This window comes from Anomalospiza imberbis, chromosome 6 (genome assembly GCF_031753505.1).
Source record: "Anomalospiza imberbis isolate Cuckoo-Finch-1a 21T00152 chromosome 6, ASM3175350v1, whole genome shotgun sequence".
Lineage (NCBI taxonomy): Eukaryota > Metazoa > Chordata > Aves > Passeriformes > Viduidae > Anomalospiza > Anomalospiza imberbis.
In genome coordinates, this window is record NC_089686.1 from 34,508,941 (window position 1) to 34,758,490 (window position 249,550).

General features: G+C 41.9%; 6 protein-coding genes and 6 long non-coding RNA genes across 18 annotated transcripts; 2 read left to right on the forward strand and 10 right to left on the reverse strand.

Moving 5' to 3' along the window:
- Nucleotides 1-15,563: 15,563 nt before the first annotated feature.
- Nucleotides 15,564-60,506, reverse strand: COX16 (cytochrome c oxidase assembly factor COX16). Of its 3 annotated transcripts, none has more exons than XM_068193272.1 (4): nt 60,441-60,506; nt 47,539-47,616; nt 29,889-29,951; nt 15,564-15,935 (listed from the first exon to the last, which is right to left on the reverse strand). In XM_068193272.1, exons 1-4 carry the CDS (start codon nt 60,489-60,491, stop codon nt 15,819-15,821), a joined length of 309 nt encoding a protein of 102 aa, XP_068049373.1. In that variant the 5' UTR covers nt 60,492-60,506; the 3' UTR covers nt 15,564-15,818. The 3 variants fall into 3 exon arrangements, with proteins under 3 accessions (XP_068049373.1, XP_068049372.1, XP_068049374.1); XM_068193271.1 differs by lacking the exon at nt 60,441-60,506 and adding an exon at nt 59,859-59,997; XM_068193273.1 differs by lacking the exons at nt 15,564-15,935; nt 29,889-29,951; nt 60,441-60,506 and adding exons at nt 41,104-41,863; nt 59,859-60,017.
- LOC137475693 (uncharacterized) lies at nt 54,626-59,747 on the reverse strand. The gene is made up of 3 exons (XR_011000022.1): nt 59,705-59,747; nt 56,167-56,409; nt 54,626-54,938 (listed from the first exon to the last, which is right to left on the reverse strand). It is a non-coding gene; the product is annotated as an uncharacterized lncRNA (long non-coding RNA).
- A 3,495-nt stretch (nt 60,507-64,001) lies between the features above and the next one.
- LOC137475689 (deubiquitinase DESI2-like) lies at nt 64,002-136,953 on the reverse strand. Of its 4 annotated transcripts, XM_068193269.1 has the most exons (5): nt 136,872-136,949; nt 83,707-83,779; nt 82,292-82,385; nt 81,155-81,296; nt 64,002-64,894 (listed from the first exon to the last, which is right to left on the reverse strand). In XM_068193269.1, exons 1-5 carry the CDS (start codon nt 136,914-136,916, stop codon nt 64,652-64,654), a joined length of 597 nt encoding a protein of 198 aa, XP_068049370.1. In that variant the 5' UTR covers nt 136,917-136,949; the 3' UTR covers nt 64,002-64,651. The 4 variants fall into 4 exon arrangements, with proteins under 4 accessions (XP_068049370.1, XP_068049366.1, XP_068049367.1 ...); XM_068193265.1 differs by lacking the exon at nt 64,002-64,894 and having other exon boundaries at nt 80,674-81,296; nt 136,872-136,953; XM_068193266.1 differs by lacking the exons at nt 64,002-64,894; nt 136,872-136,949 and adding an exon at nt 116,263-117,802 and having other exon boundaries at nt 80,674-81,296.
- LOC137475695 (uncharacterized) lies at nt 133,525-134,506 on the reverse strand. 2 transcript variants are annotated; one of them, XR_011000025.1, is made up of 3 exons: nt 134,315-134,506; nt 134,080-134,239; nt 133,525-133,970 (listed from the first exon to the last, which is right to left on the reverse strand). It is a non-coding gene; the product is annotated as an uncharacterized lncRNA (long non-coding RNA). The 2 variants fall into 2 exon arrangements; XR_011000024.1 differs by lacking the exon at nt 134,315-134,506 and having other exon boundaries at nt 134,080-134,305.
- A 9,158-nt stretch (nt 136,954-146,111) lies between the features above and the next one.
- SYNJ2BP (synaptojanin 2 binding protein) lies at nt 146,112-154,889 on the reverse strand. The gene is made up of 4 exons (XM_068193270.1): nt 154,670-154,889; nt 150,652-150,788; nt 149,054-149,149; nt 146,112-147,599 (listed from the first exon to the last, which is right to left on the reverse strand). Exons 1-4 carry the CDS (start codon nt 154,734-154,736, stop codon nt 147,459-147,461), a joined length of 441 nt encoding a protein of 146 aa, XP_068049371.1. The 5' UTR covers nt 154,737-154,889; the 3' UTR covers nt 146,112-147,458.
- A 4,365-nt stretch (nt 154,890-159,254) lies between these two features.
- LOC137475697 (disintegrin and metalloproteinase domain-containing protein 20-like) lies at nt 159,255-161,773 on the reverse strand. The gene has a single exon (XM_068193275.1). The coding sequence runs from the start codon at nt 161,694-161,696 to the stop codon at nt 159,393-159,395; it is 2,304 nt and encodes a 767-aa protein (XP_068049376.1). The 5' UTR covers nt 161,697-161,773; the 3' UTR covers nt 159,255-159,392.
- Nucleotides 161,774-166,778: 5,005 nt separating this feature from the next.
- On the reverse strand, nt 166,779-178,531 carry MED6 (mediator complex subunit 6). Its single transcript, XM_068193276.1, has 8 exons — nt 178,429-178,531; nt 172,866-173,025; nt 171,741-171,832; nt 169,696-169,778; nt 168,874-168,982; nt 168,403-168,518; nt 167,666-167,693; nt 166,779-167,292 (listed from the first exon to the last, which is right to left on the reverse strand). The coding sequence occupies exons 1-8, from the start codon at nt 178,448-178,450 to the stop codon at nt 167,165-167,167; spliced, it is 738 nt and encodes a 245-aa protein (XP_068049377.1). The 5' UTR covers nt 178,451-178,531; the 3' UTR covers nt 166,779-167,164.
- A 2,524-nt stretch (nt 178,532-181,055) lies between these two features.
- Nucleotides 181,056-193,028, reverse strand: LOC137475701 (uncharacterized). The gene is made up of 3 exons (XR_011000028.1): nt 192,929-193,028; nt 192,380-192,502; nt 181,056-182,233 (listed from the first exon to the last, which is right to left on the reverse strand). It is a non-coding gene; the product is annotated as an uncharacterized lncRNA (long non-coding RNA).
- Nucleotides 193,029-195,804: 2,776 nt separating this feature from the next.
- Nucleotides 195,805-224,309, forward strand: TTC9 (tetratricopeptide repeat domain 9). The gene is made up of 3 exons (XM_068193277.1): nt 195,805-196,320; nt 217,827-218,009; nt 223,153-224,309. Exons 1-3 carry the CDS (start codon nt 195,954-195,956, stop codon nt 223,230-223,232), a joined length of 630 nt encoding a protein of 209 aa, XP_068049378.1. The 5' UTR covers nt 195,805-195,953; the 3' UTR covers nt 223,233-224,309.
- LOC137475702 (uncharacterized) lies at nt 197,150-201,179 on the reverse strand. Its single transcript, XR_011000029.1, has 2 exons — nt 200,562-201,179; nt 197,150-198,078 (listed from the first exon to the last, which is right to left on the reverse strand). It is a non-coding gene; the product is annotated as an uncharacterized lncRNA (long non-coding RNA).
- Nucleotides 200,739-215,758, forward strand: LOC137475703 (uncharacterized). Its single transcript, XR_011000030.1, has 2 exons — nt 200,739-200,837; nt 213,935-215,758. It is a non-coding gene; the product is annotated as an uncharacterized lncRNA (long non-coding RNA).
- Nucleotides 214,630-217,828, reverse strand: LOC137475700 (uncharacterized). The gene is made up of 2 exons (XR_011000027.1): nt 217,165-217,828; nt 214,630-215,072 (listed from the first exon to the last, which is right to left on the reverse strand). It is a non-coding gene; the product is annotated as an uncharacterized lncRNA (long non-coding RNA).
- Nucleotides 224,310-249,550: the final 25,241 nt, after the last annotated feature.

The window sequence follows — 249,550 nt, forward strand, 5'->3', positions numbered from 1 at the left end:
TGAAGTGGTTTCCCAGAACAATGAAGTATTCCTATGGGTCTGTATGCTCCGTCCCTCCTCCTGTCTCCCTAACACTCTGATCCCAGCTGGAAACATTGCCCAGGCAGAAAAAGACAAGAACACAAGTAACTTGCCTGTGGTTTTAGGGAAATGGAAGCAGGACAGCAAGCTCCAACCCTACAAATGGTTATCTTTGAGTGCATAATTCTTAATTATATACTTAAACAAAGCTAGAGTAATTTAGTAAGTTAAGCATGTAATTCCACTTTAACTGATGGGCAAGTCCCTAAATGCTTATGTGTACACAGGGCTGCTCCCTAACTCAGCTAAGACTCACCAGGGAGCCAGAGAGGCCTCACTTAAGTGGCACTGGGGATGCTTTAGCAAGGCACGGTACTGATGTGCACAAAGGTAGATGACAAAGCCATACGCCATATTTGTACCATGAGCTCAAGTCACCAAGAGAGCAACTCTGGGTGAAAATAAGCCACTTGTACTGGAACATGGGAGGTGGAGGGACAGATGCAGGCTGAGGAAGGCTATCCAGTCCCATTCATACACTGCAGTGGGCAGCTCTAAAGCCTCCCCACCAACTCTGCACCTCTCCACCTGCTAGCATGGTTCCAGCAGCAGCTCCAGGGGCATCATGGAGATTGGGGGACCATGCTGCTGCCCAGCCCAGCTCCCTCCACTGGTGCCTGCTTGCTGGACTAGTGGCCTGGCTGCTCTCAGGGTGTCTCCATACTCTTAGCATGAAGTTTCCATTTCTACCTTCAGTCAAGTCATGAAGCAGCATATCAAGTGAAAATATACAAGAAAGAGGAGAAAGCCAGCACCGTGGCTTAATTAATCTTATGGGTGGCTGCCATGCAGCAGGAAGAAGGGTAATCATGAAACCAAAGTCTTGGCACACTGCAGAAACAACACACTCTTACTGCCAGTACAGTGGAAAAGGGATTTAATACAATATACAAAGGAAGAAGTGGAGGGAGGAAGGGGAAAGAGATGAGGATTGCTTGACACTTTTGAGCACCTAAAGGAAGCTCTGTGACAACAGGGCCCATTTAAAGGATTACAGCACTAATTGCACATCCACAGTGTTCAGTAAGGAAGGTCACCTGAGCCACAGATGACAAGTTCACCAAAGCACAGAGAAGTGCAGTGAATGGATACATGCCTGGGCATGTGGCAGCCATGTTCCTCAAGCACTTGTATCCCTCATGCTTCTTTACCTTGCAGGGGCAAATACCCAGCACTGAATAATGTGCTCAAAGCAAGTGCCAACCACTCCTAATTCTCACAGCTGATGCCTCCATTTCCCCCAAAACTGAGCCGAGGGCAGAGAGTGAACAGCAACAAGAGACCTCTAAGCACTTGAGCTGCCTGCTAACAGCACCAAGGAATTTATCCACTGCAGAGGATCGTTGCTCTGGATAGTGTGAATTGGGTTTTGTGTGTATGAAGGCTAGATAAAGGTTAGGAATAAGAAGGAATTACTCCCTTTACTGGATGTAGCAAAGACATGATGTGTCTAATTACAAATGGAGACACTGTCAGACTTTTTCTACCTCCTCTGAAAATAAGGAACAATTTCATTCAAGACCAACACTAGTAATTTCTCCAAGGCCAACAGTCAGTTCAAACTAGACAGCACAAATGCTCATTGGCATTTTAGAGGTGAACAGCAAGTAAACATTCATAGCTGAACAGATACCCTGCTCTCTTCTTTGTGTTAGATATAATTTTTTCATAGGCAAAAGAAAATATAAAAGAAAAAATTGTTGCTAAGTAGCTTCCATCAAGGCATGTAACATCACCTTGCCAGGGCTGCCAACCTTGTGGGTAGGAAACTGGGTGAACATCCCAAAGCATGTTTCATGTGCTGGGTTTTATTCCAGCTGGATTCATTTTGGAGGGCAGAATCACTTAGGAAGAGATGCATGAGGAAACAACCAGCAGAGATGCATGATGGAGGAACTCACATAAAACTGATGAGCTGGAAGGGGGAAGAAACATGCAGCAGGGAGGAGATGGGTCTGTTCTGGCCAGCACAAATATCACTCAGTCGATGTGTGACTCAGTCAATCCACCCTGAGCTTGACATTTCTCTTGGTAGAAGATATCCTCTCCCCACTTTCTCCGGTCTAATGCACTGATGCTTTCATTTCAAAAGGTGACATGATTACAAGGAATGCTAAAAATACACATGGGCTTTCATTCCACTCCCCCATCGCTGGCAGAACAAAATTTCCAGCTTTTCTGTTAGCCACAAACAGTGATTTAATCTGAAAGGCATGTGGGAGAACAAGACCTCTGCTTTATTTTCATTATCTCCTCCTTTATGCAATGCCATCAACCAAGGCTCAGACTTAGGAGTCCAGTCTAGTTGTTTAGTAGACCATTAGTTAGCACTCTTAGTCCAGCCAAAGGGGAGAGAACCTTTCTCCTGACCATCCTTCAATCTTCCAATCCTTCAGCATGATTAAAGGGTACTCTAGCCCAGTAGCATCCAAACTGCCCTTGCTATTGTCCACTTCTGCTACTCTCCAAGGTCCTCACAGCCCCTTCCTTGCCGTAAGGCTGAGGATGCAGCAGACACACAGAGCCCAGCTCCATCACATGTGCAGCAGCCAGACACTCCCCCAGAACACAAGTCTCCCAGTAGCTGAGCACCACAGATGTCCTGCCAGCTGCTTGACATCCCTAGGAAGCCCAGTCCACAGCTGGGTAAGTAGTCCTTCCTGAGGGAATAGGGCACATGGATGCAAGATCAGGTGCTCCAAGATTCATTCCAGACCAGAGACGAATGCCCAATCAGTCTCTCCTGCACAAAGCCAGCTGAGCATTTAAAACATAGAGTGTTTAAGAAAACAAAGAGTTAACTACACAAACATTAAACTTTCCCTGCTGCAAATGCTCAATACACTTGCAATTCTTTGGGGGAAAAAAAAAATTAAATCGGCCTATGGATGATATCAGACTTTTTGCAGAGGAAATCTTCTAAAGGATGGGAAAGAATTTAATAAAATTACATCTTATTCATATAACATTAGGTCACTATAAACTTTATCTAGCTTTAAATGCTTTTATGTAACATCTGAAACATGGGGTTTTTTGTTTGTTTTTTGCTGTGGTTTGAAAGACATAGCAAAATACTAAGTTATGGTAATTCCTGCTTATGCATTAGGTATTCAAAATAGAAGCCTTAATTGCAACCTGCAAATGCTATAAATCTCAGCAACAGGGGATCAAAAGGAAAGAATACCCAGTAACACAGTTGTTTATCTAAAACCAGGACACATTAGTCTGGTACAAGACCTCAGTTGTTAGAGGGAAAATTTTCCCCTCAAGTGACAGATTCTATGAAATACTTCTGTATTAGGACAATTAAGAAAATACAAACATTTCTACTCAGGATCACTGTCAGTATCCCACAACTCAGAGAGTGACATTGGCTTTTCTTTGTCTTTTCAAAGGAGAATGTCTTTATGTCTCGGATTTGTAAAGACAAAAGGACAGAAATATTGAAAGGTACTTCTTTAAATACATGCTCCAAATTTTTCAAAATGTCATAGAAGAAAAGGGCAACTGAAAGCATTTTTGTTGTCCCCAGATTTTTGATTCTCTTAAAATCAGACACACATGAGAAAAGCTTTTTGAGGTGGACATTTTGTAGCGGCACGTAAGCCTCGTATAACAACTTCATAGTGAAGACATCTTTATGTACAAACCCAGCACATTACTTTATGTTGCAGTTATTGATCAAGAGATCATTTAAGTATAGAATTTGTATTAAGGGCTAAGGAATTGCTCCTTTGGGAATGCAGAAGCAAGTTCCTTAGTAAAATCAGAAACAAGAATTCTCTCTACAGAAAAATTAAACAGAGAGAAGATGACCTTTTGCTTCAACTACAGGATACAAGAATTCATTACTTTAAGATATTATTTTATTTAAAGAACTTTCATGTGTGCTTGAACCAACTTAAATAGTTTTTCAGCTCCTATGAAACAAAATCAAAAGTGAACTGACTATATAATACGTGTGTGTGTGTACATAGATAAATAAAAATGAAAAGTTTCAAAAAGCTCCGAAGTCATTCTGCGGGGCTGCTGCCACAAGGACGGCACAGCTGCACCCCTGCCCCCTGAACAGCCTGCTTGTCTGAGTGCTGCCAGGGGCCAGGCACCGAGCTGCAGCCTCTGGCAGACTGACAGCAGCGCTGCCAGGCCCTTCCTGCGTGGTGCACTCCATTTCTACAGAAGCGCAGGGTCCCCCTGCCACTGAGCAGCGGGCAGTGGCCTCCCAGCGCACAGGGTCACTGCTCTGCCTCCACCAGAACATGACCGTCCTGCCCAAGGCTCTGCACCGAGCCAGCAGTGCAAGGCAGCAGTTCTCCCAGCTCAGCTCTTTCCTGACATGGAGATATTCCCTGGCCTCGACATCAGGCGGGCAAGCGGGCCGCAGGCTAGTGTGACACTTCTCTGTTCAGCTTCTAATGGGATAATGAAGTGCGATTTCAGGTAGTAACAGCTCCTACTCCACATCGCAGGCCTGAGGCCATGTACTCACAGAAAAAAGAAGCTATCCTGGGTAAACAGATTTCACTTGGACTGAAAATTTTCTGTGTTTATTCACCGATTTGTTTTGGGAAAGCTTTTTCATTGGCTTCCTTGCCATTATCGATAAAAATACTTCTGCTAAGTATCTGGAACACAGCTAGGATTTGCCCAGATGCTGCAGTTATCTGGGACTCACCTAAGAAGAGTCACCAACTGGTGAGGTTCTCCCATCAGAGAACTCGTCAGATTACTTACACTGGAGCAAGGCTCACTGCCATTTACAGAAATGAGGGCTTTCCTATTCCCTAGTGAGAGCCCAAATGTCCTAGGTCTGGTTAAAGCTCTCCAAAGAGACAGAGAGAGAGACAGATATTGCCTTCAAATTAACCGTGGCTCATTAGCTGTTTCTACCTTTTCCTTTTTTAGTAACAAACCAGTCATAATTATTAATCATGATTGTTTGGAGTGAATCTAATTGCAGTGTTCCCTAAAGCATAGCAACACTCCCTCCACACCCAGCCAACCAAAATAGAAAAATCACATCCCAAAAATAGCAGCAAGAGACAGCGAACAAAACCTGGCCTCCAACAATTTGTGTCATTAGACCAGCTAGATCTTTGAGACAAAAATCAGCTGAGAGACTAACACTCTGGAAGATATTGCAACCTTCCTCTAAAAGCTAGCCAGAGGGTTTTTGCAGCAGAAATCCCCTACATCTCTCTCTATGCAAAGGGCTGGCTGGTGCCTACCCAGAAAGTGGCTTTGGAGGGCGCATGGCCAGCCCTCCCTAGGTGAAAGGCAAATTTATAGCATCCTCCATGTACCTCCTCTTCAAAGGACAGCTGCAGAGACAAAGGTGGAGTTTTTAAGTGATCTTTGCTGACACAAAGACTGGAAGATACTCTATAGTTACTGTGTTGGATGTAGGACTGCTGGAGTGAAATGCCTTTAATTGAGTTACACACAAGGTTCCACTATATCATTTTATGGTCTCTTCTAGAGATAATACATATAATTTCTGGTCCCACAAGTGAGTTGGGGAAAAACACAAAACATAACAAACCACCCAGATCAAGTTAATAGAGCTGTGTAAAAAAGCCAGGATTAGATAAGGTTTTTAGGCACTAAGTCTGGCTGGCAATTACTGTGTCCCTTGTGAATACTTAGCTCTGGATTTAGGAAGTTTACAAACCTAGACAGATACAAACATATTATCACAGGACTTTAAGGTCTTCCTACATCAGAGATGCTTTTGCCTAGCCCCTGAACCCCATTCATGCAACGGTGAAAAGCTCTCAAAGGACTTACCTGTGGTTATCTTCTAAAATTGTTGGAGTTATATATCCTCAAAGCATTCAAGCAGTTCTGAAAAAGTAAAGATTCTTCTGTTGCAGATAAATGTTTTTAGTGGTTTTCAACAGAAGGGAATCAAGCTGCACTACAATTTCTCCCACTCTAGAGCACTGAGACCCACCTGCATTTTGAAACAGAGATAATTCAGGGCAATGTATTTCACCTGTACTTGCAAGGCACGTTAAAAGAAACTTGACTTCTAAAAGCTGCCAAGTCTCTTAAAGAGCAGGAATGACAGCAGTTACAGATAGGTAAAAGTTGGGAGGTCACTGAGCCCAGCCTGCTGCCAGGCCAGGCAGAGTCCCCAAAGGCAGTACAAGCCAAGACTTCAACTGATACCACAACTGATCTTAGCCAAAAGGTCAAGAAGTGCTGATGAGGAGGGGGCTGAGGACAAAAGTGACTTACAGCTGCCTCTATGTCCTCTGCAGAGGAGATGCACAAACCTCTCTGGAATAATACTAAGAATTTATCATGGTAGGCAGATGGCATGTGACTTGCTGCTCTTAATATATAATCCTGAAAGGTGTGTTGCAGTTATCTACTGCATGTGGCAAGACACCTGAAGCAGCATCAATAAAGTAGTCTCACAGGGCCAGTTTGCTGACACTCTGTGCCCTTGCTGTACACAAGGTTATCTTTAATGGCAGAAAGTATTTTTTTATTGCTCCCTGGTGACTTAGAGGAAGCTGTGGATCCTCTGACCTTATTGCCCATACAACATGAGCTTTGGCTGAAGGATGGTCTAAGCAAAACTTTGCATTTGAAGTAGGAAAGATATATATTTTTATTTTATTTTATTTTATTTTATTTTATTTCATCCTTATCTTATTTTATTTCATCCTTATCTTATTTTATTTCATCCTTATCTTATTTTATTTCATCCTTATCTTATTTTATTTCATCCTTATTTTATTTATCCAGGACTGCATTCAGTCCTGCCTATAATATGACTTACCCTTGTCCATGCCATTATTTTCTAGATTTTGTCAAAAAGGTAGCTACATACATTGCCTCTGTAGTAGGCAATGCTAGGATTGCAATTTCTATCAACACCAGTGTGACACACTAAGATATTTATTGATCATTGTAATAAGAATTTACTGAGAGAATATTTTTTTTTAATCTGTCAAGAAACATATCAAATTTTCAAGGGAAAGAAGAAATAATAATTTTTTTTTAAATAGCATTATCAGAGCTGCCCAAATTTTCAAACTCATTCAGAGCTGGTAATCCTGTTACCAGAGAGTCAAGAGAGACGGGCCAAAAGCACCTGCAGAAGTACATAGGCCTTTGCTGTTTTTGCAAGCACTCATCCCAAAGGTTGGCCTTAACATCCATGAAAGCCAAACGAGGAGACTTCTTGGGATCCAGCTCGCCCAAAACAAGACTTATAAAGGCAAAGTGATCAAAACTCATAACTCAAGTGTTTTCCAAGATCAGTGGAACGGGGGAAGCAGCAGAGCAGTTCAACACCCACCTTGGCAGACATCTACCCCTCGATGAGGGGTACACACTGCATGTGACAATGTAAATGTTTGCACAGACACTTGACTTCTATGAAGATACTACGTGTCAGTGGGAAAATAAAGTCTCTTCTGTGCAACCTGGGCAGACAATCACTGCACAGAGCCAGCTCCTGCTAAGGCAACCATCCTCATCCCTCAGAGGTGATCCCTGCAAGTCCCGACCTTGGCAGAGCATTGATGGTGAAGAGAAACTATTCTTCAGATCTTCACTGTATGTGTAGAGAGGAAAAAACATTCTTTGTGGCTGCCTAAATATGAGTGTTTCTATCTACACATATATTTGATATATAATGCAGGCCCTCTAAAGACAGCTTTACATATGACAACCCATAAGAGATTATGGGTTTAAGGTATTAAGTATTTACCAAATTGCAGATCTTCTGTTACACCCCTTATGCAACAAAAGCAGAGTTGTGACTCCTCCAAGGGCAAAAGAAACCTCTCCAAGGACAAAGGAACAAGGCACAGAGACACTTTCATCGACTGCTGCAGCAGTTCCTAGATTACAGCATCTGCAGGCAGAGAGCTCAGAACTAACACCTGTTCTCCTCCTCATTTCTTGGCGCTTCCTGAACACACAGAAAGGGAAATACGCAAAGACTGTATGGAGTGTGTGGCTGTTAAAGTGGATAGTGCACACTGGGGGCAGAACTTTTAAGATCACGAGCAGTGTGTGTGAGAAAAATGGACCTGTCAGGTAACACTGCACAACACTGTGTAGCTTCAAGGGACAAAGACTGCTCAATTTTTAATTTCTGTTGTGAATAATTCATTACAGGGCTAAGAAATCTTCTTGAATAGATGAAAGGAGATAAAGGTCTCTTTCTCCTATTCATATTCCAAATCACTGCTCAATCAACTGGGTCTGTCCATACAAAGTAAAAGTTTCCATATCCAACTTTTTCTTACAAAGTCAGAAACTTCAGCCCACTTAAAAATGGACATGTTCTATGCTGGTCCTGGAAGATACACTAAAATTCAAACATTCAAAGAAATGTTTAAGACATTTCAATTTCTGATTATTTAAAATGTAGGGGGTTTTACATTAACAGAAACATACTGTGAATATTCCCAGCTGTTTCTCTGCAATGACTTCTCTAAGCCAAGTTGCAAAACACTGTCTATCATAACTCTCTTTTAAATCTTCCCCAAAAAAACCGTATCAGGACTAGGGTGAACTTTGAAAAATTTGATCAAACTGTATTCAAGTTCATCTTGATTTAAAGGATGATAAAAACAAGACCTACAATTTTTGCTATTATTCCAGCACAGCCAATTAAGATGTTTGTACTTCACAGGGAGCACTCAGCCTGAAAGGCCTTTTATAGGGAATGTGCAATCTCAGATTTTTGTGCTGAAAATTTGTGTTTATCTTTAATCACATCTTTAATTGCATCTGAGTCAGGATGTTTGCAAGGCAAAGAGCATCTGTGGTGGTGGGGTGGATAACCAAATAATGGTGAGACATGAGTCCTGAACTGTATGGACTGTAGGCACTTCAAATACACATGAACATGAGTAGGACTGAAATACTTCCATCTTTGATTGCCAGTTTGTTGCTAGACAGGTAACTTAAAATTATGGAAACCCTGAAGCATGTAAGCAGCAGTGATGCCTTTTTTTACACTGGAAAAAATCTTGGGTTTCTTCTTAATGTATCTTGACATATGAGCATGCTGTTTGAATATCTAAAAGTGACATAATTTAACAGACATGGGACAAATACATTTAGGCAGCGGAATTAGCAAAAGCAGGGAGGAAAAGGAACTAGTTTTCAAGGAAACTTCATCAGTTGGTGTAAAACACATTGTCATTACCTGGCATAGCAGAATATTGAACGCAATATGGGGTAGGTCTTTTCTTATGAGTTACTGAGCAGTGAAGTGCTCTGTTAAATTGCATGAGTGCCACTTTCTGAATGCAGGTGTGCACATCTGGTGAGGAAGGCTGGCACGCCCAACCACAAGGGTGTGCAGTCACATCCTTGTCAGTAAAGAGCATCGGCACTCACCAACTAACAGAGAAACTGAGTGGTGAACCCTGAAAAATATATTTTACTATTTTTTTAAAATATGCTTGATTGACATTTTGCAATCTGTTCTCTGAGAAAGACCTATTTTTGATACATTTACTCTTACTGAGAACACTTTCTGTGAAAAGTTTTGAAAACTGTTGAAGCATTTTATGCTGTCAATCTTTTAAGTCAAAACTACATTTTTAAGATCAGTGGTGGTTTTTCATCTCCAGAGTTAAGGTACCTGACGAAGAAGAATCAAGAATGGAAAAAACATGAAAAACAAAATAAAACATTGTACTTCATCCAAATGAAGGTATTTCTAAAGCCACTAACTTGCAAAATATTATATCTGACTTTTCATTTGGAGTTGAGTATTTTTTGAGCTCAGACATTTTTCCTGAGACAAAAATAATTTTCCTTTCTATTCTACCCAGAGGGACCAGTCAGAAAAAAATGCTGTTTTCTATTACTATTTTTGTCACTAAGCGTTTTTGCTTTCCGTATTTCTTTTTTTTTTCTACTTTCCTTCCTTTCCTTTCTTAAAATGCCCTATCTACTAAAAAGCAGAAGAAAATTGAGTCTGGAACTCAAGATTCTTTGCTCTTGCTCTCCTCTTTTCCTCTGTTTATTCAGAAGGAGTAAGAAAAGAGCTATATTAAGCTGAAATTTTATTCTGCTGTTTTCTGTTGAACAAAAGATAGTCCACTAAAGCCACTAAATCACAGATAACACTTCTCTGGGCAACATTATTAGGAACTGACAGCTGGAGATAGATGAAGATCTCATCTTTTAAAGAAAAAAGTACATTTAATTTCCTTTGTACATAACATAGAGAGCACAGCATTGTATATCTGAAGATAAAAAGAGATCCCAGTGTATGCTGGTTGCCATCCTTACAGAGATGTAATACTGGTCTCTGTTCTGAGCTTACATTGAGCTTTAAATTCAAATTCATTTAGAAACAACTATTCTTCAATTCATGGTAGACTGTGAACTTTAAAAAAGAAGGTGACATTTTACAGTGAGTTCCATTAGAAAAGAACAGCTCACAGAATGAATTATTACCTTTTGGGAGCAACACTGGAAGACAGGACAGAAAGAGGAGGGAGAGCCAGTCTGTAAGGCAGAGAGATGGGTTTGCCCCTGGTCCTCAAGGGATCATCCTGGGAGCCACCAAGCCTCCTTGAGGCTGATACCATAATGGATTTGATACTGAACACACACAATGGAGTTGGTATTGAACATCAAGGATCTCATCAAGTACCTTGAAACAGACATGCTAAAAAGCTATGGTCATTTTTTCCACCAGCTGAGGCACATCATGCCAGGCTCCAAACATGCTGGGTGAAAGGCAATGGATTTCTTCTACAGAGGCAATGGCAATGTATAGTACATCCTTATTTCTGGGGGACTTTTTTGATGTGGGTTTTTTTTTTGTTCCTTTCTCAAGAAACCTGTGACTATGACACATATACTATTCACATTTGCAATGCATAAACATATTTCATATGTCCTTTCTGCAGCACTACATCCTGTTGCTTTGATTGCAATTGATTTTAACACATCCCAGACAGCATGGAAACAGTGAGGGTGACATTTTGTTTGCCTGTGTTAAGTAAGACAGTTACACATGTAGTTAAACACATACTTAACAAGAAAATATGGTCAGTCCGATTCCAGTGGTATGAAAGACTGCTTTTGGCTCCTGGGGAGAGCACAACTTTTAAGAAAAATATTTGTATGGAGCTTTTGTTTCTAAGTCTAGAGACTATTTGTGTGTTAGCTGAGTCTGGTTGCAAGCCCTTGTAAGAAATTAAGGCCTAACACTAAGCAATTACCTTCCTTTGATTAAAGGCTCCTACTCAGCTAGTCTAAAATAAGAGTGGAAATTTTTTTGTGAACCTTACTCCACTGAAGGATGAAAGGTGGTTTTCCACTGAAAACACTGGCAATAACCAGCCTTTCTAACCATAAAAGCTTTAAGGAAAATTATTTAACCATCTTTATGTAAAAATAGTTATTCTGCTTTCCTAAGACTTCAAATCAAGCCCTTTTTTTTTTTTTTTCAAGTGGACATAGTTTGTAGCAAAGGATAATATAATATTAGGCTTTCCCATTTCTTGCAGAAATAAGTGTCTCTGGAAAATACAGAATATAAAATGAAACTTGCCCTGGATTCCAGCTGGAAATGCAAACATAGCAAGTCAGAGCAAATGCAAGATCATCAAGAAGTACAAGGGCCTGTGTAGGTATTTCACATGGTGAAAACTACTGTTTTGAGTTTCCCCCATACACAGGCAAGCATAGTGAAACACGAAGTGTCCACGTAAAACATCCAATGAACACTGACCTTCAAATTTCTCTAAAATGCTGCTTCTCTGTGAAGAAATTGATTTCTTCCTCTGCTTTTTGTGACTGGTTCCCAGCTGATAGACTTAAGTTGCTTTTCAGAAGTTTTTGCATTCTATATTCTGATCTAAAACTCCCATCACTCATGTCTTATTACACCATGACCTATCTTTTTTGGGTACTGGAGCCTTTTTCAAGACCTTGGAAGATCAATATGAGCAAGATTGCTCTCTGCATTCTGATTCTCTAAGTTTTTAACATCCAGTTGCTCCTCCAGATGTATCTAGGAACTTCAAAATTCAACTGCTGTGCTATTCAACAGTTTTGAAAGCTTTTTTGCACCACAGCAGCTACAGCTTTTAATAAGGCTCTCCTTCATCTGTTACAGCTGAACTGAGATATTGAGCATTTTGGGTTACCCACTCATCTGCACATTCAAAGTACTGTAGGAAAACAACTCTCAGTAAGTAGGATCCACAGGGCAGATCTCACACAGAGGTCTGGGCAGCATTTTGAGCTGCAGACAGCTGCCACCAGGAACCATCCAGGCAGATAACCACATACCTGTGGTGCTATGCTGACCTCTCCCTGTCCCTGGAGACAGGTGCCCCAGATTTCTTCCAATTCTATGTCCTGCTGCTTTTTTTGTTATGGAAGATCCCAAAGACCAACCTTGCTACAGTTTCTAGGAGAGGGATACACACCTTCTCCTTTACTGTCAGAACAGGGATTTTGAAACTGATTTTCAGCCCACATACACACAGACACCTAGCCAGGGTTGCTTCTTTTATTTCTAATTTCAGCAACACTGATTGGAAGATCTGGCTTCTTCAGTCCTCTCTTTTACCTTTGTAATACTGAACACCTCTGACTAAAGCCTTGTTTTCATTCTCCTCAGACCTGTGTATGGCAGTTAACAAAGAAGATGCAAAAATGTCAAGCAGTGTCTCAGACCTGACAATTGTACTTAATTACCTCTGGCCCCCTCCACTCACAGACGTTTAGAATTATGATTCAGGAGCTGAATGAAGTTGTCTTCAGGAGCCTTAAAAATAACTAGAAGTGCTCTAACTGGCTTTCAAAAGGATAATTCAAATAAGCAGCCAAACTGAGCAAGAATTCTGAACTAACTGAAGTTTGCCTCTCCTTCTACTGTTATGAACTGTAATTCTCCACATTTCTGGAGTGCCTTCTATTCTAGATTGCATGACAACTTAAGAGACTTAACTGGCTCTCAACATGACTTTCAAAAGTATTATTTCCAATTCAATGGGTAAGAAAAGCACAGCATAAAACATCAAGCCATTGTTCAAGTGCATGGCAATAAAGATGAATTGCTGGAATAGCCCTTCCCATTTTATGAAAAGTACAGCTTCTGTACCAGTTATTGTTGGTTTAGGGTTTTTTGTAATTCATAAATGAGTCAACATTATAAAAATTATTAAAATAAGTCAGCATTAAAAACATGGTAGGTTTATATTTTAGAGGACAATCAATAGATATAGGCTGTCTTCTAAAATGGAAGTTGAAGAGAAGGGCAAGTTGGAAAGTCTTCGAAATGTATATAATTTTTTCTCAGAGATGCTAAGATAAATCCATTGCTTTCCAGAGAGGCCACTTCAAAGGTAGTTACAAATATGCCTTCAGAAACAACAGGATTTAGTGCCTAAGAAAAAGGGAAAGGCAACCTCACAACCAGCAAACAATCAACCAAGATTGGGTTCTAAGTTAGGACATATGATATTACTCCATATAAGTAATTATTTACAACTACATTCCAAACCTGCAGAAATGAGATGACCATTCCCAGAACAGTCTTTGCAGAATATCAAATTACTAAAAATACACAGGATAGTTCAGTGAGTGTTTGTTCATCAAGAAAACGGACAATCTTAAGGGCATTTATTTCTTTAAGAGAAATATCTTTGCTTCTTCCCGTGGAGAAATGGGTTGCTTCTCCTCCACGTGTTGTTCTTAGAAAGCCATGTGCTTGTTTCAGGAGTAGCGCTGGTCCATATTGTGAGCCATCGTGCCAGCCTGGGAGCTGAGCACAACTCTCCATATGCAAAGCAATGGCAGCTTCCCATCTCCTTCAATCAAAGCAGGGAAAAGGAAGATGTGCATCCTCTCAAAAAGGCAGTGAGTTTGCAGAGTCCACACCAATGGGGAATGTAAAGCTACATTTCCAGTGGTCTAGCTCTCACTGTAACAGTAGCAGTGATACAGCAAGAGTCTTGAGAACACTGTCAGTGTAGCCAAAGCTCTGATGTCCTTTGAATGATCAATCTTACAGTCAGTGGAACTGCATCTGAACTTGAATTTAAGAGTTGAAAATGTTCTTAAAAAGTTGCAGTATTAATTACTCCTTAGTTGTCATCTTTATATTTTATTTTTCTAATGACATAACAATTAAACCAATTTTCTCCTTGTCTAGGTCTAGTACAGCTTAATGCCTCTGTATTCTAGCTTTTCACTGGTTTCCCTACAGCATTTATTATTACCTACTCTTGCATTGTTCCTCTTATTCCTCTCCTGAGTGGTTTAATTCATTCATACTTTGATTTAGAAGCAGAGATATCTATGACATTGAACAGGGACAAACACAAACACACAGCTCCAACTTTGTTCCAGATTTCATCCACCACGTTCCGATGGCTTTCACAACTCTATCAGAAGAAAACATGCACAAAACATGCTTAAGATATTTCATGTGATGCTTTATGAATTCCTTTATAACTCCCTAAAAATCAACATTAATTCTTCCTCCTAAGTGAAAGACTGGGCCTCACCACTGTCAGTCTAAAGAAAATGAAGTGCTGAGAGAAGATCTACATGAGGAGCCTACCCTAAAAAAGTGTCCAAAAGGATATTCATATTACAGTTGACACATCCTGCAGCGGGAAGTAAGGCCACAGTTTTTCCAAAAACAGCTCCAAAAGGATTTACAAATAGGTGTCACGGAGAGTTTTGAAATGAGACTCTGCTGTTAATGTGTGCTCTATGGCTTCATTCCTCTGATGAGGAGTTTCACAAGTCTGTCGCAATACTTTATCAAACGCTTCATTTCATTTGAAATATTGAGTAGGTGCTTCTTCATTGAACTTTCTCGGCAGAAGGGTCCTGAATGTCAGCAAAACGTCCTCTAACAGCAAATATTTCGCACACAAAGAGAAATATAAAAAGACAAGCATTTCAGAAGATTTGATTGAAACATAAAAATTTCTATGCACATGCACAAATATACATGTAAGATGAGCTTTGCCACTATGTAGTGGTTCAAGAAGATTCTGCTACAATATTTACTCACAGAGAAGCAGCACAGCTCTTTGCGAGGAAGAGTTCTTCCAATTTAAACTGAGAGGTTCCAGAGCAGAGGTCCAGCCTGCATGAAGGTATTGATAAACTAATCACAGAAATTTGACCACAGCTAAACAAATGTTATTTGACCAATTATTAGCTGACACTCAGTACATGCCTTTTTGCAGTCCTTGGAAATGAAACACAAGAGTATTATTTAGGCAAAATTGGACTCATTGTTCTGAACAGCTCATAATCCTGTGGACTCCCTTCCAAGCTAAAGAGCCTGAAATCATGCAGAGGCTCCCTGAAGCAGCACTTATCTGGTCACACACATCTAGATGACAGCACTGTTGTTCTCATTAGGATGACAACTTCTGGTACTGACAAGTGACTCTTGAAATGTTATTCCTTGCTGAAGCAGTTTTGAATGTTAGAGACTGAAAAACAATGGGATATTCTCAGTAGAATAATCAGCTTTTTTAATTGAAAATTCACATATACAGCCTGTGGTACTCTATACAAATTAATGCAAACAAAGAGCTTAATATAATACAGTGCCTTTTGGACTGATCTCACAGTTACTTGTATATATACCAGCTGAATTGTTCAGTGCAAATGCTCCCATGTCTGTTCCTGACACTGGATTAAAAATTAAGACAGTCCAGCCTGAGACTTTTTTTCCCCAGAGGCACCAAAGTTGGCTTTCTCAGTCACTCTGTCTTGAGACGGAGAGCCTCCCGCTGTTGTTTCTGAACTGTCCTGGAATCTTCCCACAGACTGGGTCCTCTGATGTTCTCCCAGTTATCCAAGTTCGATTTTTCCAGCTTCTGCAGACAAACAGCAAAAATAATAGGGTCACCTTGATGGATCCGTTATTTAAAGTACATATGATTCCAAATTGATTTTTTTTTCACAAGAAACTCAGTATCACCATTGGGTTGATGAACTTTCATCTACTCTGTATGAGAAGTTCAACAAGAAGGAAGAAAAACCTAGTAGTTATCCATATAGCTACATAAATGACCAAGACAGGCATTACTGCATCTGCTTGTCAGCAGGTAAGTAACACTTAAGGACAGGAAGCACTGCAGCATCTGAGCAAGACTGAAGATACCTTGTATTCACTTTTTCTCCTCTCACCTTGTTTTCCAGATCTGTTCTTCAACAGTAAGTCTGCCAAACACTGAAGTAGTAGGAGTGACAAGTATTGGTATAGCTCATCAGAAGGATTAGCAATTAGTGAGCAGAAGTATCCTGTCAGCAAAAATACAAAGCATGCTGGAAAGGATTCATTATCTAGCACAAAGAGAGACAGCAACAGTGCAAACCCCTTCAACCCATGTGGTTCTAACTTGAGAGAGGCATGCAATGCTTTCTGCTGACTAGTCTCCCATGGCACCCAGCCACCACAGGCAGGCCTCTTACTGTCATACATGAGATATGCTGACTGACTGAACTGCCAGGTATTGAAAAACTAGATTCCATTACCTTTTTTTTTTTTGTGCCTACTTCTATCATCCCCCCTCAGAAGTACCAACGACTTAGAGGCAACATAAATGAAGAACAGGTGCCCTTCTGACCTCACCTACTATGTGCTGCAGTCAAAGAACATAAACATATTCACAGTCCTATTGGCAAAAGCATAGCTTTCCCTTTCCAGGACACAGACTCAAGTCTCACATGCCAGCTGTGGAACAGCACACTGGACATGGTGGGAGACTGAGGAGAGGGTCAGCACCACTGCCAGAATCAGCGCTGTCCTAGACACTACTAAACAGGGCAACACTGCATTCCAGTAATGAATGATACTTACTGCAGTGGGACTTAAATCTGACCTGTGATCAAGGCCTCATCTCAGCATGTGCTGTAAAAATACACCAGAAAATACTCCATCCTGCCCCGAGCCTGTGGCCTAATTTGTCTACTATCAATCATTCAAATAAATGGCAAACACCCAGGGACTTGAATAATAGCTGCAAAAAAGTTCAACAGCTACAATAGAATAGACCTACTGCTTAGTTCACGTTATGTGAAAGTTTCCTGACACTTCTACAACTGAGGAAATTGCAATGAGGTTAGTCAGGTATCAAAAGAAATTAGGCATGACTCTACAGAAGATATATGAGAACACATGCACAAACATAGCAGACTTTCACAAGGTAAGAGCAACTGAATATTTTGTACAGTAGAGTTGGCATAGGTCTTTGTGAAGAATTGTCTTTACTACTTTATCTATCTTATGCTTAGCTGGTACTTAATTTCTCAGAAGGGATCTGAGCTGACATGGAAGGAGAGAGAAGGAGGATAGGTACTCATCATCCCACACAACAAGGAATATCTCCTCCGATTGCAAATTCAGAACATCTGATTCTAATGGAAGCATCAAGGAAACTACATTTAAAATAACCTCGTGCTTTAACAGAAGGGATGCATGCTGATTTCATTCAACACAAAGGTATCACACACCTGTGAGGATCTCAACTATTCCAAAGTTGTTTGTCTCCCAAAGCCTGAATAATAATCAACTTTTAAAATAAGTACAAAAAAACCTGTGGTATCTAAAGTTAGGCTACATAAAGAAGTCTATATCAAAAGAGACATGTGTAGTGAAGATCTTTACCAAAAAGTTCATATTAATTTGTCCCTGAAACTTCATGGAGGCTTTACAGAGAGAAGGTTTGTCAAAAACAGGAAGCATTTCAAAACTATAGTATCCATACAAACCAGTACCAGAAAGTATCTTGGCAGTTTCCAACATAAATCATAAAGGTACCTAGAAAACACACTGGGATACACCGACAGAATAAAACAACCAAGGGTTACGTGCAGTGAATGGTATTGCCCGAGATGACAAATAAGATCTATTGGTCAATTAAGAAATAAAGGTTCTAATACATACATAGGAAGACTATTCTTTTTTAATCATGGTATTTATAGAGATCATTAACATTTTGTGTCATGTATAAGCACTTTGTAGTATCTTACTACAATTCAAGAAGAAAGCACCTTCCTTAATACCATGGGACAGTATCTGCAAAAATTTAGTTTATGGGATAGTTATCAGTCATCAGAAGGCAGAATGATTTGACATTCCAACTTTCTGAACTGATATTATCCAATTTTGGCATAACAGAGCACTCCTGTTGCATGTGGATAAGCATAAGAAGGAGTATCGCTAATGAAAAAGGGGATGTGAAAATCTGTTCTGCAATGCTTTCCTATTGAATAGCTATTTTCACATATATCTAGGCTGGTTCTGGGGTAGAATTAAATTTTTTTAAGTAGCAAGTATAGGGATATGTTTTGGATTTGTGTTGAAAACAATGTTGGTAACACAGGGACGTTTTCATTACGTGCCAAGGCTGTCTCTGAGTGGCTCACACAGTGCCAAGGCTGTCTCTGCTTCTCACTCCACCCCACCTACCAGCGAGCTGAGGGTGCACAGGAGGGGACACAGCTGGGCCAGGTGACCCCAAGTGACCACAGGGATATCCCACACCATATGGCACCATGCTCAGCATGTGAAGCTGGGGGAAGAAGGAGGAACGGGGCGACATTCAGAGAGATGGAGCCTGTCTTTCAAAGCAGCCTTCAGATGTGATGGAGCCCTGCTCTCCTGGGAATGGCTGAACACCTGCTGCCCATGGGAATTGGTAAATGAATCCCTTGTTTTATTTTGCTTACACCAGCACCTTATGCTTCAGCTATTAAACTGTCCTTATCTCAATCTATGAGTTTCCCCACTTTTACCCTTCTGAATCTCTCCCCCATCCCATCATGGGGAGTGAGCGAGCGGTTATGTGGGGCTTGGCTGCTGGGGTTAAACCATGACAGTACCTCACATACAACTGAGTAAAACCCTACCCTTTTTGCTTGGCCACTGACATGAAAATTCTTACAACAGAATCATCCCAGAATAAATAGCTACATTACATGTATGCTAAAGACATGCACACAGCTACATTTTAAATTCATCTTAGTGATGAGAACACCAGATTGACAGTCCTCTTAATTAGGTGTAGCACAGGCTGCAAAGTTACACAGCTCCTTCAGATTGCCTGAGCTGTACAGTGAGAATTCAGGCAAGCAGCTAGTTCTGCTCTCAGATGAAGCTGAAGTCAACATCTTTCATTCTATCTGGCTAGGTCCTCTTAATTTCTTATTTCTTTTTTTCATTTGAGCCACTTGGACTCTGCCTACCTAACTTTATGAAGACATCACATCACATGTTAAACTACTTCCAGCTTTTACTAAACTGAAATTCATATGAACTGGAAGGCTAAAACCCAAAATACTTCTTCTCCCAATTCAAATGTACTAAACACTCAATCATTGGAGACTACAATGAAATGTAATCAGATCAGATCAGCAGCACTTTTCCTGTTTGTCTCAAATAGCCCAAAGGATATTGAAAATTAGCTGTTTAAAGTAAGATCAGTATAGTCCATTAAATCTACTGATTCACTCCCTAAATCAGCTAAACTGCCTCTTAAGAGTACAGGACTGACAGAAGCTGTAAATTCAAGGCAAAAAATGCAGTTATTCAGACAGGCACAGTGAAAAAGAAAAATATGTTCAACTGTTTGCCACACTTGACTTTTAAGACTTATTAAACGGGATTGACTGCTGCAAAGGTACCAAAAAGGACATAAAAAGACCTTAACTTCTTAATTGCTGGTTCAAATGCCTGGCTTAAGTACAAGTTATAAGCCTCTGACAGGCTTAAAAGAAGACAAAATTTAAAAAAGAGTTTGAATTCTACTCTTGCAGGATAGTCTTCATGCCACAATACACAAACTGAAGTCTGCAGAATTTCATTTAGAGCTATTAATGTTCAGCCTGAGTAAATTCAAGGTGGCCACTTTAAAAAATGCTTGGCTTTAGTCTGTTTCTCACATGTAAAAGGAGGGATGAGAGAATCCTGTTTATTTTAGAGCTTGATGAAATAAATTCTGTGATGAACACCACAGAAAGAAATTGCTCTGATATAGAGAGCCAATTATTTCTCATCATTATAGTAAGCAAACCCATTTGCAGACAAAAGACGAGCCAGGGAAAAATATCCTCATGGCTGTAAGAAGCAGTGAAAGAATTAAACCAATTGAACAGTCTGGTTTTTAAAAGTGTCAAAAAAGCTTTAAGAGACAAAAGGTATATTGAGGAGCTCCATAATGATATATAGATTAAGAGATACGGAATTACAGCTAACACTGAATCTGCAGTCTTGTGCATAACTGAAAATCTTCACTTCATCATTGCACTGATATGGCTTTAGAGGGGTTTTTTATATAACTCGTTCATAAAGCCATCTTTTTGACATCTCATTTCTTAATATAAACTGGGTGTTACTTACTTTGCCAAGGAAGTGTCATAGTTTAATGATTAGTGATTTAATAATCTGGGATTTAATAGCCCATGATTAGTGATTGAATCTTCAGTTTAAAAAGAAGGGTTTTTTTCCCAATTAGAGAATGTTTCATTTTTATGATATTAGAAAACAAGCAAGTTAGTAAGCAGCAAAATATGGCCAGAATGAGATTGGTTTTTGTTCATTAAGGGAAGAATTGCTGGGGGTGAGAGGGGACTGGCACAGAAGATGTGTACTGAGGAACTGCACCACCAGTTTGTCTGTGCAACGTTTTCCCCATGCAAAGCATATGAACAGGACTTGCCTCCACCTCAGAGGTGTCACAGAATTTAATTAATGTTCACAGAGCACTCTCATAGTTTTATGTGAAGGTGTTACAGTGATACAAAGTGCTCAGTAAACTAAACAATAGTATCACTCAGCTAAAACTACATAATTACACAGTCTTGAATTTTTAACATAAGAGAAAGTAACATGAGACAGAATTACTTCTGGAATTAGACCTTGCCATGATTTCATCCTAATTTACAATCAGTTTTCCTTCTTAAAATTCAGAATCTCTTAAAACCACAATAAATCTCAGAGGATAATCCAGTGCCATTTATGCATTACACCTGCAGATCACCCAAAATGGACTTCTCAGTCCAAAAGATTCACAAGCTTTATGACAGTCAAGAGAATGGGTGCATGGGTTGTTTACTTTCAGTGTATCTTCTTTTCCTAAGCAAAAATGAAACTCAGAAAGGTCCAACATAAATAACTGCATGATTACAGTAGTACAAGATCAAACATCCCAAATTCAGCAAATTCCACTTTTAACTAAGCAATTAAGTACATTTAGGACAGTTTCCATTTCTCTCATATAGAAAAGTTTTATCAAGCTATGGTTATTCTGCCTCAGAAAGAGAAGTGCTGCTTACTAAGATTTATCCCTAAATCCATTACTTGGGAGACCTAGCCAAGTCAACAGGACCAAGGAATTTCCCAAAGCTGACTGCTTGGTCTTGCTAAGTTTGCATCATACTAAACTTTTTAAAGAGATGTCCTAGTTACTGCAGCTCAAGTGTCTAAAATAGGAGCAGCCAGGGACAGACCTTTGGGATGTTTGCAGCATCTTTTTCAATTAAATAAAGGTGAACTTCACTGAAGAGGATGTGTGATCTTTAACAGTGCAGAAGACCAGTAAAAAAATGACATTTCTGTTGCTGCTGAGAAGACCATACAAATTTCTACAGCACATCCCTATCTGGAGACCAGAAAGCCCTCCTGACACCAATGAAATGGTTTATTTCAAACAACTTCCTAAGACTATGAATACTTGGAAGTGTGGACATTTTTTTACGTTCTGTATATAAAATCTGGCACAGTCTGTCCTTCTAATAAAGATAAAAAGATACTCTAATAAAAAAAGGATGAAGTGTACCAGGATAAAAAAATATGAGACCCATGAGTCACACATGGTGTTTTTCCTTCTGAAGAGATATGAAAAACAAGGTTTCTTATGTGAGAAGGAAAAGTTGCAATGAACACCACAGCAAAGGGCCAAGAGATTACCACAACAAGAAACGATCAGTTACCACCATGAAACTACTAACAGAAGTGTATGGGCATAAGAAAAGAAACAACTAGAGAAAGTTTACAACAACAGTGTCAAATTAAACTTAAATCCAGGCCATTAAGAAACTACTTTAAAGTAACCACACTCCTTCAAATCAGCAGTCAACCTTACCAAGCAGCTGACCCTTCTGAATTGGTGGGCTCAATCTCCTGCCTCTCATATGCTCCCCCTTTTACCATGGTCTCACTTGGTTCAGGAAACATTCACACAGCTAGTGTAGTTTAGGACTTCTGCTTCTCATCTACACTTCCCTGCTGATTTTCCACTCACCTCTCTTCCAGAATTTGCTTATCAATATATATGCTGAAACAGAATGCTTTTCCCTGTTGAGAAACTATGATTTGGGCTAAACATTAACAGGGCAATTTCAAATCGTTCAGCCATAAATAGTTTTACAGTAACATCAATGGCTACTGTTTGATTTGTGCTGTTAGGCAATTTCTCATAGGGAAAAAAATCCTCCTGTTTCTTCTCTGCAGCTAACATCCCCTTTCTAATTGATGAGAACAGTAATAGGAGCATTATTCCCATACTCCATACTGTACTGCCAGTAACAGTAAAGCTACTTCTCAGCAATACTGCCGAATGTACAGCTCACAAATAATAAGTGAATAACTCTACCTGTCATTCTATTAGAACTAACAGGTCTTCAAATCAGAAAGACTTCTGTCTTAGAAAGATCAAGACATCGTTTTAAATTTTTACAAGCATGAAGTTTTAGAAGGTAAGGTCTGGGGTCTTTCTAGAGCTGGAAGGTATTTTGGTTTTGAACTGCATTGTCTTAAAGACTATTTATGTTAGAGCTGTAAGATGGCACAGGGGGACACTGGCTCTCCAATGACTTGAGGGGAAGATGCTATGAACAAGATGGATTATTACATATTGACTTACCAACACCATTTCTCTCAGCCTGTGAACCTCCCAGTGATGCCTCTCAGCTACACCTGGGCAAATACCAAGTTTTACCAGACACACAATGAAGTCAGAGGTAAAACTTGGGAACTTCTTCATTCTATTTTTAGAAATTTGGTTATTTAGCTAAGAAGTGTGAAAACTCCAGGGTCAGCCTCCACTAGAATCTTGCATATAATTTTTCTGTTTGATCAGTAAGCCTGTTAGAACAAGCAGTAATACACTCTCTGACAGTAACTTGCTAAAGCAGAGTACCTTTTTATAGTATACTTTGAACATTAAATAATGATGGGTAACAATAATTTGAGAAGTGAAGAATATGCAAGAATTGTATAATAATTTTTTAAAGCATGTCACATTTAGACTTGATTGTCCACGTGGACATAATTTGGAAATACACTGGCAATCACAAAATACTCAAGATAGTGCTTTTGAAATTGGCCAAAAACAGAGAAAAAAACCTAAGAAAAACAAAAAGGAGGATATTCTTGCAACAAGCCATTTTGCCTGCTTGCTGAGACGAGAACTTCCTTCAAAATTATCTGTTCTGCTGTATTGTCTTCAGAAGGAGACAATGAGAGAAACATACACAGCCTCAGCTGTGTAGCTGAATTCCCTCACACTACACTAAAGCTATTTCAGAGAGATTTTATACCAAAGATCCAACAATTTCCCACTGGAGGCCCATTAACAATGCAGAAGTGCTTAACATTTTCACCTAGCTGCACAAGTTCCCCATACTGGCTGTCTGGCAGAAGCTAGCAGCATTCCTTAACACAATAAATGAAAGAATTCAGCCATGATGTGTGCATACAACTTGTCCTACTCAAGCTTTTGGGTTATTTTGTAACTGAGACAACACAGTGCTGGCCCTAGCATGGTAAGAGGTGGTCAATTCATGGGGCATTAAAAACCAAGAAAACACACATGGAATGCAAGTTGATTCTAAGGATTCTATTTTGGAGAGAGGAGAAAGGGTGATGAGAAGAGATCATTTACAACAGTCCCAACCATGTTTGCTGTCTGATAATCATTCACCTTGTTTTCCATCTATTACACATCAGTGTTGTCTTACTGCATAAGGAAAGTGCAAATGCAACATATATGAAAGAAACAGCTCTCAGTTAAGGAACAATCCTGTGCTAAAAGATGACCACGAAAGAATTCACAAGACTATTAAATAGAGATGCATTCCAGAAATAACACCAGTAAAAAGTGACACCCTATGAACTTTACTCTGGAGGCTGTCTTTCTTCCTGCAAGAGACTTTTCCACCAGAATTCTTCCTGTGACATACCCATCACGAAATTCCACCTTCTTGTGTTTCTCTATGAAAAACTATGAATATAGTTTATAGTTTGAACACATTGAACTATGGTACAGCAAACTACTGAGATGTCAAGAAGAAAAGATCAAAAACTATAGGTTGGCTATGGACTGCACATCCACTCAGAATAAAATGCCTAACACAAACTATTTGAATTCAAATCCTTTCCCATGGCAGTTTACATGGATGATAAAATAACACAACTTTGTACTTCTCTACAAAACACTCTGTTGAAGACTCACAATGAAGTAAAAACATGAGAGCATTTCACATGTGAATAAACTGAAATGCCAGAAACTCAGCCTGTCCCAGACACAACCTGGAGGGCAGTCAGAATCTAATAGCTAGGCTGGACAATGCACCAAGAAAGAAAAGTGCATGGAAGGAACAGAGTGATTAAAGGGAGAAGAAAAATATCTCAACCTCTTTATTTATCTCAACCTATTAATTGTCATAAAAGTCACTAAGGAGGGATATTTTCCCAACATCTCTGTCAGCTCTCAAATAGCTCAAGGCATTTAGCCACCAATATCTTCACAGACATTGAAGCAAATCAATTCAGTACACTAATCTGTTAATTCTTGAACAGCAAAAGAATCAGTAATCCTCTGGTACTGACAATGACAGCAACAAGACACTTGCAGATATCAATGACTGGCATCCAGGATTTTCTTCCTAGAGCACTCCTGATGTCCACACACTTGGATGTAATTACTGTGTTACTACACTGTCACTCCCTGAAAAAAAAATTTCATCCATTCTGCTGGCACCACAATCCCTGAAGTTATGTCAAATGAGCAATAAGTGGCCTGAGGCTTTTTCAGAAGAGTTTATTCAAATTCTTCTTTTAAGACAGTAAATATAGAGGTTATATTCCCAAAACACCTCTCCATATACCTACTTTTAATTTTTGAACTGTCCTCAATATACATTTTAATACTGCAATTACAAGTCTTTTGCTGTAATTCTCAGGACAAACAATTAAAAAAACTTCTGTCCAGAGCTAATGTTGACTTTTTGTAAATAATCAAATTATAAGGAATGAAACCATCTCAACATTCATACTCTATGTCAAGAAAGCAGCATTCTCTAGTCTGACCATTTGCAGACCAGCTCGCAGTCATTTATGCCATCCTTGCAACCAGTTGAAGGAAAACTATAAAGTTTTACAGTTTTGATATTCTGAAACACAGAAGACAATTTCTCTTGCTGTTGTGTTCAAATTATGTTCCCAGATATTAAGAATGGATCTTACTTCTAATTTTACTACATTTTCTGCAGTAAAAAATGTTCAATTGCTATCACCTTCTTCCTATGGAAGTATTTATATGAAAACATCATTTTTCTCATTACCTTGAATATTATTTAAGTTTATTTTAAGGAATTTTTTAGAGCCCTAAGTTAGTACAGTCAGCCTGTTCTGCAATCTGTTCTTAAAGCCCTTTTCAAAACCTGGATACCAAAAGGAGAACCAGAATTTCAGTCCCAGCCTCACCAGAGCCACACTCAGAAATAAAATCACCTGTTCCTACATCTACCATTCCTGTTCATATTCATACTCTGAATTAGCTTTTGTGCCACAAGATTACACTAGAAGATAAAGCTGAATTATTTATTCCTCAACTCCTAAATCTCTTCCAGAGTTGCTGTTTTTCAGAATGCAGTCCACTCTGGCCTGCATTTTCAGTTTTTTAAATAAATAACTCAGCTACTCGAAATGGTACTTAGCACTTTTAATGGGCCCATGTTAGCAAGTAATACGAACAGCTCTCTGTCCCTGCCTTGCCATAGTTTTACTATTGCAAAATTTTCAAATCACTTGCACATTAGTAATGAATTCACAATTTCTTTCACATCACTGAAAAAGTACTCAATAGTGCCTGTATGTCCCAATTTTCCCAAAACTCTCTTAATACTATCACTTTCCTGCCCAGTGATGATTCCCAGAGAACCATCATTCCCAGACTGAAACGTCCAGCAGCCACTGAAGTCTTCCCAGCCCATTCCTAGAACACGGCTATAAACCATCACAGTCTAGTAGGTATTTAACATCTTGTTTGATTATTAAGGGATTTGGAAGTGCATCTGATTCGAACACAAAGGACTTTTTTCTCTAAAAAAAACACAGATGCATTTTTGAATGTTGCTACTTTGCCAACATGGTTGCTCATGATTTTTCATCCTCATTATTTTAGTCTTGGTTTCTGCAACACCATCCTCTTAGCCCATCCTTGTCAGATTACTTATCAGACAGCTCTGATGTCCTTAGCATCTTTTAGCAGTCTTTCCTGCTTTATGACTAACTCATTTACTGTTTCCATAGCAATCCTTCGCGTATTTATTTATTGGAATATTTTTTCCTCTACTTTCAATTGCTATTGATTCCCACTGAATATCACATATTTGATTCAAACTTGAATTATTTTTTTCCATGGCAAAATGTTAGTAAATTCATAGGAAGCTTTTATTTGCTAGAAAAACCCTTAACGACAATTCTATATTTTGGGGTCTGATGTAAATGAGGCCAGTTTTTTTAGTGTTTATTAGACCATTAATTTCACAGAAGTAGAGAAACCAAGTGCTAGAATAAGGAATGCTATTTTGAGACTGCATAAAACAGATGAAGAGGAATGTACTATGACTGTTAAACAACCACAAGAATGGTTTGCACTCATCATATTAATCAGGTTTTTTATCTCCCTTAAAAAAAAATGTTGTCCTTTCAAATAAAATACTCAGGCTTTTTTCACAGGTCAAGCACTCAACATTTTTTACAGTGTGTTCTACAAGGCCCAGCTCAGCAGCAGAACTACATTCACATTAGTACCAGCATCACTAGTGGACAGAGCTGTGATTTATTAAGCAAAGGGGAGCAGCAGGGAATAATTGGTCATATGAGGACACAAAAGTGTGTGAGAGAAATGCATAAACAATGGAGAGTGTATGCAAAGGTAGCTTGCTCCTCTGGCATGTCCCAAGACACAAGATAAATGCCATTATTAACAGATCTGAGATACAATAAATGCAGTATTGTAGAATTACAGAATTAATGTAGAAATGCAGAATTACACATGTAAATTCTTCCGTATCCTGACCAGAAACATTCCTGTATGAAATAAACCTTTTATAGTTTGAGAATATATAATTTAGTATATGAGAAGGTTAATTCATGGTAATTTCCTCAAAATAAATTAGGTCTGTGATTATATCTTTTTACATTGCCATGACCACCACATCAGAGACAAAATGCAGACTTCAACACGGTTGAAATATTGGAAATGTCTTTACTTTTTGCAATATGCCCGTAAGGGCATCTATGTATGCTTATAGAAGAAATTATGACATTCTAGAAGAATTCTGTATGAATTTAATATGTACATTTCTGTAAGGACAGTAAGATATTTTTAAAAGTCTTGGGGAGGGCCAAAGGACATTTGCATTTATCAGTCAACCACGCTTCAAAAGAGCTGGCATGGTATCCTCAGTAACAGCTGCAGATATAATGCTAATAATATTGTAAAATAAGGCTTTACATATCAAAACAGCAACTTTTTTTAACTGCCCTTGATCTCTTATCACACCATATTTAGTAACAGCCACCAGTGTAATCCTTCAATATGACCTATATATTGAATTAGAAGGTGTTCCTAAGAGCTGTATTTTGGACAAGTCAAAAAATAAAGAAAGGAGAAAAACATCCACTGAAACCCCTCTAGTCTGGAAAAGATGGGGTCCACAGAAAACTACTCTCCTAAATGTCAGCTGTAACTGGGTGATTGGTTAGATTTTGTCCCCCAGAATACAGAGGTACCTTGACTTAAAAGGTACAGTCCCCCAGAATACAGAGGTACAGTGACTTAAAATTGTTACACACTTCGTGTGGAGCCTGCAAACTATGTGCATGACTGCTGGTAGTTTTACAAGTTTCACTGAAGCAAGAAATTAAAGTATGCTTGCAAGTTGGTGCCCATAATAAAGTATATATTAATATTAGATTTCAAAACAGTAATCCAAATCTATTTTCATTATGCAAAACTATTTGTTTTGTTGAACTGATCTGCCCTTTATAACACCCAAGCACTACTCTGGAAGAATTTCAGTTTGGGAACTCTCTACAGTTTGGATTAAGAAAAAATAAGATTGCTTCTGTCATTTCTGTCCATCAGAACAGAGTCTCATTACCTAAGAAGGCTTGTAATATATTGTTATGCCAGATGTTTTCTATTAGCATTGATTTATCCATAAAGGTTATGGGATTATGGCTCTTTAAATATTATCCTTAACCTATTTACTGGTCTTCTGAAGAAAGAGTATGGTATATCAGAATACAGATCTGTTGATTTTGAGGTTAGATATTGAGTTTGAGATGTGGTTCTTTTTACTGCTTGTGGTTCTTTTTATTTTTTCTTCCACATAAATAAATCAGAGCAGCCTTACAATATACTGAATGGAAACTGAAAGACAGTAATCCCAGAAGCACTCAGAACATAATGGATATGGAAGTTTTGAGTCTCCATTGGAACTTTCCATCTTGTTACTCCCTGCACCAGAAAACACAAGTCTTTATAGCGGGGGAGAGCCCAAAACTATTTGCCATAATGGTAAAAATTAGAAAATATTTTGTGAAATTATGCCTGTGAAAGCACAAAAAGTAAGTTTTATTTTTATTTCAGACAAATGACATAAGAATAATAAAATAGTAAAATTCTATGATCAAGATCATGTACTGCCATTTGGACACCTAAGTATGAGAGCAATGGGTGCAGTCGAGATCTTCAAAGGCTTGTGAGAGAAATGGGAAATGTGATATGGAAGAAAACAAAAATCTGTGTTCAGCATAAAGGCCACAGAGATAGATGAAGTGTTAGTTGGAGATTTAATTCAATTAATTTTAAAACATTAAGAATAATTTTAAATAGCTTTATCCTTTGTTTCTGGTCACAGGGAGGCTTTTTCCAGTTTTTCTAACATGGCTTTTTGTAGGCCTGAAAATGTATGAGACTCTGGATACTCAACTGGTCAAAACAGACATTTTAGAACTCAGTAATATTTGAAGAAAATGCAGTGTTGACGGAAGAGCGAACAATTTTTCTATAAAATTTTCTGAAACCATATAAAAGGAATGACAGTTGTTTCAAAGATACACATAAATTTCAGAAGCAAGAAATAACATAAAGTACATAATGCACATTGTTCTGTAATTTGGTCTAAAGATCATCCAAACTCATGCAGTAGAAATGCTGACTTACATTCACACACACTCCCTCTAAGGCCAACATCAGCTCTACATTTATAAACTAGGTTAACCACAGAAATAGTGAATTTATTTGTACCACTGTACTTGACGCCTGGAAATCAAAGTAAAGCTGTGTTCAGAAAGAAGCACTACGTGTTCAAAAACCTTTCTTTACATAAAACCTTGTTTTTATTGGACATCAGTGAGTCAAAGGCAGATGGTTGATCTAATTTTAGTTAGGGACAGATACGACCCACCAGCGGCCAGGGTAATCAAGGGTAGCCAAGGTTATGGACCCCAGGCAACAAATTTATTTTACCTCATATTCAGATTCCAGTGTCACAGTGTTCTGTTTTAATTTTTCTTTCAAAGCTGGATCAACCTGAAAGACAAATAAAAATAGAGCAAAAATGTTTGCTTTTAAGAATATATTTTTTAAGAAATCTTAACTTCAAATAAACTGAATATTGGTACATGCAAATCTTCCTCTCCTCTAAAAGAGTTTATGTGCCATTTGTTCCAATACCAGGATGATGAACACAGCACAAGAATTGGGCTGAAAAGAAACAGATCAACTGCCAAATTATTAAATTCCAAAGGAAAACACACTTTTAACTATAGCCCAGCACTAGCATTACCTTAGATACTTAAATCCGTTCCTGTTAAGTTTGAAACTGTTAAACCAAACAAAGCTTAAATAAATGAAACAAGCACAAGAAAGATAAAATTGGGATCATGTAACATATTATACTTCTGAATGGTGAGTTCAGTGAATAGGTATACAATATATCCTGGTTTTTAAAGTCAAAGCATGAGTTGAATTTCCCATTTTGTGGTGAACACACAGCTCTTTCCTAGTTTTGATTCTGTACTGACAGTGCTGGCGTTTCCTGACACCTTTCAGAGATGCTTATTGAAAGAACAAATCTAAGAACAGACATGTCAATGAACCACAGCAGACACATTTCACGTTTTAACTTCTGAGCCCGGAAGAAGTGATGTTCATCTCTCCCTTTGCTACATAATGCCTGTCTCCCACAGGTCTAAGAGCAGAAGCTAAGGGGAAAAAGATAATTAGCATTCTTCACACTTAGAGAAAGCATTCTACCTTCTTCTCAAACAGCCACATACACAGTACTCAGACACAGTCTTTGGGCAATATAATTAAAATACCAAATAAATTCACCATGAGAGAACAGTCTCATTTTTAGAGCTTAAAAACCAAAACCGATCCATAAAGAAACTGGTAATGTGTGTAATTCTACATCCCTCGTACACTAGTGCAACTACAGCTAATTCAGTGAAGAAAAGTTGTTACTCCTAATTTGCTGCTTCTTGATCTGAGCAGAAAGGGCTCAGTAACCCTCATCACAACCAACGTCAAACATCTACAAGTAGTCCAGAAAACAAAAAGGAGGGCATACACATAACAGAATTTGCCTGGCCAATGAGAAGATCCACCATCAGATTCTCCTCTAACAAGAGTTCCTACTTATCAAAGGTACTTAAAATACACATCTCTATGTGTATTGATGGGAATTGCTCTGAAGAATTTCCCTAGGCCATAATGTTCCCCTTGATTACAGGCACTGCCTGCTAGTTAGCATACAGCCTGTAAGATCTCAGTTCCTAAGGATGGATGCTCAGACAGGCAAGTCTAACGCCATCTGTGCATGGCCAGAGGTTTGATTTCCCTACCTCATCAGCGATCTGGCCATAGAAACACACACATTTGCCACCTCCAGATTCATTACACTTGGGACCTAAGCCAAAATCTCTAAAATGGTTGATGTTTGTACCGGATACAACTCCCACCTTCTTAGTAATTAAAAAAAAAAAATTGTAAAGCAAGATAGTGTCTCTGCACTGGCCCTCTACATCAAATAAAAAATGAAATGTTCCATCTCTGTCTTGGCATTCAAGGCCTCTGTAGAACTGCCCCTCCTTAAAGATGGATTGTGTCTCTCCTGTGACCACAACCTCCAACAGCCATGCTTTATTAGAACAATAAACCCATCCATCACATGTGCAGAAAAGCAAAGTCTTTGGGCAGACAGGCTTTGAAGCTTGCTTTCACAGAAAGAAGAGTGATCACGGACCTCATTCAGAACTAAATGCAAACAATTTTTGCTATGCTTTGTGTTCTCACAATACACATATGTGTATTGTGAGAACACAAAGGGAAAATGAAAGCTCCAGTAAGTAAGGCAGCAACAGTTTTATTTCACCTACATTTTCCCTCCATTTAATAATAAGGCAAAGTGTCATGGTTGAAACATCACTTTTACTTAATTAAATACAGCCAGAATTTAACTTACAAAGACAGTTCAACATCCCATTATCAAGTTTTATTTTATCAATTTTTGGTGTGTTTGTTTAATGTGTGGCATTTGCATGGCCACATTTGTGTAAGGCAAAGGCAAAGGCAAACAATCAGTTAAGCTACTGCTACTTCTCCTTCCTTCCAGCCCTTTCTGTCTTCAGACTTTCCCCTGTCTTCACCCTGCTCTGCCTCCACAAAAACAGCTAAAACTGAGACACAGCATTCCAATTTGATGCTGTAACTTTAATATTAACAAAAAGGCAGAACTGAAGGAGCCTAGTTGAAAATTCTTTTAAAAAAATACCCTGTAAATGCAAAATGAACAGAGAGTGATGCTTCTTTGGAAGCAGAAATTTTATTTGGCAAATTAACTTACCCAAAAAGACTAGTTAAACCCTGTTTTGAGGGCAAACTACATATACACCTTAAGCTCACTCCGCAAAACTCGTTCTTTTGCCCCAAGTTCCACCAAAAAAAAGTATTTCTTCTCTTTATCTTTTTTGTCCCCTACATACATACATACTCACACAGAATCATTTAAACATACTTGAGCCTGCACAGTAATCCAGTCACTTGTACTTTCTAATGCCTTGACTGCAAAACCCCAGCTTTTCAGCTACCAAATGAGAGAGGTGGGTTATAAATTGTTTTAGGAACCCATATAGAAGTTGAGAAAAAGTGTTTTGTTTCCACTGTGTTTGTACAATGCTGCGCCATCTTTGAAACGTCACAAGAACAACAACAACAAAAAAAAAAAGAAAAAAAAGAAAAAAAAGAAAAAAAGAAAAGAGAATGACACTATTTTCAATCCGAAAAGGCAGATAAATACCAATATGAGCCACAATCACAGATCATAACCAGGAAACACTTCAAATGGGGGCAGAGCCAGGAAAGTGCCCATGCCAAAGCAGTAGCTCTGTTGTATTACACATCTGCCACAAGATCCAAATACAAACATACATTTTGCTTCCATGATGACTGCTACGCCAACAAATACTGCCAAATGAGCTAGAAGTATTCAGCTATGCACTGGCAAATAGATCTTCAGCTAAATCATGGATACAAATCTGTATTAGTAAATATGATGATGGCAGCAGACAAAGCCCAAATGCCGTAAAAGCCTGACAGTGTCCTCTCCACCACTATTTAGGAGAAAGGAAGGTACAGAAAAGATATTCCTTTACACTAGAGGACTGCACTTGTTCAGCAAAATCTCAGCTGCTCCTCTAAGATCCATTTCAATTCAGAGTTTATCTCTAAATGTAGAATTCAAAGATGTGTGCATGTATAATTACAGCATAACTTCACATTAAATTCTTACTGAAAGACTACTGAAATACTTGATGCAAGTATTTAGACAACCTTCATGAGATGCTGTCTGCAAGGCTTTGAAACCAATACTATAAATACAATTTTTAAAGGCTTTACTTATTTTCTTCTTCTGGGGTGGTTTTTTTTTCCTTTTTAGCACTTGCAGCAAAAATGAATAAAACATTCTCCATATTTTTGCATTATAGGCTTATCTCATATTACATCAACTGAAAGGGCAAGGGCAAGTACAGTATAGAAAAATCTCAGAAAATGTTTAGGAATCCAGGTTTCAAATTAGAATTTTGTCCCATTTCACACTCCCACCATTCCTTCAGATTTACCCTTACTTAACTTCAAAAGGTTCCCAAAGAAACAGACTTTAAAAATATTCTTAACAGCTAAAAGTAATAGAGGTTAAGCACAGAAACATTCTTAGAAATCTTAGTAGGCAGCTACTTGAGGCTGTAAGTAACTAGAAACTTTTGAAATGAGGCTGACGCTTCTCATTTTAAGGCTGACATTTCAGTTTTTCAATTAGAACCTGGGCAGCATTACTAGGTGTTAGAAATGGTGCACCTTGGGGTGCAGACAAGAGGCATCATTACACAACAAAGCAGGAATAACTGGTGCTTGCAGCCCCTGTCAAACCAGGGACTCCTGCAGTGCCCTGTGGAAAACATACACTCATCTCAGTAAAGAGGATTTTTATAGTTTTGACACGACTATTTTTGGTACTGTTATAAACCTAAAAGTGCTGCTACTAAAAAAATTCTCCGCTAACAATTTTGTATTGATACCCATTGACCACAGTTCATTTTGGCTCAGAAACAAATAACATTGGTGGAGAGCAACTGAGAAATTTGTGAATGTCACTAACTTTAGCTCCAGGATAAAGAAAGGACAGATCCTCCACAGGGGAACCCAAAGAATACCATCACTACCCCTTTCAAAGTTCAGAGGCATGGAACACCTCTCCATATGGGGACAGGCTAAGAACACTTGGTTTGCCCATTCTGGAGAAGAGAAGGCTTTGGGGAAACCTGATTATGGCCTTTCAGTAAGGGGGCCTAACAAGAAAGACAGACAAACTTTTTAGCAAAGTGTGTGGCAACAGGACAAGGGCTGACAGTTTTAAAATAAAAGAGGGTAGATTTAGACCATGTATAAGAAATAAGCTTTTTATAATGAGCGTGGTGAGACACTGGCTCAGGTTGCGTAGAGAAGTGGTGAATACCCCATCTCTGGGAACATTCAAGGTAGGGCTCTGAGCAATCTGATCTGCCTGAAAATCTCCCTGATCCTTGCAGGACTTGTTGGACTAAAAGACCTTTGAAAGTTTCTTCCAACCCAAATTATTATATGGTCCTGTTAAACACAGGAATACAAAACAGAATAGCAGTGTCACTCCTGTTGAGCATTCAGAGAGGACCACCAAGTTGACTCACATTCTTATTTTCAGGGTAACATCACAGTGGTCCACAGAACACGTAAGCCTGGATCCGTAACTCAAACAGCCCATCCTGACAAGCAGTCTTTCTATGCTACAAACATTACTGTTTATTTGTCCATGTACTATTTGTGGCCATGGGCTTTAGAGCAAACCAAGACTTGAATATATTACATCTTCTAAAATGATGGGTTCAGTTACTACACAAGGAAACTGTCAGGAGACAGCCACATCGTTAGAAGAGGACTGTGCTTTTAACAGCCTCCTTTTACATAAGTCAGTGCAGTACATTGTATACTTGTGTCCTGGCATGTACTGACCAAATATTTGTATGCCAAAGTTTTACAGAACTTTCCCTCTAGCAAGCATTTCCAGAAAAAACAGTAGAAGATATTTCTACCCTAAAACTACTTTGTTATTTTTACTAAAACATGAGTTTCTGTTCCAACTCTATCCTCCACAAAATAATATCCCACTGAAAAAGATTTCAGCTTTGGAAGTGGGAGAAGACAGTGGCCTGAATTTAATGAACATGAATTACGATTGAGATTTTCATTTTTTCATCTCCCCCTCCCAGCATGAACAGATGGGACACAATTTTCCTGCAGCATCCACAGTACAGAGAGTCCACAAAACTACTGTTTATATGAATTTTTTCAATATGTTCTCCCCACCCATTTTTTAAACTTAAGAGTAAACCATAATCACCAATTCTAGCTCTCCCACAGCGTATCTTCTTTGAAAACATTTATCATATGCCTAACTCCTCTAAATGGAAAATCAGCAATCTTGAGTGGATCAGTCAACTTCAATCTTCCTTGAGAAGACTCCCATAAATTGCTACAGAAATCTGTGTCATAAATATTCTAAGTTGTGGTTTATGAGCAGAGTGAGAAGCAGTAGACAGGAGAGGATAAATCCCAGGACTCAGGAAATGCAGTGTAAACTACAGTCAAGCTGAGTGCTGTTCTACTTAACAAATTAAAGGAACAAAGCTTGTAGAGGTTGTAAGGTACAAGGGTTGTACTTATGCCAAGCTCTTTGGCATACACTCTTAGGTAACAGAGAAGGGCAAGGCAAAACATACCATTTTTGTGCAACTTCATTCACAACAATCCTTCAACTACATTACTTAAATACTTTAATACATAAAAAACACGTACATAAGGCTATCTTTCTCCCTGTGAAGGTGGTGAGGCACTGGAACATGTTGCCAGAGAAGCTGTGGATGCCCCACCCCTGTAATTGCTTGAAGCCAAGTTGGATGGAGCTTTGCGCTCTGGTCTAGTCGAAGACGCCCCTGCCCATGGTAGGGGCTGAAACTAGGTGATCTTTAAGGTCCCTTCCAACCCAAACAACTCCATGACTCTGGGATTCTGTACTGCATAGGATACGATCCAACAATATTGACTGGATGAGAATACTCACAAACAGTGGGGAGACAGCTGAGATTAAATGTAAACCCTAGCTTTGTATCCTTTGACTTTTTCCTTTTGACTTTACGATCTGCATAGAATACAGTTAAACAAAACAAAAAAAACCCCCCACAACATTTCCTCTGACAGAAATCAATGCAGACATTTCCAAAGGAGCAATATAAATTGTTGTTACAGCAGCAGTTCCCAGAGTTACAGTACACAGTGCACCAGTGATCTCTCAAAATCCAAACCTTATACTTGCTTCCAGATTGATCAAAAAAATACCTACAATCCCAAACTCTGGAGCAGACTTTTTATGTGATAATGTAATGGGAAATGAAATGAAAGGCTAATATGAGGGCCAAACTATCCCATATTTCAGCAAACATTTAAGCATATCTAGATTTCTCCCATATTAGGTCAACAAAACTAAAAAGGACTCTAGAATTTTCAGTTCTGAGCAGGAAGTAGTGATCATTTAATTAATTTTGGTATGCTTTCACATCCAGTTTGATTTTCAGTTGCACATTTATTTATGTAATTTATACCAAATTAACACTGTAAACCTTGGCTCTGAGTATGCTAGCATAAATTTAATTTCACAGTAAAATTCAGTACAAAAAAATGTTCCTTTTGGTATAAGAAGAGGTGTAAATTTGTAATGCCAGTATTTAGGGAAAAAAAAACCACCCTTTTTGCCTCTATATAGAATATACTTATCAGCCAGAAACAATCCAAAATGCAACTTTGGATGCAACTCCAGCAGAGTCAATTTTTTTTTGGTCATATTTTTTGAAGATTCCTTTTTAATGGTTATGTACCTACTATGCAAGTTCAAGCTGGAAAACTAGCATAAATATAGGTTTTTTTTTTTTTCCCCTTATGGTTTCCTTAGTCATATCCTAACTTTGCACAGACTCAACCTCTTTGTGGCAGCTCTGAAAAACACGAAGGTCACTTAAGTTTCTTCAAAGCAAGTAACTTCAAGAGAGAAATCGTGAATTGGCAGCTGAAGGCAGCATGGAAGCAGTCTGTGCTCATCTCCTCTGAATCTTTTCAGTGCTGTACTAGCAGACAGAAGAGGAGTGGAGAGGGTGTCCTGGTTAGTTCTGTACATCAGCAGGAATACCTGTGTCCAGGTGCTCACTGGCTGTTCAATTAGGCTCACCTAAACGGTTCCTGGCAGCAGCTCACTTGAATCAAAGTGAAACCAAAGGCACCGTACAATAGCCAAACCACTATTTTTCGCTTGGTGTGTCAGTTCAGAAACACAAAGGAATTAATTTAAACGGAAAAGTCTATCTCATAGGAGAGTAAATCTTCAATTAAAGCACTGAAGCTTCAATAAAATAACACCAAAAAATGCTCAAAAAACCCAGCTCCCAAAGAAATCCAAAGAATCAACCTTCTCATGTAGAGATAGCCTGATCCTTCAAACATAATATAAACATGTAACACAGTTAAAATAATGCACAAGCACACTAACAGATTAAAAATGCTTTCCCTAATCAAACATCTATAAATATATATGCATTTTTTTTCTTCTCTGTGTAAGTTGGTGCCTAAGTCCTATCTTGAACTATGTGAAAATATGCTTGCTACCCCCATACAAGCAACTCCAGATCCCAGAGACAGCAAGAAAATATACATGAATATTTTTTTCTCACTGAAAATAAACAAGAATATAAAATGAAACCAAAAAGTCTGCAGTTTTTAACCCTAAAAATGGTTTGAATTATGTTTTAAAGCATCATTTTCATTTACAGTACATATCTGCTTTTTACAGAAATTTATTAGGTAATGAAACAAATTTTGACTTTTTAATGTCTTTTTGAACAGAAACTATTTTTAGAATACAGTGTAAACTTATCAAAATTGTTTTCAGTGCTCTGAAAATGCATTTCTACAAATAAATTACCACCAAACTCTAATAACTGTCATCTTAAAATCTGCATGTGTTTAAGAAATTAACAGTTCTTATCCTGCAGTTCCCATTGCATTTAAGGGAAAATACTTTCCACACTGACATCTAGTGAAGTTTTATAGTAAGAAAAAAAATCATATTCTAATACTTTGTACTTACGAAAAGCTTGTAATTTCCCAAATAATTATACTTTAAATTACTAGTAGTCTTTGCAACACACTTGTACATCACACACTTTTTTGAAAGATATTTTGCCCCTATTTTTAATAAGTAACAGGTTTACCTGTCAAAGGATCAGACATTCTGATGGGTATTTTAGAGAAAGTTGGTAAATGGTAAAATCTGGTGTAATTAAGTTTAAAACATAAATAGCAAAGGGTTTGCCTTTTAAGGGCTTAACATACAACATTAACAAAACAATTCTACTAAAATCAGTGGGAATTATGAATGCAAAATATTTTAATTCATACATTTCAGATATCGATAAGACAAGTCACCTCTCTCCTCTAAGCAGTATCCAAAAAGCCTGTATTCCTACAACCTCTCTGTAATTGAGTTTGGGCTCTGCTTGTTTAGATTGCCATATAGCTGAAGTTTGCAACAGCACCATTTGGCTTCAAGCCTCAAAACACAAAGGAGAAGAAAGGGAAGGTCCATCTAGACAGAAATTGCACTTAAAATGGAAACATGCCTGGGCAAAAGGTTTTCAACATTTTCTTTGTAAATATGGTAGTGATCTAGAGGTCCAGAAAATCCTAGGGACTGGGATCTGCTGACATCATGGCTACTGGCTTCTCAAGATGAGCCTGGAAAGCTAGATGTTTTCTGGTGCTTGAGAGAGGTGTTGGGGAAAAACAGCTGGATATTAAATTATGTTTTGGCTAAAAACTGCCTGAAGCTAAGTTACACATTTGTAATCACTTCAGATGCAAGGCAAAAATACCAGTGATTAATTTTGGCAATGTGACAGGACTTAAATAAGCAAGCAGAATTCTTGGTAGTATATAAAATGTAAATATCTAAAAGCTATCAACTTCTTATGTACTGAAATTAGTTCCACTTAAAATGGCATCAGAATGAGTTTCTCCATTTAATAACCTTCTCTTCATCTGAATCTAATCTTGACAACAGAACCACCATCAAGTAAAAAATGGAAAAATTGCTTCTGTTTAAAACAAAGAACTCTTAATACTTTCAGTGTATATTGTAATTCATCACCGAGAGGCTCAATAACAGGAGGTAATATCTTAACTCCAAGTCATCCGAAAGTGCTGTAAGCTGTCTGTGGTGATAATAAGCACCTGGTCTAGCCAGATCCAGTCACTGGAAACCATTCAAAAGTATACACACAGTGTCAGCCTCAGAATGTGGCAACAAAAATCGTACTGAATCTCAGAGTTGACTCTGCTTTTGCCTTTTACAGAAAAATGGTGGTTTATATACTAAACTGAAAGGAAGTCTGAAAAAATGAAACATACATCTCTGTCTGGTACCATAGCAGATTCAGTAGACAGCTCTCCACAGACAATGTAGAGAAGTAATTTGAGCTCAAGTAAATGGATTAGCTTTTACTGAAATCAATGCAAAAACATGAACTGAACACAAGCAGCTGAACCTCAAAATCTTCAAGAATAACATGGATAAAGAGCTCATTTCCACACAATCCTTCTGGACTGAACTGAACTGAGAGAGAAAACATCTGAACATCTGGTACCACCACAATACTGGGTATGAAAAGCTCTAACTACCCCTTTCATTTTTGTGACACATGGGAGGACTGAAATTACTGCCTTGGATAGTTCTGAAACATGATAAAAAAATGTAACTAATTCCAAATTCCACCTGTAAATAGAAACAAAGACACTGTAAGGGTACCTGTTTAGCCATCAACAAGGAGCCAATCTGCCTAAATATGCAATTCCAAACCCCTCCCATTAAGCAGGCCATGCCCAAAAGCAAGTTCTGTTTTAATTTAGTCAAATGTGCTTCATGATATAAAGGTAACTGACTGACAAAGACCTTTTTTCCTCACCTATAAACAATCCTAAATGTATGCCTCTCACATTCTCTATAGCACCAAACATTTCAGTGTATTATTTTCTTAACTTTTGGAGGACCTAGGGCCAAGCTCAGTAATGCTCTTAGTTTTTGAAAATCAACTAAATCTACTCATACAAGTAAATTAGCCAGTTTATCAGTAGACTTGAGATCCAGGCCAACCTGACCTGCTTAAGGAAAATAAAAAGATGAAAACAATAATCACCAACATCAATTCCTTGCCACGCTGCGCTTGTGTAATTAGCTCACTGAAACCAATTAAACACAGGAAGATGTAGTTATAAATAAGTAAATGCTAAAATGCTAGATGAGAAGACTTGATTATTCTGCCAAGTTTAGTGACAGATGCTAAAATGATTCTACATCCCTTGGCTGACAGGTTTAGAAAGGACACCTTTCCCATCCAAAATATTCCACCAAACACCAACTGAAGATATTCTGATTTTGTTCACACTTAAATCAAGCAGGATGTTTTTAAGACAAACTCCTATGGAATCAGATTCTCAAGAATACAGGAATGCCTCAGGCACAAACAACAGATTAAATAAGAGTTCTTCTACCTTCAAGACATCTGCCAGCTGGCCAATGAAGCTCCAGCAAAAGAGTATCTAGGGCAGGCTTCATCTCACCTAATTTTATTAAGCTATACTTTTGACTTGAAGCATAAAGTCTCTACTTAGGCTCTTCCTCCAGTCAGCTGTAGATGGGCATTCTTTGAGAAACTAAGTCCCACTTAAAGATATATACAAAACCATAAATTGTCTGCACTTTGAAGTTAGGTAGAGGTTTAGCTCACCTGTTGTTCACTGTTGTTCACAAATAAAATATAACCATATTCATACACAAAGGAAGGTAATTGTCTCACCGCAATTGGGTAATAATAAAAACACAAGTTCAATCTATTTTCAATCCATCAAAAGAGGACAACATATTTCTCAAGTATCTACTTTTAAAATGAATGAAACCTATGTTGGGGCATTTCCTCTCAAACCTCCTTTATGGATTACCTGGATAGCTAGGCATCCAGGTAGGCATCTCAAACTAGGCATTTCACTTAAGACAATGGAAAAATGAGCAAGATGAAACCCTGACATAGTGCACAGCACTACAAACATACATTTAGATTTAGCTAAGCAGATACTGAAATTCCACTTCCCTATCTTTAATAATACAAAGAACCCATTTAGAGTCTTTTGAGTATTAACAGTGGTAATTTAAATTGACCTTAACATTGGTAAGGGATGTTTGCACACCAGGAAGCCTAGAGGATGAGTCTTAATCCATCTAAATCCATTTGGAATAAAATAAAGCAGAAAGCCTGCAGAACACACAAGGTAATTGAGTGCATGGGACAATCTGGGCTGGTAGCAGTAAAGTCCATTAATTGTTATTAGAACACTGTGGACTTTGCCAGTCCAGTCCAATCACAGTGACTTGTCCTATCCACATTCCTCCTTGAAATGGTGAAGTCCATCAAGTTTTGGTCAGACTGAGGATCTTGGGGAACACCAAGGTGTAATAGGATTTCAAACACGGATGCTTATCCACTAAGAATTACAGTAAGTATATCTTGCAGTTTTCAGTCAATAGAAAGTTTGTGGAAGAAAATTAAAACCACACCTTTTCATCTTGCTACCTATTGCAGTTAAATTCTTAGTATCTTTGGTAGTCTTTCAAATAGAGCAAATTCTGGTTTTTAACACAGAAGTAGGTCCTCAAATAAGATAAACAAGTCAGCTTGCAGTAAACCAGATTCATCTAGTAGCTCGCAGTATGTGTCGTGATGGAGAAGATCCACTGGCATTCCACAAATCTAAGTAAAAATAAATCATATTATTTGTGTAATTTTAAACACTATAGACATATTCAGAGGTTTAAGTGATTTTGTTTTAGAATTTTCACCTCATATGAAACATAGTATTTAAAGGAAAAAATGATGTGACATATAGAAACACGACATTATTCATAAACCATACTAACTTATACACTAAACATTGAAATTGCATTTTATTCTGTAATGCTTCTTTTTTCTGAAACAAACTGAAGAAACAAACCAAACTTCTCCTGGGGCACAGAAATCCCGTCCAGATGGACTTTATAGGCAAGTAAAATGGAAGCAATAACCAACAGATAATTTCTACTGCACTACTCCAGGACATGCCCATATGTGCAACTCCCATAGACATACCTGAGGCAGTTTATGTAAGGACAGCAATAGGAATGTGCCAGCCAGCAACAAGGCACAGCCTTGTCCAGTCACTTGCAGATGTATTCCCTTTTTGGGTGGATGCTGAACCTCATTTAAACACTGCACTGCTGCAGTTGCAACCATCTGGACTCAACAGTGTGAAACTGATTGCAGTACATGTGTGAACAGAGCAATGTTTTGACAGCAACACAAAAGCATTCTAATAGGCAGATGCCACCTCTTAACTACACACTTATACCAATGAGAAAATGCTGATTTCCTACACTTTTCTGAGGCAAATGTCAGATGTGTTCTTGCTTGGCATAAAGTCTCATGGAAGCTTGTCATTTCTCTGCTCCAATTTCTTCCTAGCTATTTCACCCTGACCCAGAGTACTTGAAGTAATGGATCTCACCTGAGGAAATTTTTTAATACCCATATGAACTTAAATAATTCCTTTTATTTGAATTAATTAACTTTCCTATTTCCTATGTAAAGTAGAGCAGCATTAATTACCTATATTCTACAGACTAAGAAAATGAGATAGGCAGAGAAGAGCTCTGTGGTGCAGGAGGTAGCTAAACAGAGAACCTGAACAGGATGGATATAAAATTTCCAGTGAGATCAGTGGGTGTTATTTAAATCACATGCTGGTGTGGGTCTCCTGACACCCACCCATGAGATTAAAGACACAATGTTAAAGAACAGCACTAGGGACCAACTAGCAATATTCTAAACCTGTAATACTGAGTATAACCAACCAGACAGCACGCTTAAACCACTATCAAGCCTCAGTATGAGAATTGCTGTAAACCAGAAAAGTCAGAGTGCCGTAAGTGATCATGTTAACTTTCACTTTTCACAGGACAGTAAGGTTTCCAGAATAATCTTCTACACACATGTGCTCTTTTTCTCAATTCAAGTTCAGGATTGAAAAATGAAAGCTGAGATCCTCACAGATACATAATTTCTTGAACTAGTACCTTAAGACAAAGCAAATATGCAATAAATGAAGATTCACAATGGCAACACTAACACTCTACAGGTGTCAATAAGCAACACCTCATGGGTAACTACATGCCAGTCAATTGGTTAAAAACTCTAGCTAAGAAATTTTAAAGGCAATCCTCAGTCTGCATAAAGCAGGCTTTACACTCCTAGTGCACCTACCAAGTATGCTTCCGACCACCATCACCAGTCCTTTAATACCCTTTCTGGGTTTACAGGCTTATTGCTCATAGAGAATGGTGAAAGAACATGTCAGTAACTTTCATTTTCATCTGGATTTTAACTCCTGGAATGCAATGCAACAGTCATACATATTTAAATGCACAACAACCAATTTGAGGGCAAAACTCATAGAGGAGAAATTGAAATTCTATCATTTCGACTCTTTACTGCCTCTACTTTCTACCTCATTAAGACAGAAAACATTACTATTGTTTCTTAGAATTCTACTTTTGGGGTGCACTCACTTTGCACAGGACAAAGAAAAAGTGAACAGGATCTTAATAGCTTGTAAAGAGATATGCATATAACACTATTGTACAGAACCCACAGCAGGAAATATTTGCAGACTTCAAAGGCTAATCGATGTTTTGTTTCCTAACAAAATGGCATACAGCTTCCAGCTTTCTTAGAAGTGCTTCTGCTGCACATTACCCTGGAGGAACTCATTCAGTCCTATCCTATCCCAAAAGACTGAGAACCTGCCTTGCAATGATACTTCTTCAAAAGAGTCAGTTTGGAGCTTAAAAACTCTCTTCCTCTAAAAGGTTTGCTGATGGGAGAAAAGCATTAATTTTTCCAGGGAGTTAATATATCACTTCCCTTCAATTCTCTTCAGTAGCTATTAGCCAGCAGTACAGATCACAACCCATGTTCGAAGATTCTTATATCCAAAACTAAATCTGAATTAGCAACACCTGGAATTACAACAATGGGTGCATAGTATATAAAAATAATTGATTGTTATACAGTAGAAAAAAACATTTTCTATATATTTAATAGAAATTACATTTTCAGTAAAAAAACAAATTAAATAAACATCTCCAATTACATACACAAGAAGAAAGACAAAGAAAAAGCCTAGTCTTCCATTTATGAATAAAGGCATCTGGAACAATGCCCATACAAACCTACTAATTTCTTCTCTGTTAATTCCACATGGTTTTCCCATAAGCATACCTGGTTTTCTGTAACCAATTTTGATTTGCATAAATTCTTCCCAGAAAGTGAACAATTACCTAACCTAATGATTTCTCCATTAATGGACATTTTGGCAACAACAGATAACGGAGAAATCCTTGATTAGTTTCAGGAGAATTCTGAGCAGCATAAACAAACATTACATCAGTAAGAGCCTCAGCAAGCTTCCTTTAAATGCAGGATATTCATTGTGCTGAGGGAATATGACTGATCTAGGTATTCTGAGAAGATAAAAGTGCAGCCAACAGTTTTTTGCTTTTGCAAGAGATGGCCATATCTCAGCTCCTGATATTCAAAGATGAACTAAATGGATGAACTATCTGCTCTTTAGATACTAACAGCCCCTCTTCAGCTGCAGCTCTAGGCTCTCTCTATCCTACGCATTGGCTGAGCTGCAGTCCAAGATCCCAACACACAGCCCAAATGAACAAGAGGACACAATTCCTTTTGCAGCCCCTTCTCAGCCCCCCTCCACCTATAGCTCTAGGCTGTCTCCCTCCCAACCCTAAAGCTACCCCAGCCCAATGCAACACAACCAAGTCATACTCCCTCAAAGGTCCAAAATACCATTTTCTCTTGAATTTTAGTACCTTTATCTGGGATTGCTCTTCAAAAGTCAGTCTGACATTAATAACATAGACTTTATTACTAATGCAGCTTTTTTCATTAAGCAACAAGAATCCAAAGTGGAAGCTAGCCCCTCAGTCACTGAAACACAGACTACATCGCAGCAGTTCTACTGCAGTGCTGCCTTTGAATATCACTGGTGAGTGAGAAGTTGCTTACTAATGTGGTTTCCCTCTAAGCATAATGTTAAGTTAAGAGTGAAAAAGGAAAAGAACAGGTACTTTTGAAGGCAAAGGATCATAATTTGGCATTTGAAAAGTATTAGAGATTTACCACAAAAGGATTGTTTAAGTCTTGTCTTCTTAGCAGTTGAATGAGCAAGAAAACATTCAGGAATCATGCTTACAAAAGGTGACATACTGGAGTTTGCACATTCTTAAAATATAATCAAAAAAGACAGGCATTTGGGTGTTATGAATCCTAGCCTGATTTAGGATTTGTGCAACCTCCATTTTTTAGCAGTAAAATGTAAATAATAATCCTACCTTTTCTGACAATAGGACTATGATGTTTAATTCATTTAAATTCTGTGAAAGTCTTCTGAGCTCCTTGTATTTAAACTGTTATTTAATTAAACATTTTTATTATTCTGAAGGAGAAGCTATGACGAAAAAAAGATCTTATTTCTATTATTGCTTATTGCATTTGCATGTAACTGTCAGACCCCCCAATAAGAGCACCAGTCCATCTGTCCCTGTTCTGATAAGGATTTACAATACTCCAACTGTGTTATAAGAGAAAAGCATCAGGATTTTAACAGCACTTTTAAATTACTCATATTAATGTTCTTTTCCTGAGTTCCATGTACATTTTAAACTAGATTTTTTTTTATCCTTTAAAATACATTCAAGTCTCCTTTGCTGTATTATCCCAAAGTTGGTGTTGCTAGTTCTGAACCCATACTGCACTATCCTTTACTTCAATGTCATCTACTTCTGAATAAAACTGCAAGGAAAAGAAAAAGAAAACACAAAAGAGATGCTGCAGACTTAAGTAATACTGTTTAGAGCATAAGCCAGAAGTCCTCTTTTAGCTTTTCAGAGTTTAAGAACTCCAGGTTGAAGTAGCTTCCACTCAGAGCTTTCATGTACTACTGACTAATTCAGTAATGCTTCCCTTGATTATAAATGCTGGAACAAAGAGTCACATAGACCTGAATTAGCACAACTATGAACAGTCTTTTTCCCTTGATTGCTGTCATAGTGCAGATCATGGGGGTCAAATGCAATACACTGAGTATGAATCTGACCCAAAAACTAACAGAAACACAACAGGCAAATTTTTGCCCCGTTGTGATCCCCAATGGTTGGAGAAAAACTTAAAACGCTCCAACTGGTCCTAAAAGGCTAGAAATTATAGAGAAAAGGCTACCCAGAAGACAGGACTAGAGAAAAGATTTGTAAGATTACTTTCCCTGGTCTAGAGGCTCTGTCCCATACAGTTCTGAGCAGGAGTGGGCCACATGGTGCATGGAAGGCCATAGTCAGGTATGCAATACAGAGAACAATCAGGAATGATTAAAGTAATTTACATGGTCTACAAGTGTCTAAGACAAAACAAAGGGTTTTTTCCTCCAAACTCTCAACAGCTCAGGATCTCAAAGATTTCACCGCAGTAGAAAGCCACAGTATCCAGAGTCCTGCACAATGTTTTTTCTATTAAGTTGCACAGTCTTTAAAACAGCTTTGTGCAACCTGCAAGTCAGCAGCTCTGAGACCAGAAAGTCTCTCTGCATTGCAATAGCAGACCTGTGTATTATGAAACCAGAGAAAGCAAGCCAATATTACTTTCTGCTAAATTGACACACTCCTTTCAGATCATTTCATATGCAATTTGGAACTAGTGTTACACTTGGAGGGGTAAGTAGCACTAGTAAACATGCTATTTCCCTCAGAAAGAAGGTTTCAGGTTCATTTAAAAAAAGGCTTCTTATATACAGGATATTCTGACACAATGGGTAGAGACTAGCTCCTATTTCCTTCACAAGGCTTAAAGAACAGGATGCAGCACAATGTCAAAGGTAGCTGCTTCTCTCAGTCAATGCACAGCCAAGCCCCAGAAACCATCTGACATTATATGTTCACTGCCAAGAATTGTTTGAAACCCAGACCTTTTAAAATGTCTGTTTTCTTAGTCTAAATTGGATATAGTACCCTTGTAATAACCTCCTTCTAGACGTGCTGCACTTCCTTCTCAGGATTCAGAATTGCCACTTACAGTCAACCAAAGGAATAAAATGTTTCTATTATTTATGTTGATTTTTTCACAGATGGCAAAGGATTCATCATCACGTCGGCCCCTTTACTGTCACCTACTCTGCTTACTGCCTGTAAGACTCAGCTGTAGCTCAGGGCCAAGCAGTGAAAGGCAAATCCTCTACACCAAGTTTGTTTGTCCTATCAATTCTTTAGAAAGCAGCATGTAGGCATAAGGAAATGAAAAGCAAAGAAAACAATTTAAACTACCTTGCCATGTAGTTTGTGAACATCATATCTTATCTGAGCAAATTCCCGGAGTCCCAAAGATCCTCCAACGAGATAGAGCTGAAAACAGAATGAAAACAGATGTGTTAGGACTGTTATGGGAAAGAACACTTGTGCATAGTGACCCAATTCATTTACCAAGGGACTGTACTATTTTTCCAACAGAAACACCAGGAGCTAAAGAAAAGAATACTTTAGAAAATAAGTACAGGTGCCTTCTTCCACTCTCTGAGCCTGGATTGCACACATTTCCTCCTTCATACAAAGACAGCTGCTCCACGGAGGAGTCTTCCTCTCCTCTTACCCCTTCTTTTCCCTCCCCATGTAGTTTCCTGACATAACAGCAGCACAGGAACCTTTACCTCACTGCCACAGGTTCTATTCTCATAAATTTTCAAACTCTATGGGGAAGTAACAATGCTACACTGACTTTGATGTCTGTGGGTAACAGATCTAATTAAGCTTCTGAACAGACCATGACTGTAGCTATAGTTCAATAACATATTATCACCCAGGCTAAGAAATCACATCCAGCACACCTATCCTTTTATTACTCCTCAGTTATCCTGTAATTTCCTCCATGCCTGTGAAGCTTAAGAATAATAAAGGGAGAAATGGGAGGGCTTCATACCCACATAAGAAATCATTATATTATTCTTTCTTATGACAGAGTGATATGATAAAACTGTGTATGTATTACTACCATTAGAAATAGATAAACTATCCAAAGATCAAATATTCTTTAAAAAGAAAAAAGACTTGAAAATTAGCTTAGAAATCTAGCTACTCTGTGTAAGAGTCAGGTCCCTTGCTACTGCTCTGACCTCACAGTGTCTGCTGTTCTCTGTTAATGCAGATGCATAGGAGCACAAAGACTTCACATCTAGAGACACACATCTAAGGAAGGTGGAAGCATGAGGAACCTGAGCAAAGGTAGGAAAAAAATCCAAACAAAACCCACCACCACCACCCTCTTTCATCATGCAACTTTGCTGTTACAGTCCTTCATTACAGGCTGTTGCTGAACTGCTGTTTTCTACACACTGCTGGCTGATTTCTTACTACATATTAGGTTTGCAGCAATGGCCTGTGTCCAAGAATTGTTATAATTCTGCTGTGCAGGTAGTCAAAGTGCATGTTTGTTCCGGAAAGTGGAAGTTCATGTCACTGTGGCCACAAAGAATTAGATATTAGAAACAAAACCCTGCCTTCTACACTTAGTCTTTTAAAGTTGCAGGACTGCATTACTTCCCACCAAGCAGGTGAAATGACTCACAACCCCACGAACACTCTCTGCACGCACACACTTAGACGCTGGTAAGGTACAGACTGGTACCCCAAAACCTATGTACTTTAACCAAAGTAGAAGAAACCCTTCATCAACAGCCAGGACTTAAAGGCTCCAGAGCCTCTTTCTGGCCCTTTCAATAAGCCTTAAAATCTAGCTGATAATAAAAACAGACACAAATTTTGCAATATGAACACCCAGTTGCTAAGCCACAGACCACTGGTTTCAGAAAGCCAATCAGAAAATCATCATTTGGTACAAAGTCCACCAACTAGAAATATGAATGACCAAAAACTGGATGGCATTATACTTGTGCCATAAATGTTTCAAGAGCTTAATGATGATCTTGCAGATATTGAATCATCAAAATACTCAGTATGAAAAAAAAAAGAAAGAAAGTCTTCCTTGTGTCAGTATTTTGCTAAGAAAAAATAACAGAAAGCAGAAAATAAAGTGTTCTAAATGGTTAAAAAGAACTTGGACATTATTCAAGATTTATTCAGTCAAATCAGAAGATTTGTCAGATGAAGATACGGTAGCACATAATGCTAAAAATCTCAAGGATCAGATTGTAATTGAATTTTAACATGGTTGACGCCTCAGCATAAATTTTCATTAGCTGATCTTCTTTAATTCCTAACAAGTATTATGTTAATTTACAGCCACTGTGTTAATAAACTTTAAGTCCTAATAAACACAAATCTGAAATGCTACAGACAAGTTTATGGCTGTTAAACACCAGAGCTTATTGTCTTTTCTTCGTATTAGTATGTTGTCAAAGAATGTCTACAGCAAGGCAAAAGCAACTGCACTAGAAATGGTTCAGTTATTAAACCAGGCAGAAAGCAGCAATTACTTGTGACATCAATTAAAAATTATTCTGCCCAACAATAAATGTGCATGGAGTAGATCCTGTTATGAGATGCAATATGAACAACTGGAAGACTTTGGCTTACAAAGCCATGCTGCAAGCTAAAGAGGAATCATTACATTCTTTAGCTTTTAAACTCTGTAATGTACACTGGAACTAAGAAAAATCAAGTTTTTGCAAGGTTGTTGCATGAAGTTAAGTCGCATGCTACTCACTTTGTCTCATCACATCCTATCACTTGTTTGCCAGCAACCATCCATGAGAGAGTGTATTTTATATTTGCAGCTACACACAGTAGAGAAGTTGATACACACACCTCTCACTTCCTGTTTTGGAATTCAGGTTTTGGCCTGATACTGAAGTTTTACTCACAACACCTTGGTACTACTAAAAGGAAAAATCCACTTGGTTTGTGATGTACCTTTGCTCTTCATACAGCAGAAGCAGCATAACAAGCCTGGCAAGTTGGCACATTTAGCTTATCAGGCATTACCAATACAGTTGCCTTTGCATTTCCAGTACTGCAATGGCTGATTTATCTTACTGTGAAACATCAGTTAAGCACCATCAGAGACAAAGCACATTGATGCTGTAAGAGAGTACAAATGTTGCTGAAATATTAGACAGCATAATGCTGGAAGATTAGGACTAAGATTAAATAGTTTCGCAAAGTACAGGATACACACAAAGAATATAAATATTATGTTAACAAGCCCACTTGACCAATGTTCTAAAGAACCAAAGATGATGCCTGACTTTACTGCAAAACCAGACCATAATCAGTCATATTCAGCACTTATTTAATCAACCAACAGCATGTCAATATAGTCAGCTGACAGCCCTGAGCATGAATTGCATTCATCTACACAAGCCAGGGCAGCAATGGACAGCTATTCAGTCCATTATCTTTTTGAAAACTGTGTTCAAAAGCCAATAAAAGAAGGTATAAATGAATTTATGCAACTGTAATACTATTAAAGGTAGCAAAGGACTCAGTGACTAAAAATGCATGGAGTAGAAGTATAGTCTTGGCTTTAACTGTTTCCTTTCTCTTCTCATTGTGAGGGAAGATGCACTCGCTACCTTATTTTCAGTTAGGTGTATTTACAGACAACAGTGAACTGCAAGAATCACCAGTCAAAATTATTAGAAGCAGGATAAGACTCAAAATTTTCAGCACCATTATTGGCTTGTTGGCTTTGCATATTCTGTATGTCTCACATACTTCTCTAGTTCCCCAAGCTGTAAAACAGAGATAATCTCTACATTCTTTGCAAAATACTCTTCATTTAAAAAAGCATTACAATGTACAAATTTGCCCAATGTAACCCAAAAGCAACAGTGAAGTCCAGTATGTTCCATCCACTAGTCCAGGCATAAAAAGACAGTAGAAGCTATTCAGGATGCAACATAAATATAAGATAGGTTGGCACCATTCTAATGAAGTCAGGATCAAGTTCACTCTCCTGTTAATTGAAGGGAGAAAAGCAATGTCACATATAATAAAAATTAATTTTTTTCATTACAATTTTAGAATCATACAGATACTTAATGCACATGATAAAATATTAAGGCACTGGCATCTGAAGGATACTCAAGCTGGAAAGTTCATATACACCTGCATTCTTTTATTGTGAGGGAACTATTCCTTTTTTTTTTTTGCTTCACAATGCAGAGAAAAAAAACATTATGCAGTGAACACCATCTATCTCATTCCTTGAATGCTCTCAGCAGATTAATGAAATAATAGTAACTTCTCATTTTTTCCTTTACACCTGAAGTTTAACTTATACTGGTTAGCCAGCACTTAACACCAAAGCAAACAGCTTAATAGCACTGCTAGCACAACCCCCATTAAAGATCCCACATTGGATTATTCCTTTATGTTTCAGTGAGTACACAAAAAAACCCCTACAATGTTGTAATGCAATTATGCATGCATGGAAGACTTGCATGTTCCAAAACAAAATGAAAGATAGGATGTGACATAAGAGCACCATCTGTCACATACACTCAGCAACCTCAATAAACATTTTATGTAAAAAAATGACATAAAATTCTCTTTAATAACATTCTTTTAAAAATTCTATTTGTTCATGTCTCCATTGGGAAGCATGTTATGCAATCAGTTATAGATGGCATCAGACTGATCCCCTGAACCACATTTTATGATGGCAAATACTTGTATTTGTCACCAACTACAGTGGGTGGTCATTGAGGGCTCATAACAGCAGAACTTAGGACTGGCAACAGATCCCTTTTTTAGTTTCCTGCATAATCTAAAGCAACCAACTTCACTTCATTGGGTTAACAAAACAATAAGAAACTGCTTCTCTGGCAGTACCAGCAAAATGCCATGTTACAGGCATCTCTGTTGTTAGAGAAAGCCATTCCTACTACAGTACCAGTTGTGAAAGAGATAATTACAAAGTCATAAATCCCTAAATTAACCAAATCACAATGTTTAGTGCTGGCAACACAAATCATGCAGTGGTAGAAAATGTTATGATATGTATACAAAGAAGGAACATGGTAATTTTCTAGCCTCTTCTTCAAGACTGCTGCTACAGAACTCTCCAGCTATTCATCAGGAGCCTCACAACTAGAGCAGTAGTGAATTATTTTAGTTTCGTTTGCAGTGATCACAGCAAAGAGAGTTTTGGGGGTGCCTTTTTAAAGAACTGTCAGATGTGCAGTGCAAGACTGGTGAAAGATGGCAATTTGGCAGTCCAGAAGACTGAAGCCTCTTTTCTTTTCCCTAAATAAAGTAGCAGGGCAAATTGCCAGTCCCAGAAAAGACCAGGCAAGTCATCTTAACCTGAAGCGCCCCCCTCTGCCAGCTCTAATGCTCAAAAGTTTATTTCCCACAGCCATTCCTGCACTTTGCTCTAACATTGAAACTGCAGAAAAGAAAGAAAAACAGTGCAAAGTCTTCTCAGAAACTTACTAAATGTTTTCCTACCCTCAATGGAAGAAAAAGAGGATCTACCTTTACTTCTTTTCTACAAAAAATGGAAATAACTTTAAGTTCACACCAGAGGTCTCGTTTGGGGGAAAACAGAACCCAAATCCACACATCCATCAGGAGTTATTTCATTCAAAGGTACATCAAGTAAGCAAATGCTCTGACTTAATGCATATGCTAGAAGCACACATTGTAGAAAGGCTGAACTCAAAAATGGATGCAATACAGCTGTGGATGACCACATGGGTACCATGCTGGCATTCAGGACACAGCAGCTGGTATAAAATGGAGCCAATTGTTACTGGCTGATAAAGCAGAGTGTGGTTTGCTCAGCATGTAGAACATGTGCAGAATATTAAACTTGGCCCAAGGTATCAGGTTAATTGGCTCAGTAAGAGAATGTTCAAAGCCATGATTTTAAAGATTGCAAATATGAATGGCTACAGGCCAGAGAACAAAAAAAAAAAAAAAAAAAACCAAAAAAAACCACCCATCCATAACCTTTTGATCTTAGTATTCAATGTCTTATGAGAAAACAAAACTTTCGTTATTCTTATTTTATTATTCACAATATGTCCAATTCATAATAGGTTTTAAACCAAAGAAAATGCATGTAATAGAAACCAATCTAAGAACAATGCAGAAGAGAGAGAAACCCATATGTTTCTCAATGTGAGCATGAGCAAAAAAGGGCATTTTCAGCCACAGCATTGTCAATTTGCATTACACATTGCTTGGGCTGGTCAGACAGCAAAGGTATTTCAGTCTGCAGCTGCAGCTGTTTGAAATCCAAGTCTGTCCTGGTAGTCAAGCTGCAGTTTCTGAACACCACCTTCATTTTCTCCATAAGTTTCTAAAAAACAAAATTTCAATCCATTATTAAAATTGTCATTTCCACAACTCACAGGTTCAAATCTAGTCAAGGTAAACTACAATGAGAAAGTTTTTACATCTTGTGGCAAGCTGGTATTCTTGTGATGTGTTAGGCCCTGATCAAAACTGCAATAAACTGAAACCTGCATGAAAGAACATAAAAAGAAACCACAATAAGTATTATTTCCCTATTGCTAATCCTGGACAAGGAATGAAGATTAAACATTCCGTAGAATAAACATGAATCTTACACTTTTACCATCACAATCCCTTGAAGAAGCGGGAGACCTAGGGCAGGACTAAACACACGCCTGTGAAAACAGGCAAGTCTGGACTTTTCTTTCTGTTCTGAGGCTCAACAGAGAACCTCAGACCCCCCGAGTGACAGATTAGTCCATTCTAACAACATTAAATGATGCAAATACACCCTTTATGTTTTGAAATTAAATAGAGGAAAACTCTGAAATACTAAGGAGTGCCTATTTGTTTGTCACATATATCTGGAAAACTGTTCTCAAAGATTGAAAATGAAAAATTTAAGGCATTGAATTAAAAGGAGAACTCAGAAGTTTTAGGACCTAACAGTCAACTGAAAGATGGAAGTCAGCTAATTCAGACTGCATGAACAGGAGTCCACAGAAGCCCATTCAGCCTGAACACTGGCTTTCACACGAGCACTAACAGTTCCAGGGCTGGTTTTGTCTGGAACAGCTCCACACTGTGGATTCAAGCACACACAGATGAACAGGACATGCAAAGCAGAAGCACAGCTGAAGTCGAAGACACATCTCAGGATAGGCCTAGAGACCCAACATGTATAATAGCAGTAACTGAAATAAAAAACAACACTCTCTTATTCACTTATTGGGAGCAACAACTTTTATATTCCAAAAACAGTTTTGCATTTATTGCTCCTCTAGGCTGCAAATGTAATACTTGTGACTTTTACGGGCTATCACAATTTATCTAGTATTTGTCTATCTACTAATACTAGAAGTCAGAATTATCTTCTCATGGATGAATGTTAATTTCTATTAATCTCTCAAAAATGTATCAACATTTAAATCAACTGTTCTGCATATGTAAAAATTTACCGTAAAGTTACATGAAGTAATAGATATTAATAAAAGTCCTGCAACTCAGTATTATGAATTGTTCAAGGCAATAATGTGAAAGATGTTAGCAGTAACACTGACATATCTAAAAGTGAAAAATACCAATTGTAGTAATCCTTCTTTAAACAATATCAGAAGATAATGTAATAAAAGTTCCTACTTATAGACACTAATAGCAACAGTAAGATCTCAGAATTATGACTGCTCCCAAGAAAAATTGTCTGTTTTTCCAGTGTTCATATCATCTTTAACAAGCAGATCCTCCAGAATCTGTGGGGAAAAGTGTGCCTTGTATTTAGCATACTCCAGGACTCCAAATTGAGCAGGTTTTTATGACATTAACTAGAAATGTTGAATTTAAAGAAATCTATGAAAATTTAACCCATTAACCCTGCAAACTTTCACTTTAAGTAATTCACAGGACAACCAAATATAATTTCATATAGCCGCAGAACATTTCTGGGCATCAGTCCTTGCTCCCAGATGACTTCACACCAGTGAACAAAACTAATCCATGGACATGTAATTTCATGTCCTGATGTCTGGAAAAGCTGTTTTGGTTTTGTTTGTCGAAACAACTGGCTCATTAATGAGAGCCTGAGATGCCACTGACCTTCTGTAATGGTTCCTAGAAGCACTGACCACATTGCTGCAGCATTGTTAGGGACTTGTTCTAACCTGACTTTTTTTCTAGTCCTGTACATGACATGCATTCTTGGCATCCCCTGGCAAAGTGTTTATCAAAGTAAACTTGCACTGTCCAAAGCAGCAGCATAGATGGCATTGTAGTACGGTCTGTGCTAATAATCACTAGTGGAAATAGATTTTAGAAACATTATTCATAGCAAAATCTTTCACTGCTCCAAGCTACCTGTACCTTCTCCTTTGGCAATACTAGGCACAACATCAAACACCAAAGACAAGATCCAGAAGGAGAAGTAAAGCACTTGTAAAAGCAGTCATTACAAGGTGAGGGGAAAAAACCCCACAAAACCCCATAAAAATGAAATGAAGTCAAAATCTACAGCAAGAGGTATGGAGAATGTGGTAACATAGTGCAAATCTGAAAACCTGTGTTATTACACACAGTGCGATATAGTTATTTTAGGTGCGCAATAAAAATCATCAAATGAACCATGGACTACATTTTCTTTCTGTTAGAATGTCACTTCAGACACTCAGAACATAATTTTTTCCTTGTAACATACTGACAGTACTGGAACTGCATCTATACATTCATTTTGCAGCTTAGAGAGTATGAAAAATCCTTGCTTAGAATCAGGTGGAGACACAAACACAAAGGTAAGTCTTGGGAAGTACTATGAGCATATGAAACAATAGGGGGGGTTTTAACATGTTTTACATTTGTTACTACTTTGCAATTTTGAAATCCAAACTTGTTTCCTTAATGATATAAAGCCATCATTTAAACCTGTTGGAAAAAAATAACTTCCAGCAGACTTCAAATATTCCAAGTGTACCAGAGAGGTGACCTTACTTGTTCTGTGTCCCATAAGGAAGCTCTGATGCTGGATGCACCAGTAGCAAGCCAAGGAGCCTTGCTCTCTCAGGCTCTTACAGAAACTTCTTTGCAGCAATATGACACTGACAGACACATCCCTTTGCTCGGGTAGAACTGGTTGTGGAATATAAAGCAGTAGAAACTGAAGCTCCCCTTTTATAATAGAGCCATGGATGCTGAAGACCTGTAAGTTAAGCTTTATTTAATTAGGAAAGAGTTCTTGTAATCAAAATAGCGAACAGAGATGTCAATATAGGTGACAAACATGTTCAAGTTACCACAGAGGTGGCGCAGCCTCTACTGTAACAGCAAATTTCAGATACACCTGTAAGGTTGCTGGGGTTCATCCCAACACATACACAGACGTTATCATCTTCAGAGATGCTTTGGGACTACTCACCTGATCGCATTCAAGCCCCTGAGACATTCCATACCAGGTTACACCACTATCTCCTGCATGCTTACTGTTTGTGTCACACAGAGATACTGTATCGGCAAAGTTTACAAAGTTACAGAAAAATTCACAAATCAAGGTCTCCTGCAAGTTTAAGTCCTAGCCCCTACAGTTTCGTTGATGCTCACAAAGAAACACTTTTTTCAACTACTGAGAAAGCCTGACTGAAAACTGCAATTTACACATCTTACTCTGAAAGCTGTTGTCAGTATGAGGTTTAAAGATCAACCAAGAAAATTCCTTCTCCGCTGAAATATTCTAGCAGGCCCAAGACCAAATGAACAAATAAAAAACTACCAGGATAACTTACACTAAAAAGTAAGAAATATTTTACAAATATATTTGGGGGGGGGGGGGGGCGAGGGGTGTAATGAGACACCCATTTTCTTTGAATTAGGATCTCTTTAACCTTAGAGCCTTAGCAATTTTGGCACAGGAATTTTTCATTCAAATATGCAGTATAAAAAGGCAAGATATGAAAGCCATTTCATTATTTTCCTGCCAAAAAAGCAAACATGGTGCTGATGAAAAGTTCAGCAGTACTGAAGAATAGTCCTGCATCAGTCTAGAGAGAAAAAATTATGTACAGAATGTAATAATCTAACAGAAACCTTTGGTTTCAGTATTATTAACAAATTCAGCAGAATTTAAGGGATTGCAAAGGCATGCTCCTTCTGATTCTTTGCCTAGATTTACTGTCATTTTTGCTGTAATTCATCTTTTAGCACAATTCTGTTCAGCTTCAGAGATGCCTTCAGAGCTCCCTAGACAGCTGGGTAACTAACAACTGCATGAATTTTCCTTTTTCTTACTCCCTGGGAAGTAAGCTGCTTAGGGCAGCAAGTCAGAAACATTCTGAAGTATTCACAAGGGAGAATAATTTTAAGGTAGGGAGACATGAAACCCTGGAAAGAAATATAATAGAATATCTCTCTATATAATATTGCGTCTGGAGGAAAGAGCTGTCGCAACAGGAACAGAAGGAAATTAGGCAGTACAAAGTCAAAGAAACCAGTCTTGAAAAATCCTGCTATGACCCATGGAAAATCTTGCAAAAACACTGGGGATGTCCAAAGGACAACCACAGGCCTGGCCTGAGATACTGAAGTCCTGGCTCCAGCACTGAAGCAGAACTGAGACAATCTATGCCATTGCTTCCAGTTGGTAATTCAAGCTCATCTTAAAAACCCTAGTTACATATCAGAATGCTCTTTCCTAAAAAAGAGCAGTATTTTCCCAACACACAGTCATTTATTTTGGGGGTACTTTCCCAAGTGATGAAAGGCAATCACCACTCTCAATGTACAACATACAGAACTTTACAGACTTTTCCAAAAGAAACTAATTCAATTCCTTCAAGCATTCCTTAAAGGTGGAATGTCAGCTTTACCTTTTATGCTGCTTTCCTCTAGACTTAACAGTTCATCTTCATTGTCTCCACACAGCATCATGGCAGAACGGCACCACAGAGCTAAAAAGTTACTCCAGCTGAGGACTGAGTACACAGGAGGAATCCCGTTTCATGTTTTACTCTACTTTTGACAAGTTCCTCCATCTCGTAATGACATTTCTCTTTTTTCACAATAATACAGCCCACATTATTTCTACAGACCTATCTTACCTCCAACAATACCTTTTATCAAAATCAGAATCTTGTGTATCAGTTGGATCTCCTCACCTACTACACCAGTTAATGTGGTATACTTATTATTAAAAAGCAGTGGTGATTTTTTTTCCTCCACTAGGCCACCACCTCTAAGTACCTATTATTTAATCACACAGCATTTTCCCCAGGCCTTCCACCGAGTTAAAACTGTGCCAGAGAATACTAAACTGCCTGATCTTCCCTGATTCTGGAAGAAAGGTAGCAAGCCTCAAGTAATTACATAAACAAAAGCACTGTAAGCTAAAACTATATCCTACCTTTAATAACTAAGCAATGTGTTATTAAACTGAAAAATATTGTCAGAGCACTCATACATGAAAAATCCAAAACCAAAATAAATACAGTCTAAGCATGAAAGCAGAACAGTTCTGGAGAGCCTCTCAGGTACACATGCATGCAAGCAGGATACCTGACAAGCTGCAACACTGTGCATGATCACTTCAAGAAAGGTGTTACAGGCAGAGTTTGTGTGCAACAGCAGGGAATAGAGCTGCTGATGCAAACGATTTCATGTAGTTGTGGTATTATCACACTGTTTTGTTGGTCTGTTTGGTTTAACTGTTTCCATTTCTTACAAATGCCTTCATCAATATTTCAAGAAAAGACATTTCATTCGTAACCTCATTGAATGTCCTTACTCTGGAACATAGGTAATATCCCTTTAAAATAATGGCCTTAAACTTTTTTTAAGTCTAACAAGTGTCAATGTCCTTCTTTGGTCCACTCCATTTTTCCAAGGCATGCTGCTGAATATTTGAAGAAGATGACACTGATTTCTCTAATAGCTTTATAAAAGTGTTGGAATTATCCTTTGTTTTATTCTTTATCCACCTTGAAATTTGTTTACTTTTTGCAAACCAACTGTATAGATGGATAAGGAGTCACGAATTGCACAAACAGAAACCACACTGGCCTTGGTGCTGCTTTTGTCTTCCCTCCTGAGTTTTTATCCGTAAGGGCATTTGAGTTTTTTAATTTTCCCCCTAATGAACAGAGGTACTTAGGACAGAGAAGTGCAACCTAATGTGCACTGTCTACAGAGGTAGCGTGTGTAAAGGAGTCTTATAATTTTGTTTTAGTCCTTCGACACTACTGAGCTCTCCTAAGCTCAACTATGAAAAGTTATGCCTCACTCAACACTTTGAGCACAGCTGCTAGCTATAACTTCAACTCACTGCACTCAAAATCTTTCCACTTATTTAGACATACAAATTATCAGACCAACAGTGCCACTGCAGTTCAAAATCTAACGAAAAGCTAAAGAAAGACAAGAGACACAAGTGGTGTTTCACAGGAAAAAAAAAAAAAAAAAAACCTAAACAAAATCAAACCACCAGCAAAATCCATTTCCCTCAGCTTCCAGTTAGGAATATCTTTAGGAGTATGTTTTATACCCGTATCCCTGAGCTCCGGGCAGCACACGGCTCCCGCCGCCCCCTCTGCGCCCCGCAGAGCCGCTGCCGAGGAGGGGACGGCAGAGCGCCCACCCGCGAACCCGGCACCGCCAGCGGCCTCCCCGCGCTGTGCCGCCCCCGCCGCGCCGCTCACCAGCAGGGGCACCCCGAAGGTCATCGTGCGGCCCCTCCAGAGCCGCCGCAGCTTCTCCATCCCCCGCTCCCGCCCCACGGGCCCGGCGCCGCCCTCCCGCCTCCGGCCCGGCCCCGGCGCTTCCGGCGGGACGCGGCTCCGCCGCCACAGCGGTTCCGCTGCGGCCCGGGCGGCGGGGGAGCGCCCGCGGCATCGCTGGGCATCGGCCGCGGCTCAGCCCCCTTCCCTCCACACATCTCCCCGACCCTCACATCCCCCACGCACCCCCTCACACTTTCCTTCACAGCTCGTTGATGAACACAGTTGAGCAGGCCCGGTCAGGAGCTGCATCTTTTCATTCTGTAGCCTGCTTTCCTAAGGAAAGAAGATTGCCGACCGTGATCATCTGTTTTTCTGCTTTGTTACCCCTTGTCCCAGCCAAAATGAAACAAAAAAAAAAAAAATTTCAAAACAAAGTTGGCTACAACAGTGCTAGTGAACAGCCTTACGCTGATATTTAGAGCCAATAGTCCTTCATACGTGCTAGGAATTAAATGTGCTGTGCCAGCCACCCCAAGATGTCTCAGCTACAGCCACACGCACAGTGTTGGAGCGCTGACCTGTTGCAGACAAGAGCACCCATTCCCCAGGCATGGGCAGCAATGTTTTTACGTGTTACTGTAGCCAGAGGTTCTGCCCTGTTCTGCTAGCCTGTGGCAATTGCCGAGAGGAGATAGGAGACTGTCAGGTCCTCTTTTACATACTTCTGAATCACTACACAGCCTTTTCATACACAGCAGTGACATTCCAAGTCATTGCTGATGGCATGCAGGGCAGGGACGAAGTGGAACAAGGCACCTGGTGCCTCAACTCAAAGAGTAATTTAAAAACATTTGAAAATGGTACACTGATGATCCCTTACTTTGGTTTTCTCCATTAATCAAGGAAGTGGTAGAGGTACTTAATAAAGTTTTCTGGCCATGTTAATTAGATAACACATATATACAAACTAAAATAAGAATAAAATCAAACACATATAGTAAGATAAGCTAATATTATTGCAATCCAATATCCACTAACTTGTTCTGAGAGCCCTACCAGTCTAGAGAGAAAGAAACAGAACTGAAGAATAAAAAAACCATAGCAGGAAATGACTATTTCTTGAGTACTTCAGTAACACAAAGGCAACATGGGTCTGAATTCCAGAGATGCAAACGCTCAGCTGGGAGCAGTGAGAGCAAGAGAACAGGTCCGTCAGTGTCCATCCCCATGCTGTGCTGAGCCTGGGATGAACTCATCACAGAGCACAGGCTCAGTGCTGGGAAACCAGCACACCCGGGGCCTTCTGAAAGCATGAGTGTCCCTTCTAAAGAATTTGAGAAAAATAGGCCTCAAATCACAGACTTGTGAAGAGGAAGGCAACTGACCAGAAAGAAATCAGAAAGAATAATGCCATGAAATGAAGGAAGCTGCTACTATAGATAAAGACATGCTGAGAAAAGAGGTCATTACTTGCTTCTCTCCTTTTATGCCTTCCCTAGCAAGTTTGTTTTGCACTTTTTATATTCCAGTGTTAGGCTAACCTTACCTCCAGTCATAGTGTCCCACCTGAATACTATTAGGTCACTGCTAGAGATGTAACCCACACCTGCTGATGCCCATTTGCAGAATTGGTGCCCTTTCATCCCAGCTTTTCAAAGGACACCAAAAGTCCTGGCTGTAAGAAGAAGGGTTAAGAGTTTGTTCCACTGCTATGTGGTGTTCTTGTCAAGATTCATATGGTGTTCTTTTGTTTTCACTGATAACTGCTGTTGGTATTTAAAATTTTCCACATGGTGTTATGCAGAGAAAGCAGCAAGAGAAAGCAAATGTGTAACTAAATACAAATATGATATAACTATGTAATAACAACAATTTTGTAATAATTGGAAGGATAATAAAAACGCCTAAGACAAACAGGCTGTAACAGAGATGAACAGTAAATTAGGGTTTTAAAATGTTTTAATGTTTAATAATCTAAAATGCTGTTAAATTACAGAGGTAAATCCATAATCAATATATATTTTATTTCCACAGTGTCATTTTGTTCTTTTCATTATTGGTTGATCAGTCACCTTGAACAGAGAGGGGTAGGGAGAAACAGTTTTGAAGATTGGAATATATTCTGGGTTTGATTTACAGCAGAGGTTTGATGCCTCCTTGATGTGACCCATACTGTCATAAACAGATAGACAAACAAAAAAGTGGGTAAACAAACATCTGGGGGTTTTATGACATTCACAGCTTGCCCCAAATTTTGTTCTCAATATTTCAAGTACATATTTATATTCCCAAGTAGGCTAAATGTGGTTTACTTGTCCAGGTTTTCATCCAGTTAAGCATTTTTTACTTTGTGAAGTACTGTGAGAGGGTTTTCTGTGTGAAATGTGCCTCTGGAGCCCATCTCCTAGATGTATACATGATGCTTCATCTGAAGGTGCAGAGCAGAAACACAAGGGTGCTGGCTGTCTGGCTTTTGTCACAGCAAAGGGAACGAGGTGTTTCTGATTGCAGTTGCCCTGGCCTAGACAAATGGTCTGGGAAAGCCTCTTCTCACTTTCCCCCTGAGAAGGACCTTTAAAATTCATTGCACATAATGTGCTGCTGGCTGTTGGCAGAAACCCTGGGAACTTCAGACAAATGAAGCTTGCAATGCTGCAATGGTTTAGGCTGCAATGACCATGGCTGCAGGGGAATACAGAGTGAAACAGTACATTGTGCAATATGGTTTCTGGGCAGTGGCATGGAGATCATGATGGAAATCATATTAAACATCCCTGGACAAGCCATACTAATCGAAACTGGTATTGGACTGGTTACCAGGAGCTGCAGAATTGCTCACAATGCAACACTGGCTGTGGGTAGCCAAGGTTAATAAGGAACGTGGCTTTAGTTCAGTACAGAACTTGCAGCAGTTTGTACAGAGGATGAAAATGAGAGGCATGTTGTAAAGGTTTTGTTGCCTGAACATGCATCACTTCAGGAAGCAATGGAGCAAGGCCATCCTGTGAGTTACATTTCCATCCAGTAGGTCTCTCCAGAGCCTTCTGCTTCACTAAGGGCATGCACATATAACAAACCATTAAACGTTGTCTGTGCAGACATGCTGTACATCATAGCTGAGACCTTCAGCCCTGAAAGCACACACTTCTGTATACCTGAGCTAAAGAAACAGCTGGTTGGACTTTCCATCCATTTGTGACCAAAAAAAGGAAACAACCAACATCTTAAGGGCTTGTAGTAACCTCTGGGTCCAGGGTGGAAATCCTGACTTGGTAGTAGCTGTTGAGAACACCATTTCTAAAATGGCAACTCCCTCTCAGCACACTGCCTGTTCCTTTTTCATCCTCCTTTGTGTAGCCAAGAGAAGTTGCAAGGGAGGGAGGGGACCTGAATTTCTCCTTTCATTCTTTCCTACACCTTCTGACTAGAATTCCTAGTGAGGCAATTGAGTGGAAGAGTTAGTGTACTTGTCCTTTCCTCATTCTGTGCTTTCTCATCAGCTGTCGGAATTAGCATAAATACATCCAAGAACCTGATTCTTGTCAGGAGCCAGCTTGGAGAGGCCAGTGAGCCAGCTGTGCCCTTTTTTGATTCCACTGAAATACTGCACACAGCGGAAGGCACCATGGTGGCCCATGCATCAGAAGGGTCATTTGTGCTTTCCAGATGTGGCCCTAAGTTTCTCCTTCCACCTCCAAAAAGGGAGGAGAAAGGAACAGGTTGACATTCGTTGTGTTCACCATTTTTTTTTACCTTCTTGGATTGGCTTGAAAATAGGCCAGGGAAGGATGGCTCTGAAGCCTTGTTTTATGTCTGTGAGTGCAGGAAGAAAATCTGAAGGAAATACTGACCTTCCAAACAGATTCTCTCTCCTCTTCCTTGTGCTCAGGAAGGCCATTTCCCCAAATACAGCCAGCAAATGTCAGCTAGGAGAGAGATTCCAAGGGAATCTGGAGGGAAAGAAGGTAACCAGGAACACTGCCTAGGATTAGGAAAACTGAGAGGGTTCTGTGCCAAAAAGCACCAATATGGTCAAGTCATCTCTGCATCTACTTAGTAGTTGCCTCTAATCACCACAGCCCCATGCTCTTTATGACCCCAAAGAAAAGCCACAGTAACACATTCATTTTCTAGGTTCTTTGTTATTATTTTCAAGAGCAGGACAATCATTTAAGCTCTTAAATTTGAGTACTGAAAACAGGTGGTTGTAGAACAGGAGCACCTTTCATTTGTCCTTCACATGAGTTAGAAACCCGATAATTACAAAAGGGATGGGTCTGAGTGGAGTTTGTTGCTGGTCTAAGAGATGAGAAGGTTGAGTTCTGGCTCTGGTTCCTTCACTGGGTTTGGGCAGGTGATTTGTCATTGGGGAAGGGAAAACCCAGCCAAAACAGAGAAGAGACTGCTGGGCTTAAATGGGTGGAGGGAAAGATAAAAAGATAAAACAGTTCCAGAGAAGGAACATCACAGTATGTGCACTCTGCCCATGCACATGCTCTCATGCCTGAGAGAGTCAGCAGTTCTCTGTAGATCAAGGATCATGGAGGCCCCTGGAGGAGAATACAGGTTAGTCACCACAATCCTCAGTTCTGTGTTGGGGTTCTCAGTCATTTTGCCAAGCAACTGTAGTGGCAGTCCTTGGAAAAGGGACTGAAGCGGAAAGGTCTTGTCCCATGTTGTCTGTTGAAGAGAGAAACCAGTGTGTGTGAAAGGGTGTGAGAAATAAATAGAACAAGAGAGCAGGGATGTTACTTGGGGGCAAACTGGGCAGTTTAGACCCGTGTATGTCTACAGGTTCGTGATGTGCCTGAGGCAGAGGGGGCTGCAGAGGTGGAGGGGGACTCCTCATCCGTTGTGTCCCCTTGTTCCTCCTTGTGAAGGCCAAGGCTGATGTGGCTCTGCAGGGCTGCTGGGGTCAGCCATTCCTTAGGGAGGCAGCTCTGGAGGAAGGGGATGCACGAGCTGAAGTAGGCCAGGCGGTTCACCCAGCGGGGGATCTCTTTCCCACATAATATCTGTCAAGTAAACCAAAAAGGAGCATGGTTAATAGTACCAAAACAAGTGTAGAGGCAATGTCATCCCCATCTGCACCACCACGTCAATAGGGCGAATTCCCTGTTGCTCAGGACAGAAAGGAGCATCTCCTGCAGTCAGAAACAGCAGTAACTGCCAACATCCACACAACCGCCTGACATGCACAGGGACCCCTGCCAGCTGTAGGTCTTGTCAGCATCATAACAGAGACCAGGAAAAACAGGTCATGGCCCTCAATGGCTTTGGTGACTCTGTTCTCTAGGGAGTCCATGGATAAAAGAACAGGCCTGCTAGGGCTTCTCAACCAAGACAATTACATTCCTTTAGCAAGTAGCTCAAAAATCTGGGAAAAATATTTAAGCTGTTGCTGGCAAGACCTTAAGGAGCCCAGTAGCTGAGTATGACTAGGTCGATAGGGACTCCTGAGAAGTTGTTCTTGTTCCTCCCTTTTCTTCCTTGGGCTGACACAGTGGTTCAGTCCAATTACAGTATCTGGGGGTCTTTTTCCTATTCTACCATACCACCCTCTACTTTCTCCTCATATGGTATTTCCTAATATGAGGGGAAAAGCAATAAAAAACCCCCAGCCTAGGTTATAAGTATCTCTGCTCCATCATAAATGCTCCTGGCAGTGATTTGTATTACACTCTGCTAGCACAGGTACTGTTTTCAAGGGTCATATCAAATTCAGCACAATGAAACAACTTGCTTCATACTGCAGACCCATTCTTCTGTAGCATTTAGCCACGCAGACATAGAGGTGCCAGATTTTAATAGCTGTATCTGGCTTAGACCACATAAAATATGTTTTCCTTTACATTTTACTATATCCCTTACCAGACACAGAAGAGACACAGGGAACTGATCAGCAGGCATGCCTCAAGAGCCTGTCTTTAGTAAATTTACTGCCTGTGTGTAGGGCCCTACACGAATATACTAGAGCCTAAAGTCTGTAGCAGGTTCAGGAGTCATAATACCTGAATTCTCCTTCCCTCCCTGTGTTGTTTCCCATGGAGCAAAAGAGACAGAGAGGAAATTCCACCCCACAGACCTTGTCCCACAATTTACATGAATTAGTGGTTCCAGGGTTGTCCATAATGTACCTTTTAACAATACTAAATTCTTCTGGTCTTCCTTCCACCCTCTTTCTGACTAAAACCACATTTAATTTAATACTAAGTACTGCAAAATCTCAAAGGGTGTTTGTCTGGAGTCCACTAAGAAGATGATTTGGTGAGAAGTCTCTTATTGGCAAGGTAATGTAGAGCTTCAAGAAGTTTTCAGGGAGAATGGACCATTTTCTAGAGGATGGGCTGTGCTGTGTTACAGCTTTTACGGCGGACAAGTAGCTTGTCCTTCCTGCATATGGCCTGGGCAGAACACTCCAAGCTCCACTCCAACAGTCACCTTGAGCATAAGGGAATTAGCTTGCTCCAACAGTGTAGTGTTTCCAATGAGGTGTGGAGAAGGCAGCAAACCTGTGACTGTGCTAATTTGACTACAGAACTCACTTTATTTTGACACGCATTGTTTAAAAATCAATGTGTGAAATCGGAGACATTATCATTAAGTATCAGAGAATGAACAGAGCCATTTAGCTGCTAAAATTACTTGCAAGCATAGACTGTTCTTTACCTAATACACTCCAAGGACTTCTATTTCAGTTCTTACCAATGCTGCATTCCACTTAACCTTAGACACAGGTAAATGAATCTGTATTTTTGAAATTTTTAATCTGGAGACACTTATTTAATTAACAATTTTTTATCTCCATCTAGATTCCCTGATTTCCATTGCTAGAGATAATTGCCTGAACCTATAAGTGGATAACCTCTCCACTTATGCTTGAGACTCATTCATAGAAAATTTGCTGATCCATTTGATTTTCTCACCAGAAATATCAGACAATTTTCACAAGAATACAGTTGAAGTTTAAGACTCTATTTGATGTGTTCTACTCGAACATTTTTACCTACACTACAGTACTTTGACCTGAGCCAATCACAAGTTGCACTACAATTTCCCTCAGATTTTATAGCATTCCCCTTTCTTCCTCTTCAGGAACTTAGGCAACATATTGCCATAGAAAATTACTCCATTTAGGCTCCTTGTGATGTATGCATGCACATGAATTTAGTTCTCAAGCAGTTTAAAGTTTTAATTAAGACTTCCTCACAGATATTGATAGATAGAACAACTAAACCAAGGTATGATTCTTTGGAAAATTAGCTGAAACAACAGAACAGCATAAGGTAAGATGACCTGAAATGGAAATACTGTTTTTAAGAGTTGGGTTCATTTTCTAAGCACATCCCCTAGCAACTGAAATAGCACTTCCTGATGTAGAAGCAATGCTGTGATGTTTGCCTTTTTTTTATAGGAGCTTTTTCACCCAGAATGAATCAATAAGACAAGGAAGAGCCAAAAAAAGAATGAAGATGTGTGGGCATTGGGCCACCAGGGCAGTTTGTGAAGCTCAAGGATAATGATGAAGTCAAAGTGGTTTCCCTTACCTCAGTCTTTCTTGTCCTGTCACCTCTTGTCAGTGTAGCCTCATTACTATTCCATGGCAGAACACAATATTCAATAGGAACAAAAGGGCAGTGGCAGGGAATGCTACCAACACTACAATCTGTTTCTGTGTTTTTCACTCCTTGACATAAAGCATGTTGTGCTGGAGCATACAGCAGTACTTAGCTAATGGAGAAATATCAAATGAACCTGGCTGCCATGGGATTAAGCCAATTGAGTTTAAATAAAACAGCACATGCAAGATGAAGTGGGTGTTTTCCAACTGCATATGAAGTCACAGAAAAATCTACCTACTGCAGCTCTTCTGAGAAATTCTCCACTGAAAACCTCTCACTGGAATGATAAATTCACTGAATGCTGTTACCACCCATTGTTTCCATCAGCAGAACACTTTTTCAGATGTTTTCAGAGTTGAAGATTTCACATCGGTTTTTTTTTTTTTTGTTTGTTTGGCTTTTTTTTGTCAAAGTGGGGTTTTCTGTGTTGAAGGGGATGAACTTCTCTGTGCTATGTCATGTACTAACTCTGACAAGAGATGTAAATAAATAATAAACTGTCACAGGTCCGAAATTGCAGCAAGCACAACTTCTGATTGCCTGAGACCAGTTCTCCCCACAGGCACTTGGGCGAAGGCTGCATGTACTTGCATCTTCCACTGAGGAGCACCTGCTGGCAGAACGCCAAGTCTCCCATAGCTGCAGCTTCTTCTGGGGACTCTGTGTAAGAACTGTGAGTGACCCAGCTGGCACCTGCAGAGTCAAGTGGAAACAACCATTCTGCCATCCATGGCTGAAGCCAAATGGGCAGGAGAAATGAGACCTGACAGTTTGGGCGCTTTTTCTAGGCAACTGTCAAATCCACACCAGGATTTCAACTCATCAAGAAACAACTAATTTGGGATATGGAAATATCCTCCAACCATCTTAAGCTGTATCATTTTGCACTGAACAGTCACCGGTTAAAATGTACAAACTGCCCTGCACCCTCTCCCCTCCCCAAGTGTCCTAGGAGCTACCTGTCCTTGCTGGGCAAGGCTTTAACACTTCCCTGTAAAGCTCTGTGGCAGGCAGGGGAACAGCCTAGCAGGTGGGCAACATGGGCTGAAATGCCATCCAGCAATGGAAGATGCTGAATCTCCTACCTTCTAGAAGACAATGTTATCAATGTGCTGCATTTTGAGAGGGCTTTGGTTCTATGGACATATGCTAGACATTATCTGAGATAGTCTAACAGGCTGAGCTCCTTTCAAAATATAGAGAAGAGCTGATCAGTTGTCGATCCTAAGAAAAAGCTCTCAAAAGTAATAGGTTCTGTGCTGTGCGATGCAACTGGGGCAATTCAAGCCATGCATAGAAGTATAACTCAAGGGACTAAGGATATTTTTTGTAAGTGAGCCCTCTCAGGGGCACCATGTAGTGCTCCAATCCATGAATATCAAGATGAACTGAGGCAACATAACATTGCTCAAACAATACAAGCTAACTACTTAAATTCTTGTCTTCAAACTGAGACTTGGAAAGTTCAGTGCTGAACATCTGTTGAACCACCCACTGCCTCTTCCACTTAGCCTTGCTAAAGATGAGGTGGTGTCCACAGGGGACATGGGATATGTATCCATTTGAGTTACTGTACAGAATTCCCCTTGGTGTCTCTTAAAGAATGCAGAGGGGTTTTATTGGCATCTGAGGAGTCAAACACACACCTCAGAGCAATTTAAGAGCAAAGGCTTTAGAACTCCAGGGGAATCATTACAGTATTTGCATAAAATGGCTCCTACAAGGGCTACACAACACAGCATAGGTTATCCTCATCAGAATTTTAGAATAAGGCCATTAGATTCAAAACAGCATATCTGCCCAGGCAAGGCCTGCAAGCTATGCTAGAGCAGCCAAAACATATATGTAGAAAGAGAAAATGGCAATTCAATCCATGTAGTTCTTTGACACATCCAGAATAAACCAGTATCCCAATGCACAGGGACATCTTTTTTGCCACCTCACAAAAACTAACCTGGCAGCATAACTGCTCAGTGCTGGCAGAGCTAAAGGAGTTTGAGTGTATCAACAAGGAACATACCTATAGCTCTGCACCCCAGTCAGCTGCTGCACATAGCGTGTACACTGAAAATAAAATTTCTGAGAGAAAACGGACATAACCACCTTCACAACACACCTCACCTTGGTGGAGTTGGCATGCTAGAATCAATTGCTTGAAACAGATTTCTAGGATACTTACTGTGTAAAAATTACAGTTTCTACTCTGGGGAATTTAAGTAGCCTGTGGGAATCAACAGAATATATTAAGTGCCTCTGGGCTGTAAAGCTGCCTGCAGCACATGTTCAGCAGAGCCAGGAATGGCCTGTGACTTAGAGGAAAGGCTGTAGCTGGGAAACTGTAGATGAGGATAAATGAGCTCAGTAATGAAGCTGTGTTCTGGAAGGCAGCAACCAAGTCAGGAAGGTAGCAGCCAAGTCAAAGGAATTTTAAATTATTTTAAGCAATGTTGCCTGAAATGCCCCCACTCTCCTATGCAATCCTTTTTTGTTCTGCAACTCCTACAGGTCTTTTCCAGGACTGTGGGTGTTGTAAAGTAGAGGTAGCATCTGCACCATCTAGCTGAGACTAGCCAGGAATGAGGAAAAAAAGAAAAGCATTGAAATGAGGAACTAATACCCATGGTCTTGCTCCCCTTATGAAGCTAGTTGGAAGCATGTTAGTCACCTCAGTGGACATGTGGAAGAAGGACAGAGTTGCTTTTCTGCAGCAGTCTGCATGCACAGATGATGGGGTAGGTAGCTCTGGGTCAAATGAGACAGCTGGCTCATAGCACCTCAACACTCACAGCACTGTTTCAGCTCTACAGAGAGACACCAGTGGAGAGACACAGTGGCTGCAGTCGTGACATCTCAATAAGATAACCACATTCAGAGCTGAATTCTGAATGGCATCACTGATTAGTCATGTACCAACACTGGAGCATGGCAGTGCCCTTTTGAACACGAAGGTCTTTGTAAGGAGCACTCATAAGTACAGCCAATAGCTACAGGGTGATAGGGTAGGTAGCAAGTGGCCTCAGATGACCATTTGGGGAAAACTGAGTACAGTTGAGTCTGGGCTTGTTAATGGCATTTAAAATTAATACGCTCCCACCAAATGAATGAACTGCAATCCATTCCTATGATCATGATGGCATGAAGAGGATTGCCTTCTCCTAGCAGATGCTGTTTCAAGACCACTGGCTGAGAACAGCTGTTGCTTAACAAGGTCATCCTTTCAAGTGTTGTGGACATGCTGAGCATGACCAGGCCAACTCATATGCATAGAGGGACAGACATTAAAAGTGTCTATTTTGCCTGCATAGCTAACCAGAAAAATCTTGTGTTTCAGTCTCAAGCCTTGTTTTCTAACATTAGTGAAAAGCAGGTTGCTGCAGATGGAGCTACAATGAGGAGGGAGAATACAGGAACTTGGAGAAATGGAGAAGGATCTTCTGTATGACAGTGTTGGCAGGACTACTAAGCAAAAGGTTCCAGTCTCAAAAGCCTTTCAACATATTCAAATAGTTTATTATACTCCTCACACTATTAATTTATCATCAGGCAGTGGTCAAAAGGACGGGGGTATTTTTTGCAATCTTCATTCATGGGAAGGAAGCACTGTTCTCAGGAATTTGCGCACACACACAGACTCAAAGGCTCCATGAAGGTGTGACTAGGAATGAACTCCCCAGACAGTGTGAACTAACTTAGCCCTAAGGTATTATGCTCATTTATAACAGATAAGGAAGCAGGGGTTTCAGTTTGGTAAGACAGATGCAAAAAGCAGATAAAATAAAATAGGTGGATAAACCCACCACATTTATACCAGCCCCAGAAAGCTCAAGATATTTTCCTTTTGTTAAATTTCCTCTTAAAATATCTTCACTTTTATGGATCACATTATAAGGAAAACCTAAAACAGCTGCAGAGATATAAACTGCGACAAAATCAGACCTTTTTCCAAAAATTGAAATGATGTGCTAAAATCTTGCCATTTAGGGGGGTTGATTTCAGTTTCAAATTACCTGCCAACTCATATTCTATTTCTCCTGCACAAATAGGTAAATGGGGAAAGAAGATGGACTGAGAGCTGAAAAGTGCATGTAAAAAGTTATCCCAGTAGTAATTTTTGTTGGGCTATTCAGGATAGCAAGGCTAGAGAGGCTATTGGGGGGAAAGGGGGAAATATTTTTATAGAAGCCTTCATTCTAAGGAATTCCCAATGACTTCATAAATTTCAACTTATACCAAATCTACACCTAGAATTGTTATTTTACTGCTGCAGAGACACCACATCAGGAATACAGCAATTTATTAACTGCATGCAGTCAAAACTGTGCATGCATACAGGCAGAAGCAAGATAAAAAATCACATCCATCTGAAACCATGAGTATAAATTTATGGGTGCAGGGCATCTTTATAAATAAGCTTCTTTTAAACATATGTGGCAGCTAAAAACCAGAAAACAAACACAGCCTGTTCTCTGTGGAGCTAACAACATTTAAAGGCTGCTGCAATGAAGTAAGTCTTTCCATCAGCTTCACTGAGGACTGGCTCAGGCACTAGAAAATAAAGCTTCCTAATGTTCTTTCATGTCCTGTGGCTGTTTAAGTGTTTGTTTCTTCATTTTCTTCTGTCTTTTATGTCTGTTTGGAGCATTGTCTCCCCTGCCATTAACAGAATTGCACATAGGTTTTCACTCAACAAAACACCTACCTCCTCTGCAACAGAGGCAACTGAAAAGCAATTGTTGACTAAGGAAGACATCAGCATTATTTGTCTACTTAGGAATTGCTAAAGATTGGTTTATAAAAGCTTTTGCTGCTTTTGACTGTGACTCAAATGCCACCTGAACCTCCTTTCTCTGGTGTTTAATAAAGCTCTGTGATAGCTTTCAGGCTAAGGAGAGCTTCCTAGATTTGAATAACTTTATGATAAGAAGTCACATGTGCCTGGGGATGGACCTGAAAAGCTTTATTCTCGAATTATTCACTGATGATTAAAAAACTGCTCTCATTTGATCCTTGATTCAGCAAACCTGCCTTATTTCAGAGAATTTACTGAAAGTCAAGCTTCTCTGAAGAAAACAGGATTCTGATGTAGGTTTGTTATGTGCTGTCAGTTTTCCTGTGGCTGAAAAAGGATAGGTGAATATTCAGAGAGAAAATAATATGCACTGACTACCATCTCCTGTCACTTCAGCACAGCTCCACGCTCTCCACAAGTAAAATAAAATCCCTCTGTTCTACCAAAACTCCAGCCACATAGACAAAGGACAGCTGGGACAGCCCCATCATCAGGGAAGTATACACCAGACATAGCTGTACAGCCAACCACAGAGATATCTTCTGCTGCACTGCAGTTACAAGAGATGCATATTTCCTGCTATCACACTGACATGCAATGACAATGCCCCCCTCTGCTATTATCAATAGGACAGATCTCTGCCATACAAAGGAAAAGGTAAAGAAGCCCTAGCACCCATCCTAGACCCAGTGATCCGCCTGCAAGCAAATTTGATTGCACCAGGACATCCCCTGCCTCTCAGGGAGATTCAGGTGTGTGGCTTTACCAAGCACTTCCATCCAGCATGCAGATTTAATAATTTCCCTATAGTGTCAACATCAATCATGGGTATGCCAGATGTCTGCTGCAGTCTTTGGTAACCACCAGGATCCACTGTGCAGACTCCATCTGGTAATCTTCAGGGTATTTCCTGTTGGAGACCATCCTTTTAGGCTGATCTGAGAGAGCCCTGGTGACTTCAGGAGACTGGAAGCTATTTACCTCCCAGGCTGAGCATTGTAGTGCTGCAGCTCTAGGACTCTAGCTGCAAAATATTTGATTGGGACAGGATTCATAATCCCTGCCTTCTAGGATCCAGCCTCATCTAGGATGCTAAAGAATTTTCCAAGGCTGATCTCAGCCACCTCAAATGCTTAGAAGACTTTCTCTCATTTGTCAACAAAGAATAGACCCAGCTCACTTTGTTAATCTCTAGATGTATTTTCTAAGGCCACTTCAGCCCAAGGACAAGATCACCAGTTCTCAAAAATAATCTTCTCTTTCTAGAAACTTCTGGAAATTCTACAACTTCAAAATGAGCATCTAAAACAACAAGGACAAAAATTCCAATTTAGACCTCTCTCTTCTTCTCCTGAAATGTCTTATCTCCCTGTTTATGTAAATAATTAAGGTACGACAGTTCCCACAGGAGAGGCTGAGGTATTCCCTACTTCAGAACATCTTGTGGCTGATATTCAGGAGAACTTTTCCTGAAATGTAGGACAAAAGGTAAATAAATCCTTAGTCCAACTTGCACTACTGCACCTCAGCAATCTTCTCTCTTACAGTTACGTGTGAATGAGTATGTCTCATCAGCTAGAAGTTCTGTTTGAACACACAAAACATCCTAGCACTATTTTTGTTAAAATCATCAGATCCTTCTAAAAGGCTCTGCTTTTGAATTCCTGGTTTACTCCAAAAATCCTAGTGCAACTCTAATAAAGCGTCCAAATTTTAGCTATTTGTCCAGATGGCATCTTTGAGCCCTGCCCTTTAGATCCAATCATTTGGATCAAGAAATGCTGAGCAATAAGGAAACATTTACTATTTAAAGCAGTAAAGAGGTGAAAAGGATCAGTAGGTACAAAAGGAAGCTGGATAATGAGATACCAATCTGTTTTCCCAAAGAGTTTTTAATTCCTGAAATCCAAATGACCTTAAAAGGCCTTCTGAAGAATGATCAAATGTGGGCACTAACTTCACCGTTGGGGCTGATCTTTTTTAATAGGTTTATCTGGGTATAAGAGAAAGACGAGATAATTTGGGAAGCAAATAGGGATTTTTGACAGTGCTTCACCACCCCTCAGTGATGTAGTGAGATTCTGCTTTCATAAACTCAGAGGGAATTCATACCAGACCATTCAGGTGTTTCTCAGGGTATACAGAGGGTTTTGATCTTTTCCAGTACTTAAGATAAATTACTCATACAAATCAAAAAGAGGTCATTCCTCTTTCAAAGTGATGAAGGAAAGATGTCATGCAAGAATAAAATCTTTTGCCACTGCCATCCTCAGGTAAAGCTCCAACATCAAGCAATTTCTAAGGCACATCAAACCACTGCCTCTCAATTAATTTCCTAATTATAATAAGCATCAACTTCATATGTTATCAAAAGGCCCCATAAGACCCACTGACTTCATTGCTGTCCCACCACTAGTAAAGCTTTTGGGGACTAACAGGGGCTGCCTTCCCTGATGCTCAGAAGCCACACTTCTTTGATAATGATGTGCTATATGTCCTATAGCAAGGTACTGGAGGGTTTCCTTAAATAGGGATAGTTGCTTGGCAGTAATCACATTAATGAAAGGAGAAGGAGTGGTTTCCTTGAGTCATTTCACTTATCTTCCAGTTATGGTGCTGATTCAGAGGTGTTTTTCTCCCTTCCCATGGCAGTTTGTCCTTTTCTGAGATGCGTTGTAGCAACTGTTGTCACTCTGGTAAGAACACAGCTCCACAGCTTATTTAGAAAACTGCAGAAGCATAGAAAATTACTGGTGAGAAGTCGAATGAGTTGTCTTCTGTTTGTGAATAGGCTAAGAAGAAAAAGCTTTTTCAGAGTTTTTAGGATTCAGTGACACGTGTGATACTTACACTCGCACTGAAGAATATCACTAGACTGGAGAAGAATCTCAAAGCAGTAAACCTTCATCCTCCTTCTGATCCTCTAGTTGCTGCTATCTCCTGTGCAGAAGTTGTCCTCAGGCACTGTACACTCAGCATATGCCCATCCATCCAAAGGGCTCAGATTCTTATATTCCCAAACTCGAACCCTGTCAGTCAACCTTCCACCTTTACGTGTGTTTGGAAGTACAATCTGTGCCAAGTATGCTTTTGCCTCACCCAGGAACTGCCTTCCACAAGTCCAAATTCTGTTGTAGGCTTGCAGGGAAATCACGAGCCATGCTCTTGCACTGAAAAGAGCCTTCTGACAGCAATTTCACAATTCCCTGTGTCTACATGCTCCTACCCTAACTCATACCCAAAGAACAGATTTGGTGATAAAGTGTATAACTGAAAGTCCTTCTTGGCATGTCACATCTTGTGGCCCGCTGCTGCAGTGACCAGTGCTTCTGCAAAGCAGTGGCAAGGATGGGACCTAAGACCTTCAGGTCCTTGCAAGGGAACTTACAGTACAGGAATTTCTCTGAGTTTGGCTTTTCCCTGCCTTTATGTCTTCTTTAGAGCAATTTGCAACTTCTTTCATTTTTCTATCTCAAATCTCCATGTTCTAAAAGAATCAGGAAATTCAACAGTTCACATTATGGGAAGAACTAATTATTTTAGCCTTTTCTTTTTGTTTTAAAATGTTTTTCTAATGTTCAAAAGTCAGTATTTTTCACCATCTGGCAGAGTTTAAATAGTCTTTTTCATCAGCCAGGACAACTCATAAAGAACATAAATATTTTGCAATTACTTGAAGGGCCCTTTGAATGTATTGATGTAGGTACACATTGGGGAGGATTGCAGGGGGGTTGTTAGGAACAAGGTAACTTAAAACAGATGATCAAACAGAAGGGCTTTTTCCTAACTTGACGTAGTCCTAACTGAATTCCCCACACATGCATAACTTAATCAGAATGAAACCCCACTGGAGTACTAAAGCACAGAATAGTACATAAACTCAGAACAGGATGGGAAGTTTGAGATAAGATAATGATGGCTTCACTGATTTTTCTTTGCATAAATTGTAAGCATAAGTCCTCCAAAGGATTGCCCATCCTCTTGGACAGTTTCTTCAGAGAATATGATACTACTTGATTTTGGGGACTGTCAGCATAAGCAGTGTGAAAGGACTAAGCTTCTTGCAGGCAAGTTGCTAATCCCAGTTGATGGACCTCTTCATTTTAACCCACAAACAATTTGCTGAAGAGGTTTATAAATACAGGTATCATGACATCATGTTGCAGGAGTCAAGTGGCTGAGGCAACCTTGACTAGATTTTGACCACTTGACTCAAGGGCCTCTCACGTTTTCACACTGACATAGATGGTGAGGGTAAATGGAGGCTGCAAAGGGGTATAAAGTGGTGTGTATAGAGTGACTTTAAATTGGAGCTGGGCAAATGCACAGGGAGTGCAACAGATTTCTTTCTTATGATTATCCATCAGGAAATTATGCCCTGCTTTACATCAGAACTTCCTTCAAAACTAATTAAAATGCTGTGCAGACACTTACGCTTTCTGGTAGTTCTTCACATCTTGAATAACCCAAAGTTGCTGGTGAAGAAGAATCCACAAGAAGAGACTCCTGATCATGCAGCATGTTCACTTACTGAGAAAGCTGCCATAAAATGGCATTAGAGACGATAAAGTCCGAACTGCTGCAGCTAAAACTGCAACATTCTTTGTCTCTAGAGAAACTGCTTTGTGAGTAGACCAAGCCATGCCTCTTTGTTCCAATAGCTGCTTCTTAAAAGTTCATAGGGAATTGGCAAAGCAGGGAGAGAACCAAGTCTTGAGCAAGTTAAATATGCTGGACAGTGTGCAGTAGGGAGTAAGGAAACTTCAGAGCTAAGTGACAATGAGAGAGTAACAAAGAAAGCCCCTTGCAGCTTGCAAGTGATGTGGGCAGGACATTTAGAAGACTCGGAAGAGATGTGTGGATTCAGAGAGAGGTTCAATGCCACAGCAGCACACAATGAGGCTGCAATTGCACTGCAGAGTTTTTTCAGAGATGATAGTAGATCAAAGGCATGCCCAGTGGTTAAGTACAGCTTAGCTGCCTGTGCTGGACTTCTGTAGTCCAGGGATTTTTCAAGGTGCATGGTCAAATGGCAGAGTGGCAGTCATAGGTCCAGACATGCCCCTAACCATCAGCAGTCAGCCTGCATGTAGCTCTTAAAGACTATTACCAGTTATCATGGGGAGATCCAAGACATCATCATATTAAATACAAATTTGACAGAAAATAATGTTTTCCAAACAGATGTAGATGGAAGATTTCTGAATGGATGTTCTCTTTATTGATAAAACACAGGCAAAGGAAAAGAAAACAAAAAAATCTGAAAATAAAGTGTGGTTTCAGCAGTCCTTCTGAGGATGAGGAACCTGTCCTACAACTCCTGGCAATTGGATATGTGACTGTTTTCTCACAACATGATTCTGAGGAAGCTGATCCAGGAAGAAGGACCAATCTTACACCTCCTTTCCTTTCTCTCTGCAGAGTTGTGACCCCAGCCAGCAGCACACAGGGCTACATTTACCCTCAGTCTATAAGACCAGATGGCATTATCCTCCCAGCCCACGGCCCTGCCACAGGGACAACCTCTGTATGGATACTAATTAGCAAGCCCAGAGCCAGCTGAGGAAATTAGGGTGCCTGAGCACAGCTCCCTAGCACAGGGCCTACAACCCTCAAGGCCTGCCAGACAGGTCTGTATAAACACACATTAACTCAGCATCACTCAGCTATAAAGCTCTGTCTCTAGTTTTGCATGCTGAAACAGAGCAATACAAGCCAAAAACCAAGTAACTAACACTGGCAGATGAGAGAGCTGTCATTAAAAGATTTCAGAGCCCTTTTTGAAGGAAGCAAATAACCCAGTGTGCAAGGAGGGGGGTACTTTGGTACTGCAGAGGGATGTGACCTGTCTGGCATTGCCCAGGAGGCTCAGAACAACCATCTCCTTAACTGTGCACAATGGCTTATGCCTGTAAGCAGAAAAGCCTAAAGGGCTGTTTGGGAGCAGAGCTGGGCATTCCCTCTTTCATGCTAAAAAGCATCCTCCACCCCAAGCCCTCTCTGGGTGAAAGTACATTGTGGTACCTATAGCGTCACCTTTCAGATGGGCTACAGCAACAGAGAGATCGAAAATTTACACACAATTTCTTTGACACCTTTATTTTTGTGGCTGGAATGAAACCCCAGTTCTAGTGCTTCATTCTGTTGAGCAAAATCTCTACATATTTTCTTTTAATTCTTTGAATAATTTTTCCCATTTCCTGTCTTTAACTGTCACGTTACACGAGTATGCTATAATAGGTGCTAAATAGTTTTGTTGTTGTTGTTATTATTACTCCTTTGCAGATGATAAGTCTGAAGAAAAGAGCAATACAAATACTAAAGAGACGCATCTCAGAACTGATTTTGGGTGCAAATATAATTTCTGTTTTCTGGCCTATATGGTGACTCTTATCTACACAGGCTTGTGAGCCAGTCATCATGTAGTCAGCATGTTCTGTGCACTGTGAGGATGCATCTTGTAGCTCTGTGTGGAAGGGACTGGAGCTCCCCAGGGGGGTGATTTTTGGTTTGTTTAGTTTTAATGGGAACTACAGGAAAAAGAGGAAAAATTGTTTATGCAGGGAAGTAAAGAAAGCATTCAGATGTTAAGAATAGAAATTTTCAGTTCTGCTTTCAGTTCTGTCTCAATAGATTTCAAGCAGACTTCCTCCAAAAGGTCAGAAAGTATCCCAAGATAAGCTATGCTACTTCTCACCCAGCTCCAAATTGCCAAAATGGCTGCACTTACCAGAATGGAAGGGGCTACCTATTGAAAGGCAGCCACACATATTCCTCATGTTGCTGACTGAGGCATACTGAATGGCTGGGATTTTGCTTACTGTCATACCACCAGCTATTTTTATAAGAATTTCAGCTCGCTTTTTCTATATCCCCGTGCAAGAGACCACCCAGGACATTCTGCTCCTGGGCCTGCTGTGCAGCTCCTGTGGGTTTGCATTTGTAATGCATTAGAGAGGGTTGATAAACACAGGCATATGTGAATAGCAACAGTGACAAAAAGTCCTGCTTGCCTATGAAGGGCTTATTTAAACTGATGTAAATCTTGAGAAAATTCTGCTCCTGGGAGCAGAAGTGTCAGAACCAGCATTCAGGCTTTTGCTTTACAATCTAGACAGGTTACAGGGTGAGGAATGAGTGCTCCAAATCCACCAAGAAAACTCTTGCAGGAAAACTTAACCCTAAACTCCACTCCTATAAAGATGCCCACTGAAAGCATATTGAAAACAAAATTTAAAATACACTACTAGTTTTTCTGTAAGATATCTTACTTGATTTGTATTAGGAAGGCTAGACAAGGAAGGGGCAGTGAGGATACACTGATGTGTAGCAGTAGAATCAAGGAAGAATGGCTTGGAGCTTATAGCTTAGAGACAAGACAGACATTTTACCTTTCAAAGTAAAGCAGTGACTTTATTTCACTGCTGCAGGTAAGGGATTTTGTTTATCTTTTCCTAATAATCCCACAGTTTTTCCTGAGTTTCCTTCATAATTTTTTAAGTTCATATTTTCTGTTTTATTACTTTGATATTTGATTCCAAATTAGTAGTGTGGCTAACATTGATTTGCTCACTGTACTGCTTGGAACTTCATTCTCTGTTTCTACCAATTAAATTCCTTCCTGTTTGTTTTTATTTGCTTACATTTGCAGAAAGGACTCTATAGATAATTAATAAGCGTGGAACCAATAGAGAACTGGTGTTCCTAAGAGCCTAAGCGGGTCCCTTGTAAATCAGTTGCTGGTTCTCAGATTCCCTCGGTGTTTTCTTACAAAATCAGACAGTACTTTTTCCACACATCTCACTTGGGATCCGTGATGGGCTTGTCTGGGGATGAATGAACACTTGAGGCAAAAGAGGTTATTAGCATAGGACCCTTGCCCCATATGATGAAGAAAGGCAAGAGATGTGTAATTAATTACAATGGGGATTCCAGAGGGAGAAATTAAAGTTTCACTGTTACAGCAGTCCTACCCAATCATGACAAATTATATTCTCTCCTTGAGTTTGCCATAAAGCAAATATGGAAAGCACAGAAAGAGTCTTTATGGAAGATTACTTCCATTTTGTGCTTTTCCCATCTTTTTCTGACACTGGGTTAATCTGGAAATCAGATTTACACAAATGTTGAATATTCACACCTTAATTGGAACACATTTTAACCAGCTCATCTGGGAGTTGAGGAAGAAGGCAACTTCTTCCCAAAATAATCACATCTTTGGGAATCAAAAATCAGATACCCCAAAATCAGCAGATACATGGAATAAAATTTGTGTTTCTCTGTGCTTTAGTTGTCTCAGAATAGAAATAACAGCTCTGTTATAACAATTTCTCAAAACTCACAGTGGTTTTGAGAACATGGAAGTGAATAAGCACCGAAGATGTCCATAAGAAAATCAATTCTTTTTTTAATAGGTTTGGATGGTGCAGATTAAATAAAGAAAAAGAACACCCACTCTCTGAATATTGCAAATTTTTGTTTCCAGAACACTGATAAACCACTTTTATGTATTTGCAGATCATACACTGTTATTTATGTTTGTTATAAAAATGATGCACATTTGCATGCTAACCAGATCTGTCCTTTCAATTCCTGCTCAATGCCTGTTCAGTAAACCAAATTACAAGCACTCCTTTTTTCCCACACAGTTTAGACCAAATATGTGATAAACCTTCCACATCTCTACCTCCTGATCCCATCCCTTTCAACAGCAAAAGCCTTCCAAAAATATTAAGGGCAGAGAGAGAATATTTGGCTATGGGCTCTGACCTGGCAGGGTGTGCTGGCCCCAGGTCCCTTTCTGTAAACATTACTACAGATCTGAAGCAGTAAGAAATTAATAAATAAACCCTGTTTGTGCCCACCTCAGCCAGAGCAGAAGAAAAGTGATTACAGTTCTTGTGCATCAAGTGGTACGCGTTTCCTTTGTATTCCTTGCCCAGCTCTTCCATAATCTTATCCACGTCCTCTTCTGTGAAGTCTGTAGTGCCCAAGGCAATGGATTCTCTAGTTAAAAACAAAACATACAACAGGAAAAACAGAACGATACAGCAAAAAGTGTGATACATACCAAGGAAGAAGGAAATTATCAGATATTGGCAAGAAGGACAGGCTTAAAACGTTATGGACATGCATATCTGAGGCTATCAGGGCCTCTCACTAACAGAATGGCACAGTAATATCCACAGCTTTTCCACAAAGCAAGTTGCCACACAGGCAACAGCCCTGGGATGATTTTGCTCACCACCAGGGAAGTCTCAGCTCTGGGCATCTGCTCCTACTCTGCCCATCATCCCAGAAGAGAAATTTCTATTACAAGAGAGGAGATTTTTTTTCCACAATTGAGAGGGTCCCTGGGCCTGGAAGGAGCAGACTGAAATCTTTATGCAGAAATCTATTGCTTCTCCCAGTATTCACTCAGTAGCACTTGCTCTAAAATGGCCCTCAACATAAACTGGCAGTCTGGCAATGTCAAGCCCCTCTGCCATGGACATTTCCTTGACCCACAGTCTGAGCATCTTGAACAACACAAGAATGCAGCATCCTCTCAGGCTTCTCTAACAGCCAGTCCATCCCTTGTAACAGAGCAGCAAAAAACATGCACGATGACTTCAGGTACTCTGTGCAGTATCCACAGATAGGGGGTACTCATTAAAGGAGAAGTCTTATTTTTTTTCCCCTGTGCGTTTGCTCTGTGTAACAGGCAAAACTGGGAACACAGAAGATTAATAAAATGGGAAAAAAGAACTGCACTCATTCGTAAGCATGCTTTTAATCCCTGAAAAACACAGTTCATCACTGTTCTCTGTTTGCTGTACACACTCTTTTATCCACCTCCAAAATTCCTGCAGGGCTGCCTTTGAATCAGGGTCATGTAAAGGATGGCAGTGAGAGCACTTATGAGGAGAGTGAAAGGAGGACCCAGAGGACAGGACTTCCCTGCTCCCCCTACACCAATGGCTACCAGGGGCAGAAGGGAAGATGCAGAAAAGGGCCCTTACTTGAATTTAAAGGTCTCGCCAAGTTCTACCGCACTGCCAGGTGTGATCTCGAAAATCCCACTGAAAGGGTAGGGATGCCCTCCATAGGCAAACTCTGACAAGAAAAGAAACAGACTGTGAGTAATTGAATGAACGCCATGTCAGGAAAAAGTCTATGGCAGCTGTCTGCATGGCTCAACATCAGCACCAGGGGCTGGGCTATTGCCAAAATCTGTTTCAGCCAGACTCTGAAAGCTGTTTTCGCTGCCTAGTTACCTTTTGGACTGAGGATGCCCTCACAGCCTCCCTCCATGCTAGCACTACTGTTTTCCCACAGCACCAGGAAAACTCTCTGAGTCTGTCTCTGTCCCCATCCAGGTGGCTTTCTCTCAGTGGAAAGTTCTGCATTGAAGGCATCTGGCTAAACTGTGAGAGGCTTCCAATGGTGCTACGGAGCTGAAAGAAGCCATTTCTAGAGTAGGGAGAAATCAAATCTTCCAGAGGGATTTACAGGCAGTGAGTGGGAAGTCTTTGCAGAAAGCCAGGCTGATTGTACTCTGCTGCCTCAGCACACAGGTCAGGCCAGGGGGTCCCTCCATGTCATACAGGCTGTCTCACACGGCCTGTGAAACACAGCCTGTGATCCTCGCGGTGTCACACAGGCCATCTCACAGGGCCTGTGAAAGCCTCTGTGCTCAAGATGGAAATAGCACCAAGAGGGGTTCTGGCTACTGCAAGGCACTGCATGAAAATACCATGAGTGAGGAGCCAAGTCATTCCCATTTAATGCTGAAAAATGAAAAAGTTTGTGATGCTAGTTCATCCTTCCCCACACTACAGATGTTTTCCAGATCCCTTGACTTTTTAAATGGGTAGCTCTAATCAGCTTGTACCCCATCCAGATAATTTCCTTTCTTTGTAACTCTTCTGTTTCAAATCAACAGTTTCCAGTATCTGGAAACCCACATTCCAAGATTTCTAGACCATATTCTAGACCGCATTCGTAAAGAATAACTGGAGAAAAGATTTTTCCTGACAGGGATTTAGCGGAAACACATCTGCAGGCCATAAGACAACCCCTGATCCACCTCTCTTCCCCCTCCCTCATTTCTCCCATTTTCTATCCCCCTTTTTCACTACAGAATGGCTTTCCAGCATTGCACCTCCCATTTGCCATCCTGCTACACACCTGCACAAGCTATACAGGCTGCAGTTACAGGCTGAATAAGAAGGGCTATGTGGTTCACAACAGAACTGGATGAGTTCCTCCTAGACTCCACAATGGACTCTGAAAAGAGAATTGGCTGAGTTTTTTAGTTTTTATCTCTCAAAATATTCCTTGCCAAAAGCTGTACGTTTGGGGTACTTTTCCATATCAGACTAGCCATACAGTTGTCCCCATGTTCTGCAGGTAGTAAAAGGGAAATACTTCATACCTCTGCCGTAGATCTCGATGCCAGAGTGGAAGACACCAATCCCCAAGGTGGAGGTGTATTCGTTTATCCAGTACTACAGTAAGAGAAAAGCCACATTGGGAAGCATTAGTGGAAAAGAAACACATGATCTTGGTCTAGGGTATATCCCCCATCTCCCCAGCTCATGTTAAATAGAAGAAAGATTTTGAAATTAACTTGAGACAAAAAAATTGAGACTCTTACAGACCAACAGAAGTGGGCACTATGTTTATTCAGCTGCATTGGATTAGCTGTCAAAAAAAATGCTCATCTAACCCTCTCCACCTAAGGTAGTAACCTGTATTAAGATACAGCTGGACCTGAACCTGCATAAACCCAACTGCTACAGGATGTGTGACTATTTATCTTCTCACTTAATACCTGACACTGAGTCAGTTTTATCAATTCACTTGCCTTATTAAATCTTCAAAATCTTCAGTAAGAGAATCCCCAATTATTTTCCACACACCTTGTAACATCACCTCCCAGCACCCTTATTATTAGTTTGGTTTTAGGCAAAGAGATCATAGAGTTGGAAGTTTTTTGCCCCAACAGGTCAGAGAAATTTTCAAGAGGAGCTGTTAAGTGACTCTTTTGTCTGGAGCCCAGCGTTCCCCCGTTCCATTAGAGCAGAGAAACACTGCAGTCCAGTGCATGCATGTGACGCTTCTCTGCCAAGCGCTGCGCAGGGCCTGTTTCCACCACACCGTGAAGGACAGTGCAGACACCCAAACAAGTCCCAGCTAAGCTAATTCTGGAGCGAGAAGCTGTACAGCCATGCCAGGGCAATGCTGCATTGAAGATAATGAGCCCTGCTCAGCATCAGTGTTTATTAGGTCAGCTGCAGAGCTGTGCTGCTATAGAAATGATGTTTTCAGGCACTGAGGAAACTGCCCATGCCTGGTATGTTTACAGTTCACTTGCAGCTACTGTGCAATGAAGATGCATCTTCTAGTAACTCAGAGCAACTAAATTCTGGTTTTAATCTACCACTGCAAGGAAAATGAGTGCTGTGCACTTGTTCCTGTACAAGGACATGACAGGTTCATTAAACTAAAATTCTCTCCTGGGTCTGGTAGCAGCTTCTTGTGGAACCAGAATAAGCTGCACCTTCCATCTATCTGGTGTCACTGAGCTGCCATGGTATGAATAAAAGCCCTTCTGCTGTTAGGCAGCCAGAGGTCTGGCATACTGCAACTACTGTGCTTGCACTACTTGCTTACATATTTAGGATGACTGCTGTAGCTCCATAAATCACCTGAAAATGTTTTCTGCAAAACCACTGCTACTGTGAAAAAACACAGTCGCTTTGACCCAAGCCTGACTTACTGTATGGCTAATCTTGATATCTTAAACCATGTCCCCGGAAATACTTGCCTCTGGCAGTACAGCAGTTCCATTTCCCTCCATAAAAGGCTGCAATGCTTCTTGTTCTTTGTGAGTTTGCTTTTATCACAAATGATGTATTGTTGCAGGAGGGCAGCAAACTGCCTGACCCCAGGTGGACCTCTGCCCACTGCTCTCTGCAGATCTTGTGTAACCTCCATTTACTCATGCACTTGAATTATGCAAACTCTTGTTTTTAGGGTCAGGTAGCTCTCAGCCTCTGCCAGTTGGGACAGTTGGGTGAACCCTGAATTGAACACCATGCCTGGTATTTAGGCGCCCTTGCCTTCTGCTGCCCTTCCCCACAGTTCTCTGCAGCAGGAATATCCCTACTCTGACAGGGGAAGAAGACAGAGGTGAAGGCCACATATGACACCATGGGACAAAAGCCTGTCTCTCCTGGACACAAATCCCTCCGTTCAGTTCCTGAATCTCCCACACCTCAGAGAATCGTAGAATCTTTAAGGTTGGAAAATACCTGTAAGATCATTAAATCCAACCATCAACCTAGCACCACCACCATGTTTACCACTAAACCATGTCCTCAGTACCATATCAACTCATTTTTAAAATTCTTCCAAAGATAGTGACTCCACCGCTTCCTTATACAGTCTGTTCCAATGCTTGACGACCCTTTCTGTGAGGACATTTTTCCTAATATCTTTTCTGAACCTCCCTTTACACAACTTAAGGTCATTTCCATCCTGTCAGTTGTTGCCTGGGAGAAGAGACCAACCCTCATCTCACTACAGCCACCTGTAACATGGTTGTAAAGAGCAATCAGGTCTCTCCTGAGCCTCATTTTCTCCAGGCTAAGTACTCCCAGTTCCCTCAGCTGCTCCTCAGACTTGTGCTCCAGACCCTTCACCAGCTCTGTTGCCCTTCTTTGGACCTGCTCCAACACCTCAATGGCTTTCTTGTAGTGAGGGGCCCAAAACTGGATACAAGATTTGAAGGGTTTCACCAGTGCTGAGTACAGGGGCACAATCACTGCCCTGGCCACACTATTGCAGCTACAGACCAGGATGCCATTGGCCTTCTTGGCCACCTGAGAACACGCTGGCTCATGTTCAGCTGCTGTAGACCAGCTCTCTCAGGTCCTTTTCTGCCAGGCAGCTTTCCAGTCACTCATCCCTCAGCCTAAAGCATTGCCTGGGGCTGTTGTGACCCAAGTGCAGGATCTGGCATTTCACCTTACTGCCCCTCATATGATTTGCCACAGCCCATTGATCCAGCCTGTCTAGATCCCTCTGCAGAGCCTTCCTACCCTCAAGGAGATCAACATACCTGTCCAACTCAGTGTTGTCTGCAAACTGACTGAAGGGGCATTCATGGGTTAACTCCTCAGATAGTCTCAGTGAGCTTCAGAGAAACACTGGTTTCTCAAGTCCTACTGAAACAAGTCCCAGATGATATGGGAAGTAGGTTGTCTTCTTCCCCCAGGCTGAGCTATTGTCTTAGGGCAAAATACAAAACTAATACAACCAAAACATGCCCAGGTCACACCAGCTGCTTTGCTTAGAGAAGTAACTAATAGGAAGAGAAGGGAGACTTTTTAAATCGGAAATTCTCTTGCCAGATATCAAAATCAGGGCTATCTGCAGAGCCTCATCTGTGTCAGGCTTTGTATTTCAAACAAGGAAGTTACACCAAAAGCCACTTGCAGCTATAGCTTTTTCTTCTTCCGTATAAAAGGTTATGTTGGATCCAAACAACAAATAAGCAAACAAGCAAGAAAAAACCCTCTCCTTGACTGACTACTTGTTAATGTTCTGTGACTTGACCACCTCTTACATGCAGAGCACCCTCATACATGCACACTCTTACATCACAACCCTGCCCTGTGCCCCAAGCACTCTTGTTTGCAGCACAGAATTTCAGCCCCTGCAACACATCCTGCCCAACTCCAGGAGCAGAGAAACAGGCCTCAGGACAGCTCTGAAAGTACAAGTGATGAGGAGGCTCCTCCAGATATAAAGAAGAGAGGAGCAAAAGTGTTTCTCTGGCTGATGCCAGGTGTTGCAAGATTATGACCATCACATGGACATTTCTGTACTTAAATGGTGTGCTTTTCAGTATTAATTCCTTTAAATGAGCTAATGTGGACTGAAGAGCAACAACCTCAACCTTACCTGAATTTGAACTGAACAGAAGCTATCCTGATTTAGTACTTTCTTTCAAATAATTTCAATCATACAGAGTGTTATTGAAGCAGGGTCTGATTTGCATCTTGGTTCAATTGATACAATACTGGTATTACCTATTAGCAAGACTGAAGTGCAAGGCAGCTCTGAATCATGGCTGTACTGTCCTCATCTCACCCCTGTCTCCAGGGTGCTGTAGAATCTGCCTCCAGCGTGTGACTGAACTCACAGTGAATGCTTCACAGCACTTTGGCACAGCCCCCAGCTTGTCTTAGGAGGAAGCTATGCTAAAGTGAACATGTCAGTCACTTGCTGAGCTGGAAAAGAGAATCCAAGCCAGATCTGAAACCAGGTTTGTACACACATGCACAAGCTGGCCTTGTTTTCCAAGGGGTTTGCAATTCTGAGCATAAGAACAGCAGCAACAGTCAGCAAATACTCATCTTTGGAGTAAATTGGTTATTGCTTAGATTAAAAACAAAAATCGGCAGCCTGTTCAGTCAGATGAAGAGCCAGGGAACTGAATACATCAGTATCTTAAAGGAAGTTGTGATTCATGCTTGCATTGCATAGTGCCGGAAAATTGTGCCCTAAACCATACACAGAGGGACTTGGAGCATTCTGTTTCATTTCCATCTTCAACAGAGAACAGCTCAGATGATAACAGAGGCAGGGAGGAAGGCTAATCTCGCTATAAGCACTTCATAATAGCAGCAAATAGCCCAAAACTCAAAATTCAAACCCAGAGAGGAACCTCTGCATTTAGTTTGTAGTGTATCAGTTAACAGCTTTTAATGAAGGTCCCTACTGAAGTAGAATTTGAAAATTTTTAGGTTTTACTCAGGTTTTCCCTGATTTTCCGTGGTTTGGTTCAGCAATCAGAATAACCAGTGAGATAGTTTAGATTGTGGGGGATACTCTGAGTCAGTTCTCGTGTTATTCACTTCATTTATCCATCACACAGAGGTAGAAGTAAAAGTCTTACCAGAGCAGTGAACCATGCCCTAACTTTCCAGAAGAGAAAGAAAAAAAGCTTCATTATATTGACATGCATCTTTTAGGTCTAGAATGGAGAAGCAGATGATGTGACATTGGCAGATTATATCATCCTAGGAGTTTTGAGAGCAGGAGTTCCCGGGAACTCATGCCAGAAACATGAGTCTCCAGATAGAAGAGGCCCATCCATGTAACCACTAATTTCTGCCATCAACTAATACTGTACTATAACACTGAAGTTTCTGTCACTAACTCTCTCTTCCCTACTTCAGAACTACTTCATTACTTTCCATGGTGTGTCACCAAAATCTTTCCTGCATCAATGGGCTCAGCAGTTTAACTAAACAGCTCCCCAGATGCTGGAGACAAGACCTTTTTCATAAGTATCTCAGATATTCTGAGCAACTGATACTTTCTCTGAGCAGCCAACACACTAAGCAAAATTCAATTAATCACCACAATACTGACTGGGTATTCCACTCCACCAGATCCAACCACTACTGAACAGATGCTAATCCTTCCTTCATTGTGATCTGTGTGAACATATGGAAAAGAAATCCACCAGTTGTTAATTAGATCTGATTTCAATAATAGCTGCAAACTCAGTACCCATGGTGATAGATCCTTGCCGAAAGCTCTACTCTTCACCAGGTATCACACACGAGCAATGTCTGAGCCAGCATACCAGGCTAGAGAGAGCTTGGCTCTGACATCCAGGTATGACCACACACTACTGTGACCAAGACCTTTACCAGAGATGGGTGCAGATGATGAAACAGTAACTCTCTTCTCAAAGCACCATCTGCATGTAATTCAGAAGGATAACTTCCTTTCCCCTGTGAGTTCACTGGCAGAGCTCTGCTTCTAGGAGAAAGGAAAAAAAAACAGTAAAGAATGATATTTAGATATTTCTAGGGAGCAAGGAGCATGTTAAGGGACTCATGTCAACACAGGTCCCATAAGAGACTGTCAGCCCTACCACCTGAGCTTGATTTTAATCCTTTCCTTCTTGGGGGCCAAGTCACACACTGTACTTGGCCCTTTACAGGGATGTCTCCTCTTTATAGGATGGGAGATCTGGCTTCCTGAAGAGACCCTTGGCTCAACAAATCCAAGTGGAGGACATCCAGGACAGTGCTCGCCCCTGCAGTCAAGTTATCTAAGCAGCCTCATGAAGACATGCAAAGGACTGTGTGCATTAAAAAATACACTGCTCAGTCATATCTCAAACACGAAGAGAATGCTCTGCAATGTTAAATTTCAGCACAAAAGGCAGTCTTTTAAAGATAACATCAGATTGATGCAGGAGACCAGCTAGGGAACATTAAAGCAATACCTCAGCATTATGTCCTGAGATGCATTGATCCAGAAATTTGAGAGCACAAAAGATAAAACTAGAGGGGAAAGCTAGAGAACAGCATTTCAGGAAACCAGCAAGTAAAATCCCAGCTGTTTACAGCATACAGCCAGCAGCTTCAGAAGAGTTTGTTTCCCCAATACATCTTTCTAAATCAAGATCCAGAATCTTGGGCCCACAGCGGTGGAAGGAGAGGGGCCATAAAAGATCACAGACTATTGATTATTCCCCAAGTAATGTCTGCAGGGGTGAAGGAAGCTTTGCTTCAACTACAGACATGCAGGACAGGGGGCTTCCTGCAGATCCAGGGCTCTTCAGTCATATTGCAGCAGTGCTCACTTCTGTTCCACAGCCCCAGGCATGCACACAGTCCTGCAATATATCCCAGTCCTTCTGCTGTTCACCCCTTCTGCCCTAGAGCTCTAGTGTTAAAAACTCACTATCATGTGGGGCGACATCAAATTTTACAGCATGGCTACTATTAGCAAGTTTTCTTTTGCAATTGAGTGAGACTCAAGCTCATTTCAGTGTGACCCATGTCTCTTACACTCCATCCTCCAGGAGTCCAAGGCTAGTATATTCATCAAGTCTAAAATGCTGTTTTCCTAATAATACTGTGAATACAGATTAGGTGGGAAAGGGTTTAAATACATGTAAGCAGAACAGCAACTAGATAAAGCTTAACAGAGTATTGGGGAGTGATGACACAGACATGTCTTTGCTACTTCACACCTGGGAAAAGCTACCTGGGTGGGTCCTCACTCCAGCACACACACTCACTTCCCAGCTGGAGGATCATCTCCTATGTCAGGTCCTCTTCACTGCTGGCAAAAGCTATCAATCTGCACGTCAAGGACATGGGCGTGAAAGCCCATCACGTCACTCCAAATCAAATCAGCCAAAAGCACCTGCTTTAGTCAGGTATGTTAACTTTCAGCTGCAATTCCAGACAGGGTTAAAGAAACAAAATGCTGCAGTGAGGACGTCTGTGTTTACAAACAGGTGCAGCCTCCAGTTGCAGTAGGCAATAACTTTCAAGTATCAAGAAAAACAATTCCCAGAGGGTAGTCACTGGAAAAGCTCAGGAACTACAGGTTTTCTTCCAGGAGGGCATTCTCAAATACTGAGAACTCTGCAGCTTCAGTGTAGCAAGAGAGCTTGTAGCTTTGATGAGGCAGGGATACAGGGTGACATAAGGACCCCACTCAAGAACCTCACTTCATACTCGGATTGGCTGAAGAACAGACATCTGAGGAGCAGAGTCACAGAAAGAATAAAAAGACAAGGCATCCTTTGGCATGCAACTGCCTCTGTTCTGCTGCATTTTGAATGAAAGAAGCTTCTACTAATGATACTTCTCCACCCTTCAGGTTAATACACTCTAATAGAACAGGAATTTCCTGGGAAACAACAGCCTGATACTTAAAACTGATACTGCTAAACATATTCCCTCATGCAAACCCACAGATACTAGGAGAGGAGACCCAAGGCAAGATGCTCAATTGCAGCCTTGAGAGGAATGAGAGGACAAGCCTCTGTGGGACTGCAGCAGCCAACTCTGTCTCAGCAGGTCTTTCTATTTCAGCCAAGTTCTGCTCTCCAAAGGAACTTTTCTTCTCAGTTGGGCTAAATAACATTCCTTGGCTGTCTCCTCAGGAAGAATTTCTTCAGAGTTTACTGTGGCTTTTCAGACATTATTATAATATGCATCTGAATTGCCTGATGCATGAGCCAACAATAAAACCTTTACAATCAAGAAGCATAAAGAGCTTATTTCAGAGGCTTCTAAAATGCTGTGTGTGGATTAAGAACTGCTGCTGCTGCAGAGAGAGATTGAAAATCTACTTATGATTCAATGTTGTGACGCAATGCGATTTTAGTGGAAGAATATGAGGACAGAAGAAAATATTAATCATGCTGTGGAAAGGAAACAGTAAGCATTTCACAAGTTAACTTTTGCATGTATTCAGAATATTTTAATTAAAGTCACAAACAAGATTTAGGTGTGACAATGGGATACCTCCAGCATTTCCACTTACAGCCTCATCCTATAAATGGTAGGTACAGTTCTAGCTCAGTATACTGGTATTACTTGAAGTCTCTTACAATTTTCTGCTTTCTCCATTACTGTTTACACTTTCTACCATGTTACGCTGCTGGCAGGTGTTGTCCTGAGCAGAACTTCCTTCCTGCAGCTACATCTGTGAGGTGTTTACAAGTTTACTGCTGTGTATCCTTGGCCTCAAGGCATGCACATCGGAAGCTGCTATTTGGAAGGCAGCTGACGCGCTGTGCTCTGCATTAAATACAGTTCTCTTGTTGAGGAGAGCCAACAGTCATCCAACTCGTGTTTCAGTGCTTGAGTGAGAACCTGCCTTACGAACAGAGACATAGGGCAACTCACTGGCTAAAATAAACAACTATTTTCTGTCCCTGCAGAATGACCATCCCTGTCTCTTCTGTTTGTAGGTTCACACAAAGCCATCCCACCAGGCCAAGGATTTGTCACACCAGTCATAACAGTAATGGCCCACCTCGGCTGTCTGTGTACCAAACACGGCATTTATAGCAGGCTGTTTACAGCATACAAGAAGCAATATGCCATTTTTCCAACCTCCACCTGTTTCCCTAAACTTCATTATTAACTGTGCCTGAAGGAGTCAGCTCAGTGAGCCAGGGTGGGACTGGGGACATCAAACAGAAGTCACTGAGGGGGAGTTGCTGGAGCAGGTGCCAGTGCCAAGAGCCTGTCCCACACAGTACTCTTATAAGCAGCCCTGAAGAAGGATTATCCATGCTATTGCATACCCCTTTACATGCTGTATCTCCTTAGTTTGGACAACTTTTATGAAACTCTTCATCTCAAGCATATGAAGCCAGAAAAAAAGTGCATCCATTTGCAGGATTACACTGAAATATATTCACTCATGGAAGGTGCCTGAGAAACTCACATGTCTTAGAAACTTAAGGAAGTAATAATACCTTTGCCTTAGATGCATTCACAATGACAAATTGAGAGGTATTTAAAAAGAACAGCAGCAAAATGATCAGGGAAGTGGCAAAACTGACATATAAGAATTAATTTAGAAGCACTAATAGCTTGGCAAAGCAATGACTGCAAATGACAAATCTGCAAATATTTGAAGGGCTGACATGAATTATGGGAGAATATTTTTAAGAATGATAGAAAAGATTCAAGTAAGAGCAACATACTCAGTTTAAAAAGAAGAGAGGCTTTGAATAAGTGCTTAGAAGATTCCTAGCAGCAAAAAAAGAACAAGAAAACATTTGTATGACTCAAAGCCAGATATTGAGAAAGCCTTAGTTTGCCTGTGCAAGACAGAGAATTGAATGGTCTGAACTGTTTTGCTCTGCTAATGTCAAGGAGGCTGTTAACATTCTTGGCTGAGTGTATTTCAGATGCCACACACCTATCTGCATTGTGAGCCCGCAGCCCAGACTGTCAATAAGTAGGCTTCCCATCAAAGAGGATTCAGATGAGCTGAGAAAAAAAAAAAATGCAAGGGAGATAAATACCCAACAGCTTGGACAGGAGGTCATCAGGAGCTGTCTGCAGTGCAGATGCTTTGGCTCTGGAACTAGATTGACCCTGACGTCTCTGGTAGGGTCAGCAACACAGCCCTAGGGCTCTCTGTCCATCTCGCAGAAAGGATGTAACTGAGAACTGTAGTAACAAATAGGGCTGTTAAATGATTTTTCAGATGTGGAGTAATGCTGTGGCCTTGCTCAGACCAAGAAACATTAAGATCTCCTTTTCCTTGTTGGTAAGGATCCTTTGCTATCTTCCGTGGACCTGTAGCAGTATTTCTCTCCAAGAAGCTAACTTCATGCTGATATCCAGCAGTACAGAGAGAAAACAGTAATTTAGTGCATCCTTTGCAAACATATGCCAGTTGACACATCAGTCCTGTCTAGGCCAAAACATCTGCTTTGTTCAGAGTATTGGGCTGCAGGTAACATGCACCCCATGTCCCCCACAGAACAGCTGATTGACAAGCAGCTGTCAAAAAAAAAAAAAAAAAATTGTGCCGAAAAGCATAGTTCATCTTACTCTGGTAGATTATTAGCAGAAATTTGAACTTCAGTCTTTCAAATCCAAGATGAACACCCTAATCACTAGCCATAGCTTCTCCATCAAATTGATGCATGCACATGTAAACTGCCCAGCAGAAGAGAGTGAGAGATTCATGCCATCAAATAAACCAGTAGCTAAGACTTTTCTTCAAAAGGCTTGTCTAAATCCCTGCTCAGGTTCCTGAATTTCTCTTCCATGATAGCAAAATGCTAATATGACACTGACTCTTCCTTATTGACTTGCCCTCCTTTGGAATGTTCCTGCCTGGGCAAACACAAATACCTATTTTTTGGTTAATCCAGGCACACCAACAGTCCATGCCTAACCACCTGAGGCAGATTTCTTGTGATCTCTTCTTGGGTTTCTAATGAGAACATGCAAAACACTAATCTCTTTCAAGCTAGAGTATACTTTCAAACACCCTTCACCATGCTGTTTCCATTCATAAGTAGTTCAGGAATGAAGTATTACTCATCAGGATCCAATTCATAGCCATGACCTTCAGAGCCTTTGAGGGAGAAAATGAATACCTATGACAAAAAGTCTATCTGCTTGTCCTGTTAACAGGGCTTGATGGCTTGGTGGACTAGGGAATTCACTCTTTTTCCTGAATGGTGTTCTGTTTTCTGTTATCCTCTGACAGTGGCTCACACCTGTCAGGTGATCCAGACAAGCATATTCAATCTTCATTTCATATCATAAGCCTTGATTACCTATCAAGATAATTCTGCCTTTTCTCCTAACCATATCTAGATGGTGGCAGAGGAAGGAAGGATCATCTCCAAAATTTCTAGGCTGTGACCAGCCTGAAGGAATAGGATGCAATGGACTAACAATAAAGCCCCTCTTGTGACACATAGAGCCTTGAAAATTTTGATCAGCTGCACACAGGCCACTTACAACTTCCTTTTGTCAGAGATAACTACTAGGTGGAAGGAATACCCATACTTGCATTGGAATTCAATTTATTAATGCTTTCACCAAGGGCAACAGCCTCCTAGATACACAAAGCAGGGACATCTACTCTCTTTATACCAAGAAAGTATAAGAAACTGGTTAAAATAATTTCTGACTTCCACCAAGTTTCTACATGGATAACTACTTGGAGAAGACTGAGGTAACAACAAAGTAATTGCAACTGCAGCCATAAGACAGGGATGAGAAGTCCATTTATGATATCACAAAAAGCCCCTGAGCACCAGATACAATAGAAGAAATAGTTCTTTTTCTTCCATCCCATTAATGCAGAGCACAGCAGCACACTGTTTTCAACCTGGTGTGCAGAGACCCAAGGTAGACAGGAAACAACTTCAAAGAAATCTGTAGGCTAGCAGAAGTACATTTGTTAGACAAAAGCTGATATCTTCAGTAGGAAAAAAAATTAAAATGAGAGGCACACAAATATTAAAGGAAATAAAATGATTGCCAAAAAAAAATAGAGAGAAAAAAATTCTAGGGTTCAAACAGGAAGTAGAAGCATATTTGAACATCAACAGACAAACTGCTGAAGGATAGTTCCATAGCTAGGATGAAAAACAAGAATTTGAGAGGGATTCCCTGCTCTGCTATGGACATACCACAGATTTACTCCAGACCAGGCCAAAACTGAAATTTCATTAGCATGATACTACATTCACATTCAAAACTCTGATCCTCCAAATTCTTTTTCCAATTCCCATTTACCCTGAAGTATTTAATACCATCATTATCAGCAATCTGAATGGAAGACCTTCCCATTCCACTACAGTGTGAGCTCCACACTCAGGTAAAGAGAATCCCCAATGAGGATGAAGATCCACAAAGTAGGACTTATCCTGGGGATTCTTAATGGCAGCATTAGCACCTCATAGCTAGGAGTTAAACCTACCCACAGGTGAATATGGATTCTTACAGGAAAATAAAAAAAGAACGTAAGATTCCCTAGATTTTCTCTTTGTGCAAGGATTGCGTAGAATCAAAACTATATGTTGTATAGGTGTGTAAATTCTACTCAGTCTCATTCCCATTCACTTACCAAAACCAGTTGTGCCTGTCCTGTGAGCCAAGAGCAGATCAGAAAAGAGCAGGGTAGGACCTGCTTGCACTAAGCAATCTATACTCCATGCTGGCTTTGGTGGCACACATTCAAAATACCTCATAGTGTCCATGAGAGATATTGACTGCGTGCCACTAACAATAGTTTGCTATTGCAAAAGAAAAAAATCAATATTTGTCTCCAAGCTTCTGAGAAGAGAATTTATTCTGCAGCATAGATGGGGAAAACCCTTTCACAATGTGAGCTGAGGTTTTTTTCCTGGAGAGGTTCCAGGGCCCTTGCCTGGCTGGCACAGTGCCTAACCAGCTTAGCTTAGAAAAATACTGGGAAATACAGATTCCTGCAGCTAACAACCTGTCCTTTTACCCTACAGTGTTTGCTCTGTCTTGGATAAAACTCTTCAAATACAGTGCCAATGTCATACAGTGTCTCATCTCTCTGCACTTCATACAAGTAAATGGATATGTGTGCATTTTGCCATAATTGTGTACTCTCTGCTCTTGCAGCACAACTCCTGAGGAATCGCATTGCAGTGATATCTCCAGATTAGAATTTAAGAGATAAAAGAGAAAACAAGGAACCTGAATATAGCAATGATAAAATGCTGCTGTGCCATGGAGACTCAAGCACATCTTCCCTCAAAACCCACTTCTGCTGGTCTGAAGAATGAAAAAAAATAAAACAGTAAAACAAGGAACATTTCATTGAGAAGGGAACTGTCTCAAGAAGGGGGAAACTGTATAATCTAGCTCAATGCCAAAATGGGATGTTGGAATAATTATCATCTACAAGGCACAAAACTGATATGGAAACACCAATCAGAGAAGTTCAGACAGAAAATTGTTTATAACCCATGACCCAAGGGCTTCTATGCTGAGTCATTGTAACACTATTTAAAATGACCAAATACAGTAAACATGAATAGCTTAGGAAATAAGTAGCCAATTGTTGGCATTTACCTATTGGATGCTGACAAAGTGTTTTAAGGATACTTTTGCTCACCTCATATGAAGATACAACAGAAGAGATTAATATGTACAGCATGCCACTGTGGCTGGGAACAAATTAAAAAGCTGTGGGAGTGTCTTAACAACTCTGATGTAATGTACTCTGCTTTGGTTTGGGTGGGAGCTACAAGAGGTTTGTTTTTTGGGTTTTTTTTGGTTTTTTTTTTTCCCCCAAGAATTCCCTCTGTCTTTATTTAATGAGCAGCACTGGATGTGCACCTCCAAATGCATTTAATAGCCATCTCTTGCTGAAAGACAGAAACGGCTGTTAGGAGCAGTGCCTGGCAAAGAATCATCAGCATTTGGTCTATGAAGATACTGTTTTGTGTGCAAACAACTTCAGATTAAAATGCAGGTGTTTGTCCCTTTAAAGGGGCAGCCTCTGTGCTTGCTTCTCCCAAGGGTCACACACACCCTTGCACAGAGAAAGGCACAAACCTGACAGTGAAGCTTCTTTGGAAAACATTAAGTTGTCCTTTCTTTCTTCTCCTTACCCCCACCTCATAAACAGCACAGCATGTGTTGGACTAGCATTCAGGCTGCCCTAAATATTTCCTTTCTTCTGGGCACAATAGTGATTTTACACTTGTACTAAAGCAAATCTTCTGTGCTAGTCTGCTGTATGTTGCATACATCTAGAAACAGATCTGAAATGACTCAAGAGATTCAGACAACTGCTTCCTTCATGGACTTGCATCTTACATCTTGCATCTCCACATCTGAAATGTACCCAGTAAGATCGGGAACTGAAGAAGAAACAAGAAGATAAGGAAATACTTTAATAAGACCAAAGAGGAGAACTTGCTTTATGTAACAAGTTTCTCTGGGAATATTCCTCCGTCTCCTCCTCACCACCCCCATTAGTATTTATTTCTATGAAAATCCATTATATACTGCAACTACACCTTGGTTCCTGTTTGCTGTGGTGAAAAGAGAAAGGGTTGTATATTTGTACCATGGAGTGCAAATGGTGTTGTCTGCCAGATCCCTTGGAGAGCTGCCAAATATTTCTCCTGCATGCAGAGCCAGCATCTAATCTGAACTCTGGCCAGGCTGATGTAGGAGAAAGAGGTAAGCACTGTGATGCCTCACCTAGCTCACATCCTCTAATATCAAAGACCTCTGCCCTCAGATTAAGCTGTCTCCGTAGACTAGCCTTTATAAGAAGAAAGTATTCTAAGATAGCTGGGCCCTTCTAGATGCCTAGATATCTATTGCAGAAAAACAAAGCCTTATTTGGCCTTAGGAGGTAGGCCATTGTCAGCTTTCTCAAAAGCAGATTGCAACTTATATCTAGAGGTGAAGAAGCACACTCCAAGCACACCCCCATTTTGATTACTATCTAAAATAAGAGCACATGCTCTTAATAGGACACTATACACAACTCCTATTCCATACTGACCCAGAAGTTCTTCTCAGAGAACCAGAGACATAAAATTCATCACCGTCTTTCCAGAGTGATCCATAGCGCAGAACAAGGGCAAAATGCCATGCAGTTGTTCTCAGCTTCAACACAGACACAACTAGCATAAGTGATTAAGGGTATTGTACAGCACATGTGGATTTCAGTTCCCTTGAGTTGCTTTTCTGTAAGTTCACTCATGCAAGCTAAGGAATACAAATGGCCATAAAGCCATAAATTAAGCTAATTATCCAGTAAACAAAGAGAAAAAAAATATTCCTATTCCTATCTAGCAGGGAAGTGATCTGGACACTCTAGCAATGAAAGTCATGCAGGTGATGAATAGATAGATCTGAGACCATTCAGTTCCCACTCCATATATCTGCCTTCTCCCGAGTTAGATGGATGCATGCAAGAGGCAAAGAGATTCATCAAACAAATAAGATCAGCAGCCCAGCCTGATATATTTCATCTTATGTGAAAGTTCCATTTGCTCTATGAAGTATGAGTTCAGTAGCATTTTTGTAATTCATTTTACTGTGATTCCCTTTAACACGACAATAATCTTGTTTAGCTTCTCTTACTGGAAGAGACGACAAAGGGATAAAATCCCCAAAATAATACAAAACTGGGCATCATGACCAAAAGACTGCTTGCGTGACTGGGCCATCTCAGGAAGGGCTAGTGTCACCAGATGGAGTTCACAAACCAATCTCTCTTTGCATGCTTCCTATCAGATCTAGACGAGAAGTAGCTCAATCTCTTGGGAGCCAGAACTCTTTCTCTGGCTCCTATTTACAAAGTGTCTTTGTGAAATATGATGGAATCCCAGTTCATGGCTGAGGCTCATTGTTGGTATCCCAAATGAATCATCAACAGCAGGACAAGGTAAACACCAGCATATTGTAAGCAGGAGAGTATTACCTCCTTCCACAGGAGATCATCAAGAAAACTTCACAAGCAAACAGGATGTATTTGCTCATGCACCACATACACAAACATAAATACAGTCTGTATGCGTACAACAAAGCCTTAGAGAACAGCAGTGTTTTAACCCTCTGTTTTCCACCAGGTGGCTGGCTAGCAATATGCAAACATCTCTAAGACTGTGCACAAAGCCAACAATCAGTCTCCTTCCACATATGCTATTTTAGTAATCAAGCCTAGAAACAAGCCCAGTATTGCACCAAAGGTGCAGCACTGCAGACTGGTCCTTGGCAAAACTCCTTATAGGAACAATTTTCTCCTAATCATCCTCTTCCAGAACATGGTGACTTACACAAGTGTGCTGCTGAATTCCTAGGAATGGCTTTGCTTTCTGTGGCAATAATTAGTCTGCTCAGAAGACAGCCTTCTTCAGCAAGTAAACTACAGAAGATGCAAATCTTTTAACTCGCAGCTAACTTTATCCTCCAAAGTGCATTTGTACGTGGTAAACAACAACAGTAAACACACAGCTTGGTTTGTTACCCTGCAGCAGCAATGTCCAGGTAACCAAGTATGAAAACAGTGCTAGATAGAGAAAAATAGCCAGCAATGCACATTTTTTCCCTCTTTGTTAAAAAAAGACAACCTACTGTGACATGAGCTTCATTTCTATTTTGTGTAATTGTGCAGCCATAGTTTCTACCTCACTTGAACACTAATACCATGGGGTCTGGGCACCCATGTTTGCAAATACCTTCTTTGCTTTCCCTTCCAGCTCAGTCCTAGCAAGGCACATAATCCTCATCTGTTTGATCAGATGGCACTACAGAACGGATGTGAGCAAGACCAGCCTGGTGCTGAATTGCTGTGCTGGTGCCAGTCCTAAAGAAAAACACTCATGAGAGAAAGAATGCCAGCTAGGTTCAGCAGAGAGATGGGATGGAGAATAACATGATTCATGTCACAAGTGAGACATGAAGATGCTTTGGAAGATGCTTCAAGTAAACAGGAATCAATCTTGAGTTTTAAAGCCTTAAGAGTAGCCAAGATTTTGGAAGCATTCAGATGCTCTGTTTATTCAGCATGTGGAACTGCTTGGCATTGTGGCACTCAAATCTTAGTTCAAGTGCAGTCACAATAAAGATTTAGACATCATGAACACACAAATTAGGAGTGGGAGAACCTGAGTGTCCAGCAGAGAGCATTGCAGACAGCACTCTTACTGCAGACAGCAACTCTCACTCAAGTTGCCTCAGGACCCTGTCCTTTCAAGAGTAGATGAAAACATTTTTACTTTTAGCTTCTAGACAGACCTAAAAATAGAAAAATAACCTCTCCAGTAACATTTAGTTCTTCAATCCTTCTAACAGGTCAGAAGAGAAGTCTTTAGGGCCAAGTGATAAGCAAAGCTGTAAAAGGAGAACTCAAACCTGACACCCACTGTTGCAGAAAAAATTAATTCAGTCTTTCCATCAGAGTTTTCTTGTTTCCAGCAAAATAAAACTAGTGAGATTCCCATGCTGGAACCACTCACTTTTATTTTTGTAGAAGTAAGAGGAGTGAGGAAATCAGAAGAGGACGTAGCTTTTCAGCACTAGGTAGTACACCTGCAAGATACCAGCAAGGGCTGTTGATACAGAAGGTTACATTTGCTCAGGAAAACTGAATGAAAGAAAGAGCCATTGAGGCCTAATAAAGAAGCAGAGGTAAAGCTCAGAGAAGCCCCAGAGCTAAATTTGTGTGAATGTGTTAGAAGGAAGCATCATATATGCTTGTGCTGCTCCATCTCCCAATTGTAGCCACAAGCAATTGGATTAGATGGATCCTTGGTCTCTGAAACAGTCTGGTCATTCTTATGCTTATGTGTTCTTTTCTGTGAATAAGAATAAAAACATGGAAAGGAAACCTTGGAAATACAAGGAGGGGAGGTGTTTCAAAGACGAGCTTTCACCTGTCTGAAAGACTGGGCAAGCCTTACGAACCTGTGGGAGAGAATCTGCCCCATGCTTTGGTAGTCAGAATACAATTTAAGCAAAGGTTTTGAGATTACGCTGTAATTGCCCAATTAGCTCTTGCATGCAAAAGGGATTCTCTTCTATTTATTCATATCCAGCAGGGCAGAAATCCAAAGCTTTCTGCCCACTGTGGATTTGCTCTTCCAATTCATTAGGATTAATTTCTTCACCACCCACACAATTCTCTGAATCTAATCTCCCCTCCTGCCCCACTGCCACCTGTCAAAGTTATAAAGATGATTGGTGCTCCTTAAAAGCAGCATGGAACATCTTTATCCATCTATTTACTGGCAGATGCTTTCTCCCCCCCTGCTCCTTTGCTAGACTAGTTCTTTCCAAAAGCCTGCAGTCTGTCAAGCTGTCCCCAGAGCACATATGTGCATGCAGTGTTTAACCACATCACCTCCTGTAAACCCAGTGTTCTTATCCCCCCAAAATCCTAGGTAGCGTTCTATTTTGTCCAGTACCAAGTTAAACAAGAATATTTTCAAATCTATTGGCCAAACTAAATTATAACCTGTGTTAACAGGTCAGCATAAAGACTTGAGGCTTGTCTAGAGCAATTGTTTTTATTTCTAAAGCAGAGGATAAATTTTGGTGGATTAACATAAATGTAATCCTGTAGTCAAGTCATTGGGCAGAACTGGGACTGACAGTTTCTCCTTTACCTCCTCCTATCTCTCTCCAAAGCTTATACAGAGTCACAGGGGAAAAAGGGGAGCACTAATTGTTCATGCTCTGGCTCATTTACCCATTTACTAAGTGACACCTTTTCAGAAAGCTTCTTGAATTGTATTACCTGAGATGCTCTGTAAATTAATCAGTTTGGAAAGAACCATCTCTGATCCTGTTGGCGTCACACTACGACATTAAATCCTAGGAGTTTTCTTTCAAATGGGAAATCATGATAACAACAGAGGGTCTGCACTTTCATTTTGAAAAGACTGAGTGCTAGAAGAGTGCTTCTAACCCACAGTTCCCTTCAGTGCTGGAAGCTATCTGAACTCCTTCAGAGGAGAGCACAGGTAAACTGGGAAGCGTCAATAAAGCATTTTACTTTGAAATATCTATCACAGAGCTTAAAAAGAAATCAGACCATTTTCAGCAGCCACATCTGAGAAGAATAAGAATAGTCTCACAATCCTAACTCCACATCAAAACCCAAGGGACTGCACAAGTTACCTAATCACAGAGTCACAGAATATCTCAAATTGGAGGGGTCACATAAGGATCATGAAGTTCAACTCCTCGCTTCTCTCAGGACTACCTAAAACAAAATTATAATGACTAAAAATGTTGTCCAGATGCTCCTTGAACTATGCAAGGCTGGTGCTGTGACCACTTCCCTGAGGAGCCTCTTTCAGCGGCCAATCAACCTCTCAGTGAAAACCTTTTTCCTAATGTCCAGTCTGAATTTCTGACACAGCTTCATTCCATTCCTCATGTCCTATCATAAAACAAGACAGCATCTCTGCAAGCTAGTGCCTCAGCTGCAGAGGGGAATAACAGCATTTTTCTTCTCCAGGGAAATAATGGCAAGTACACTGGAGAAGACTGAGAAAGGATCATGCCCCGGAATGGAAAAGGCTAAGCAGATCCCTTGGGTATCCCATTGCACCCCCTGACACAGCAACACAGCATGGAGATATATTTGCTTTAAATTGTCAAGTACCATCTACAAGGTCCAGGGCACAGAACTGCTCAGGGAGAGCTAATGCATCCTGTCATGAAGCACAGCACACAGCCCCCTCATGCTGCATTGTTTTCTTACCCACCTCTGTCGCCCTGATTTCTTAGGATTTTCTAAAGCCTTCTGAATTTTCATTCTTGTAGAGAACTTTCTCACACAACTTTCTGTAAACAACCTATTGTTTTGCATTCTTTCATAGAGGCGGAGAAATTTGATAGACTGGTAGTTTGTCCAGTGTCGTTGGAGAGGTGGCACGTTCACCCTCCAATCCACTGGCACCTTTTGAGAACTATAAATGATTGGAGTCAGAAAAAATAAATTAGTCTCTTCATCATGACCAAAGCTGTGGTGCATCGTTTTTCCTTGTGTCCTCTAGTGACACACCTCTTCTGCATCTTCCATCCCTTGAACAACACCCACCATGCTGCAACCTGTGTGTTTGCAATTCGCACACCATCATCTTGACTTGCCTGGGCTTTCCTGACAGAACTAAATGAATAGCAAATTGAGCTCTATGTTTCCCTCCCCCCCCTCCCCTCGCTTTTGTACATGCTGAAGTAAAAAGCTTCCTCTGACTCAGATTTCAGCTGTCACAGATTTCAGCAGTTTTCTCCTAGGAAGTCTGGATGCTAATGACAGAAATAGCAGCTGTCTCTAAATACTTCATCTGCTGTCTGTGGTCAGAGGGCTGTAAAGGCCAAGACCAGCAGCAGGTGTGGTGGGTGACTGCTTCAGAAAATCCCCCATACTCACCAGGCAGGCTCTGGTAAGAAGGGATTGGGACCACTATCCCCTGATTGACAGGAAGGCCAGGAACAGTTGCCAGGGCAAGCAGGAGGGATGGAGCAGGAGGGCACTTTCTCACCCAGACACAGGCCAGGCAGCCAGCAGGATGCAGGGCTGCTGCCCCCCAGCTCACCACCCAGAAATCCTGCTGCTGCCTCCCATTCCTATGGGGATCACGTCCACCCAGGCAGCTACATCCCAGGTGCCAAAAAGCAGTCAGAGTTTTAAACACCTAGGCATCCCATAAATAGGGTATCTTACAGGTGAGATGATTCAAGGCAGAGAGATTGAAGTGGCTTGCTAGAAATGCAAGTGAGATGGGAACTAGGACTAAAGTTTGGGTATTTCTCTTTCTCAACATCCAGTGCTTTACTCAAAATGAAGGTTTGGTTGTTCTCGGCTGGAGTCCAAGGACATGCTTTGTTGGCACCATGAAACAATCTGTTTAGAGCTTTTTGATTCCCACATGTTCAAAGCACTTGTACTTTCCATAAAACATTGTGGTGTCATTGAACACAATGTTATGTTTGAATTGAAAGGAGGAAAAAAAACCTCCATCTATTATTATGTGTAAATAAGAGTAGGTCTTCTACATAGTATCTTAGAAAAGAATGAAGGAAGAGTGAGTTTGACCCTTGCTGTGCTAATTATTGATAATCTACCATCAATTTACTCAGACAAAAAAGCATCCCATCAGATCCACTGTAATTTCTTTCACTCTGCATGAAGACATCCTGGGATAGAAGGAAGGGCAGAAGGGAACATAGAGGTACCTGAGGAGCAAATCATGGCCAAGGGATCCTAAAGGGCACAATTTAAGTCATGTGTATCATCCTGCCTTAATGGGTTCACTTACCTGCAACACCCAAGTCTTCCCACTGTAGGATTTTAAATGGTAGCAGGAAAGCAGAATATTGCCTCAATCAGAAATAAAGTGCCGGTGCCATTCCATTTCCACTAGAATTGTCCCAGCTAGAAGGAGTTGGGTGTCAGGTTCTCATGTCTGAATATTCCCAATAGTAAGAAGTGCCTTGACACGAGTTCAGTGATTTTGTCTTTTATGCCTACTCTTTGGTCTGTCTCTTCTCAGTCTCTCTTTTAGAATAACACAGAAGCTGAATCAAAGCACAGGTAAGTCCTAGAGCTCCATACAACCTCAAGTGTCTCTCTGATTCCAAGCAAGCAGCAGCACACCACAGAGGGGCACAACATCCAGCCAACAGTCACAGAAAATTAGTTGTGCCACCCAGGATTTAATAGCCCAGCAGGTATCTTTTAGGGAGCTAAATATTGAGGTATGTTCCTAGTAGGTAGGTGTTCCTAATAGGCAATATACCTGTAGCTGCAGTAGCATTACAGTTCTCATCCCATGCAATGGTACAGCACCAGTTCTGTTACCAGACCCATGAAAGAAGCTTAACTTTCTCTTGTGTTTTCCCAGTTTGCACATTTGCTGCCCCTGCTAGTAGCAGGTCATCTGGTGTGGGCTCAGATGAGATAACCAACACTTCTGGATGCTTAAGTTCTTTGACAGAACAGCTTTACAATAAAGAGTGGCAGAACACTAAAACTTTCTGACTCGACTGATAAAACAGTTCTCCATGCTTCATGGGCAGTTCAGATGCTTGACACAAGGGATATTGTGATGATTAATAATTAACTGGTTGGAGAGACTGAGAGCTCAAGGACAGATGCTTCCCATCTGCAATCTCCTGGAGCTGAGGCTGCACTTTTCAGGAAGGAGGGAGGGGAGCTGGTAGGGTGAGAAGGTGACAATGTTGGTGTGCCCCTGGAAGTCAGCAGCCTTTTCAAGATACTTTGCTAGTATCTTCCAACACAGAAGAAGGCACTATCCTGCACTTCTCCAGGTGGCTTTCACTATCCCAGGCACTGGGGCACCAGGGCAGCAATAATCCCTGCCAGTTCCTGGTGTCAGCTCACCTAAATGAGATGCATCATTAGAAGCTGCATTCATGTATTTAATAGGCTTGAACACCAGCTTTAATGAGACACCTCTGAAATCTCAGGATAGGTAACAGACAGTAAAAAATATGCTTCAAAGTCCTCTGGGTATGAGAGGTAAAATCCAAGTTCAGAGGTACCAAGTACAGGATTTTTAAGTACCTGATGTGTTAGAGGCTATTAAATTGTTCTTTATGCTAGCTTTAAAATTTCATCTGCATAAACTTCTTTGATCCACAAATGACTTTAACTGCATTAAAATTAGTCAGAACAGCAGCTGCAATAGACACTGAACTGTGTATCAGAGTAATTACACATTACAAAGGGAATCCTTGAAGCATTTCAATAACATGCCATATTACAAACAGCACTTGAAAAGCCACATATGGATGTGTGAGCTGTAGAATATCACCTTTACTCCAGCTTGCTTCCTGCTTCCTTGCCTTTCTCTCAAGAGTAGAGGACACTTCAAAGAGTATTGAAAAAGTTTAACTGATCCTGTACAGTTAAAAACTGAAAAACAGACGTGTAAGGAGTCTCTTCCTCCCCATGCCCATTCTTTTTTACCTCCCAATTCAGCTCTCTGGTGAGGTGTTCCTTCCTATTAGCTCTGCCTGAATAAAAGGGACAGAAGAGTACATGCTTAGCAGTCAGGGAGATGTATAACCAGTCTAATTAACACAGTGCTGGGATGAGCTCCTGTCTGTCCTCCCTTGCCCCCCAGGGGTGTCCTGCCTGTTTGCCAAGGCCTCTGGCTACCATGATGTAGAACATCTCCTGCCAGTAGCACTCTGCCCAGGAGAGGAGACAGAATTTGACCCAGACAATAAAAACAACTGAATTTTTTTATGGATCCATGTGGCTTGCATTTTTTTCATCGTTCCTGAGGCTTTTGCTCAGCAGAAGTCACAGATCTTGTTTGTGAGACACATGGTGGGGGGCGGGGGGGAAGGATTTATAGTATTTCCTTTCTTCTGGTCCCAAGAACACCTGAGCTTGAACTGGACCCATTTAATTTGCCCCTGTTTCTCCTTGGCTTACACTGGAATTCATCTGTTCTGTTTCAATTCAGTACAACCTGTTCCTCAATGCTCTGTCCCCAGTATTCTTGCAGTAGCCAGCACAAAAGGCACAGTGCTCCAGCAGTAGAAAATAGGTCTATTCCACATCCAAAGAACTGCCAAAGAGAAGATAGCCAGCTGTCTTGGATAACGAGCAGCCATAAAAATTAGAGTGAATAAAAGTACAGCAAATGGCACTGCAATCAAGAACAATGAATGTTAGAGCTGGAGACAGACAGTGGGTGGATTTCAGCTTGGGACATGCGTTTTTAGCTCTGGCCTCCATAGATTTGGAAACCTTCAGCACTGCCTTCCCCCCTTTCCACAATGTCTCCATCACAGGGTTGCTCTAAATGTATAATAGCCATTGAATTCTTAGTGCTGGTACAGACTCAGAAAAAAAGCTCCACAAGTAGCTGAATCTGCAGGCTAGGTAGATAGCTAAGGAAGAAAGGGCAGAAAAGATCCTCTCAGCACAACAAAGCCTGACATCTGTCTAAAAGGGTCCTGATCGAAAACAAACTAGTAGGAGGAGGGAAGAGCAAGGTTGACCTCTTAATTCCCAGGAGGAGCAAGTGTATTCTGCTTGTACCTAATAACCAAGAGCCCAGACAGGAGCTTTGTCCAGGAGGGTACAAACCCACTTTCTAACAACTTCAACCTGCCAGAAGGAATTTGACTCTCCACCTACCTCAGAGAGAAGCAGCCTGGCTGACCTATCATAGTGTATCTGGAGTCCAGCTTTCTCATTCCTTTGTGGTGAAGCAGTTTTGGAATTGTGTAAAGTAGGGAATAGATTCCTTTCATATAAAATACATGCTGAGTGGGCCATAGAACAAGTGTGGGCAGCACTATAGCTTGGCTATAACCTGGACAACTACCTGGAACAGCTAGGATTCATTGGAAATATGCACTCTTCTGCTAAGTGAGCCTTATCAAACAATACAGAAATATTTTCACACAAGAGACCCAGAACAAGCATATCCAGAGTTTCCTGCTGTCTGCTTCTCTGGCAGACCTGTGTGAAGAGGCAGTTGTATTTGAGACCCCCCAGGGATTTTAACCTGGTCTCTGTCACCCCAGATACATCAGCACACTAAATGGTAGAAGCCAAAAGCAGAACTAGTCCTGTTACTGCCCCAGCACATAAGCAGCACTCGTGACAGAACCTCTGGGTATGTCATACCATCTCAAATGCCCTAAAATAGTCAAGACATCTCTTCAAAGTTGATAGCTATGAAAGAGGGTCAATGAGGGAAAATACCTCAACCTTTCCTGAGAGAAATCCAGAGGTCAGCCAAATATCCTAAAATGTCCTCTTATATTGATGCTTCGCTAGGTAAAGCCTTTCATTTTCTAGATAAGTGATTTGCTAAGAGAGCAGCCCTGCCTGAAAATATCCACAACCTAGGCCTCTTCTTATGGAACTAGAGTAGATAGCTGAGTTCTTGCCCCAGGCGCTGCACAAAAGTAGAGGTTAATGACAGAGGTAATGACTTATCAGATTAATCCCATGGTTAACCTCTTGCTCCTCTCTTTCTGTCAGTTCCCACATTCACCAGGCTAGTCCAGAGCTGGGGGAGATGACAAATATAGGGCAATTATAAATTCATTAGTTCCAAGAAATCCCAAACAGAGCAAGACACACAGATGAGTCAAAAACAGATGTCTAGGAGAACATTGTGTACCTAGGGAAAGCTAACCCATGGCAAAGCCTGGAATTCACTCTGGAAGGCTACACTGGGCTCCTCATACACTCTAAATCCCAAGGCAGCAATCAGCATCTGAGAAGCTTATTTGCTTGCATCAGGATCCAGTATAAGTCACTCACTAACAGATATTGAAGAGAACAGCAAAGGGGTTGATAGTGCCTTGTGGATTTAAGCAGGACCATATGGAAAGCAAAGTAACAGATCCAAGGTTTTAGGTCCAGCAAAGCATGTAATCAACAGAGCTTACACTGTGCCAGGTCTGCCCTTTCCCAGAAATGTGGATCTATCAGGAGTCACATGGCAATCAACTCGCATGTTGACACACACAATGAAGGCACTAAAGAGGCTGGTATGATTTCTAGCATCAGACATTTGCTTCTGTAGATCAGCATTCACACCTATTAGAGATCATTTATTTCTCCCAGATTTTCTACTTCCCTTATCATTGCTTTTCCAGACACCTTAAGATTAATTGTTTAAAAATTAAGTGATCAATTAAAACAATTTTCCAATCTTAGGATGCAGCCTCATATTTTCCTCTGAGATGAGAAGTGTCACAGATTCACATGCTGATAAAGCTCTGAAGTGAGAAGATACCTACTTTCTCTGCTCTGGATCTTTCATAGTCGAAAACATCCAGTGTTCCAGTGTTTGCCAAGAATAGTAGCAAATATTTGTTTCTTTCCTAATAGTTTGAGTCCACTTGTTAGAAAAAGAATCATTAGACTTGAGAATTTGGGGTTTTTTTTCTTCCCCAGCAGAAATACAGATATTTTTTTGTATCGATTGGTCTCTGCCTCCCTCCCCAGCCCCAGTTATATCATCTTGGCAAAATAACAGGAACAAGAGGGACTGAAACAAACAGAATTAGAATAAGGGCAGCTCAGGTCACTAACATAGCTTTCAGCCCTAATACACCTATTTAAATTCAGTTCATTGCACTAATGCACAACTGTATACCTGCCGATCACCACACTTGGAAATGGATCTGACAGCTGTTCCAACTTAGTCGCTCACTAATGCTCAGCTCTCCCCTACAGAAGCTCCCACTACATGTATGCCTTAGGCCCTGTGGGCTGCCTGGGTAGGAAGCTGGATGACCAGCTGAGCCATGACACCAGAGCAGCTCAACCTATACACTAGTGATGAGGCACAAGAGCCAGAAGGGTCTGCTTTCCTACTGCTAGCATAAATTTATTTGTTAGGAGAATGACAGTCTCCAGTACTGTCAACACATCAGCTTTCATCAATAGTAAGAAGGGTTTGTTTGGTTTGGGGTCTTATTAGTTTTAAGGAATAGGCAAGTAAAATTAGGAACCTTGACAGCCTAGTGAGCCAGAAGCTAAAATCTTGCTGACAGAAGTGTCATGTTCTAAAAGGAGTCTGCCCTACTGTAAGGGGAAAGCCCAAAAAGCATCAGAGAAAAATCACTGGAAACCAACTTCCATATGGTTTCAAGAGGAAACAATCATTTCTCTCAGAGCTGCTCAGAGCCAGGCCAGGGGATTGTGACTTTGCCTGTAGACAGGGTTAAAGAACAGCTTCCAGTAACAGCAAAAGTAACCCTGGATCTTCTGTATCTCTGGGTTAGAGCTGACCTTACTTTAAGCCCCTGGGCTTACACCTGAAATCCTGCGCAGGAGTCCACAAGAGTTCAGACTGCCTTGAAATAAGTGCTTTAGAGACACCAAGTCAGACTGTCACCTGCAGGAACCAACTCAAGAGCATTGCTGTGGGAACTGTGGGCTAATGACAGGATCTGCGAGACTTCTGCTCCAGAAGCAGAGTTCACACATTTTTTAACACTGTTTTTAGCTTTCCTAGGTTCTATTCAGGTTTCTTGCATTTGCTGGTATAAAGGAGAGCATGTTGTGGAGCAGTTTTCCTAAGGCAAGCAGCACTAGCAGAAGTGACAACTCCTGTGTTGCCCTGGATGAATCAGTTCAAGTCAGACCACTGGGCAACAGAGCACTGGTTCAGTGAGCTTGCTGATAGGATAAATGGCAGGGCTGGAGAGAGCAATGCCCTGTGTGCAGTCAAGAGACAGCTCTTTAGACATCTCATGCATAAGCATACAGTAGCCAGTGACAGGGCTGCAGTGCTGGAGAAGATCTGCAGTAACACAGGTAGCCAGCTTGTCACCCTGACAACATCCAAACAGACTGTTCCCCCAATGGATAACACATCTCCAGGCTGTTGCTAAGACAACAAAAATTCACTTATTATACATAAATGGACACACTTCCTTGCTGGGCTTATTAACTTGGGCCATGCCACTTACTCTTTTTCTTCTCAATTGATTTAAATCAGATGACATGTTTGGATTCCTTCTTGAAAGAAAGGACTCAGCTGCAGCTCAGTGTAATAGTTTTCTTAATCTTTTCTTCCTCCAATTGATCTCCTTTCTCCAAAGACACAAGAGGGAAGGGATGTCTAGTTGAATTTTGTCATCTTCTCACAGGCTTGAAGCAGGCACTGACTACAATACCGTGCTCAGCATCACCAAAGGCTGAGCACGGCATCACAGGCTGCTTTTCTTGTCCCTCTGCTCCTGCATTCAAGCAGGGCAAGTGAGCAATCCCACTTTACTACCCTGCCTGAGGTCAGCCTGTTGTCACTCAAATGAAACTGATGCAGTCTATGAGGAAAAGAGAAGCAGAAACAAAGCCTAGTTTTCCTCATCCACACAGACTGCCAGGCCACTCAGCCTCATTTATTTGAAACCTCTAATGTACTGCCATCAAATTTACCATAACACCTTTTAATTTTTTTTTCCCCCAAAGTCAAGAGCATTTGCACTGGGAATTGTTGTATTCAAGAAAATTGAAGCAGTCTTGACACACCTCTCATATCTTGGGCTTAGGACTCTGCTGTTACCCAGGGAGAGCAGCTTTTTCTGCTCTCCTCCCTCATTCTCAGCAGTGGTCTATTTAGGCTCTCTGACCTTTAACCAAGAGTCTTCCCTTTTTGGGCCCATAACAGAAAGTACCATAGTATGACAAAAGAGTGATTATGAACCCTGAACCCATTATGCACCATATGCATAGTTGAATTATCTAAACACAGTGCTACCAGACAAACAAAGAAGCAAACCCAACCAAACCAAACACCAGCACAGAAGGCCAACTCAAAGCTCCAGGAAGATGCATAAAACAAGCACCTGAGGACTGCCTGATCCCTCACACTACCACCTCTGAGCAGCACTATGTCTGACTACTAGAAAAAAAGAGCACTTAGTACTCCTGTGGGATACACTATTAGCACTGTGGGAAACCCATTTCCAGGCCCCTGTTAGCTCACCATTCTGCTTTGTTATCTAGTACCCTGTGCTTGATAAGGTTTGAAGACAGAAGAATGAATGAGAATCAGGATAAATGAAGAGTCAGTGATAGAGTAAAATGCAAAGCACAAAATCTTTGCGCTTACCTCCAGAACAAGCCTGTGAAGATGAAAACACCCCACATTTTTCCTAGCTAGTTTTTATTCACAGAAGAGGGAATTCTTACGAGTTTTGTGACTGGTCACAGAACAAATAAGACCAGGGTACACCAGCCATGCCCTTCCAAGAACATGGCAAACTTTTGAGTGAACAGTGTGTTTTGCAGAACTGAAATGATTCAGATTTGACTAATAATTTTGGCCAGAGATAACTCACAAATATTTGAAGTCATATATATATATTATATATATGTATATGTAAATATATTAGGAGTTGCCAGAATTTAATTTAAGTCTCCCAAAGGCAATATTTTGCTTTTTGCTCTCTATTTGTTAAATACAAAAAAATGAATGTGTGATCAACATATGAAAAAGGAAAAAAAAATCCTAGTGACTGTCCAATACTTAATCTTTCAAGACCACAAGTTCTGCTATTGACTTAGCGCAACCATTCAGCTCACCACAGCAAGAAATTTCACAGCTATCTACTTGACAAAAAATTCCCCTTTCTCTCCATGTGGCCTCCTGGAATACCAAATAGAGTCAGGTGATACTATGCTTCTCCACACACGACAGCTCACAAACAACTAACAAGCAGCGCAGAGATGGGGCTACCACTTGCAATAGGATTTTTCACTCTTCTGACTAAGCAAGCTAAGAGTATCTGTGACTTTCACCTACAGTAAGCACAAACATGTTCACATTTTTGAGTAACTAGACTTATTCTTTCCTCCAGAGAGATAATGACATGCTCCATGATCTAGTCAATGCTTTAAAACAATCACTTCACAGAATGAAGTGTTTTGTGTGCAATCCTGTTGCTGTTTCTATAATAGACTCAAAGGCTCCTCATGTACTGAAGACAGAAGCACAAAGCATCTTCCTTCCGTCAGTCCATCTACAGTGACCTGAACATTATTTCTGTCTCCAGAGGGAATGACAAGTATTGTCAGTGGAATCAATGGAATAACTGTGGGCCAAGGCTGAGTAAGAGAGGGCCCCCCCCCTCTCATCCAAACAGAGGCTACAGCACTGCTCCCTGGCTTCCTGCTGACCAAGGCTTTCATTCTCTTCTGCAGCATATCTCAGGGGCTCATTTTCCCCAGGAGAAGGAGCAAGCAAAAATGCCAGTAGATCAAAACAGTTTTGTATGTTATCAGCTGCAAAGACAGGGGAAATTTAGGACAACTTCAGCTGTAATAAAAGAGGGACAATAGTGATATGAATATCTTTGCCTCCAATATGATAGCATGAATGTGCTATGCAATAAGATGAAAATATGAGAGCCCCCAAACCTGAATCTCTGCCAAGCAAATTATTTTTAGTGGAATATGTTTAGCTTGTCAAAGATTTAAACCCAGGAAATAACTGCAGTTACTCTTCTGCCTGATTGAAGTAGGCAACATTTATTAATGTAGAGTGACTAAATAAACTATTCCAATGTAAGCCACAAAAACTTAGTGATGAGGAACAGGATAATATCCTGACTAAAAAAAGTCAACCCTGTGCCCTATGGTCTAAGTAAGATCTGTTCCATGATAAACAGCTTATTGAGGCAGACTGGAGGGAAGAGAGATGCAAGTTATGAAAGGGAATTTGATTTGTTCCTCTGAAGGCAAAGTGGTAACTGACTAATCTGAGCAAACTCTGTCACAGATTTTATAGACCTAGTTATTTCTTGCAGGTCTCCAACCAGCAGATGGCTTAGATTAAGTGCATGCAAGAGCTAAATTCATACTGGCAAAGAGATTCATCAGTGATCAAACCCATGATCCATGTTGTTATTCTGTGTTCACACTTGCACATTAAATCAGAGTTCAGCATCCTGCATATCTACTCTTTAAATTGTTCAAATTGAGCAGCAAAGTCCACCTGCCCTGTCTGTTTTGCAAGTGTCCAGGTATGTAGAAGCTCTTTGGCATGAGATGGGATATAACCATCCTGTGTGCTGGGGGTGAAAAAAGGTTGCTTTTGATGGCAATATTCAGAACACTGGGAATACCCAGTGACTTTTGCTCCATTATTTTATGCTGAAGAAAACAAGCCTACAAATAGATCTGCTTCAGCAATTTTTGCATAACACCTCATTAAATAGCAGCACTTTTTTCCTAAAGAAGCCTGCTTCATATACAGTGGGTAAAAGGATAAATGGCTATAATCTTTGAATACACAAGACTACACAGAGTGGGTATTTCATAGCTGCACAAAGCCCATAATTGAACTTCTGCCCTAGGGATAAGTTTTCCTGCAGTGTATGTGCTTCCAGTTGCCATACAGGGGGGTCATGTTCTTTGTCAGGAAAGCAGAACTTTACATCCAGTTAATTGTTGTTCCCAGCTGTCTTTTTGTTGTTGTTGTTGTTGGGTTTTTTCCACTGAGGCTAGTTCTGCAACAGTCATTCAAGCAAACGTGCTCATTTCCCAGTTCCCCCGCAATTCCCTACCACAGTGTAACAAAGTGCAGATTTTGCATGGCTACATTCCAGGCTTCGTGGTGTTAAAATCATAGCAGCAATGGAAAAGCATGTAGCTGCAGTAGTCATAAGGTAGGACTTGAGCTACAGGTGACTCAGTGGTGGTCAAACAGATGCTGTATGAAAATAGATTGGTTTCTGTGTACAGACTGGTTAACCCATGGAGTTAGTACTTACACATGAAGATTTCCATGGTTTGCTAAGCAGCAAAAACTACTCAGTCTGAAGTAAATGGATGACCTCAATTCTGTTCACTGTGTCTGGGTGTCCATCTCAGAACACAGTGACCATGAACAGCAAGCTCCTTCTGCCTTAATTACTTAAGGCTTCATCTTTGGTGTCAGTCAATCAAACATGAAAAGGTAAAGACCATGCCCATCTAGTATTTGGATCTCTTCAGCTCAGTGGTGAAACATTCACTGGTTTGGGATGGATCAACAGGGGCTGAGAGAGGAAAGCTTAGGCCATAGTCTGCTGCAGAACAAACTGAAAATATTGCAAGGAAGTCAGTGGATATTATAAAAGGACAACGCAACTCCTTTATTTTCCTCAAAGGATTAATGATAAACTCTTGCATGTACATTTGCAATGTGAGTCCCCTGTTATCAGGCACTAGCTACCACCTATTTGGGTTACCAAACCTCTTGGTTGAAGAGCTTCTTGGGGGAGTTCACAGTTCAGGCATGCTAAGGTTATGACCAATAAACATTCAAAGACCAAAGCCTTGGGAAGGATTTTGCACCAAGTTGCCCAATTTGACCAATAATAGCTCTGGAAGAGGCAGTTTCAGTCCACTGTACTTGTCCTTTTCGGACTGCTCACCAATGCATATACAGTCCTACCTAAATAACCTTTACCACTCACTCTTCCCTCAGAAAACAACCCACCTGCTTTAGTTCACAAAAGATCCCTTGATCCTTATGATAAAAAGACATTTGACTTTTACAGCAACCCACTCCAAATCTCTTTGGTGTCTGTTCTCTGGATTTCCCCAACAGGGAAACCCACACTATTCTGTGGGCTTCCTGGTAAAAGTTGTCACTGCCTGATGATAAAAAGTAAACGTATGCTGTAATCTTAAAGGTCTGGAGCTGGATATTTAGAGTTCAGCCAGCACCTGGGCCTTGTAGGTCATATTTTCCCCAGAGAGGTTTATTAAATTTGTGGAAGATCTGAAAACTACTTTTTTAAAACATTAGTTGGTAATCAAAGAACAAAGGTGAAATACATAATCATCAAAACACTCCTCATATGAAAATGATTCTCCTAAGCTTCTGTCAGACCAGCAAGTAAACAGGCTGTGCCAAACCGCCTTCTCTTTGGGGGTTTGTGCCAAGATTTGGACCTTCTGATTTGCTAGCACAGAAGACACCCACTCACATTCCCCCTTGCAAGAAGAGGTCAAGGAAAACCACTTGCTACCCCTGTGAACTTTCAGGAAATATTGCTGAGCAGCATGTGCCCATGCCACTTTCTGTGCTGAAACTTCACCAGACAATTTCTTACTCTTGCTGTTGCAATTAACCTTCAGAGAACATTATTAACTACAATCTTATGCATATGAGGAATTGATCCAGATTATTAGAAAATATGTTCTTACTGCAAAGCTACAGCTGTTTGTCCTCCTTAGTTGAAATCCTGACCCCAACCCCACAGCCTGGTAATGCTTGGTCACTTAAAATTAAAGGAAAATTATCTCTAACACATACAGAGGTGATCACATTTTCTTCCTTAAGTGGGGCACTGGAAATTAGGAAGTCCTCTCCTCACCCAGTGCTGCTCCTGAAAAATCCTGCAGAAAATCTGGCACAATACCTGTAATCTGGCCAAATATGCTAAACACACTCACAAAAAAAAAGGGTCGGCATCATCTCTGACATGAGAGAATGATAGGCTTGGATGAGGAGTTTGGGCCAGGGAAGAGAGGGAGGGGGAGGGAATCAGCCTCTCTGGGGATCTGTGCTTGGCTCCTCTCTGTACAGTGCCTGCCCTCCAAGCATGAGCTCCCACCCTGCCCCACCGCCCCCCAGTCAGTAGTATTTCATACTCACCATGTCATAAACATTCAGAATCACTGGTTCATTTGCCATTGTTGATTGCAGTAGAGGCTGAATTAAAACCTTTCAGTCCCTGCCAGATGTGCGTTGATGCCCCCGGGGTATGCTTTTACCCTGAGCCAGATAGAAGAAAATGCCTCATCCTGCAGTCGCTGAAGGAAGGAGGAAAGGAGGGAATTCTCACGGTTGGGTGTGTGTGTGTGTGTAAAGTTGGTTGCAGGTAGGCAGGAAGGCCTGGGTTGGGTTTGCTGGTTGTACAGGGTATATTTTAGCCCTCCACGCCGTGACAGATCCAAGGTTTCTTTTTAACTCTGTAGTGCACCTCGGGGTCTGTAGACTCATACACCACTGTAACCAGGCACCGTCCAAGCTCTTAAATCCCAATCCACAGAAGACAGATCCTGAGCCCTAATACAAACCCTCTTCTGGCACCATGAGCAAGGTGGGTGGCAGTGCGTGCGGGGAGATTTCTCGGCAGAGCCGAGTGCCGCTACCGCAGCGGGCTGCCAGCAGTACGCAGGAGCCCGGGGCACCAAGGCACGGAGCGGGGCTGGAGCGGACGCCGAGCTCCCTCCCTGCCTCCCGCCGGCGGAGCCCGGAGGCACCCCGGGATGCGTCCGCGGTGCTGGCGTTGTTCCGCCCGGAGCCGGGATCTGTCCGTGGTGCTGGGGCCAGTCCGTCGGGATCTGTCCGCGGTGCTGGGGCCGGTCCCGCTTAGGCACTCGGTTGAGGTTTCTCCGCCGCTGCCAGGACATGGTGAAGAGGCCGTGCCAAAGGGATTCCAGCGCGGGGCTCGGCAGTGGGAGGAAGAGGAGGAGGGGGCTGGCTGCCCCCGGGGCAGAGAGGGGCTGCCGAAACCCCCATCCTCCCCAAGACGTGCAGACAGACCTGGCGCCGAAGTTAGAAGGCAGCCCTTCGCGGGAGATGAGGAGGGATTAACCGGACTGGGGCTGGAGGGAGGAAGATGCCGAGCAGACGATGCTTCCAGGCAGGGTACGGGGCCAGGGCTGGACACGCCAGCTCTCTGTGCTGTGCTCTCCGTAGGGCCAGTCCTTATTTCGCGATCAGCTCGTCCCGAACCGGGCAGCTCCTACTGACTGACAGCCGAGGGAACCTACCCCGTCCCCTGCTGGCTGGACGCATCGCTGCATGGCACACGGTGGGAGGGCGGGGAAGGGTCCGAGCGACTGGGCAGGGCGAGTAGTTACACTTCTGGCAGCAGCACGGTCTGGAGTTTCTTCCTAAAGCTACTTTACACTCGTGTTAGGACCGTGAAGCTCTGCAATATCTTGTCAGCAAACACTCCCCTCTGACCGGGATGCGAGAATCAGCTATAAAATGCACTGCGGTAAATTCATCTTCCTTTTGCTCCTCCTCTCTCTTTAAAGGGAGAGCAGTCTGTGATAGTGCTGAGAAAGAGCGCAGCTGGGAGAGAGACAAGGGAATTCCTGCTCCCAGAGATTTGCAGTGGTGAGGAAATACGCACTCTGACCTTAAACGTTCATACATAACAGCTTTCTGAAGCGGAAGGGAAAAAAAAAAAGCAGGGATGACCTCATCTGAGTTGGAGGCGTATCTGAGGCTGAGGCTCACAGCCAACCAGATCTGAATGAAATTTGCAGAGAGCCTGTTACATCAGCAAAGCCCAGCATGCCTCAGCCCTGTGTTCAGCCACATGGGAACTATCCCGTCCGGGGAAGGGCTCACCTCCCTTTGTCAGGAATGGAAGGACAAGACCACAGAGCTGCAGCCATGTAAAAGACTTGTTAAACAGTGTGCAGAAGAATTTCTAGTGAAGGCAGGCAGTAGGAAAAGGAAGTGAGTCCATGTCCTGCATAGCTAAGTGTCAGTCCAACAAAGTCAGACATAATATTTTTTCCTCCAGACATTGCCAAAGGAGATCCATAACTGCTTTGCCCTAGTATGCACTTTGAAAGCACAAAGCCACGGCTCAGGCTTAGGCATGATGACATGCAACATGGCAGGGACCCCAGCACAGTAATTTCATCTGGACTAGTCATTCCATGGGTGGGCTAGGCAACGTCACACACATGGTACAGGGACCTGCCCAGCACCCTGACTTCCCCCCCATCCCTAGCTCTCCAACCCACCAATTCAAACTGTGCCATTAACCATCTGTCTCAGCAGCCTGCACCTGAAGGAGCAGCTTGTGCAGGTGGGTAAAGGTGCTTCTTCCTCCTTACCATCCTAGAGCCTAAGTACTCCTCAGAGTACAGACTGAGCTCCCCCCATTTTAAAGGCTATGGAGCAACAGAGATCTTCCTCTGCAAAAGGCTAAGCTGCATCATTCATGCCCTAACTTGTGAGACAAACCGCCTACTGAAACCCAGAGGCTCCAGCTAAACTGTCACAGATACCCTGAGACTGTCACTTTTGGATATGTGTCCTGCTCTAGAGATGGTGATGTTTTAAGGAGACTTGAAAGGAGAGGGAATAGCAGATATTAGACTGATATAACTGGAAAAGAAAAGCAGTGCTACAAGGTCTTCCCACACTTACCCACATGCTTATTTGCCAAATTACCTCCAATGACTGCTACACTCAGTTCACTAAAATCAATTAGAGACTTAAATCAGATACACATTCCAGAGACAGACATCTATAAATACTTAGGATTTGGGAAAGGTGACAGGCACCACAAGCTTCGATGTTTTGTCCTGTAAACATTGCAAAATTAATCACCTAGGGAAAAAAAAATATGACCAGAATGTCACTTCTAAACTTTAGAGACAGAAGAAGGGGGAAATCAAACCAAAACATGTCTTTAATCATATTGCTTCAAGAGATCAAAGCCAGTCTAAATGTGCATTTGTTATTTAAAGGACGACTTCTGTAGGAGAGAGAGTAAATGTCACTTGCACATTAAGACATGGATTCTCTCCCTCTAACTTGAAACAACTGTTACAGATTATGAACTACATTACAAATGTCATTGCTTCAGGCTCCCTTTTCTGCCCCTTCACAGAAAGAAGTTGTTCCACATTGTGACTTCGCCTCATCAGTGTTTCAGTGATCCTTTGAAAATTCCTTTTTTTACACAATTCTATTCTAGACAACTTATTCCAGCTCCTGATAGAAGAGATCAGTCTGAATTCAAAGATCTCATTAATATGAGGTGTTTTACAGTCACAAACTCTTCACAAGGCTTGGTTTGCTTTGGGCCGTGTTGAAATGTTTCATCTACAGCTCAGGCTGATGCAAGTTGAGAAAGTGAACTGCTCTATTTCAGAAGCATGAGTACAATCCCACAGACAGCCTTGCTACCTACAGGCACCAGAGCCCATCTCTTGTAAAAACATTAAAACATAAATGAATTGTAAATACAGAGGGGAAAGGGAGATTCTTCTTACTACTCATTAGAGCAGCTGGAACTAGATCTTTGGGTTGTGCTTTGAGTCCTTCTTTTAAGCACTAATGCTGGTTTTAGGAAAAAGCAGACACTTTTTTGCCATACATACACCTAAAGCTAGACAGCAGCTTCATTCACATTTAAGCAGCCTATTGCAAGCCCAAACTTTCTCCGATTCTCCATATTCTTAGCACTTCCTTTAAAGGGATTGATATATTTGAGTTTATCTGAGATCATCTCCACTTACTATTATGGTATAAGTATGTGTGCATCCTCAATGATCAGTGTCTAAAGGAGACAATGTGGTCTTATAAGTGTTCTTTGAATAAGAAAGAGGTGAAAAGGGTTAAAAGGAAATTAGTACTACTACCCAGCATGGACTAAAAAAACAAGAATCGGGAAGGATTTACCTTAAGGAATTACCTGGTACATTAAGCAAGGCAGACAGCAAGTAGCTGAGAACTTCAACCACCTCCTCCAGGTCTCAGTCACAAAAGTGGCATTGCTGGGCACTGTAAACAGAGCTGAGACATTCCACTAGGGGCAAGAATAAAAAAGAGCAGTACAACAGAAATAATGGCTACATTAGAGGTGATGGTCTGTGAGTTTGTCTACTTGTGGTGCTATTCAGGAATTCTAGTTTAAAGTAACACATTCCCTTAATCTACCCTCTTTCAAAGGCTCAGAAGCAACCCAGCAGACAATGGGGCTTTCAAGCATGTTTCACAGCAGGACTGCCCAGTTTAAACTTCAAGACACTCATTCTTGTGGTCTTCTCTCCACATCAGGCACACCACCCCTGGCTGTCCATTATATTTTTGACAACTTGTCATTTCAAATTGTATAAAGTGCTTCTATGCATGTCAAGTTGTCATTATTATCCCATTCTGAGTACATTAGCAAGACTATCCTCTTTAAAGAAAATATAAAATGGCCATTTTAAAACTAGAGACAGTATTTTTTCAGATCCTTGAAAATGGTGGAAAGTATGCAAGAATTAAATGGGAGTTGCAATTCCTGCCTTCCATCTACAGGAATAAATCATCACCTGGACAGGTGCTGGACCTTTGTAACCTTATTCTGGGAGTATGAGAGGAAGTATTTTGATTAAGGAGTTTGAAGGAGTTTAATCTCACTTGTAACTGAGGCACTTGCACACACCAAGGACGTGACTGATTCTGGTGAGACCTGAGTATGGGCTATGGCAAAAAAATGGGGAGAGAAAATCAGCACAGGATGCCAGCAATGTGCTTTTTCCTTGTGTAAGGCAGCATGTGAAATAATTAACTTCTTATTGTACCACAACAGGAAATAACACTTAAATTGGAATACTTCAATACTTCAAAAATTTCATCCAACACTGTGGGGATTTGTAGCTCAAAGCTAGGTGTGTGTTAGTAGAAGGGGGAAACAAAGTTAATATTTTCATTTAATTCCTCATTGAATCAATCCTGATTTTACATTTCATTTCCCTTCTCATTCACAACTTTTTAATATAAAGCTCTTTGTCAGGAAGCAATGAAGGCTGACAGCTCCTAACATGACTGACAGGGCAGTGTCTCTGCCCTGTCCAGGTGTCTGTCCTACAGGCCATGTGCAAGGTGTGCAGGGCAGGCCTGCAGATGGTCACCACATTCAGCCACAGGTCCAGATCATCAGGCAAGTTTACAAGAATAAGGCAGTTCTAAGGTCAAGCCAGGACATCAGCCCATAGGTCAGCCCAGCAGAGCAGAGCTGGAGACCAGGATCCTATCGATGTCACAGGGGCAGGGACTTATGGCCCCAGGCTAGGCTGAAATGGTGCTCCTGGGCCATGGAGAGGCCCCAGGGGAGCACAGGACTATCTCCTCTGTTTACATAAAGCAACACTGTCAAGTGAGTGCTTGACAATGTACACAGACCTTCAACCTGGAAACCAGGATGAAAATGCCAAACATTCCTCTTCATTCTTATACTAAGGATTAGGGAAGTAGTTGTTCTTATTTTTGCTATTAAAAATTAACAGTGCAAACTATCATGGGTCAAAAGCAGCCAATAGGTGCAGTTAAAAGGGACAGTACAGAGTAATTTGTGCTGTATTTCTGGGAAGCAAAGCAGGCTTAGTTTCAGAGGGTTTTACCACAGCAACATCTTCATATTATTTATTTGCATTATGCTATAATAATGTTTAGAAGCTGTGGTGGGGGCAGGGACCCATGCACTGGACACTATATGAACACAGAGAAGAGTGTACTCAATGAAAAGTGGCAATTAAAGAGATATGACAGGCAAACGGCAAGAGAAAATATAGATCATTAACCCCATGTCACAGAGGTATGTGGAAGTAAAGTGATCAGACTTCAGCCAAACAGCATAACCTGCTGTATAGTCGGGACCAAAGAGAACTGAAGTGAGGTGCAATGCCACACTTCTAAAGAAGACAAGAATGGATATCATAAGATGCCATCCAAAAACCCAGAGTCTGCTTAACCCTGAATGTGTCTAAGCTGTCTCCTTCTTGGACTAGGACAATAGTTGTTGTGCTGCTGAGCCTGCCCAGAGCTACCCCAGCTGAGGCACTGTGATTCTTCACTCCTGCTGCAGTCTGACAGAGACCCAGGAATCAGCATGGTGGCATGTAATACCCCCAGATCACTCAATCTGCCTGATGTGCTCTGATGCATCCTACTGTGTTAACACAGAATCTCACAAAAAAGCCATGCTCCTTCAAAAACACCCTGTTGAGGCCACCGAGTGCCTTCTGTATAATCACCTGTTGGATTAGAGAGAACTGGAAGCCTAGTCTTACATTCTCACAACACCTTACATCCTTCTTGCTCACCACACAACAAAGGATTCAAGAGGCCTGGGCTCTATTCCCAAAGTGTTTTATGCATTTAACGCTGGGTGAAGGCAACTGACAGAAAAGGAGACAGAAGCTCCAGCATTTATTCTTAGACATATTCTCCAGCTACTAAGCGAGACTGTTCCAGCACTCTCAAGCTGTCTATGGATTAGTGTCCAGGGTCTCTTTCTCAGTCAAGCTATCATATTCTGCAGAAAAATTATCAAAGCTAGTGGTACAGGATATTAAATTAAAGAGACACATATACTCATGACAGTATTATTCACAGAACTTAGGTGTTCCTTTTTCTATATCTAAACCTCTCTTTGCAGCCCTTTCATGGACTCTGAACTTCTATAAAGGAAATAACAAAATCACAAAAAGTATCGAAAGGTGCTTCAAAATTGGTCCTAATTTTTCTTATTACTTTTCTAAATTGTATGTTCAAAGTAGGGTAAAACACAACTTGCAAGAGCTAGTCTTTACAGTTTGTTAATAGTGGTTAGTAATTACAGGTGCTCCACTGTCTTTTTTGATTGTATTAATTCCCTTAAAAAAATCACTGTGGTTGGTTGCTGGGTTTTTTTTCAGAATATTACAATGTAATTCCCTTTCCTTATTTTGCTTGCTGCTCATGTCATGGATGATTAGCCAGCACATGCAATAGAATGCTGTGATTCTCTGGGGCTATTACAGTATGCCAACAATACAAAGAACCTTTTAGCTTATAGAATAAAACAAACACCACAGCTGACAGCAGGTGTGCCCACAAGTACCTTTTGATAGTTTCAATACTACTATTACCACCATACTACTATGACCAGCTTTAGCTGGTTGATTTTTTTTTTTTACAAGTTTTAACCCCTCACTTAAAAAAAACCCATTTTTAAAGAGTGAGCTATCAATCTATGCCTAAGCAAAAAATGGTAGCTCTCTAACTCCCCAGGAGTACCTCATCTCTTGTTTGGTTAGATACAGAGACTGGGCAGCTCATTGCCTCAGAAAAGCAGGAAGGTATGGCTTTAGTGTTAGACCTTTAAGTTGATTCATTTGATCTCTGAATCTGGATAGCTTTTTACAGCTTTACAAGGCTTAATGAAGGGTTTTGTTTAACCCAATAAATTCTGTAACATGTGCCCAGAGCTCTTTAACAGGCCCCTTCATGAAATCCCCATGAGCAAACAGGCTGTGCCTAACCATTAGACATGTGTGCACTTCTCAAATGACTCAGTCAAGCCAAAACCCACTGCAGTGCCTTCTCAAACAAAACTCATATACAAAAGCATCATTAAACAGTGAAGGAAAATCTGCTGATGAAGAAAATCTAGCAGGATTTGGAGATGAAACTCAGTAGATATTTTTCCTCTCATTACTCCCACTCTCAAATTATCATATAAGCCTTCTGTGGTACACATTCTAGGTACCAGTGGTTTTGAGCACTGTTATAATGTAAGCTGAAAACCATACCAAAGACAGCCAGTAATGGTGTCTCATCCCATCCCACCTACATTCGTTGAGCTTAGTCCATGATCTTACTTGACAATGGCAAATGAGCCCACTGCAAAGGCAGCCTGTGGCAGTGCATGTTTTCCATTTTCTGCCTATTCTTGTTGGCATGATGAGAGTGGCCCCATGCTTAGTCACCATTTGCAGATTTTCACAAAGGAACTATCTGCTAATCTCTCACAAGTCTAAATGAAGGGACATTCTGTTTAACTGTGCCAAAGCAAAAAGCTGTGTTTGTTTCTACAGAGCTACTCAAGTCCAAAGCTTCAGATTAAATACATTTGTTATTTAGGAAGACAGAAGCTATCACAGATGTCATGGGTATGTATTGGTCAGAAACTGATTATTTTAATAGATCTTCCCCATCTTACATTTATGAGCAATCCTGTAACACAAGTCAGATTATCATCTGAACAGCAAAAAAAAAAAAAAAACGTGAACCCAGCCACCCAAAAGGTGAGGAGAAGCAATTCTGTCTTGCAACAGTGATGAAGAAGGTCCAATGAAGGTAGGGCAGAGAGGCTGGGGAAGCACAAAGGCCTCTTGCAAAGTTGGTGGAGTTCATGGATGTAAGGATGTTTCTTACCCCTCACTAACTTAATTCATCCTGTCAGATTTTGGGATACTGTTCCTACCTTGCATCCCTGCTAATGTCTCAGTCTCTTCCTGCAGTTCCAGGACCATGGTTTTCCACGAAACACAGGCAAATGGCTGTGCTGCAGTAGCCACTCTCCAAACCCAAGCACACCAACTTCCTTTCACCCAATAAAGAATCAGGGAAGGAGGAATGGGAAAGAAGCGTGCTCCTGAAGGCATACATGGACAAGGGTAGGCATCAGAGCCCTTTCCCAGGGCCATTTTGCTCCCAGCAATCTGCCCTGTGACTCCCACCCCCAAGGACAGAAGCCAAATCTACATGACGACTTCAGGTGGCAGAGATGATAATATCACCATTCCAGCAAAACTACATTTGCTGCCTTCGTATTTCTAACTCATGAATGCTATGAAATGCCACAAAGCACTAGTGGTATGTCACTAACCACTCCAGCTTCACCACAGAGATGGCAACTCCTGACAGGACTACTATCAATAGTCTCTGAATCATTTTAAGATGAATCAGACTGTTCAAAAATCTAATAGTCATGAACCAGCTTTCTACTTCCTTACAAATTATGAGTAATACTTGCATTGAACAAGGAACTAACATTTTGAAGAAAAATGATCTCTAATTCTCCCTGGTTTTTTCTGCCACTGGCTAATATCAGAGCAACAATTTTCAGATTGATGTTTAAAATCTTCTCATGAGAAGTTATCTTTAAATGATATGGGGGAAAATCACTACATGAATGTTTCCCAAGTAGTTTTTACCTTCTTAAATATTCCTGCCATACTACCTGCTCCCCAGAGGATGAGTAGGCTAGGTGGCACTGCAGACTAATGGACTAGCTTTTTATTATTGTAATTGAGTTTGGTGATCTTCTCAACAAGCTCCATCGCTAACATAGATTTCTTCAACCCTCAGTCACAGAAGAAATCAAAGGCAATAGGCCTAAGCACATAATTTCATAAGGTCAGTGCTGCAATGAACAGCCAATGAGAGACAACTCAGTGCTCAGTCTCATAACTTTGCTTGATGCAATGGAATAAAGATATAAAAATACTGCTTCAGTCATATTAGTTTGCCTGTTCTGTGAGTTCTTCATAAGGATCATGAACACTGAAGAACACACACTCCCACCTACAGCCATAACCTAACCTAACAGAGAGAGTGATATTTGCTTCTTCCTGGTTAAAAATACCTTAATTAAAAAATTAAATAGAGTTAAAAATAAAGTAATAGAGCATTTTTTCTTCCTATGTTACCTACTTTGCCGAAGCAGTATGTCAGTATCAGAGGACTATCTATGTTCCTATTAAGAAAAACATTTTATCAGTAAAGGTGTTATGCACATATCATCCTGCTGGTTAAAAAAAAAATTCAACAGTCTATTTTCACCAACAAAGCAAAAACTCCTAGGCTTGCTCATCCCTGTGCTTTGCTCTGTCAGCATCACTTCCAACACCTTCTCTCCATATCACCTGCTTCATAGACACACACACACGTGCATCTTCAGGTCTCTGCATTTTTAGACTTCCCCAGACTACATACTTATGCCTTGTTCAAGCCCCTTCCTAGAATCTACTGCCTGTCGATTCCACCCCCTGACTCTGGTTATTTTATTCCACAAAGATATTTCATTTATCTTTCTGCATCCTGAAAAAACACACAGTATCTGCCTTGTCCTTACTGGCATCTTAGCACAGCAGTAATCACATTCACCTTCTATAACAACAATAATGCTCATGTATAAAATAACAGCAAAGAACAATCTCCAGCTCTGAATTAGGGTGAAGACCTTAGTTTAAAGGAGAGGTTTTTCCAGAATAGAAGCTCCTACATGATTATTACTTAGAAAATGTCTCCTTATTGAAAAGCCAAAAATAGTCTTAGCATTTTCTAAAATTCTAACAGAGGTAAGTACAAGTCACAGCACTGGAGGACAATAATAGCTTGAGACATTAAAAAAAAAAAACTTCCAGCTTCTCATATTTGACACACCTACTTCAGTAGGGTAATTTTTCTTTCCTGCTTTATGACTAATATTTTGATTGTCACATGTTAAATCAAATGTTATAACATGCCTTAAAAATCACATGAGGATTGTACCTTTCAGTCTCCAGCAGACCTTGTCTAAATCTGGGAATTTAAATTATGCCACCTGCTCTTTCATCTGCTCCAATAGGATAATGCTGTGATCCTCAAAGCACATCACACCTGCTACCTTGATTTCATATGCACTGTTGTTGCAGTGACACCTGAATATTTAGTAAAAACTTAGCATCATTGCACTTAAAGAGATAAAATGGTTGTCCTTAAGCTAAAGTTCCAAAGATACCAGTTAAAGTCTGGCTGCATTCATATCCCTCATATGTCTTACTGGAGCATAAGGGTACTATCTTCCTCCTCAGCCCTCTCCCTTTCTCCTGTCAGAGGGTGGTGAATTCCCAGACCAGCACCTCTCTTCATTTCTAACTCCTAATGTCACCCACCAGACGTGGGGAATGGCAGAAGGAATAAGAAGTGTGCAAGAAGAAATAGCCGCTACATATCACCCCTACCCTTAAACGAGCACTGTTGTCCTTTCTCACCAACAGGATGAGAAAATAACTTATGTTTTCTAGTCTTATCTAATTTCCTCCCAGTTTCCTCTTGCCATAGAAGACATCTTTGAGTCCAAGAGGAAATACTGGCAAAAGAGCTCATGCAGATACAATGATTTCAACATCTCCTCTGCAAGGCCAGAGGGCAGCCCCTCTGCTTCTGTAACCCTGAAGCAGCCAGAAGAGGGAGATGATATACAGAGAAGCTGATGGGGAAGGACAGGGGAAAAAGGCAGAGGAAGCAGCTGAAAACTGACCCTTCTTGAACACCAGGCTCAGCTTCTTGTCTGTTCCCAGTCCTTGTTTTGATTTGCACTATGAACTCTGCTTAGTCCTTACTATCTATTATTTGATGAAGGGTAGGGAACTAACTGGGCTGCTGGCAGAATGTCTTTTAATTTTAGACTTGATAAAAATTTGGTGGGAAAATAAATCAATTGGGTTGTAATCAATTGAGTTTAATGGGCAGTCCTTGTTGATCTAGAAACCAAATATGTCAAAGTAGCCATGCAAATAGCAACTGCTCCCAGTACTCTTCAACAGCTACAAAGCTCAGTTACAGCACTGCAGCAACACCTTGTGTTCTTTGTGGAACAGACCCAAAGGGTCCTATACATTCTCTGCTCACCATTAAATAATGAAAGATGAAAATGGCTGGCAGGAAGCAGCAGCCCAGCACAAACCCTTTTTTGGCTTAGATGTGCAAAGGGAGCAAATGAGAACGACACCACATTGGCACTACCATCAGAGCATCCTGGCTGGCAGACACACCAGCCTGCTCATGTCTGGGACACAATTCTAAATGGGAACCAACAAAGACTGCAATTAATCTATTTGTACCAAAGGGAAACTTTACTGTCTGAGGGGGAAAAGAAGAGACAGTTCTTCCAGTGCCAAAGCAGCAGAACTAAGCTGTGCTAAGCTCTGCTGTAATACAAGGGCATGCTTCTGACATAGAAAGAATTATGGAGTGACTAAGCCAAGGGGATGGCCTCAACAAAAGGAAAACAAAAGAAAAGGAAAACAATTTTAAAAGACACAATGTGAAGACATGCTGAAATGAGTGGGTAGAGGGTAATGAAGGAGAAATATGCGATTAAGATTCATCAGGCCTCCCCCATCCTGCCCTGAAATTACCATCTGAAATGCTCTAGAGGCCCTTCTGGGATGGCAGAGACTGTACCAATTTCAGTACACAAGGACTCAGAGATTATAGGCCAAACACATCACCAGAGAATGAGGGAGAGGGCAGTCAGACAATGAATGGGTTTAATACAACATAGAGACTGAAACTAACTGAAGGGTAAAGTTACAGGTACAGATTTTGATTATCCCCAAAGAACCCTGGATTATTAGAGCAGAAAAGGAAAGTCTAATGAAACTAAAAATAATGGCGAGGACATTTTTCCACAAATGTGCTCAGGCTTTCATGAAATATATATGCAAATATGTGTATATTCACATCTACATATAGAATAACCTACATATAACAAACTTGTGACTAGGGTTCGGTGCACTGTTATTCTCTATATAACACCTTGCTAGAATTCCTTTGCTCACTGCCCTGAGTCTCTGCCTGGAAAATGGAGAGGGGAATTTGCTTCTTTTGGTAAATCCTACTGGGACTGCATGGGAAAAGAATGTTTCCTGGAAAAGGAGAGCAAACAAACAAGCAAAAGATCCCAAACAACTAGCCTTTTGGATGAAAAACACGTAGCAGTAGAACAACTCTTGTCAGTATAAAGTAAGAGACTCCTTGCAAAATGGAATTCCAGCAGGAGATCAACCTTTCTCCTTCCCCAGCTTAAAAGCAACCCAACCTCATCAAGCATTAAGATCTCAATAAATTAATCTTTAAAAATTCAAGCAGTGCAACTCCCCTTTAGCTACCAAGTCATACATACCCACATCATCCACTCAGAGAGACATCACTTGCTAATAATGCAGGGGTGTTGGCTGCGTTTTATAGTCTGGGCATACTCCAGAGGGGCTCTGGAAATTTTGCTATGCTGATGGAATTCAGCTTGTCCACATTTGCAGCTGTTACCAAGACCCCAAACAGAATCAGATGCAGGTCTGTGTTTTCCATTATACTGAAGTGCATTGCTTTTGAAATCTGTGTTAATCATGTCCCTTGTACGTGGTATGAGAAGAGAAATTCAGATGCTAGATTCTAAAAACTGTTGGTTTGAATGAAATTTCTTAAAATCTGCTTAGTAGCATCTCTTGGCCCCGCCACTCAGTTAAACTTACCCAACCCAGAAACGCACCCTGACCCCAGCAGCTGGGGGACAGTAAACAATATCCTTTGCTCCAGCAAAGATATCTGCCAAGATACACTTGTATCAACTCAGAACACCTGAACTATCCATCTATGAAACCCACTGCTAGCAGAAAGAAAACTCTCATGTGTGAGGTCTTTCAGATATCCATAGGGTGTGTAACAGTAGAGAAGTAACCCTACTTTCCATTCCAACAGCATTTTCATCAGGGCTACACTACCATCTCTCTTTACTTAATTTACTCCACCACTCATCACTGATGAAAGATGAGCCTACTTTCCTGGGACTATAATGCAAGAGGGAACCAATAATTTCTGTAGGAACTGAAGAATCACAACAGAATGTAATCTGAAGAGCTCCCTGTAAAAACTGCCCTGTGTTGTCTCATCACAGCTCTAGAATCTGTGAGGGAGCTAGCATCCAAAAAAAAAGCAAGTAGGAAACAGTTAAAAGCAGAAAGTAGAAATATTTCAAAACCACCATCCAGCAGAGTCCCTGAGTTTACAGAGATTGGCTAAGGACCACAACAGCACAGAAATGGCAGTCAGTGGCTGTAAGTAGAGCAGCTCAGCAAGAGATGAGGATTCACAAGAAAGAGACAGAACACAGAGCTATGGGAATCAAGGTGCAGCTATCAGAGGCATGTTTCACATGTGCACAATTGGGACTGTTAGGGACAGTATTTCTACAAGTGCTTGCCACACCTTGCAGCTCTACTTTTCCTTAATGTGTGTTCTACTGGAACAGTTATAGAGTTACCAAATTCTTAGGTAATCTCATCTTTAGATTTACTCAACAAGGGTCATACCCTATCCAGTGTCTGACTTGCTCAGGTCAATCTATAAGGAAATCAATACCTTTGCTCTCATTCATACCAACCGCATCCTTCCAGCATGCTGGACCAAACCATACATTTGTTCCTTCCTGCAGAGTCAGTAAAACACTAACAATACACAGGTCTTAAAGTTATGATGGTCCTTGTACGTGGAGTCTCCCCATCTCACTGAGTTACACTAGTTTCTCAGGTGAAGGGAGAACATGCATAGGCTCAGCAGGAAACATTCTGATTTGTGTTTCTGGTGGATACAACATGGAGGGTGCTCCACTATCAGTGCTGCAAGCATGATGCTGTTTTTAATCATCTTCCCATTTCCACTTCAGCCAGCTCACATTCACACAGACGTTGCCTGGGAAGCACAGCACCCACCTGTGAGCAAAGTTTGCAGACTGAAGCTGTTGCAGCTCAGAAGTGGAGGGGTGGGGGTGGGGGGAGACTTCACTCCACTCTCAAAAGTCAGCACCAAGGTTGCTAGATTTAGCCCCAGAATAAGCTCTCTGTGCTGACAGAAGTGAGAGGTTAAAAGAGACCAGATGAACACTCTACAGGGAACCATTTCAGAGCCAGGTCTTCTAGGAAAGCTTCTGCCTCTCTCAGAGAAGCCCTGGAAGATCAGGAGAAATAAGCTTAGCATCAGATGTCAGCCTGAATGTCAGAAGTCTTCTGTTTGCTGGAAAAAGGGCCAGGCCAGAGCTCTGAGCACTGGCGGGAGAAACTTGCTCCCACTCAGAAAGACAAAGTCAGCAAGTGGAGAGGACATGGCCACAAACATTTTTCTTTACAGCAACTCAGTTCTAACCCAGCTCACGTTGCACCTCCAAATTGCAGAGGTGACAGACACGTTCTGCTTACTGCTTACTAGAGGAGTGCCAAAGAGAAAGGATTCACTGATCATACCTTCTTCCTTCTCCACTACCAAAGAAAACATTATTTACCTAAATGAGGAGGAGGCATTCAGCCACAGAAGACAGCTACAGGATGGATGCTCAAAGAATGGAAGCACCCAAATGAGCAATGCAGAATATGTATAAAACAGAAGCCTGCTTCCTGAATAAGCCATACCTGCCAAACAAAATATCTTTTTCTAACACATGGTGCCTTTGACATTTGCCTTCAGTCGTGAGGAGACTTACAATTCATAAGTGTCATAACCATATATATATAATTCATCAGCTGTCTCCACAGGACTGAAAAATAAATCAGATCAAAACCATCATCTATCTTAAAGATGCTTATTAACATGTTATTCAATGTGCCAAATTAATTTTGCTTTGTGTAGTTAAAGGATTCCTTTTTTTAGGATTTTTCTTTGTTTTTGAAAGCACTTTACCTTAAAATGTATTACACTTTAAAAGGGATTTCCTGCTTAGAATTCATGTTGGTTGCTTTGCTTTTAAAAAGCAACATCCTTCTCCCAATATATTGAAACTATGGACAGAAGCCTCACTGAACTCCGAAGCAAAATCAGACCCAAAAGACATAGGGAGTAGAACAGATTTCAGCGGTAGGAAACAAGAGCAATTTCACAGGTTTGGGAATCACGGCATGCAGGAAAAAGGAAGGGTCCTGCCATGCCTGGAGAGCAAGGCAAGTTGTAGGGAAAGCAGGAAAGTTCATGTGCCAGTCAAACCTGGATAATGAGGTGCAGCCCAATTCTGCAAAGTGCTGAGGGCTTCTCACAGCAATGAGAACTTTTGGTGCCAAGCCTCTGTCCACTAAAGCCTATATGCTCCTATAATGCTTTTAAAAAGGAATTGTCAGTGATTCCTCTCACAACAAAAAGAAAGAATACCCCTACTCTCCCTGCTGCTGGGCCTCCTTACAGTTTTCAGTATATGTTCACTGATCCTATCTGATCTCACCATGCTGTTTATAGACAGTAGCAGAGTGTGGATGTGACCATGATTCTGAGGGGATGGGACGGAATAGGTCCTGGGCAGCAGCCCCTGTGTCACATAGCCAAGACTGCATCACTGTGCACATGCTGCTCCATAAAGGAGATCCCTGTCACTGCCTCTACTGAGCCTCACACTGCAAACATGCTTCCCAGGAGGCTTTGATTCATGGGATCTATGTCAGCAGCACTACTACAATTTCTAGGGGAGCTTGTAAAACTGTAACTCCTTTTCATTCCTGAAAAGCTGGGGCACAGTGAAAGCTTGTCCTGAGCACCAGAGAAAATTAATTCAGTACTTCTTCACTGTCACATGGTTCCAGACAGCCCAATTCCTCCACTCTTCCAACCCCAGAGTGCTGTAATGGCTCCAATTCCTTCTGCTCTGCATCTAGATGGCTGGAGTAGAAGCTAGCAGGGGCCAAAATAAGGCTTTTAGCATCTCAGTGCAAGAGGCAGCAGCTGCAGTATTCTGGGATGCCCCAGCACTAAAAGCAATAGTGACTCTAGAAGAGCTGTTCTATTGACACTTGCCACATGCTCAGCTGGCCATACCCACTACTGCTTACAGCAGTTGTATTTATAGTTGCAATCTGGAAGGTATTTTAGGATTAAATCCAAAGTCTGCCACTAAACACAGACCCAGACACACGTTCTCATACCTTATATGTCTAAATGTTGACTTGAATAGCTCTGAAACAAACAGATTTTATAGGTAGCTCATATACAATACAGGCATGCAGAAGTCCAGATATTTAAGATGTACCTTTGCAAGGGATGCTCTAAACATAAAGCTCTATGAAAATGGAGATGAAGTAGTTGTCAGCCGGAAGTGACAGCCTTCAAATACTATCATGCCTGGTTTAACTTCCATTAAAAATGACATGATAAAAAGGACCTCACAACAGTGGTGCTGGGAGAAGGAACCACTACCAGTGCAGGTACCTCCAAATAGACAGCAATAGTCTGAAGAACTCAGATTATCAAATTTGTGTAGCTCTACTCCACTTAATTAAAACACTTCTAGCAATTTGGGAACCCCACTGGCTTTCCCTCCTGTCTACCTCCAGATCCTCCTCCTCCTTGAAATTCAAATTTGAACTGCCCTGAAGCATGGAGAGTGCTTAAACTCGGGATTCATTCCAAGTTAATAAGCAGATGATGGCAAGCAATGGAGTTTGGATTGACACTTCAATCAAAGTTCAAGAGAGTAAGACTGATATCGGAAATATATATTCACCAACAACTACGGACATTCAGCCTTTCAATCACATCAAGAATGAATCCATCACATTAAACCTGGTAAATCTGCATAATTTAGATGTGTGGTCAAATAAAGGCAAGTTACCAAACATTGTCAGTTTATCGGCAAATTGACTGTAAAATTACCTTTTTTAATCCTATAACTGGGAACAGGCTGAGCTAAGGAAACTCTCAGCAGACAAAAAAAAGAATGGATTCAAACATAATAGAAATATGTCAGAAAAGCAGTCTGCAGAGTAAGGGTCCAACAAAAGACACCAACAGCAGAGGGGATTAAATACAAGTATATTGGAAATCAATCCCCGAAAAACCAGTATTAATTCCATAGTTGTCAAACCTACTTCCCCCCACACACACTTGTGGAAAACCTGCAAGGCTAAAAGAAGGGCATTGCACTAAAACCAGATTAAGAGAGGCAACCACAATGTCCCTCTTTTTTCCTTCTTGAAGTAGTCCATAATCCACAAGTAAACAACTAGGTCAGACCGAGTTTTGCAGCCCAAACCATATTTTATCATTTTGTTCTGAAAAACAAATAAATAAGGAAAGCCATTTTAAAACCCTAAACTATGTTTTTTGCATGCATCACATTGTTCAGCTATGGTAGATGGTTGAGCATGAGCAGTATCTCACCTCATTAAATCCAGCTACCCTGCAAGCACAATTGCACTCTATGCCACTGTTAGCAATGTTAGCGCAGTTCTACCACTGTGCTGTTGAATTCAGGAGGGATTCCAGCCTATGTTTCTGCCCATTAGGAAGACTGCCAACTGCTTATTTGCCTCCCACCTTCCTGTTGCCATAACAGTTGATGCTTGAAAGAGGGAAAGACAAAGCCAAGGAAAAGGCATTTTGTAGATAAAAGAACCTTATCTGCCAGTATCTTTAAGTGATCTTCAGTTCTGAACAAGATACAAGAGTAACCTGTAAATGGAAAGCAGCTGTTTGAACACCACAAATTACATGGTTCTCCACAGAAATAATATAACTACCTCTAAGGGTTGCACATATTACTCCCTCAACACTACGGGATCACTACAGCTTTATTAAATTGTCCCAGAAAACAATTCACTACCTGTTAGGAGATCTTCCACTTGCTTCACTGCAATATTAACAGATCACCCCTTCCTGAGTCTCAGCGCTATCATCTCTAGAGGACTGGCTCTGACCACTGTACAGCTTCAGAGTTTGTGGGAGACAACTCAGTCTGTGACTCTTCAGTGAACTGAGAACTGACAGCTTCTCAGAAGAATCCCTTAAAGAGAAGCTCCATCCAGAGGCAGCCTTTTGGGTTGGCACTCTTCTGACCTGCAAAGTATCAGCAAAAAGACTAGAGAGTTAACACAGCTTTCCATGGGCATTCTCAACCAAAAATCATACCATCTCTTGAGATCAGCTTCTGCTCTGGATGATAGGAGCATAGAATACACTATATTGTTACAAAAAAAGCACAGGAAGAAATATGGAGAACTATAAGCAAAAAGAATCTTGCTTTCATTTCTGATAAATTTCAGGGGTGAAGGAATAGGAAATCTGAAGTTCATGGAGGAGCAAAACAACAAGAAACTCTACCCAGAGCTCACCTGCAGAAGGAGAGCCTAGAGCTCTCTCTTTGGAACAATCTTTGCATTCAATGGCACACCATCAGCCACATCAGCACCCTGAAGCCTATCTCCACGTGTGGAAGTTTAGCTGACTTGAAGTTTGATAACAAAGGTAAGAATCTATCATAATCAACATAGCACATATTGAAACTAGTAGAAAAGCTAGGAATTATTTAATATGATCTCTGAAAGACATTAGCAGTTTACACTCCGAACATGAACATACATCACTGTCCAGAACAAAGGCATTTCTGGGGTCATTCAAGCATTCTAGAAAAGGGGCTAAGGCTTACATTGCTTTTGGTAGAGGGCTGCACATACAGAGCTGCAGGAGAGTAAGAGATGAGTCATGAGAAACATCACAGGAAGAAGGAGAGTAAAAGAGAAGAAAGCAAAAAACCTGACAGAACAAGCAGATGTGGCTTGAAGAACAATTCAGGGAGTGTTGGGGTGAGATCTGGGTAACTCCTTGAAGAAGCACAAACACTACCTGCAGTACTAGATGAGAAAAGGACCTTAAACAGTTTTTTTTTTTTTTTTTTTTTACTGTTTGTTTTTTGAAACAGTTCAAAAAACAGTTTGTTTTTTGAAAGGTAACATCAAAGATTGCTAGCCTTCCTAAATTCTTTAGTGTTAATAACCCAAAGGGATTTGGACTGTGTGCAGCAAAGGGTGAGACCTAGATTTTGAACTTTTAGGTGACTAGATACACAGTAAAAACATGAAGCCTAATTAAGAGCAGCAACTCTTCCAGAGAACTGGATAACAAGCTTGCTTTGCCTAATTTCAAAAGACTCCAATAATAATCTGGGCAAGTTAGACCTTGCTCACTTTCTTAATATCAGCTGAATAGCTCCTAGAAAGCAGAATCCAAAAGACACCCTCCAGGATTACAGTACAAAGAATAAACATCTCTATTGTAAGTCTTTGATTTTATCAATAAAATATTTAGCTGGAAAGAACAAGAGAACAACTCCTATTTTTCAGGGGCATCTAGTGAAGTTTGTCATGGTGCAGTAATGAATAATTTTTATTTGAGTTGCAAGAAGTAAAATTTGACTATTCTGACCTATGACTGAGGGCAGAAAAGGGGGAATAAATGAACAATTTTCCCTCCCTCAATGACAGACAGTGAACAGCAGGATCTATCAACTTTTAACACTTGGATGTATTTTGTTAAAATCTGTGAACTGAAGGAGAAGACTAGCAATACAATAACAGTATTTTAAGTGATACCATTATGTAGGTTTTATACAGGGAGGTGAGACCTTTACCTGACTAGCTTAAAATATAAGGCTGTCTTAGCAGGTATTCTAGTTAGTGACTTAATTTTCCCTTCAACTAAGCCTCTAGTCTAGTAAAGAGCATCATCTATCTAGTTCAACCTATCTAGCTCTCCCCGTTGAAATTTTTTTTCAAATATTCAAGAGGTTTGATAAGGCTTTCTCATTAATTTCCAGAGAATGCAAAACACTTTTACACTGTTAACAGCAAGGGCTGTAATCAAGAACCATTTGGGAAGCCAAGTGTACTTCTTCCTGCAGCATTTCCCTGGTAGAAAAGCAAGTAGCCAAATTTCATTTTCATTTCAGATAGAAATTTACTCCTTCACAGTCAAAAAAAAGCAGAGTTTCATGAAAGGAGAAGACAAGAGTTTGTCTTGTCTTATGATAAGGCAAGACATTCTTGTCCAGAAGACATCAAAAGCTGTAAATCTTCATGTCGCAGCATACACCACAGTTGAGACAGCCACAATACACAGAGCATCACTATACAATTTCAGACAGCTTTAAGCATTTACCCAAACAGAGTAACACCTACCTCATCAAAAGGCTTCAGGCATCTGCCAGTACAGAGTAATATCATATCACTTCAGAAGGCTGCAAGCATGGGCCCTTCTTGTTCTTTAGGCCAGCCTTTTATACCCCTCATGGTTCCTGCATTGCACCTGTGTGTCCTTTGGTGATTGGTCAGTACCTGGGCACTCCATGGCTCATTGCCTTCAATGCTGCTCACCTGACCCACACAGCTGTAGCCCACTGGGGACGAGGCTCAGCTGCAGCCCCACTCCCAATTATCACAAACTGTGTGCCTACACTTCATGGTGTGTTTTCACAGGTTATGCTACTAATGAGTGAAAGAGCACCTAAATATATATTTCATATTGATGGTTCTTACATTCAAAGGCTGCTATTGTAGCAGGATTTGTGGTCAGACACAGTTACTATGGGTCATAGTCAAATCTCTTTCCACTTGAGAGCAGATCTTCATTGTTATGGGGCAGTTATGCCTTTCCCCAAGTTCCTATAACCATCTGAGGCATCTTTTGCAATAGCCTACCAGAGGCAAAGTTATCTGTGTGAAGGTTTCTTCCATTCAGAGAGAGGACAGAACTTCAACAGAAGCTCTGCAAATCCAAAACCAGCAGGGATTTGGAAAAAGATCAGATTCCTAAAAAACAGCTGGTGCCTGTGAACTATCGTTTAGAGAGCTATGGCATTGTCTCCACTCCAAACAAACACTTGGTCCAGCAAAGCGTATTTGAATTTGTATGACATTTGGACCCAGTTCCCTTGTTTGGAATTGTCCCTACTATGCAAATCTTCATTAATATCATCCTGAAAGAAGCACAATCAATGCAGCCTCTTCAAAACTGGGGAACTGTTTAGGCAGTGAAAGAAGTGAAAGGCAAGAAGAGCATCCCCTCTCTTTGACACAGATAACTCCAGCAATGGGCAGATTTTCCTCCTTGTGTGTAACTAGATACTTCTAGTGTGCAACTTATTATGGTTTGTAAAGCTAAAGATGTGCTAGGTGAAATATTAAAGCTCTCTATTCTCTGTCCTCTTCCTGCCTTTTTAATGTTATTTCAGTAATTGACATGTATCCTCTTAGCCAAGGGAAAACAGTACAGCCAGTTCCTGATGCTGGCATAGATCATCTTGCTGGAGATCTCCATGCAGCCATGTGAGCAAGCAGCTGTGAGCAAATGGCTATGAGTGTCAACTCTTGAACAGTCTGTGGTGTTAAAGCCTGGGGATAAACACACAGGCCCACAAATGATAAACTTAACCCATACCAACAACTGTTTGAGAAAGAGTTCCTCCATCAATAACAGCTATTAGGACATCCCTGTCTGACTCATCCCTTTCACCATCTGCACAATGTGTCATTTGCACTAATCTCTCATTTTCTCTGCTCCACATTCTTCTTAGCAGTCATGCTTCCCAACTTGCAGGAACATTTGTATGTTCCCTTCCCTATAAAACAACAACCACCAATGTGTATTTAGATAACAAGAACATTGCACTAATTTGATATTGCCACCTTGGAAATCAATGGGTCAAGAGTTGCTAATGAATCACTAATGCTCTGTGATTGTATCTTCAACAGGCACTGATTGTACAAATGGGTCATTTCTGTATTTACACTGTATTATTGCATTCTTTTCATCCATACTTTGCTACACACTTCAAGCTGTATGTTCAGACAGATTAAGTGTATCAAGTGCCCTCATGAAAAGTACAGGCGCTAAAGCAACTATGCATTGGAAAGCATTTACCTGGACAATTGTTAAATGACAGAAATATGCCATCACTGCTGGTTTCACAAAGCGAACATTCTACTTTCAGCACCTTAGGAGTTAATCCATATGGGAGATATATGGAATACCTTTAAAAGGCATGTCAAGCAAGTCAAGTTTCTCTCTGAATCAAAATCTCAGGAGGACAGCTTTGTGGCACACTTGGATTGCCCCCCTGTTAACTCAGCCCTGTCCCACAGCTTCCATTTTGGTGATTTCAAAATAGATAAGCACTTGACAAGTAACAGCCATTTGACAACTATCTGCCATCCTCCTTCTCCTCCCACCTCTCCCCACTGCAAAGGAAATCATGGTGGGAACATCAGATTAACACTGGGTTTTTTTTTTCTCAATGCTAGACGTTGAACCTCTGTATCTTCTGTTGTTTAGCTCTGCATCAGAAATGGTTGCCCCTGTTAAAGGGCAGCCTACAATCTCACCTCTAAAATGTTCAATGTCCTGACTATTGGAACCTATTTCAGTCACTTGAAGCCTTTGAGAACAAATTCCTTTAAATTTAACTGCTTCAAAATCAAGGCCTTATGCAAAAAAATATGCCTGCCTTTTGGGCAAGTAGGACCTGCTTTGCAAAGAATCAGCACAGATGCTTCAAGTCATTGACAGAAGCACAAACCTTGTCCTTTAGCAGCAGCTGTTGAATCCTCATGGTTATCCAAACCTTTCTCCCTCTCCAGCCCATCTTCCATAATTAGGGCCTTTCACAGCAGCCCACATCTCCATACTGCACTGCTCACCTTGAACAGCAGCATACATGTTCTGGCACCAGCACCTGAAACAGCAATTAGAGACAGCAATAGCAAAGTGCTTTCTCTGAAGCACTTTCTCTGAAGTTTTCTTGTTTTATAACCACAGCCACAGAAGGCCATGTGTGGGATTGTGTTTGGTTTATTTTCTAGCTTCATACCACAGCTTCAGAACCACATATTCAGCTATCAGTGCTCTTACATCCCCTGTTTAGGATTTTCAGAAGTATTTATGCACTATGAACAAATTCAGGAGCTGGACATACCAGCAGCCAAAGGAAAAATTATTTAAAGCTTGAAAAGCAGGGAGAACTTAAATACAGAATGAAGAAGACTTTCTTCTCCTCATCCCAGCATGTCTAAATGTCCCTGCAAGAATATCTAACATCCATTTTCAACCTCTGAGCAAAATGCAGTGGAGCCCATAAAACACCGTGTTGTGAAATTTCAGTACAGATTCAAGCACTCTCTTCCAGTTAATATTAGAAGAAAATTAACATATTGATCTGATTCTTTGACCATATCCTTGACCCACACAGTGCTCCCCAATGGTTTATAGTTACCTGGCAAAAATGGGACCACTTCTGCTGGGGAAATAATTCAAGCAATTTAAGAAAAAAGGACTCCAGACTGACATTTCCTTGCAGAATTGTGTTCTTCAAGTTCTGGCCTGACAGACAAACTGGCTTTTTGTGGTACTTCTGCCATAATTCAGCCATGTGACGTGACAGCTCAGCTGGAAATTGGAAGGCACACATGGGAGCAGGGACTGGGATGAAGGGGCCATGGAGTTTCATTTCTGCAGTGTGTCCCACTCCTTGCTTCTGTGCCTTTTCTGGCTTTACTTCACACCTGATTTCTGCTGCTTTCCCATGCAACCCAAACATGGAAAAGCCAAGGATATGTGCATACTCCCCATATGTGGGTCTCAGCTAGAGCAGGGCTGAAACCAACACAGATGTGCTAACCTTGGTGGGACGGAAACCATGGCAACAATGAATAGGAGCGGGACGGGGGAAGCGAAAAAGAATGTTATACTTTGTTTTAGAGTAGCCAGGTAGAACTGCACCTGCAGATCTGTGGTTAAGCAACACTGTTAAGAGACATGAATGATGCAGTTATTGTTTAGGAGTGGAAAATTTAGCTGATATTGTAAAACTATATAAACCCTTCTACACCAAGAATAAACAGCTTCTTCTTGCATATGACCCAAGAGATGCCCTGTGTCAACATGCCTATGAGCATTTTACAGCCCAAGGCATTATCTTTGCTGTCAGAACGTGTGACCAGCACGCCTTTTTGTGCATCAGCTGACAACGGTCTGTGAAGGACCATAAGCAGAACTGCATAAAGTCTTCTTGACATTCACTAGAGCCCCTTTTGAAAAGTATTATTTACACAATGAAAGAAGAAAAACATCCATATAATCATGGATTACTACTCACCTTTAATAATTAAATTTCTGAGCCATATTCCAAAACTTTGTATTAACTTGCAATATTTAAAAATAAGGAAGTGATTAAATATTACAATTATTTTATCCCCTTTCTTATTATTTTTTATTATTTCAGTGATTTTTAAGTTTACTAAAACATGCTGAGGAGCAGTGAGTGCAACAGACCATTTGGGGTAACTGTGAACTCACTATTTCATGTATTGCATCTAGACTCCTGTGCAGGCTATGTACTTAAGTGGGGCAGCAAATATCTCAATAATTAAGCAAGTAATTCTTTCATACAGTCTCTAGTTCCCCTGGGAATCTCTATACTAACAACTTAACACCAGATTGCTAGTATCTCAAAGTTTCTAAATTTAAAAAACATCCTTAGGGATCCAGGCCTCTTCCTGCATGAATGAATGTTAATAAACACAGAATCATCTAACTTAGACTATTTCCCATTTAACAACTTGATCTCTTTCAATTAGTATCAGCAAACTGCCTTGAAAACTGTGAACCATAAATTTCCAGTGATTCAGGGAAACAGGTTCTAGTCTGTTTGCGCTATTGACATCCAGAGTAGCTCTGTGGTTCATCAAGCACATATTACTAGTTAGGGTAACTGAAGTAGGCAGCTACTGTGTCAAAGGTGTAAAAACAGCAGTTTATGCCTTACACTGCTACTTCTGCATCCCCCGAATACCCTGAGTTTAAATCAGTCAGCCCCAGCTGGGTCTCCTGACTTCCCCCTCCCAGCCCTAGCAGTCGTACTGAACCCAGTTAAGCCATCATTACTTTTAGATCTGATTTTCTTTTACTTAGGAGCACACTTTCCTCACACACTCACTATGAACAAGGACAAACAGGTTTTCTTCAGCCCTTTTTTTAACCCACTTTAAATTTCCCCAAAAAGCTTTTCCCAGAGATGTTAGCCACAGATATACAGACAACTCTGCTCTCCAGCACAAGAACAGCTTTCTTTCCAAAACTCTGCTCGCCTTTGCTGAACTTTCTCCCTTCTCTCCCTGGACATAGTCTGTCCCAGCAGAAGAATGACATGCTTAGCATGAACTGCACTTCTGCTGCACTTCCCCAAGTGGAGGATACAGTCATCTGACTGGTTAGCTCTAAGAGCTGTCTACCCTGCACATCCAACCCATAGCAGGAAATGGGATACAGCTCTAATGTCAACTGCCAAGCTCTAACAACTGCAAGCATCATTTTCCCAACACCACCATGATCAGGAACTTGGAAAGGTAAGACAGACGTGGTAAAGTCAAAAAAGGGCAGGCCTGAAGCTATGAGTTGTCACGATATCAACACAGGTCTTTAGAAGCACTCACAAAACTGGAATCCAGCTGTTACTGCTGTAGAAACCAAACTACCCTGCTTAAGATATTGATACTTAGCAAGATACTTACCTCCTTCTAGCATCCATATCCATGGAGCAAATTCTTAGGTCTTCTTTGGACTCAGTTCAGTGTTGACCAGAAACCACTTACTACTCTAACTGTACAGCCTCCCCTACCTCACACACATGCTCATGCTTCCTGTTCCGGTGATCTGTCCTCCAACATGTGACAAACCATACAGAACAAGGGCAGTCACAGAATTAAGTGCCAACGTTCATGTTCCAAATGAAGAGAAAATGAGTAAGTGACACCAAACCCAATAGCTAGCTCAAAGCAACTAAGGGGAAACCCAGTTGAATTAGCAAGTATCAGTACTTGCTGTCACAGAGCAAAAGCAGCAATTTTTCTATAAAAATTGCTTTTGTGTCATGGCAAAAAAATGCAAGCCAAGCACATACGCTAGGCTGCTGAGATGTGGTAAAGAGAGATGAGAGGAAAGAGAACTTTACCAAATGGAAGCATGGCTGGAAGACTTGGACACAAACATGAGCATACCAGCTTGGTGAGCATACCAGCTTGGTGAACAATCTCCTATCATTCACAGACTGTTACGAATAACTACCCTGCATAAACATCACAGTTACTCTTCCTTACTAAGTGTTTCAGCCTAGGAGAGTTGGTTTGGGCAGCCAGGTAGGAAATATACACTCACTCTGCAGTGAAGTTTGCCTGTGATCAGTTACAGCTGCATCAGCAAGGACAAAAGCTGTCAAATATGACAAGGAAAGCTGCTTTGAGTCTGCTCAACACTGCTCTTCATTAACACCTGTGTATGTTCTCATTGGATGTGGCCCTGTCTTGAATGGAACTCTGAAAGGCCTAGAGTCTCCCTCAGCTGCCCAGGCAGAGAGAGAGCAGAGCTCCAGAGATGACATGTACCAGGCACAGCAGCATGGATATAGCATGAGTCTGCCTCAGTGTCACGAGGAAAACCCTGAGGACAAGGGTATAGTCAAGGCGCTCCTTCAGAATTCTTTGTGTAAGCTTTCCTTCTCAACCTGGGGGACACTGTCCCATTAGTAAGTTATCTGTTCTTTCCTTCAACATGAGTAGAGAAAAATAACTTCCATAAGTAAAGCCCACATCAGTAAGTTAGGAAAGAGGATGGGGAGAAACACTGGCTCATAAAGCTCACGTGACCTAATCCTTACCCTTGTATCAGCTTCTGCCAGCAAGAGAACAGATTAAGTTTACTTACCACTCAGACATAATCTACTTAGTACTATGCAACATGCTGAAAAAATAATACACGTATTTTTAAAAAATCAATGCCATACGCTATCAAATTACATCCATTAAACAGACAAAGAATCCAAAAATCAGGAGATGCCCACAGCTATTGAAAACTTGTAACTGTGTACCAAAACTCATTGCCCCTGTACCAAACTCCATTCACTATTTTTGTTGATGATATAGCAGAAGGCAAAACCAGACAGTAATCTTGGCTGGTCAGTGCACAGTGAATGCAAACAGGAGGTGCAGTCATTCAACAAAATGCAAAGTCAGACATCTTCCTCACACCAGGCAGGTCACATTGGGTATGGACAAGGGTTTAGAAGCTGGAATATACAGGGACTTAACACATGTTTCTAGTGTCTCACTATGACCAAATGGAATCACTCTTTTGACCTACAAACTAAGAGTAGTTACCCCTCGTGGGGCAATGGTGTTTTTTTACAGACTCCTTAGGGCACTTGAGACACCACATGAAGAAGGGCAAAGCTGTATGCCACTCCTAAGAGACTTGTAAAAGCCAGTTAAGAAAAAGCAAGCTCTTGGGAGTTGCCTTAAATGTGCTTGGTACTTATCCGTAACAAAAACCTTAACAAAAAAATTTTAAAGTTTGCAGACAAAGATAGTATTAAAAGCTCCTCGTATGGGGCATTGGCATGGTCAACAGTGGGAGTCCCACATGGTTGAAGTGTCTGGATTTTCCAAAGCAATACAGAAACTGGAAATGGTGCACAGAACCACAAAAACTACTAAAAGAGAGAAAGTACCCTACACAAAGAATCTGAAAGGGCTCAGTTGGCTTTGACTCTTAAAAATAATGTGAGAGGTAAGGCAATTACAACACATAAATCCCCTCAAAGGGAGGGACTATCAGTTATTAGAGGCCTCTTTAATCTAGCACTGAATGACCTAACAAACCAGTTGCTGGAACCTAAAGGCAAACTGAAAGCAAGATACTTCTCCCTCCCACACACTGCTTTCTAGTTTGTGTTAATTAAAAACTGCCAGAAGTAGAGCATCTACCAATCTTCACAACAAGTTTAGGTGCTCTCTCTCACTGTTATGCTCTAGTAAAATATGTACTATTACCACATATTCTGATGACTGACACACAAATGCTTAGAATATACATAAAGTCAAACTAGATAGATTTGTCTTTAAATTATGGAGCTGAAAATTCATTTTTCAGCAGATCAGCACATTCACAATACATTTGAGAGAATGAGAGAGAAACATGGGTATTTAAGAGTTTCAGCTGCCCTCAGTATTAATGGCAAACATAAACTACAGTTAGGATGCTTTCTGCTTGTCTTCAGGATTTCAACTTATCTTTTGAAAAAACCCCAAGATTTAAGTTGTAACAAAAGATAAAACTCTCCCTGATCACTTGTATTTACAAGCTATCCTGACTAGATTTTTTTTTCATTTGCTTCTTCTACAATGATAGAAAATGTATATACAGTATCTAGTGCAAAGATGAAACTCAAGGCTTCAGAAACCACACAGTGGAAGATACTTTGGAAAATCATGGAAAGGTTAGGTGAGACAGTCCAGCTGCTGAAAGAAAGTAGTATGAGCCACAGTTCACAGGAGAGTTTAGGGCTGAGGTATTTTCCACTTGGGTTTTGTCAATAAATGGGACAAGAGGTGGCTGGGGATTGGAAAAGGGATTGTTTAGTACCAGGCAGGTACACAAAGGTGTTACTCACTTTTAGACTGGATGGTTTAAATCCTGAGTTAAAACTACTACCCAGACTTCTAAAAAAGCTACTGAGTGGCAGTTCAATAACTGTGAACACTGTGCACCAGAAGGGCCTTTTCTTTTTTAATAAGCCATGTCAATTATCTGAGCATTGAATATAACCCTTCCCCTCCCTAATAAACTGCCTGCAATATCGATGGCAATCATGTCTGAACAGTATCAAACTCCCAAAGCTGAAAGGTTAAACAAACAAACAAAAAATCCCACAGGTTTTGCTTTCTCTTGCTTCAGTGGGAAATGACTAAAACTAACCATTGCCTTCCATAAATCCTCATCCTCCTAGCCTGTTCCACATATTCCTTGTCATCACAGAAACTCAACTCAGGCAAAGGCTAACAAGACAGGCCATTTTCTTAATGTCTGCCTCTTTATTCTGAAGGCTGTGATACAACAACATCAATTTCTAATCATCCATCTTAATACACACATGTGCTGCACATGGACACCACAGCCAAATATTCAGAGCAGGTCACAAACAAGCTGGTTCATGCTGTAGCTGCAAAGAGCTGTCTACACAGCAGCCCTTCTGCTATCAGGCACAACTGGTTTGCAGGCCAAGGCAAGTCACTGCATGGCTTAGCCCAGGCTAGTCAACATCAATATTGTTCCCAAAGTCCCCTAAGAACATGGAGCAAAATTCCTCCTGTTTCCTCTTCCCCTTACACTAGAGCAGTCTATAGACCAAACAAGATTTCACGTGATCCAAGTGCTCTGAAACTCCGAGGTGATTTAAGAATGCCATGTTCAACAGCATAACCACTTCTATCTCCAGCAGACAGCAGGAACACAGCCCTGAGCAAACACAACAATTTCAAATACATCAGCAATGTCCTACAAGAATAGAGATAAGTAAAGCACCAGGACACCAGTTTTTCTTTGAAAACATATATTGAATATGTGATCTCTTCTTTGGCATCATACAGACCAGACCATGCATTTTGCTTTTCCTTTACAAAAACAAAAAAACACATTGATTTCTTGGAGACAAGAGAAACAGGTCTTACCTACAGAGTTCCTATCAGCTGGGGTATTTAAAACTATTCAAATCACAGTGAGGAGATGAGACCCTGGAGGTAAATTCAGCCATATACTTTCCAGAGGAGGGTCTCTTCCCTCTGGTTTTACCTGCTAGGCTTTACCCTAGCTTAAAGCTGACAGCCTATCTCCTGAACATTACATAACTCTTCACAAACAAGCAAAAGCCAGGACAATCCCAGCCTGCTCTCAGCTTCTCCCTTTCAATCATCATAAGATTCTCCTGACTGCAGAGAGCAAGTTAGCTGCTAAAGAAAACTTTACCTGAAGTATTCCCTGTGCAAAAAATAACCCCCAAAACAGACCTCTAACCTGAGAGATGCAGACTTCAACCCACTTGATGAATGCAGAAACTATTGCTTCACTACTAATTTAAAGACTCTTCTGCAGCTTCAGCATGCCTGAATCTCTTGCCACCACTTATCCTTGTGATACAGTTGTCTGTTTGTCTCTCTCCAGTATGCTAGCATTTTGTGGAAAGCTTTCTCTTACAACTCTGACCCAAAAATTAGCAATCATTTTGACAATCAAAATCTTCTTCTAGCAGCAAGCTATCTTCTATCTTTCCACAACTGGCAAAATGTCTCACCAATACTGCGTATTGCTGTTAAATCAGCAGCTACACTGAAGATTTTACCTGTGAAACCACAGATCAGATTTTACACATTTAAGGCATTTATTTAGCAACAACCAACAAAACTTCAATAGGAAAAATAATATACCCTTTGCATTGCTCCTCTTTATTCATGGTTCAGACAGAATTCATTAGATTCAAGAAAAAATTCTGTGGAAAAAAGGCAAAGCCTCTAGAAAATGTTTTTGATTTAAAACCACCTCAACTCCCACTCCCTTTAACCAAAAGTTAAACCTTAAAATGTGGAATAGATGAGTGTGTTTCAAAGTTCATGGTGCAAAATAGAGGAGGATGGCAAAACCTCCTCAGATTTGTCAAAAAATATAGCTATCCCACTCTTTACATAAACACAATCCTCTCCCTTCCCTTTTTCTCTCTGCTTCTATTCATCCTACAACAAAATCAATATATACGAACATCAGCAGCAACTTTGATGATAGGCAACGATCCTTTTTGGCATCAGTCTGTGACAAGATTGTTGATTCTCTATCTTTAAACTGCATCATAGCTGTGTAAAATACGCAGTGATATCCCAGACGTGAACTCTTCACATCCGCTGTCGATACCTCAGCAAGATCCAGACTGCTGTCGCAGCAAGCGCCAGGCCTGGCACAAGAATGGCTGCCAGAGGAAGCCCACCTGATTCTCCATCTCCTCCATGACCCACAGGGCCATTCTGTGGCTGCAACTACAAGGAAAAAAAAATTATTTATGTCAGAACCCATAACAAGAGAGCTCCCAGTTCTGTGTCTGGACCAGGAGGTTCTGTAAGAATGTTCAAAATAGTTTCCCCAGGCACCTGCAGACTCCACACATGGAGGGTTAAAACAGCTTAGGATGGACTGAACCTAAATGCAGGGTACCCAGTCTCTACTAGGCACCTTCATGTTTCTCTGCCACTTTCTAAACCAGGACTCAAGTGGAGCAGGACACACCTCATACAGCAGAAGAAATGACAGACACATACCCAGTCACCCCTTGATGCACTTGCCACCACACAGTTTCCTGCTCTCTTTACCAGCAAAAAGACATCAGTAATTCTCTCTGGTTTTCTTACCTGCCTTATACACTAGTCCAGAAGACTTACTGCTTTGTCAGGGGAGTAGAAAAGGGATCTCAAGCCACCTCTCCCCACCAACATGCTTTGGGTAGATCAGTATTTCTTTTGTAAACTTCCATGCTATCTGGGGATTAAGGATTTATCTCTTTTTACATCTAAAATGGTGCCAGTATATTTAAAGCACAGCAGTCCATATTTCCTACTATCGTAAAATCACTTACATTGGAAAAACCTCTAAGTCCAACCATTAACCCAGCCCTGTCAAGTTTACCATTAAACTAAGCACCAGATCTTTTTTAAATGCCTTCAGGGATGGTGACTCAACCACTTCCTTCAGCAGCCTGTTCCACTGCTTGACAACCTTTTTTCAGTGAAGAAATTCCTAATACCCAATCTAAACTGGTGCAACTTGAGGATGTCAGCATTTTTCCTGTCCCTTGCTGCCTGGGAGAAGAGACCAACCCCCACCTGGTTACAGCCTCCTTCCAGGCAGTTGTGGAGAGCGATAGTCTTCTCTGAACCTCCTTTTCTCCAGGCTAAACACCCCCAGCTCCCTCAGCTGCTCCTCATCAGACTTGTGCTTCAGATCCTCCACCTACTTTATTACCCTTCTCTGGACATGTTCCAGCACCTTAGTGTCTCTTTTGTAGCACTGGGCTGCCCACACATTTCAACACTAACTTGAGTGAGGGCTTCTGAAACAAAAGGAGTTCTGTCTCCAGTAAGATTTTGGCCACTGAAATAAAATTGGGCAACATGAGATTCTGTCTTCACACACAAAGCTTTACCTCTGAGAAAGGAGAACAGTGAGTAAACACAACATACTCCAGCAAAACAAAGACCTGGGGACATCTCCAAACTCACCTTTTCACTGACACAAAGGTTACACTGGTTACAAAGTAAAACAGAGACAATTCCAGCTGAGGCAATGAGAGAAGGTCATAGGTCAAACAAAATTTTTATATGCACATATCATGCTGAGCACCTGGACACAGTACACTTCTTCCTCATGCACAGACACCAATTATAGAAACCAGTCTAAACTGAGCCAGAAATAACCCTAAGAAAGAGGTAAAACATACCCTGCGCTGAATTTTCAGAGACACGTAATAGCCTGCATTCCTGAACAGTTCCACAGCATCCTTGTGCCGCAAATCCTTCAAGTCTTTGCCATTGATCTAGCAAAAAAGGAAAAGGAGAGCCAGATGCTGAAGGTAAAGAAAGCAAATTTTTAATGATGCAGGCTAACATATGAAGAATAAGACATAAAAATCTTCATGTTACACAAAATTCTGCATTTGGGGCATGATATTGCAATCATAAAGATCCTAATTAATTAATTAATATTATGATGTATTTTTATATGTTGAGACAGAACATGAGAAACTCCAAGCGAAAACACAGAGGTACTGAAAAAAAATAGAAGCAAAATAAGAATAAAAGACCAGTTTTGTCAATAGCAGCTTCTGATGCTGTTGCTTTACTGGAAACAAATCAAAGGTGTGATTCTGACAGCTAATGAACATAAAAGAGCAGCTACAGCAAAATTATTATTTTAAGTCTCTTCCCTTGTTTCATCTACTGGTGTACCTTTGAAATCCCTCTGTTTGAGAGAGTGCTGTAAACACTGCTGCTTTTATAAGCACACTAATGTAGCAAAACCAACCAAAACAAATTACATGCATACTTCTGGGCATCCACTTGATTCACTTGCAAGTGTTAGGATTTTTCTTAATTTAAAGTAATATATCATGGCACTTGATTTCATTCACTGAGTGAATTCATCCTACCTTTTCATTTAACCCCACTTACCCGTAATTGTATCCCCTAAGATCACATCCAGTGCCTCCCTTCTCTTCATATTTAGACACCCCAAACACAAGTACATAAATATTAAACTGTCAGAAAAAGAGAATATTCTCTGTTTAACTTAGTATCACTTTCTGGATCAATAATAGGCTCCAATTAGTGCAAGGTAGTCTATAGAGGCTAAAAAGATCACATGTGGAAAAAAAAAAGCAAGTATAAAATAAAATTGCGTAGTACAAAAAGGTTGTGTATCATCCCAGGAGAGGCTACTTCTTCACCCATCACTTTGTAAAGCTTGTTTCTTGCATGATTGTCAGCTATATGAAGAATCAGTGGGTGTGAACATGAGACACTTGAAAACAATTTTCTAAAAGGAGAAGCAGCCTATGTTATTCTTGAGGAGCTGAAATGAAGAGAAGAATATTACGGCCTAGAAGTTTTATAGTCTAAAAATCCCCTGTGCAAAAGGATCAGAAATCATGGAATACCAGTCAAAAAATGGAAATTTAAGAGGTGGAAAACCTTTATTTACATGTGTGTAAACGATAATCCAACCTGAGCAAGAGAACGCTTGATGGATTTTAAAACGTTAGGGAGGCAAGTCACAGAGGAAACACAAGCACACCACCACAGAACACTTCTGTGGCAAATCAAGAAGGCAGAGGAGACAAACACATGTGTAGAGGCACTCACCTCCCTACTGCTCAAGAGCTCTCCCTAGACCCCCAAGGCAACTCCTCCACGGAGTTTGCTTGGGATCATCTAATTCATTCACCACGTCCCTCCTCTCAATGCACTGTGAAGGAAAAACCTGCCTCTCACATCACATCACTGATCAAGAACACAGGGGACAACAGAAGAAAGGGCTTACCGCTAAAATTTTATCTCCTTCTTGTAATCGGCCATCCAGGTAAGCTGCCCCATCCTTTTTGATCCAGCTGACATAGATGCTGTTGTCATTGGCAATGTACTGCTGATCTGTCCCACCAACAATGTTGAAGCCCAACCCTAAAGCAAGCCAAAGAGAAAGATGATGAGAAAAAGCTCAAAGCTTCAAATGTTCTTGCTGTCTTGCTTGTTGGAGACTGCACCCTCCCACATTGCCTTGCTTTCTCCACCATACAAAAACTCACAGCACACAAATCTGCACTATCCTTTCCAACCACCTTTCCATTGTCTAGAAAAGTTATTCCCATAAAACTGGTCTTGAAAGCAGCGAGGAGATACTAAATGCCTGAGGACCCCATTTGTGTAATGCTTCATTACGCAAAACACCTGTGAGCTGTTTCAGGTGGGTGCTGGGGAATGGTGAGGGGCATGCCATCATTTCTGAGACACTGATTCAGCCCTCAGCAGGAATGAACTTCTTCACCACATATGAAAGAAAATGAAAGTATTCTGCATTTCACATGAGATTACAGTAAATCACTACCTTTGAGCTACAAGAAATCACCTCTGACAAGCATTTTGTGAGCTGGGAAACAGGGTAAGAAAAGGCAAAGAGCGTTAGACCCTGCCTACAGATGGGGAAACAGGCAAGGAGAACTGCGCTACTATCTTGAGGGCACCTAGAGCTCTGAAGACCTTCCCTTCCATCCCAGAAGCTGGAAATGGTGTGCTTTGCTTCCAGGAAGAAGGTTAGGCTACATGAAGCTACTTCAAATTGTACACAATCACTTTCTTCTGTTCATGAATTCAAATATGACAGGAAATACAGACAAAGTTTGCAGATTTAATGCAAAACAAAAAGGAACACACATACATTTATTAAAACTGATGTCCACTATACATTTTTGCCATTTTGTATTAGTCTTTAAAGGAAACCTCAGTTACAGATATCTACCTGGATCCAGCTTCTGGATTAAAGTTAAGACTTCTTGTTTCATTGAAACCCAGAAGAACAAATTGAATTTAAAATCTGGAAACCCAAAGATTACAAGATTCCCCACTGTACATGCAGCTAAGTTTCTCTCTAAATAAAAATGCATGACAAGGGACAGGAAAGACTCCCCAAGAGGCATGCAATGAAAAAAGAAAGAATAGCCAATGAAAAAGAAAAAAAAAAAAAAAAACAAGTAGGTAATCAAAGTAAATTGAAAAAAACCCAACTTTTTTTTTTTCTGACATGAACCATGAATCCAAAAGCTATTGTCAAGAACAGCTGAGGGCAAGTTCTGCCTACGTTCAGCCAGATTGATTTTTTTTTTCATTTTCTTTCTTATTTTATCTCAAATTTGGGACTGGAAACCTTGGGAAGCAGAGTTTCAAATGAAAGTAAAACCACCTTATGCCTGCTGGGAAGCAGCATTTTAAATTACTCACAGGAGATCAAAGCATTTACAAAATGAGTCATGGTATTTTAAGTGTGCATCTACAGCTGGGAAGTAAAGAAATATTAGCAGCAATTTTGCCACACCTTTTTTTCCTTCCCTTCCTGGCAGCTTCAGAAAAGTGAGGAAAAAAATGAAAGCAAGAGAAAATTGAAGAAATACTGACACTTCAACTAGAATAATATCTGTTCCAAGAAGGACCAGTTGTGCACAGTAATACACCTTTCAATAGAAAATGAAAAAAATTAAAAATCCACACTCCTAAAAATTATTTGCCATAAAGCAAATAACTTAGGAAAGGGAGAAATCAATACTACAGAAAGTATAAGGTTTCATCAACACTTATTTAAAAGCCAGAAAGAAGGAATTAGGATCTCAGAACACATTGATTCTCTCTCATATATAAAACCTCTAAAATATATATATAGATATATATAGATATAGATATACAAAAAAAGTATACATTTTGCAACTTTTTACCCATAACTGGAAAATTAATCAAGATTCACAGCTTCTATCAGCAGAGGCAGGTCTTTGTGACAAAGAGGCAGCAGGTCGTGCTAGACCACGTTAAGCATTCACAGGGCTTTTTCACTGTGTCTTTCCAGCACTCAGACTTGCACTCTGCCTAAAAATATCTCCCCTATCAATCCTCAAGCTCTTTGCTATTCTCTTCCTTCCAGTTCATGTAGCCACAGAAAGAGGCACAGCACAGCTGGAAGAAAAGGAACAAGAGGAGAGAGCACATAGTACTAAATCTCTTGTCTGTAAGGGACCAGAAGCAGAATGGCAGAGCTTTAAAAGCAGGCTCTGGGCTAAACTACTGACCCTCCCTGAGGCTGCAGACCTCCCTATGCCTCACTCACCCTCTCCAAACTAAAAAAGTCCCTCAAAAATGCCTTAAAAAAAAAAAAAACAGGACTGGCAGGATTACAAAATGAGAGGCTGAATACAAGAAAATTTGAAAAAGATAAATATACACTGTCCTGCCACTGGAAATACATTCACAACCAATGCAAACTTTTGCCAGAGATGCTTAGCATCAGACCTATTTTAAAAGTTGCAGTCAAAGTCCAGTTCAAGAGATTACAGTATCCAACTGTACTTCACAGATAAGTGCTTTTTTCCTTCCACAGAAATTAGTAATAATTCACATGGCAAGTGCATCAAGTCCGTAAGGGGACGCAGGACCTTCAAATCAAGTAACATAGTTAGAAACCTAAATCTAAAGATGCACAGCCCATCTCAATGACTGGACAAATGCTGCTCATGGTAATCGAGACTGAAATCACAGGGGTCACATTCAAGACCATTCTCAACTCTGCCCTTTAACATTCCCTTACGCCTTCCTTAAAATTTTAGCTCCCCAGATGTACGGAAACAGCATTTCCATCGGAACCAGCTTCATTTGGCACAGTTTTCCCTGACAAGCACAGCTTCTTAGCTTAAGCTCATGGCTGTGCAGGTAGGGCTACCCAGCTTTCAGACCAGAGGCCAATCTGGTGAGCAGGGAAGGCAAAGGGTGATCACACCCTCTGGGTTCTGATCACCAGCATGAGGGCCTGGACCAACACCAGCCCTGCAGGGGACCTACCTCCACCCCAGAGAAAGGAAACACACACACCAACAACGTGGGTGCTGGGCTCTCCGGGGAGCCCCTGGAGCCAAGGCTGGCCAGCGGCCGCGCCCAGCACTTGTGCAGAACTGAAGGGCCGCCACGTTTTCGTCCCTACTCATTTAAATTAAAGAGAAGGCCTCAAACACCCAAGTACAACTCTAGCTCCAAAAGCCCTCCTGAAGCCTGCCATTCTCTATAGCCAGGATTTTGCTCCAGAGCTGTACGTTTTGTGCCAACTAGCCTCACTTCTGAAAGTGTCATCTGAATGGCACCATAAGTCCTGTAAAAATGTAAGGTTTCCATGAGCGCACCTGCTGTTGAGACATGAAAAGCAAAGCCAAAAAATGCCCCACGAACTGCCCTATTCCCTCTTCCTTCCAGCCTATGCTCCTCTCTCTCACCACTCCAAAGCATCTCGAGGTACGCCGCACAATGCACACCAAGCTGACAATACAGCGGACGGCCACTTGGGCACGTAGCTTTCCAATGGCCCCTGACCCAGAGTATCCAATGCGTCTGGGCGCTCAGCGGCTGCCGCCGCACTTGGAAGCAATAGCTCCACCAGAGATGGCAACTTCCAGGGAAAACCGGAGGCGAGTTGTCCGCAGGGACAGCAGCCGCCACCGGAGCTCCCGCAGAGGACGGACTCTGACCCAGCCAGCTCTCCCTCACGCAGGTCACAAGCTTTTCCCGCAGCACCGTATCCGCCACGGCTATTTCCAAGGGAGGCCCCTGGGCCCGGCACCTCTGGCCGCTACGCTTCTATCCTCGCCGCCGGGACCCTCCCTCCGCCGCCCCGGTGCCCGCCACGGCCGCCCCGCCGGCCGCCGCCACCCCGCGCTTCCGCTCCGGCCTCGCCGGGGGCTGCGCAGGCCTCGGCGCGGCTGCCCCGGCCCGGGAGGCGCCGCTGACCCGGCGCGGAGGAGCCGCCCCCGCCTTACCTGAGGGTCTGCGGGTAAGGCTGATGATCTCCTCGGAGTAGCCGCCACTCGCCACGCTGCCGTTCATGCTGCGGCCTGAAGGAGAACTCGGCTCCCGGGGCAGCCGCTCTCACCTCCTCGGCCGCCGCCGGGCCGCGCCGCGGAGCGCTGGGAGTTGTAGTCCCCGCGGGACGGGGCTGCTCCCACCGGCGCCCGGGGCAGCCACCGGCGCTCACCGCAGCGGCGGAAGAGCAGCGGGCCCGGGGAGCCCAGCACAGCGTCTTCCTGCCCCCGCACCTCCCCTGGCCCCTGCGCGGCATCTGAACCTGGCCCTGCCTTGCTCCCCAGGCTGGAGCTGGTTTCCGTAGGAAGGTTAAGGAATAGGCCATAGTTGTCTGGGGGAGGCGTAGGAGAGAAGAAGGGAGATATATGACCTGTTCCCAGCAGGCCATATATCTGCTCATATATTAAACTGTCCTCACAGCAAACTGAAAAACAGATCGGACCGTGCTGCCGAGCTGGGCAGGAACAAAAGCCCAATACAAAGCTGGGCAAGTAGGACAGAGAGCATCCATGCCAGCACAGTTACCCTGCAGTGCAATAAAGTGATCTATATTCAGAGACACAAACGGTGCATAGAAGCACCGTGCTGCTGCTGGGGCAAGAAATACTTAACTAGATCCTGTAGAAGGTGTTTGGTTTGAGGATTTGAGGAAATTTCCTCAGAACTCTACAGAACAGATAATTACCTAGCAATAAAGGCCAAAGAAGTTCAACTTACTGTATAACAGAGGAGCCACTTGAACCTGGGTCTTTGTACCTCAGGGTTTATTGAACCAATAGATTATCGGGAAATAGCAAGGAAAAATTTATCATTATCTATTTCAGCACATGCTACCAGTGTGTCAGTACAGACAATGACAACAGGGAACAATGTCAGTTGAACCACCTGACTGCTTGGCACTATGAGGACAGCCACATCTACATGCTGCAGGAACCTCTCTGATGAAAATGAGGACCAGCTTATCTGGTCTTCAATGTTACACTACCATTTGATGTGTGTGGTATTGCAGTAAACATAACAGATGTTTTTGACTGCATTTGTTCCAAGATTATCTGCACTTCTGGATTCCTGAATTTAATAGGGAGAGACAACCTGGGCACCGGATCTCTGACTGCTACAATATTAAAGTTTAGTGCTAAACAGTGTTAGAACACCTGCCTCTGAGGTGGGAGACAGGCATTCAAGGTCCAATTACATTTGCAATGATGAGCAAAACCGTGACTTGTGTGATAGATTTTTTTGTTGTTGCTAAGTACCATTCACCCTAAGTTGAGGACTTTTCAGTGTCTCATACTCTGCCAGTGAGGAGGTGCACAAAAGCTGGGAGGGAGCATGCCCAGTAAAGAGGACAAAGGGATATTTCATACCACAGAATGTCCAGTATATAAACTGGGGAAGTTATTTGTAAGGGGGCCCAACACATTCTGGGACAGGCTGGGTAACAGGCAGCATGTGGTGAGCAATTGTACTGTGCATCACTTGTTTCTCTTGGGTTCTGTTACTCTCAACTATTATTGTTATTATTGTTATTATTGTTATTGTTGTTATTATATTTTAGTTGTTTCAATTATTAAACTGTTTTTATCTCAACCCACTAGGTTTACCTTTTCTTTCTGAATCTCCTTCCCACTGGGAGGGGTGGGAGGACAGCGAGCAAGAATCTGCAAGGTACTGGGCAAACTCCTTCAAGATACAGTGTTCCTTAGCAGCAATTTAATGTATTTTAGAGATGACACCCTTAGCTTAGAACAAAACCAATTTTATCTTGATCTAACTGCAATGTTAAGTGTTTTTAAAAGTTTTCTTTAGTCAGGAAGAGATTTCAAACAAGAAACATGGGTATATTGTAACTCAATCCTAGGCAGCTCCAGGCACCACCTATCACGACTGGCCTGCCACATATTAACAGCTACCTAGGCCTTAATACCCTTGCTGCACTGGCACAGACCATTTCACAGAATCAGAGAATGGTTTGGTTTGGAAGAGACATTTAAGATCATCTAGTTCCAACCCCTCCTGCAATGGGGTTCCACTGGTCCAGCTTGTGTCTTCTTATTTCCTCCAGCACCATTTCATGTACTACAGCGACTCACATCTCTTGGGAGACGGTGAAGCAACATTTGCAAATCGCTTCTTCATGTGTAAGTGACTTACATATTCACCAAGTTCCCTCATCCATTTAAAGCATTTTAAAATGCAGTTAGAACCAGGAGGGGAAAAAAAGGGAAACCAAAAACATTAGGATTGAACTTAGACCTGCACCTTCATAGCACCTTCAGAGAGTAGTGGGACATGTCTAACAAACCACCAGAAACCTCAAGTTTTTCATTGCTGTGTTGAAATCAGAAACAACAATATTTTCAAGGAGAAATCTCAGAAAGGTAGCTGACACATTTATGAAACATAGACTAGGTTTGTTGAGATAGATGTTTGTCTTGCTCATATGGCCCAAGAAGAAATGGGAGAAAAGTATACAGAAATACTCCTATCCAAAGCTCATGGAAAGCCTCCTCCCAATTAAGTCCTGGTTTTGCAGAACAGTCTTTAAGCATAGAGAAAAACAGAAACTACAGTATTTTATTAATTTATCTCTCCCAAAACTGCATTTGCAAGTAAGCTTTCTGGGCTAAATTGTGCTTTCATTTACACCTCTGTCTCTTCAGTATGCAGGTCTGTAAACAAGAACTCCCTGACTCTGGTATTTCTCTGTCTCAGCATAGATCTATACTTGGCAATTTATAATATAGTATTGATCAACAATGGCAAGCCATCAAGGAGGCAACCTGAAATTTCTGCCACTCTTTTTGTATTTAAAAAGCAAAATAAAAAAAGTCTTAGTAGGTACTAGATGTGCATAGGTAGTTGGAAGGTGCTGGGTGTAGTGCTTTTGTTACTTTTTATCTCCATCTTTCAATTAATTCACATCGCTCTTGTCTGTCTCCTATCCCTTGTTTGAAACACCTGAATTACAATTGTTATTTCTCAGAGGACACCCCTCCCACTCCCCCAACCCCCAAAGGAGGTCTCTAGTTATGAGGAATAGATGTGGCGTTAGTCAAGGGCAGTTATCTTGCCTTTTGACATAAATGCAGGATTAAGTTTTCATCATCTAATCAAAACCATCCATGTTCTATAATGACAATAAGCACAGCCTAAAAAACAATGTGTTACCTCATTTCTGCAGACAGCATAGATAAATATTCAAGGACCCATTTGCTCTAGACAAAAAGCTGGGAAAAACTGTGAATCACATGCTTTGTATTTCATATCCCATCATAATTACATTATGATGGCCCTTTTTGGTTACACCAAAAAAATACACATAAAAATTACAGGAAAACACATATTCTAAAAACATATATTATATATTTGGGAGGCAGCAAGAGTTGACCATAATAACTTGTAGAGTCACCAACATCTTTCTTCCCAAACGTTCCCAAGTGTTGGGGTACTTATCCTGCCTTTACAGAATGTTTGCTAAAAGTGTGCTCTTTATTTTCTAAATACAAATAGTTCTTTTGTTAGCAGACAAGTGCATTATAGCCCTTTATCCTGAAACACCTTTTTAAAAAAGGTTTAACTGTGATCTGGACTACAGACTCCTCTTCATGCTGATCTGATAGAACGGTCTAGTTACTGCTGTAATAGAAATAATAACAATAAAACTTACTGAATGGTATTTCCATGTCCCTAATATTTTTCAGAAGTTAGACATATTTTATGTTGTGTTAAAAAAATTAAAATGACAATGTTTCTGAGTGGCACTCCATAGAGCTGCAAGGACACATTCAGTTATAGCTGAAGAAAGAACCCCCTGAGATAGTCAGATAAAGTATCTATCAAATATTGCAGGTATTGTAGGTAGGGGACACTTGCAGAATAATTCCAAATACTTTAGAAATTCAGTTAACTTGGGGAGCTCCACAGACAGCTCCTCTTAGAGACAATAAAATACACAGCACTTCTCAGAAGCAGCCAGCAGTCAAGACACTGGAAAATTTCCAGGAAATAAAAACAATGTCTTCTTGTGAAATGCCAGATTTGGTGTCACTACACTGTTGACATATATTTTACAGTTCAGAAATGCAATGCTTACTGGTTGTGATCTGGATAATCCTTCTCTACTCTTTTTCAAAAGGAAGACCCTGTTTCCTGTGGTCTACCTCTCTCCTGAAGAGCTGCTCCCTGTAAACAGCTGGAAGCACTTGTGAAACAGACACTTGTATCTCAGTGCAATACCTGTTCCTTACCTTTTGTGTGTCACAGATGTGAATTAAGTCACACACACACAGAATAGTTTGCCTGGAAGGACCCAGTGGAGACTGCAATTTTTTTTCTCTGGCTGTTAATGAATGAGAACAGATGTTCACAAACATCTCTCTCACTGAATTGAAGAAAGTATTAGGTGAAGGAGGAAATTGAAGCAAGTAATTTATCTACACCTGTTTTAAGAAGTTTGCATTTTTAAACTGTTGATATGAAGCACAAGCACAATACTTTACTTAATTACATCAGTTTAAGAGCTCAGGGTACAAAGAACAGCATGCCTTACTGCCTGCATTTACTAACTTAAAAGAAAATATACAGAAATAAGGTTTACTCTGCATTTAATGATGTCACATGAGATTAGAGCTATTCAGAACCTGTTGAATTATTTTGATGAGTTATCAGATGGCTCTGCTAAAGGGAGATTTCCTCAAGACAATCCAAAGATACTGCTTTTTGAACTTTGGTGGATTTTGACTCGCCAGCAGGTGAGTTTTCTTTAGGAACATCTGTTTTTTTCAGTCTTTGAAACAACTGCAATATTCTATGGAATTGGGGTTTCATCTTCATAAGCCATCCATCTATTTTCTGTCTATAATGGATGGAAAGGGCTAATCCAACAATACATATAGAAAAAAAAATAAATAGTGCTAGTCTTACTTTTGCTCTCTGAGTCCTCCTGACTGGAGGGGGTCCACTGTCAATGCTACCTCCAAATCCTTCCAATTCACAATATGGAGGAGCCCAGCCATACTTACAGTGACAGTTCTTACGATTGTTACACACCCCTCTGTCATGACACTTTGTCATGTTGCAGTCATAGTTCAGCACTAATACACTCATACACGTCCTGTTGATACAAAGCATATCACTACCACACGGTGTGCCATCTTCCACAGCTCCCACATCTGCTCTTGGCATCCCTAAGTGATAGTCAAGACCCCAACAATTTTTATCTCGAACAGGAGTTTGGACTAGCGTTACATGGTTCTGCAAGAAAGGAATTTTGACTATGTTTTCACACTGAATCCTACCACATAAGACATTCTTGGTACTGCATTTTGTAAAATGGACATTGTCACGAATACCACAATTCCCAAACCGGTCACCTTGAGTATTCACTGCTTTGAAGCAATCTAAAGGGGCAACCTTGGCTTGTTTGCCAAAGAGATGCCGGCACTTTTCACTGTGGGAAGAACATTTTCCTTGATAGCAATAAGTACCATCATTGCAAGGAGCTCCATCTTGTACATATACATCCAGTGGGCACTGAGGGGAAATCCCATTGCAATACTCTGGCAGGTCACAGCTGCCAGTACTTGCTCTGCAGAGTGTTCCTGCTGGAAGGACCTTGCAGTTCTTGCAGCATTTTCCAGACGCACAGTCTGAACCTGCAGTAAATGTACAGTTTGCGCGGCAACAAGGATCCCTTCGGCAGCTTGCCGCTGAACCACAGTCACATTGCTCTCCACTGTCTACTATCTTATTCCCACAGTATTCACGTTTATCGGTGTAGAAAGTGCCAGGTGCTGGCGGTTGACGAAGGCACGGAGCGCCATTTACAACCAGATTAAAGTACTCTTTGTAACTGCAGTCACTGAACGAATCCGTTTCAGCATTGTTTTCATACATAATGCATGTCTTGTGTTTGCAATTACATTCCGGTTTATCGTGGGTCATCCCAAGATTATGGCCCAGCTCATGAACAAATGTGATAACAATTGAAGACAACTTTTTCTCAGTGAAGGAAATAACAGCCGATGACCAGTGGCTGTCACACACCGTCCCTATATATGCCAATCCCAAGCTGCTTCCAAACCACTGAAATGCAAATAAGTGAGCAACATCGTGGTGCATCCGATGTAACAGGTTTGACTTTCTCCAGGCGTTAAAGTCACTAAGTACCTGGGGAATAGAGTTAGTAACGTTTATTAAGTTATTTTCAGTCCAGATCTCCAGTCCTATAAGAAACAGATGGACAGAAAGCTGTTTGTACAAAATGTCCCCAGAATTGATGACTTGCATGACATGCTTCAAGACTTGGGATTTGCTCCTGCCTGACTTCACAAACCGCACGTGGTCCACGACCACTACTATCTTCACATACCTGATGTGCGTCCACCAGTCCTTCAGCTTTTCGTTCTCCTCCTCTGCCTTGGGAGCCTTGAGCCATGGCAGCACAGCCTCTTGTTGCTGCAGTACCTCCGGCGTCAGTCCGCAGCTGGTTCCCTCGGGGCTGTTGGCCTCCTCCATGCGGTAGAGAATGTGCCGAAAGGCCGGATCATTGGGGACGGGCTCGATCTGGTAGGTGTCATCCTCCACCCAGAGCACGCCGTGGAGGCCCCTGCCGCAGGTGCTGAGGGCCACCAGGGAGCCGGGGCTCCCCAGCACGTCGCCCTGGTAGAAGCAGTTGTCCCGCACGAAGGGGTGCTCCTCCCGGCGGGCCCCGTCCCGGCCGTAGGTGACCAGGGTGAAGGGGCGGGAGACCAGGCCCCTCCTGGGCTGCAGGCGCAGCACCCGCGGCCGCCCCGCCACGTTCAGCCAGTAGGAAAGGGCCGGGGCGTCGCCGCCGCCCCGGGGGCTCAGCGGCCGCGGCACCGTCACCCACGAGGCGCGCGGCTCCGCGGGCCGCGCCCCCCGGGCCCCGGGGCACCCCGCCACGCCCAGCAGCAGCAGCAGCAGCAGCAGCAGCAGCGGGAGCCCCGGCAGCGGCCCCATCGCGGCCGCCGGCACCGGCCGCCCCCGCCCGAGCGGGGAGAGAACCTGGAAGGGCCCAGCCCGGGCGGAACCGCCCCGAGGCTCCAACTGCCGCCGCGCCGGGCCCGCTCCCCGGGAAAGCGCTGCCCAGGCGCCTCCAGACAGCCCACCCTGCTCTTTGAGCCAGGACAGAGGCTCTTGTGGGAAGGAACCAGTAAATTTGCCTCCCACGAACACGTTCTCAGCTTTTAATAATAGTCATTTCAAATTAATGGGTACTACTCCTTCTGAGCAGACATAGCGAGGACAGCCCCCAGTTCAGCTTCACGCTCCTTGTCACAGATGTTTGTGTTGAGCAAAGGGATCATTTGGGTAGACCACAAGTGGGAAAATCTGTTTTAAAATCTCAAAAGGTTGACTTCTGCTTTTTTTGCTGTTTTTACTACAGGATAATTTGTGAGTGGACATCAGAAACAGGCTAAGGCTTAGAGTCTGAAATGAGTAAGTTCAGAAATACTCCCTGTGGTGACCTTAGCATGTCCCTTACTATAGCTACTACAGCATACACACCCTCCAAGAAAAAAGGTAGAACCAGGAGAGAATTCACTTCCACTATGTTCTATAATATAGATGTAAACTAATAGTACAAAGTATAAAATCCTCAAGCCTATCTACACCACAGCTGCTACATACCTACAACAATGCAACTTCATTACAGACAGCACTTATGCAGCAGCCATTTTCCTACATCATGTCCTCTCTAAAGACTTGTGATTTCATAGCAATGGAAAGAGAACACTTACAGGTACATCTACCACCTACTTGGCTACCATCCCCATTTTGCGTACAGCGCTGGCAAGACACTACCATAAGACAGTGATCTGGGTTGTGGTAAGATAGGATGTCCCGCACAACACAGATGCATGCTGGTTTTCTAGCACATAGTGCCGGGATTCAACATAGCCACAGCTGTTACCTTTTAGGAACTCTTCACAGCTTTCTTTTCAGCACTGCAAGCACATTTGGGATGAAGTCCAACCTGTTATGGCCCTTATCTTTCTCAAATGCAGGAGGTGTATCCTTCTACCATCCCATATGGATCTCAGGAATCCTGCCTTTTATCACCATCTTCTGTGTGCTGATCATCACTCTGGCACAGGCAGAAACACCTAACATTTCGAACTACTGGAGATGGGCACTGCCCCTCAGGAGGCTGGGCAAGAAAGAAAGAAGCAGCTGGCAGAATGCTCAGAGCCTCCTTCTGCTGCCTTATGCCCCAGGGTCCTGAGAGGGCTGGTACCTTATGCTGGGCACATGGCAGGCCTAACTAACAGCTGTGGAGGTCACCAACTATTGTCCAAAGGTGCTTCAGATTCTGTGGTTTGGTATCTTGCTCATTCCTTGCAAGCATGGCCAGCATTAGCAGCATACACCTTGTAATACACTACCTCAGATTAAAGGAATGAACACAGGATGTCTGCTTCTATTAGGATCCATCTAGGAAGATCTTTCTAGATATCCATCCAAACTCACGACCTATCTATTTTAGCCTTAGGTTTATTTTCCTATTGGTTTTAAAATTATAGAAACTGTTTCTGGTGACGTCTTTTATGTGCAGCTAGTTGTTAAATGCTTGTCCACTATTTTTCAATTATCAGTTTTGCATTTCAGTACTGCGAACGACACCAGATTATGTCTCTTGAAATAAATATAACCCAGACCACAGTAATGAAAAAATCCTGTTACATAATCCGTGCGCAGTGTGTAGTGAGTGCTATTTTTAAATACATACTTTTGCTGTGTGATCACTCCTTAAGTTATACAAAAGACCCTACTAAATCACTCTGCCAATTTGCAAGAGCCATGTCTTACCACCCCTTCCATCCCTTGGCATGAAGTTGCTTACTACTTACTTTCTCTTTTAATATAAACATAGCTATACAGTTAAGACTAGAAAATACCTGGGTCTCAAAGTACTAGTATAAAGCTAATCTATCCCCTTTGCCTTGTCCCTCCTATTGCCCATACCCTTCTTGCTCCAAGAACAGCTTGGTCTGGCAAACAAAACGTACTGACTGACCAGATGGCACCTAACTTTCTTTGCTAAGAAAAGGCTACTGAAACATGAAGTATGGGGGCAGAGTGGCAAAGAGGAATGTGTGAGAGCAACATATAGCCTGGTCAGACCTTACTTAATGAAAAGATGACAAATACAGTATTTCTGCTGCACCTGAGACACCATTAGCTTTACACAGTAAACTGAGGTAGCTAGAGTGCTCCTCTCCTACAATCTGGCTAGATTTTTGCATGCATGTGTACACATACATACATACAAAAATGCATAGCTGTTCATGGGTATGCAAACATTTATATGTATTTTCAGGCTCTGTGGAGAATTGTTTCTGTTAGAGTTGCAGGTAATTTTCAGCTCCTGTTACTCCATGATTTAGGCAAAGAAAAGCCCTTTTGAAGTCTGAATGGTTATTATCTAAGAGCAAAAAGTAGAGATAGTTCTCTTGTAAAACCAAATCTCTTCTTTATACAGAAGAAAGTGACGCACAAACAAATTTCAGAAGTGCTTGCTTCTTCCCTTTCATCTACAAGCTTTACAAATAACTGAACATCCTTTGGAAGGACTTCAGACTTCACAGTCAGACTTCTACACTCAGAGAAAAGGCTTAGATTCTCATGCACTGAAAAACATTACTGACTACAAGATACCTGCTTAACATTTCAACAGTAATAGCTGACAGTGTCACTTCAGTAAATTAATAGCTCACTTAATTGATTAAATTATTGTAGAATATCTGGTCAGCGAGTAACAGGACCAGATCTTTCAGTCCCTCATACGGCAAACCTTCAGCACTGGACAGCTACTAGGAAATCGACACACTGGTAACATCCCTTACCGTTTTAGAATGTAATTTGCTCAGGGAAAGACGATTCCCTTGGAAAAGTTTACCACATTCAAACGCTTGTTTCATGAATGGAAGCCATTTGCTAGCCTCTCAATAGCTTAGATGCTGGCGCTTTAACTCAGATGGGATCACACCAGGAATCCATCCCTTTTAATGCCCTTTGACACCAGCCAACACCAGGCATTTCTGCAGAAGGCAGAAAGGCTGCTGAGATAAATGTGAGGACAGTCTGCCCCTTCATGTTCCACCCTTATCTCTGATCAGCTCAAATTCTGAGTATGGAGTATAATGGTTGAGTCCAAATGTAAACCCAATTCAGTTTCATTTACCTGTCTCTCTATTCAAGACAGGAGTCCTCTACTTTGCTATTTGTTTCACTACTCAGTTTTATAAAGACTTAAATGTCTTCCCAGTGCCATCATAGAAGAAACTCTGTCCTACTCATTTTACTGCCCTTCTTCAAACCCTTCTACTTTAGGGAAATTCCTTTTCAGACACTGAATTGCACAACATACTTTATTTCAGGTGAAGTCCAGTGACTGATAGAGTATTTTGCTCATACTATATTCTAGCATGCATTTTTTGCCACAGCTGCATGTGCCTTCAGCAGTAAACAAGCTTTCTTCTGCTAGTAGTGTTAAATATTTCCTTTGTGCATGAATAGATAATTTTTCTCCATTTAAAAATCCAAACCGAACGAAAAAAAACACCAAAAAAACCCCACACAACCAAAGCCCAATACCCTAGATCTTCATTAAGTGCAGTCTGTCATCTGCCTTGGTAACTTTTCCAAATTACATACAGGTTCCCAGCTCACTTAACGGCCATTTCCAAGGACTTTATTCTGGCCATCAACAGCAAGGCCTGCTGAGGTGCCTCACTATTCATGTCTCATTTCTGGAAATCCAGGCTTTCCTTCATGGGGGTGGATGAGGGAATGGCTTTTGTGCTTCTTCCACTACTTGCTTCCAGAGGAATTTCTAAAATACAAGAAAAAACCAACACCCTTTTTTTCTAAGTATATTCACACCATCTTGACTGGTTTTGAGCATCCCAGAATAACTGCTTTCTATATTTTCACTTGATCTGATAGTTCACACTATTTTCTTATCTACTTTTATCAACATTTTGAGAAATGGCTGTTCAAACCTGATCCAGGTATGAAATAAACCTAATACACACTCAAGTATATGAATATATGAATTTCAGATCTCTATCTGCATTAACTGAGAACAGCTATTGTTATATCTACATCTTTTAGCATTACAACTTTGAATTATATGATAAAATGGCATGGATCTTTTTGTCATTCAGTAATAAATAGCCCTGACAGGTCTTTCTATCATTCAGTAACAAAGAGCTCTGACTGGAGAGGTAAGTTACTGAAAAAGAGTGTCTTGTAACCTGAAGATAAATTTGACACAGCTATCTAAGCATACTTTAGTCTTTCTGCCTATCTACATTTTGGTTGCTGTGTACAAACCTTTTTCTTGCTATCTCCAGATTACTGTATGAAAACGGGTAACAGTTGTGGAAAGAAAGCAAACTATTTCAAGGTTCACTCCATTACTTCGGTGAAAAACCAAAACCAAACTAATAGTAATTTCTTTTCAACAGATGACTTCTAATTTTTCTGAGACAACTAAAGGTTTATGTAAGCAACATGCTTAAATAAGTGTATAGGTGTCAGTGATGTTTCTCTTCCACTGTCCCACTTCCACAAAAGCCACATGTCAAATGAAGGTGTAAGGAAGTGCCAGGAGCACAGAGGAAGAGATGTGATTGATACATTTGAGTTACAGTGGAAAATTAGAAATACAAACAGCTTCACTGAGTGTGCAACATCAAGAAATCTTAGCCTGTTTTACATCATAAATCTCTGGCCCAAAACACTAACTTCCATAATAAACTATCAGCTTAACCATTAAGTAAAACCCATGTCCAAGAATATCTAGAAACTGAGACCATTCTGACATCTAATTACATGGATTTGAGGGTCCAGTTATGAAATCTTTTATCTTTATCCCAAGCACACTAGAGGCACAGCAATTTGTAGTGGGTAACCTAACTTTTCCTCCTCAAAAGAGAAGACAATATATTCCAACATCCAAGCAAAAAAAAAAAAAAATGCTGCCAGCACATATGACATATTTGCTACTAACAAAGTATACATTTAAGAAAGGCATTCCAGCAGCCAGGAGTTTTATTTGCCAAGAATTCCAATTCCTTTTTATATATAAAAGGTTTGTTTTTCTTTTTACATAGGAAACCTAGACACAAAGAATGCAGGAATTTGTAAAGATTTCAGGAGGCTCCTGAACATGTCCATGTAAAAACCATTCTCAGAAGTCAGCATTTAAAATAAGATGAAGACTGAAAACACCTCCTTTGAGGCAGCTCACATCCTGACATTAACATTTGCATGAGAGGTTTCTACAGAAAAAGCTGTTACAGGGATCCCAGACCCTGAAATGTCAGTCTCAGTGGAAGAGCTTAAATATAAAGAAAAGGTTGCAAGAATCTTCTGTTTTCCAGGTACTGACTAATCCAGATGTGCAATAGCTTCTCCCTTCACTGGAGTCTCATTCGTTTTTCAGGTGGTCCTTTAGCACCAGCACTCTGAGCATTCTTTACAGTCTCTTTTTCCTCTGTCTTGACAGCTTCAGGGACTGGTTCTGGTTCCTTCTTGATTTGTTCCACTAAAGATATAACAGCAAAAGAAAGTTAAACCTCTGATTTCATTCCACTCTTCAGAGTATTTAGAAAATATTGTTAATGCCACATGGGCAACATTAATTTCAAAGGTGTAAGAATAATAAGCAGAGAATAAATTAATACTTTTATTCAGTTAAAAGGTGGAAGAGATTGAAGTGATACAGTTCAGGCCTTTCCTGTTTAGACGTTGCTTATGATCAATTCAAAGTCTTCACTCTTATCCATTACTTTGCACAATTAGCTAATGCCAGAATTCCAAACCACCTCACAGTAGCAGCAGCAAGAGCTTACATGGCAACTGCAAGATACTGCATACAGAGTCTATTTTTAAGTCTTATGAAAATATTACAGTTTTACCTGGGATAGGCTTTTCTCCAGGCTTTTGCTGTGAGAGAAGAAAGAAAACCAACATATCAGTGGAACCAAAGTTGTAACTCTCAACCCTTCCTGCCATTAATTTAGGAATTAAATACAAGCAATGCACTCCTATATGTAAGAGGTGAGAGTAGAATGGGTCACTAAATACGCTTTAAACAAAATCCAGTTAATATTTTGTAACATCCAGTTTTTCCTCTAACAACTGAAAAACACTAAAGACAAAAATATGCAGTTAGCCAGTCTTCCCCAGGACTGGCTGAGGAGCACTTTTGTGAGATGCTGTAAACATAATTTCCTTTGCTCCCAAGCAGAAGACCTGGTGGAACAAATGGCTACCAAAGACAATCAGAGGTAACCCCAACAACTTCACAGAATGCCAAGAATTTCCATGCTAACTAATGAGTTTCTAGAACAATGGAGTAACTAAAACAAAATACTGTGATGGCTTGATTGAGTTCACAAAAGAGGAAACTGGAAGCAGCAGCAACATCTGATAGCTGAGAACAGACCCTCCGTGATCAAATAAGGAAGATGTATAATAAAATTCACTGTCATAGTTTTGCCAAGGTCTTAATGACTCCAGTGATTACAAATGGAGATCCTACACTCTAATATGAGCCTTCCATGTCAAGTTTGTGATCTAATCCATGTTACTACTGCATGACTGTCTTTTAAGTTCTAAGTTACAGTAAAACTGTGGCTTTTGAGTGTCATACCTGAACAAATCTGGGTGGAAACTTTTGCCTTAGGTCTAAAAGCAAAGCATCTACTCGTTGTCTTTGGAAAATAGAGCTTGGTTCTTCTTTCTTCTTGGCTTTTGGTTTAGTTTTCTCTGCAAATCAGAGAAATATTAGAGAAAGATGTATTAAAAATTATTTTCTCTTAGCAGCTCTTTGTTGTATGACCTCCTGACAAACTGGTTTGTCTTTTGAAAATGTGTTTTGGTCCTCCATGGGTTGAAGAGCTGCCCACTTTGTTGACACACAGTTCATTTTCATCTCCCACCCATGCCACAATGTTCATTCCCACCCGCACAGAAGGGCAAGATTCCTTTAACCTGGTAGAGAGCCCTAACTTACCCTTCAGACACTTCATCTCACCTCTCCACCATCACTGTGCATTGCCTCAAGCTTCTCCCTACATTCTTTTCCTCTCCCAAAGTATGTAGGAGAAACTAGCAATCATACCTCGTTCTTCTTCATCTTTGAAATGCCACCAGTAGCCCTTGGATGGGTGATAGCGACAGTAGGACATAGCTTCTTCAAAAGCAGACTGAATTCCATGCACTGCAGTGAGCTTTCAGAACAAGAATGTAAGGCAGTGTTCAGAACTCAAGGAGAAAATACAACATAAGTTTTTGAAAGTAGGTATTTTAAAATTAGTATTCTATATTCATTTTTGTTCTGGAAAGGGAAATTGGAATATCCCGTTTTGGACTGAGAATGTAATTTCTTGAACAGGTTCTTAAAAGGCTCTTCTGAAGTGCTTTTCTAAACTGACAAGAGAAAAACTTGGAAAAAAACATCAGTTTACAAGAACAGAAGAAATCAAAACAAACTTGAGCATCCAATTTAGGAAGAAATACCACATCAATTAAAAACATAAGCCTCATTTAAAAATAAATATTACATTAGCTTAACATTAACTTTCCGAAGCAAGCTTCACTGATTATGTATTTAATTACTATTTCATATGTATGTCAAATAATTTTAAAATTTTGATTATTCAAACTTCATGCTGTTCTGCCAATTGTGTAGCTTCATTATTCTGATCCTTCATCCTTAAACAATGTATCCTAGTTTCTGGGCAATACAGCATTCTCATAGGATCTTGCATTTTCACGTGGGATGCACACAATATTAACCAGTGGGGTTTGTTTTAAGTTCCTGCACCATTACTACACAAGTTCTTTGCTCAGAATAGTGAAGGAGATATTTAAACAGCGTGGGGGACAACCAAAAGTAAAAACAGATATAAAGCAGTCCACATCAAATGCACAGAACACTTACAACTCTGGAGTTAATGACAGATCCTAAGTCAGGTGCTTGATAAATCACTCCAGCAATAATATAGTAGTCAGCCAATGGCATAACTGTGGGAAGGAAAAGAAGAAAAACATGGAATCAATTCAAAGCTCTGGCTGAAGACTGTGTATTGTTGCTGAATTTCAGTTGTAGCAGCAGAAACTGCAATATTTCTCTTATCACAAAGTTTTCTCTTGTTAACCTTTTCCTTGGACTCAGCTTTCTCGAACTTCTACAGTCCTCTCAGCTAGATTTCCCAGATCCAATAGAGTGAAGCACACACAAAGCATGCTTTTCTAAATTAGTAACATTCTGCCAAAAAAAAACTACTTTCCAAAGGCATTTGCTAAATCAGATTTTGAACCTCTACTGACCAATCAAAAATTCTTGTTCATTAGAGCTGCAGTGCAGAGGAACATTATAGTTGCCTCTATAACTCTGCCAAACATTGTTCAATTGAGAAACCACAGCAATGCTCCCAGTTTCACATTCCTAAGGACATTACCTGTGCACACACGTGTTCCAGTTCCTCCATCTCTACTAACAATTCATCCAGTACTTGCATTTTATGAAGCTGCCTAAATCAGCAGTCCCAGACAGTTGGGTGCCTATTACAGTACCCACTTCTCCTCAAAAGAAAATGGATGCTTAGCACTTCTTTACAAATGGAGCAAGACACAGAACAGCAGTTTTACTGTTTCACAGCTCTGTACCAGGTCCTACTCTCCTAGACAGGCAACTCTCCCTAATCATTGATCTAAAGATTTTTCTAATACCCCTTCAAACAGGCAAAAGCTTGTCTTTAAGAATTTAAAATATAAATACTGCTTTTTTAAAAACACACAGAAGTCATAAGACAGGGCTGCATCAGCTGTATTTGAATATTCTACACCAGCTATGAACTCATTAAATTTCACTTTTACATCCCCATTCCAATGTCTGAAATACATTAATTTTTGTACCCCGATGAAATAAAACACATGGTAACATCTCAGCTAGGGAACTATGAAACTCAAGTAACGTACCCAGCACAAACTTTACAGTCATAGTGGGAAAAATGTTACCAAACAAGTGACAGCTAAGTTCCACCACACATACATCTGCCTTACAGCATATGTCTAAACACACATACTGTGGTAGCCCCAACTCCAGGCTCAATCTGAAAGGTGTCAAAACCAGAAATTAAGGGCTGTACGATAATTCTAAACTCACTTTTAGAAGCTATGTTGAAAATCTCTAATAAAGAAATAACTCAATGTACTAAAGAATCAATCACACATGTTTTCTCAACTTGGAACTGCAATGTAAACAGACCATTATCTGACATAAGCAAATAAGAAACATTACAAGACAAGACAAAATCCCATAAAGATCAAAATGTATATACAGAACCTAAATCCCTAAGAAAAAGAAGTTAAGAAATAATTAGCACGAACCCTGCCTTTCTTTCCTACAAAGCTTACTCTGAAATAACCTATTATTTTATATCAACATGAAGTAAATAGATAAGACAATCCAATAACTATTGAAATGTGGCTACATATTTGATTAATCACATATACACAAACAAATTCAAGGTTAAAAAGGAATAACAAAGCCAGTTGCATGCAGATGGGGAAAAAAAGCTAAGGTATTTGATTTAAAAACTGGAAAGCAACACTGTAGGAAGAAGTGGTGCTGTTACCACAAGACTCCATCACAACAAGACATGGACACTTGCATAGCCTAACGGATAAATACGACATGGAATGAATGCTATTAGCAACTTCCTGCAGGAAAACGCAGCACGGGGCAGCACTCTCTCATTCACTGCTCCCATTTCCCCACAAGATGGCGCTCCCTGCTGCTGGCACACTGCAGGGACCTGCCGCAGAAAGGATCTCCCCACCACAAAGCCTCACACCCTCCTAGTTAGACTGGAGATTAAGACAGAAGAGGGGAAACAGAAGTGCTTATACACAAATTAGGAACTTGATAAAAACAACTGAGTGACTGGCTTCTCAACAGGGGCAAGAAGTGGGTGACTGTACCTTGTGTTGGAGATTGCCTTTGCTGCTTTCGGATAATGAAGAGGATGGGCTCTTGAGCATGGAGAAGGATGTACTCCACTCCAACCATCTGGCTGAGAAAGAAACAACCAGAGTGAGTATCTTCCTCTAAGTAAAATCTGTAGGATGTGAAGAGCAACCAAAGGGCCCGGCAACAAAGCAACAAAGTTCTGATGCTTTGAAAGCTCTTCTTTATAATGTGCAGTAAATAAAGGCAAAGGATTTCCTGAGGTAGCTATCAAACCCTAGGTGCATAGACAAAGGGAGTTATAACAACCTGACACAACACAAGTAGAACATATTAGCAACAGATAAATAGCAAGAAAGATAACAATCTATCATAACGGCGATGTCATTTAAATACAGCAACAAAGAACTGGTGTATGATGTGACCATCTGGGTGTCTGATATAAAGGCCTCTCTGCAACCACACTGAGCACAAGTGACTTTACCAATAGACTTCTAGTCCTGCTTGCAAACTCTCTATCATACTGTGGAGTCTTAAAATAGTTCTCAAACAAACTCAAACAAACAACTCGCCTGTGCTCAGCATAGCAGATGGGGAACTAAAAAGAAAGTTAACTTGCACATCCAATCTCAATACACAACCATATGTGATCAGTTTATTTACAACACTCACTACTCTTATTATCCATACTAAAAAGCCAGCTCTTTGGAGGAATTATGTACTAATTATGGCACACAGCCAGCAGTATATGGAAACAAACTATTTATGAACTCAAAGTATCCCCTAACATAAACTCTATTCACCGCAGAAAAAACATTTAACTACATTAGACTACTCAGGTTCTGTTGAGCAGAAAGGATGAGAGAAGACAGTTTTCTATTTCAGAGAAATATCTAAAGGGTGGTTTACTGGCATCTCAAAAGACACAGAGAATCCTTCAAGCTTAACACCTCCTTGAGATGGCATAAGAACAAGCAGAAAACATCCAATACAGAAAGAGCCAGCCTCGCTGGAAAGTGGTGGGACTAAAAAGCACACAACACAACGAGCGTTCCAGCATGCCTCCATTCAGTCACCAAAGCCTCTGAATGGAGGAACAAGGGATACTGCACAGGAACCAGATGCAAATTACAACTTACTTCAAATGGTCCAGGGTCATCCGCTGCATTTTGACGACTTCATTGTTACATGTTCGGTCATAGAAAGGGTTACTTCGCTCTGAGAAATAGTCCAACACACTCCCATTGTTTAATATTGGAATCCAGGAGCTGTCAACCCAGGAGATCCCCAACAGATTATCTGGGAAAATAAATCTACATTGAGTACCAAAGCAGTCAAAACCACTACAAATACATCCAAGAGTAAATAGCCATCAGTTAACAATTACAGCAGAGGAAGGAGATGGAACACAAACACACCAGTTAACATGAAAGAAGTATTTCATACAGTGCAGGTAGTAATTGATAACCTTTAACCTTATGCAGGTCTCTTAGCAGTATACAAAAAAAAAACCCCAAACAAACAAAACAAAACAAAAAAACCCCAACACACCCCAAAAAACAACAGCAAACACAAGGATGCTATCTTTGGGCAGATGCTTCCCAGTAATCTTGAACAAGAGATTCTATTCCTGACTATAAAATTAATCTGCCAAATTGCCTGCAGCAAATTACTTGTTCCATAACTCAGTGGATATTACAGATATTTAGCTACCGAACTCTAACAATTCTATTAAAAAAGTAAGCTTTTTAAACAAACATATTTTATAACCTACAATTCATAATAGGCCAATTAAATTCTTACAGATTTAGGGAAATATGTGTTAAAGTCCCTGCATTTTGTAATCATGCTGCAGCAAAATGTTCTTCAGGCACATCAAAGAAACCAGTGTCAAGAACCAATTCCATAGGCAACAAATCTGCCAACACTAGAGATCCAGGAGGAACCTTGGAAAAAAACCCTGAAATTCACTGGTTTTAAATAACAGCAGCAGCAAACAGAATTTCCTAGACACAAGAAAGCGGGAAGAGACATGCATTGTTTAGATTAAAAAAACCCTAAGTGATGAGAAGTCATTGAAGACTGACTGAAGATCTCAAATTCCCTCCACATGGGAACCTGTCCCTAAAGTTCATGCATTATATACATACCCTGAACTCCCACTTATCGTTCCAATGAGACTATTTTACTTCTGTGACAATTCAGCATGCTCAAGGATCACCAGATCACTCTCAAAAATGTCAGCTCATACACTACTAGCAGCTTCTCTGAGGAAGAGTTATAAAGCAACACTACCTGCTTAGCAAACCAGGAAAAATGCAACAGAAATAGCTACATGTAAACCAATTTTCCTTGCTAATCTCAGAATTTTTAGCCCAACTGTTTCATGCAGGGCAGGGAAAGGGAGGGAGGGAGAAGTCTACGGGCATTCAAGTTATTTCACACAGACTATTCTCTCTCCTCACTACAGAAAAGGAAGTCTCAGAAACATGGCACTAAGATCCATTATTAAGCACCTAAGTCATAGTAGTGCTGTTTATTCCAAATGCCATTCAAATCCAAAAGAGCTCTCCTTTAAAAAAAAAAAATCTTAAAATCTTAAGCACTTGCATTCTTCTTATAATAAGCTCTCACATTATACTTCAAGTACAAACTTTCTTTGTTTGTATGGTTAACAATAACTGCATTTCTCAGAGGACTGTCACGCAAGCTTTAGATAGAGATATATATATATAGCTATCATGCTGTATATAGACTGAGAAATGCATCGTAAAATGGAATACAAAGTTGGACTCTAAGACTCAATTATCCAGCTGCTTACTGCCAGTAGTTATAATTGCCGTTATAACTAGCAAGATAGTGCTCTTAACTGTTCTTGGAAAAAGGAGAGGAAGAATAAAACAAACCGTGAATCTGACATGGCTGTCATACTTAAGAGTGTACCGTTTATTTTGGGTATAAGAAAGGATGGTATTCTTGCTTCCCTGTTCCTTTCAAAAATAGGACATCTTGTGCAAAGCATTTCTTGTGGAATTTGCATCACAGCTGCAAAAGTAAAGTGCTTGTGACAATACTGCCAATTTGTCATGATTTCCAAGACAATTTGGAAGACAAGCCAGCAATCCATGGCAAAAAAGAAGAGTAATTCACACAATGTGCTGAACCTGGCCTTGCTGGCCAGGTAGCCCAGCACTACGCTTTCTTTGCCAAACCGAGAGGAACAGTAAAGTAGCCTGACGGGGTATTGGGTTTGCCTGAGCAGGTTTGGTAGGAGTTGTTACAGGGGTGCCTTCAGTGAGAAGCTGCTGGGAACTCCCCCACGTCCTACAGAGACAAGCACAGTCCATGATAAGGTGGCTGTCCCACTGCAGCCCATGGAGATCCACAGTGGAGCAGAGATCCAGATGCAGCCCCTTGAGGACCCCACACTGGAGCAGGTGGATGTCCAAGGGAGGACGTGACCCCATGGGAAGCCACACTAGTGCAGGCTCCTGACAGGACCTCTGGTGCCTTGGACAGAGGAGCCCAAGCTGGAGCAGGTTTGCTGGCAGGACTTGTGACCCTCTGGGGGACCCATGCTGGAGCACTTTTTTTCCATTTCTCCCGAAGCCGAGTGCAATACAAGCCATGCCAACCAGCCCCACGAGTTGCCAGGCCCTGCAGAGCTGCCAGATCATGTTCACCTGGGCTAAGTAGCCTCAAAGCTGGCCCAGAGGGTAAGGCAGGTCAGAGGCCATGCTCACTGACAATGGGCACTTGTCCATCCCGACCCAGCTCTGAGTGCTACAAAGATCTTGGTAATTCTGGAAAAGTGAGCGATTGCCTGTGTAACCAAGATAACCAGCCTGCACAGAAGGTACTTAAAAATTGTGAGCAGGTTGGTTTAAGTGCCAAATATTAATCTGCATTATTACTTCCACCAATTTCAGAGACCAAGATCGATTACACAAAATTTCTTGATGACCAGTATTTCAGACCACACATGAACCGATTTCAAAAATTTGTGAAGATAAAATATTCTAATACTCTTGGATTGGCGAAAATGCAGCTGTTGTAGTTTCAGTAATATATATTTTGAATTTAAATGATAGACCCACATGATGGTAGGCCCAAAGGGAATACACAGTAAAATTACACCAACAATTCCACTTTTCAGAGCTGCAAAATTTTGGATTTTTCACTACTGGTTTTGATGTGTCATGCAGAGAAATCTGGAATGGTTTTTCATAGGTAGACCCATTGCTCTTCCAACACTCTACCTTAATTTCTAACCTTTCTGTTCCCCAAATTCAGGGAATATTATTATCAGCTTCAACCTTACCTGGGTCCCATTAATTTTTAAGTACTTAAGCGAAGTGGCTAGGCTTAAATCTGTTTTACTGGAATGTGTCAGCTTTTGGAAACTATCATGCTGACTAATAACCCTAATTGGGGGAGTTATGCAGGCTACACTGAATACCTGTTTACAGTGAAGAAGAAGAGAATGGTACTAAAGAAGGTGGAAGGAGAGCAATAGGCACTGGGGTCTGAAAGGGCTCCCACCCTTTGGCCTGAATCAATGTACTCTTGGTAGGCAGGAAGGGACAATTAGATGTAAACATTATTTCTGACTATGAGAGGAGGGGACTGGTGGAAAACATTAAGGCATTCCTAGCAGACCTCATAGCTCCAGTACAGCCAGAAAATGAAACAACAGACTTCTGATCAACAGCGGAGCCACACATTCAGTAATAAACAGATGCAAGGGCCTGCTCAGTAAAGTTACAATACCGATTGTTGAAGCAATGGGAAAAAGGGTTTTATGGCCATTCTTACGGGTTGTGGACTGTCCCAATTGGACATACCAAACTGACTCACGAGTTTCTATATGCCAGAATGTTCCCTTCCATTGTCAGGGCAAGACTTACCATGCAAGCTGAATACTCAAGTAACTTTTTTTGAGAACTGTGTATAGCTATGCATCTCTCAGAAAAAGGCATGGAAAGCTCAAATCTGCTTACCAATGAACCAGACCTCAAAGGAACCTGAAAACTGCACCCTGAACACAGTACTGATTGCTGCTTAGAGCATCAATATGAATTTAATACCTGTAAAGAAGCCTTGTTCTCAGGTGTATAGACTGGTACGGGATTTAAGAGCAATAAATCAGATACCTCAACTCTGTTGTGTGGATGGGCTTCTTCTACCAGGTGAAAAAGCCTATTTCGGAACAACAGCATAGGAGAGATCCATGGAGGATTGTCTCCTGTGGGAGGAATCCCACCATGGAAGTCCTCCTGCTGAGGAGGACAGAGTGGCAATGTCAACATGCGTGAACTGATCACAATCCCATTCCCTGTTCACCTTTGCTTGAAGGAGAGAAGGTAGAGAACTTCAGAGTGAAGTTAAGCCCAGGAAGAATGGAGTGGTGGAGGTGTTTTTAAGATTTGGTTTTATTTCTCATTATCTTCCTCTGATCTAATTGGTAACCAATTCAATTAATTTCCCCAAATCGAGTCTGTTTTGCCCAGGACAGTAACAGATGAGTGATCACTCCCTGCCCTCATCTCGATCCACAAACCTCTCTTTCCCCTGTCTGGTTGAGAAAGGGGGTGACAGAGTGGCTTTAGTGGGTACCTGGCACCTAGCCAGGGTTAATCCACAGCAGATAGATTAAAAATAGAAGTATGCCTCAAAATCTACTTAATATATTGAACTACATTAGATAAAAGACTTTGAGGGAGCTTAAATTATCTGGAGTAACACAGAAGGTTCTCACATTAGCTAATAACTTAATACAGCACTCCTCCATTAACTGCCTACATAGTTTCTTCATGTAATCTCAAACAAGGCCGTCAAAAAACCACACAGGACTACACATAATCATTAAGAATTTGAAGACAAAAAAGGAGAAAACCTCTGTGGCATTATCAAAACTGACCCTTTATGAGATTTCCCTAAATACCTGCTCTTGTTCATTCTCTGAGACTCCACCACACAGGCTCCTGATGTTATTGCATTCAGACACTCCTATGGAGAAAAATAACTTCCTTTCCTGTGAACCCCTATTTCTTCCCTAAAAGCTCAAATTCGTTACAATTTAACTTCTACTTTGTTTACAACATAAATATTCGTTAACACGTCAGTCAAATATCACTTCTTCTTCAAAACATAATCTCTTTTTATTCATATCCCTGACTCCACACCCAATGGTTTTTTGTTACTTCAGCTTTCTTTCCGGCTTTCCTAACACCTGGCCTGCTTCACCACATCGACCTGAAATGCTCTTAAGACTTCCAGCTTCACAGGCTGCTCCGGTCCTGTGCAAGTCCCACACACAAGGCAGCGCTTCCCACTTTCCCCCGCACTCCAGAGCTGGAACTCTCTTTTTTAGCTGCTCCCTAACGTCGCCATCTCATTGCAGGACCACTTTACCCGCCCTGAAAAGGCAGAATCTACCAGAAGGAAGCTTATTTTCCCCAGGCGGCCCTGAGCACACGCTCGCAGCCTGCCGCACATCCAAGAAAGCTGCGTTTTGGGCAGCTTTTCCGCCCGGCCGTTCCAGCTTCCGAGGACCGCTACCCCACCGCACCGACCCCCTCCTGCGGCCGCCCCGCGGAGGGCTCTGCCCCGCGGGCGGAGCCGAGCCGAGCCCAGGCCGGCGGGCAGAGCCCCGAAGCCGCGGGGAGCGAGCCCCGAGCGCCGCCCTCGTCCCGGGCCTACCTCGGATGTCCACAGCCGCCATGGCCGCGCCGCGCACGTCCTGAGCGGGGCGGGGCGGGGCGCGGGAAGCGGCCTTGGAGCGGGGAGGCGGGCCGGGCCGGGGAGGCGGGGCGGGGCGGGGAGGCGGGCCGGGCCGGGGAGGCGGGCCGGGGAGGCGGGCCGGGCCGGGGAGGCGGGCCGGGGAGGCGGGCCGGGCCGGGGAGGCGGGGCGGGCCGGGGAGGCGGGGCGGGCCGGGGAGGCGGGCCGGGCCGGGGAGGCGGGCCGGGGAGGCGGGCCGGGCCGGGGAGGCGGGGCGTGCCGGGGAGGCGGGGCGGGCCGGGGAGGCGGGGCGGGCCGGGGAGGCGGGCCGGGGAGGCGGGCCGGGCCGGGGAGGCGGGCCGGGGAGGCGGGCCGGGCCGGGGAGGCGGGGCGGGGCGGGGAGGCGGGCCGGGCCGGGGAGGCGGGGCGGGCCGGGGAGGCGGGGCGGGCCGGGGAGGCGGGCCGGGGAGGCGGGCCGGGCCGGGGAGGCGGGGCGGGCCGGGGAGGCGGGCCGGGCCGGGGAGGCGGGCCGGGCCGGGGAGGCGGGGCGGGCCGGGGAGGCGGGCCGGGCCGGGGAGGCGGGCCGGGGAGGCGGGCCGGGGAGGCGGGGCGGGCCGGGGAGGCGGGCCGGGGAGGCGGGCCGGGGAGGCGGGGCGGGCCGGGGAGGCGGGGCGGGCCGGGGAGGCGGGCCGGGCCGGGGAGGCGGGGCGGGAGCCATGCACGGGGAGAACGCCCCTCATCCCGACGCGCGGTCGCTGGCCGGGGAAACGCCTTCCTGAAGCGGAGGGTTGTGCTGCTCCAGCGTCCCATCACAAGTAAGAGTGGCCTGCGCTTCGCCTGAGTGGTGCATAACCAGAACGACGGCGCCAGTGCCGAAAATCGACATGTTCATTCGGAACTGTTTGCTCAAAACAAACAGCTTGTTGGGGTTTTGCAGTTGTTTTTGCCTGACCTTGGCCCGCTGGTATTTGCCGGTCGCTTTCAAAGAGAAAGTGATGTGGGCCACAGGTTGCTGCTCAGCATCACACCCATCCAGCTTGAGCTGGCTGGGGTAGCCCTAATTTAGTTATCCATGTGGAAATAATAGATGTTTTGAGGTCACATCATCAAAACACTGTATGGTTCCTGTCCTGCGGTATGGTCCTTGGCATTTTGGCTCTTAAGTGAAATCGTCAGCCATCAGTTATTTATGGAGTGAAGAGCAACACTCAGTAGATGGAGGAATATACATAAACATAAGATTATTATGCTCCTTATTTAGATTGACAACTACAGTCTCCCAATCTGCTGTACAGAGTGTCCAATATCCCTATGTCATGCTAGCTGTACCTCCAGGGACTCAGCCTTTGCTGCCAAGATCAGCCATCCCCTTGCCGGCAGTAGCGGAGTCTAAGAGGGCCTGGAGTTACCACCTTGCTGATGGCACGTGATTGCAATTGGTGATGGAATCTCTTGCCCTTCCATTAGAGGCCTGTGTGAAAAAAGTATAGGAAGTACTTTACTGTGTATGAAGTACAGGAAAGGGATATTATTATTGTACGAGAGCAATCAAGAAGTTAGAGCAAAAGAGAGATCATGCTGCTTATTTGCTCCCTATTCAGTCCTCTCATGCTAATGCATTAGGAGACAGACTGTAATTGCAAAACCACATACTCTTATTTTTTTCTTCCCAGGATAACTATCTCATTCAATATGTTAAAGTCACTATATAATTTGTGAATACTCTGGGCTTGTTTTCTGTGAAGAAGAGGTGCCTGCAAAACACTTGCTTTACATGTTTCAATTGTTGAAAGATGTGAAAGTACCGAGTGAAGGTTACAGAAAGTGACAAGGTCAGACAGAAAAATGCTGGTTTGGAAAACTGGACTCTAGTCTTGCCAGTAGTATAGTCATGCATTAGATTAATGAAGTTTTTTCAGACTCAGATTTATAGATGTGCTGAACCCTCAATACAAATAAAGTAATGCTGGTCATGCTTTGTGTGTTTTGTAATTCTTGCACACTGAGAAATTAAGGTCTCTAAAATCTCTCAGAGTTTATTATTCAAAATAAAAATTTTGTAATCTGTGTCTCACAGCTGCATCTCTAAAAGGGAGGTGATAACAGGCCCCTTGGCTCTGAGTGGTTCATGAACATAAATTTAATAATATCTGCAAAAATATGAGACTGGTATGGTAAATGTTCTGAGAAAATTAATCTTTTCTTCAAAAGAAGATTTTCCTAATTGGCAAAGTATATAAACATAAGTAAAAAAGATTGAACGGTGGAAGAAAAAGTACTGAACAGAAGTGCGCTGTCCAACTGTAATACTGAGTTCAGAAGAAAGCCATGAAAACACAGTACTTGGTATCATTTAATAGCACAACTAGATTAAAAATCAAATCTAACCTTAATTTTTCAATTTCATGATTTCTGGGTACTTGTCTTTGTCACTGAGATAATATTTTGTGTAATATGTGCTTTTCCATGGGGTAATTCTCATGTGTGCACACTGCAGATCCCCATTCATTAGTTAGCTGCTACTGGTTAGCAGTTTCTACCTTTGCCAAACACATCTCTCTAGTGTTATCCACACCAGAATATTTCCAAATAATACAGACAGGTTGCCATTCTAAACCAAATAACTCTATGACCCTGTCATGAACAAGCCTCCTGGAGGGAAAAATGCCACTGGACATCACAGCCATCCTTCTGGAGCATTTCTGATGCCCTGTTTCATTCTATTTTTGTGCAAACCATTTCTTTTCAGTAACAAATGTAAACTTGACCTCTATATTAATTATTCATGTTGTCCATCTTTCCTGCTGACTATGCACCTCTCTTTAGCAAGTTTGTCTTCAGATGAGCAAGCGGCTGAAAAGTGAAGATTCCTGGGTGGGAAATAATGGGGCTTGATTGCTTACAATGAATTTTCAATTACATAGTGAGACTAGCCAAAGCACTGCTGGAAGGTATTGTTAATCTGGTAACATTTTCACCTTCTGCTATAGCAGAAAAGGTGAGGGCTTTTTCACCTGGCTTCCTCGAAAGGGAGAGTCCTAATGAGCATAGGAGTTCTGTCCCTCAGCAGGAGGTGTGGATTACAGATGGAGAGATAATGAAAGCTATCACATAAAATGAGGAATTTATGCACACTGTTTTTGATGTCAGAGAAAGGCACCTTAAGCAATGAGTATTTAGACATATTCATTCAATTTGTGTGCTTTAAAAATGCATAAAACACTTGGATAAAAACTGACACATTTTGTAGTCGTGGTGTTCAGATGTCATTAAGTGTCACTCTCCCTGCAGTGGGATTATTTTTCTGTATTTCTATGGTCAGAGCTAATGAGGAATCTCATGCTACTATGCTCCCCTAAGTGTAACAGAAGAGACTGTCTCTAATTTACAATGTTTGTTATCTCCAGTGGATGCAGGATTGTTAGCACTGAGTGCTCTAAATCATATTATGGGTACAGCAGGGAGACTACCAAGGAGTCCCTTTGTGGCTTCAAATAAGCACAGCTAAACTGAGAGGACTACATCTAAAAAAGGATAGAAAACCATCTCTGTGCACATTTCTAACAGTCTGCAGAGACTGAACACATAAGCTAGCTATATGCCATGAGGTGAAAAGTATTGTTTATGAATCTTTATCATTAAACTCTGGGTGGTTTCCAAAACATAATAGAGGCTCCTGAACAAGGATATCATCACAGCACCTCAGATTCTGCCCACCTGCATTTGAACTCACAGATTAATAGTAAATATCTCCAAATATCTTTCTATGTTACATTAAATCTAGTTCTGCAATGAAGCACAAGGGAAATTTAAATTTTTATGTTAATAAAAAATTGCTGGGCTTGAATTACTTATGAAATGAGCAATTTGCTACTGGTTTATAATAAATAGGAATGGGAAAATATTCTTTTAAATCCTTATCTCATGGTTTGAGGGAAAACCATGAGAGAGAAATGTATGGGCAATGCAAAGAAAATGCTGAAATCACAAAATGTGTAAGGGGGGAAAGGAAATGTTTGAGGGAGCTGCCATGAGTTCATCACCCATATTCTGTTCTAACATTTTTGCTTGTGAAGTTTCTCTCTTTCCACCCTGAAAACCCTTATGTTGCTGGTATATTCAGATGGCATTACACATGCAGTCATTTACAAAATAGCTTCCATAGGCCTCAAAAGCCATCACTGAATTATGCTTTAGAAACCCACAGCACAGCCAAATTGCAAAATTCTGATTTTTAAATCCTTAATCAGGCACTTTTGCTGACTTCAAAGTCTGTTAATTTCTCCTTTCGCTCAGTGCATCTGCGTGTTCTTTTCCTTTTCCTGAGATGCTGTTTTCTGCACAGTTTTTATAAATACTGCTAATCACATGCATTGACTATAAAAAAAAAATAGCCAGGCTTATAAGCTTTTTTTTTTCCCCCTGGAAAAATGCCACTGGGAAAATCTAACTAAAGTGGCTGCAATGATGGCTGCAGCCGGTGCTCTTCTCAAAACTGTGTCCCCCTCACCTTGTTGCTCTCAGCTCTGGGCTGCAAAGAGCAGAGGAACTGGGGGATACTGGGAGTAATGTTCCTGGCATCCTTAGATCATTTCAATACATCTCATAGTGCTTTATTAGAGTCTCCTGTTTGAAAGAATGGGGAAAGAAAAGATTAAACCCTGCTAACAGTCTAAAAGCTTCCTGAAAACAATTCATCTCCCAGTAAGCCCCAAAAGGCTATCTGTCAAGAAGTTAATAAAGATGAAATGTCAGGATGCCACATGGCTGCTAGCAACTGCAGGCAGGAGGGGAAATGAGCTTCCAAGCAAAGAAGCACAAACTATGTCATCTTGCATATGATCATGTATTAAAACCAGCAACTGCAGATGCTGACTTTTGTGTCTCTGCAGACATCTCTGACCTTAGCATCTCTGCTGCTGCATTGGCTTTGTCAACGTAAAAGCCCATGACAAAGAAGGATGCAGCAAGTACAATCTACAGGTGCTGGATCACCCAGAGGGGACTGGTGGGAGAAGCAGAAACTGCCCCATGTCCCTAGAGCTGTACAGGTCACATACAGGCCAATATCCAGCAAGAGGCAGATGAAGCTGTCAGGCAACTCTAGAGCACAGCCTCCAATCCCCTACAGCTCTACTTGTGTGCATTTGTTAGCTGGATTGGGAGTCAACCAATGTTTTATTTCCCCCCAGTTTCCAAAAGGTAGATCAGGGCCCTGGAGTACAACCGTGGACCAGTCACTGCCAACAAGCAGTGTCTGCTGACAATGAAGGCTTGCCCGGGACAGGGAAGGGGAGAAAAGCGAAACAATCTTCTCACCATACAGCCTCTTTATTGCACATGTCTAGCAATCTAATATTCCCAATCTCTGGACTGCACCACAGCCTTGGCGTTTGGAGGCTACCTCTCAGTAAGCTTTGAATGCCATCATTTTACTGTCCATTGTACCCCCAAATGTGGCCAAATTGCAAAGACCTTGATTTTTATGCCTTTAAGTCCAGCACTTAGCTGATCTGAAAGAATTCTTTAATAAAATAGAGTCTCTCTAGTCTGATTAAGAAATCGAGATTATTTTCCTGATTTACTCTATTTTCTATTGAAAAACAGAGGGCTTTAGTTTGGCAGTGAGCCCTGTGCTTCCCAGTGGGAGGATGCAAAACATGGACAGGCTGACCAGATCAGGAAGTGAAAAGAAACACTTAATTTCTGTATTTCAAGATTGGAGAGAGCTACAAAATCCAGCAAGCAGCAACGGTGGCAGAAAATTAACAAAACTGTCTACCAATATCTCTGCTTCAACAACTGCAGGCTTCATAATGCTAAAAGTGGTCTATTTCACTTCAGTGAAGAATTTTCATTTCTGCTCTGTCCATTGAGTCACAAATGCTTTTTCTCTGCACCTTTCATCTATCAAAAACAGATATCCTCACCTACCATTAAATCTTAGTGGGCATACTTCATCACTTGTCTCAGGTACCTAATGGGCCAGGCAGGTCCTTAATTGGAGCTCTTTTTCCCTGCTCTCCTTTTGCATTATTTTTTACTGGTGTTGGTTGCCTGTTAATTCTAATACCTTTGCCTCCTTCACAGGAATTTTTCGTGTCCCCGCCTCAACAGGTACTGAAAAAAACATATTATTTCCATCCTGGCTGCACTGTTCTTCTTCATCTGTGCCTCCATACTATCCAAAGTTGAATGCAGGCGAGTGGCCCAAGTGTTGAGCCCAGGTAGTGGCTGCATAGCCAGGGCTGCTCATCCCTGGGTCCAGAGCAAGCAGGAATTTGACACTAATGTCTGAGGTGGGCAATCTGGCCTATTTGCTGGGCCTGTGTAAAATGATCTGTAAGGAAGTGTTCCTTCCCTGCTGGGGAAGGATATATCTGCATATATCAAAGATAATTGGACACTGTTTTGGAGAGAGGAAAGGCAACATACCCAGTTTGGCAGAGATGACATGAGTTTATGGGGGCCTTTCATCTCAACAGCTATGTGGCCTTTTGACTGCTTATTCTGATCAAAGTATTTTCAGAGAGAGGATTTCCTTGGTCACTGCAAATGTGGCTAAAAAGATGTGTGTTCCTTTTCCCTTCCCTTCAGAAGTGGCTGCAGAGAATGTCATTATAGGCTTCATTTTTTTGCCCTATAGCCTCTAAGGTGCAAGGTCCTCCATGGGGTAGGAAATTACTAGTGAATTGGTGATCAGCATGGGCTCTGGTATCAACAATTTATAGAAAAATCCCACTCTCAGGAGGATCTATCCCTTCTTCTGCAGGACTAACAAAATTCCTATCACAGGCTACATTAAAAAATTCCAGGTTTTCCTACCCAAATACAGCTTATCTTATACTTTGCTTCAGTAGGGTCCCAAAGAAGCAAGGTAGATCCCTTGGGTATCAGAACAGTATCAGCCCATCATGCTGGTGCTGCACTGTCCTTCATCAGAGACTGATATCAGAGCTGCTATGCCACTTCACAGAAACTTCCAGAGCCTGTACTTGAGACCCTGAGCTCAGGATGTACAAAGCTGGGACAAAGTAGCTTAGCAGGAGGGCACTGTCCAGTACACTTTTGCACATGTGAGAATCCTCCATCTGGGATATTTTCTCAACCACATCAGCCAAGAGTGAACCAGCTGTAAATACTTTACACCAGGCTTTGGTAGGAAAGACTAGGTTAAATTAATTAAGCTCACATCACAGAGATTCAGCATCTGCTCCAAACAAATGATGAACCCACACTGATACCAGAGCCTCATCTGTATAATGGAAAGAGCCATAGCATCCCTTTGCTTTGCAGATCATACTGAAGTCAGCAGGTACATGGCAACTTACAGAATATGGTATTTGCTGGGGTATTTGCACATCCAGCAAAGAACTAGTCATGTTTTTCTATCAGTGCAATAGAGAGTAGAGCAAGGACATTTATGGATTAAAAATAAAATTATCTTATTTGATCATTTCCCCCAGTCTCTTCTCCCCAGTGTTTTAAACATTCCTTTTGTTGGACGGGAAAAAATTAGAATAGCAAGGCAGGAGATACATGAATATAGCTGATCTACTGGAGTGAAGCCAAACCAGCAAAGCCAGGAATGTATTTCTGTAGTACTTAGCGCAGTGGGGCTGCACTGGGACTCAGAAGCTATTGTAATGCCGTGATAAATAATGGTAATAGGAACATCAGGAGATTAATACAGACAAACTGTATGTCCTACAATTCTGTCAAAAATTTACATTTGCCATCAGCATACACCACATGACTGTCCTTCACAGCCTGATTCAGTGCCATGAAGTGCATACTGCTGTTCAAGGGAAAAAAACATAAAGCAGGGCAATGATCACCCTTCATCACTAGGGCTGTTTCTCCAGGGTGGGCTTCCCCAGTATGGGACAAATCAGCAGCAAAGTGTTTTGTTCACATACAGAGTGTTGCATCTGTAAAATATTGCATCTGTTGGAAATTGCATTTCTGCCCAGCAGTAAATGTCCTTACATAATCAGCTGGGGCTCTGTACTGAGACAGGACAGCTTGAGCCTTACCAAGCTATGCAGTCTTATACAGCTGTACAGCCCCAAAATAATTCTTGTTAATGTCAGACACTTTAACAAGTCTCTCTCTATTTTTTTTTTAATTCCAAGTCATAACAAGATTTGGATTTAAGGAAGGGTAAGTTAAATGAGTTTTCTTGCCTTTGTAAATCTACTATCACACCTGTGGTGAAATCAATATCTTCCAGATTTTAGCTCCAGGATCACTGGAGTATCTTTTCCATCCATATTATCCATCTATTCAACTCACTGTTGTTTTTTCTTCCTAAAAAGGAAAGGTGAGTGGAGAGGAACATTATATGGCTAATGACTGACTAGCCTTTGAGATGAAACCTTGGGCTCTATTATGGGCAGAATAATTGATCACTTCAAACTGATTCTCAGGTGAGTATCAAGGATATAGAAGCAGTAGCCTGAATTTTTGTGTTGTTCATGGGTTTTCTACTTTCTCATCCATACTGGCTTTTATGGCAGATCAAATGTCTCTTCTGTCTTTGAAAATTTATAAAAATGGACATAGAAAGCTGCATTCATCCCATATTTCCCTTTCTACATGAATTTCTTTTTTTTTTTTTAAATGCACGTGTTTATCTGTTTCATAGTCCTCTTTAATCAAATTTATTCAGTACAATTTACAAAATTTCCAAAGCCTCGCATTACAGAATAAGCAATCTTGCTAATAAGGTCAAGCATAGCTTATTCTTCTAACCACTCTGCATTTTTTAGTACTGGTATTTCTAAGCCTAGAACTGTGATGAAAACAGTCAAATAATTGTACAGCTTTATGAAAGAAGGAAACAGCCCAATGAGAGATTAACCTAGGCTGATCCTCATAAGCAAACCATACTTACTTGAAAGCCAGTGGGTTAAGAATTAAATGAAGCGTGGATACTGCAGTCATTGGGTAGTTAGTTGACAGGACATGCAATCAGAGAAGCAAGTAGAGGCACAGTCAATGAGTAACTGAAAAAAATCTATATTAATACAGGTATTTTCATTTTGGGGGAAAATAGTCCATTTTGATTCTATTCAGTCTCCTCAATACCAGGAAATCTTTATTTCCTGAGCTGCCACAACACTCCTGCTCAGGGCTAAGAAATTATTGTGACAGGTGTGCACAGACAAGCAGGTCCATAAGGACTGCTCATCTGACTCTCCTCAGGGCGATATCATTAATGTAAGCTGTGCATGACAGCTTATGGGGAAAGAAATACCTTTCAAACAGCCTACCAATGCAATAACAGTGTATTGCAGGAACCACTAAATAAATTTTCTGCAGTGATATCCTCAGTAAGCTTCGATTAAATTGGGATAGTACTAATCTCTACATGTCCACACTTGAGACCTTACATTGGCAATATTACATGGACCACCTAAATGAGTTTGAAAGTCTTTCACACATCAAGATCCATTAGAATTTCTCTTCTCTTTGTAGGATGAAGCAATGATGTTTCCTCACTCAAAGTTCATTTAAGCTCTCAGTATACACACAGTTATACTGATACCACACAATGCTGGCCACACTCCATCCCTGCAGTGTCCTGGAAGATGAGGCCTGGCCTGGAAAGCTGTCTGGGTGGGGAACAGAGCCATTTTTACAACAAAATTTGAAAGATGAGAACCTCATGTAAACTGTGGGGCTGATGCTACTGGGATCGCACACAGATGGTAAGTCTGTGACCACACTGCCTGAGGCTCTGTGCTCACCAGACGTCACAAATTTGTTTGTAGGAAATCTGGGAATGCATATCCTGAGAAAAACCCCATATGCTGCAGGACAAATGTTGGAGATACAGAAAGAAGCATTCCTCTTTCATAGTTTTTCTTTCTTTTACTTGTAAGCAAGTCACCCATATATGTGGTAAAGGAGCTTTACGATTTCCATGCAGCTTTTACTCAAATGGTTTCATTTGAGCACTTCTTTAGATACAAGTATCCCCGTGCTCAGAAATGGATCTGTCTCTAGGATGAAGTGAGCCGTCTGCTTAGCTGTGCACTGCAGCACCCTCAGCATATTAGGAGAGAGAGAAAAGCAAGCAGAATAACTACATCCAACTGGAAAAGCAAGTACAAATGCATTTACACTGAAATTTAACCCAGGCCCTGCAGTTTACCCTTCAAACTCAATAACAGCAAAGGTATGTTGAAGGTCAGGACCACAAAACACCTTTGTCTCACCTCTCTTCCAAGGATAGCACCGCTATCTGAGCTGCCAGCTGAGGGCCTGCTAGTCTGCCGACAGAGTGGCTAAGTGCTCTCTTAGGGGACAGTACCATTTACTGTATCGTCAGCCACACTTCCTGAAATAGCCCGTTTCTCCTCAGAGGTCACTCTAATCACCATCAACAACTTGCAGGAACTTTTGAGACCAGGCAGGAAAACAGCACAAACTCTCTCTTTGACATCAGCCCATCAAGTGTGTCTGGCACAGCAAGAGCCTTCCAAGAGGCCAGGGTTTGGTACCCCTCAGGAATGACAGAGTTAGTAAGCATTGAAACGTTACCTTAGTGAAGATTGTGCCATGACATAAATGAAAATGGATGGGATATGCAAAACAATTCTTGTAAGTCCTGGTTTTCAAAGACATTGCCAAACTAGGAACTCTCCAGACACCTCTGCTTGTTGTGAGATCTTAACTCCTTTGCACACTGCCAGACCAGATATTTAAAAAGCAGATACTTCTCAAGCAGGTCTGCTTGCTCTGTAAAATTACTGCTTGTAGTTTTCCTCTTGCAGTTCAGCTGAAGTTGGGAATAGCTGTGTCTCACACAAACCAAGCAATTACAAGCACAAGCATTTCCATTTGCTCCCATGTGTAATTTTTAATCTCATAAAAAATACTAAGCCACAAAACTAAGAGAGAGATGGTTTTTCCAGCTTAGAAGTAGTTAGATGCACTTTTGATGTGTGCCTTTATGATACCATGGAAGAATTCAGCTGTATGAGTTACAGCTCTATTGTATGAGTTGAACCCAAGGGTGCTGGTGTGAGCTCTTCAGGTAATGGGCAAGTAATGATAAAAATGCACTTATCTTGGAATGCAGTTGCAATCACTGCTTGATCCTGAAGATGTAAGCATGGTGTAAAGACTAAGCAATAGTCCTAATGTGGAAATACAAACTGAGCATGCTTTACTACTGGTGACCATTGGATGGTGTTTCTCTTCAGAGTACCAGCAATTCAAAGTTCATGGGGAGTCAGCGCATTTTAGGATTCTTTTTTGTGTTGTTCAGTAATTCAGTTTCCAGTTACACTCACATACTGTCTTTTTAGACTGAAACCCAAGTGACTTATTTTGTACTCCTATACAGATCTGAACACCAAGTGTCACCTGGTCACTCTTGGAGTTAAGTGATCTTTACTAACATTGAACTATGTGCCATTTATCTGGGCATTAGGAGGATGCCAGACATGAACGGACCTGCAGTAACTGCTTTTATGAAGTCTCTTATTCCCCACTAATGCTGGTCAATATGCAGTCTTTCAGCATTAGAGGAATGAGTGCCTTCACCTCCATGGAGGGCTGGAACAGGCACCCTGCCAGGCTGGTGGAACAGCTGATGTGCAGTAACTTGAGCCCGTAATGCTGTGGTGTAGCATTAGGCAGTTCTGTGGGTCTTCCTGGGGCAGTAGCAACTGACAGTGGAGTGAGGGTCTGCTTCCTTAGGGTCTCAGAAAAAGCAATGTTCTCAAGTCAGATCTAGGTCACCGCTAACTCAAAAACCTCACACCACACCCCTTTGCCCGGTGTAGATGTGCCTCCAGAATCAGGACAGCTTTGGATGCTGGAAGATAAGATAGAGGAAGAATGAGGGCTGAAAGATATAGGAGTGCCTGTTTTGTGGTTCTCAATACCTGTCTGATAAGCAAGATCTAGATGTGGTTTTTTCCAGATTTACTCTTTTCACACACAACAGAGGAATCAACCTTGCTGTTCTTTAGTCCAGCCTGAGTAAAGTGCAAGAGCTACCCAGGACACTGGAGTTTGCTTGAGAGATTATAGCTGTAGCCTGTAGATGAGATGTCAACAGCTGATTTTAAGAGGTTAAAAGTGTTTTGCAAACTTTTATTTTTTGCAGCATTTCCTTCCAGTGTGGCTGTTCTGCAAATCAGAGTACTCACTTTCAATTAAAATGCAAAAAGAAACACTGGGAATGATGTTAAATTGTTGTGATTTGACCTGTCCTGGGTTCATGGGTAAACCTCTTAGTTAGCAATTTGTTACCGCATTTATGAAAAAGAAGGAAAGAATCCAGAATGATAAAAACAGAATTTTGAACAGTTGTTTTAATTCTGAACAGCTGCTCTGTTTAAGCATCCACCTCTTAGTATTGTCAGCAAGCATTTTTTGTGACAAAGATGCTGCTCATATACGCACACATGCAACGGCTTGTCACGGGGACTCTCTTACTTGCCTGCAAACATTTCTGTGGGCTGTTCTTCCTTGATTGTGTACTATTCCTGGGAGATTCATTGTAGTCCTGATTAACCATTCTCAACCAAGCAGTCAGCAGGCAGCAAACAGCCCGCAGGATGAACTGACCCAACACAGAATGCAGACTGCGGAAGAAGACATGCACAATAATCTCCAAGTGTGTTGCATTTGATGGACACTTGTAAACAAAGGATCTCATGTTCTAAAAAGGAATTTTTGACTACAACAAATTATATGGAGAGATCAAAGAAATTTGTACCAAGGTGTTACCTTCTGTTAAATGTGATTTTATTTCCCTTTCCTCTTTTCCCTGGATATAACTACGTAAGACAATTTCCCCAACAAAGGATTTCAGAGGCTTCTCTGCTTTTGTTGTCCTGGCCTTTCAGAAGTTCTTTCTCTTCTTTTTCCTGTATATGGACATAAAAGGCTATGCTGCAGAGCTTTACATACAGTTTGGAAATAAATAATGGATGATTGACTAAGCTGGTGACAGACTGTAGCAGCAGCAGCAGCTGTGTATGCTGGAAGCTTGCTGCTGTTTGGGAATTCTGCAGTTGAATTAAGGCAATGAGGGATCTCTTCTGTTCACAAGGGATTGACACCATTTTTATCACAATAGGAAATATGTGAGGCTTGTGCTTTTTCAGGAAGGATTTGATGAAACAACTCTCACATAGTCAACAGTCCCATCAATATGAATGAATGCACAAGAACTGGACAAGAACTGAAGCCTTACATGCTATACTGCTTTCCAAATTGATACCTGGTTTTCAATATATATAAACTTGCTTTCTCATAGCAGCCTTTAGAGTTCCAGTTTATAAAAAGCTCACCTAACAGCATAAATGCTACAGTGGATTCACATCCTTCTAGAAGAATCATAGAATGGTTTGGGTCGGAGTGAACCTTAAAGATCACCGTGTTCCAACCTACCTGCCATGGGCACGGACAACTTCCACTAGCCCAAGTTGCTCAAAGCCCCATCCAGCTTGGCCTTGAACACTCCTACGGATGTGATCTCTAGAAGCTTCTCTGGGCAACCTGTTCTTGTGCCTCACCTCCCTCATCAAAGACAAATGTCTCCTTTATGTCCAATAAATCTACCCTCTTTAAGTTTGAAGCCATCCCCCCATATCATAACACTACCTGCCCTTGTTAAAAGTCCCTCTCCAACTCTTTTCTAGCCCCCTTTAGGTACTGAAAGGCTACAATAAGGTCCCCCCCTCCAAGCCTTCTTTTCTCCAGGCTGAACAACTCCAACTCCCTCAGCCTGTCTTCACAGGAAAGATTCTCCAGCCCTTCAATGCCCCACCAGAGCCCAAGTGCCCAGCCTCCCCAGCTGTCTCAGGAGCCTTTTCAGTTTCCTTACAGCAATATCCTGAAATGCAGAGAACCTGTTCCACATGCCTGTAAATTAATCGTCTTATGTGCAGGCAGAAACAATTGCACCTGGAGGAAGGCTGGGACAGCTCACAGATATGTAAGATCCAGTATTTTTCACAATATTTAGCATTTCCCCCACATCTTCCAGCTAAGAATAGAATTCCAAAAAGGCAATTTTCTTCAGGTAACCTGTGAACAGGAAATTATGGTTTAGTGAGTCACAGATCCTAAAATATCCTATGAAGCATGTGACCTCTGCATAATACTACTATTAATAATAATTAAGCAATGCAAGTGTATGCTTTTGGAATGTGCTAAGGAAAGCTCAGTGTGGAGGAGGAGAGACAGGCACACTCAGGCAGTTTTAGATACAGCACCTGGGGGCATCCAGATAGACAGGTACACCCCATCTATTGCAGGATGGGATAGATAAGCATGTTCTGCTTCTATGGTCAGAAAATCCCTCACCATTGGACTAAAGACAGGCACAATAGCTAATACTGATGACCCTATCTCATGGCACACAGGTAATGACTGCAAACTGGCTTAATTTTATCTGAATGTATGTGTGCTTTATTTCACAGTTCAGTGCATCAATATAATACATAAACTTACTCTTTCTGATGCTTTCAGGTTCCTGTCATGTTTTCAAGCTGAATATCACTAAAGGTGTTGACCACTGGCAAGCCTGTATGGGGAGTCTAGTGGGCCTGAGACAGCTGAAATCTAGACCTGACCATCACATCATATGTTAAATGAAATGTGAGGTATCTCTCAAACACAAATCTTGTCTGACTTGGAAAGGTGAAAGCTTCTCATGTTTTCCTCCAAGCACCACATTCCTCTTGAAAAGGAAAGAAACAAATAAAAGCAGTCCCTTATGCTGTGGTCAGTGTGGTGACCCTATGTCTGGTGTGATATTTCCTAAATATTTTAGTACAGCCAACACGACTTAACTCCTCTCCAGGAAGAAGGATCTGGTAGACTAAACTGACCTTTGCCAGTCATCCTGCACATCTTATGGCAGGTTTGAATTCTTTGGCTGAAAGATCTAGCTCTCAGCTGAGGGATACTCTTTGCTATCAACAAAGGGTCTAAGTTGGCCAATAAACAGCAATCATTCAGACATTTTTGTTATGGTCTATTTTGGGATTTACAAGGTTGTGGCATTCATCCTCATAGGCACCAGCAATGTCAGGAAGAGAGTTTGGACATTTCTGGAAGAACTACAAGGTGGAAAACTCATTTGGGTGCTCATGCAGAATTTGGGACTAAGCCACAGTTTGGTATACTCAGAATAGTTCATAATGCAAGGACCACCCAGTTTTATCACTATTTTGTGACCATTTCTGACCAGATCTGCACCCATAATGCCAGTGGCCACTGCCAAACTCTTCTTAAAAAAAAACTTACACTTTCATAGCTTGTTTTAGACTACCACTGTTGATCAGTAACCAAAGAAAGAAATCTCAAAGATCCCTTAAGCAGATGGGGTGGGAGAGGAGAAAAAGTCACTTATGTCTCGGTGCCCCCTATGCCATGTAACTCCATGGGCTCAGGCAAATGCTGAAAAATTGAAGCAACTACTCCCAATGTCACTTTGCTACATCACCCTCCAAGAAAACAGTTCCTTCTTCGATAGCTTCTGCAGCTGCTCAGATCTCAGCAATTAATCCTCTGTGGCAATCTCCTTTCCTCTGGCAAAGTCAGCATTCCAGCACAAGAGATATATGTTGTCCTTGTGAGTTCTCCCAAGCAGCAATCAATAATGAGACAATGAAAGCTCTGAAATTACTTAAACTTACTTTGTGTAATATGACTAGCAGACAGATTAAAACAATGTCCCAACAGGAATTTTCCTTCCTTAATATTTATGTTCCACACATCAATTCCACTCTAGCTACTGTGACTAATATCCACCACCGCCACACCCGCCCCCCAGGATTTCCTGATTTTAGATCACATTTTGAGCAAGTACTTCAAACAAGATTTGTAAGTAATTTATCTCACTCTTGGCTTGAGGTACCTGAAAAAAGCATCCATTTTCATAAAGTAAGATTTCTTGAAGACATAGCTAGTAGGGCACCTGGAAAAGAAAGCCCTTGAAATCATGTAATCACTGCTGAATATCTTAGCTATAATTTCTCTTGTGAAACAATTTTCAAAAATGTATTTCTATCACAATCAGTGTTATGCTATTTGCTTCTCCTGTGGGTGTGGCTTTTGGATTCAAGTGAGTAGATGTGTATCTACTGTGACCACAGCCTCAACAAGGTCCAGAAACTTAGCATCAGGGACTAACATTACCAAGGCATAAAGCACAACTCATTGGCCCTGCTAACATGGAATTATCCAGGCACCAGTCCCAGACCTACATTAATACCTTTACATGGAGCTATGCCACACATCTATCCCAGTTTGCCCAGCACTGCAACACCACATGCCACCACAGTAGGCTGCACATACCCCAAAGAGAAACTCAAGTCTCCATTTTAAAATGTTCTCATCATTGCAGAGAGAAGCTTGAACACATTGCACCACAGCTTCAGCCTTACCATGTAAGAGTTGCATGGGTAATGAGAATATGCATCCCAATATATTATTGAGGAAAAAAATTTCATTGTGTTTTTTTTCATCCATCCTCTAGTTTTTAAGCATGTGGTAAGACCTACAAAATATCTTGGCACAACAATGCACCTGAAATACGTCCAACTGTTCTAATATTCAATGCAGACATGGTGTTAGGCCTAACAAAACAATGCCTCATGCTCCACACAGTTTTTCTGTTGTTGGTCTGAAGCAGGACAGTCACTCCCCACTGACACCCCCAAACCAGGACATGTTCTAGGCATCAGTGAGCATCGACCCATTTTTCAGCAGCACACAGGAAAATCTGTTTCAGGAAAATCAAAGTCACTGAGTTACTGGTGCCAGGGCGGTTACTGGCCCTTGGCTTCTGCTGCCCTTAATGGAGAGCGCACAGGAGATTTCATGGTCTGGCACTTCTTTGCCCAGTGATATGGAGTACATACACCAAAACACTTCGAGGGACCATGAACAGGTGTTGATGGTGGACGGCCACTGGTGGGATCTGGGAGAGGAGATGGAGCCGGGAAACTGGGATGAGGAGGGGAATGGAGGAGGTGGAATCCCAGCCTGCGGACAGGGAGGCGATACCCTCAAGTACGGGAGGGCAAGGCACAGGGGAGCAGAAGAAACCCGGCTGTGGGGGCTGGAGTGAGCTCAGGGAGAGCAGGACGGCGGGCGGGGGTCTGTGGGGTCAACCAGTCCGGGGAGCTGAGGGTCCCGGCGTACGCTCGCCCCTTGCCGGGCCGGCGCGGTGAGCGGGGAGCGGAGCCGGCGCATCCCCACGCCCGGGGCTCGCCCCCGCCGCCCCGCGCTGCGCTGGGCGGGGGTCGCAGCGGAGAGGGGGGCAGCGGTGCCCGCGACCGGCGGCGGGGGCGGGCGGAGGCGGGCGCCCCGCGGGCGGCGGGGCGAGGGAGGAGGAGCGGCGGCTGCCGGAGGATGGGAGCGAGCGGCGGAGCCGCGGAGCGGCGCGGGGGCAAGGCCGGGAGCGCGGCGGCGGGCGCCGCGGCATCGCCCGCGTAGGGCGGCGCGGGAGCCGGGCGGCGCCACGGCCATGGAGAGGGCGAGCCCGGCGGCGGGCAAGCTGAACGCCGGCGGCCGCGGGGCGGGCGATGGGCACGGCCCCGCCGGCGGTGCCCAGCCGCGGGCGGCGGCGGCGGGCAGCGCCGAGCCGGGCGAGCTCATCGGACGGGCGCTAGATTTCAAGAGCGAAGGGGCGCAGTGCTACAAGGACAAGAAATTCCGGGAGGCCATCGGCAAGTACCACCGCGCCCTGCTGGAGCTGAAGGCGCTGCTGCTGCTGCTGAGCCAGGAGCCGGCCGGGCAGCGCCCTCCCGCCGCCGCCGCCGCGGCGGGGCTGAGTGAGGAGCAGCGGCAGGCGGTGGAGGCCATCGAGGTCGACTGCTACAACAGCCTGGCAGGTCAGCGGGGCCGCGGGCGGGGGGCGGCGGGTCCCCACCTGCGCCGCGCACACACCTCCCTCCCCCTCCGCAGAGCAGCGCTGCCGCCCCGCTCCGCTCGCCGCATCTCCTTCCCTTCCCCTGGCTTCCATTTTCGCGTTCGCGCTCCCGCTGGGCACAGCCGTGTTGCTCCGGGCAGCGCTGGGGATGGGGCGCACGGCCGCTCCTGGCGCTCGGGCTCGCCCGCGACCCCCAGCCCTTTTCCCGGGCGGCTCCATCCGCCCTCCGATCAATCCGTGCCCTCCTCCCCCGGGAGACAGGTGGCAGGGCGGCGGTGCGTGCGTGGGGCGCTCCGGCTGACAGAAATCGTGGTTCGTGAAATGGCCAAGATTGCCTGCTGCGCTGTACCCTGAGCCCGAGATGTCCTTCAGTCCCTTCGCCAAAGCTCCGGCTCTGGAGCCTGTAATTAATGGTATTACAGAGAGACGTACTCCTACCACATTTGATGTAAGGAAGGGGAAGGGTTTGGGCGCAACTGCAGTATCTCCAAATAGTTCTACCAGATATAAAAAGAATTTTTTGGCTTCTTAGCATTGAAAGCTGAAAGCCAATACAGTCCTGGCTTTTCGCTAGCTTCCAATCATCACTGTGGTCAGTATACATTTGATCATGCCTCCCTTTGCTCCTTGCCATCTGTCTAGAAGTGCTGCAGGAAGATGGAGAGGAGTGGTGCGGGATTTAACTACTTTGTAGTCTGATTCTGAAGTCGTTACAGAAACAGAACTCCTGTTGACTTCAAGAAGCTTTATCCAAGCAAGTGCAGGATCAGATGTTATTTTTGGTCCCCAGCAGCACATGTTTTTTTCCTTTCCAAACCTGAAAGCATCTCTACAACAAAAACTTGTGCCTAGGTACATACAGGGAAGAGAGCATTCATAACTTGGACAAGATACACAAAATAACAGCATTAAAAAAGCCCTGCTGTTTTCCAGAAGGATGAAGGGTCACTCATCACCCTTTATATCCTTGGGGATAAAAAATGGTGCAAATCAGGACATTAGCTTTTGGCTTTCTAGACAGAGTTGGTTAGCTTTGTTTCCTGTTCTCTAGTGCTAGAAAAGATGCAGTATAAAGTGAATGGTTTGAAACACCAACCCAGCATCCTCTTGTCGTAATGCATGCCAATCTCTTACATTCAACATGCCTTTTGGGATGTAATGGGGAGCACAATTTAGCTCCTTTTCATCATGTTTCCAAATACTCTTCCTTCAAAAGCCTATTGAAATCTCGTAGGTGGAGAGGCAAATGAGATTTCAGAGCGATACCATAATTGCACAGATGTAATTTTGTCTCTCTACAAATTTCTGTTCACAGGTTTATTAAAATCCATTGATTGTATTTGGCAAGGATCATTTAGATTGGCAGGGTTACACAATGAGCCCATAATACTCTGAACAATATAGCTTGGTGATTTCCTGGGCTTGAAAAGGGGCTCACAGGCACTATCTCTGTTAGATACAAATGAGACGTGGTAGGTAGACAGTAAATGAAGTGGGAGAGAGAAATGGAATTTGCTTCTGAGGCACTTTCTGCCAGTACACAAGTTCTACTTGCTAGAAATGTCTTGACTCCTGCTGATGGAGTTGACCTGTGTCATTGTCATTGTCCAGCTCACTTTTTTTGAGTTTCATGTTTGTACAAGGTATTTTTGTCACTGTTGGTTGTATCTGATCTTGTCAGCAGTAGCAATTGGTATGAGAAACATTCTCCATCTTTATCCTAGATATGAACAGATTTTTTCCCAAATTTAACCAGTATGAACACAGGAGGAGGTGAGTATAATTAACCCTGGACTTACAAGTAGTGCTTTTCCTGGGATAACCTCACAGCAGGTCAAGCTGTCATTTTGCACAGGCGGTTGTCACATGTTTTCAGTAGATGGCATGCACAGAGCAGAGAACAGCATTTGTCTCAGAAATGCATTGCTTCTGTGTGTCTGCTGACCTATCTGCAAGCAATTTTAAAGAAATGCCCTGCATGCTGGAGAGGGAAGTGTGCAGTTAAACTGGAATTGCAGTGTTTTTACTCCTAGCCCAATCACAGAGCTCCCATTCTAGCAGGAGGATCAGTGAATTCATGTTGAAAGAGAAAGGAAGAGAGGAGAGGGAGTTTCCCAAGAAATGTAACAATAATTAGTATATATTTATAATAGCAGCTTCAAGAAGTGCAGCAGTGAGACTTAATTTTCTAAGTGCGATGCAGCAGAAGACACCAGTTTCTTTACACCATGGGCTCTAGCAGAGGCACCAGCATGTACTGTTAGAGCTGAAATCAGTGGTACTTGACATGGGGAGCAGAGGAGGTGCAGGGAGTTTTGCTTCTGAGCACTGCTGGCTGCCTAGAGCTGTTTCTAAAATATATAAATCTGTATAGTGCAGAAAGCATAACCGCAGTACATGTTAACTCTGGAGAAAGCAGCTTTTCACTTAGCTCTGAAGTATAGCCGGCAGCATTACCAGCTGTCATCTGTGTGTCCTTATTATCAAGTTCTTTTAGCACCTCCGCTTACTCTCTAAGCCTGGCATTTGAGAAGCCCACCTTGCTTTTGCACTATCATTTTTCATGTGGGCACCACACATCCACCTGTCAGAGCTGCTTTGCATCACAGCTACAGATGCACACACACATTGACTTGTTTAGATGCAGCATGAGAGTCAGAGGAGAGCATCAACTACAGGTAAATATACATATAGGTGAGAAATAAGCTCAGAGGGGATTTTGTATGATCTCATGGGTAAAGGCTGGGGTTGTTAGTTTGGTTTTTTTTTATTTTAATCTGACCAATTGCATGAGTAGGCACATGTGGGCAAATACTAAACGGTTTTCAGTGCCTGTCATTGCCTGCTGAAGGTAAATTTAGGCAGAGGTGTGCACATAGATTCTTGTTTAGGCCCACTTGTTTTGTAGAGCACCTTCAACAGGCAATTCTACTGTAAGATGGGGTGGCCAGCTCACATATTTATTAAAAGTCCCCCAATATTTGGTGTGTTTTCCAAGGTCTGCTGTTGTAGAGCTGCATGGCACACCCACAGCCTAAACTATTTAGCCCATTTCAAAGGACCCCAAATCTGCTAGGTCTTAAGTTCTTGTAATTTTTTTAAAATTACTATTTTAAAACAGGCAAGGATTTTCAGAACTTGCCATTGGCAGAGCTGCTCATGTTTCTTTCACTAAGCTGCTAGCTGGGCTTCATTTTTAAGCTCCAAGAGTTTTGCCTTAAAGGGACTGCCCTTCAAAACTGTGCTGCTGCGTTCTTGCATGGGCCTGCCAATACCCCATCATTTTACCACAAGTCATTCTGATGAATGTCACCAGAGGCAAGAGCAGCAGCATGGCCAAGGCTCCCAGAAATTGCTAGAGTAGGCAAAGACAAAAGCCTACCAGCAGCATAGAGCCTTGCAGAATGAATGCAGGGTTGTAATGCAAACAGTCCTTTCTTTATGACTCACTGGCGGTCTCTGACCTTGAGGAAGTCATTTGACCTCTTTTTGCCTCTCTCAGCCCTATTGAAAAATAAAGAACAAGGACCACGAGCTCATCCTGATGGTGCATTCAGCTGAGTTTTCTGCAAGTTAGTGGTTTATGTTCTTTTAAAAAACAGATGGATGTACAAAGAATGCTTATGGAAAAGTAAACTGGCCAAATACCTCAGGTCTTGATCTCCCACTTATACAGCATATTTGATCTAGAAGAAGCTCAAATGCTTTACTTACTGCATGCAGATGGGGTCATTTATCAACTACAAATGCAACCATTAAATGCAATGATTATTTTATGCCACCGTTACTGCCTAAAAGTTTACAGGATTAAAAGCACTATGTCTACTCTGCAGAGAGAAACAAGTCCTAGTGATTCCGAAGCAGCAAAATGCTAAGGGTATGCACAGTTTTAAGCTTTTCTGGTGAGGGAATGTTGCAGTGTGATAAGCAAACCTTTGTTGATTTTCCTAAGCATGCAGAAATTCTAGAGCTAATTCTGGCAGGAGAAATGGAACCAGAGAGAGATCTGGGGACGATGAGTGGTGCTGGGGGATCTGGTTGCTAATCCTCCCTCTCTGTGCTAACCAGCTATATTATCTTCACCAAATCTTTCGTAAACGTCAGTTTATTTATCTGCATTTTTGACCTCCTGGGAGTACTGTAAAGCTGTTAATTACATGAATGCAAAATACATGTAGTGTGTTTATATTCCCATTCAGGTACCTGTAGTTTACTATAGGAGTCTTGGCAAAAGGACACAAATGCCTGGACAGAGTATTAAGAATTTAGATCTCCTAGATACATCCCAGTCTGGAAAATGATGTTTGGCTTCCTACACTGGCAGAGATTTGCACTGGTACCATTCCAATGGCTATGTGAAGGTCATAGTGACAGTCCCAGAGAACATGACACTTCCAGCAGCATAGGAACCTTCTAGCATCCTCAGGCTGGGGAGTGGGTATTACTTCCAATTACCGTCAGTTGCGTGGTCTTCTGTGAGTAGTTCCAGTGAGAAATCCAAATCCAAATACTTATAATACGTAATCCAAGTAAAAATGTAACTAAACTCAAGAAAAGCTGGTAAAACTTTCCACTGACCACCCACTAGGAGACGTCAAAAGGAGTTTCTGCTAAAAGCCCATCCAAGTATATAGCCGTTAGCAAGTACAGACTCTACCAGGACACATGGTGCTGTGGGTGTTAAAGCAGCCTTGGATTGTTGCTTGATGTGATGTTTTTTTAATGTACTGCATCAACAAAAACACCCTCTTTAAGGATGCCAGTGGGAAAGAGGGGCAGCAGCAAACAGAGCAGCAGGATGTGGTCTGCATTTTCACTGTTTGGCAGGTTTAGATACATCTGACCAGCCTGAAATGCTTAGAAACTCCTTGTTTTACAGGACTGATGCAATTACTGCTCCAGGAAGGTGCAACTGCAGCAGAGAATAAATACCAATGACTGTGTGTGTTTTTTCAGTGATAGGCCCAAACTCTGACATGTATTTAAGAAAGATGTGGAATTTAAAGCTATTGTCATGAATTGCTCTTTAGAAATACTCAGTATTCACCTATTCCTTTTTATTTAGGATATCAAAGATCTCCCCTGTTCACAGAGTCTCTTGTGCATTGAAAGGGTGGGATGGAAATACATCCAGATGCCAGGGGGGCGTGAGGGAGGGAAGAGAAAGGATAGCAAGCTGCCACCAACCTTGGTTTAAGTGATACATGTCTAAGACCATATCTTGCTGAGGCAGAAGATATGTTTTTCTCCATATATGTCACTATTTATCCCAAGCCTTTTCAAAACATAAGGCTCTGTGGGTTGCAGAGTTTTTTGCAGCCACTTCTACCACAAGTTCAATTCCCTTTGCATGAGGAGAAGCCTATCCCAGTTGACCTTGTCAGCATTTGCCTGAAACTGAGAACTGAGAAGGTATAGATCCCCTGGTCAGACTGTCCAGAGGAGCTGCAGTCTTGATGACCTGAGATCCCTCAAAGTTTAGCTACAGCTTACTATGGGAGATGAAGCAGGAGATACCAAAAATCACAAAGCTCTCCAAGAACAGTTAATTTGTTTACCTAAGAGTACTGCATGTTTTCCACCATGAGAACACTGCTGCTTTCTGAGTTCTGTAGTAGCACATCCTTCCAGCTTTACTCCATCCTCTTCTGAAATGTTGTCCTAGAGTTTCCTTCAGCAGGAGTTATGCAATGAGTCACAGCCTCTTACACCTCCACAGGTTTCCATCAGTGCTGTGCTGAAGATGGTTCATCTGGTTCAGTAAAACCGAGTGTTAAAGCTGGGTCCCAGTCAACTGGTAAATATACCCATGAGCTCCATAGTTACCACCTTTTCTGGGAGCTGAGCCACTTCTGAATGGTTCAGCAGGTGGAGCATCCTTCTCTTCTTGCTCTTCACTTGGGCTCAGGCCCAGAAATGTCTAACCCAGCTCCAGGCCTCTTTCTCCAGCCTTTCTCTTAGAACTGCTTATCAGTTCAGCAGCACATCCCAAGTTCCTTATCACTGTCTTCTAGCATTGCAACAGATATTCCAAGAATGGAGGATCCTCAAGAGTTCACACATTAGAATTTTAGGATGGTAAAGGAGCTGCTGTGAGGAAAGGAATAGTAAAAGTAAACTGTGTAAATAAAAGGGGAGGTCTAAATGTTGCCAGCTTCTTGACATTGTGTTGTGTCTCAGAAAGTAACATACAAAGGACTATGAAATGGAGGAAATGAAATGAAGAAAGGGGGGAAATACTTAATAAACTTTTGAGAAAAATTACTGGCTATTTATTTGTTCTCTCACTTCATGGATGAGAAACTGATAGGGAAGGAAGACATCTGTTAATTTGGTTTCAGCTTACTCAGATGACCATACCAGTGACTAATACTGAGGGTTAAAAATGCTTTGAAAAAAAGTCAGAATTAACTATCATTAACTAGAAAGGTGTTGCTAATGGCTTCTCAGGAATCTCCTTTTGTTCAATTCTGCACTGCATCTTGGATGGGAAACAGTAAGCTCAGGACATTGATGGATGAATGCAGGTAAATCTTGTGGTGGCATGGAGTGTTACTATTCTGTTCTCTCTAACAAAGATTGTAGAGTCAGTGCAGTTTGTGGAAGCTGTGCTGGAATTGCTGAATATAACTCCAGCTGAGGCACACTTGCTTGAGTGGAGCTGAGAGGTGGTAGTAGTGGTTTTCTACACTTGCCTAGGCAGCTGAAAATGGCAACCATTGAATGTGGGGCTGGAGCAGAAAAATCCATCTCAGGATAGCCATTTGGAGTTTAGGATACTGCCAGAAACAGCACTAAGACAGTTCATGGAAATAATTTAGGCGCAGTCATGTTTTTTCTTTGATAACCTATGGCAAGAGTGGCAGCTGGAACAGCAGTCTTTAGCTGTCATAGCTTGACATGCCAGAACTCATCTATTACTATGCATAGGCAATAACTGATGTCATGATCTTTACTTCAAAATCTGTTCCATTTTCCCCACTTTCCAAAATTCTTGACACGCCATTGCCCTGAGGCTCATAGGCTGGATAGCACCATCTGCTTCTCCTTGTCTTTGTCCTGTGTACCCAGTTCTCCCATCCTATGTCTCAGCAGAGAAGTCAGGTCTGCTTGCACAGTCTGTGCCTCTACCCTTTGAATTCCTTTACTTGCTGTCCCAGTTGCAACACAGCTGTGTCAGACTTTTTGACCTCCCACACAAAGCTTTGTTCCTTCCCAGACACCCCCCATCTCTGTTATACCAGTGAGGTCCTCTTATCCCTTCAATGGGTGATGTGACATTTACAGGAAGCCAGTCAGTTGGTGCTGGTTACCTGGTTTTGTGTGACCTTTCTACAACAGACTGTATGTGTGCAAGCGTGAGACTCTATTCCCTATCTTTACATGCTGTAAACCACCTTGGTTAAATGACCAACTCTTCCAATCAGGGCCATGAATTCTAACATATGCTTGTCCTGTGTGGCCATGACCACAACTCTGCCCATCACAGTAGCACATACTTAACTTGAAAGCCTTAGGCAGTGTAAGTCACCATCACTGAATAGCTCTGCAATAGCCTCCCACCAGAAGTATGGGGGGGGGGGCGGGTGGAGAAGCAATCCCATGCTGTTTCCACCTTTAGTAGCTGTGGATGTTTTCCAGAAAAACATAATTGCCTGACAAGTCCTGTGTTTCAGGGTCCTGATTATGGTGATATCTCAGTCCTTTTCACTCACATGTACCATCAACAAGGCAGGAACTGCAACCCTGTACATGCCCTTGGATGCAGAAAACTACTATCCTCACATTGCTACATAAGCTTTTCAGGACCCAGGACACTGATTGTTGCTTGCAAGGCTACAGCATTTTTCCTTCTCCAGCACATCTGTGTTTGACAGATGAAATCTCTGCCCTACTAAAGCAACTACTTTTATAGCCACTGCTCAATACTCCCTTTCTTTCTTTAGTGGGAGCACTGCCCACTGCATTTACTTGCTGCCAGTTTAGGGGGCTGTCATGTAGATTGTTCTGCATCGATGGCAACAGCAACTCCTTTCATATCAGAGTGGCAGACAGCAAAACTCTGATAATCTGGCTGTCAATCCAGTTGCCTGAGAGCTGCTGGAAAGAAACAGCTGGGTCAGCCAGCAAAGAGCCACCAAACTAGTGTTCCTCAAATTTTTATTCTAAAGCTCCTTTGATGTCCTGACTACAACTGTAAGTTTCCATGCCCCTGGCATTGTTCTGGCCTGGCCACATCAGAGATATCTGACAAAAAGCTCATTTCCTACCTGATGAAACTGAGATGAGTTACGTTTAGTATAAGTCACCTTATTCTTGCAGCAAGTCACCTTATTCAGTAAAGCAAGAGCGTTCAGGGCTCTCTTGGTAGAACCCAGTCATGCAATGGTGAAAATTTGCTGCCCATCTGATGTGTCTGTAAGGCTTAGCCTAACACATAAAGACTGCTTTCAGATCAACTCAGTTGGATGCTGCTTATCTTCAGCCTTTTCCAGCTTGAAAGACTCCACTCCAGGCAGCAAAGCTGTTTACTGCTACCTGAAGCAGAAGGAGATGAGAATACAAAACAAGCAGTGGGGCACACTTTGCCTCACACATTCCCTGGTGTATGGGAGAGGAAACTTACTCCTGGAAGTAAATTAAGAGCCAAGGACATGTCTGGGACTTGAAAATTTATGTCAGACCTTTAGTGCTTCCTTTGTCTCTTCCTGGACCAAAGTGACTAACAAACATCTACCCCCGGTTTGCTGTGTTATCCCTGCAGTCACCACGAAATCCAGAAATGTACCATAATATGAAAAGCATCTTTATGATATAAAGGACAATCTAAGAATCTGTCAACCAGCCTGCAGGGAAGAAGATGTGAGAATTCACATTCCTCTGCTCCACTCCTGCTTCCAGAGAGGAAGAGGGCAGAAAGATTTTATTTCACCCACACTTTCAGAGAATAAATCCAAGCAAACAGGAGCTGCCCAGGGAGAACATCACACCACCCAGCTGATCATGAAGAAGCAGAACTGCAAGATCAGCTGAAAGAATGAGAGAAGGAGTGTCTTAGGGTACCCTGGAAAACAATCCTAAGTCAGCCCTAGCTGTTGTTCTGCAAAGGCACCTTTTTTGTTGTCTAGTGATTCAAAAAGGATCAAATCAGAATCTCTGTACCATGCCTGTAGCAATCATTCTCTCATCAAACAATGTGGTGGAAAGTTAAGCCTCAACTCCTTTAGTCACCATATATTTTTAATACTAACATAATTCAAATCCTAGATTACTGTCCTTTTAAATGCTTTGCAATGACGGATTGCTTAAGACACAGTAGTGTGTTCATGTTGCAAGGAAACAAGAGCAGTGTAAGATCCTCACCCATACTGGAAGTACAAAGCAAATGGATAGATTTTCCTTTTTACATTCCCTAACTACTGTGATGGAGCTCAAACTGAGGCAGATGAAGAGCTTTGCTCATGGGGTGGGGCAGTAAATTAAATTAATAGATTAATACAAAATAATTTTTAAGCCCCAGGTCTGATTAACTTGGAGTACAGTGCCAGAAGGTATCATGGAGTTAAAGAACCTAATAAGGTTAGAAAAGAAGGCTTAGACATATAGCTAATCAGAGCATTCACTGCCCTATTAAATAGGATAAAAATTGAAAAGCAAATATTACATTTCCATACTTGAGAACCACCGCTAACTGGTTTGAATTTTTGAATAAACTTCTCTAAGATTTTCATTTCCTTGTCTACGGCCAGGTCACATAAGTGATTCAGTCATTCTTTGATCATCTGGTGTATTCACATCCTTTCCCCCTTCGTTTCTTTCCAACTCATGAGCTCACAAATTCTAGCAAAAAATTCTTAGTAGTCCCATGGAGTATGGTCTTAAATTTTGTATTACCAAATACTATTGCAAATAAATTTACTTCTGTGTACTAGGTCATGTAGTTTTTTATGTATCACATTGTCATCCTCATCCCTTTTGACAATATTTTTGAACTTGACAGTCAGTAGGTCACTCTGACTTTTGCATAAGGCTATTAATAAAGCACTAAGCAAGCTCCATTCTGAAATTATTCCTGAGATATTCTACTAGTGATCTCTTTTCAGACCAGTATCCTTGTCAGCAGAACCCATTCATCACATAATTGTTACACTGTATCTTCCACTTCCTTTGCTTAATCCAAAAGGCACAGTCAAGACGGAAAATTGCATTGATTCAGTACAATGATTTTGGTGTTCCTGGTGCCTGAACAGAGCCACTATTGGGGTGCAAGTTACCCCCAGTCAGAGATGCACTAATGTCTCATTCTTCCACTGCCAGCAATTCATTGCACAAATGTGGTTTATGAAGGCTTTGGGAACAATCTGAGATTTTTACCTGAAGCACTTTGCCACAGTTTATATTAAAGAGCAAACATCTTATTAGAGGACTGGCTTATGCTTCTGCATCGTTCAAACCCTGACTTTTTCAAGCAAATAATATTCTGAATCATCCCTCTGGTCTTTAGTTTATTCATTTTCAGCCTGATTTCCAAAGGAAATGAGTCATAAGTACATATGTTTTCTGCTGTCTGCCTGTCAGTCCCCTCTCGGTAACTTTCAAACCTGTTGGCCAGCTTGATTTGATAGGAAGGGAGATGTATCAGTGATACTAAACTAATATGGTATAAATGGAAGATAGGGAAGAAGCAGGGACATGAGACGCTCAAGTGCATGACAGGGTGATGTTTTAACTGCCTCTACGTGGCCTGTCAAAGCTCAGGCAGGTGACAGCCTGGCACAGGCAGGGTTAGCTTGCTGTTGCTGACAAATCACTCTTCTCAGTAAGTTTGTTTAATGCATTTTTAAGGAAAATAAGGTTGAGAACTTTGTTTTACACCTCTGTTCAGTTAGTTAGAAAACAGTTAACTTTTGATTTGCCTCTTTGATTCTGTCAGTTGTTCTCTCCATCCCTCCCACAAAGGCATAAAGGTTTCTCTCTATTTCAAAACATCATTAAAATGGAAAAGCTTTGGGCTATGCTGGACCTGGATAAAACATATGAATGAGTAATTAATTTAATGAAGGAAATACTCCTCCTCATTTGACATCTCCGTCTTGCCAGATGAATCTTTTCAGCTAGGGAGAGTTCAAGGAAAATCCAAAATCATTTCTCATTTCAGTCCCTATCATTTTTACATGGTAAGCCTGCTCTCCCTCTCTTAGCAGACTCTGCAATGGTCAGCTCTTTCATGTGTCCTGGGAGGTGAACCATGAGCCACCACAGGGCACAGCACACAGATGTTATCCAGCCACATCATTGTTCCTTGTTCATGGTACAGCATAAAGTGCTAGCTTTCATCCCAAACTGAGCATGCTGCAGTAAGCCAGGCTTGAGGCCATCATGGCATGCACAACTGTCTGTGACTTCACTGGAGAGCCTTCATGCTGTTCCAGATGCATTTCACAGTACTGCTATCAGTTGCTTGACCTACTATGAGCAAAGGATGCATTTCTCTTCAGCAGAGAAAAGAGCTTGAAATCCCTCATGTCCTCCAAAGTGCTTCCCTATTTACAGAAGGCCCTCTTTATCTCATATGGGTTTTGAAAAAATACCATAATTCCATTAAGACCTTAATTTCAGTGTTTAATATATTCCGGTAAGAATTATAAATATTTGATAGCATTTGTTGGAGTTGACTGCTGCTGAACACCAGACATTTACTAGATGGTTGTCTGCTGTTGCTGATCTCTGGTAAAATTTTGTGTACTTTTCCCTTGTGAAAACAAGTCAAGAGACAAGATTCCTTCAGTGAGTGTCAATTGCAACAGGAGGCCAGCAGAGGAAAGGGTACGGTGTAGAGAAGGTGCCACAGTGAGAAAGTAAAGCAACACAAGGTGAGCAAAAGCAAACAGCAACAAAGAGGCAGGCAGTGGAATAAATAGCAACTGGAACAGATCTGAAGGCCAAGCATGTCTAGTTGACTGGACTAGACTGGATTAGATGAGCACTGGTTCTAAAAGATAAAGACAGGTCAAAGACTACTAGATATTCATATAGAAGGAAACCTCCAGGGTGTTTACCCTGGCAGATCAACAATAACAGCCTTGGTAAAAACAAACAGAAGGAGCGTCTATCTCTTCTAATGTAGCTGCAGTAGGAGCTATTATAGAATAGAATTTATTTATAGAATTTATAGAATTCTATAATTTAGAATTTATAGAATCAAAATGTCATAGTAGTTAAAACCTGACTGAATCCCTTGGTCTATCAGTGCTTTGATAGAACTTTGCTCCCACCTCTTCTGGCTGAGAAAAACAAAGGTGCAATATGAAGATCATCTCCATGTGAAGCTCTTTATTTTGGTAAAATAAAGATTTGCTGGTACGCAACTAGAGGCAGATTTTGGCTTCAGAAAGTTCTTATTTGCTTGAAAACTAGATTTTAACTACTGCTTTAATATTAACACTGCCAAGATTTTTCAGTAAGCCTCTGGTTTTGATTTGAAGGACTAGTAACTACAGGAAGTGGTAGACCAAAATACTCTTACAAAACACAAGCTATGGGGATCAGATGAAAAGTTGGCTGAAATTCCTTGCTTCTCAAGCCTTGGCCCTTTGAAGAAAAAACTGCAGTATTACGTCACTGAATTTGTGACAAAAAGGAAGCAAAAATCACCACAAACTTATCTTAAAGTAGCTTAAGAATCATCTTACAGAAATAATGAACACTTTTAAATAGGCTCTTCAGACCTACAGAAGTGTGAGATAGTGGAATATAAACACATAATAAAAGGTTAGCCGTCATGCCAGCTGTTCTTAAATGCTTACCTGTTCCCATGTCTGGCCAGGATGTTGCTCTGACATCCTCCAACAGGACCTTCTGATAGGAATTAGAACTAAATGGCAGCTGTCAAGGGCAACCCAGGATTGTTCATGCTCTGAGTGTTCAGGACAATCAAGAATGGCACTGAAGAGCCGTCAAGAGTCTTCTATCCATACCCATGGGTGGTACGAGTGTACAGATAAGACATATCCCAAGTAACATTTGCTTAAGCTGTTCTTAAGTATTTGCAAAGCTATGAACCTTCACAGTTTTCCCAAGCAGTCTCTTTCAAAGGTTTACTCTTTTCACTGCTATAGAGTTTTTCCTAGCTGAGATGTAAGCCCTCTTCTTACTTTCTGAGTACAAGGAGAACAGATAGTATCCTGGTTATAACCTTCTTTGCATTTGAGTTGCTTTTTTTCTTCTTATGTGGATGAACAGGGTTAACCTCTCTTCCCTCACTGTCTTGGTGAGGCCCTGTCCTCTCTGGACCACTTGTTATTGTCAGGGTCCTCCTGTGGATTTTCAGCAGAATTGCTGTTCCTCTGCTTGACTTACATAGTTAGGTCTTTTCCTGCATATCTACAGGACCTTTAACTTGCCACTGTTGAATTGCATCCTGTTTTTATCAGAACTCCACCACCAATTTGTGGAGATCCTTTGGAATTCTGCCCCTACCTTCCAACAGATACCAGCTCCTCACATCTAGAAGTCATCTGCAAATTGACAAGACAGTCTGCAGTCTGTCATTTAGGTCTGTATTGACAATACCAAATACCGTGGGGCCTGGGACACGTCAGTGCAAACTCTATTTAATGTTGACTTTCATTTTGTTAACAGAATTAAGTCTATTCATTTAGACTATGCTCCTTCAACTTGCTTAAGAAAATGTACTAAAATTTGTCATTTGCTAGCGTAAAAGCTAAGATAGCTACTGTTTTTCCTTTATCTTCAAGATTGATCATCCTATCACAGACTGAAGTTAAACTGATCTGTTCTGACAGCTCATATTAGTCCTAGGGTAGGCTGCCAGCCACAAAAAGCCTGACACACAGACTCAGCAGCTCCTTTGAGAACTACTAAAAACCTTTTAATGTGTACCATGGTGGAAGCACCAGCATACTTCAGTCACTGCTACTGCCTCTCTCTCTCCTAGAAGAGCTAATTGGAATGATGAAGTCAGGATCTTTCTTCTTGAAGGGGTATGAAGGACTCAGGAGCAGCAGAGAACTGAAAGAGACCATGCTAGTATTGGAAGGAAAGCATTGCCAGCATGGCAGGAGGGGAAGGAACAGTTGGTGTCTGTTCACAAATTGAGTGAGGCTGAGAGGAAGGGGAAGGCTGTTTAGAAGAGGTGGCTCACCTTGGGCTCTACAAACATTTGTGGATCCACACTTCATTTAGCATTAATCCCTCCCTATGGAGAGAGGCAACCTGTCATACAGTTTGGATTTTAATTTTCCACCCATTTCTCTGCAAGCAGAAACATACGGGTATGTTTAGGCCTTTTTGGCACCTGGAGAGGAATAAATGAGAGCCACTGGCTGGAAAGCTGTACTGTCATTGTGATATTCCCTTTTCATCCCATTAAGGTTGTCTCGGAACTAGGAGTCAGATGATCAGATTATTGTCAGACATTATCAAGCTGTCTATAATTAGCTTTTTATTGGTGAGAAGCCAGAAAATTTGCTTTGTTTGCAAGCTAGGACTATAGAGAAAGAAGAGAAATATTTAATGGGAGAGATTGTTTGGAAACTATAGATCCTAATTAGTGTCTCAGTGTAGTAGGGAAACTGCATGCAGCATTTCTCTGAAAAAAAATAGATATTTTAAGCATCCTCTTTTGAGGAATGCTGGTTTGCATTCTTGAAAGGCACAGCACACATGGAGCTCTGTGGAGATATGGATGCTTTTCTCAGTTCCTCTACTACAGGCTTCTTACAGTCACACATTATGAGGCTCCTTTTAGTGCCAATCTACTGAAAATTTAACACAAGTTAAAACACAGGTTAAAGCTTGGGCTGTGCCTTCTACATGTAGCCTGTGCAGTTTACAAACTCAAGATCAATAAATCCAGAGAAATTTGGATAAGCATTCCAGTAGCCAGTTCTTTTTATGCTGTATATTAAAATTACAGTATTTAAGTCCAAGGTGACTTTCAATCAAAATAACCCTTTAAATTTTCAGCATCATCTTGTGAGTCACGTTACCTGATTTATTTTAGAAGTTAATTATATTCAAATTACTAGCATATGACCGACATTTTCAGTCTCATATAGTAATGGTATCCATTTTAATTCTTCCAGTGAACACTGTAGACTCCATGTGCTTTTTGTCAACACCACTTACGCAGTCTGCAGCAAACAGAGATTAATGATACTTGCATTAATGGCATGGTTAGAAGGTTGCTGTCTAATCCAAGACAAATATTTTTTCTTTCCACACCCCCTATCCCCCTGCTGCCTTCTGTTTGATTTGGGTTTTGTTATTGTTATTGTTGTTGTTATAGTCCAATAATTTCTCTTCCCAGAAGCTTAAAATAGAAACACTACCGTGTTTTCTCTTTTCTGAGGGAGAGCATCACCATGGAGGATACCAAGCCTTCTGAAATACATTACTCTCTTAGTCTGCCCTGTTATTTTGAGTCTTAAAGAGATGTGAGAACAAAGCCTGTTCAGTGATATATGAAGGTCTTAATCAAATGTCTGAATAAAACCCTGAAGGAATTATATTAAAGTATCAATCATATTTCCCAAAGTAGAACCCCAGAGCAAGAATAGGAACTGTCTTCCGGCAATTAAATAGATTTTAAGTGAACTGCTGGCTGCTATACTTAAGGTGAGATCATATCCAAAAGCAAAGTATTTTGCAGAGTTTAATTGTGGTTATTTCTGGGAATGACACTATCAATTTGTGAAATACAGGTTGAGTTTGTAGTGGCTGGAGTACCTAGCACTTACTAAAGAGGAATATTTCACGTATGTTGTTAAACTGTAGTGGTGGAGTCAAGAATAAATACAGTAAAGAGGGAAGATCCACTTCAGGTTTAAGCAGTAATTAGTTTAGCTACTTCTCTCTGCATTGCAACTAAACAAATCAATACAGGCTGTTTTTTCCTTCTAAGGTTGAAAATAAAGGTTGTTTGGATTCAAACCTTATATATACCTTTCTGCACAGGTATATAAGAGTGGTTCCACCACATGACTTATCATTAACTCTTGTACAGGACACATACTCCAGTCTCCAGGGAATGCTTGCAAGGTCAGCCTTTCAGCAGAGCTGGTTAGTGTCCCTTGGTGATTTCCCAGCATAGAAAAAGGTGATTCAGAGCGGGGATGTGACTGTGGTTAAGTGATCTGCTACAGATGCTGCTGCCATACACAGCTAGGGAGACTGGTTTCTTCTGCCTGGATTTCACTGCTATAAATGCTCCACTTTGTCTCCAGGCTGGCTGCACTGTGTACTATGTCCTTAGCACATTGCCCCAAACTCTTAACTTCACATCTCCACTCAGACTTTACCTTCCCAATAGACCTCAGCTTTCACTCATACACTACTTTCACCAGAAACCCCTTTCTGTGCCTCTGCCCCTCCATCTTTCTGTCATAACGGAAGCAACACCTCTTAGCTTGGTTTCCACTTTCTGCTCTTTATTCCTGTGACCAGTGAGGCAAAAAGAGGATTTTTATGATCTCAAAGTTTTCAGATCATAACATTTTTCTGGATCAGGTTGTGCCCAGGGTGGACTGAATATTCAAAGGATTTGGGCATCAGATTCTAAAGCATACCTCTACAGAGTACTGTATGCAGTACCATACTGGTTTTATTTTCAGAAGTTTGCCAGTTGGCCAGCTCAAGATTACCTTGGGGATAACAGAAGGCACTTGCTTGACACAAAGGATATCTGCCAGATTTCCGTATGCAAAGCCAAAGGATGAGGGCATGAGATGCATTCAAAGAGGCAGTCACCAGAGATATTTAACCAGGGAAAAATAAGCTTTGTTTCTCTAGACTGTTTTTCAAAAATACCTGGACAGTCTTGTCCAACATTTTCCAAAAGCAGATATCAAAGGCTGATATTGCACATGGAATATTTTAGATCATAAACTTAAAAGATCAGCAAAGTTATAAGCAGCTGACTCTCTCTTTCAGTGAAATACACAAGAAAATCCTAAAAATAGGCAATGCAACCAGCTTACCTGAGTGAAAGCAAACAAAACAGGAGTTTGTGAAACATGAGTTTGCAACCCAAGATTTTCCTGTAAGGGAAAGGCATTTTCATCTCAGCTGAGCCCTTGCTGAGCCCAAGGAACATGCCACAGGGTAGGGATGCTTGCACAGCCCTAATGCTGCTTGCACAGTAACTCAGCCCACTCTCTCAAGTGTTCTGTAACATGGATAGGCCTTGAGCTTTACCTACAATGGGAATTTAGCCACTGCTATAAAAAGTGTCTGGACAATTGCTCTGTAATGAAGATTTGCCCTTTAGTGAAAATTCCCAGCTAAGCAAGCCTCTTGATGTTGTTGTTCAAAATCTCCATGTTAAAGCCTGGACATGCTACTTCCAGACTTAGTTTTTATCTCAGCCAAAATTAGAAGCCAAAAGTTAGGGCCAAACTGAGTTTTTTGCATAACCTGCAGAGGTATTCTCACAGAAGTTGTTTCTGTAGTAAGACGCTAACTGACAGCACTTTCAGTTGAACTTCATTTTGAGAGTTCAGAGAATAGCTGTAGAAGTAAGGAAAGCTGAAAAAATAAGGGTTTTTTTTCACAAGAGATTCCAGATGCCACTTTATACAAGCTAATAAAGAGAAGATGAAGGACTTGATCAGAGTCTCAAAGTACCAACAAAACAAGGATACATAGGCTTTTCAAAGGCTAGCAAATTGAAGCTAAACAAAAATCAGTATAGAAATGTAGTGATGTTTCCTAAACAATTAAAGTTATTAGCCTTTGGAATAAAAAAGCTGTCATGGATCCCTTCTTACTGGTACCTGCCAAGCCTAGATAGCATCCTGAAAGATACTCTGAAATTAAAAATTATTTCAGGGTGGAATAAAGTAGAATCCAAACCCCTCAACTGCTGGGATTTTAGTTACAACTTCCCATCATTGCTCACTACAGCTGCTGGTAAATGTTAAAGGTGTAGATGTATTTTGCCTCCACAGGTGCTTTAATCTTTGTTTTGCTCAACCTTGTGCTGAACAGGGCTAAACAAACTAGCTCACTTATCTACTGGTACCAGATCAGTACTGCACCTCTAAAATGGGGCTTGTTGGCATAGATTTGAATCCATTAATTAAAATGTACAAATCTAGGCTTAACATTACTCTTGTGAAGAAAAACAGCCAAATTTTCTATTTCCTTGCTTAAACATCAGCAGTTAGTTGGGAAGCGTGATGGACAGGGCCCCTCCTCTGGAGCTAATAGCATTTACCTTCTCCCTGTTCCCAAGGCACATTACACCCAGTAGTTTCAAGATGGCTTTTATTTTATTTGATTTTATTTTACAGCAGATGGGGATTCTTCATCACTAGGAGACATATATAGGCTTAAAAGCTAAGAATTACTTATTGCTTAAGCTGACACAATGAATTAGCTGCCAAATTGAGAACCAAATATGATGGATAACCATCACATGCTGCTGGAAGCAGGGTAAGCAACCTTTCTGAGTGGGGGAGATGTAAACACCAGGTGCTGTATTACCATGACAACAAGACCTGCAGGGAATGGGTAACTATAGTTTGCCTCTGCAAGTAAAGTGCACCCTCTAATCACCAGAGTGTTACTAGAGCTGGGGCTGTGTAGGATCAAGCCCATTCAGTTTCAAGAAAGCAGGAGGATGATCTGGATAAACCTCTAGATTTGGTCTCTCTGAGTGAGCTCTGTTCCTCAGAGGGATTCACCAGGGGCCTATATGAACTTAGAAGGAGTGTGATAAGGTGTTTGATGTGGTAAAGAAACACTCCCAGCCAGAGTTACACGTCTCTTTAGGAAAACAGCACATTTTCAAAACAATTCTCCCCTGACTGAATGAGGTAAGAAGTACAAAGATTCCATGTCTTCTCCATTTCTGAAAGCTGAATTACTAACAGCCTCAGTATTTTTGTTGGATCACAGTAGATTAAGATCATTTCAGGCCACCAAGAACTGGAAGCACGCATGTCTAAATATTTATAAGGGAGATGCTCCCTTCAGGTTCATTTCCAACAGCCGCTTCCAACACTGGCTCTCCAAGTGGCCAGCTCTTCCAGCAGAACTGCTTCCTGCACATCCATCTGCTCTGTTTGTTCAGATAAACACACGTCTCTCCTGCTGGCCATGTGGTGCTGACTTCTCCCTGCCACGTGCACAGTTAGCGGGGATGCCCTGCAGAAGCTTTACTGTGAGTATGAGTCACAGAAAGAACCCAGCTGGATATCTGGAAACCCATTTGTGTTTATGAATTAGCAGGATGTGGGAGAGTTTTTCTTCTCTTTTCAATGAATACGTGAAGCAAGTACAGTATGGAATTTCTGAGTTAATATATGTGAATAGACCACCTGTCATTTTTCCCAGAGTCATTTCTGTGACTCTCACTGGAAATACCAAGTAGCAAATGGACAGAGAAACTGAAATCCACCCCCTAGTTGCTCTGAAAGGCAGTTCCACAGGATGTGAAAAGCTAGCTCAGATTGGCAGTGTGCAGAAAGCTACTGCCACTGCTGTACATGTTACTGGTCAGCAGATAAACAAAGCAATCCTGTTTCCAGGGAAGTGAAGCCAGCAGTAAATTTACACAGCCATCTTTTCAATAGCTTTAAAAAATAAAGAAAAACAAGGCACAGTCATTTCAAGCTCCATTAGAAACAGAGTGAGAAAAATCAATGAGTGACAAATAGGAAGGGACAAACTCTGGATAAGGAAATGCCACTAAGGTTTTAGAAATATATGTGTTTTTTAACTGGCAATCAAATAGCAAATCAGAATCTTTCAAAATACCTATGTACATAATGGCAGGAGCTGTTAGAATATATTGACATTCCATTATTAAAGCAAATGGGACAAAGCTCCTGTTAGTAATGGCTCTGTCACTTAAACAACGTACCTGCAGTGGGACCAGTTCTGCAGTCCTTGTTAAATACATCTCTAGCATCAGTGCTTCAATGGTAAAAGCCTGTTTATGATTTGTTCCCAGTAAACTGTTTAAGTTTTGAAGGTGTACTTGGGCTAGAAATGTATTCTGTCCACATTAAGTGATCATGGATTTGGACTAATTTAGGTTGGAAGGAATCTCTAGAGGTCATCTAGCCAGCTTCCTTCTCATGAAGTAAAGTGTGATACAGAAAGGGTTGTAGGGCTTACTCTAGGGGGTGTGGGGAAAGGGGATGAAGAACTGTGTCATATTTCTGACCCAGCACCATATCCTCTCAGCTGCAGTTACCATGCAAGAAATGAAGTCTGGCTGTTCACTGGTGACACCTGACCTGTGATGACTTGGATTTCCAGAAGCACTGAGCCTCCTCCTTGCCAGAGACACACTGAGTAACACCACCTGCCATGGGAAATTTCTCCCCATGCCCTGGCACTTGACACTGCCAGCCTCTGAACTGATCCTTGCAGTGGCATTCTGCCTTCCTTCCCCAAATTGTGTCATTCTCAAAGTTGCCTTGGATTGCAGCGCTAGATGGGCTTGTGTTGCAGCACAACTTTGTTTCCCTGGAACTGTGACTGCACCATGTCCTATTCTTGTCAGTGTTCCCCAAGCCATTCTTAATGCTCAGATCACCTGTATCAAGTTTAGCCCACTGGAGTAAGCATTTCAGAAAGCCATGAGCATGACTAAAGCGTGGCTCAGGGATCTTCCCCTTTCCTCTTTATTTCGCTCCTAGTTGTGGGAAACTCACAATGGGCATTTTCTTCAGCTCCTAGACTTTTATGCAACAATTGTCCTTCAGCACACAGAACCCTCAGCATGTTGTTTTTTACTGTTTGCCTTTTCCTTTAGGAAGTCGTCAGAACTCACCTCTGGGAATGAACTTGTGTTGCAGTGCTTAGCAGAAAGCAGGCAGCATAACACATTTGTTCCCTGTACTACAACTCTAGGTGCCTCTGGTTTGCTGACAGCACATTCCAGCAGGGCAGAAACCCTTGTCGTTTCCTATAGCAAAACTCTGTACAGGATTTCCTGGATAAAAGGCAGTTACATATTATTTTTAAACCTAAGAGCCTTGGATTAAGCCAAATACAAAATCTGATCCAATTTATCCCCCTTTTTCCTTGTCGGGTAACTGTTACTCCGCCTTTTTTGTACTTTTCAGAGCTCCAGCCCTCAGTCTGGGAAGCGATTTCACAACAAATGAAGCCAGCCACTGCCACGAGACTGTGTGGCATTCCAGAGCTGTGGAGGGGTGTTTATGTTGTCCCTCTCTGCCCCAGTGTTTCACGTGCCTATGTGTCTCCCCGGAGTAAACACAATCCCTTTGCTTTGCAATGCCAAAACTAGAAGCATTGGTATTTAAATTGCAAACAATCGGGTTTGGCAAACAATCCCTTTTTGAATCACAGGGCTGAGTCATTTCCCTCACCTAAGCTGCTCTCCTGTGCACATTGCAAGAGCAGGGGGAACTCCAGCACTAATGTTTTCCTGTCTGTCTGTATGTCTGCCATATTCCCCATGCCCTGCAGCCTGCCTGCTCCAGGCTGAGCTGGTGAATTACGAGCGGGTCAAGGAGTACTGCCTCAAAGTGCTGCAGAAGGAAGGCGAGAACTTCAAGGCACTCTATCGATCGGGAGTGGCATTTTACCACTTGGGTGACTTCAACAAGGCCCTCTACTACCTGAAAGAAGCAAGATCCCGCCAGCCGACAGGTATGGGGAAGGGAGCAGGGATGTGGCTTTGCACTGAGTGCTTTTGTATTTCTTTCCATGAGATGTCTTCTGTCCCTGACTTGATTGTGTTGATTTCCACAGGGATGAGCATGCACGACTCACTGTATGTCCTTGCCTGGACTCCCCTTCAAGCACTCGTGGGTAGTGCAGCAAGGTTGCAGTGCCCAAAGATTAACTGCTGCCAAGGCTGCAGCATGACCTGGAAGAAGACAGTATTGCTGGAATGCTGTTGGTGTGGAGAGGATCCTGCCTCTCTTTTCCTCACTAACTTATTTTTGAAGAAAAAAGCAGGGCAGGGAAAGAGTGTACCCCAAGCATTACATTTTCTGACTCTTTGAGAAAAAGCTTTTTCCCTTTAGCAATGCCAGGAGACTATTTGTCATCCTCAGTAGCCTTCTGCCATCTCAGTAAAGGGTTAGTATTCTGCTTTGGTCAAGGAGACAGGCATTTACTCACAAAGCATTCATCAGGATGCTTCAGCTTCTGCCATTAAATCAGCCAATTCCTTGTTAAGTATCTGTCATCCATCTGTCAAAACCATACAGTTCATTTGGGGACAGCAATGAAATTAAATATCCAAACAACTGAGCCTTGCCAGAGCAACCATCTCCATGCTAACCTGCCCAGCCTCAGAAGGTGGGTGAAAGGTCAGAGATGAGGGTGAGGCAGAGATGATGCTTTTATTCAGAAATCATAGGGAGATAAAACAACACAGTTGTTTTAAACAGAAGAGAATTTTGTAGAACTCAAAGAATTTCAAGAAAGTAAAATGGAAGCCATGTGCAAAGAAAATCCTACAGAGCAGCTCTTTGTGGAAGAGGAAGGAGTGAGAACTGGGTGGGAAAGAGGGGCAAGCCTGGATCCTGGTGGAGCATGGTGGAGCTGATATTCATTGAACTAGAGGAGGGAAGGGAGGCTGTTGGAGCTGGCTGTGCTTGATGTCCTACAGGCATTGGCCCTGCAGGGCTCCTGCAGTGGCTGTGCCCTAGAGGACCATCAGGGAGGGCGTGCTTGGGAGTGTGCTGGGATCTCCTTCCTTTTCCACCTTCCCTAAGGGTGCTTGGTCCCATCTGCTGTGCTTGGCCACGGGCTCCGGGCAGTCTGACAGCACAGCTGTGCACCCCACACTCCCAGAGCAAATGTGTTTCAAAGCTCAGTTTAGCCTATTTTAGTTCACAGTGTGCCCTTCTGCTTTCAGCCCTTGCCAGAACCAGGAAATGGAGAAGCATATGCAGGAGAAAAGTAGTCAGTGGAAAATAAGTTATCCTAACCTTGAAGTTTGGACTAGGCTCAGATGTGAAAAATTTCTTTTAGCTGAACAACTTAGCTTCCATTTTTAAAATATGTGTTTCTGTGCTCCCTTACCACCCCCCTCCTCATGATACTATTTATTTGGTATTCCTTATTGCTTCTTGAAAAACATACTAATTTATTCAACAGCAACAACTTCAAATATCACTTGCTACGAAAACATACCAGAAAGTGTCCCTAAAGGCCCTTAATGTATACAAAACCCAGTTCTGGCCTTCATCTCTGCATCAGACTCTTTCCTGTTATTTGTAGACCATTCAAGGCTGTTGTTCCACTGTTTTATTTATGATTATGGAAAGCTTGAAGGGCATTCGGGGGAAAGAATTGAATATGTACAGTAAGAAAGGATGTGGCAGTTAAAACACAGTAATAGGAATCATATAGCACTATCAAGAATTATTATGTGACCTGGAATAAGTCACTGTCTCCATTTTAAATGTCTCCATCTGCAAAGTGTGATTGTTTTCCTTTATCTGAGTTTCACCAGGCTCACTGGTTATTATTGCAGTCATGTTCTGTGTGTTCTTTTTTTTTTTTCTAATAAGGAATGGTTTTGGCACAAATCACTGGCAGTTATTCTCTTTGATGGGAGAGCTTTTGAATGGTAAAGAGGAATTAGTTAGCAAAGGGGTTTAGTGTTCTGAAGGGCTGTCAGCACAGCAGATCCCTTATGGCTATTCACTATCTGCCCAGGGTGAAGGAAGGTTGGATTTGGCCTGATTTCTTGTGCCACCTCCAAATAAAAATCACAAAAGCAGATTGAAATAACACAAGATAGTTGTATAACCCTCCTACCAAGGGAGAGGGAAGCTGCTGTTAAGTCATGTAAAGCATTCATGGACCCTCCACGAACTCTGTGTCCAGGACAGGCAGCCAAACATGCACCTTGCTGCAAGCCTTGTTCAGCCCTCTCCCACTGGGGCTGCATTGTCAGGGCAGGGACTGACTGGGACTGAGACCAGACCATCAGATGGGAATGGCCTGGTAATGTCAGACAGTGGTCCCTGCTGTCCCTGTGTTGGGAGCCCATGGTCAGACATCCTGCGGGCTGCCCAGACCAGATGGTTTTTGTGCTGTGCAGTATGGGCTTGCGGCTGCACTCAGGCACTGCCTTCCTGCACCCCTGCGACTCAGAAATAGTGGGAACAAAACCCAGACCATGGTGTCTGCACAGCAGATAAGCAACTGGGCTCTGAAGCTACAGGGGAAGCAGAAATTACCTTTAAGATAGCATTAGGCCACTCTGCAGAGAGACACAGGCACAGTCATAAAAGCCAGGAAACACATTCCTGTTGGAGCTCTAGCAGTACGGCTTTGCATGGGTGTGACCCCTTATCTGAGTTGTTCTTACTTATTTCCACATCAGCCAATGGGGATCACTTCTTCTCCACTGAGAGATCAGTGGATCTGTCTTCTCATTAACATTTCCACATACCTTTGACATACTTCTGCAGGCAGAGCTAGTATGGTGCAATACTACTGGGTAGAAAAAACTTGACAAAGACAGGGCTCCACTCCTGTAAACAGAGTGCTGCTCTCATTATCTTTCCTTGATAAAATAATGGCCCTCACAAAGGAAGTAAAACATGCCAAAACCAGCCTGAGAGATCTATAAGTAGCTTGCAATGGGAGTGTCTCCCACCCTCTGTCAGGCTACATGTTATTTTGCCCATGGTTTCCTAGGCATATGGAAATCTCCCAGGTGAGTGAAGCTGTGCCATCAGCAGTCAGTACCTTACCTGAAAGCCAAAGGTTGGCAACAAAGAGGCTGACAGCTTTTCCCAGTTATGAGCCCACCTCTACCCCCTCAGTGAGATGCTGAGTCCCTGTGGGCCCAGGCAGGTGTGATTTCCTGACATGTCCACACAGTTATCCCTTCTCACCTGCACCAGGCAGGCATTCCAAGCATGTACCTTAGCAGTGGGGATGTGTATCCAGAGCACAGCCCATTGGACCCTAGAAGAGCACAGAACAGAGGTCACAGTGAGATGCAGGCAGCACAGCAGGACCCTGCTCAGGCTGTGTGTCCTGCCCTGCATTAATTGCATTTTAAGTCAGCCAACTGCACTAATTTCATTTTAAGCCTAAAATTCAGGACTATCCCCTCAACTGAATTTCTTCATTCCAGGAGGCTGCACAATTGAAATAATTCTGTTTTTTGAAAAGCGGCTTTAAAATTTGCTGGGCTGGTAAGAAGTGCTAATGCATAAACAGCCCACGATGCTGGTGCATCTTGTTTGACAGAAGCAACAGCAGAATTCTTAGGTCATTAAAAATGTCCCAAATGGGTCAAGGAGCTTAGTCATCGAATCACACCCTCTAGAGTACCTAGGATGATGTAGTTGAACCTGCAGAAGACTCAGCAGGGAGACCCACCTCACCAGAGACAACTTGAGAAGTCACAACAGCATGGCCATGGCCCACAGATGCCCTGTGGCATGTTTGTGGATAGCTCTGTGTGGCAGGAAACTGATCTCTCTGGCACTGATTCAGCACTAGCAGGGGGCACAACAGAGATGTCCTCATCTTTAAAGAAAGCTTTGCACCCACAACTGCTTTGGGGGGTGCAATACCCATACTCACTAGTGCTGGACATGTTCCCAGTAATTTGTTCATCACTTTGAAAGCTGAAGCACTTCTCATTTCCCTAGCTGGTGTGGAACACATTGCAGTTTGAATGAGAAGGAGATGAGATTGTCGTCTGATTGAACTGCATTGCACTTCCAATTGGTGTCTGAGGATCTAATAACTTCAGTGGACCAAGCTGACCCTGGTTGGCTGTCAGAGCAAGGCTCTGAGCAAAGAACCATTTTTTTTAATCGATTCAGAAGTGAAAGTGGCTGTGTTTTTACTTGCTTCTGGTACTACATGGCTTTTGCCACTTTGTGGGTGCCACGAGTGTGTGAAGTTACTGTTGTGATAGAAATCGGCTTGATTTAAGAGAGGATTGACCATGACTGCAGAATCATTGGCTCTGTCTGGAGACACATGCTCATTTATATCAACCTGTGATTCAGGGTGAACGGGTTCCCTTATGGCTGAGGCCAGGAGATAAAGCCAAACTTGCATAGTCTGTGTGGTGTATTGATGCTTTGAAATTCTGGAAGGAACAAGTAGGCTCAGCTTATCACCTGCACAGTGCTGGGATATCACAGCTTTCTACTAGGATGGATCAGTGATTCTGTACCTCTAGGAACTTCATTAGACAGGATAGACAAGGCAATATGCAGCATATAGCATATGACAAAATTGCAGAAAGAGTGTCATGGTGGAAGGACATTCAAGCAGAAAATTTAAGGGAAGAAGGGGTACAAGACAATGTGAAAGATGCTCTTCCCAATTCTGTTCATCCTGGAAAAACGTGAAAAGAGTGGAATAGGCTGTGAACAGAGTGGGAGAGTGAAAAGGCAGAGCATAACTGTACACAAAATGCCTTTAGGGGCTTGCATGCAGGTACTGCAGGAAGAGAAGCCAATGGAGTTGTGTTATTCCACAAATACAGACAAGGATGACCTGTATAGTTTCAGCTGTGTGAGTTCAACTGTGGTGACCAAGCGTAATCAGAGAGAAAGTGAAAACTAGCTGAGGCAATACTGTGAGCAACAGGGATGGTGAGCACAACTCAGACCATGCTCTCCAAAACCAGAGGTTCTGGGTTTGGTTCAGAGCCCCTTCCAACTGGTGCTGTTCCAGCACACAGCGCTGAAGCCGTGCTGCTCCCCTGTGATGTACCAGGGATGAAGGTGCATTCTATCTGTCTGCCACAGGGAGTTGTGTAACCACCATACCTCTGTGTGTTCTTTCCCTGCAGATACCAATGTCATACGATACATCCAGCTGACAGAGATGAAGCTCAGCAGATGTTCCCAGAGAGAGAAGGAAACCTTGTGAAAATGAAGCCACTTCAGCTGAAGTGCCCAAGGGGGAACATTTCCTTCCTAGAAGCTCATTTGGTGGATTTTCCCGTTTGCTCTGCCTCATCCTCATCTCCTCATCCTTCCACTCTCCTTTGCTCTTCATTGAATACCAGTTTTGAAATGAAAGAGACTTGGACGCTGGATATGGCTGCTTGCCAACCATGGTAATACCCCTTCCCCGTGGCAAAAGAGCACAACAACTACAGCCAGCCTTGTTCCCAGACAGTGTCACACACCTGGAGTAGGCAATGCTGGGGGACCTGCCTGGTCCTGAACTGACTGCCTATTACCTATTAGGGAAGCAACCCCCAGACCAACGATTTCCTGACCAGGCAAGTTGGAGACAGAGGGTTTCTGCTGTGAGTGATCACTGGAGCTTGGAAGAGCTAAGAAACCAAGAGAGCCACTGGTCATTCCACAGGGGACAGTAAATGCCTTTTTACCATCAGTTCCCTCTGCCTGCTTCTCCAGAGTGTGTTATTGGTCTCCAGTGAGAGCTCACATGCTCCCAGTCTAATGTCAGTGAAAACTGTTTCTAAACATCCTCTTGATGAAAGCACAGAGCACCCTATGAACCCCCTGCAGAGCTGTCCCGGTGCCAGAGGAGAAGGCTGTGGACCACCACAAAGCACTGAATGGACTGTGAAAGCATGGTGTACAGTGTGAGGGAAAAACTGTGAAATAATTCATTAAAGGCAAATAAAAATTATTCATAGGCAACAAGTCTGGGCATTGCTTTTCAAAGGAGCCTCTTCGGTTCTCCATGTCCAGACAGGCAACATTATCTAGGGAGGGGGCAGCATGGGGTGGGGAACAAGGGATGTCTCCATTCTTACCTTGGCTCTACCAATGCCTTGCTGTGTGATCTTGGGCAAGTCACTTTTAGCCTCTTGGTGCCTCGGTTTCCCTATCTGTACACTAGGGATAATAATACTTCCCTACCTCGCAGGGGTGTTGTGAGGATGTATCAGTTAATGTTTGTAAGTAACAGTACAGTGATGTACAGTGCTAAGTATTATTAGTACATTGGATTGAGGTCTTGATTCTCCCACCTTGTGTTGGTTCTTCCTGTGTCCTGTTTTTTTCTTTTGTAGGAGAATGTGGTGCTGACAACAGGGCAGGACCAACAGCTTTGGAGCCTATTTTGGCAGCCCAGAGGGCCTGTTTAGACCTTCTCCGGCAGTTTGATCTTCTCTGAGAGCTCTGTCTCCTTGGCTCAAAGGTCCTTTTCTGAAACTGTCAATAATGGGATCAGTAAGTGCCACAAACATATTCTCAGTGTGACTTGCCCCAGCAGTGGCCCACAGAGACATGTTCCCAGTTGCAGGATATACATGAGTGGTTTCATCCTATGGTGGTCAGTGTCAAGTGAGTGTAGCCAGAGTTATTTCACTTGGCCCTCATCTGAAACACAGAAACTGAAACAGAGCTAAACAGACAAAGTTCGGCCAAGTGCTGTGTGCTTTGGTTCCAGCAGACACGGTATCTGCAGACAGTTGGCTATGGCATCTCACATTCCAGCTATGGTATCTGGCCACATTTTTCTCCAGCCAAAATTCAAGAGAGTTGTTAGAGAAACATCAAGAGAAAAGGCAAATTGAATATAAGCCAACAATGTGCTCTAGCAGCCAGGAGAGCCAGCTGTGTCCTAGGGGGCATTGGGCACAGCATTGCCAACTGGGCAAGGGAGGGGATTGTCCCACTCTGCTCTGCACTGGGGCAGCCTCACTTTGAGTGCTGGGGGCAGTTTTGGGCACCACAATATAAAAAAGGTACAAAATTACTAGACAGTGTCCAAAGGAGGGCTACAAAGATGGTCAAGGGCCTTGAGGGGAAGCTCTATAAGGAGTAGTTGATATCACTTGGTCTGTTCAGCCTGGAGGAGACTGAGGGGGGACCTCATTGTTACTTTTAACGTCCTCACTACATAAAGCAGAGAGCCAGGCACTGATCGCTTTTCTCTAGTTAACCAATGACAGGACCCAAGGCAACAGCATGAAGCTGTGTCAGGATAAGTTTAAGTTGGATATTCGGAAAAGGTTCTTCACCCAGAGGGTGTTTGGGCACTGGAACAGGCTCCCCAGGGAAGTGGTCACAGCACCAAGCCTGACAGAGTTTAAAAAGCATTTGGACAATGCTCTCAGGCACATGGTGTGACTCTTGGAGTTGCCTTCTGTTGGGCCAGGAGTTGGACTTGATGATCTTTGTGGGTGTCTTCTCGCTCAGGATATTTATGATTCTACAATTTTATGAAATCTCTGTCATTGTCTCTGAAAAAACTTCAATCGTATTATTTAGTACAGGAACACATCCAGCTCACATTGGGGGTGGGGAAGAGACCATCAAAAAGTCACATATAAGTCCCTGAAATAAGACAGACCTACCTCAGTTGTGTGGAACTTAATATCAGCTGAGATGGCACCAGAAGTTCATGTTCCTCGGGTGGGCAATGGAGAGCAGCTGCTTCCCAAAATCGGGAACAGTGCGCAGCTACTGTAAAGGAAAGGGCTGATCATAGTCACCTTCTTCAGATCGCCCTTGGTTCACATATCTGGGTCACAAATAGCGAGCACCCCTGCCCATCACTACAGATATCTAAGCAATAAATGGAACTACAGCTGCTAGGAAGACAATTTAAAGACAGGGAGGACAAATGAGGGAAATTCTGTAAGTGGTCGTCAACCAGACCAGAAAATAAATGTTAGGCAGAGATGTGCTTGGGTGCATGCAAGATGTACCTAGTACTGCATAAAATATAGTGTTAGTAAGGTTCTGGTTCTCAGGCACATGCAGTCTTCTATCTTCTAAATACATCGTAGCACACAAAAAAAATTCAAATAGAGGTGACTCTCCCCTACTTCATATTGCTGATGACAGTTCATCCTGCAGTCGCATGTGTCTCTTCACTAGGAGTGAAATGAGGATTCATCCTGCAGGCAATGCAGAAGAGGACACCACCTACGCAAACAGTTTCTGCCTCAGGAAAGCTCATGCAAGCAGAGACAGGCTTGTTACTCATGACCTTAATGTAAGAGAAAGAGCATTCTCCAGCCACTGGAGATGTAGGGCCATGACTGTCATTTTGTCTGGGAACAATTATAGCCCTCACACTGGCTTCACTGACATACTGTCACTCCATCAGTGCCATGTATATATTATAAAAAAAGGCACAGCAGGCTCCAGTCTCCTCAGTTTTAAGCATCTTTCCCTCCAGGAGCACTGCAAAGGGTAGAGGAAAGAGGGAAGCTTTTGAATGTGCATAAGAAAAATATTTCAGAGAGCCTTCAAGTGCTACACAACAACCTATTTTCTTTCAGAAAACTGCTGTCCTTACATACACTGACGGCCAAGGACCTGTAAACAGTGACACTCACACCAGAGGCTGGAAGAAGGAAGTCACCAAAGACAGAACAGAGTCGGTGACTGTTTCATGCAGTGACACAGAGTTTGAGAGAATTATGGACACACCTTTTCCAGTGAGTGGTCTTTAGCAGCCAGATGTGGAGGTGTGGGCAGAGGCCACCCGATTCCACCCAAGTTACAGAGACCTTGTTGTAGGGAGTTGGAGACACACTGTTGGAGGTAGCCATGTCCACTACAAGTTGATGGTATGCTTCTGCAGAACAGTCAAGTAGCAATGGAAAGATACACATTCTGGAACCCCGAAAAAGTAAACTTTACTTTTCTAAAAAGCTTTAGCTCAGCCAGATGGTGAAGCTGTATGTCAACATGCAGTACACAGGGGAATAAACACAGGTCCCTACCTATACCTAGCAGGGCTAGAAATGTCCTCAGTGCAATGAGCAGTGAGCCCATTCATCCATCTCATGGTAAAACAGCAGAAACAAAATGGCTGGTGCCAGGCAGAGCAGTAGGACAGCAAGCAGGAACTGAGGGTGAAAGGAGAGAGGGATAAGATGATCACAGGATACAAAATATGAAACAAATCCAGGTTCATGGGCAGAATGATAATTGAACTAGAAAAAAACTGACCAAAGGCTTAGACACACTATTTGCAGTTCATAACAGCACCCAGTTTTGGCAGGATACACAGCAGGGAAAAAAGACAGCAAGATTAGATGTGATTTTTCCACTTGGAGGGGGAAAAAGAGGGGGAGGCTTCCTTCCTGCTGCACAATCATTTTTGAAAGTGCAAGGAGAGGACAAACAGATGCTGGCTGTGGAAGTTTTCCAAATATGTGTTAGCACCTTGGTAAAGGTGGCTTGAACAAGGTGGAGAAATCTTTGTTTAAACTAGGGAGAGGGTATGACTGGTTTCTGGAACTGATGGAAAACAAAGGTCTGGATATTCTTGCTTACTAGTGAAATACAGGAGCCTCTAAAATGTAAAGGAGGGTCTTGAGTGCAGACCAACCCCTTTAGCTGTGCATCTCCATTTAGCTTCCCCAGAATTCCTGTGCAAGCCTCTTCTGTATAAATGTTATCCCCAGAATACAGTGAGTAGGCCCAGGAGTGGCTGTGTTCTCATGCTTCACATCACATCTCCAGAGGATTCATCTGCACTGTTTTCTTTATGCTCAGTCCAGTGATGATACCTTTTTGATTTGTTTCTTTCCTAGGAGTAGGAAAAGGGAAGGGGGAGGGTATACACTGGGTGAAGGTGAAATCAAACTCAATTCACATAGGTCCTGTTGACTATCCATCTTCTCTGGCTGTTTATTCACCTTTCCTCCTGGTGAATGGTGATGTTCTTCCCAAGTTTCTATGGTGAATTTTCTAGATCTGCACAGTATTTTAAAGCCTTGGACAGGAGTTACTTAAATAGGGAGTAATAGTGGTGGGCTAATATGCCCCCCAGGTGGGATGCTTGGGAGGGTGCAGTAAATGATCAGGTTTCTTAATACTATCCATGTCTTTACATAACCAATTACTAAGATCACTGCAGCTGGTAAGGAGTGGATTCCAGAGATTGTTCTTGAGGAGTTCCTAGGTTACTAAAGTGCTGCAGGCTGTACCACCCTCCCCTGCCAACAACAGCTTCGATGCTGCCTCAATGAAGGTGGTGAAAAGACAAGGCACTGTCCTGGCTCCTCCCACAGCTGCAATTGAAGAAAGGTAAATTCATGCATTCATGATAAGAACATTAGAAGAAACCTGTAGCAGTATGTAACTTTGAGGCAGTTAGAAGCTTGTGAGATGGAAGGGCATATAAGTGGTCCCCCAGATGTAGGGAAGGGAAAACCTTCCCTCTCCTTTGCTTCCCAGAGACAGGAGCTCCCTCTTTCACAGCACAGGCCAGCTTAAACTGTTCAGCCCAGAGAACTGTGCTGACAGAAACTCTTTCCAGTAGCAGTTGTGGTCTGGAATCAGGAAATAAATAGACTGTGTAGTGCCCAGGAAATTACCTTACTCTACCTTCATGCTCACTCCTTATCCTTTGGAAAACACCTATTGTTACATGACAGACAAGGGGACACATATGACAATATTCAGCCATGGCCATGGTGAATGAAGCTGCTCTCCAAGAGGCTTCACAGGCCCTACCACAGCCTCCTTTTTTTCCTTTACTGCCAACCAAGTCTTATACACAGCAGCAGCTCTGCAAAGCCTACTTCCACAGCTTTTCCTTCCACAGGGCTCCCCTTCACTTCATTTTGCCTGGAGGGAACATGAGCCTGTGCCAGCTGGTAGCTAGCTACCTCTGGTGGCTCCCCATCACTGGTTAGGAAATAATTTGTAAAGCAGCCAGGTGGAGCTGGCAAGGGCATCAGGAAATAAGAAGAGGGATTTGGCTGGGGCTTTGGGGCCCTCATATATACAGATTCTCATACAAGTAGTGCCACCAGATCCTCAGTGATTCCATGTGCCCAGGTGCAGAATGCCAGGGACCACTGTATATCCATCCACAAGGCACTCAGAGAGCTCCCTGTTGCACTCTACAACCCACAGAGGAGATGGCAGATGAGCTCAGAGGAAGGGTGAATCACCCATGTACTCTCTGACTTGTACTATTTTCTCCTCAGAGCTGAGCTAACAGAAGCATATGAGCATATATTCTCTTGCCTATTGTCAGAGCTGCAAATCAAAACTGTGATTAATGTGAAACTGTACATTTTTGTTATTAGACCCCAGCTTACCTCAGTGCTGCAAAGATTTGGTATTACCTTTGTGTAATGTTGACATCTAAAATGCAAAATATGAGCACTGAAGATGACAGAACATCTTTCTGTAAAGAATTCTGCCAAGAAAAAAATTACTTCAAAACAAAAGGAAAAATACCTGGTTACTAATAACAGAAGTGATATTTAATATTAAATCATCTCAACCAGTGATTTTTTTTTTTCCAACGTATATGGAGGCACTTCTCAATCACTGTATATGTGAATGTGTGTGTGGGTGGCTGCATGAGGGTGTCGTGGGGTGCAGCCCTAAGGGGAGAAATGTACAAGGCAAAGCTGAACCTGACCACATCCTGCTGCCCAGTCCATCCCACAGCAGGACCTGCTCCACTTCAACCAGTCCTGACATGTTCTTCCCAGCTACTTGACTCTCTTGAAATGAGAGCAGGGCAAATACTTGGTTGCCAATTATTACTGTTACCAGTTCTGCAGGCTTTTCTCTGGCCATGAATCTGCCATGAACATTGTGGCTTACATATGATCCCCATGGAGAGAGAGGAAGGAGAAGGTATTCCAAGGGAAGCAAGAGCTTCATTGAATGTGAAAGCCAGCCTGAGTGAAAACTCTGTTGACAAATCAATAAAAGCACATGCAATTTGGAGTCTGGGATACTGTTTGAGCAAGAAAGCACAATGAAAGTATCTCAAAGGATAGTTTAGGTGAGAAAAGGAACACAGGAGACAGAGACATAGGTACCCATACCTGAAAGTCTGAAGGACAAGGCAGAAGCTCTGACTCCAGGGCAGAAGAAGGGTTTTTGGAATGGGAGACATGAGGAGTGAAATGCAAGATGAAATAGAAAAACAGAATGTGGTAGAAAAATTAAAAGATAGAGTTGATAACAAGTCTTCCCACCCCAGTAGGCTTTGAGCATCTGGGTAACCAGACCCTACCATAGCTCTGACTCCGGAGGCAGAGGGAGGAAGAGTGAGGCCAGTATCATCCTGAGGACACAAGGAGGAGACCTCTGCTAGATCTTTAAATCTTGATCCCATTCTTTTGTCTTTGTATTGCTTTCAATACCATGAACTAAGAGACAGCCCAAATACCTTATCCTGATATATTTCTTAACAGAGGACAGCAGCATCAGGGCTGGGGGAACAGGGATAACAGGGTCATCAGTTTAAGACCTATATTAACTGGAAGTGGTAAGCCACCTTCATTATGTTTTTTGGTTCATAATTATTCTGAGCCCTTAAACAAAGCAAATTACAGCTTTTTTCCAAGGTTGGTATTTTCTTGATGACTTTGATTTCCAGCCCTTATACCAAAGTTGACCACAAAAGCAGGCTGCTTGCTTGGTAGGGCAAGTTTAGTAGGGGGAGCTATTGCTGTCAATTCTTCTGCTTCAGCAGTGGTACAAAGTCAGATGTAGTTGTACCTGGTTCCTCCTGCAGCAGCATCTTTAACTCATGTTCTAAATGTTGCTCAGCATGTGATATAAAATTGAAATGTGTTTTAATGGCCACAAGAAAAAAGTATATTTTTAAATTATCCAGGATGAAACAGATGGACCGTTTCTCTGATTTTGCTTAGCAAAGATAGATGGGGAATTTACAGTTGGGAACAAAGGATGTTCACTTAACCTACAAAGGATGGTTGGCAGCTAGTCTAACTGTCAGTGTTATTTTGTGATGGCAGCCTAGAGAAAGCAGCTTAGCATGGCCTGTGACGGCCTCAGGGGAAAGCCATGTGCAAGATGGACCATGTTTTTCGGCTCCCTAAAAAGAGCAGATGATAGAGCTACAGCCTCTGCAGGCTTCCTCCACTTCACACAGCAGCAGTACAGGGTTGCAGCAGAACTTTTGGCAGCAGATAAACCCCAAGCTGTTTCATATTACCTCCTACAAACTTCTGGTTAGAGAAATGGTCATATACAAATGGCATATTCCTCACTCAGAGGTAGCCTCCCGCATTTTATTGGGGTTGAATTAGATCCAAACTAACAGCTGCTGAATTCAGTAGGTTGTCTTTGAGGCTCAGCTGCCTCTTGGCAGGCTCTGAGCATTGACTCAGGGACAGCATATGAGTCCAAGGACACAAGCCAAGATGCCAGCCCTTTCATGGGGTCCTTTGGATGGCCTCTAGCTGAGCAAGATATGGGGAATGAGCCCAGGTGCTCAAAAAACGAGGTCTTGGTTGAGCAGCTGAGCAGAACAGATGTGACCCTTTGTGGTTCAGAGGCCAGGCCCTTACATCAGCTCCCCAAGCTGCACGGCGGTGTCACAAAGCCAGGGCTGAAAGCTGACTGGCACCTCCTCACTGCTAACAACCCTCATGGGCTTTGACTATTCCAGTCTTTGGTGCTGGGTCTATACTGTGACCCTGAGGTCTCTCTTTCTAAAAGCCATTTAAAACCTCAATATTAAGGACTCTAAACATCAGCAAATAAACTGTAAAAGTCCGTGAGGTTTTTTTGGAGCTCAGAATGGCTCAGGTTATCACCTAATGTTTTGGCAGGCAATCCTGCCTGCTGTTGTGTCACACAGGCCTGGGCTTCCATATAAACGTAGAAAAATAGTTACTTTGTCAGTGGCCCAGCAAAATGGAAGAGAAGAGAAAACCTTGCCTTGAGCATCACCAAACCAATATGTCACAGTAACCCAAACTCAAGTTATCACCTCAACCTCGCAAGGTCAAGTTGCTGTTCAACAGCAGTAGTCTGGGAGATTTGATTGATGTCTGGAAAATTATTTCCATATGATAGAAGACAAAAAGCTGTGCACAGGAATAGAGTCTGAATCTGCAGTTTACAGGTAACTGCATAACTTGACTCTCAGATCAGTGGTTGGGAATACAACACTCTCAGTTTGGAAAATCCTGAAACTTACAGCATACACAGTGTGCTGGTTTTAGCTGGGGTAGAGTTAATTTTCTTCATAGACCTTTTCTGCTTTTGGTACAGCCACACTGGTGAGGAAGTTGGGGGTGCATGGGAGGCTGGGAGGGGACACAGCCAAGGGCAGATGACCCCAGCTGACCAAAGTGATATTCAGGACCATCTGACATCATGCCCACTATATTAAGCTGGGGGAAGAAGAAGGAAGAGGGGGACATTTGAAGTGATTGTATGTGTCTTCCCAAGTCACCGTTGCATGTGATGGGGCTCTGTTCTCCTGGAGATGGCTGAACACCTGCCTGCCTATGGGAAGCACTCAGTTAATTCCCTGTTTTGCTCTGCTTGTGTGAACAGCTTCTGTTTTCCCTATTAAACTGTCTTTATCTCAATCCAGGAGTTTTCTACCTTTTACCCTTCCAATTCTCTCCCTGATCCACTGGTAGGGGAGTGAGTGAGTGGGCTTGGCTGCTGGCTGGGGTTAAACCACAACACACAGTCAAAATTCAAATCAACAGGAAAATGAACCCCACGGTAGCTTCAGTACTGGTTCTTATTATAAAATGAGCTCCATTTTTCTTCTCAAGCAATGAATCTCCTTCTAAGACATATGCTGTTGTTGAGAGACATCCTTCTTATTTTCTGTGTTCTGGGACAGCCATGTCCCACTTCACCTGTTATTAGTCTACAGACTGATGTGGAGCTCTAGGGATCCCAGATGTTTACATCTTTGTGATGTCAGATGGACTCACTTCACTAATGAAAGATGGCTGTCTAATAAAAGATGAGATATCTCTTTTTCACTCATCAGCAGTATAAACACAAAGTCCCTGCAGGGATTTCATGGCTCCGTTCATGATGAGCAAGCCAAACCAAGCCATGTCATCTCATACTATAAATCTGAGGAAGTACCAACTCTGAAAATAGAACTTGAAAACATCCTCAAGAGAGCGTGTACATCACCCCATTACCTTAAGGCAATTAGATCAAGTTAAACTGCTCCTGAGTTTAGTTTATCTAACCTGTTCTCAAAAGCCTCCTATGACAGAATATTACCACCTTCATAGATGGAAAGTTAAGAGACTTCTTACTACAGCTTTAATTATCTCCTTTGCAGTGATTTAAACCAATTACTTCTTTTTTCAGCTACAGCAGATATTATCAAAAAGTTTGTCTCTGTCTTTGCAGTAAGTCATTATGTTTGTGAAAGGCTCTTCTCTAACACTGATCTTTCAGCTTCCATCAAGATTTCTTAAACTCAGCAAGTTTTCTGGCTCCTTGCTTGTTCTACTCATTTTCCTCTGGATTTCTTCCAGGTGGTTTACATGTTTATTGGAGTCCAATGCTGAAAGCAAGACAGTTCTCTAGCTATGGCCTTCCTGCACAAGACAGAGCAGAAGCATTATTTTAGATAATTATTTCTGATATATGATAGGCTTCCTTATGTATTTGCTGTACTAGCAAGACATTATTGACTCACGTTCAAGTCTCACCCCAGACTGCTTTGACTCACTCCAGATTTTCTTCTATGTTGCTGTCATGTCCTTTGTATTTATGCAGCCAACATTCCTTACTGAATTGCATCCCATGTGGCTGAGAAACAGTCAGATTTCACAAAATCACACATCACAATTCCTTTTCCATAGAAAGAACAGATCTGCATCTCTGATTTTTAAAGGATGCATGTGGTCAAATTTTAAGAAGAAGCAAAAGTAAGATTCAGCATAAAGTACCAGGTTTTGGGTGGGGAAAAATCAATATACCTGTTCCACTTCTGTACCATTGTTAACAAGTTCTACTGCACAAGCTCAGCAGTACTTTTAGCAGCTATGAAAAACACTTAGAGCTGAGAGTCATAGGCTGTTGGCATCATCACTCACAGTGCCTTTCATCATGCAAAGCAACTCCTCGCTTCTTTAAATTATCTTGCAGAGTCAGGCACATTCAGATCTTCCAAAATAAGCAGGATTAATAATGCCTGAGCAAGACTGGTACACTGAAGAACCAATGGCACAAAAATCAAGTGTTGTTCACCACACCTTGCAAGCCCTTTCCCCAGCATACCCCCGTCAGGCAGAAGATTCACGTTTCTTTCAAAACCTTCTAAGCAAAGGTCACAGGCAGTGCAGCCCATAGATTTGAATTACCAAATCTCCTGTGTGTCTTGGTTTTTTAGCAGCTCATGCACCTGACCATGAACAGAAAACCAGGTGATGCTCAACAGAACTGAAAACTGATGATAAAAGATGGAGAAAAAAACAGGAGAAAAAAAAAAAAAAAAGGAAGAAAATGCTAATTGAAGTTTGTACTGATTTCCCATGAATATTATGGCTTGGCTTCTCTTCATAGATTTTTATTCTGTACTTACAGGTAGTGAGTAGCTCAGTGACATCCAGAAAGACATTGTCCAGAAAGACAAGTGACATCCAGACATTCTGAATGTCTGACTTGCTATTTGCTCTTTCCTGGCAAGAGAAAGTGTGTGCAGCCAAGGTCTTCGCTTGGTAGGTCATGGGTTGAAATGCACACATTCCAGTGTTTCTGTCTTTAATCAACATATAAGAAACAAATATTGGTATCTCCTCAAGGCATTGAAGGAAATAATGCCAATTAGAGTAGCTGAGGAACTGACAGATTGGGTACAGTGCTGAAAGTGGATCAGAGGGGAAGAAAAGCTGTGTAGGGTGATAGAGGCTGAACTTGTCTCCTAGTTCTGCACTCTCAATTAGTCCATGTCAGAGAGCTGTGCTGAGCCCTTCTCACTTCATTGAACAAACCCCATCTTCTATTCCAGAGTATGGAAGAACTCAACAAATAACATTTCCAGCACAGTTTTGAAGGACCCTATGAGAATGAAGTAATACTGCTGCTGTTGTTATGGTTAAGAACAGAGTCTGTTGCTGAATAATTCACTTGATGTGAAAAACAGCCAGCAAGTTGTTGAACAAAAATTATGTACAATGAGACATAATTACAGAGTGGTTGCAGAGAGCAGGATGCAGATGGAGCTCTCATGTTGGTTGCTGGTGACATCAGAGCATGGACAAGCACAGATGCGTGTTGGGTTGCATACTTCATTTTCAGAATTATTGTATCACTTTGCTTTTAACTTTTGAGATACTCAAGGACTGCCTCATTTGGAGGGACCATTTCTGGTGGAGAAAGTGGATTCAGTATCCCCATTTTTTTAGTACTTACCACTACTGATAAGGCTCTAGAAGTAGTAAGTACTGCTGACTGGGAGGCACTGTCTTATCACATCAGTACTGATTTTCTTGACAGGAGGAATGGTTAGAGCTGCTAATTCCCCACAGATGTGTCATGTTGTGGACACCAAAACTTTTTGCAGCAAATTTTAAAAATTGGAAGGAGATTCTGTGTCTCAGATTGCTGCTGGCAAAATATACAAGCATTCACAGAGCCCAGCCTGCAGTGTGGGAGCTTTAGAGCTATCTCTGTTCTTCATCAAATCACACAGGAAAAGCTTTCTCTGCCTTGGCTTGGGAAGAAAATGAATCCCTCTCTACTCTACTATTCTTTACCCCCCCACCCCAACCTGGAGTACTGCATCCAGCTCTGGAGTCCCCAGTATAAGGACATGGATGTGCTGGAGCAGGTCCAGAGAAGGGCTGTGAAGATGACCAGAAGGCTGGCGCATCAGCAAAAAACAGTCACTAAATCAAAAACTAAACCAGAAACTGAGACCTACTTCAGCCAATTTGTCATCAGAATTAAACAAACCAGAACTTCCAGATACTACTGATAGATTCATGCCTGGCTTGGGAGACTGAAAGACAAAATCCCTCCTGTATCCCAGGTCTCTGGCTATTTCTGACCTGTGAGCCAGATTCAAGGGATGGGGAGCTTGGAAGATAAGGATGGCTTGTAGCCAGGGAGAGAAAGTGGAATACGAGAAGAGGCTTTATCATGCATTTCCTATGTAATAGCCAAAATACCCTTCTGTTCTTTCTCATATATCCTAAAGAGAGCACAACTGAAGTGTGAAGAATTTTTTAATGGATTTAGTTATAGTATTGATCTTCTGTCATTTAAAAAGGGACTCAGGGCTTAATCAGATCTGTAGAAGTGTCTCATTATTTACTTTGCCAAAGGAAAGGATTAGATATCAGAGAAAGAAAAGGCCCTTTTGCAGGCATGGGTTTACTCTGCAGGATGAAAATCCGTTCCATTTACTCTTACCTGCATATGTGTTTAAACAGGAAAGAATCCAAACAACTCTGTGAGATTCTGCCTGGAGGAATCAGTACAGTAGCAATAAACAAAGGTAGACTCAGCAACACAGCAAATTGACTCTTAGATTTCCAACACACTGATTTAGCTCCATTATCTGGTCACATAAGAAAAGACAGCAGAAATTGTATTGTTGATGGCAGAGACAGACTGAACAAGTTTTCACCTTCTGAGGTACCATCCTGCCACCATCACCTTCTGAGATACAAAGTAAGAAAGAGCAAACCAGAAACCCTCTGATGGCATTTTTATAGTCACATTTGAGACAACAAAAAATTAGCTTATCATACAATTGCCTGTAATGCCCCTGCCTCAGAAAATAGTGATAGTTTTATTTCCTTGACACTTGAACCCACGTTAACTTCCCAATCTGTCTTTCAGGGTGGCTGCAGATGAGAGAGCCCATTTTGTACCTATGTTGTGGCACAACTGAAGCTATGCAGACATGGAGTAGCAGCTGTAGAACTGCCTACTCAGCCCCATGTTGGGTCTATCAGCAGAGCAAAATACTTCAGGTTGAGCACAAACATTGACTTTGCAGTGAGATTTCTTTTGCAATGATATTTTTTCATGTTAACATTCCAGATAATATCAGTACATTCTGCGATAGGCGCGCGCACACACACACACACACATATACTTGCATGATAACTATAATGAATAATCTGGTTTGATTTGGCTTGCAGGAGATACTTTAAACATATTTTTATTTCAATTCCATGCAAACTCTACACTAGTTTGTACTACTGAATTCCACAAACAATAGAGCGAATTCAAAAACTTCTGTATTTTCCATCACCGGAAAGATTTTGTGTTAGTTCTCTTTCAGGTACTTCTTTTTGGAGACTTTTACTTAGAACACCTCACTGTTTAACACAGGAACCTTGCAGGTGCTTGCTTTCTTGGATCAACATTGATCTGCCTTGCTCAGCACTGTCATTGTACTTATTCATCCTGATGCCCACTTGCATTTAGTCATGGATTTGCCATATCCCTGGCAGGTTTGCAGTGAAGTTAATGGAACATTTTAAGGGACATGAAGGTTTTGGACATCCCCCGTGTCTCAAATACACACTTGAAAAAAGGAAGGTGCACAAAACCAAACAACCAAGGGTTAATTCTTTCATTTTCTAACCATAGAAAACAGGGTTCTTCTTCCAGGGCAGAGGTGAGCAGGGTATCCCCTTGGAGCAGCACAGGCAGGCAATCTCAGCGTGACCTTCAAAGCACAGGGACACGGTTTCCTGAATCAGAGGCTTCAGCATGGGAAAAAGAGACACTGCCTAATTTTAAGAGAAGCCTGAAAGTGACTGACAAGTACAGAGACTGTGCTGAAGTGTTGAGAGCAACAGAGTGTGTGCTGCTCTGCCATGGCAGCTCCAGCGCTGGAGAGAAGTTCCCAGGATTGTGGCTGCTCCCAGGGCAGAGAGCCCAGGGCTGGCAGTGGCAGCTAGAGAGGCAGAGGGCAAGGAGGAAGGAGTAGTGGGAGTGTAAATTGTCACTCCTTGTATAACCAATGGATTTCACCTGGCAGTCACTGATGGACAATAAATTTAGACGGAAAGGAGCACCATTATTTTAGTGTTCCTCTTAAGAAGATGACAGCATTGGAAAAGGCGCTATTTATTATTTACCTGGGCTGCAATACCTTTCATATTTTAGTCTGACATTAGATTCCAGTATCTCAGAGACACTTTAATAAACCTGTACCTTTGAAAGTCTGATGTAGATTCAAAAAGCCTGCAGAGGCAGGAGTAGCCAGTTGCTACAAATATGTTTTTTTATTACAGGAGTTCCAAGGCAAGAGTAGCTTTGTCTAAAAAAAGAACTTTCCCTTTATGCTCAAACATCTATTTTGTGCAATAATTGAATGTCTGCTGAAAAACCATCTTGTGATCTGTTGCAATAAAAGGAATATGTTTGATCATAGCTTGGTTGTGCTCCCTGAAATGCTGCAGCCCACAGCCTTTAGGGCAGAAAGCCTGACATGTTCCTTCTCAGAACACCCCTCATTCATACAGAAATGTTTTGGGTCCCTTGCCCTTTATGCCTACAGTGCCAGAGCCCTTTCCTTCCTAAAGCAAAAGCCTTCAAGTTCTCCTTCCACTGCTGGAGTATTTCTTACAGGGAAGGGTACCTTGGGCTTTCTATCAGGTTTGTAACCTCCTTCCCAGATTTCATGCCCTGTATTATATCCACAGTTGATCACAAAAATAGATGGCAGTTTTTATTTCATACTCAGCCTGAACCCTACTGACTTAGCAGGAGCAAGGGAGATGTGGTAAATTCGTCTTAGCTTGGATCATATCCTCTCTGCACCATTTTAGCTAAAGGAGGACCTGCCATCTTATGAAAACAATCTGCTGCAGTATGATCCAGACATCAGTAAGTACTTTACTTCTATTTTTCCATTTGTCATCACATTTAATCTAAATCAAGTCTTACAGCCTAAAACCAGATATTCCTTAGAACTGCAGATAATTCAGCACAAGTAAAATGCCGGTTTTAGAACTATATTCAATAACAAGCAAGTATTAGTAGGAGTGCTAATATCATTAGGAGTAAGGAGATGTTTTGGTTTTAAATTCCTGATTTCATGATGCTGAGAAGCACATCACAGTTGATCTGTGTTGTACTTCAGTGGCTGCTGCAATGCCAGCTGTAACACCCTGTTGGAAACCACAAAGAATGGATGTGCTCTTCTGAGCAGGGTTTGGGTGCCTCCCCCAGCTCACACATACTTGGATGCATGTGTGAGAAAGGACATGAATGCACAGGCACATACACATTTTAGGGGTATTTTATATTTCCCTCAATCGTATCCCACTTGCCAAAGGAGATGGTTGAATAATAGCCTCTGAAGCTCAGTGTGTAGCTATTCCAGCCTTTCCCTTAAGTGAAGGGAAAGGCTGGAATATTTTCTCCTTCATTGAAACTGATATTTTCTCCTTCACTGAAACTGATTTCAATTCTACATCAGACTTCCCCTCATGCAGATTAACTTCATCCATTTTTGTTTTGACATAGGTGACCCCATGACACCAAGAGATCCCTGGTCTCTTACATGGCACCTGCTCGCCAGCTCAGAAAATCACATCCTTCCTTGGCTATTCTTCACCAGCTCAGCTATTCCCATCCCTCAGTCTTACCTCAGGCAATATGACTTGCATGTGAAAGCTTATACATTTTGTTGTTCTTTGGTACAAAGAGGTTGTTTATTGCAGTGATGCCCAGAATATCATTTGTCTTTGTTGAGCACACATAGGTAGGAAAGGGCAGGAGCATAAGGAGAGAAGGAATTTAAAATTGTGCCAAGGTCCTGACTTGCCTCGCTCTTATCTGTACAGGAGAGTATGTCATCTGTAACACCTACCTTAGGGGAGGTCAGAAATTACTTTCCTTTCCTTGTCTGCCACTGGATCTAGAACAGCAAAGACTGGGTAGGAGAAAGATGTATTCAGCCTGCAATGCCAATCAAAGGATCATTAAATGAGACTAAGACTTAGGAATTAGCACTAAGTACCTGTTAGGAACACCTGGTATTTCATAAAGTGAAATGAGTGGAAGAGCATCAAGCTTCCAGGGTAAGGGCAGTTCCAGGATATTCTATGCACAAAGGCAAAAGCACCTCTAGTTCCCTGGGCTCTTGCCCCCTCACTCATTTCCCCCTCAGTGGAGGACAGTAACAGCTTGGGACTTCGGTCCATGTCTTCTGTATCTTTCACATCCTTTAGTTGCTATGCTGGGTCGTAAGGGCTAGAGAGAACACCAGGACTTTTCTTTCTTTAGTTGTGGGGAAAGTTCTGTTCCTTTCTCCACCAAACGTTATTTTGCCATTTTTGTTTTTATGTTAGCATTTGATGTTAATCCACAGGTAACTCTATTTCCAGCCTCAGATCCTTTTCTGAGGTGGTCCTGATTCTCAACGAGCATTTCCCTTCTTTCTTTCATGTCATGTAAAGCTTATTGCTTTTCTTTGAATCAATACAGCTTTATTTAGGATGGCATCTTTCATAGAAACTGTATTCTGAAATGCCTGTGAATAACTCCAGTCCATGGCCTGTATCTGGGACAAATTACTGCAAGCAGTAAATATTGCATGGAGTCAAAACATTCAATGACACTTTGTTTCACCAAACCTCACGTCATCGATTCCTCACCTTTTCTGCATCTTAGAGATTTCACATCTGCATACTTTTCCCCTCCCCTCAAAGGCTGGTGTTTCCCTACTTTGTCCTTTATGCAGCTCTGATCACATCCACATGAAATCCTCAGGAAGGAAGATGTTCTCAATTAAAATATGTGCCCAACCTATATTTGCAATGGGCATTTGAGATGCCCAGCTAGATAGCTCCTTACCTTCCAGAATACCCAATCTCATTAGTTCTACCTAAGTTAGAACTAATATTGAAAGTATTGCTTATTCAGAAGAGGTTCTGAGTGCTGACCCCAGGACAGCAGCACAACAGGCTACTGCAAGAAGCACCCAGTAGCATACACTGAAGGACTTGTACCTGCCCTGAAAAGGACACTTTGAGGCCAGGCTTGTCAAGATCTCATCAAACAAAAGGCTATCCTGTAGCAGGAAGAGGATGAGAGGCATACAGGTGGCTTCCTGGAGGGCACTAAAAGGGAAAATTACAGCTCTTCCCCAGCAAAGTTTTAGACTTTCTATATTCTTTCCTATGCATCCTATGGCAACCTCCCAACCCGTCTCACTGTCTCCACACCCACTGATGGAGGGGTACCAATACTAACTTCTGCAGAGGCATCTCCTGTAAGCTCAGGATTGTCTCCCTGAAATCTGAGCAAAATAACAGGCAAAATGGGAGGAAAGAAGACTGTCATTAAGACTTGTTTTTATATGACCAGAATGGGAGCAAGGCTTAAAAAGTATTAGCACATAAAGTAAAAAATAGAAGCAGCAAAGACCCAATGTACTCTGATGCCCAAATGATTTGGTTCTCCTCAGGACTCACTGGTGCTAACGATGCTTGTCCTGCCTGCTGTATTGTGTGGCAGATAACCACTGTCTGCCACTGATTATCAGCACTTGCCTGCATCCCTGGACCTGGGGGACTCAGGAAGCCTAATGCATTTATCTGAAGGGCTGAGAGACCCTGCCATCCCCAACAGGTCAGGAGACAGCAAACACAGCTCAGGGATCACCTCTGGTGGCATGCATAAGGGGACCCATGGCTTGGACTGTGTGGGCTCAGCACTGCTGTTGAGCAATGCTTTGTGTAACATGCACCACTGCTGAGGGATGCTGACACTCACTGTGTGTTTTAAGTTTTGACCAAGAGAAATGCTTGAGCATTATGCAGTCACACACCAGTAACCTTCCTTTTTTAGCTAAAGCCTTCAAAACTCACAACAAAACATTTGACTGATCCTCTGCGTAGAATGCAACATATTCTTAGGAAACAATTATCAAAATGAAAATATAGTCTCAACTTCTGTATGTCATTTTTCTTCTTAATGGGCCATTAAAAGGTTCATTCTTGTGCTGCATTCATCTCTTTCCTGTTAGTGCTGCTCTTATTAGAGCATCTTGTACTCCCCTGTAGACCTCTAGAGACATCCAGCCATTTTGTTTTAAAATTATTATTCTTGCTAACAGCTGAATGCAATTGTCCAAGAGAGCAAGCCAATGTACATCTACAGTGAAAAACACTTGCAGAAAATCGAAGAGAGCTGTGGCCAGAGAAGGGAATTAAGAGGCAGGACTCCTACGATCTACTTCCAGTTCTGCTTAGAGTTTACTCATCTGGAAAGATTTTTTTCTTTAGCTGTTTTTGCCTCAGTTTCTAAACTGTTGAATGATCCATGAAGACCTGGATTTAAGGTACTAAGTACACTCAAAAAAAGGTGGTCCACACTTCCTGTGCCCCTTAATCACACCACTTTCAAAATGTCAATTGGCAATTTTACCCATCTCCTTCTTCCATTCTCCATCCTCAACTCATCCTTTGTATAAGTTTTGCCTCTGTGGGGTTAGGATTTCTCCCTTTTTTTTTTTTTTGGGGGGAGGGGAAGGGGGTGAATTTTCTCCCATTTGTTGCTAAGAGACAATAACTATTGATATATAAAGAGATAAAAGAAATGGCCAAGGTGAGGGAAGGGTGCCGCTGGCCACTCTCTTACCTGGGCAGTTTTCCCTTCGGAAGGGCAGAGATACCATGAGATTTTGGCTGGGAGGTGAGGGGCTCGCTCTCTCACTGTCGGCATTGGAGGAGAACGGTCAAGCTGTTGCTTACTGCGGGGAGGTTTCACTGCCACTGCTGGAGCCCAGCCCTGTATGGCTTCTTCCTTACTGTGGGTGCGCCTTTGCTCGTAAGAGCAGCCATTGAACTGGGACCTTATTAACAGCCTACCTCAGTGGAAAGGACCCTCACCATCTGCTCAGGTGCCTCAGGGGAAAACCCTTCCAAAGGAGCCTCTCCTGGCTGCCTTTTGGAGCCCGGCCGCCACGGCCCAGCCCTGCTGTTTCTCTGCCACTGCTCTGGGGTTTTTTGCTACACTGTAACCCTGCACCCCCTGCCTGCCAGGACACCCCGGGGCTCCTGCCGCAGCTGTGGCGTTTCTGACACTTTTCTCTTGCTACACCGGGGTCTGTTGGTCCCTGCCGTTCCAGCTGCTGAGCCGAGGTTCCTGCTACAGCCCATTTCGCCTTCCAGCCGGCGCGCCATTACCGCCTGAGGGAGACACGGCCCGGCTCGCGCCACAGCGCCCCCTGCAGGCGCGGGTGAATCATCGCCCCCGCCCTGCCCGCCGGGAGCCAGCAGCGCCCCTGCCGGCCGCGGTCGGAACTGCACCAAAAGGGACAGACTGTCAGAGGGACTGTGCAGTCAGAGGGACTGTGCAGTCAGAGGGACTGCAGTCAGAGGGACTGTGCAGTCAGAGGGACTGTGCAGTCAGAGGGACTGTGCAGTGAGAGGGACTGTGCAGTCAGAGGGACTGTGCAGCCAGAGGGACTGTGCAGTGAGAGGGACTGTGCAGTGAGAGGGACTGTGCAGTCAGAGGGACTGCAGTCAGAGGGACTGTGCAGTCAGAGGGACTGTGCAGTCAGAGGGACTGCAGTCAGAGGGACTGCAGCCAGAGGGACTGTGCAGTCAGAGGGACTGTGCAATCAGAGGGACTGCAGTCAGAGGGACTGTGCAGCCAGAGGGACTGTGCAGTGAGAGGGACTGTGCAATCAGAGGGACTGTGCAGCCAGAGGGACTGCACCTGCGGCCAAGAGAAGGCTGTGCTTGGGGTTCTGGTTCTGTTTGTTGTTGCTGCCACTGGTGTTGTTTGTTTGCCTTGCTATACATACTAATAAATAACTGTTAGTCCTTTTCCCCTGTCATTGCCTAACAGCCCCTACATTTAAAAGTTATAATTCAGAGGGAAGTGGGTCATATTTTTTCCATTCCAAGGGAGGTTCCTGCCTTCCTTGGCAGACACCTGTGTCTCAAACCAAGACACCCTCCTTTTGGGCTGTTATGCACACTCATTTAAATTGCAGGAAGAGTCATCTGTAGTGGATGTTAGGAAAGCAATTCTAACAGGAAATATAGTGAGGTGATGATAATTTCCCCTGTAATGTAGTTAAAGGAAAGGGAACAAACATGTAGAAATGCCTAGAAATGCCTGCCCCACAATTACTCTGTGTAGCTGCAAAGTGCTGTTATCCTCAGGCCACGCGGCCAGAAAGGAGGTAACAGCTGTGCTCTGCTGTGGTTTTATGTCCTTACTGCTGCCTTTCAGCTGTCCTGCCTGCAGCACCTCAGTTACCTCTCATCTTTCAGTATGTGGCTTTGCTTTGCTTCCACAAGCTCCTGCACCCTAGGCCAGGAGTGAGGACGTGCTGCCCTACCTTGTGCTGATGTGTACTTGCACTTCACTTGTCTGTCCCCTTCCTTGAATATAGAGAAAGTAAAAACTGTTGTTTTTTAGATGTACTATGGCTCTAACCACCTACTAGATGTGGAAAACACAATTCACAGTTCATTGGAGTAATTTAGCCAGTGAACAACTTACAGAAACCAGAAGTAACAGGGAGAGACTTTGGGGAGGTGGAAGCACATAATTTGCACTTCAATCATGATGTTCACTGCCAGATAAAATCAGCACAAGCCTTAGCCTATACCTGGGACAAAAATGACAAAAGGTTGATGAGCCCTGATAGACAGAAAATGGAGAAAAAATCTGAGAAGCCATTACAGAATCAAATGCAAGCAGCTGCACGAGCTAAGTCCAGTTCTGTGATGGTCATACACTCACCTTGATTATTATTTTGTGCCTTGTTACTAGCCCGTGGTTGGCACTTATAAATGCAAAAAGTCAGCTCCACTAGAAATAAATGTGCTCTACACCAATTAGTACCTCATCCACTCAAAAATACAGGAAAAGGCACAGCTATATAAGCTGAAAAACTGAGTGCTGGCAGATGAGGCTCTGGAAACACATCCAAGAGGGTCAGGTGGGAATTGGGAAACAAAATGGCAGCAGGAGGAAAGGTAGGATATATGGGGGTCATCGCTCCCAGAGTTAGCAACAGGAGACAGGGTTTCATGGTGCTCAGTCAGCAGACTCGAAGATGTGCAGGCATCCTCATATCTGACGACTCACTCCTGATTTATGTGTAAGGCTGCTTGACAAAAAACACCGAAAGCCCAGGGGTTCCTGAGAAAGCTGTCATTTTGCATTTTTTGAAGGCACTAACAGCATGCTGTCGAGTCACTGAATGCCTGCTGTAAAATTCAAGCCCTCAGTGAAATGCGGTTTCTGCACAGGCAGTGTGCCGGACACAGGGAGGGCAGCAAGGTACAGGAACATAGCGCACACCTGCTTCCCACAGACTCACAGCTCCCCACCCAGCCTGACAGAGCACAGCTAATCCATCCCACAGATCCTTTACAGCATCATCTCTTCTCTGCAGGGCTCTGCTCCAGTATGGTTCAGGCTGCAGAACCCAGATGGGAGCTCTGGATGTTTTCCTTTCCACCCACAGAAGCCCTCTTATCTTTCAGCCGCCAAAGAGGCATGTGGATCCTGACAGGAAAACAATCAGCAAGTCTCTCTATCAGCCAGAGACATCAGGGACACAGGCACATTTATATTCCAAGCCCTTATCTGCCCGGATGGAGATGCGTGCCCTTTGAGGAGCCCAAACTGCTCCCTCACCCTGCACAGTGTCCAGAGGGATGACCATTGTCCTGCCCAGATCCCCTGAGAGTTGCTTCACCTAACACCCTGGGCACAACCCTGCTTTTTTGCCAGTTATCTTGGATGAGTGACAAGGGGTGTTGAATGGAAAGGGAATTGTGACATCTCTGTGGGGACCCTTGTGAGTTGTCAGCACTAGTGTGGTTCTTCCCACTTCCCCTTCATCTGCTCTGAACTGGCACAAAGTGTGCCACATCGCCACTGCTTCTTGCCAAGTAATCATGCAAGAAACCTGTAGTCTATTTTTAAAAAAGGGCTGAGTATTCTTAAAGATGAGGGACTGAGGCAAGGACTATAACTAAAACAATAAAACGGGAAAGAAAGTACACGTGTTCCCAGGTCTGCCAATTCAAGCTCCAGAAAGGTTATGTAAGGTGCTGCTCACATCCACATTGTGCTGCTGTTTGGATTTAATGCACAGTCTTGGAGAAAAGACGCTTTCAGCCCTGGAATAGGTGCCCTCAGCCTCTCCGGGCACTGTCCTCCTGTTCTGCCTAGGAGAGAGGCAACTAGCAGCAAAAAGAGCATCTAATCAGCTAATTGAAACCCACCAGCTCCAATCCATCTACCAGCAAAGGGAAGGGCTTCATATAAAATGTCCTCTACTCCTGCAAAGAGGTATCTGTCCTCATGAACCTCCTGGGAGTGAGCAGGAGCCCTTTTCTCACTAGAAGGAAAACTGAGGAGTGTGTGTGCTAACCATGGATTGCCAAGCCATTGCATGGCTAGGCTGGGAGCAGGTCTGTGCAATGCCCTGCTTGTAATGCCAGAATTCCTTCAGGTGTACAACAGGTCTTGAGTGTGGTAGTGGCTTCTGTGTTGTGACTGATAAGGGGAATGAAAATCTCAACAGCATAGGACTGTGTGGCTGCTGGCTACCACAGGACCTGAAGCAAATCAAATCCAATGACCTCTCTGAGCAAGGTTTCTTTGCCCTGTTGTCCAATGTTCATGCAATAAAATAAACTTTTATTTTTGGCCTGTCACAGCATAGCACTGAGATGTAGCTGTGGTAAACTTTCTCAGGCATTAAAGTGCTGAAACGAAATAGTCATTGCAGCAAGTTTTGTCCTTCAAGTTCTTAAGCAGGACACAGACCATCACATCTTGAGTCATCCAGCCTCACAGCAGCATGAACTTGCTGTCTATACCTTGGGTTGCTTTTTTACGATAAATCCACTTCCCCACCACCCTGTCACAGCACAAAGCATTTAACAATGAATAATATTTCTGCACCAGTAGGAACATCCCCTGCAGTTTGAAGATGCAGTTTCTTCCTGGCAATACATAGTGCAGCTGCCAAAGGCTACCAATCTAAGCTGGAGCCTTGGTGTTATTTTAAGCACTGTTCCCAGCTGCAGCAGCACTGTGTTTGCCAAAACCCTTCCTTCTAGAAAGGAAGAAAACTAGCCAGGCCATATGGTGTCTTTCAGGGAGATGAAGTGTTGACTTTTCCCAGCATGTCATGAAGATAAAATTAATCCACACTTTAGCATAACTGGTGAAGAAACTTGCACACCTTTCATGTTCAAACCCATGTGTTTTGTCTGTCCTTTTAACTCTGAATTTATATGTCTCTCAAACTCCAGCTTGATGCCAGGACCTAGATGAATACCTCATTTGTGCCTACCACTGAACAAATATATGGAACATTCACTGAGCTGTATTAAAAGCCAAAGGTAGGGACCCAGCTATAAGTGTGGATAAATGAGGTCTTTGAGGGACAGGAAATTGGTATCAGACTGACACAGAGCAGAATGCCAAGAATTTGTGCACTTCTGACTCATCTCTGGCTAGAGAAGGGTGATTAAGATAAGGACTCTGCTCCAGGGTTACGAAACATTTCTGGACAAGTCCTGCTGCTTTTCTGCTCCTCTGCCAGAATTGAAAAGCTTAGACACATCCACCAGGTACCTGTGTATAAAAGTAGACACAGGTAGTACCCACAGAACCTTCCTAGCTGCCAGCAGAGAGGTTTCCCTCCCCATATGTACAGTCATCCCAGGACACAAACCCAAACAGCTGCTGTTTTAACTACCCATCAAGAGACACACTCAACTATCATCTCGGTCAATTTAGCAGATATTTGCCTTAGATAAAACAAAACTGAAGAAAGGTGAGAGCCTTGTGTAATCTAAATCACATTTACTCCTACACACAGAGTAAATAAAAAAATATTTTCTATTGTGCACTGCAGCCTATGGAGACGTATGCATATAATAAACGTCCCCATTCTAGAAATAGTTAAAGAAGAGGTATAATGAGCCCTATAGGAAACACATTGGGAAGAAGAATCCAAGTGCTCAGTCAGCTCTAAGGTCTCCTAGCTTCAGTCTGCTTTCCTATGGCAGATCACAGCAGCCAATATCAGCAAACTGAAGCAGACCCGTTGGCAAAGAAAATGGCTGTTTGAGTTACGAGATTAGGCCCGTGGCACTTCAAGTAATGGCTGGCATAGTACTTCAGTACAAGAGAGAGGCTGATGGGGATATTGCTCAGGGGCGATTCCTCTCAGCTGGTGTTATTTAGATTATGTAGAGGCAACATCCTGATGCACACCAAAACCTTTGGAGAAGACTAAGTTTACAAAGGGTTTGACACAAGTTTAAGACTGCCCGTCTGAGATGGAGCCCAAGGTCATAAGCACTACATCAAAATAAGGCAGTCTGCATGTGCCATAAAGCCTGAGAGGAATCTTTTGTGGTATGATACAAAACAGGAGTTGCACAGAGCTGGTCAGGCCCTCAGATTCCCTTAGCCACATGGTTCCAAAGCTCTATTCTCAGTTTGTGTGCAAGCTTGCTGTTTACCATCCACTGCATAGTTTAGATGAGGAAAGGAAAACAGCTTCCAACACCCTCAGCTGTGGCTTATGCAATACTTAACATCATTGTTGCTCAAAGGCTCTCATAGAAGTTTCTGCTTGGCCCTCCCTAGTCCCAAAAGCCCTGTTGTTCCCGAGAGATATTAGGTAGCACTTACATCTTCAAGACTGTGTAGATTCAAGTCCAGAAAGGACTTGCTTAAAGAGCAGGTTGTTGCAGCAAATTCCTACGCTCCACCAGATAGTCTCAGTTTTGCACTGCCCAACAGCATTTTTAAAAAAATCTGTTCCATCTTTATTTGGATAGGAAAGAATTTGCAATTGAGACTTAGACATCTGTTTTTCTGATAGCTGTGTAAGTTGAGGAACTCTACAGACTAAATGGCTGTGATGCCATTTCAGAATTAAGATCTGATAATATTGATTCCTTACCCATGTCTTTAGGCAGGAGGACACTGATGGACATTGCTTGAAATAGTACTGCTGAAAGGTTGTGTATAACTGGTGAGGAAAAATTGCCCATCCTATCATGCATGTAATTTGTAATAATCAATGCATGTGAAGGGAAAACAACTTCAGGCTAATTCTAAAGAGATGACATGTGGATGTAAGAAGTGTGGTCCTAATGTCAGAATTGAATGCAGGTGAGAAACCAGTTGGTGAACATGGTTATGACAGATTGCTCCAGAGAAAGCTATATGATTGCAGAAAAGGAGATTGGATTATAAAAACAAAAAATTGCATGGAGGAGGCGGCCGGCAGAGAATCTCAGCTGTTTTTACTGAAGATATGAAGCACTGAGGCTGCAGGAGCTGCTTCCTCCACTAGACTCAGAAAAAGCTGAGTTCCTGAAATCCCCAGTGGTGGTGAAATATCCTGGGCCCTCCTCTCATCCTCTAACTACACTTGATTACAATGCTGAACTGCAGAACTAGAAAAAGATAATAATGAACGTTAATGGATTTTGTCATTGAATAGGTGTCTGGCCCACTGAGTATCCAACAGCTTCTGTAACAACAGCCCCTTCT

Bases quoted from the DNA above. Each gene is read 5' to 3' on its own strand.
- MED6 (XM_068193276.1), bottom strand. From the start codon at position 178,450: ATGGCGGCTGTGGACATCCGAG. The intron at 173,026-178,428 runs GTAGGCCCGGGA...TTATTTTCCCAG, and splicing joins GGCGGCTGTGGACATCCGAG to ATAATCTGTTGGGGATCTCC. The intron at 168,983-169,695 runs GTAAGTGTTCTG...TTGTTCTGAAAG, and splicing joins CTGTCATTAACTCCAGAGTT to CTCACTGCAGTGCATGGAAT.
- COX16 (XM_068193271.1), bottom strand. From the start codon at position 59,918: ATGGAGAAGCTGCGGCGGCTCTGGAGGGGCCGCACGATGACCTTCGGG. The intron at 47,617-59,858 runs GTGAGCGGCGCG...TTCTGTTTTCAG, and splicing joins CCTTCGGGGTGCCCCTGCTG to CTCTATCTCGTTGGAGGATC. The intron at 15,936-29,888 runs GTAAAATAAATT...GTTTGTCTGCAG, and splicing joins CACTGGAATCTGAATATGAG to AAGCTGGAAAAATCGAACTT.
- TTC9 (XM_068193277.1), top strand. From the start codon at position 195,954: ATGGAGAGGGCGAGCCCGGCGGCGGGCAAGCTGAACGCCGGCGGCCGC. The intron at 196,321-217,826 runs GTCAGCGGGGCC...CATGCCCTGCAG, and splicing joins CTGCTACAACAGCCTGGCAG to CCTGCCTGCTCCAGGCTGAG. The intron at 218,010-223,152 runs GTATGGGGAAGG...CTTTCCCTGCAG, and splicing joins AAGATCCCGCCAGCCGACAG to ATACCAATGTCATACGATAC.
- LOC137475697 (XM_068193275.1), bottom strand. From the start codon at position 161,696: ATGGGGCCGCTGCCGGGGCTCCCGCTGCTGCTGCTGCTGCTGCTGCTG.
- SYNJ2BP (XM_068193270.1), bottom strand. From the start codon at position 154,736: ATGAACGGCAGCGTGGCGAGTGGCGGCTACTCCGAGGAGATCATCAGC. The intron at 150,789-154,669 runs GTAAGGCGGGGG...GGCTTGCTTTAG, and splicing joins CCTTACCCGCAGACCCTCAG to GGTTGGGCTTCAACATTGTT. The intron at 147,600-149,053 runs GTATGTTTTACC...TTTTCCTTGTAG, and splicing joins CTCTGAAAATTCAGCGCAGG to TTGCAGCCACAGAATGGCCC.
- LOC137475689 (XM_068193265.1), bottom strand. From the start codon at position 136,916: ATGATATTACTCTGTACTGGCAGATGCCTGAAGCCTTTTGATGAG. The intron at 83,780-136,871 runs GTAGGTGTTACT...CTCTTACTGTAG, and splicing joins GCCTGAAGCCTTTTGATGAG to TACTGGATAAACGAATACAC. The intron at 81,297-82,291 runs GTAAGGGCCCTT...GTTTTTAACTAG, and splicing joins GGCGAGACCTTTAAATTCAA to AGAATCCATTGCCTTGGGCA.